This window comes from Vigna umbellata, chromosome 8 (assembly GCF_029865625.1).
Source record: "Vigna umbellata cultivar VRB3 chromosome 8, Vumbellata_1.0, whole genome shotgun sequence".
NCBI lineage: Eukaryota > Viridiplantae > Streptophyta > Magnoliopsida > Fabales > Fabaceae > Vigna > Vigna umbellata.
Window position 1 is genome coordinate 13,833,154 of NC_142172.1, and position 288,358 is coordinate 14,121,511.

Genomic DNA, 288,358 nt, shown 5'->3' on the forward strand with positions numbered 1-288,358 from the left:
TCTCCATCTCACTCATTTTTTCATTCTCTAACACTCTTCCACTCCTCAATTGAATTGCCTTGCATTGTTCCCTTGGGTTTGGTATTGTGTCACTAGGGAATGTGCCAGGAGATCTCTTTGAGAGTTGTCTTGAAAGCTGTCCAATCTGGTTCTCCAAATTTCTGATTGAAGCTTCCTGGTTCTTGAAATTAGTCCTTGTCTCATTCATGAAATTTGAAGTCTGGTCCACAAAGGTAGAAGTTTGCATTGTTAACTTCTCTAATGCATTTTCCAACGTAGACATCTTGTTCCCTTGATTGCTGGGTTGAGCTTGATATTGATATGAAGGCCTTGGCGGGTTAGATTGGATTGGATTACTCCAAGGTCTCGTTTGTTGGGGTCTCCAATTTGCATTAAAGTTGGTAGAAATTTGATTTTGTTGTTGTCCCACTGCATTTACTTGTACCTCTTGGTGAGTGGCCTGACATTCACCATTTTGATGCATCCCTCCACAAAAGTCACACACTGGAGATATTGTATTAACATTATTTGCTTGCATATTTCCCAACTTCTGAGTCAAATCAGTGATTTGTTGTGTTAACAACTTGTTTTGGGCTAGGATAGCATCCAAAGTATTAACCTCCAACACTCCAGCTTTTCTATTTTGACGATCAAACTGCATATTCACTGTGTTGTTTGCCATTAGCTCAAGAGTCTCCAAAGCTTCTTCTGGTGTTTTGAGATTGAATGATCCTCCACTTGCTGCATCCAAAATTGCTTTAAAAGAGGGTGAAAGACCATTATAAAATATATGCACCTGTAACCAAACTGGTAGGGCATGATGTGGACACTTCCTAATTAGCTCCTTGTATCTTTCCCATGCTTCATATAAAGATTCAGTGTCTTGCTGCACAAAAGTAGTAATCTCGTTTCTCATTTTAGCTGACTTGGAAGGAGGAAAGTGCTTAGTTACAAATTTTGTAGCCATATCCTCCCATGTAGAAATACTCCCTTGAGGTTGTGATTGAAGCCTGCTTTTTGCCTTATCTCGTAGTGAGAAGGGAAACAACCTTAAACGAATTGCATCATCTGAAACTCCATTAATTTTCAAGGTATCACATATTGCCAGAAAATTCTCCAAGTGAGAATTCGGATCTTCTGAATTTGCACCTCCAAATTGATTTTGTTGAATGACTTGCAGCAATGCAGGCTTGATTTCAAAATTGTTAGCCTGAATAGGAGGTCTCACAATGCTTCATTGATAACTATTAGGATTTGGCATTGAATAGTCACGAAGAGTCTTTCTAACAGGTTGGTCTGCCATTGTTAATGCCTCCTTTTCTTGTTCAATTAATCTTTGTTCTTGTCTTCTTTCTCTTTTTCTTCTTCTTGCACTACTTCTATTTCTTCTAGCAGTGCGTTCAATTTCTGAATCGAAAAGCAATTCTTCTGGGGTAACAGTACCTCGCATAAACAACTAAAAAAAACACAATACTGCAACAGCAATTACGTGACCATAAAATTGAAAATAAAAAATAAAAACTAAAAACAAAAATTCCCTAAAATCTACAACTCAAATCTTAAGCCAATTAGATCACTAATATCAACAATAATCAATCCCCGGCAACGGCGCCAGAAAAATACTTTCGAAATCTTTTGTAAGGGAACTCAAAAATTTTCCCACATGGCTAGATGGCATTTGTTCTCCATTCCTGCCGAGTTGGTTGGCCACCTTCTCCACCCGAGTTATGTACTCAATTATATGCTCTTTGGACTCCATCTTCAACGGTTCAAACTCTCCTCTGAGAGCTTGTATTCGGACTTGTCTAATGCGGTTGTCACCTTTATACGCAACCTCCAATATCTCCCAGGCTTCCTTTGCTGATTTAGCATTCGCGATTTTTTCGAATCCCGACTCATCTACTGCATTGTAGATAAAATCCCATCTCTTGCATGAGTGTTCTTCAACGTTGTCATCTGTGTACCCGTCTTCCACCATATCCCAAACGTCTTGGGATCTCAATAACGCCTTCATTTGTAGGCACCAATTACCATAATTGGTTTTTCTCGTTAATTGTGGCACACTCATACCATTAACAACCTTTGTTATCTCTCCAAAAAAAATCAAGCACTCACACAACCTTTGTTATCTCTCCAAAAAAAATCAAGCACTCACTTTTTCTATCACGGTGTTTGACTCTTTCCTCTCTCTCTTTCTCTCTCTTGGTACTCAGAGCATAAAACTCTGATACCACTATTAAGAAAAACTCACGATACACACATTCCGATATTTTTCTGAAATTGAGTCTTATTATTCATTGATAATTGAAGACTTTAAATAACCGTGACACTTACAATATTATGGAAATAAAAATAAAATCTGAAAATAAAATATCAACTATCTTAAAAAATATAATCTGCTTAATCTACCATTAAATAATATTGTATCTAGATAAACTGAAAATCATAACTACGTATCTCTATTTTATCTCTATCAAATAAAATTAAATATTACTAGACCCAAAAGCTAATAAAATAATATTTAAACAAAATTATTAATAAAACTTAAAATTTAAGTTTATCCTAGTGTTACTCACTTTATATATATATATATATATATATATATATATATATATATATATATATATATATATATAAAGAGTATTAAAAAAAATATTTTGGGTAGACTAATTGATTTTAAGGTCATCTTATCATACTTTCATGCAGAAACATGTTATTTATATTCCTAGGTAGGATTAAACGATAAGTTCAATAGTACTTATTTTATCATTCTAATTGTTTTATTAATTTAATAAGAAATTCATTATAACCATATTTAAAAAGAAGGTTATTATGTGCACGAGATATTTATACCACCTTTAGTAAAGATATAAAAAGACAACGTGTGTTATATATAAAAATAGTATAAAAGGAAACATAGCAGAAAAGCCTCAAAATTCAAAGGTTTAGATGAGATTGTTTAATAGACAAAATTACACGAAAGTTATCCAAACAAATATAGTCGGAATTTAGAAAAAAAAAACTATCAAAAATTCTGAATTTTTAATAATACATACTTTTTAATAAATTGTAAAGAAACACTTAATTAAGTACCATATTTATTTTTTACATATCTTAATTAAATAGTAGTGATAGTATTTATATAATTTAGAATATTTCATTGAACAGGTATGTATTTCTGTAAAAAAAATATCTTTGATTTTTATTTTTTTAATCTAATAATCCCTTATCCATAAATTTTTTCTGAGTGGAAAAGATTAATCAATGATGAAAATACCAATTTGTGGATATAATAATGCATGAAGTTGTTATATGCACGCAAAATCAATAATAAAAATTCAGGCATGGAAGACTTTACAATTTTGAAGTGCAACCTCGAAGACAGATTGATTTAAATGACACCTCATTCATGATGCATTCTTCTTAAGATGGTATATATCAGATTAATTACGTTTAAAACTTTTGAACATTTTTAATTCAATTTCTATTAAGTTTCCTTAATATATTGAGTATTCAATTTTTTTATATTTTTCAGATTTAGTTGTATAAATTGTTTTTATTAACTGATAAGGTAAATGTTATTTTATCTCATCATCTTACTTAATTATCTTTCAAGACATATGCCTTTGGTTATATGAATAATATAAAAAATAATTTTACAGTTAATATAAAATAATAAATGATTTTTATTATTACTTTTAATATATATTGGATAACAAAACCATCATATTTCATATTAGTACCTACAGCAACCAAATCGATGTGGTCATACTCTTTTTAATGAATAACCTACAACAACCAAAGCTATCAGCATCACTACCCTATCCAACACATTTTACATTAATTGAAAAATTATTTTTATATTAAATACGTAACTATACAATTCTTTAAATAAAAGTTTTAAATAAATTTTTTTAAATAAAAGTAAGTAATAAATAGGTTTAATATCTTTTGGTTCAATATTTGTACTTTTGTTTAGAGTAATTTTTGAGTTTTTTAATGTTTAAAGTGATATTTTTTTATAAAATTTATTTGATTTAGTACTTTTTGCTGATTGTGTGTAAATAGCAAAAGTGGTAGAGTTTACCTAATAAAAGTGGAATGAGTTATCACATATTAGAGCTCACAATGGTCACATCATAGTCGTCTTCTCCAAATAAGAAATCTTAATTTTTTTTTCACCACTGTGTTACCGTGTATCACACTCAGACCATCATCTTCCTCATGTCGTCAGACCACCGTTAGCTTCGCTGTTAGCAATCGCGCAAGCCACCACGAATCAATCAAGAAACTCAATCTGCAAAAAGAAACCCTCCACTGCAATGAATTAGACCCAAACCGCGAACCCAAATCGCTACGCACGGCTACATATGCATTCCCTCCTCGTTCAACCATCGTGAGAACCACCATGAACATTTCACAATCAACCAAGTTTAAATTTCCAATATTTTATTTATTAGTCTCAAAATATCATTAAATTTGCATAACTTATCCACACATGGATCGAGATAGACCAAAGAGTATCATTAAGATAATAGTTATCCCTTATATTTCTATGATAATAATTAAGATTAAATTTTTAAAATTTATTAAAGATAAATAAGATATCTTTAAAGTGCTTATATAACCTTAAGAAATTTTGACCAGATAAAAACATCACACATCTACTTTTTTTTTTATTTTGTTTCAAGGTAATTATTCAATGTCCAATTCATTCTTACTTAAAAGGATTTTGCTTTTTTTTTTATTGAAATTTGTATGAATATTTTTATTAAATTCTATCTAAATTTAATTAAGACAATAAGAATTTTTTAAGACTAAAGCCTTTTCTTAAGTTTTGTTATTTGATAAATAAATCTGGACTATGATAAACAAAACCGTTTTTGTGTATCTAATATGTAATATACAATGAAAAAAAAATCAAGAAGATACTTAATCATGATATAATAATAAGTTATTCTTAAAGATTCATAGATATATGTTATGATTTCATTACAAGTGTTAAAAAGACAAGACAATAGTCAATAAGCACCAAGCACACACTATACATAAAACAAGAACTACTAGATGACTATGCTATATTAGCAACAAATAGCCTTTAATGAGATTCATTTTGTTTAAAGCTCTCACATTCATTTTTTAAACTGGCCAGTTTTTAATACGTTAGTATGCATAATTTGAAGCAATGATAGCAATACCTTGAAAATTGCACTTGTATATCAATGATTTAATTTAATATTTTGTATTCTCATGACTAGAGAGTATAGGATAAATATATTTTGATATTAAATGTAGAGGTTTTAACCATGTTTATGGAGACCTAAAACAAAGAACAATGTAAATATATTTTGTATAAGGGTTAGAGAACCCCACGTGCTCCAATATATATATATATATATATATATATATATATATATATATATATATATATATATATATATATATATATATATATATATATTTTGTTGATTAAAAAAAACATATGATATTATGTGATATACATCTCATAAATAGATAACCAATTTTAACAAAGTTGTGACACTTGTAAACAATGACTATTCTCCTTTATCTTTTTTTTTTTCCAAATAATATCTTTATATATGCTCATGAAAAAATAACTGTTGTTGTATACTATTTTTTTTCCTCTTGATTAGCTTTGAACTAAGATAAATATTTATTTTCTTCTTCTCTTTGTTATTGTCTATCAAATCGAAATGCATTATGTTTCATGTAACATTAAATATTCTTTTCTTCTCTGTATAACTTATGATACTTGAAAGTATATATCTTCCTAAATTGTATAACTTTTACTTTAAAAAGTGAAAAACGTGTTGGACAAATAATTAAGCTAGAGTACACATGTACTCATAATTTATAGAACATTTATTAAACAAAGTCTTTTTATACCTTAATTTTAAACTTTATTGTATTTAAGCATTTAATAAAAAGAATACGGTATTGAATTTTTGTTTTAACATAGTGAATATAAGATTTGTTCCTTTTAACTTTTATTCATATTTCATTTATCTTTATTTAATTTACAATTTATTGAGATAATGTTAACATGAAATGACATACTTTATCTATTTTGAAATGAATCTAATGTTATAAAGTATGTGTTCACTTAAACATACGTGTTTTTTTAATAATTTTTTAATATTTATTCATATATAATTCTTTTTCCGACTTTAATTATTTTGAAATAATTAATATTCAAAAGTATAATATTTTGATAAATAATCTCGGTGTAACATCCCAAAAATACAGCAATAAACTATATAATAGAATAATTACATTTAATAACATTTTAGTTCAGTCTTACACTAAGAAAACGTACGATTATGGCCGAACGGCCTTACAGAAGGAGTTACGAAATTTAAAACTATACAGTAGTACAAGTCTGACGAGACGGTTTATCAAAAACCAAATACCGATCAGTTCTACTAACCCAAACAGGAAGGTGATCGAACGATCACCTCACTACAAAAACTAAACTACTATCCGAACATTCTATTGTTCGGTCTTGACTTCGACTTCGACCAAATTTTCTTCTTCCAGTGTATCTTCCAACAGCGCGTCCCCTTCTGCTCACATCCACACGGATGATCATTGCAATGACAAGGACGGACGTACAAAACCAGACAACACAAGAAAAACACAGGGTAAGCTTATGTAATTTAATTCAAGTATAAACATACATTTCTCATATTCAAACACATAAGATATATTTCAACATACGTTTCAAGCAAGGCCTACTACTAGACTGACTGTTCGGACTGTATGAAATCTGTGTAGCTACGACGTTCTTGCACCCGGGTGATGTAGTAACTGGAATACTCTCATCAGCTGCCACCCGAGGTTAGTCCTATCTGTCCAAAGTACCCCTAAGGACTAGGACCTCCTGCCGTTCCCACACATGACTACCCTCCTCTACGTGAGGACGAGTACTCACGGAACATCAGGATGAACCGCCAGCTTAGCATTACCACATTCATACTTTACAAATTCCAATATTCAATCATGAGTCGTTCCTCCCCGGAACGCTCGTTCAAAATCCACAACATTTCATTCCTCTCATATTCTCTTCATCTTTTATTATCCATCATTTTAACTTCATTTTTATTCACCGATTTTAAGAACATCAAATACCGAACGTTCAGTCCTCACTCAAAACGAGGATGAACACTAGGAACGAGACAGAGAAGTCTCCTGTTCCAGAATAGACTAAGACCGAGAGGGTTACTGTCAGATTTAGAAAGAAACTGAGTACAATTATATGACATATGGACGAACGTTACTTACAACATGAATCAGTTAAATGAACTGACTCTCGCGAGCTCAAACCAACACTCAAAAAAACATATTAAGTATTGAGGCTCTAGGCCGGGACCAATGAATGTAAACACGTCAAGACGTTTAAAGAATCATACTATAGAAGAATTTACATACAGAAACCTAATGCCAGTCAATGTTCGAACACGGTGAAGGGAGATTCTATTGAAATTGAACGAATGCTATTCCATCAAGATAGATCAAACTATTTACGAGTACAAGCGCTTGGTATAAGACCGAGCACTACTCATTTCGAGAGCTTGGTGTGAGACCGAGCATTACTAAACTGATAATAGAAATTAATAATTAAGATATTATTGAAATTGTGTTTAAGAATAACTAACATATACAAATACATATATAAAAGAATTTTAAGTTTATCACCGAATACTCAGATGCAACTACGCTTGGCCGAACGCTCAAGCACAGTATTATCACAAGAAGACGCTCTTCCTCAACTAAGATTCTTTCCAAATGAAAGAATCCAATTTCAAACAAGTTTACTAGAAACACCGAACGGTCAAGGACCGTTCAATGACGAACGTATATTATCATAGAGAGATTTCATATTCAGAATTCATTTACATTCAACTTATTTCTCAGCATATAACTTCATAATGTAATACATTCATATCATAACACATTTCATATTCCTCATACATCATAACATAATAATCATCCTATCTCAAATAATCAAATATCACAAAGATCATGCTTCATGCAACTCAAAGAACGTCCATGCAGCACAGTAAACATACAAATTAAATTAAATAAGCTTCCCTTACCTCTTAAGGTAGCCGAACGTTCACAGATACATACTAGGGTTCTCCTTCTAACAGAGGCCTTAACGTTCTACAGCACGTTCTAAGAACTATAACCAACATAAAAACCAGAAAGATACTTAGAATGATAGGATCAACTCATGCAACCAGGAATCTGGGTTTTGCATGTTACAGAAAACACACGAATGGAGGAAGGATGAACTTACCAGTTCAGAATCCTAAACTGATCGGTTCAAACGATCGTCCTCTACGCCGGAAGAGTAGAACTGGTGCCTGAAGGTTGATCGGAGAAGAGAAAATGTGAGAATTGGTAGAGAGAAGGGAAAACGTTTTAGAGAGAAGGAAGAGAAAAATGAGAATTTCAGAGTCTGGGAAGAAGAGTGCATGCAGAAGAGAGTGAGACGGAAGTTTCAGAAAAAATCAGTTTTCTTCCACTATCTAATTTCTGATCCTCGTTGCTTGACACCTGGCGTCCGTGCAGAAGGATTTTTGGGTGCATTTTAATGAGGTCTGACACTCGGGCTCTCCTTTCAAATTCGGAAATTTTTCTAGGAACTTCAATTTCACTACTTCCAAATTTTATTTTTATCAGAAATGCTCAATTGAAAATTTATATTTTAATTTGAATGTGGTAGTTTGTGGTAATTTTCTTTTGAAGAACATCTCACACTATGGACGTTCTCGTTAATTGGATCTTTGCATGTATTTGATGAAAACTCATTGGTTCGAATATTTGTATTCAAATACAACAGATATTTTTTACATTAAGAGAATAAATTTTTATACAACTTTTTTTTAAAAAAAAGAGTTTTAATGCAATTTGTATTTATAACATTTTTGTAAATAGTATCTTATTTAATTTATTAATCCCGTTTCCCACAGAATCTGTGCAGGAAAGAACATTGACAAATCACGTTTGCCACATGGCAGAAGCATGCGGTGACAGCAACACAACGCGTTGTCGCTTCGTACTTAAGCGATAAGCAACTTTGAAAACTGCTGTCGTATGCTTCCATCGTTCTATTCTCCCTTATAAAACGCGATTCCAAAACCACACAATGGACAAGCCCTTTATCCTCAGAATCTCAGAACTTGCAATCCTCGTTTTGTTCGCTTCAGTTTGCTTAACAATGTCGGATTCCGCCGCCACACCGCTGGACCAGCACGCCACCGGTTCTTCCCCTGCACCGGCGGTTCACATCATCTACACCGAGAGGCCACAGGATGAGGAGCCTGAGGCTTACCACATCCGAACCCTCTCCGCCGTTCTTGGCAGGTACGCTCTTCTCATACAAAACCGCGCTATTCGATATATGCTTCTCTGAAGAAATCACAAATTGAACTGCGTAATGCCTTAATTTTAGAATAAACCATCGATTTTGTCTCTTTTAAGTAGTTTTCAAACTGTTGGGATTGTATGATTGGTCTCTAGAGTATTGAATTATATCGATTTAGTCCTAAATTGGGACTAATTTGAAGAAATTTTTATACCTAAAGTGTTTTATATAAAACCATTATTCATATCAAAGTGACATGATTTCTGGTGCTTTGCCTACTTGTGTGATTTTTAAAGACTGCGCTTAGAATTAGGGTGGGTTTAGAGTTTAGGATCTAACTCAACACTGTGAAATCAGTTTGTTTGTAAGGTGAGAATTGTCTATCACTTCTGTAATTTAATTTGCTTATGTTATTAGTCACATGGAATCTTCAATACACCTTTCATGCTAAGGATTCGATAGTTTCAATGTCAAGGTTGTAAGATTGTTAAATGTGATGGTTGTAAGACTGAATGCTTGTGGGTTGTCCAGGTGGCTCCATAAGCCAGCAACAATTGATATGATAGGCTTCAATGCCATATTAGAATATGGGTTTTAAGTTTTTAATTCTATACAACCAGTGTTGTAAATAAGTGTGATTCACTTTCACTGCTCTTTTAGCAGCAGTGATTTCTTTTTAGAGAATTTTAATTAGAATGCACTCAAATTTTCATTCAATTATAGATTTTTTATATATATTTAAAGAAGACTGAAATTGAAGTCTGGAAAACATTCAAGCTTTGGTAACTATTTATACCGTTTAGGAAACTAGTTATATTAGTGTTTGCCTACTATTTCCCAAAAGGACTAAATGATTAAAATTTATGATTTTAAGGAGGAAAGTAAAAATTTGACACATTTAAGAATTCTGATTTGTACAGCTAAAATTTTCGTCAGAGTAATTCAGTGTGTGTGTGTTTCTTAAAGTAATGATGTGATTGGTTAACGATTGCAGCGAGGAGGCTGCCAAGGAAGCTTTGTTGTACAGTTACAAATCTGCAGCTAGTGGGTTTTCTGCTAAGCTTACTCCGGAGCAGGTTGAACAGATTTCAAGTAAGTTCGGTTGTTTTCAATCTGTTTTTTAAATAATCATTTATTCGCTCTTTTAAAATGCTTGATGTTACATGTTTCATTTTTGCTATTTTATTCTTTACCCTTCTGGTTAATGACTATTATCTTGAAATTCCCTGTTGTATTGTGACTATTTTACGTTTTTTGCATTTAAATGTTTTGGATGAGTGTCTGATATCTTTGTTCTTTCGTTTTGGCTTATCTATATAGTTTCCAATGTGATCGTTGTTATCAGAATTTTATTTAATGTTTAAAGATAGATTATTCAAATAATAATAATAATAATAATAATAATAATAATAACCTGTTGGTTTGAGGTAGTCGGAACTTGGAGTAGTTTTGTTGGTGTGGCTTAATTTTGTGGAATTGCTCAGACAACTATCACTTGGTTTTTTCTTAGTTTTTATGCAGAATCTGGCTTTTAGCTGAATTCTCTCGATGCACAGTTTTTATTATGAAATTTTCGGAACTGATTCAAACTACAATCTTTTTATTTATTTTTCCTAGACACCTTAGTCAAGCAACCTAGTAATGAGAAGAGCAGTTTCTGGTACCTTTGCAATCCTATAGTACATGTTACTCCTCTTAACCTGGTTGGCATTATCCTTGGATCTTTTGAGGAAACACTAATGTTCTTTTATGCTCTGATATCTCGTGAAAAGTGTTTCAAACATTCAGCTGATAGAACTTCTTGAACCACATTGTTAGCCATAATCAAGTTCCTGAGGTTTCATGACGCTCTTGTGTGTGCTATGCATGTCTATTTCCACAAAATGCTTTCTCCCATGCTCATAAAGTTCCAGCATTGCAATCATAATCAGGTTATAAACCACCATAAAGTATACATTTGAGGATAAAAAGAATAGAGTATTTTCATATTCAATGGAAGGAACTAAGGCAAATTTTTCTTTAGAAGATTAAAACTGAATTTGAAAAATTTTAGATGGATGAAGAACATATTTTCCCCTTTTTGAACTTGAGAAAAATTTTCAAATCTTATATTGACTAATGTGGAAAATGTGTTAATTTTTTAAAACTTCATATTGTGCAGAGCAACCAGGTGTTCTTCAAGTTGTTCCGAGCAGGACATATCAGCTGCATGGAGCAAATAATCTGCAGTAAAGAATGCCAAACTAGACATGTATCTGTTCCAAACTGTTTTCTATATCGTGTGTAAACTAAACTAGTGTGGCTTACTTAGCCTTTATACTTATGTCAATAAACACGGGATCAATGTATAATACACTGTATCGTGCTTCATGTTTATCATTCTCTCATGTATTCTAATATAATATATACACGATAACAAAAAAATCTGTTGCCCAGATAACCGTCAATAATTGATACCGACAAATATTTACTACATTAACTTTCTTTACTAAATTAATTTTCTTAATTTTTGTTTTTGTTTTTCTAATTGTTGAAAGCTTATGCAGATATTTACTACATTAACTCTCTTAATTTTTGTTTTTGTTTTTCTAATTGTTCAAAGCTTTTTTAAAAAATGATTTTTTTGGGTTTCCCTAGTTCAGGTCATGTTTAGTTACATGGAATTTATAAATCTCATCTCTTATTTTCGTTTTAAATAAACAAAATAGAAGTTATTTTCTTTACAAAGAAATAATTTAAAAGCATCGCTTAAACCTAAAATTTTAGACACTCCCCATTTAAAGAAGTAAAGAAAAATTGTATTTTAAAACAACTTTTTTAACATGCATAAACTAGAAACACTCGTAATCGATAAAATAATGATCCTATAAATTAAAAAATCGGCGACCATTCAAATATAGCACTGAGTTCACTCAGTTTAGTAGCTCCAGAAAAATGGGACAGTCTTCTGTAATCTTCCTCTGCGCTCATCTTCTTCTTCTTCTCTTCTTTTCTCCATCAACTTATGCCTCTGCATCCGATGAGGCGGCGCTGCTGGCGAAGAGGCTCATCAGTGACCTCAATCTGTTCCCCGATGATGCCGTCAACTTCGTTCCCGTTGCTAATTCCTCGCTCCAACCGCGCAAGATCGTCGAGAAGCGCCTCAGGTTCCCGAACCTGGTTGCTTCGGATTCCGAGCCTTCGGTTGAGGATTTGGGTCACCATGCTGGTTATTACCCCATTGAGCATTCACATGCCGCTAGGTGCGCCTCTCGTGGACTCTATTTTATGTTTAATTTAGTTTCTGAGTTTGTCTTACACTTAGTTATACCCTTATTTCGTTTTGTCTTCTGCTTGTTTTAAGTTATACACTTTGCCATATGTGCCGTTACTCGGAAATGCTTGTAAATGAAAGTAGCATGGTTCTAATTTTGATTCAACTGATGAAATTGACTGTTAAGAGATTTTAGCAACAATTTTTTTAATTATGCACTCGTCAATTTTAGTAAATAAAAATAGTTTAATTTTAATAGAACTTGAAGAGTAAACCTATTACATAAATTCTCCATGCTTCTTGCTCATAAACTATCCTTCCTTCCTTCCTTGATTGTTTAAAAACTATTAAATGATATTTCTTATACATTACGGTAATTCGTTTAGTTTTTTTTTGAAAAATATTATATTGTACTATCTGATGTAAAAATAGTACAATGAAAACAGGAATAATTTGTTTAATTTCATAAAATCTGAGAAATATAATTGATGATATCAATGAATTTTAGTCTTTCAACTAATGCATACTAACTTACGAGGCTCATAGAACTAGAACTAACTTACGAGGCTCATTAACTCGTAACTTTAAGACATTATTTAACAATTTTTTCCCAAAACTATATAAAATTTTAGGAAAACAAACAAAAAAGAAAATATTTAAAGAGATAATATATAATTTAAACCCTAAAAACGCCAATTTCTGTTGCATTGAATCTGTTGGAAAAACTGAGGGAAAACAATAATTACATAGTTTTTTAGGAAAGTAGATCTCTATCCTTAAGGATTTATTTACTGTATATGCACAATTTTTCCAAGATACAAGAGGAAGTTCTTGAATATCTACAAGGATTCACAACTAGAAAGAATTACTCTATTAATAGAGTAGAAAAATAAATTGGATCATAGAATGATAAGAAAAGAGAGAAGAGAGAAGAGAGAAAATATATGTAGAATTTTTCTAATTGGAGAAAATATTTGTAGAATCTTCTAGTTTATTTTTCAGTATACTGTTTTCTTATTTCCCTTTTTTGGAATATTAGATTGTTACAAATAGGTGTAATGAGAATGTAATAGACATGAATGATAATAATAAAATTCATTCTCTTTTCAAGTCTTTCCATGGTGGAGAACTTAAGGTTTACAAAACAAAGAGATGGGAAAGAAATGAAAATCAAAGAGAAGATGTAAGCCCCCTCCCAAGGTTCTTGGCATCTGCTCTACAATCCAATTGAGCCTCCCATTCGTGTCTCCATCTTCAAATCAAAACCCATCTTCCTCTTCAACCTCAAAAGGGGGAAAACCATCATGGATGAAGGAGGAAACCCAAGGGGGAGAGGGAGAGCTTCTCAACACCCCAAACAACCTCCTAAAGCCTCTCCAAAGCATCTTGGGTGATTCTATTTGTGTAAAATGAGGAATGAATCAAAACCATCGCGAGAAGCATGATTAAGTACTCAATTTTTGACATGTTAGTGTTGTGACTGCTGAGTTTCGTCTCAATACCGCTGGATGCAATAAGATAAAACACGAACAAGGGTTCTCTATTAAACCATTGCCACCAACGTTAGTTCTATAGCACTAGGTGGCGCCCAACGCCATTTTTCACTGCCCAATAGTGGCTTTGCAGAAGCCTGTAGCACTTGACATCAACCTATGTAGGAGTGGGTGGCGCCCAATGCCAGTTTCTACAACCCAATGCTAGTTTCCATTGCCCAGTGCGATACCTCCCGTTTCCACTGTCCAAATTCATTTTTTCTTATCAAAATATGCTTCCTTGAGTTTTCGCTTATTTTCCTCCACCAAAAATACTTCTTCCTACTCACTTATTTAACACACTTAAAAGAGAGATTAGAAGTAAAATAAGCTCAAAACAACTAAAACACAACAAACTGCAAAAATATACTAAACTTAAGGATTAAACAAGATAAAAACTTCAAGGAATTAATTTTATTCAGTAAAACAAACACACCAAAACATGTAAAAATCAACGTTATCCGTTTCTCACTTTATTGTAGAAGGACATGGGTGACCATGTGTATAACAAACTGAATTTTATCAATGACATAAAATATCATGGACTAAATTGCTTATTAATTATCATTTTATTTAGGGACTTGAATGCTAACTGCGAGTGAGAAAAGTGTCAGCATGACACTTGGTTGCTAATTTGGACTTTTGTTATCAGACTCACTGACAATAGGACTAATTTCCCTAAAGGAAATATTATTTTAGGGACTTAAAGGCAAAGAGAGAAATTTCAAAGACCAATCGACTAGTGTCTTCAATTTTTAGGGACATGTTATGTGCTTCACTCGTTATGAATAGTTTAATTTGAGAAAACAATGAAATTTTTTTTGAAAGTAACTTATAATGAGGTGAGAGTTATTTTTAGGTGCCTTAAAGATGAAGAGAGTAAAACACTACAGATTGTCACTCTATTTTATTATGTAGAGGTGAATTGTCTATTTTTGTGAAATCGTTTTCTTACTATGGAGTACATTGTTTTCACTATAAATTGTAAGCTAATATGCAATTTAGTCCTCTCTAGTGGTAACTTTGTGTTGGTTTGCTCCTTGAGAGTTTTTGTCTATATAAGTCACTTTGTTGACGTATGGAATTGTTAGTAAGTTGAAAACTTGTTTGGGTAAACTTTGGACCATGTTGACACTTTTGAAGATCATTATCTATAGATGTGCACTTACTTGGGTCAAAGCAACACATGTTGCTACTTTTAGGGTCAAATTGTATTTAAATTGCAAAATTAAAATATAAAGTCTTGAACTTTGGGACAATTATAATTGCATGGGTTTGGTAAATTCCAACTAGCCTTCGAACCTTGTACATTTAAAAATTTATTGTGTTATGTTGTCGAGTTGTTTCATGAGCTTTAATAGTGTGGTCAATTATAGATTTCAATGAACAGTATATTTATGTCAGTTGTTTCTTGCATTTGGTTTGTTCTGCAGGATGTTCTACTTCTTCTTTGAATCACGTAACAGGAAGGAGGATCCTGTCGTTATTTGGTTGACAGGGGGACCTGGGTGTAGCAGTGAATTGGCTTTGTTTTATGAAAATGGCCCTTTCAAAATTGCTGATGACTTGTCTCTTGTTTGGAACGAGTATGGTTGGGACAAGGTATTTGATATTCACTTTATCAATGTTATATGTGCATGTGTGTATGCAGGTGATGGAAACAATCTAAAATCTAATTTTGAATGAATTCATATTGCTTCTTGAGGGACAGCTGCCCACACCTTAGGCTCCATTGCATGGGTTATAAGTTCAAAACCTTCTTATTGGAGTATGTTGACATGACAAAATTTAAAATCTTGAGTTATAAGAATGAAAAAAAGATTTTTTTATCTTGAAAACTATTTAAAACCAAATAACACATTAATTAATGTGAGTCTTATAAGATTCTTCAATTAATGTAAAAATGACAAGAAGGTCTTGAAAGTTACGTGACAGGAGGAGACCCACTAAAGGTAAATTAAGATCTCATAGAATGACTTTTACAATCAAATTTAGGAATCTCAATTGACTTAGGATTCAAGTTTAAATTAATATATTTTTGTGACTATTTATACGTGTAAATGTTCTTGTTGAGATGGAATAGACCCCACAAGACCGAACCAAACACATCTTACCTTTCTGAATTCTTTTGTGAGATCCAATCTTGATTACCTTGGAATATTATTCTTGTTCTTCTTGTTTGAAAGAGGGGAAGGTGCATACAAATACATTTCAACCCTCTAGTCAGCAAGGAATTTGGGTGAGGCAGTAAATGCTCCATAAAACCTTGTCAATACTTGGCAACGTAGTGTATTTGTAGTATTTTAATGAGTCTTTTACCTAGATGGGCCTAGGTTGACTAAATCCATTTGTCTTAATTCCTAATTAGCATTTGATTCTTTGATAACGTTATTTTGATATCCAAGCCCTTTTGGGTCTTTTCTTTTTAGTTTTTGTGAATAATGGAGAAGATTGGGAGAAATCTCCCTTGTGTATTTTGCATACACATAGGGTAGTTTATTTATAATGTAAGATATGGGCCAAGACCCTTAATACAGAATGGGCTTAGCCCAATTAACATAAACACACATCTTAACATCTAACAGTTTTAATTGAATGGCTATTATGTTTACATACGACAATGGCGTGTCCAAATTTACTACAATGATGGCAAGCAATCTTTAATAATTTTCTTAATTGTTTCTTACTTTTACGGTCATAGCTTAGACCAGCTTTATTTGTGACATGCTTGAAGTTTGAAAACAAAAAGGTTTTGACCTTTGGAGCTTAGTAAATTTTGAAATATCATGCTTACAACATGATATTTTTCTTTCTCAACTTTTAACTTTCTCAGCATCTTGTGTGAGATTCTATTCTAGACGTGACATCTTCTTCATCAGACAATAAAGATTTGATCTTGAGTTTGAGTCTTCTCATTCTGACAAAACTAGGTTATAAAATAAGGATTGTACTCACTTATATACTATAAATTAACCTTATTTCTAGTTAATGTGTAATAAAGTTTGATGATGACGATAAAACTGAATCATAAAAGAAGAGAGAAACCAGTTGTATGGCTGAAAAGTGCAAGATTATAATTTTTACTCTGAAAAAGTACATCACTAATTTGTTCTATAGCAGAACATATAAAAGGGAAGAGGAAGTTACGTAACAGTTGAGAGAGGTTTTGGAGCACTTCAGACTTGTGTAACTGCCTATAATTATTAATAGTCTAGAAAAATAAAAATAAATAAAGACACCTGAAACATAAATAAAATAAAGTACAGAAAATACATAAAAAATACAACACTCTAGATAAATAGATAATGTGGAATCTCATGTTGAGGCATGGACATCTTGTGCATGGAATTGGATATTTGTGGGTGGTCAAACAACAACCTGATAGTGGATGACATGATAGACCTAATTAATTTTGCTATGATAGACTCATACCATATTAAGAAATGAGTTTAAACTTAACTCATCCTTACAAAACTCACTTGTAAGGTGAGGATTGCTCTTATTTGTATACTATAAACTGAACTTATCTTTAGTTGATGTGGGATTTCCAACTTTCTTGAATCTTGGTTTATTTCTTGAGCTTGGGGCACTCTGTCTTAATGTGCCATGGCTATCTGCATTCATAGCATATGACCTCTTGATCATCTTCAACCTTCTTCTATTTTTATAAATCTCTTGTTGCCTTGGCCTGTTTGTTTGAGCACTGCCTAAACTTGCTTCACATCCATGATATATCCTCACTATTTGAGTTTTCTGACTCACCACAGAAGTATCACTCTCCTCCTCGAGAAATTTCAAACCATAGTTTCCTTGCATTTGTTATGAGTTTGCTTTGAAGCAGGTCTTGCTTGGAGGTCTTTGTCATGCTATTGTGGCCTCCTTTTGATTATGATCTTGGAGATGCATTTCATATACTTTTAAGATTCCTAAGAGCTCATCCCATGTGGGCTTCTTCAAGCCACGACCACCTATATGACCGTGGTTTTGGGTTCGCGCACCTTAGGCATGTTGTATAGCAACTTCAGCTTGATTTATGCCTTGAAGAAGCTTTGTTCTAAAGCTTCAAATTTGTTCACAAGAACTTGCAATGTTCCAAATATGTTGACACTCACCATCCTTCATGGTGAATACTCATACTGACACGTGAGGGTGACTACTTTCCTTAGTTGACCATCCTAGTTTCTAATGTAGTTTATCTTGAGATAGTCCCAAATCTCCTTGATTGTTTTCAACTTGTAAACTTTCTCATATTCATTTTTTGATAACGCACAAATAAGTGTGTATTTGGCTTTATTGTTCAACTGCATGTAGTCAAACTCCTCTTTTGTCTTGTCTTTCTTCCTTGGTGATGATTCTCCATTGCTTATAGTGTGAGAAATTGATGTACATCTCCTTTATCGCATCAATGCATCCTTGCTTTACCAAGACAACTTCCATCTTTTTCCTCCATAAGTTGAAGTCATTCTCACAAAAAAAACTTCTCAATGTCACACTTGGTGGCCATGTCTTCAAACCTTGTGTTAGATTCCTTTATGCAAGGAACCAAACAGCAGCAAATAATACTCACACACTCAACAGTATAAGGAATATGTATGTATATGTATTGATATTTCCTCTGTAATGATAAGAAAAGATGAATACAGGTATCTCACTCTCCCCCAAGGAAGCCTCCCTTCCTCCATTGGCCAAGAGGTCCAGTCTGAATTCCAAAATCCTCAATAATCTACCTCTCTCAAACTATTTGTTATTTATACTCTCTCACTCTTCTAACAAACTCACCCTCTCTCCTCTAACTGATTTCCCCTCTACCCGCCACTAACTCTCTCTTCTTTTATTCCTCCTCACATACACTTTTAATTGTCTAACATTACCCTCCTCCCCAAGATCAACCTTGTCCTCAAGGTTGAAATCAGGGAACTGCTGTCGAATGTATTGTTCCTCTTCCCAAGTAGCTCCATCCAACCCCCCTTCTTGCCATTGTATTAGAACTTGGGGAATTTCCTCTCCTTGTTGCGGCTGGTTCCTGCGCTCTAATACCTTTAGAGGTGTGTACATAGGGCTGTCAACCTGCAATTCAGTGGGAAGATGCCCTTCCACCGAATGATCCCCTATAGCTAGCTTCAATTGGGAAACATGAAAAACAGGGTGGATTCTTGATGTTGTAGGTAACTGCAAGCGAAAAACAACTGGTCCTAATTGTTTCTCCACCAAAAATGGTCCATAATACCGTGCAGAAAGTTTTGGGTGTAAGCGTGTGGCCACAAAAGTTTGTCTATGAGGCCGGATTTTCAAGAATACCCAATCTCCCTCCTTGATCTTGGTGTCCATTCTCTTCCTGTTGGCATAGTGGGTCATCTGATCTTGAGCTCTGGCCAGATGATATTTAAGTTGTGTCAAAGCCTCATCTCTTGTTTGTAAGTCTTGTGCAACGGCTTCCACCACTGTTTCTCCAGGAATGAAACGTGTGAGAGTTGGAGGGGGTCTTCCATACACAGTTTCAAAAGGTGTGCATTTTGAAGCTCCTTGGTAAGTAGTATTGTACCAATATTCCGCCCAAGGCAAGACTGTACTCCAATTTTTTGGTTGTTCAGAACTAAAACAACGCAAATAAGTTCCCAGCACCCTATTCAGCACCTCCGTTTGGCCATCTGACTCTGGATGATAAGCAGTACTCATGTTCAGCTGAGTTCCCTGCAGGCGGAAAATCTCCTGCCAAAAAACACTCATGAATGTTGAGTCGCGATCACTTACAATGGTCATGGGTATCCCGTGAAGCCGAATCACTTCCTTCACCAACAATGCAGCGATGGATCTGGCTGTATAAGGGTGTTTGACTGGGATGAAATGACCATATTTGCTAAGTCTGTCCACCACCACCAATATAGTATCAAACCCATGAGATTTGGGTAATTTTACAATAAAATCCATACTAATCTCCTCCCAAATGGCTTTGGGTATTGGTAAAGGTTGCAACAATCCTTGGGGAGAAGCTGCCAAGTATTTATGTTGTTGGCATACTAGACATGCAGCCACAAAATCTGTAACAGTTTTCTTCATTCCTATCCAATGCAAAGATTGGGCCACCCTTCTATAGGTTCTGTAAACCCCAGAATGCCCTCCCGTGACACTACTATGGAATTCAGCCAACAAGCGAGGGATCCAAACAGATTTTGCTGATAAGACAAGTCTCCCCTTGTAATGTAATCTTCCATGCTCCAACGTATAAGCTAGATGAGAGTTAGGGTCTACCCTTAAGTCCTCCAACACTTTCTGCAAACTCTCATCTTTTTCCACCTCCTCCATGATCTCTTGAAATTCAAGCCAATATGGTCGTGATATCATCCGTAGCATCTTATCTGTTTCTTCCTCCTCCATGCCTTTTCTGGATAACCCATCCGCCACATGATTGGAAGCACCTGTCCTATATTTGATTTCAAATTCGTACCCCAAAAGTTTAGCTAGCCAATTTTGTTGACTTTGAGTTGTAATGCGTTGTTCCAGTAAATAACGCAAACTCTTCTGGTCAGTAAAGACAACAAACTTCTGACCCAATAGATACGACCTCCAATGTTGTATAGCAAGCACAAGTGCCATTAATTCCTTCTCATAAATGGACTTGGTTAAGGAAGAGTCAGATAACGCCTTACTAAAGAAGGCTATGGGTCTGTTTTTCTGGGACAAAACAGCTCCAACACCTGTACCCGAAGCATCACATTCTACAACAAAGGGTTGCTCAAAATCAGGGAGAATCAACACTGGAGCTGTAGTCACTGCCTCTTTAAGCTTCTGCAGTGCCATGGCCCCCTCTTTAGACCATTTAAACATTCCTTTTTTCAACAATTCAGTAAGGGGTTTAGCCATTTTCCCATAATCTCTAATGAACCTGCGATAATACCCAGTTAACCCAAGGAACCCTCTTAACTCCTTGATGTTTCTGGGTTCTGGCCATTCCAAGACAGCTGCCACCTTCTCCCTGTCCATCTCCACCCCTGCTGCCGATATCTTGTGCCCCAAATATCTCACTTGTCTTCTCCCAAATTCACACTTTTTTTTTGTTTGCAAAAAGTTCATGTCCAGCCAAGACTTTTAAGACTTGAGTGAGGTGTTGAGAATGCTCCTCCCAAGTCTTGCTATAGATAAGTATATCGTCAAAAAATACTAACACGAACCTCCTCAATAGCGGCCTTAAAACTGAATTCATCATGTCCTGGAATGTGGCTGGTGCATTTGTTAATCCAAAGGGCATCACAAGGAATTCATAATGCCCTTGATGTGTCCGAAAAGCAGTTTTTGGAATGTCTTCCCTCTTCATTCTTATTTGATGATACCCAACCTTTAAATCAATTTTAGAAAAATATGACGCACCTTGAAGTTCATCCAGCAGCTCCTCAATGACTGGAATGGGATATTTATCAGCCACTGTTACTCTGTTCAATGCCCTATAATCCACACAAAACCTCCAACTTCCATCCTTCTTTTTCACCAATATTACAGGACTAGAGTAGGGACTGTTACTGGGCCTGATAATGCCCAAATTCAACATCTCTTCCACCTGACGCTCTATCTCATCCTTCATTCCATGAGGGTACCTGTATGGCCGCACATTGACGGGCTCACTACCCTCTTTTAAAGGGATTCTGTGATCCACTCTCCTCTCGGGTGGGAGGCCTTGGGGGTCTCGGAATACCCCTTCAAAAGCATTCAGAATTTGTTCCAGCTCTACCTCCTCCTCTTGCATTAAGCCACTCTCTTCCGTCTTCTCATCCACCAATTCTGTTTGGCTTAAGCTCCATACTAAAGACAGCATTTCAATCCCTTTTTCTTTTATAAGAGCTTCAGGAGTCACTACCCTACGTGTCAATGATGGATCCCCCTTTACCTCCACTTCTCTTCCTCCATGCGCCACCTTCATGATGAGCTGTCCCCAATCTACTTTGATTTCTCCTAGGGAGGATAACCAGGTCATTCCCAATATTATGTCCACACCGCCTAATTCAAAGAGATATAACTTATCTCTAACTTCTAAGTTTTCTAATAACACCGAGACTCCTGTGCAATACCCGCTGGTTTCTTTCCTTTGTCCATCCCCTAAACATACTTTATAAGGGCGTGTGTCGGTGCACTCCAGACCCAGTGCTTCCACCAATCGGGTGGATATAAAACTATGGGTAGCTCCACTGTCAATAAGCACCAGAACTTTCTTCCCCTGCACCCAACCTTGCAGCTTCATCGTGTTCGATTGCGAGAGGCCACCCGCGGACAATCCCGACAACTCCATAGTCTTCTGTTCTACTTCGACACTTGCCTTCGCTTCTTCATCTTCATCCTCCTCTGCCAAGATCATCACCCGCATGCTCCGTTCAGCGCAACGATGACCTGGACTGTAAGGTCCGCCGCAGTGGAAACAACGTCCTTCTTCTCGCCGTTTCATGTATTCTTGATAAGGCAGGGTCCGAATGCCTCGTCCCGCGGTTCCTCCTCCACTGTTACCAGCCTTCGAAGCCACAGTATTCGCACTAACGTCCTTCTTCATTCCTTGCCCTCCGCCGCCATTCACCGATCCCTCTGACGGTCCGCGAAAAGTTTCTGTCGTCGCCACCGTCCCTGAACTCGCGGAATATCTTCCCCACGTCGCTCCGCTTCTTCCTCCCACTCCACTACTTCCTCGCGACGTCCATCCCACTTGTTCGATGTCCCTAGCTCTCTCCATTGCCGTCAACAAATCGCGTGGGTCATGCGGTCTCACAGCATTTCGTAATCCCTCCTGCAAACCCGCGAAAAAATATCCCAGCAATTGGTCTTCGGTTACTCCGGTCGCCTGCGCCACGAGTACCTCGAACTCCTGGATATACTCATCGACGCCCCCTCTCTGTCGCACCGCGGCCAACTTCTCAAAGACGGTTCCCCTAATTAATCCGCCGAACCTCCTCGTCAACGCCTCCGTGAACGCCTTCCATGTTGGATGTCGGGTTTTCTTCCGCCAGAAGCGGAACCAGTAGTTAGCGCTTCCGTCCATGCATATATACACTAACTTCATCTTCTCTTTCTCCGTCACTCCTTGTATGTCAAAAAATTTCTCAGCCTTCGCTATCCATCCCGTTGGATCAGTACCTTCAAAAGTTGGAAGCTCAACTCGCTTCATCCAACTGCGTTGTACGTCGTTCCGGTCCTCCTCCGATTCTTCATCAGAGCTCTCTGTCGACCTTCGTTCTCGATCACCCTGGACGGAATTTCGACTCCCCTCAGAACTCCTATCACGGGTTCCAGAACGTCTTCCGAGGGCTCGTCGAAACTCGAGAGTCATTGCTCGCATTTCTGCCTTCAACTCCTCCATCGTCGACTCCACAGCCACCATTCGCCCCTCCATTCTTCTCTGATCACGCGCACTCCTCTTCCCTCCGAAATGATCCGGCAGGTCGGACCAAATCTGTTAGATTCCTTTATGCAAGGAACCAAACAGCAGCAAATAATACTCACACACTCAACAGTATAAGGAATATGTATGTATATGTATTGATATTTCCTCTGTAATGATAAGAAAAGATGAATACAGGTATCTCACTCTCCCCCAAGGAAGCCTCCCTTCCTCCACTGGCCAAGAGGTCCAGTCTTAATTCCAAAATCCTCAATAATCTACCTCTCACAAACTATTTGTTATTTATACTCTCTCACTCTTCTAACAAACTCACCCTCTCTCCTCTAACTGATTTCCCCTCTACCCGCCACTAACTCTCTCTTCTTTTATTCCTCCTCACATACACTTTTAATTGTCTAACACCTTGCTGTTCTTAACTTACTTCCTCTTGTTCCTCATAGATGCACCAATTGTTAGGTTCACTTAATAATAACAAGAACACACAAGAACAAGAGTGAAAGGAACCAATTGTATCATAACAAAAGGTTCTATAAACATAGTACGTATGAACACCATGTACTCCAAAGAGTAACAAGTCTCTGTATATAGAACTTAAGGATATCATAAAACTATTAAGACAAAACATCATCTAATATGGGTGGTAAACAATAGATGGTCTAACTAAACACTTCTAGACGTTTTCTTCTAAACGATCTTCTGTTTTCTTCATTAGACAATCATGATTTAGAGCCTAGATAACAGCTGGGATATAATTTTTAAAAACAATTTGAAATGATCTACTATGTTTTATTAAACTAGTGAATTGTTATTATAATAGATTTGTCATTTACAGACAATGAGATCACTTGATCAAATAACATCAAGTTCGTTATTGAAATCTGTTACGTACCTGAGTACGTAAACTAGCCAAATACACCCTTTCACACTCTCACACACGTAATAGAACAATAAACTAATAACAATGGATGAATGAATCTCTTTTATTGATGGTAATATCTGAATAAACAAGGGTAAACAATAATTGGGAGCATAACCTCCTTCAATTACTTTGGGAGCATAACCTCCCTCACAAGACAATAATGTCTGTCACAAAACTCAATAATCAAAAGCCTGTCTTTAACCCTGGACTCTAACCTTATTTATATTAATTATTTCCCGCCCAACTCTTATTAAATATTCCTCTAGAATATATCTGCATTTAATATAAATATCCTTATATTTAATATTTAATATTTAATATAAATATCCCTATATTTAATATAAATATCTCTCCGTATATTATCCTAGCATATATCCTTAATTATAAATATCTTATATTGAATATTTTCCTAAATATATATTTATTTACTCTAATTAACTTATACTAAATATTCTCTCTGCTCATATACTTTCCAACCCTTATTATTACCCCTACCTTAGATCGTAACAAAATCACTCATTGGTATGCTGTTATTTGATGTCTTTTTAATGGTCATAATTGGAGCTCTTTCTTTGAAGTGACTATTGAATAATTGTTAAGGTTTTATTTTTGTACATTATGATCTCTTATGATCTCTTAAGGATTCAACTGTCATACTGAACCAAACCAATTTAATTTGCTTGTTTTTTAAATTTATACCTGTAAGAAAATATGGTTTTTCAATATGTTTTCACGTATAGAGTTGTCTTCAGTGATAATGTCTTGATGAGGATAAAAGCAAACATGATACCCAGTTGTCATAACCTTATACTGCTTCTGCAGGCTACGTTTCATGTAAAATTTTTTTATGGGAAGTAAAGTGTCAGAATCCCATTATTCATGCTGCAGATAATATTTCCCTGTACAATTTTAATTACATAATTAAGAGATTTAATTGCATTCTCTTTTTAATGGATGACTGTATATTTTTTGTTTATTGTACATGATTATTGATCCTGAATTGTAGGGATGCGTTATATCCATCATATATTGAGATTTTCAGCTATTATGCCTTTTTATTGATATAAGAGCAATTGCTCCTCTATGAACAATATTAGAAACAGTTTTTTCTGACATTAAGTTTATTGGTAATCTTGTAGGCATCAAACCTTTTGTATGTTGACCAACCAACTGGAACTGGCTTTAGCTATAGTACTGATTTGCGCGACATTCGTCATGATGAAGATGGTGTCAGCAATGACCTGTATGACTTTATTCAGGTACATGTGTTTGCTGCGGAATAGGAATATTAGTTATGTAATTTTCGTATAAGGTTCACTTATTACGTTTTTATTTGAGTAAATTATAATTCATTTCATTAAGAGATACTAAAATTACACTTCCTTCTCTTATTTTAAAATATACACCTGATATAACTAATTGTCATCAGCATATTATGTATACTTCTGTCAATACTCATCATAATCGCAAGAGAATCTGTGAACCATGGGTCAGACCAAAAATTAACCAATCTGTCATTACCAAATTGCCAAACATTGTTTTCCTTTATTTGAGAATAATTTTTCTTTATATTTTCCCATACAGAAGAAATAACAAAAAGTTACCATAGAATCATTTTTCCAAAGAACTCTAGCTGCAAGAATTTTGGACCAATCCATGTCTTTCTTGATGTATTCACATCAAAGATTAACCATGTAATCTTCGTTTATTTCTGTTGTTGATCACAATCAAACACCACCCTCTTGATAACCCAAACATAGCTTTTCCCTGGCTTCAACAACCGTCTTATTAGTAGTGATGTTGTTATGTTCTTGAGTTTGAAACCTAATTAATCACGATCACCGTAGGCAGAAAAGATAATAAAAGAATGAATTTTTCTTATTAATGGTAATAAAATTCTCTGAATAAACAAAAGTAAACAAGGATAATTGGGAGGATAGCCTCCCTCATAGGACTGTAACCGCCTGTCAACAAACTCTAATAAAAAACATACCCCTCACAATATAATCTAGCTCTATTTATATTAAATATTTTCCTAGAATATGGCTCTATTTACTATAAATATCTTATACTGAATATTTCCCTATAATATAGCTCTATTTACTATACTTATTTTATATTGAATATTTCCGTAGAATATAGCTCTATTTACTATAATTATCTTATACCGAATATTTCCCTATGATATAGCTCTATTTATTATAATTATTTCCGGCCCATCCTAACTGCTACAACAGTTAGGCGTATCGATCGACTCCATTTCTTCATCTTTTTTCAGTGTTCGGCATCGAACCCTCACCACCTTCAGTTGTTCGGCTCGATTCCTTACCGCCTTCCATCGTTCGGCTTGACATCTCCCTGCTTTCCACCATTCGGTGCCCTTCTTCTTCGCCCTCACCGTCTTCCACCTTTCGGCTCGATCTCTCCCCGCCTTCCACCGTTCAGTGTCCTTCTTCTTCTCTCATATACTTTCTTCTTTTCTCGTATACCTTCCAACCCCTAGCATTATCTATTACCTTATATCCTATCATTACACCCCGCTGTAGAACAACCTTGTCCTCAAGGTTGGAAACGGGAAGATTGATGTCATGGCTCCTCTTCATCCTCGTGTTATCATATGAAGGGAACCCACTAGCTATAGCCCTCCAATTCAGGTCTGAAGGCTTGGGTGATGGCAATTCCTCCTCCAATGACTCCCCTTCTTCCTGGATCCTATTAGCTTCCAGCATTCTGGACACCTTTTTTCCAGAATTGTAGGCCTTGAGAAAATGGTCTTCGAGGTCTTTCCATACTTCAAACAACTCTCTCCCCTTTGTAGGTGTATCAAGAACTGCAAGCTCCCTTTTCTATTTGCTGGCCCACTCTTCACAGAATCCATCCTTCTCTCTGGGGCATTGATTCTTCCATCCACCGTTCCCTCCAAAGCCTTCATTCTTCCTTCCATCACGCTTCTCTCCCCATGATCCAGCCCTCCTCGCCCGTTTGGCTCCGACCGTCCTCTTCCGTTCGGGTCCGTCTATCCTCTCCCGTTCGGGTTCGTCCTCTCCCGTTTGGTTCCAACAGTCCTTTCACGTTTGGATCCGGCCGTCCTCTCTCGTTCGGGTCCTATAGTCTTCTTCCGTTCGGGTCCGACAATTCTCTCTCGTTTGGATCTGACAGTCCTCGCACGTTCGGATCCGACAGTCCTCTCCTATTCGGTTTCGGTCGTCCTCTCACGTTCGGATCTTGGTCGTATTCTTCCGCGGTCCCCGATTGCTTACTGGCCACCAACCTTTTGAAGATTGTACCCTTGTTCCGTTCTCCAAATCGCACCACTACTGCTCCCTTCAGACCTTCCCAAGAATGATTCTTGGCTTTCTCCTTCCAGGCTCTGAACCAGTAGCCAACGCTACCCTCCATACTAATGTCGGCTAGGCGCACCTTTTCCTCCTCTGCCACACCTTGCGACTCGAAGAATTTCTTTGTCTTAGAGATCCACCCCAACGATCAAACCCTTCGAAAGTGGGTAGTTCTACCCCTTCTACCCAATTAGGTTGGCCGTCTCCTCGGTCTTCATCTAGTTTCTCCTCCGAGCTCTCCCTTCTCCTCCTTCGATTCTCGTTAATAGACTCCTGGCTTCCATCCAAATTTCCTTGTCCCACACTTGTAGAGCATGGGAAGTACCCACTTGGCCTGCCATTTATCAACCCTGAAAGTTTATCTGATTTTAGAATTAGAAGAATCCAATATCAAAAGATATCATTGAAACATTTGCTTTCAAAACAGAAATGAGGAAATTCCAATCAATGGGGGTGTGAAAAGCTTTTCTGATATCAATTTTGATTGCTATGTTTGCAGAAGGCCACTTCTTGTCTGAAAGGTTTATAGCTTCTGAGGTTGTGCCGATGCAGTCAATGATGCTCTTACCAGGAATGAAAGGAGAGACAAGTTTGCCTACAACCAAAGCTAATCTGTCCGTTAAAATCTTAGAAATAGTCTTTGGAATTAAAATAATGTGATTATAGTGGTAACTAGGAAGCATCCATTAATCTCCAAAAATCTGCAAAACTGAATTGAATTGATCAAGAAGAATGATATCCCACAAGTTTGATAAAAAAACACCAGAAAAACCATTTGAACCAAGAGCACTGTAAGAGGAAATGTTGAAAACAGCTTGTGTAACTTAAATTAAAGTAGGCTGCTCTGTAAGAAAATGATTATCCATTTCTGTCAATAACTCAGGAATAACATTAGTGATATTATGTACGTTAGAGCCTATATTAGTGTAGAAAAAAAAATCTGTTGGAAATGATTTGCCACTGGTGCCTCAATGTCAACCCACTATCAATGGCCAAAATATCATTATGGAAGTTGTAATCCTAAATGTCTTTATATCAAGATTTCTTTCTTACATTAGTGCTACAAGGATTTCTTTTGAAGTTGCTGTTAGAGAAAGTGCGTTTTGGAAGCCTTGTTGGTCATGATGGCCTCTACCAGTTTCCTGACTTACTACATTTGTTCTTTGTATTTTCTGACAAGTTTCCTATCTTGTTCTTCAATTTCATTGTTTGTGATATGTTCTCTATTTTGAAGTCATTACTCATAGTTCACAATATCTTTGGTGTGGAGCATTTGCCAAGCACCACTATAAAGTATCACCTCGTGACAAAAAAAGTTAAAATGAGCCGCCTCTTGTGTGAAAAACTTGAGTATGACATTTTATAAACAAAATCATATAACTTAAATTGATGAGCGTGCAATAAAGCCTATAAGATTTCTGTGTCACAAAAGGTTAAGTTAATGTACATCAGCATGTGTTTGAGAAGAGTGTATCTAGTTAAAGCATTAGATGTTAGCAGGGTTAATCTGATCAATTGTACGGTTAAAATTATTTCCTATCACCAGAGTATCATGTAAGCAGGGGATTGTTCTTGCCTTAGATTTCTTTAGCCTTATTCCTCTATGATATTTGTCACTTGTGTTTTGAATTATGCATATGCCAAAAAGTCATGTGAAGTAAAACAATCAAGGCACAGGCGAAAGAAAGTGAGAAGTTATCAAGCATCCGTAATAGATTTAGATTAGATGTTCCCATCAACCATGCCCCATCTTTGGTTTTGTCATCATCACTACCATATTTAGCATCTTGTCTCAATCTGTGTACCGTGCTTAATGAAGTCTCTTCATGATCATTTAAGTGGGAGCCTCTATACTGACCCAGCCCTTGAGAAATAGGATTTTGGCTGTCAGAATAAGGATTGTCCATACTGTATTAAAAATAGTCAATTTGACCATGCAGCTAATCCACACTCTTGTTTCATTGATACTCAAGCCTCAAACCTTCTGAAGAATTCTAAGCCATCTAATCCGTATGAGGGCTTTCAAAATGCTAAAATTTGATTTTACACATCATGGCTAACACGTGAAACAAATTTAGTTGGAGAGAAAATTTAAGAACAGATTACCCAAATAACGAAAGAATTTTGGATGTCATGCCTAAAATTTAGAGCAGGTTTATATCTGCACACACGTGTGTGTATCACAGTGCAGGGAAGTAAGAGTGATATATATGTACAGACATAGTAAAACTGATGTTAGATTAAAAAACTGTATTAACAGTTAATTTCTTTTTCCCTCAGGCCTTCTTTGCAGAGCATCCTCAATATGCAAGAAATGACTTCTTTATTACAGGTGAATCATATGCTGGACACTACATTCCTGCTTTTGCAACACGGGTCCATCGGGGCAACAAAGCTAAAGAAGGAATTCATATAAACCTGAAGGTTTGTAACATCACGTGATAAACCAATCTAACTTTCTCTGACAGAATTTCATTGAAGGAATGAATAATTTCTTATCTTACTATTATTGTTTGAACAGGGATTTGCCATTGGTGATGGACTTACTAACCCTGCAATTCAGTATAAAGCCTACCCAGATTATGCATTCGAAATGGGAATCATTAAGAAGGCTACACGAAACCGCCTTAACAAAGTACTGGTTCCAGCCTGTGAATTGGCTATAAAACTATGTGGTAATATACATTTTGGCTTTTTACCTTTTTACAGATGTTACATTTCTTGTCACGTTGGAATGTGTGTAATGAGGGCTATGATGGGTTGAAGAGTCCAGCTACCGAATGCTTGAATTTGTTGGATTGATTTTTTATGCTCCTACAAATCATTTCCAGTATTAAACCGTATTTGAAATAATGGACAACATATCACTTTTTTTTTTTATAAAAGTTCCATTTAACATTCAACCTGAGTTGACCTTTTGCTCATGACATCTGCATGACCTGGATTTATATCCAATGATAACGTTTAGTAGACAATCTAAACTTTTAAAAGTGCGTAAATTATAGTGATTTTGGTGGGGAAGCATATTTTCTCGATTAAGACCAAAAGACGTAGAAGAGAGGAGTTTACAACATTTCTATTGAATGGAATAGAATAACCTTATTACGGCTGATTTTCAGCGGGGGTACTGATAGTAGCTGAGAGTTGGGGGCAGTTACGATAATTATTTGTAGAAAGTAGAAACAGTATTTTTTTTAAAATATCTAATATTTCAAAATATAAATTGGAAGGTCTATCAGTTAGAAGTCCCATTTTTCTATATTATGCATCAAAACCCATATTCCTTGTACACAAACTATTATTTTTTAATATATAATTATCGTAAACTTTACTAACAATTTGGTATTTGTGAATTATTTTGAAGTCTTATGAAATCCACGGACAACTCTAGGTATGGAAGTGTATAGTAAGATTACAAGTTTGGTTATTGTTAGATATATTATATCTTTTATCTTTTAGTTAGTTTGTTATTATTTCTCATTTGTATTTTGGGCTTAGCCCATATTTCTTGTATTATAAATAGAGAACCCTATGTGTGTATTTAACACAAGGGAGATCAATCTAATATATAGTTTTTCACTATATTCAACATGGTATCAGAGCAAGTTCTCTGATCCTCTTCTGGTGGTCTCTGCTATCTGCCGGCGGCCGGCCGCCATGGCCGTCGGCAGTCCCTAAAATCTCAGTGGGCAGTCCATTTTTCTTCTTAAATCTGTGCCACAGTCAGCACCAGTCCAGACCCAGTGTGCCACTGCTGTCGCCGCCACTTTCCGCTGCCGTCACTGCTAACTCCGGCCACCGTCACCGCCGCTGCCGCCGCCGGCCACCGTCACAGATTCGACGGGTGACCTGCGGATCTGGACCGTCTCTTCGAGCGACGGCCAACCACGCCAGTTTCGAGAGCCACCTCTCAGTCACGCGCCGCCACGCAGCGCTTCTTTCCGGCCAGTCCGCCGCCGCCTTGTCGCCGGCCACCGTCACAGTTCCGTCCGGCGACCACTGGATCCGGTTCGCCACTTCACGCGACGACCAACCCCACCGGTGCCGGCGTCTGACTCTTTCCCGCGCGCCGTTTGCCGCTGTCCCGCGCCGTTGCCGCTGTCCAGGCGCCGTTTGCCGCTGTCCAGGCGCCGTTTGCCGCTGTCCAGGCGCCGTTTGCCGCTGTCCAGGCGCCGTTTGCCGCTGTCCAGGCGCCGTTTGCCGCTGTCCAGGCGCCGTTTGCCGTTGTCCAGGCACCGTATGCTTCCAACCACTGTAGGCCCCCATCACCTCGTCAGTTAGTGATGGCAGTCCCTGTAGTTTTGTCGCTTCCAGCCACTACAGGCCCCATCCGTCAGTGATGGCAATTTAGTCCCTACAGTTTTATAGCAGTCAACTGCCGCTATCCGCTACAGTCGCTACCGCCTCAGACAGACGCAACTGCGTCAGTTCTTCTTGGGCTAGAGTTTAGCCCGATCTTCTTGTGATACACGGCACTTGGGAGTTGTCCAGCAAAGAATTTTGGACCTCCAACGTATCTTTGGATCTTTGATGTCTTTGTTTCAGCATTGTAGCTTAATATTTTGTTTTGTTTTAGTGGTCCAGCAACTGTGATATTCCACATTTCCGCCGTTCACACTGAGGGGGAGTATGTTTCCAAGACACTGCAAGTCACATATATGTGGGTGTAGTCCCTGCAGTTTTGTAGATTTCAGCTACTACTGTTGATCCCGTCACCCATCCATCATTGATGAGGATTTAGTGTAGTCCCTGCAGTTTTGTAGCTTTTAGCTTTCAGCTACCACTGTTGATCCCGTCACTCTTCCATCATTGATTGGGAATCAGTCCTTGCAATTTATCATTGTCCACACGGCTCTCCTTCATCCACTTTTGAAGTTGAAGTTTCACAAGCTGCTGTTAGTCCATCTATGTTTGCCTCACACTCTTGAAGACAAATCATCTAGTTCAACACTGAGTTCATCTATTCCAAGCTTAGTTCATACAAGTTGTATGCTCCAGCTTGAGGGGGAGTGTTAGATATATTATATCTTTTATCTTTTAGTTAGTTTGTTATTATTTCTCATTTGTATTTTGGGCTTAGCCCATATTTCTTGTATTATAAATAGAGAACCCTATGTGTATTTAACACAAGGGAGATCAATCTAATATATAGTTTTTCACTATATTCAACAGAAAACCCACTTTCTAATATGATATCAGAGCCATGGTTAGTGCCTATCCTAGCGAGTTCTAAGTGGGCATTCTATTCTTCTATTCCACCCGCAATCGGGCCGCTATTGGACCACCCAATTTCTACTATCACGCACGAGATGTCTATACCTCGGCGTGAAGGGGGTGTGTTGGAAGTCCCACATCGACTAGAGATAAGGCCAATTTATAATATATAAGTGAGGTGCAAACCTCACCCTAAAAGCCGGTTTTGTGGGGTTGAGTTAGGCTTAAAACCCACTTTCTAACATGGTATCAGAGCTATGGTTAGAGCCTATCCTAGCATTATTGGTTGTTTGTTGGGCATATTGTTCCACCCATTATCGGGCCGCTATTGGACCACCCATTAATGTCTAATCTCACGCTCGAGATGTATATACCTCGGCGTGAGGGGGGTGTGTTGGAAGTCCCACATCGACTAGAGATAAGGCCAAATTAAAGTATATAAGTGGGTGCAGACCTCACCTTACAAGCCGGTTTTGTGGGGATGAGTTAGGCCTCAAGTCCACTTCTAACAGTTATTTCTAGCGATCATGTAAGGTAGCTATTGTTCTGATCAAGTAATCATTCTCACAGGAAGTAAAAGTCAAGATCACTGCCTGATTTTCACTGAAAAACAGTGCTTTCACTTCTTTGGAGCCTTCTGGTTTGCCTGTTAACTCTATAATATTTGTTTTATCCTTTCAGGCACTAACGGAAAAACTTCCTGCGTGGCTGCATACGTAGCTTGCAATCTCATATTCAGTGACATCATGTTGCATGCCGGAGACACAAATGTGAGTAAAGAAACTTTTCTGGTGTTGGTTGACAGCTGACTTTGTCACGTTTAGTTAAATTGATTTATTCCCCTCTCTACAAGTAGGCAAGCAGATAATTAACCATTTTCCAAGCAAAAGATCTTTTGTATAAACACCTTAATTGTTTCTTAGTTGTGGAATTTCATGAAATATGTTAAAAAAAAGTCATTTATGCTACTAACATATCAGAAAGAAACTCATCCTTATATTTATGGTCATTTGGATCTTGAAGCAATGTGTCAGTATATTCATTACTGTCACCGGCAACTAAATATACTTACGCTGCAGTACTATGACATCAGAAAAAAGTGTGAGGGGAGCCTTTGCTATGATTTTTCAAACATGGAGAAGTTCCTGAACCAAAAATCTGTTCGGGACTCACTGGGGGTTGGGAAAATTCATTTTGTTTCGTGTAGCACTGAAGTTTATATGGCCATGTTGGTGGACTGGATGAGGAATCTTGAAGTTGGTATTCCTGCCCTTCTTGAGGATGGAATCAATTTACTTATTTATGCCGGGGAATATGATCTAATCTGCAACTGGCTTGGTACGTATTTACTCTTGTCAAGATAAAGAAAAGATGGACTTCGAATTGAGTGATGGACACCTTGTAATGAATTTTAAGATCTATTGAGAAATTAAATATTCATATTTATTATACCTTGCAATGAATGAATTAATGGTCCTTTTCTTGGCAATGAGTAGGTAATTCAAGATGGGTTCACGCCCTGGAATGGTCTGGTAAGAATGAATTTACAAGCTCACTTGAAGTTCCTTTCGTTGTTGATGGGTCAGAAGCCGGATTATTGAAGAGTTATGGACCTCTGAGTTTCCTTAAGGTATTCTTTTCTTTCTTACCCACATAAACTTATTAACACTTGCACTATGAAACTTTCGAATATGGTGAAAAATATATATGAATTAATCTTCTTTGTGTTGAATATATATAATATTATATATATATATATATATATATATATATATATATATAAGGTCCTCTATTTATAATAGAAGAAATATAGACTAAGCCTAAAATACAAATAAAAAATAATAACAAACTAGCTAAAAAAAAAGATAAAGATAATATAACTAACAATCTCCTTAAGTTAGTGCATATGAATCATATGTATCAAGCTTGTTACTAATATAATCTATAAAGATTTAGTGAAAATATTTGCTTTTGTACTCAAGTGACACCAAATTGTTAATGGTTTGCGAAAATGACTTAGAAAACGAAATATCAACACAAAAGACTCCCTAGAACAACAAATCTAAGAGGTTGCTTCATGTAAATCTCTTCTTGAAATCACCATTGAGGAATGTATTGTTGACATCTGGTGGATAAAGATGTCATTGTTGAAGAACCACCACGACTATAAATAAACTAACAAAAATCATCTTTACCATGGAAGAAAAAACATATATAGACAGGTCAAATACAATGGTGACTAAGGGAAGTCAGAAAAGACGGCAGCGGAAGAAGCCATGGATGGACAGGAGAGAGAAACCTTAAAAGTTCGAGATTTTCTAATCAAGGCACCTGAAAAAGGAAAAAGAACGACCTTGATGCTCTTAATAGCTTTGCCTGAGAGGAGATGGAATGTGTGACCATGCATTATGAACTTGAAAGAGGAAAAAGAGTGACTTCGATGCTCTAAATCGCTGCCTAAGAGGAGACGAGACATGCCACACGCACGATGGAAAAGGAACATATCCACAACTTCAAAAGGCGCTGAGAGTGCGTAAGAGCTCCAATGAAGGCGTTAGTGACAGCAAGGTGGTCACCTGACTGAGACGATAAAAACTGTGTGATCATCGGTCGAAACTGGATCTCCAATAGTGATAGTGGTAGACAATGGCGGTAGATGATGATAGTAGACAACGGTGTTGTCGATAGCGGGAGATGGCATTGTTGTAGTGACAAAGGCAAAAAAAAAAAGTTTCTTCAAAAGAACTTTAAGCTTTAGATACCATGTTGAATATAGTGAAAACTATGTATAGATTAATCTCCTTGTGTTAAATATACACATAGGGTCATTTATTTATAATAGAAGAAATGAGTTAAGCTCAAAATATAAATAAAAAATAATAACAAACTAACTAAAGATAAAAGATAAAGATAATATATCAAACAAAAACTATCAATACCATCTTGAATAGGCCATACTCTACATAAGCAGGAAAGTATAGATTACCTTCTTTAACATTGTCTTGTGTGTGAGATACCCCAAAACTTTTAAGATATACGATACTAGCTGTGTGCTATTTACCCCAATTTTAACTTTATACACAAATTAAAGGTGATAAAGGTTGAAAAGTTAACTAGTGCTTTCAATGTTAATTATTCGGACATGTTGAAATTAAGGGCGATTGATTTACACTAATGAATAACCATTTTGTGCGGGTTAATCGAACTGCTATGTTCAAATTTAAATTCGTGCTTGTGCAGTGCTAACACCAAACTTAACAAGTTAAATACACCATTTATTTATCAAATTCCTTTTTGACTCTGCACGTGATCAGTGAAAATGTTTATTCAGTTCAAAATCTTCTGTGACCAAAACAGGTCCATGATGCGGGTCACATGGTTCCAATGGACCAGCCCAAGGCTGCATTAGAGATGCTGAAGAAGTGGACTAATGGAAGCCTTTCTGAATCTCGAGCTCAAAAGGAAAATTTGGTTGCTGAAATGTGATCTCTTTTATTACTTAATTAATTAGTCTTGCAAAAGGAAATATAACATAAATGAGAAAAAAATGCAGTGAAGTGGGAGAGACCAAAATAGCTAGTTTGCGGAATGTTGTACATCTCCCAAACTCGGACAATTTCTAAATGATATTGTACTGTAAGTTTCTATCGTGGACTAAAACTAATAGTCTAAAGGATTTCCAAATTTGTTGCTTTACATGCTTATTTTTGTTTCATACAGCAGATTCATATGCGTAAATGTGAAATATATTTCTTATTTCTCATTCAGTTATTGCCTTGAACTATGGTATACTTGAGTTTCACTTTTGAGCTATGAAAATCTGGTAGTGGAAACTATTTACTTAGACAAACACCTGAAAATAGGAGCAGTATTCACCCAAAGATGTAACCTGTTTCTTTTTTTTTATCAAGCTGTAATATTTCTGGCTTAATCCAATCTTATATCCGGTTTGAGTTAATAAACTATCTTGATATAAAGTAAAAGATGCATAAAAACGTAATAAATAAAGAACATTAGCCTACCTAAATGTTACACTTTCTCCTTAACCAGTTTCTACATTAAACAATTATATGTCTTCTGTTTCTTTCATATCTATATTTTACAAATCCAAAACATCATCAATTGCAATTAATTAATTACAACAAACTAAATACTACTATGAATTATTTTTTATTGTCCTTTAGCTTTCTACGTCCTATGTCACTCATATATTTGTTATCTTTAAGCTTTGAGTTGTATCATTGGTCTTGCATTTTGTACATAAAAATATATTCTCTCTTTGTTTTTATTTTGGAATCGTATTTATAATACATTCTCAACGTTTAGATTCTAACTTATTGATTCAGGGGAGTATATTTTTTCTTTATACCGCAGTACATTTTCTTTTATATTTCACTCACCCAATAATGGTTCTTCTTTACAATTATATTTCTTTATATTTAAAATCATGTATTTATTTTGAAAATTTAAATAAGTATATGAGAATAAAAATAAAAGTGTACAGTAAAAAATTTCTTTTTTCTATCTGTAATAAAGAATTAATTGAATAAAAGAAGTACTTGGAATGCTTTAATTCATTTGCAAACAAAAGAAAAAAAAATTAAAAATACAAATACGGAGATTATTTAGCACATTTAAAACAAAATGGAAAAATATGTTCTCTTTGTAGTCTTACTCATGTTTTCATGTACAAACAAAGATCCATTCAGTTTCAACCTAAGCACCTTTGCACCTATTGCCTCACTTCAGTATCCTACAAACATGACCTTCAACTTATGGCTTCTACAGGCAGTACGAGAGTCACCACTTGCTCTCTAGACCAATTTGGGGTGGCTTACAAGGTTTTGTTGTAATCTAAAATGCTTGAAGTGTTGTATGGATAGGCAATGTTGTACAATGCTAATTCCAACTTACTTACTACATATATCTCACACTTTGCTTTTGTTACTCTATAGTTGAAGAATATATGGGCTAGTGTTTCTTCACTTATTTGACACATAATACATCTCCTACTTTCTACATCTATCCCTTTATGATACAAAATATCTTTTGAAGCTATCCTGTTTTTGCATCACTTTCCAAGCAAAAATGTTGTGATGGAGTTACTTTTAGTTTCCATGACATGTTAAATGTCTTTGCATCTTCCCCACCTTCATCCTTCCTATGTCCATTTATTGATGGTAACAATTGTGCAAGCTGGTATTAAAAGAGGTTGAAATCGGATATATGCTATAATCCACTAATATTATAAACTAATTTATTACATGCATGGACTTATCTAACTTTAATTGATTTGCTACATACTTTTAATGAGATACAACTATTGGAATCAAATGAATTAGCTTGTGTCCAAAATACACAAGCTAAACATTTTGTTAAGTATGTAACACTTTAATGATAGTAGACAATTAATTAATAAAACTGTTATATTTTTATTAAACTTTGTTTGGGACATTACTACTATGCACTGTTGAATTATTGAATTATTATGTAGCTGTAAAATGAATTTGTATATGAAAATTTGTAGAAAAGTGTGGCTTTATCATAAATCAATCATCATTATAGAAACAAGGTTTAATACTTTGATTCCAACTTTTAGGGGTTTGGTTCAAAGTGATTCTACCTTTTAAAAAAGTTCAGTAAGGCCCCATATTTCGTTAAAAAATGTTCAATCCAGTCTTTTTCGCTCACGCCGTTAAAAACATAACGGTGCAATGTGGCATTATGAATACGTGACACGTTTGAAGAGGTTGCACTGTGTAAATATTTAAAAAAAATTAAAATGATATGTTAGGTGCAAATCTCAACAGCTACACCATTTGCAAATCGTCCAACCTGGTCCAAAATCACTCTCTGATCATGATGGAATGACAACGCCATTGCATTTGCATCAGAGGGATCCACCTCAATAATCCTCACCTTTGGATTAACCCCCTTCACATAACAATCACCGCAGAGCAGATAACTCCCGTTTCCAACAACTTCCTGGGAAGTTTTTCCATCATATTATAAGCTCCACGAATCTTAAATGAGAATCCGGTGGGTACTGGAGGGAATCCGGCGAGACCCGGGAGTATGGGGGAGCCACTAGTTGGGTATCCTCAACGACGACGGTAGCGGGGGAGGAAGAATGTGCGGCCTTTGGCGGCTTGTGTGCGAAATAAGAAGCAATCCTAAGTTACATTCTAGAACAACTCGAGAGAGTGCGCAAGAGAGAAACCACCATTTTTTGTCCTCCACCATGAGCGTAATGAGTAATAAGGAGAAGATTATGAGTACCAAGGAGTTGTGCAGGGGCCCTTGTTGCAGTCACAGGATTTTCTAAGAACCAAGAGGTCTTTAAAGAATTCACTGGAAAACCCAAGTAAGGGGAGTTAACTTTTTGATGTGTTGATTGAGCATGATGTGTTTCTTTTGAAACTTGTTAATCTTGAGAAACTATGTGGATAGATAATATACCCAATTGGAAGGTTGTGGGTTTCTAAGGAAAAAAAATGGTTTGGGATGTTATTCCCAGAATATGAATGCACGGGTTGAAGGATTACAATGCATGTGGTTTTGTAGTAAGAGAAAAGTGCATATCGTGAATCTTTGGAGGGTAGCCGTAGGTTGGATAGGTTAAGAATGTAAATAAGAGTAGGAAGTGTTAACATGTTGTATGAGTGAAATATGACAATAGAGTGCATTGGTGATGGGTTGTGTTCTCAATAGAGATACCAACATGGGTTTATGGGTATAATAAATTATTATTTGTAATTGCATGGAATGTTTGATGGGTATTAAATGTATGGAAGTAGTATAAATGTGGAGTAATGTATTGTCATCACATGATGGTATGAGTGTGTTGGGTAAAATTTAAATATTTGTGTGAGAAAGAGAAAAAGGTTCACCACCGTGAGAAACCAGAGAAAGAGTGGAGTTGTTGCATGTATTATTGAGTCATGTGTTTGTTTGTGAGTTGTGTATCATCGTGAGAGAAAGAGAGAAAATGGGTTGTACTTTGTGAGTTGTATGTTGTGTAAGTTTGAGAGTTTAAAGTATTGTCTATGTATTTGTGTGTTCTGGAAAGTAATCTAGAAAAAATACAAAGAGTATATATTTCTCAGATATTATACTACGAGTTGATACCATGAGAACATATATTTATTGTTCTACAGAGTGCATATAGGATGGGATCTGGAGGTGGGTGTATAAAATTGGTGCATTGTTGGGTGATATAGGATGGAATAATAATATATTGGGTGATAAAGCCATTTACGTTTCTCTCTCTACATTTAATTATTCAAACAATCATTTATGTTTCTCTCTCTGCATTTAATTCTTTTAGCCACCTATTCATGAAACTACACAACTCACTCAGATTTGGCCATAGTAGCATTTGCACCGTTATGTTTTTAACGGTGTGAGCAAAAATGATCGAATTGAACATATTTTAACGAAATATGAGATCTTACTGAACTTTTTTAAAAGGTAGAATCACTTTGAACCAAACCCCTACAAATTGGGACTAAATGATGTATTAAACCTAAAAACAAAACGACTTATTGGTACAGTTATGATACTAAACCGTCATTGTTTATTGACATTTTAATGATGTTGACATATTAATTATAGTTGTATCACAATTCTATTTTTTTTTTCCTTTTGTTTTTATCCATTTTTAATAACGGTTGTAATATAATCATAGCTGTTTTTCTTAGTGATAGTTCTAAAATCGTTGTTGATTTTTCTAATTAATGACAACTAAATTTATGACGAGTCTAAACCCGTCGATAGACTTATTTTAACTATTATCTAATACCTAATTTGTAGTAGTGTTTGTCACCTGTTTCAATAGAGACTTCTCTCAAACCAATTATCTTGCATATATGATCCGCAGAAACCTTACAAATATCTTTCCACCACCAAAAATTCATTCTTAGTGTTTATTATGTTATTTAAATTCCCAAGTCTGCTTTAAATTTCCTTAAAATTTCACAAATGCTCTGGCTTATTATTTGAAGAATTCCCCCCCCCCCCCCCCCCCCCCCCCATAAATACAGTTACATAAATTCAATATATTAATAATATAACTTTTTTTCGTCAAACTCAATTTAATTCTTTTAACATTTTCAAAATTATGAAAAAAATCATTCAATAGAAAATGAAACCATCTCCATTGAAGAAAAAAATTATCCATATTGAAATTCATTTTCCTCCTAATTCTAAAATTTAAGTAAAATAAAAATCTCTACAATGGAAATGTATTGTAATTTTTACTATAATTAGTTCACCATAAGAGATGCATAGACTCTCAATACAACGTATTGCTTATCATCTTTTCAACAATTTTAGTTTATATTTTCTAATCTTTTCATTATATATAATATATATATAGTTCTTGTATGTAATCGAGATCTCTTGGTTCGGGATGTTCTCTTCTTACTTCTATGTTTGACTTGAGGTATGAGAAGACTCTAATGCTCAAATGAATAAATGGTATGCAATATTATTATCATGACTTATTACTTATTGATTGACTTTCTTTATAATTACTTCAGTAAGTCTAACTTAAACATGTCATCTCCGTGACATCGCAATAATTCTTTATTGTATATAATATCTATTTTGGTTTCTTTTTTAGTTAAGTTTATTCAAAATGATCATTTTTTTTTCAGATGTTCAAAGTGATCTATTTTTTTTTATAAAAATTGTTTAATTTGATTTTTTATTGACGCGTTTAAAATACTAACAGTTTAATATTCACTTTAATTAATATTTAATGAATTGTCCAATTTTAAAATACGTTACAAAACGTGACAAAATCAGCCCGTGATAATGTTAAAAGTTCTCAGCCTTAATTAAACCCTTTATATTACAATTAAATTTATTTAACCTTAATTAAACCCCAAATTCACTATCATATCATGAAACCTAATTAGAAACTTCTTCTCCTCTCTATTTTCTAGTTCTCGGATAGACCTAGCCTTGGAGTGCGCCTGCGGGTTTCTTATGGTTTTATTCTTCTCCTCAATCTTGGTTTGTTGTCAGCGGGTAAGATTCATTGTCGAGCAAGGAAGAGTGGTTAGTTAAGAGGTTTTGTCTTCTCCTCTTTTGGTTAGGGGTCGTGATTGGCTGGAAGGGTAGGATCCCTTCTTCTTCTCTGTTCTGGGTTATTTTCGTAGGAAAGGAGAGGCGTTTTCCAATGGCTCAGGCGACACTTTCTTCGCAACAGCTGGTGCTTCAGCGTCTTCACCACGAGCTTCCGAGGGTAGGCGCGTCGTTTTGCGATGCGAGGATCTCATCCTCCAGCGTCTTGGTGCCAGCAAGGGCTTGGATGGGATTAACGTTTCAAATCAGGGTTGAATTTGGGTTCTATATTTGGGGTTTCTATCCTTGATTCTTCTCTACAGGTTTTGATTTCGCGATTTGGAGTTAGGGTTTATATTTGAGATTCTGAATTTTTTTTGTTTGGAGGGTGATGGTTGTGGTTTGTGGTTTTTCGGTTGTGGTTTGATTTGGGATTCCAGTGGTGATTTGGTTTGGGGTTTCCAGTGGTCGTTTGGGTACGAGTAGTAGTTGTGGATGACAACATCAAGTGAAATAAAATAAAATAAAAATAAAAATATAAAAATAGTCAATTTGACCATGCAGCTAATCCACACTCTTGTTTCATTGATACTCAAGCCTCAAACCTTCTCAAGAATTCTAAGCCATCTAATCCGTATGAGGGCTTTCAAAATGCTAAAATTTGAATTTACACATCATGGCTAACACGTGAAACAAATTTAGTTGGAGAGAAAATTTAAGAACAGATTACCCAAATAACGAAAGAATTTTGGATGTCATGCCTAAAATTTAGAGCAGGTTTATATCTGCACACACGTGTGTGTATCACAGTGCAGGGAAGTAAGAGTGATATATATGTACAGACATAGTAAAACTGATGTTAGATTAAAAAACTGTATTAACAGTTAATTTCTTTTTCCCTCAGGCCTTCTTTGCAGAGCATCCTCAATATGCAAGAAATGACTTCTTTATTACAGGTGAATCATATGCTGGGCACTACATTCCTGCTTTTGCAACACGGGTCCATCGGGGCAACAAAGCTAAAGAAGGAATTCATATAAACCTGAAGGTTTTGTAACATCACGTGATAAACCAATCTAACTTTCTCTGACAGAATTTCATTGAAGGAATGAATAATTTCTTAGCTTACTATTATTGTTTGAACAGGGATTTGCCATTGGTGATGGACTTACTAACCCTGCAATTCAGTATAAAGCCTACCCAGATTATGCATTCGAAATGGGAATCATTAAGAAGGCTACACGAAACCGCCTTAACAAAGTACTGGTTCCAGCCTGTGAATTGGCTATAAAACTATGTGGTAATATACATTTTGGCTTTTTACCTTTTTACAGATGTTACATTTCTTGTCACGTTGGAATGTGTGTAATGAGGGCTATGATGGGTTGAAGAGTCCAGCTACCGAATGCTTGAATTTGTTGGATTGATTTTTTATGCTCCTACAAATCATTTCCAGTATTAAACCGTATTTGAAATAATGGACAACATATCACTTTTTTTTTTATAAAAGTTCCATTTAACATTCAACCTGAGTTGACCTTTTGCTCATGACATCTGCATGACCTGGATTTATATCCAATGATAACGTTTAGTAGACAATCTAAACTTTTAAAAGTGCGTAAATTATAGTGATTTTGGTGGGGAAGCATATTTTCTCGATTAAGACCACAAGACGTGGAAGAGAGGAGTTTACAACATTTCAATTGAATGGAATAGAATAACCTTATTACGGCTGATTTTCAGCGGGGGTAATGATAGTAGCTGAGAGTTGGGGGCAGTTACGATAATTATTGGTAGAAAGTAGAAACAGTATTTTTTTAAAAAATATCTAATATTTCAAAATATAAATTGGGCGGTCTATCAGTTAGAAGTCCCATTTTTCTATATTATGCATCAAAACCCATATTCCTTGTACACAAACTATTATTTTTTAATATATAATTATCGTACACTTTACTAACAATTTGCTATTTCTGAATTATTTTGAAGTCTTATGAAATCCACGGACAACTCTAGGTATGGAAGTGTATAGTAAGATTACAAGTTTGGTTATTTCTAGCGATCATGTAAGGTAGCTATTGCTCTGATCAAGTAATCATTCTCACAGGAAGTAAAAGTCAAGATCACTGCCTGATTTTCACTGAAAAACAGTGCTTTCACTTCTTTGGAGCCTTCTGGTTTGCCTGTTAACTCTATAATATTTGTTTTATCCTTTCAGGCACTAACGGAAAAACTTCCTGCTTCCTGCGTGGCTGCATACGTAGCTTGCAATCTCATATTCAGTGACATCATGTTGCATGCCGGAGACACAAATGTGAGTAAAGAAACTTTTCTGGTGTGGTTGACAGCTGACTTTGTCACGTTTAGTTAAATTGTGTTAGAATTATTGGTTATTGTGTTTAAGTGTATGTGAGCTGTGAGTGTGTATGTGCTGTATATGAGTGTGTGTGAGGTGTGTTCCATTCACTTAATCCTATAAATATAGGATTAAGGAGAAGGGTGTATTAACCAAGTGATTCAATAGAATTTCATTTCACATGGTATCAGAGCAGGTTCTCTGATCTCTTCTGGTGGTCTTTGCTGTTTGCCGGCGGTCGGCAGTCCCTAAAATTTCAGTGGGCAGCCCTTTCTTTTCTTCTTAAATCTGTGCCACAGTCAGTACCAGTGCAGCTAGTCGCCTCTGCCGTCGACCATCGCCAGCCACTGTCCACCGCCAACCTTTGTCCGTGGCTGGCCACCTTCGCTGCCGCTGCCGTCGTCGCCGCCGCAGTTTTACCCGGTATCTTGTGCATCTGGACCGTTTCTTCGAGCGACGGCCAACCACGCCGGTTTCGAGAGCCACTTCTCAGTCACGCGCCTCCACGAGCATCAGATCTCTCCGATCTACGCCAGCCACCGTCACGGTTTCGACCGATGACCAACGGATCTGGACCGTCTCCTCGAGCGACGGCCAAACCCGCCGGAGACATGACCAGACTCCTCTTCACGCGCCTCCTCTCTCCGGTAAATCTCGGACGCGTGTTCATCACGCGCCGCCTTCTCGGCGTCGGCATCAAACCGCGCCGCTGCCGGTCGTCTCGCCGGACCTCCCTCTCTCTGTTCAGATCCTCTACTGTCCCATCAACAAGCTTACCTCTATCATCTTCTGGTTTAGCGCCGCTGGAAACTAAAAGAAGTCAGGATGCAGGAGCTGGTAGTCTTAGCTACACTGCCTTTGGTAGCTCATCTATAGGGATTGGTAATTTTGGCTTCATCTCTTCGGCAACTAAAACTGTAAATAGCCTCTCGAGATCTGTTGGTGCTAGTAGTGGTTCTGTGCATAATGCCCAGGCTTCTACAACCATTGGGTTAGAAGCCTGTACTCAGACCCAGTCAGTTCCATTTGATTCATCTACATCAAGACAACCAAGGTTTTTATATTCACACCAGCGAGCATGGCTACAGAAACACCAATCGACCCTCCACCCCCGTCCCCCCGAGAGGCTGATCTGGCTAGGAGACCCCATAGAGATCCTCCGCCAGATGCCTACCTTTGACATGCGCAACGGGACACCGGAGTCCGCCTGCAGCTTGCTGGTCAGGGCAACCACCCCGGAGGCGTTCCACTGGACCCCCATTGACAATCTGCCTGCCGACCTCGCCATGAAGCATGCAGATGCGTTTGTCAAGTCACAGCACATGCAGCTCACCTCCCACCGCCAGCCTGGATGGACAGACGAGCGCATCCAGAAGATGGCCATCTGCTTGGGTGTTGCGCGCGCTGCGACTCTGGATTACTACCGCCTCGAGACTACTGACCTCATGGCTGGCGAGGTTGCCCCAGCTGTCTACACCTACACGTCGCCCACCATGGCTGGACGGTACGGGACCATGGAGGTGGTTCCTACGCTCCATGCGAGGAGGAAGGCTGTTGCAATGGAGACCCTTGGGTTCACCCCCTAGGAGAGAAATATCATGGCCAAGCTGGCCCAAATGTCAGTCGGGATCATCACTCTGCAGGGGTACTCTCTCCTGCTGACTGGGCACCACTATCTCAGCGACAAGGGGAGCCAGTCAAGGAAGGCTTATGCGGCACTGGAGAAGCAATTCTTTGGCACTGAGGAGATGAAGGAATGGATCGAGGGGGACTTGACTGACATTCAGGATGCTCTGTGGCATAAGGCCACCCATCCTGTCAACATGACGATCAAGCATCGGGCTGGGACGAGCCAAGACCTCAAGGAACAGCTCGTGATTGCTGGAGTCGGAGCACCACGTCTGCCAAGGCAATGTATGACTGGCCTGCCCTGGCCTCTGACCAAAATAGTTGCAAAATGACATTTATCACAAATTAGTGATTTTTGATAATTTCCTATGTCAATAATTTTTTAGCAATCAATAATCTCAGCAACTATATTTTCGTCATTAAATTGATAGCAATACTAATGAAAACGAAAGTGACGGTTTTGGCGATTGAATTCACGACTGAAAAAATTGTTATCCAAGCGACAAATTTGACTTTAATAGCAAAAAGAAAGTGTTGGTTTCTACAACCTAATTTGCGACCGAATCAAATAATGTTAAATTTTAATTAGTGAATAAATAGCGATGAAATAAATTTGTAATGATACTAAATGTCTAAAATAACGGTCGATAATATTATTAGTTAAATTTTTGTTGTTATTTCAGTGATTATATAAATTGAAATGAAAGTTTTTCTTCTGCATTATAAAATGTTAAAGTTTTTTTTTTCTAAGAGAATACTTCCGTATTGAATAATTCAAAAGTTAATATTGTATATCAAATTAAATATTTTGGAAGTTATTATATCATGCAAAATATAACTTTTGTATTGTGTAATAAGCAAGTCATCTGAATTTTTTTTGGCATAAGAAAAACTTTCAAATGTGTAATGCGGAATACTAAACCGACTTTCAGGTCACGTTATATATAGAAGTTCAAATTGGCTTCCACATTTATTTTTTGCATTGTGTAATTTATTATACTTTTTCAACACGACACGTATAACAATTCGACAACATTTACCATGATAGGAGTGGATGGAGAGGAGGAGGGGAGAAAAAAAGAAAAGGAAGGAGAAGGAAGAAAAAGAAAAAAAAAATAAGAGAAAACAAAGAAGAAGATAAAATTGAAACATTTACCATGAATTTTACAAATGCTCAGAATTCGTTGGGTATAACCAACAAACATTTATAAATAGATATTTATTAATAGATTTACAATTATCAATAATCCTAGATAAATTTTATCAATGATTATTGTGAGAAAATTTTGTATGTCAATAATACACAATTTTCTTGTAATGGTGACCTTGTTGTTAAGTAGTTGATTGTAAAAGATACATGCCTTAATCTCCCTTCATGTCTTCGTGAGGCATTTACTACAATCATATTGCATGTTGATACGGGAAAGTATTGATGACGGAAGAATCACATCTTTGAAGGGTTGTTCAAGGTTTTCTTTAAGGGTTCAAAGGTTTAATGGTAGAAAACTCTACGCAACTTGTTTGGATACCACCATGTGTTTGGATTAGTGTGAAGGTAAGGGTAGGATATGATTTTAAGGGCTATTCTCATCAGATGGATATATTATGGTCCAAGGGGAAAGAATTATCCCTTGTGTGCATCACTTACACAACACCAATGTTTGGCACTCTCATGATATATTCTTTCATATTTTTTTTGTCCTAAAGAAGAGCATTTATTTGTTTTTTTCAAGACATTTTTCAATTTTAGTAAGATCTTTGGGACTTATTATCTCCTCTGAGATAGTATCCCTAAAAACATTAGAAATGTTCCGTTTGATGATCATAAAACTTATGCTAATTGAGTGATCTCATTTCTCATAATCTCTCATTTCTTTAGAGGTATTAAAGTCGGTAAGAGAATTGAGTTTCTCAATCCTTAACACAAGGTCAAGATCCATCCAACCCATAACAATTTTCATGTTCTTTTTTCAGTCTTTAAAACTTGCTCTATTAAGAACTTAAACAAAAGTTAGATTAGGAGAAATTGAAACAATAGTAACTGAATTATTGAGAACAAAATAAATGATATAATTATGCTCACATTATAAACAAATTTTCAATAGTTTTTAAAGATTGAAATTAAAATTATTTATTCTAAATTTTGATATATTTTTATTTTTAGACTTTAAAAATGAAAAATAAATAATTCTTTTAACTCAAAAGTATTAGTATTTTAGTTCAGACTAAAATTTGAATTAGAATATATAAAAATGAAATAAACAATTCAAATATCAAATATAAAACAATTAGAAAATTAAAAAAAATCACATGTAACATATCTTTTAACATTCTTGATAATATATTACTAACAGAAATAATCAAATTAAATTAAATTCTTAACAACTAAAACTTAGGCTAACGGGAGATCGATTTAAAATATTTTAATAAAAATTAAGACGAAAAACATATTAAAACTATAGGATAAATAATTTAAAACTTAAAAAATAGTTTGTTACAAATTTTTATTGTGTTTTTAGACGTAGAAAGCACAAGATAGGAGGATGTTGATATATTATGGAGAGTTATTATTTTAAAAATGGTTGACGTTATATAATGACATTGAATGAGGAGTTATTATTTTATAATAGCCTGAGATAATTGCATATAGGTAAGAAAAACAAGATTTGAAGACAACTAATAATTCTCAATTCCAATTCACGACAGAAGAATCATTTGAAGAATCCGAAAAATATGAAAACATTAAGTGCCATTTCATGATGTTTGAGCAGTTTTAGGAAGAAGCCCTTTTTCTCTGCATGCATCAATTGCTTCAGTATACATATCTTCCACGCTGTATTTGAATTCAAATCCCAAGTCTTTGAGTTTCTTCGAAGATAATCTTACCGCCTCCAATTCATCTCCAATCTTCTCAAACCTAAAAGTCCCATGGATTAGACATACACTTTGGTTATTCTTTATTCAAACACATGGTGTGCAGGTAAACCTAACCTGATTAGAAATATGATATTTAAATTTGGTGAGAGACTTACTCAGTGGGAACCTTGTACTCTGGGTATTTTTTGTTAATTAATTTTGCAATCTCATGAATAGTAACGTCACGTGCATTGCATATGTATCTTCCTTCTGCTTTTGCCTCTTCGAATAGAAATATGTGAGCAAGACAAATATCTTCTATGTGCACGAGTTTACCCTGTCTTATGATCCCATAATGCTCCTCTCTTCCTTCATATATGTCAAATTTTCTTCAATCAGATCTCACAATATATTATCTATTCATTTTCATATTAATAACTTTATTCATTTTCATATTAACTATCTTATAAGTAAGGAAAAAGGTGATAAAAAGGAAAATATATAATTAGTTCTTCAATAAATTTGAGTAAATTTACCTAGGATAGGGGAAAGTGCCGTGATTATGCTAGATGGCATCGATGGAGGCAGAAATGGGCCAACAACAAGAGTCGGAAGGATAGTGATGAAGTCCATTCCATTCTCTTTCGCAAATTTCCATGCTTCTTGCTCTGCAAGAGTTTTAGAAACGAAATACATCTACATTCAAACCAAGTTAAACAAAAAAACATTATTTTTTTTATAGCACATAAAGAAAAAAATCATTGCTAATTGCATTGAAGAGATTAATGGTTTAATTATATTTTATGCATATGTTGATTTGTATCTTTGTTTAATATGAAAATTGGATAATGAAAGAGAAAAAGTACTAACCCAACCGGGCATCTTTACTCTTCTGCATAACTCAACATCAGTCCAACAGCTCTCATCATACAAAGGCTTTTGGTGATCAGTAATATGTGTGGTTATGGCCGAGGATGTGTAAACTAGCCTTCTCACAGTTTTTGCCTTCTGGCATGCTTTCATGATATCTATCACTCCCCTTATTGCAGGCTTTATCACTTCATTCTGCATTTCCAAAACCACATTATAATTATCATTCACTCTTCGTTTATAAATTCATTTTAGATCATAACAAGTTATTCTAAATTTATCATTGATGATGTAGAAATGAAGTGTAAAGTTACATCTATCAAAATCAGTGTATATCAGTATATTTTAAACGCAGAGCTAAATCCAACACACACAAAACTCATTAGAGAATAAGGTTATAGAATGGATGAGTGGACCTCAGGATCTTTGGACTCAAAGTCAATGGGTGTGGCCACATGGAAAACTCCAATGCAGCCTTTAATGGCTTCATCAAAGCTTCCCTCTTCTGCTAGGTTAGCCTTCCACAGTGACAGCTTGCTCTCTGCACCTGGTATTTCCAGCAAGGGCTTCACCTTCTTCATGTTATCTACAGGGTGCACATGCATAATAATAGAGTTATGATTACATATAAAACTATCAACTTTTTTAATTTCATTACTAAAACAAGTTTTGAATAGTAATTTATACTTAGTAATGGTCACAATTCCCTTTCGTACTCTTTCTTTTTTTCTTTCTATGCCTTTAATGATAAGCAGACATGTATTCATTATATAAAAAATACATCTTTAAAATATGCACAAGAAAGAGTCTTTACCTTATAAATAATTTATGAAAACTTATTTCAGTTTAAAATGAAAAATTATTGTCTTTTTTCTCTTAAAATTGTGTGTAGAAATGCTTTTCAAAACAAATCTAAAGCTATATATTCTCAGTGTTAAATGCATGCGTGTAGCCATGACTTGTTTTCACTTTTAACAATGTTATAAAATCAAGTGACTCATAAAAAAAAGTTGACATGGTTTGAACTACCTTTTGGATACCCAGATAAAACTTTGCAAACTTGAGACTAGAATGAAACCAGAAATTCAAAAGGGTAAACAAAAAGAGGTATTTTAGCCTGTGATATTGATGTTGGAAGATGAAAAAGATGAATTTAGAGAGTGATGGAGGAAAAGGAACCTGGGTCAACAACGGTGGCTCGAACCGTATAGCCACGCTGGATGAGTCTCATGACAAGCCATGATCCGATGAAACCAGAGGCTCCCGTGACACAAACGGTTAAGGATTCTGAATCCATTGTTCCAGCTTCTCAAAAACTATAGAATGAAACCTTCCCTCTTTGTTGGTGATGAATTGGAACATGTTGGGTAGTAGGAACGTTTTATAGAAGCTGTGTTTTTGAAAGATTCTCACCTAACTAGGCTTTCACCTAACTAGAATAAACTATTCAGATCCCGTGGACGTATGTTTGAATAAAATATCATAATCAAAGGTCAAAAGGGTCGTTGGTTGGAAGTATTATTTGATGGAGTTGTTGAAAGTAAGGTTATCTCAAAAACATAATGGAAGTAGATGCGAAAAATGACAAATCAAGTTCATGACCTGTGATGATATTTTACTAATGAGGGTTAGAGTTACACATAATACAAAATAAAATAGATATAAAAGAATGAACTTTTACATTTAAAAAAGTATATATATTATATATAATAAATTTGTATGCAAAAATATAATTTTTGTTTCTTCTTATATATGAAAAATGTTTAATGAACGCCTTCACGTGGGGGAACAGTAGCTGTACGTCACTAACTGACGTGGTGCCGAGTGTGCAATTGAAAATTTGCATAAAATTAGGTGTTGCCATTTGCCCCTTCGGTGGACTGCGGTGTGAATTTTTTCCTGTTGGTGTGTACGGTGGCTCTTAAACTGCTCACAACTTTATCAGTGGCCAGTATCACGAGAATGACTTCACGGCAGTATTGTGGGTTTGCGGAAAAGCTTAGCAGTGATCGGTGTGGTGCTTATCCAAGAGCTGTTCTCCCTGCACCTTTCAATTCTCATTCTGTATCTCCAAATTTTTCATAATGCCTTTGTTTTCTTGCCGTCTTCGTCAATCACGGGCAGTCGTCGTTCATGACGGTGGTGGTGTGGTGCTCTTGGTGCTGTTGGATCTCGTCTCCCGTGTCACGCCTTTGTTTTCTGCACTAAGGTTAGTCCGTTTCTTTCTCTACTCATTTTCATTGCTCGTTTCCATTGAATGTTAATGTATGAATATTCGTTTGCTTTTGCACCAAACTAGACATATTTCTCTAGAATATTACGTAAATGGACAAATTTTAACCAAATATAAAGTCGTGGGAGCCAAAACGACTTTAAATGAAGAAGTCGTGTTCCCTGCACGACTTCACACTGTGCATTTGACCAGTGGTGAAGTCCTGCACCCCAAAAACGACTTCTGGGTCCGGTAATCGATTACAAGATAGTGGTAATCGATTACACATTGTTGAAATCGTGATCTCCTGCACGACTTCAGTTTAGTAGGCAAAAATGCTTCTGGTAATCGATTACGACACTTCTGTAATCGATTACCAGTGTTTTAAGTGTGCAAGAACCACCTTGGTAAGCGATTACAAGCTTGTTGTAATCGATTACCAGTGTGTTTTGGTTGGTTTTAGAAAATTTATTTTGCAGTTTACATATTTTATGTACTGTTTGTGTTATACGAAAAAAGAAATTGTGGTTATTATTTAATGAATGAAGATAAATTTGAAGAAAAGAGAAAAGTAATATTAATAAGAAATATTAATAGTAATAGTAATATATTAATAATCGATTTTATTACAATTGGGTAAGATTAAGAAATAACTAATGATGAAATGGACAATTTCCCCTATGATGACCTTCGTTGCGGCAGTAAGAGCATTTTTTTGGCTTATCTGGATTGGATTGATCCATTTCATTATGAAGCCTATTTGTAGATGGTCTTTCAGATGCCTTGCGTCGCATTTTAGGATCTGGTATGAAGTTTGGACCTGTATGTGCAGACCAATAACCTTGATTTTGGATTGGGTGAAATTGTACTTCATATGCCTTAAAAATGTTGTTAAGACTGTACACTGGATCGATTACTTGGGTTAGTGGGATATGCGAAAATGCACAAACAGCAATGACATGATGACATGGGAGACGAGTAGCCTGGAAGTGACCACAATCACACCACCATTCATTTAGGCTGACCTTATAGGAAAGTGGAACAGGGCGGTATTGGTGAGGTGTTGAAATTTCCTGAACATCAAATTCAGAATTTTCACAGTTGTAGCGATGAACATGAAAAAATGCGAATCGTTGTTGATTTTTCCTAATGATGTCAAGCGATTTGTTCAGGAATTGGTGTCCTGCTTGTAGCATATAGTTCGCCTTTAATCCTCGTTCAACAAACCATGATTGTGTCCTCTCAAATGTTGTCCTGATGAGAGAACATATTGGTAATGAACGTGCTCCCTTTAAAATGGAGTTGGTGCACTCAGCAAGATAAATGGTCATATGTCCATATCTTCTCCCTCTATCAAAAGTCTGAGACCATTTTTTTAATGGGATTTTATCTATCCAATCAACTTGTTGTGGATATTGGTTTCTTGGTGCAGTAAGTTTTGTCGTGACAATTGGTTGCTTGACCTCATAAGTTGTAATGACGTAATATATAATTAAAGTTTAGAATAATGTTACAAAATTATAAAAGTAGAAGAGTATTAAAAAATTTTGTAGTAGTACCTATATTGATGAATTGTTTTTTGAGGTCATGATTTTTGAATTTGTTGTTGAAGTTGGATGATAGATGACGTATGCAATAAACAGAGTTCAAACCATCTTGTTCCCAACCAACTTCTTCTGATCTTAAGGCCGATAGGATACCCTTTCCTCTGTTAGTGATGATGCAAATATTTTGTTGAGGGCAAACATGTCCTCGAAGTAGTTGAAAGAACCATATCATGGCCTCCTTTGTCTCACCTTCTACAATGGCAAAGGCCAATGGAAAAAGATTTCTATTGCCATCTTGAGCTATGGCGGTGAGCAAAGTTCCATGATATTTACCCGTTAGAAATGTACCATCAACTTGGAGAATGAGTTTACAGTATTTGAATCCTTGTATGCAAGGACCGAAAGACCAGAAAACTCTTTCCATAAATAGCAATTATTGTCGGTTTGTCCATCAATCTGCACTGGAGAACCAGTGCATTGTAAAATTGTACCTGGGTTTGCATCCTTGACGGCATGCAACCACCTCGGCATGTGGTTATAAGAGTCTTCCCAATCTCCGAACACCATAGCAAGAGCCTTTTGTTTAGCGATCCAAGCTTTTCTGTATGACACCAGAATATCCGAATCGAGCTTTAATATCTGCAATCAAACTCTTGATTGGAACGGATGGGTTTGTTCGGACTGAATTTGATATGATCGCGGCAATGTGAGTACTATCGAGATTTGTATGATCTTGAGATAGTATGGTTGAGAAACACGAATGTTGTCCGTCGATATTCTTAACTTCCCAATATTTACAGACTTTGCTATAAGCTGCCGTCAAACGTCATTGACAACTGTTGTGGTATTCCACACAACGAATAACATAAATGTTGGGCTTCGATTCAACAACGATGTATTTGTAACCGTTGGTGATGTGATAATGTTTGATTGCAGCAATAGTTTCGTCCTTTGACTGGAACTGCATACGTTCATTCAACTCTGGAATGACATGTTCAGATGAGGGTGTGATGTGGTTGTCGTTGTTGTCATCTTCAAGTATGTTATCTAGTTTATCATCGGTGCTGAATTCATCAACATTATCTAATATCAAAGGTTGTTCGTCAATGATGGCAGTGGATTTTGGATGAGAAGATGGATTGATGAAAGACTCATATATATAATGAAGTTTCAATAAAGAAGGTTACTTTCTGCATTGTGGGTGTTACGGTTTGAAGTAGGGAAATACTGGACAATATAGTAGTGTCATATATGTATATAGGGTTGCATGCATTCAGTAACTTATAAGCTATGTATAGTATTACATTTATTTGATTCCGTATAAAGTAATTTGCAGTGTGGTCTGATATATCATAAGTTTTTCATGACACGTTTTTTGTATTAGTTATAGATGTTGAGAGACTAATTTATTTTTTTGTTGTTAAGAAATAAATAATTTACTATTTAGATATATGAAAATAATTTAGAACTTCAATAATGTAAATCTAAAAAAATAAAATTTTTGAAATAGGATTTAAATTTAAAAAAGATGGAAAAAGTGAAGTCGTGCGAGGGTACACGACTTCACCTAATGAAGTCGTGCACCTACTGAAGTCGTGTAGGGGGTACACGACTTCACCTATTGAAGTCGTGTACCCTCCCCACAACTTCCCTTTTCCCATTTTTATTTTTATTTACATCTTTTTTAATTACAAAAATTAGTTTTTGACTCTAAAAAAATGCTTAAAAAATGAAAAATATGTTTACAAACTTAAATACATTTAATTTAAAGAAAAAAAATATTTGGCCATGTATATGGTCTAATAATAATTGTAATGATAAGAACGTATTGTGATGATTTTTAATTGACATTGTACATATGTACTTCACCTTAGGCTTTGACCTTTGGTATTAGGTGTGTTATTCATTATGCATGCTTTCCTATTCATTATGCATGCCTTTCTTCACCTTTGTAGATTTTAAGATTCCTTCATAAAGACCACTCATTTGGATTTGGAACTGTGCATCCCATCTTCTCAAGAAGGTGAAGTTGTCCTTGTTTGGGAATTAATGCTTCGTCCACAAATTGGTGGAGGGAACCTTACTACCATTGCATACCCTTTCGAATTGTTTGTGCCATCACAAAGCACTTAATTTTTTTTCATTGCTTTTACATCCCAGTTTCACCCAAAAAATTTGAAATGGCTTCTGCCCGTCAACTTCCCGTTGATATGTCCCTTCTACGTCTTCAAGACAAACACATTGTGAATGCAATTTGGGAAGGCAATGAACGAGTTATTTACCCTCGAAGACATGCAATCTGGATAGCAAACCATGTTAACGAACTTGATGAAAGAATCATGAATCTTCTACAGGCAGCGGGGTTTACCCATATTTTGAAAGCGTCAAATATGGAAATAAATCACCAGCTAGTGACTGCTTTGGTTGAGAGGTGGAGAATTGAGACTCATACTTTCCACTTCCCTCTTGGTGAAAGTACTATAACATTGGAAGACGTTGCACTACAACTGGGGCTTCCAATTGAAGGTCATGCTGTCACTGGCATCAGTAGTGGTCCTCTAACATCTTTTTGTCAACAACTACTAGGAGATGTTCCTCCTGAGAACAGTGTCAGAGGCAATAGAATTAAGTTGTCTTGGCTGAATAACACTTTTCGCCATTTGCCTCATAATGCCACAGATCAGGTTATTCAACAATACGCTAGAGCGTATATGTTGATGATAATTGGCAGCATCATGATGTCAGATACATCTGCAAGTATGGTGCATTTTATGTATCTACCCCTTTTGGCTAACCTACAAAATGTTTCAAAGTATATTTGGGCATCCGCAGTGCTTTCCTGCTTGTATCGTGCCCTTGATCATGGGACTAGGATTGACCAAGACAATATCGGAGGGTGCATGATCTTCTTACAATGCTGGGCATGGGAAAGAATAACATGTATTTCCCCACAAATACTTGAAGTCACACAAGAAGACATTTCTTCTGGTGCAGTTTTTCCCCTGGCGAAAAGATGATGTCGAACAACACAGTCAATATTTCATGACACGACAATTGTACAACAATTTCGTCAAAAGATAGACGACCTATCACCTAGACAGGTATTTTTGACCTCTGCACTTAATGTTGGTGTATATATTTTGTACAAATGTGGCTTAATTTGTTTTTAAACAAAAACTTCAATACTTCAGTTTATATGGACACCGTACAGACGTGATGACATTTGTCAAATCATTCCAGTCAAAGTGCCCCATACTTGTCGGGCAGTTGTGCCTTTGATATGTTTCTCTGTTGTAGAATACCAACAATCAGACTGTGTGATGCGTCAATTTGGATTTCGACAAAATGTCCCCCATCCACCAATGAATCTAGATGAGGAACATAAACAAGATATGAGAGGACGCGTAGATTGGAATTGGCAAGAACACTATCAACAATGGATTGCATTATGGAATGACCGGCATAATCGTGTATTTAACAGTATTCCATTCCAAAACAATGGTCACTTGCGCGATGAATCCGAGTACATGCAATGGTATATAACTCGTATAATCCGTTATATTGCTCCCATAGAAATTCAACCGACGAAGAGGTACTACAATATCCCTACCTTTTAAATTATGAAAGCCTTATTATCTTGCGATCTTCAATCAAACATTGTCTTAAGCAGTATGACATGGAGCACGAACAACAGTTCCCACCGCCATCTGCATACCATGCATCACCACCGTATCATGATCCACAGAGGTATGCTTCTGACCATCTCAACTATCAACATCCATCTCTGAATTCAAGGTTCGAACAACACATCCCACCGACATCAACATATCCTCAGGTTGAGACCTCTTATTTCGCCTTTCCACCTACAACACCGTTCAGTGGAGGTCCATCATCTTTTAGTGGAGGTCCTTCCAATTATTTTAGAACCTCGACAATGACTCCACCATCTTCATACCAACACGCTTCTTCGTCACAAAACGTGTATCGACCGACCCTTGATTTCCAATACCTGCAACAGTCCAATGAAAGTCATCCTAGTGATGAAGACCAACACACGCACAATCCTGCACTACAACAACAACAAAGGCGAGACCAACGACAACGACGAAGACCAACATGTGGGACTGGAGGACATAGATAGATTGCCTCTTCAATTTATTTATAATTATGTACTTTGTCTATATTTTCTTAATTAATCACAAATATATATATCATAAGAAACTTTTACAATTGATGCTCATTTGATGCTCATTTAACGGATAAGATTGAATTGATACAATTTTTACAACTTTAGGACCCAATGTCTTCATTTTTAAAATCGGGTACTAAACAGAAATTCACCTCTTAACCTGGGGACGAAGTAAGTATTTAAGCCTATATATATATATATATATTTGTTTTGACATGTGCAATAATAAATGAAAAGGATAAAAGTTTCTTATGATATATATATTTGTGATTAATTAAGAAAATATAGACAAAGTACATAATTATAAATAAATTGAAGAGGCAATCTATCTATGTCCTCCAGTCCCACATGTTGGTCTTCGTCTTTGTCGTTGGTCTCGCCTTTGTTGTTGTTGTAGTGCAGGATTGTGCGTGTGTTGGTCTTCATCACTGGGATGACTTTCATTGGACTGTTGCAGGTATTGGAAATCAAGGGTCGGTCGATACACGTTTTGTGACGAAGAAGCGTGTTGGTATGAAGATGGTGGAGTCATTGTCGAGGTTCCAAAATAATTGGAAGGACCTCCACTAAAAGATGATGGACCTCCACTGAACGGTGTTGTAGGTGGAAAGGCGAAATAAGACGTCACAACCTGAGGATATGTTGATGTCGGTGGGATGTGTTGCTCGAACCTTGAATTCAGAGATGGATGTTGATAGTTGAGATGGTCAGAAGCAAACATCTCTGGATCATTATACGGTGGTGATGCACGGTATGCAGATGGCGGTTGGAACTGTTGTTCGTGCTCCATGTCATACTGCTTAAGACAATATTTGATTGAAGATCGCAAGATAATAAGGCTTTCATAATTTAAAAGGTGGGGATATTGTAGTACCTCTTCGTCGGTTGAATCTTCTATGGGAGCAATATAACGGATTATACGAGTTACATACCATTGCATGTACTCAGATTCATCGCGCAAGTGACCATTTTTTTGGAATGGAATACCGTTAAGTACACGATTATGCCGGTCATTCCATAATGCAATCCACTGTTGATAGTGTTCTTGCCAATTCCAATCTGCGCGTCCTCTCATATCTTGTTTATGTTCCTCATCTAGATTCATCGGTGGATGGGGGCATTTTGTCGAAATCCAAATTGACGCATCACACGGTCTGATTGTTGGTATTCTACAACAGATAAACATATCAAAGGCACAACTGCCCGACAAGTATGGGGCACTTTGACTAGAATGATTTGACAAATGTCATCACGTCTGTACGGTGTCCATATAAACTGAAGTATTGAAGTTTTTGTTTAAAAACAAATTAAGCCACATCTGTACAAAATATATACACCAACATTAAGTGCAGAGGTCAAAAATACCTATCTAGGTGATAGGTTTGTCTAACTTTTGACGAAATTGTTGTACAGTTGTCGTGTCATGGAATATTGACTGTGTTGTTCGACACCATCTTTTAGCCAGGGGAAAAACTGTACATGAAGAAATGTCTTCTTGTGTGACTTCGAGTATTTGTGGGGAAATACATGTTATTCTTTCCCATGCCCAGCATTGTAACAAGATCATGCACCCTCCGATATTATCTTGGTCAGCCCTAGTCCCATGATCAAGGGCACGATACAAGCAGGAAAGCACTGCGGATGCCCAACTATACTTTGAAACATTTTGTAGGTTAGCCAAAAGGGGTAGATACATCAAATGCACCATACTTGCAGATGTATCTGACATCTTGATGCTGCCAATTATCATCAACATACACGCTCTAGCGTATTGTTGAATAACCTGATCTGTGGCATCATGAGGCAAATGGCGAAAAGTGTTATTCAGCCAAGACAACTTAATTCTGTTGCCTCTGACACTATTCTCAGGAGGCACATCTCCTAGTAGTTGTTGACAAAAACATATTAGAGGACCACTACTGATGCCAGTGACAACATGACCTTCAATTGGAAGCTCCAGTTGTAGTCCAACGTCTTCCAATGTTATAGTACTTTCACCAAGAGGGAAGTGGAAAGTATGAGTCTCAATTCTCCACCTCTCAACCAAAGCAATCACTAGCTGGTGATTTATTTCCATATTTGACGCTTTCAAAATATGGGTAAACCCTACTGCCTGTAGAAGATTCATGATTCTTTCATCAAGTTCGTTAACATGGTTTGCTATCCAGATTGCATGTCTTCGAGGGCAAATAACTCGTTCATTGCCTTCACAATGTGTTTGTCTTGAAGACGTAAAAGGGACATATCAACGGGAAGTTGACGGGCAGAAGCCATTTTGCATTTTTTGGTTGAAATTGGGATGTAAAAGCAATGAAAAAAATTAAATGTTTTGTGATGGCACAAACAATTCGAAAGGGTTTGCAATGGTAGTAAGGTTCCCTCCACCAATTTATGGACGAAGCATTAATTTCCAAACAAGGACAACTTCACCTTCTTGAGAAGATGGGATGCACAGTTCCAAATCCAAATGAGTGGTCTTTATGAAGGAGTCTTAAAATCTGCAAAGGTGAAGAGAGGCATGCATAATGAATAGGAAAGCATGCATAATGAATAACACACCTAATACCAAAGGTCAAAGTCTAAGGTGAAGTACATATGTACAACGTCAATTAAAAATCATCACACTATGCATGCAACCCTATATACATATATGACACTGCTATATTGTCCAGTACTTCCCTACTTCAAATCGTAACACCCACAATGCAGAAAGTAACCTTCTTTCTTGAAACTTCATTATATATATGAGTCTTTCACCAATCCATCTTCTCATCCAAAATCCACTGCCAACAACTCTCATTCTACTCTAATCTTATTTTTTCTCCCGGACATCTATTTCCTTATGGCATCGGGGAACTTTGCACCATCGCAAATCATTGACGAACAACCTTTGATATTAGATAATGTTGATGAATTCAGCACCGATGATGAATTAGATAACATACTTGAATATGACAACAACGACGACCACATCACACCCTCATCTGAACATGTCATTCCAGAGTTGAATGAACGTATGCAGTTCCAGTCAAAGGATGAAACTATTGCTGCAATCAAACATTATTACATCACCAACGGTTACAAATACATCGTTGTTGAATCGAAGCCCAACATTTATGTTATTCGTTGTGTGGAATACCACAACGGTTGTCAATGACGTTTGAGGGCAGCTTATAGTAAAGTCCGTAAATATTGGAAAATCAAGAATTTCGACGGACAACATTCGTGTTTCTCAACCATACTATCTCAAGATCATACAAATCTCGATAGTACTCACATTGCCGCGATCATATCAAATTCAGTCTGAACAAACCCATCCATTCCAATCAAGAGTTTGATTGCAGATAGTAAAACTCGATTCGGATATTTTGTGTCATACAGAAAAGCTTGGATTGCTAAACAAAAGGCTCTTGCTATGGAGTTTGGAGACTGGGAAGACTCTTATAACCACATGCCGAGGTGGTTGCTTGCCGTCAAGGATGCAAACCCAGGTACAATTTTACAATGCACTGGTTCTCCAGTGCAGATTGATGGACAAACCGACAATAATTGCTATATTATGGAAAGAGTTTTCTGGTCTTTCGATCCTTGCATACAAGAATCCAAATACTGTAAACTCATTCTCCAAGTTGATGGTACTTTTCTAACGGATAAATATCATGGAACTTTGCTCACCGCCATAGCTCAAGATGACAATAGAAATCTTTTTCCATTGGCCTTTGCCATTGTAGAAGGTGAGACAAAGGAGGCCATGATATGGTTCTTTCAACTACTTTGAGAACATGTTTGCCCTCAACAAAATATTTGCATCATCACTAACAGAGGAAAGGGTATCCTATCGGCCTTAAGATCAGAAGAAGTTGGTTGGGAACAAGATGGTTTGAACTCTGTTTATTGCATATGTCATCTAGCATCCAACTTCAACAACAAATTCAAAAATCATGACCTCAAAAAACAATTCATCAATATAGGTACTACTACAAACATTTTTAATACACTTTTACTTTTATAATTTTGTAACATTATTCTAAACTTTAATTATTTATTACGTCATTACAGCTTACGAGGTCAAGCAACCACCTGTCACGGCAAAACTTACTACACTAAGAAACCAATACCCACAAGTTGATTGGATAGATAAAATCCCATTAAAAAATGGTCTCAGGCTTTTGATGGAGGGAGAAGATATGGACATATGACCCCTAATCTTGCTGAGTGCACCAACTCCATTTTAAAGAGAGCACGTTCATTACCAATATGTGCTCTCATCAGAACAACATTTGAGAGGACACAATCATGGTTTGTTGAACGAGGATTAAAGGCGAACTATATGCTACAAGCAGGACACCAATTTCCTGAACAAATCACCGACATCATTAGGAAAAATCAACAACAATCCGCATTTTGTCATGTTCATCACTACAAACGTGAAAATTCTGAATTTGATGTTCAGGAAATTTCAACACCTCACTAATACCGCCCTGTTCCACTTTCCTATAAGGTCAGCCTAAATGAATGGAGGTGTGATTGTGGTCACTTCCAGGCTACTCGTCTCCCATGTCATCATGTCATTGCTGTTTGTGCATTTTCGCATATCCCACTAACCCAAGTAATCGATCCAGTGTACAGTCTTAACAACATTTTCAAGGCATATGAAGTACAATTTCACCCAATCCAAAATCAAGATTATTGGTCTGCGTATACAGGTCCAAACTTCATACCAGATCCTAAAATGCGACGCAAGGCATCCGAAAGACCATCTACAAATAGGATTCATAATGAAATGGATCAATCCAATCCAGATAAGCCAAAAAAATGCTCTTACTGCCGCAACGAAGGTCATCATAGGGGAAATTGTCCATTTCGTCATTAGTTATTTCTTAATCTTACCCAATTGTAATAAAATCGATTATTAATATATTACTATTACTATTAATATTTCTTATTAATATTACTTTTCTCTTTTCTTCAAATTTGTCTCCATTCATTAAATAATAACCACAATTTCTTTTTTCGTATAACACAAACAGTACATAAAATATGTAAACTGCAAAATAAATTTTCTAAAACCAACCAAAACACATTGGTAATCGATTACAACAAGCTTGTAATCGCTTACCTGGGTGGTTCTTGCACACTTAAAACACTGGTAATCGATTACAGAAGGGTCGTAATTGATTACCAGAAGCATTTTTGCCTACTAAACTGAAGTCGTGCAGGGGGGTCACAATTTCAACAATGTGTAATCGATTACCACTATCTTGTAATCGATTACAGGACTCAGAAATCGTTTTTGGGGTGCACGACTTCACCACTGGTCAAATGCACAGTGTGAAGTCGTGCAGGGGGGCACGACTTCTTCATTTGAAGTCGTTTTGGCTCCCACGACTTTATATTTGGTCAAAATTTGCCCATTTACGTAATATTCTAGGCAAATATGCCTAGTTTGGTGCAAAAGCCTCGAAACTAGGATTCAGTTCAGTCTATACATAAAGTGATTTATTTGATGGGTAAAAAGGAAACTCATCATTATTGAATCATTAATTCACTCACACCAGTACATGAAGGGGTACTAACATCTTCTTGGAGATGCAGGCTGATATTTAGGAAGAAGGAAGAACACCTTTTTATCCAAAGTTGTATGATAATTTAATCAAGTTTACAATAAAATTAACTACCTTTTTTTTAAAACTAATTTAACCAAGATATATTTGCCAAAAATGTATAGAAAGTTGAGAAAGACTTGTTTCCAAACTCTCAAACATACATAGGATATTTTATGCATAACATCTTATAATAAATTTACCCATTGGATATTACTTGATAAAAACTTGTCTTCCACCGACACTTCCAAAAAAAATGTATCGTATCTAAATTATTTTGTCATATTCTCGTAAAAAGTAATGTTAGAAACACACCTTAAAGAGAAATAAGTCAACCCTAATCATGTAATAAAATTTTATATTGGTGTGACTTGATCACTAATTGTCATATTTAATAACACTCATTTTTATAATAACCATTTTAAAAGTAAGGGAAAATAATGATAGGATATTTTTTTTTCATATTTTAATTATGAAATTGAAGTAAATTACTCATTTAAATACGTTATCATTCATTTGAAAATTTTAAAAAAAGTTGTACTTTTCACATTTAATTTAATTTAATTTCAGTTTCAATCAAATAGCTATTTAAGTATGCAGCCATAAACCAAATTTGGTCAAGAACCAGCTAAACAATCACAATAAGCAGAGAAATGCCTAGGGGTTGGTAGTTTGATAGCAAATTTCTGCAAAAAAATAAAATTGCAAAAATAGGACTTAGAACAAAAAGTAGGGACAAGCCATAATCAAACTGAAAAATAGCCATAATCAAACTAATCAAAGGGTTGGGATTGAAAGGAGATGTCATTGCAAGATTTGTATCATCCATCATTTTATTTGCCATAGTAGCTATGTTGATCTACCTTTGTTCTATCTATGTATAAAGACTATGTTTGATAGGAGACTAAAGGTGTATGTGAGAAGAAACAGACGAGAGAAGTAGTTAGTTAGTTATTGGGTCAGTAGCCTAACTGTTTTATCAGTTAGGAAGGGAGATGTATCTGTTAGGAGGTCAAACTTGTATAAATAGCTAGAGAAGAGAAGGATAGGGACTCTTGGTTAATTCTTGTATTTGAATCAGACTTGTAGTCTGCTTGGGGGAGATTAGGCTCCCACGTTCCTATATTCTTGTATTCTTTCTTGGTCTCTATAAATCAGAGGAGGTTATTCAGTATTCTGGTGGATTCTGTGTGAGTTAAAGTGTGGGAAGCTTATAGGTTTCATTACTCGAGACCTATCATTTGGTCCGACCTGCCGGATACAAACGAATTGGAGAAAACGCGAAGATGGAGAATGCGACGGAGACAAGGCTTGAAGCCATTGAGATTACGATGGAGGGGATGAAGGCTGAATCTGCGGCGGTACGAAGGGACCTTCAACAAATAATGAGGATTTTGGGAACGCAAGGCCATCACGGTCCTCAGGTGGAAGGGAGTTCAGAAGATAGCTCCGTTAACGATAATCAGCATAGGGGACCCAGAGTGATTGGAGTCGGCGAAAATGATGGAAAAGGGGGAGAACAGAAACCGTGGAGGAAGAGGGTAGAGTTACCGACCTTTGAAGGAGAGGAGCCACTCAGTTGGCTCAATCGGGCAGAAAGATTCTTTGACCTACAGAAAGTAACGGACGACGAAGAAAAGGTGGAACTCGCATATGTGAGCATGGAGGGGAGTGCGGCGTACTGGTTTACGTTTTGGAAAGAGAAGGCCCGAAATCGATCGTGGGATGGCCTGAAGACGGCCATGATTAATCGCTTTGGGAAGGGATTCAGAGGCACGGTGTTCGAGCGATTGGCCACTCTACGGCAAGAAGGCACGGTGGAAGAATTTGTTCGGAGTTTCGAAACGTTGATGGGGCAGACGAAAGGGGTACCGGAGGAACAGGTGTTAGGGTATTTCTTGGCTGGGTTACGGGAAGACGTGAAGGGACAGGTGCGAATTCAGAATCCTTCTGAATTAATGGAAGCGATGAGGATAGCAAGGGATGTGGAAGACGCGGCGCTGCGAGTTCAAGGAGGGCAAGCAAGTGGGTTTAAGACGAACCCATACGTTATGCGACCCATCGGAAATGTGACGCGAACGGAGCCGGTGAGAACTGCGACGACCCAAGTGGTGAAAACGGAGGGTGGAGGAGTCGCGAGAAGAGAGGGAGTGGCGTCGAACTTGGTGACGAGAGGGAGCATTGCGACGGCCGGTGACGGTCGAACCAGGGCGGTCCGTAACTTGCCCTATCCTGAGTTCCTTAAGAGGCGAGAAGAGGGTAGGTGTTATCGATGTGGAGGGCCCTTTGCCCCGGACCACCGGTGCACAGAGAAGAGCCTCAGAGTGTTGTTACTGGCGGAGGACGAAGACGAAGGAGAGACGGCGGTGATTGACGATACAGGGGAGAAGACGATAGAGTTATCGGCGTTTTCAGCTGAGGGGTGGACCGGTCCGAGAACTTTGAAGCTGATGGGAACGATAGGTGAACGGAGGGTGGTAGTGTTGATCGACAGTGGCGCCAGTCACAATTACATCAGTCGGAAGGTGATGGAGGAATTGGGATTGACTGTGACGAACACTCCGGCATACTGCGTAAGCTTGGGTGATGGCCATCGGAGGGAGGCGCGTGGTCGGTGTGACAAGGTAACAGTGCAGTTGGGGGAAGTCGACGTGGAAGAAGATTTTTACGTCTTTGATTTAGGAGGGGTGGATATAATTTTGGGAGTTGCATGGCTGGCCACATTAGGAGAAGTGAGTAGTAACTGGGGTAATATGACTATGATTTACAAGGTGGGGGACAGGAAGATATGCATTAAGGGTGACCCATCCCTATCGAGACAGCTGGTAAAGGCTGAGTCACTGTTAAAAGTGGTGGATGCAGAAGCGGGGGCCATGGTGTGGAGTTTAAGTAGAGTGGAGGCAGATGATAGTAGTGAGTGGGAGACAGATTTGACCGTGGGACAGAGGGGGGAGTTAGTGACTCTGCTGCAGACCCACTCACACTTATTTCGAGGTTTGCATGGCTTACCTCCGACACGTGTCCAGCAGCACCGTATCCAGCTCAAGGAGGGCCATAACTCTATAAATGTAAGGCCTTACAGGTATCCTCATCTCCTCAAAAGTGAAATTGAAAAGCAAGTTGAAGAAATGTTGAGAGCTGGAATCATACGTCCCAGCACAAGTCCATTTTCGAGCCCAGTTATATTAGTGAAAAAAAAAGATGGAAGTTGGCGTTTTTGTGTGGACTATAGGGCGTTAAACAAGGCGACCATACCGGATAAATTCCCCATACCAGTGATAGAGGAATTATTGGATGAACTCACGGGTGCCAGGTACTTTTCTAAGATTGATCTCAAGTCCGGGTATCATCAGATACGTATGGAGGAAGAAGACGTGGCTAAAACTGCATTTCGCACCCACCAAGGACATTATGAGTTTCTAGTGATGCCCTTTGGCCTCATGAATGCCCCGGCAACTTTCCAAAGTACCATGAACGACTTATTGCGGCCCTATTTGAGGAAGTGGGTTTTAGTATTTTTTGATGATATCCTCATTTACAGCCCCAGCTGGGAGGATCATCTGAAGCAGCTGAATCTGGTGATGCAAACGCTGGAGCGAGATGGATGGGTGGCAAATCAAAAGAAGTGTGAGTTCGGGAGAAGAAAAATTCGTTACCTGGGCCATCAAATTTCAGAAGGAGGGGTGGAGATGGATGATGAGAAGGTAAAGGCCGTAAGAGAGTGGGAAGAACCCAGAAATTTGAAGGCGTTGAGAGGGTTTTTGGGCTTAACCGGATACTACAGGAGGTTTGTGGAGGGGTATGGCAAATTGGCCAAACCATTGACTGACCTATTGAAGAAAGGCAAATTTGAATGGAACGAAGGGGCGAGAGAAGCGATGAAGCAGCTGAAAAATGCGATGACTGCTGCACCTGTTTTGACTCTACCAGATTTTTCCCAAGATTTTCATATTGAGTGTGACGCGTCGGGAGGAGGAGTTGGGGCTGTGCTGACTCAAAATAAGAAGCCAATTGCGTTTTACAGCAAGGCTTTATCCGAGGGAAACCTCAGCAAATCCATTTATGAGAAGGAGTTGATGGCCTTGGTCTTGGCCATTCAACATTGGAGGCCATATTTGGTCGGGCGGAGGTTCACGGTGCATACAGACCAAAGAAGTTTGAAATATTTGATGGAGCAAAGGATCACTACACAGAGTCAGCAAAATTGGATGGCAAAACTGATGGGGTATGATTTTGAGGTGGTATATAAAAAGGGAAGCACAAACAGGGCAGCTGATGCCCTTTCGAGGAAGCATGAAGGAGAGCTGGAGGGGAAAGAGTTGAGGGCGATATCCAGGCTTTTTTGGCCAGATTTTGAAGAGGTGGTCAAAGAAGTAGAGGAGGATGCAGAGTTACAAAAGGTGATTGCTGACTTGAAACGGGATCCCAATTCCCATGTGTCATATACGTTGGAAAATGAACGATTACATTACAAGGGTCGATTGGTGCTGTCGGCCAAGTCAGTTTGGATCCCAAAATTGCTGGGTGAGTTTCATGTAACAAAAATGGGGGGACACTCGGGAATTTATAGGACTTATAGAAGGATAGCTCAGTCACTGTATTGGATGGGCATGAAGAAGATGATAACAGAGTTTGTAACCAGCTGTGTGGTGTGTCAGCAGCATAAGTATCAAACATCATCACCACAAGGATTGCTGCAGCCCTTACCCATTCCTCAGGCAATATGGGAAGAAATCAGCTTGGATTTTATTGTGAGACTGCCTAAGTCACAAGGATATGATGCAATCATGGTGGTCGTAGATAGATTGAGCAAGTACGCTCATTTCATGGCACTAAAACACCCATATTCAGCAAAGACCGTGGCGGATGTGTTTACCAAAGAGGTTGTAAGATTGCATGGGATACCAGTTTCTATGGTGAGTGACCGAGACCCTTTATTTCTGAGTAATTTTTGGAGAGAGTTGTTTAAAAAACAAGGGACACAGCTCAAGATGAGCACAGCATATCATCCGGAAACGGATGGGCAGACGGAGGTTGTGAATCGCATAGTGGAGGGATATTTGCGTTGTTTTTGTTCTGAACAGCCCAAGAGTTGGTATTTGATGTTGCCTTGGGCAGAGTTTTGGTACAATACGAGTTATCAGGGGGCAGCCAGGTGTACCCCATTTGAGATAGTGTATGGCAGGCCTCCTCCTTCTTTCAGCCGTTTCATTCCGGGAGAAACTCCAGTTGAAGCAGTAGCTCAGGATTTGATGACCAGAGATGAGGCTCTCAAGCAGCTAAAATACCATTTGAGTCGTGCTCAAGATTTGATGGCACAGCAAGCGAATAAAAAGAGAAGGGAAGTTGATATAAAAGTGGGAGATTGGGTCTATCTGAAAATCAGGCCACACCGACAGCTTTCAATGCCAACCAGGTTGCATCCCAAACTTTCTGCAAGGTATTTTGGGCCGTTCAAGGTACTGCAGCAGGTGGGAAATGTAGCGTTTAGATTGGAATTACCTGGGTCAGCAAAGATACATTCGGTGTTTCACGCATCACAATTAAAGAAGGCAGTGGGGGATCGAAAAGTAGAAAAGGCTCTGCCCGAAGAGTTGCAAGCAGAGGGACCTACTTTTTGGCCAGCAAAAATTCTGCAACAGAGGCAGATACAGCAGGATGGGGAGTCAATTCAGCAAGTATTAATAGAATGGCAGACTGGAGGTGAAGAAGGAGCAACTTGGGAAGATCTAGCCACAATAAAAGATCAGTTTCCAGACTTCAACCTTGAGGGCAAGGTTGAAAGTGGGGGGGGGGAGTAATGATAGGAGACTAAAGGTGTATGTGAGAAGAAACAGACGAGAGAAGTAGTTAGTTAGTTATTGGGTCAGTAGCCTAACTGTTTTATCAGTTAGGAAGGGAGATGTATCTGTTAGGAGGTCAAACTTGTATAAATAGCTAGAGAAGAGAAGGATAGGGACTCTTGGTTAATTCTTGTATTTGAATCAGACTTGTAGTCTGCTTGGGGGAGATTAGGCTCCCACGTTCCTATATTCTTGTATTCTTTCTTGGTCTCTATAAATCAGAGGAGGTTATTCAGTATTCTGGTGGATTCTGTGTGAGTTAAAGTGTGGGAAGCTTATAGGTTTCATTACTCGAGACCTATCAATGTTCTTCCTTTGTAAAGACCTCCAAATACTCAAAATGAAGTGTCAAAACAAACTGGACAGCAAATAGATGGTTACACAACTTACTTTCTTTCATTCCACTAGTGTTTTCACCATTTAATCATCTTAGTAACCTAAGATATCTTATTTATATATAGATTATGTTAACATTCTAGTGTGTGGATTCAATTTAGTTATCAAGGAGTTCAATTTATCAACACTCAACTAAGTGACGTGCTTCATATAAAAAGGTCAAACACACAAGCAAGCTATGGAAAATGAAGACCATAACCAATATTTTTATACTTAGAACCAAGGTTTGGCATCATAAGTGTGGTTTACAAACCAGAAAGTGGCCCTTTTTTGCTTACTTCACCTCTCTATCTAGGTAAGGACCAAATCCAAATGCCTATACCAACAAATGCCACTTGACTTTGCCTCTAGAGTTCTAATAATGGAAATGAAAGATAATTCTTTCCATTCGGAGGACTAATACCAATAAGTGGTTAATAACACAAACTAATGAAGAAAGAAAACTTTATGAAACCGTATGCATGACTGGTACTTATATTTTGTAATAGGTTTATTCTAAAACTGATCTAAAAACTCAGAACAAAGATTTGTCTCATTTTCGTCACCCTAAGTTCTCACTTCATTCGCCTTCAAAGTCAAGAGCAAAACTGTAGACTCTGGGTGATCAGCTGCATTGAAAGCAAAAATAGATCCCCAGATATATCAGAAGATACAGAGCTCTCTAGGAACTTTGCTACTTCAGCCTTCAAAGTCATGGCCAGGAACTTGCATGATGGATCTTCCCATCTTGTCCAAGCTTGAGTAGTTATTCTTTTTGTGTATATTTCTGGAATTTCTTCTCAGTCAGCTTTGATTCAATATTTATACACTGGTTTTGTTTGAAGTTTTTGTGCAAAAACATTAAAACCAAGTTAGCCAATTCATTCTACAAAACTAAACTACTTTAATTCTCTTAAATAGGCTAGAATTAAGCTGAAAACCATAAAACAGAAGTCCACATCAGCTTAATGCTTTTAAACTAATTCTAAATGGATAACTAATGTTAACTAAAATGTCCTAAGGAAGAATTGTGCAGAACTAATCTGTATTAGCCTATTCTAGTGAACAATTATGCTTAATCCTAATTGTTCTAACTAAAAAGCGAAACAGAATGCTTAACTATTTAGACTATTCCAATTAGTCTAAAAACTAGAACCTCAAACAAGAATTGTTCTAAATTCTAACTATATTTAACTAGTTGTTGGGAGTCACACATCGATTAGAGATAAGGCCAATTCATAGTTTATAAGTGGGTGTAAACCTCACCCTATAAGCCGGTGGGGTTGAGTTAGGGCTTAAAGTCTACTTCTAACATGGTATCAGAGCCATGGTTAGAGCCTATCCTAGCAATATTTGTTGGTTGCTAGGCATATTGTTCCATCCACTATCGGACCACCCATTAAAATGTCTAATCCCACGCTCGAGATGTATATACCTCGGTGTGAGAGGGATGTGTTGGAAGTCCCACATCGACTAGAGATAAGGCCAATTCATAGTTTATAAGTGGGTATAAACCTTACCCTACAAGCCGATTTTTTGGGGTTGAGTTAGGCTTAAAGTCCACTTCTAATACTAGTACTACCTAAAGTAATCTAGTCTATACTATCCTACACTAAGATTCACTACTAATTACACTAATTAATACTTAAACTAGATTATAAAGCTAGTAAACTAAAATCTAATCTGATCGTGACACTAAAACTGAAGTTAAACTAAGAAACTAGTATCAAGACTAAAATTCTACTAACCTAAACTTTTTCTAAGACTAATTCTAAAACTAACCGTAAAACATGCTAAAAACATCAAATTTAAGCTAGATTTATAAAACTAACCTAAAGTGCTTTATAACCTAAGCAAAAACAAAAAGAGCAACACACTCTCTAAAAAGAAAAACGAAACCTCCTAAAAAAATATGCATTTTTAACTCATCCTACTAGTCTAACTCCAAACTCCACATGACAATATAGTTCTCTAGTTCAGGCTTCCAAACTTCCAATCGCTAAAAATACTCCAAGCAATGATGTTAATCAATGATGTTGTTTCTCAATCAAACAACATCACACATGTTATGTGTGCCACGCCATTCTTATTCATGCGCCTCCTAAACACCTTCAATTATTTTTCACCACTCAACATTTAGATCTACTCTACCATTATTCCATCAACAACTTCCAACTCAATTTTATCTTTTAAACTACATTTTATTCTTAAATTTTAACAAGTTAGATTACAAGTTTTGTTCAACAAAAAGTTAGATTACAAGTTGATTGACATGGCTTATCCCCTTTCAGAAGCTAACATACTGATTAATATTTTGTTCAACAAAAGTGATACAAACAAAAGAAGAGCAGTTGAGCCACGAGCTAAGTTACATAAAATCTTCTTTATTAGAGCATATATATAGTTATCACTACTAAGCCCAATCAGAATTCAAAACTTGTGTCATAAGCACCCAAGCATTTGGAAAAACCTTCCTTAAAAGGTAATTTTCAAGGGGAAAACACAGCCACTTGAGTACTTCACCAAGCATTTCATACAACTCAATGTAGAACTTGACAGCCTACAATACCCAAGTTTTAAAGCCCTATAACGCCTAGAGTCTAACCAATAGTAGTTGCAATATCCCTGCAATAGCCAATCTTAAACAATGCTTTCAAAAAGACAAGGTTATTGTATAATGATCCATAAAAGTCATCACATTCCCATGGTTCAAAATTAGAACACTATCACTTTGTCAATTAGTTATCCTAGTTTTCCACTTGAACAACGAGGCTGAAGTAATTAGAACACTTTATCAATGAATTTGCATGCATTGAACTCAATTCTACACAAAATAGTCCATTAATAGTGTGCTACATATATATGTATAAACACACTGTCACTTAATTACAACAATCAATACATACATATATTGTTATATGATGATCATTCGTGGTTCATGTCATAGTTTTAGAATCATGGCACTGATATAGAAGCAATATCACATGCAAAACCTTTCAAATAACAACAAATAACAACTACAGACAATAGATTAAAGTCTATGAAGTGTGACCATCTCACAAAAACACATGAACATCATACTCACGCATGGTGCAGAAAAGTCTCAACCCAACATTCATATAAGAATTTTCACATACAAGTTGTTTGTGTGCCTCATTTAATTCAGAAAACCAACCAACTAGGCACATGTGCAGAGCTATATAAAACATTCATTCCCCCAACAAAGAACTCACCTCCACGATAGGGCGTTCTCGAAACTGTCCCTTGATGACAACTTCACGACACCACCACAGCGGCACAGAATGCAGCAACCACAGTCAACCAATGTGTGCTTCAACAAAAACCCCTCACCAGTAAAATGAACCGTTAACGACGCACCACCCAGCCTCTTGGGCCGACACCAACGTCCTCCTCACATCGCCTACTAAGCTCGCCACCTCAACTGATCGCCACCACCCAAAGAACCAAACGAATGTTGATTAGGATGAGCAAAGGGGAAACAATTTTTCTTGGACAACAAATTCGAGAGCAATGCACTGGTTTGGGAATCAAGAGACGAATTAGGGCTCAAAGAGAGGAACAAAGGCTCGAATAAGTGAAACGGGGAGAGGAAAAACCCAATTTTTCATCCTAAGTCATCGAAGAACTTACCAGCGGCCTAAGATCCGCCGCTAAATAAATACACTAAACCATTACCGACAAACACTGCAATTATGTCGTCCCTCGAAAAATTTGCAGGTAATTAACAATTATCGACGGATCAGAGGTTGTCAGTAAAGATTTGTTGATAATAAATGTTTTTCTTGCATACCAAATAGGTAACAATAAGAAACAAAATAAAAATACAAATTAGTGATAGTCTTGACATTAAATGTTAAATCTTTCTCAAAAAGGTGGTGTTATATAAAAAATCAGTGTATAAAAAAATTATAAAACTATAAAATTAGGTGGTTAGCTTGAAAAATCAAAGCACGAGTAAAATTTAAAATATGATGTTTCAACTATTCTATTTTGCTCAAGTGTTTCAACCCAGCTGGTTTGTTGTGTAATTCCTTCACTATTAAAATAATTTATCATATTAAATTCAGGTCCGTTGTAAGATCTTGTAGTCTTGATGGTTTTGAAAAACTCTTTTGTAAAGAGGCAACAAAATTGATTAAGTGAACACAAGTTTCAGCTTCGTTTTTCACCAGATAGATCCAAGTCTATCTATGTCCATCTAAAAAAAAAAGAAGAAGAAGAAGGCCCAAATATCAATTAAATCAAAAGATTGATCAACAAGAGAAGAACTATTAGGAAATGGGAATCTCGTTTGCTTATACTGGATATAATAGTGCTTGATTCGTGACAGACAACCAATTGACAGAGTAATTTTTATTGAACATTTCTACCGTAGTGTGCAAACTTTCGTAGTATTAAAATTCCTTAAATTTTTCTTGTCAAAATTCAGGGGACCATTTTTCCTGTAGCAATTGGCTTCAATATAACCATATTTACAGCAAAAAGAATAGTTATTAGAGGTAGCAACATTTTCAAATCCACTAATGCAAGGATGCTATTTCCAATAATCTGCCATTCCTATTAGGTTACAAAAGAGAAAAATTTAGAAATAGGAGGAACGGGTCCATAAGAAGAACATAGGACCTTATATTGTTGTATTGATCGTTCAGTCCCCTCAAAAATTGCATAGCCTCAAAAATTGCATGTAAGGTCTGAAATTATCTAATTCATCTCAAATGGTTCTCAAAAGATTTCCCCAGAAGAATACTCAAACTCTCATCTCACTCGATTCATTATTATTCTTAAACTCATTCCTTTATTCTCAATTTAGAAACACGCGTTTCAATCTATCCAAACAGTTCACATGACTTGTGAATTCAGTCCAATACCTAATTTATCAGTATGAATTATGTTGTTAATTTTTTACCATCAACCCGAAAATACTAAATACAATCTAGGTTAAACCTTTTCTTAATATAAAATATAGCCAGGAAAATTATTCTAAATTACTTTCCTTTAATAAAATAAATGGTTTAAAACTTGAAAATAGTGTGTTACAAATTTTTAATATACTAGTTATAGACTAGTTGTTTTGGGATGTAGATGTATTGTGAACAGAATTTTATAATGTTTGACGATATATAATGACATTCAATGAGCACTTATAATTTTATAATAGCCTTAATTACATAAAGGTAAGAAAAAAATCTTACGTGAGGAATTAACAAGACATGAGAAGATTACTCATAACTTATCTGAAGACAACTTCACCTTACAATTCTGACTACCATTCACAACAGAAGAATCATTGGAGAATCCGAAAAATATGAAAACCTATTTATTTATTTGTTTCTTATTCACCATGCCATTCACTGGTGTTTCAGCAGTTTTAGGAAGAAACCCTTCTTCTCTGCATGCATCGATTGCTTCAGTATACATATCCTCCAAGCTGTATTTGAATTCGAATCCCAAGTCTCTGATTTTCTTTGAAGATAATCTCACCGGCTCTAATTCATCTGGAATCTTCTCAAACCTAAAAAATCGATGTATGCAGTTAGCCCCTCAATGTTTTTAACGTAAAAATAAATGAAAATACCATCTATATTATACTGTTTGTGAAGTGAACTGTGTTACTATACTAGTCTCTCTTAAAACACATTTGAATGATGAAAGAAGAAAAAATATTTAAACTTAGAGATATTAGGTGAGAACATGATATTTAAATTTGGTGAGAGACTGACCTAGTGGGAACCTTGTACTCGGGGTACTTTTTGTTGATTAATTTGGCAATGTCATGAATAGTAACGTCACATGCATTGCATATGTATCTTCCTTCAGCTTTCGGCTCTTCAAATAGAAATATGTGAGCAAGACAAATATCTTCTACGTGCACGAATTGACCATGTCTTATGATCGAATAATGCTCCTCTTTTCCTGCAAATGAAAAATTATTCAATTATTCTCACAACAATATAGGATAATACCATCAAGATAATCTTAGATTTTAGAAGAAAAAAAAGCTGATAAAAAATAAAATATATAATTAATAATAAATTGGAGTAAATTTACTTAGGATAGGGGAAAGTGCTGTGATTATGCTAGATGGCATCGACGGGAGCAGAAAGGGACCAACAACAAGAGTTGGAAGGATAGTGATGAAGTCCATTCCTTTCTCTTTCGCAAATTTCCATGCTTCTTGCTCTGCCAGAGTTTTAGAAACGAAATACATCTACATTCAAACCAAGTTAAAAAAGAAACATTATTTTTTTATAGGACATAAAGAAAAAAATCTTTGCTAATTGCATTGAAGAGATTAATGGTTTAATTATATTTTATGTATATATATATATATATTGATTTGTATCTTTGTTTAATATGAAAATTGGATAATGAAAGAGAAAAAGTACTAACCCAACCAGTCATCTTTACTCTTCTGCATAACTCAACATCACTCCAACAAGTCTCATCATACAAAGGCTTTTGGTGAAGAGTAATGTTTGTGGTTATGGCCGAGGATGTGAATACTAGCCTTCTCACAGTTTTTGCCTTCAAGCATGCTTTCATGATATCTATCACTCCCCTTATTGCTGGCTTTATCACTTCATTCTGCATTTCCAAAACCACATTATAATTATCATTCACTCTTCGTCCATAAATTCATTTTAGATCATAACAAGTTATTCTAAATTTATCATTAATGATGTAGAAATGAAGTGTAAAGTTACATCTATCAAAATCAGTGTATATCAGTGTATTTTAAAAGCTGAATACAAAACACAAAAAACTCATTAGAGAATAAGTTGATAGAATGGATGAGTGAACCTCAGGATCTTTGGACTCAAAGTCAATGGGTGTGGCCAAGTGGAAAACTCCAGTGCAGCCTTTAATGGCTTCATCAAAGCTTCCCTCTTCTGCAAGGTTAGCCTTCCACAGTGACAGCTTGCTCTTTGCACCTGGTATTTCTAGCAAGTGCTTCACCTCCTTCATGTTATCTGTAAGGTGCACATTCATATTAATAGAGTTATGAAAATTTATTTTAGTTTAAAAATGAAAGAATTATTTTATCTTTGAGTAATATGACACACTTTTACATTCACTTGACACATGTTACAAAGTTAAAGTTGTTATAAAAGAATAAATTTTTGTATTGTTTCAAGACAGAAGAGAGTAAAAAATGAATAAAGATAGTGTCAAATGAATGTAAAAAATTTAGGTGTGTTAGGTGTGTGAAAGAATAATTAGTCTTTATCTTTTTCTTAAAAAATATTGTGTGCAGAAAGACTTTTCAAAACAAAATCTAAGCCGTATAATCTCAATGTTAAATGCATGCATGTCAATTTGCATAATATGCAATGACAATAAGTAAATACAAAATAAACAAAAGTACACAAAGAAAACGTTAAGAAAAAACAAATTATTGTAGGTCAAATGAAAAATGATATATTTTTAAGGATAAAAAAAATATCTTTAAGCCACTCAAATAATTTTGTAAGTCTAAAACAACTTTAGAAAACAACAAAGTTTTTATAAATAAGTTTATTCAAAAACTAATTTCAATTTCCAGAAAAATTATTTCATTTTTTTTTAATTTTCTTCTCTTATAAAATATTTTAAGAGTCTGTCTTTAGCTTCAATAAGATCTGTTGTTCTCTGTATAATTTCTTATTTAAATATGGTCCTAACAACTTTTAAAAGCTTTTCTTTAATAATCTAAAGTGTCTCTATGGATCAAAGTAACTTTTCTGTCAACTTCTAACAGAGCAACAAGAACTTTAGTATTATTCACAACTTGTCACGTATAATCAAGTTGACATGGTTTGAACTACCTTTAGATACCCAGATAAAACTTTACAAATTTGAGACTAGAATGAAACCAGAAATTCAAAAGGGTAAACAAAAAGAGGTATTTTAGCCTGTGATATTGATGTTGGAAGATGAAAAAGATGAAGTCAGAGGGTGAGATGATGGATGAAAACGAACCTGGGTCAAGAACAGTGGCTCGAACCGTATAGCCACGCTGGATGAGTCTCATTACAAGCCATGATCCGATGAAACCAGAAGCCCCCGTAACGCAAACGGTTAAGGATTCTGAACCCATTGTTCCAAAAACTATAACGAAACCTTCCCTCTGTGAATGTTGGTGATGAATTCAGAGAACAATGGAAAACATGTTGGGGTGTGGGGAACGTTTTATAGAAGCTGTGTTTCTGACAGGCATAGAAATGATACTGAGTTTTTACCTAACTGGAATAAACTATTCATATCACGTGGAGATATGATGGAATAAAATATGTCGTTTGTTCTTGTAAAATTTAGAAAATCTGAGGTTGGAACAAGTATGTTTTTTGATGGAGTTGTTGGAATTAACGTTATCATTAAAAGCATACGAACGCGGATGCCGAAAATGTCAAATCAAGTTTACTAGTTGTGATGATATTTTACTTTCATAGAGATGGCGTTGTGCTTTGGCTTAAAGGAAAACGCACTATGTTTTGAATAGACTTTTAGGCCTGCTTGCAACCGACATTTTTCATGATATTTTCTGAATTAAAATGAAAGGTTTATTAAAAAAATTATATTATTCTCAAAAGTTTAATCCAGTTTGTAGTTTCTGATAAATTTGAAAATCCTCCATTAAACCTCTAATAAATTATTATATGAGTTTTAACAAATTTAAAATTTTTGAATTGAATCCATACTCTAGAATTTTTTGTAAAACAAATGTGGTAAAGTTGGAAGAAAACGAGGAAAGAAGTCCACGCGCTCAGAGGCAATTTGTAAGTTCAACTTTCAAACTAACACAAATCTAACAACTAATATTCATACGATGTTAGTGTTTGAAAGTTTGTATGATTGAAAAAAAAGGTTAATTTATAATATGTGGTGTAAATTTTATTTTATAAGTCCGTTTTATAAGGTTGAATTAGAATTAAAATCTACTTATTGGAGTTAATTTTTGCATAATTTTGTAATTAAAATAATAATTGTACCGTACGGCATCCAGAATATTGTACGGTCTCATTCTGAGCCGACCGTCCTGAATGGACCAAACGGTCTTTCCAAGACCGCCTATTAGGCCTACCACCCATACGGACCGACCATCTTGGTCAACCAACCACAAGGCCGGACACATGGTTAGATTATAAATAATAATAGCTCATTAAAGCCCCTAATAGAGATTAAGGCATGATTGGGCCATCATCAGGCCCACAAAAGGTAAAAGTCCATTACAACTGCTATAAATAAGAGTCCCAAGTATGATTTCGGGCAGACTGCACACGCTGCACATTATGCTCTACTTGCATCACTTATTATAACCGTTCGGTCACTTTACTGACTTGACTTGACCGTGCCTTTGACAGGTGTTCGCCCACCTTGGAGGAGGAGGAGGAGGACTCCGCTCGATCTTCAACCTAGAACATGGAGTAGTGTTCGTCCGCCCCAAGTCTCGTCCTGTGCGTAGCGTCTACATCGTTCGTCCACCACCTGGAATGCATGGAGAGAAGTCTGCTCGGTCTTCAACCTAGAGCATGGAGTAGCGTCCGTCCGCCCCAAGTCTTGTCCGGTCCGTAGCGTCTACATCGTTCGTCCGCCTAATCTTTAACATTCGCTAGTGTTTGTCCGCCTAATCTTTAACATCCGCTAGTCTTCGATACTATTAAGAGTATTTTAGTAGGTCCCACCAAATCCGACCGAAACAGTAATATTTTGTTGTCTCGCTCCAATAAATAATTTGGGTATGCAATGGTCTGGTATAATGTTTGAGATTTGTAAATTGTATTATTTTAATACAATGACGTGAAAGCAGGTGGAAAAACATTAACCAGAAACACGTTTAAAAATAAAAATAAAAAGTTAACCCTCTTCCCCTTTAAAGCTTCAGCCACTCAAACGAATTACTTTCAAAAAAGAATAAAGAAAAATAAAGATTGTAACCTAACAACTAACAAATATTTGATTCTGATACATAATTGACTACATTTAACCCGCAGAATCTAAATATTTAACAAAACAACCACTATTTAAAGTGTTAAACAATTAATTATGTTTGGAGTCATACATATATGATGCCATTGAACTCATAATCTCCCACAACTAAGAATATTTTAACGTGCCGAATTCAACAAACCCAATTGACTATGTTTAACAAGTAGGATTTAATTAAACAAAACCCAATTGAATATATTAAACAAGTTGAATTTTAAAAAAAAAAATCTATGTTTACATATAATGCTGTATATGCTTGCATCGAACTTAGAAAAAAAATATTATCATAACTAACGTGAAAGGCAGAAAGCCAACTCAAAGGTTGTTAGCTGTGTGAGCAACTTTTTTTGATAAGTTAAATATAGTTTATGAATAAGTCAAAAATGTAATTTTGGATTATTAAGAAATATTCTCTCCAAAATAGCTCATTCATAAATTATAGTTGGAAAAGTTTTTACTTTTGTTATAATTTTTTTTTAAAGTTCCTTAAAAAGAGCACACTCATTTTACAATCCATTTTAATAATATAATAATGTATATTGACATTTTAAATTATAAATAAATAAATATAATTAAAATAATATTATTTTAAGTTGTCATATATATCTAAACATCATCACCACCTTTTTTTAATATGCGAAACTTTAGTAGATACTTTAACAAGAGCACTACATGTGCCATTATTGGCCATATCAGACAAATGTATATTGCTCACCCTCATTTTATTTTATTATCAGCATCATCATATTTATGATTCCTTTTGCATGTAAGTATTCATAAATTGACTCATTTTTTTTTTAAGTGAATGGAGTAGGTAAGTAGGTCGAATATAGCTCTTCATCGAGTTGAGATCTTGCAAATTTTCTTATATTTTCTTCAACAAGTTGATTAAAAAAGAGTGCATTATTATTTAACCTTTCTTGTATATAGAAATTACTTATACATTTTAATTAATATTCCTATTTAATTAATATTTTCATTTGAATAGAATATTTTATTTTATTTTTGTTGAAAGTTGTAGTTACGCGTCATCACTAATATCTTGAACATTCTTGTAGTGTTATTTAAAACAGCCACGTGAGTTAACGTAAGTAATATGATAAACTCAAAAGACAACAAATATTAATCAAGCTGTTGGACAATTGGTTAATATGTTGAATGATAAAATTATTTGGTATTATAGTTTAGTCCTTAACACAAGTTTGAGAAGAAACTTTTATGATAGATCACGTTGATTAACAAAAATAAAATGTATAAAGTTTGTGATAGAAATATATATACATTTCTATTCCTAGATATCTATATATATTTATTACTATAAAAAAAACCATTTACATAACAATTTTAGTGTTAATTAATGATTAAGATAATTGAATACGTGCATCTTGATTTTTAATAATTATTACATGTATTTGTTAAAGTGATTTTTTATTGTTGATTCTTTCCAACTCTTAATATTTTTTATTCTTTATCTTGTGAGTTAAGTTACAAGTGGTGGAAGTGTAAGAAATTGTTTTTTCAATTCCTAACATTATCTTAATTTATATTTTTAATTATTTTTGTTCGACTGTCAAAAAATTATTCTGAAAAAAAAAAAATCCTCCAATTCAATAAAGTCTTTCTTATATTCATATCATTATGCATTTAACACTTTTATGTACTCTTCAAAGTCTTTATCTCATATTTTCCACCAAAGTGTCTTTTATGCTAAGTTAGGCTTTATTCAATAGTACATGCTTTGTATATATATTCAAATGATCTAGAAAAATGTAAATTTCAAACATTATGTTTTTATGCCATAATTTTTTAAGTATTAAGAAGGGGATCTTTTACAAGTCAATAGAATATAATAACATTTTTTATTTAAAATAATGCAAAAAAGTCACCTAGTTAGTTGTACAAGTACACTTAAGAGCATACCAATTGAATCAACTAACATGATTTGTTTTATTATATACCCAAAAAAAATATGATTTATGGTCCGTTTTATCCCACATCATTACCAACCCACAAGGGTAGTTAAACGGTTCATTCCTGTTCATTTAAATATGATTTGATTTTGATCTGCCAAAAAAAAGTCAAAGTTAAATAGGTTGATTTTTACAAGAGTGCTTATGCATGCACCTCCTAATTTTTTTTATTATTTCAACTGTATTCCTATCATAATCTAAATAATCTTTTGACTAGTATTTATTTGTATGTGTTGTTTGTATGTGGTATTTCTATGTACTGTTTGTTTGTATGTGTTGGGATGCATTTCTGGGTTGGATGTCATTTTGGGTTAAATGGGATGAAAGTTGAGACATTAATCGTAGTGGTTGAGAGGACGTCGGTGCTAGGTTGGATGAGACGGAGGTCTGGATTGGATGCATTTATGGGTTGAATGCGACGAAAGTCGAGTCGAAACGTGGTTGAGAGCAAGCCGACGAAAGAGCGGTTGCAGAGGTCGGCGTAAAACGGTTACAGAGGTTGCCGCACTTGGAAATTTGGTCGAAATCGTAACCCTAGTTGGAAGCGCGATTCACATCACGTCGCAATTGGAAGTGCGATTCATACGGCACCGCAGTTGGAATTGCGTTAGCCGCACTTGAAAGCGCGACTCATCTAGACACAACTAGAATACGGTGAATGTTTTATTCTCTTTCTTTTTGTTTCGATTCACTATTTTTTGAATTTGATTTGTTTGTTTTATTAGTTTAAAAACTAAAATTTGCTCATAATAAATATCTTTTAAATAAATAGATAATTTCAAAAACATTACATATTAACAAACAAATATAAATTTCAAATTAATTATATTATAAATAATATTTAAATAATATCAAATATAATAAAAATTAAAAAATGTTAACAATTCAATATAAAAAGTTTAAAAAAACCACAAAAATACAACAAATTAAATTTAAATTAATAAATGAATAAAAACAAAAAATATACAACAAATAACTAAATAATAATCCATATTAAAAAATAAAATATTAATAAATAATTATAGATTCAAAAACTTAAAAAAAAAATTAAATTTTCAAAATTCAGAAAAAATAATTACATTAAAAATAAAATTTAAAAAAAATATGAAATACAAAAATAAAATACAAATTACAAAATATTAACACAAAATGTTTAATATTTAAATAAACTAATAAAAAAGTATAAAAAGCAAATAAAATTAAAAAACAATTAAATATAATAAAGGTAGAATAAAAAAGTTTCACCACATATCCAAATACAAAGCAAATAAAATTCAAAAACAATTAAATATAATAAATGCAGAATGATAAAGCTTCACAGCAATTCCAAGTGCGAGAATGACATTTCGAACCTGGATGATTTACATTGTTGTCGCACTTCCAAGTGCAGACAAATGTGGAACCTCATACAACTAAAAACGGTCAAAATATTCTATGTGTTCATAGGCTAATAAGGACACAGTTGAAATGATACCAAAATTAGGAGATGCAGGACGAGAATCTGAGGTGCAGGGAGAAACACACTTGTTTACAATCTAACCCATGAAACTGGTCAAGCGGTCGAGCTACGCTAATAATAGTCATTTTTTCTTATCTTTCTACTAAAAGCAAAAGTCAACAATATTTAGTGTATAAGCAATATAATATAGAGTTAAGTATATCAAATTATTTATAAAAAATTATGTTTTATTTCTGAATTAAATCATAAATAATTTTATTTCTAAATTTTATGAAGTCGTATGAAACATGTTTTCTAATAAACAATATAGATAGGAGTTATATTATAATTTATTATACAACTCCGATATTCATATAAAGAATACTCCATATATTATTTGTTGAAAAAGATATTAAAAAAATTAAAGAAAAAAAATAAAAACAATTTAGTTTAAGAATAAAATATATTTTTAATAACAATTTTAAAAAAATATTTAATTTTATAATATATTAATAATTTATTAATAAGATAATGTTAAAAGCATAATTAAAAGAAATACCTAAAACCCAAATGAAATTATACTTTTTTTATAAAGATTAGATATTTTTATTTTTGTACTAAAAACAAGATTTCGTAATAAATACCGTATAAAAAATAAGGATGACAATAATGGACAAAAAGAGTTTTATTATCTCATTCTGATTTTTGAAGTAAGAAAATCATATTCATCCATATTTTTATACTCAATGAATATACTTATGCGCATGCTCATATACACCTTTTTCTTATTATTTTAATATTAATTAATTATTTTTCATAAAAATATATAAATCAAATATTCAGTATTAAAATAATATATTTAATATCAAATATTTTAAAAAAAGTTGATGATAGTATAAATTTTAAATCAAAGTATCAAATAATAAATATATAAAAGTGAATGAATTATATAAAATATTATGTTGTTATTCATGAATAAAAGTTCACAACAACTAAAAGAACCATTAATTTTAAAATATTAATGAAATAAAGTTGATAAAATTAAAAATATATCTAATAAATTATGAAAAAAAAATATTCAAGTTTAAAAATATTTCCAATTTCTTTTTACTTTATTTTTTAAATTATAATAAAATATTTCTTTACATTAGTAAAAATTATAATACATTATTTAAATAGTATATATAAAATATTAAACAATAATACTTTGAATTTAGACATAAATATTATATTTTTTAACTTAATGATAATGTTATTAGTGTAAGAACCCATTATTTTCTTTATTCTTTGTAATTCTCTTTCCTTTCTTCTTCTTCTCTCATCACTTTCCCATTTTATTCTTTCATTTATCTGAAAATCCTAAGGTTATACAAGGTTGTGGGCACGAGGGAAAGGGAGCTAGGAGGAAACTCTTTACAACGCAACTATATATTGTCGTGGGTGTGGCGATAGTAGCGTTTTTTTCACGACGGCTAAGTTCCGACATCTTTACGATGAGTTTTCGGTTACTCAGGTACAACATTTTTCACGATTTCTTTAGAGTTCGAATTTGGGGTTCCTTTCCTCTTTCTTATTTGTGGTGATTTGAGGTTTAGGGTTTCGAAGAGGGTTTCCTTTTCGCGTCTCGCAATCTTGGGTGTTGCCATGAATGAGAAGAGTTTTAGGTAAGGGAAGCTAGTGTTTTTATTTCTATTATGTTTGTTATGTAAATTGCATGCATGATAATTTGATTGAGTGAAATTGTAGGTTTGTACTAATATTTATGGTGTTTAAATGATTATGTGATGGTTGAATATTTGGGATGGTATGTTTGTAATGCTTTTGTTGTCATAATTGTGCATGGTGAAGTTGTATGATGATTTAAAATTGAATTCAAAGTGTTTGGAGTAAAAAAGAGTCAATTCCTTGGATTTTAAGGTCAAAAATAGAAATTTTGATGGGTGAGTTTGAGAGATAAATGTGGGAGTGAAGAAGTAATTGATTTAGCACTGTTATATGATCATTTGAGACTTGTTAAAGGTGTCCTCTGATTAAAATTTGATATGAAACAAAAGGGGGGTGATTGATTGGGGAAGTTTTTTAGTGTCTTAGTATAAAAGTGGGGTTTTGAACAGTGAGATTTTGAGGAAAGGGTTGTGAAATGTTTTGGGGAGTTTAGAGTGTATTATTATACTTATTATGACTTGTCTAGACCTTTAAATTAGTGAAATTTGGTGCAGAAGAGATAATAGAGATAATAGCATGATAAATTGAGTTTAGGCACTTTTGAGTTGTTAAATTGGTTTGGTACATCTAATTCCTACCCAAATGAGCAATATAGTACTATATTTCATCTATAAACATGTTTCCGTATCAATATTAGTGTTACAGAATCTAAATTAATCATTTGGATATGTCTAAGATGTACCAAAACCATAAAAATCAAGTTGTTGTCAAAAATTGATAAGAATAATCGATTATCTCACTTGATAATCGATTATTCTAGTCAGAGGGTCATATTTTCTTCAAAACTCTCGGCAATAATCGATTATCACATATGATAATCGATAATTATCGTCCGAAAATCATCCAAGGTAATTTTGGGTGGTTTTTGGGGTTCCGAGTATCAGTTTCAAACGGTCTTTAGGTCGTTTCGGGGGTTTTGGACTTTTTTGGAACTATTGGTGAGGGTTTCAAAGTTATTTTCCTTGTCTTAGTATGAGTTTAAATGAGTTTTGTGTTGTGTAGTGGTTCTTCTTGGACTATTCTTGTGTATTAATGTATATGGAATGGTCTCATGTGATTTTTTATGACTTGTTGGATTGTTTATGGTCCTTTGAAGTATAATCAATGTTATATATGTTTGTATGCAATGTAAAAGTGAATGGTTATGTGTATATGATTTCATATGGATTCAAATGGTTTCAAAGGTATGGAAGAGAGTTCCAAGGAGGAACTTCTCAATGGTGGTTTCAAGTATTATAAGTGTGAATATGGGAAGCTCAGTCTTGGAGTTCATCCTGACATTCTAATGATCATTCATTCTCAAGTAGAAAGGGGTGATGCATGTCGTGAGAATAGCAGGAGGTCCTAGTCTAGGGACTTTACCTTGACCTAATGCGAGAAATATCGTACTAACCTTGTGTGGTAGCTTGGGATGGACCAATTGTTTCACCACAACAAGTGCACGAACTGTCATAGCTCGATATTCATACTAATCCGGATAGTCAAGTCAAAAAGGTTGTCATGTATAAAGTGTTGGGTTGATTTGGTGTGAGATATGTATCATTAAGTAAAATGTTTAATATGTTTTTTATGTATTATGAAAATGTTTTGTATCACTAACTTATCCTTGTTATTGTCTATGTTTGTTTGTTTATGTTTTCTCTTTTGCGATGATCGCCTTAAATGGTGTGAGCTTAGGGAGGACGCTTTCCAGTCGTTTAGTGTGAGGTTGAGAATGAAGTAACAACATAGATAGAATTTGGTTCTCCAAGTGTAAGATCTTTTTCATCAGTAGTTTATAATTTCTCATAAGTTAACATCTATGTAATGTTTTATTTTAGTAGTTTTATTATATTAAAATGGGATGTTACAATTAATTATTATATTATAATAAATAAAATATATTTATATAATTATGGTGCTAAAATTACATTTATGAAAATGGAATGGATGAATATCTTTTGAAAAAGTGGGTGAGTGTGTTTTAAAAAAATATTTCCAAAATTAATTTAGTGCGTTTCGAAAATTAAAATCCATAATATTGGGACGTATGATAAATTATAAGGAAATAAAAATAATTATATAAAAAATTATTAAGACAATATATTACATGACAAAAAAATAAAAATAAATCAAAAATAAAATTATTAAAAGTAAAAAAATTAAATGTGTGTTCTAAAAAATTTTAACACGTCATTGACCGAAATTGCATAAAGAAAAGAAATATATTTTTAAAGACAAGATAAGATAGAAAATATACCAGAGACTTAGAAAAAAAATTCTATTAATATAACTATAACTAGTTAAACCGTTGAAAAACAATAAAAATTGTTTAAACAAAATAAAAGACAATTCAAATAAAACAAAAATTAAAAATGAAATAGAATAAAGAATATAAGTTTTTTTTTTATATTTTCTTGTATAAATGAAAGATAAATAAACATACTAAAAGAGAATATAAATAATTAAATGTAATTTAAAAATCATTTAATTAATTAAAATTGATAATATATCAATGCGTGTTACAAAAGTTGTGATAATATGAGTTGTAAATATATAATAATAAAACAATTAGAAAAAGAAAAAAATAACTAAAAAGAAATTACGAATATATATATATAGGGGTTTGCTAACGCGCGTACGCCTGTTTTTCAGTTGGTACATTTTAGCAATGTGTACCGGGTTTTAGTAGACAAAAATATCCTTATATATCATGGATTCTAAGTTTTAAGGTTAAGGGTATTTTAATAATTTTCATTCTCAAAACTAAAAAAAAAAAAAAAGAAACCCCCCAAACCCTTACTCACCTCTCTCATTCCTCTCAACCCTTTCTCTTTCCTCTTTCTCACTCCAATCTTTTCTCTGTCATTCCTACTGTAGCCTCAATTGAAAAAAATCAGAAACACTTGCTGTTAAACAATCTTACAAAAAAATGATTTTATAATGAGTTTTCATCTTATAATTTTTGTCTTATCTAATTTTATCCAATTTTCACAAGCATAAAGGAATTGGTAATTGACCTGGAAAAAATTTAGAAATACTCGCTGTTAGACAATTTCTTACAAAAAATGATTTTATAATGAGTTTTTATTTTATTATTTTTGTCTTATCTAATTTTATCTAATTTTCACAAGCATAATGACATCAAAGGAATTGGTAATTGGCCTGGAAAAAAATCAGAAACACTCAGTTGTTAAACAATTTCTTACAAAAAAATGACTTTATAATGAGTTTTCATTTTATAATTTTTGTCGTATATAATTTTATCTAATTTTCACAAGCATAATGACATCAGAAAGAATTGGTAATTGGCCTGGAGGGTTTTTTTAGAGATGATGATTCAACAAATACAGATGATGAAATTAGAGAGGTTAGTGAAGATGGTGAAATTGAAGAGATCTTGAATGAACCTTTGCCTTGAAGGTGAATATGTCAATGACTCAATTCTTTACAAAGGAAAATTTTTTAAAGGCATGTGTTTCTGATTTTTTTCAATTGGGGCTACAGTAGGGATGACAGAGGAAAGGTTGGAGTGAGAGAGATGAAAGAGAAAGGATTGAGAGGAATGAGAGAGGTGAGTAAGGGTTTGGAGGGTTTCTTTTTTTTTTTTAAGTTTTGAAAATGAAAATTATTAAAATACCCTTAACCTTAAAACTTGGAATCCAGCAAACCCCATATATATATATATATATATATATATATATATATATATATATATATATATATATATATATATATATATATATATATTAAGTGTCAATACCAAATTTCGTCCTGATTGATTTTTTTTTGCTTTTAATGTAGTCTATTTTCCTATTTTCATTTTTACTTTTATTTTTACTGTTTTACTTTATTCTTGCTTTTTATCCTTTTTATTTTTATTTTATTTTTGTTGATTTATTTATTTTATGACTTTTTTTTAGTATTTATTTATTATGCTTTATTTTATTCTTATATTATTTTTATCTTTATTTTTATTTTTACTTCTCATTTACTTATTCTTTTTCTTTTCTTCTCTTTTTCTATTATTATTATTATTTTTATTTTTGTTTTTTTTCTAGTTTTATCCCTTTATATTTTATTTTGTTCTAATATTATATAACTAAAGAAAAAAAGAAGAAAAAGGCATTTTTGTCTTTTAGTAAAAAATGATGAAAAAAAGGGAAAAGAAGGAGGTTTCTGATTGGGGGACAACGCGTGTATATGAGGGTGAGGGGCAGAAAACTGTTTCTGTAGGTGAACGCGGGGTGATGGCAGAGGCGGGTTGCAGGTACTCGTACAATCCGTTTTGCAACGTACGAAATTGGTACAAGTAATTTGGCGTATACGGAGTGGCAAAAGAGAACAAAGCAGAGAAAAGAAGGAGTGCCTTCATGGGTGTATCCCATTTTTTGCTGAGAGAGATCATTCAGAAGGAAAAAGAAGAGAGTGCAAGAGGTGGAAGGGCGGAGGAAAGGTGGAAGCAAGTCCGCAGTAGAGGAAGGAGGGGCTACTCGTTTCATTGAAGGTAAGTATCTTAGCTGCATCCATAGCCATTACTAATGTATGAATTTTCGGTTATTTGTTTCATTCACTATTTGATTCACTTCCACCCAATAGCACCCCTTATTCATGCTCGTCTCACCTTAATGCGAGTTGAGACGCTCCGTTGTCTTCCTTCGGTTTCTGACCGAATAGATTGCTACTCGTAGAGCTTTTGCTCCGGCTTCTATTTACATCTGCATCGTCAACGAATGCAGACTTCACTTTCTTCGTTCCCTCCCATCATCTTTAATCCATGCACTTCGAGCCTTTGCTCTCCCTCGCCACTCATTCATCCCCAACTCCAACACCATAAACATGGCTTTGCTGTATCCCTTCACCTGAAAAGCAGAGAATCAATTACAGCAACCACAAACTAAGTCGGACCATGAAACTGTGCCTCTGTCCATCTCCAACCATCAAATGAATTTGAATCAATGGAATGGTTACTCACCAGAAAATCATATAATAGAAAGAAAATAATAGAATAATGGTTTCATCTTCACTGACTCATCCCCTCCTCCCTCGTTCCCTCCATCACCATAGTCACATTCACCCTCACGGCTATCACCACACCCCATTCCCAACCAAACAAACACAAAACATAGTATAGAGACGCAGAGGTAGAAGACGGTGGTTCGGTGGTCTCGGGAAAATTCTTAAGGCACGAAGAAGTCGATGGTAGTTTGGGAGCGGTTTAGGTTGTTTCTTATAGGTTTGGTGTAGTTCACGGTTGTCGGAGGCTGAGTTGCCTGCTAATGGGTGAATGTTGAAGGCGGAGAGGAGGGTCCGGTGGTTGAAGATGATGATGATGATGGTTGTCGTTGGACTCGAGGGAATCGGAGATGAAGGCGGAGGAAAACCTCGCCCTGGGTCATCGTCTCCGAAGCGAGAAGAGAGGGAGGGCGAAGGCGTTGCGACCAACGGTGGCCACGGTGGGGCGAGGTCTCGCCGACGGCATCGAGACGAGGTGTCGCCGGTGGCGCGGTGGCCGGTTCCGGCTGAGTAGGTGGTGAGCCTGTGGAGAGAGTAAGAGACCTTGGGTCTCTGGAGAGTGTGTGAGCTGAGGGAGTGAGCTTACGGGAGAGTGTGGGATCTGAGTGGGTGAGGAATGGAAGGGGAATGCTGAACCCCTAGGGGATTCTAGGTCAGAAAAGCCACCCCGGGCTAGTGCTAGGCCAAGCCCAGAGAGAACGCTCGTTATTAAGCCTTTTACGAGCGCTCGTCATTCAGCATCCTTTTCCAACGTCCGTTCGGCCATTTCTTGGACGGATCGTTTGGTTACCTTCTCCCCAACGAACGCTCGTCATACATCCTCCTTTCCCAAACATCCGTTCGTCATCTCCTCAACGAACGCTCGTCATTCAGCCTCTTTCCCCAACGTCCGTTCGTCATCTCCCCAACGAACGCTCGTCATTCAGCCTCTTTCTTCAACGTCCGTTCGTCATCTCCCCAACGAACGCTCGTCATTCAGCCTCCTTTCCCAACTTCCGTTCGTCATTTCCCCAATGAACGCTCGTCATTCAGCCTGCTTTCCCAGCGTCCGTTCGTCATCTCCCCAACTAACGCTCGTCATCTCCCCAACGAACGCTCGTCATTCAGCCTCTTTCCCCAACGTCCGTTCGTCATCTCCCCAACGAACGCTCGTCATTCAGCCTCCTTTCCCAACATCCGTTCGTCCAGTTCTCGGGCGGACCGTTTGGTGACCATCTCCCCAACGAACGCTCGTTATTCAGCCTCCTTTCTCAACGTCCGTTCGGCCACTTCTTGGACGGACCGTTTGGTGACCATCTTCCCAACGAACGCTCGTTATCCTAAATCCTTTCCCAATGTCCGTTCGGCCACTTCTTGGACGGATCGTTTGGTTACCATCTCCCCAACGAGCGCTCGTTATTCTGAATCCTTTACTAACGTCCGTTCGGCCACATCCACGGATGGCGCGGTAGCCTGCGACGGACCGTTCGGCACTCCCTTTCTCATTTGGGCCCCCCGTTATTTGCTTTATTTACTTATTTGTTTTTTTTATTTTATTTCATTTATTTTCTTTATCTTATTTCATTTGTTTTTTTATTTTGTTTAGTTATTTTATTTTTATTTTTATTTTTTATTTTTTATTTTTGTTTTATTTTTTTGTTTTTTTTGTCTTATTTTATTTTATTTTATCTATTTATTCTAGATATCCACTTATCCTAAAATATATGTTTAATAATACAATATTTATAGCTTAAATAAAAGAATTTACAAAAATACGCTTTAAAGGTTAAGCACACGTGAGACCGCTCGCGTCGTCCTTATTCTAGAAACCTTCCCTTCTTCCTTATATAAAATTTACAAAAAAATACATTTTAAAGGTTAAGCACACGTATGACCGCTCGCATCGTCCTTGTGCTAAAAATCTTTTTCTTCCTTTTTTAAAATAAAATTACAAAAATACATTTTGAGGGTTAAGCACACGTGTGACCGCTCGCGTCGTCCTTGTGCTAAAAACCTTTTCTTCTTAAATAAATTTACAAAAATATGTTTTAAAGGTCGAACACTCGTGAGATCATCCGCATTATCCTAGTGTTCGATACCTTTCTCTCCTATTTACATAAATTTAAATAATGGTATGAGTGCTCGTGCGATCGTCCGCATCAGCCTAGCACTCAATACTCTCAAGTCTTCCTAAATAAGTAGATAACGGTATGAGTGCTCGTGTTGATCGTTCGCATCGTCCTAGTGCTTAATATTGTTATCTCTCTTTTAAAAAAAATAATTAAAAGTATTTAAATATCATTCTAAAGGTATGAGTACTCGTGTGATCGTCCGCGTCGGCCTAGTACTCATTACCCTCTTTTTTCTCGAAAATATCAAAAAATATATAAAATCTTCAAAAGCTAAAAAACATCAACACTTTCAAGCAAACAAACAATCTTTCAGCCAGAACTACGTGATCCTTGATTCTCCATCAAAAGTGGAGATACGTAGGAGCAAGGCTCGTCCTTGTCAGGTTCACTTCCCCAAAAAAATCCAAATTTATCCATAATCAATTTCTCAAACAAATTTCTCAAACAATTTTTTAAACAAAATTTTCAAGCAGTTTCTAAAAGAACTACGTAACCCTGATTTCTCATTCTGAATGAGAATACGTAGGAGCAAGGTCAATCCTTGTCGGGCCCAAAAAAACTAAAAAATATATTTTGTCTATTTAGAATTTTATTTTAGGGGATAGTTAAACATTTTGAAAACCACATCATATTCGTGCATTTAGTTAAAGGTACTGCCTTAGGGCAGGCGTTGTAGGGTGCTAACACCTTCCCTACGCGTAACCGACTCCCGAACCCAGAATATGGTTTTCGTGGACCGTGTCTTATTATTTTATGGTTTTTCCGTAGTTTTCCATAATAAACTATGGTGGCGACTCCAAAATCTCTTTTCAAAACCCGTTTTTTTTGGATCGTCGTCCCGTCGCGATTCCGGTTACGACATTAAGTTATCTAATAAATTATAAATATTTTAATAATTTTAAAAATATATATTGTATCGTACCCAGTGGAGGTCGAACGGTTAACAATCAACACTGTTCGGTCCATCCACTCAGGTCAAAGATTGGGCCGCAATTAGGTCAGCGCTTAAGCTATTGTTGGGCCAACAGTCCAGCAGATGACAAAAATAATCAAAGAATATCTAATTAAAGATATTGATAAAGCAGATTATAAACAATAACCAAATTTTCAGGTAATCTATTTATATCTTAATCTGTTTACATTTTATTGGGCTTTTATCAGCTCAAGATCCATGAGGTAAATTATAAATACAAAGCCAAGACTGAAAGCCAGGTACGTTCCACTTACGCATTATTCACTCTATGAGCCGAGACTCTTCAAATCACACGCCTAACTTGAGCGTCAGAGTATCTTTTGTAGGAACTCCCCCTGAGCACGAAGGCAACCGATCGGTCAAGACTGAAGTGACCAAACGGCCCAAACGAAAGTCAACCGAACGACTTCGACAGAAGAAAGCCAAGCAGCTCAGGCGATTCCAGCGTTCGGAAGGAAGGAAGACACGTCAGCAAAGGTTCGTCTCTCGATCCTGTAAAATCCTACCGAAACATTTTGGCGCCCACCGTGGGACCGGGGGCATCCTACTGAAACTGCAAGAAACCAAACAAGGACGTAGCCTCAACATCAACGTCAACAAGCTTCTATGGCTTTACAGATAATTATTTCATATAAATTCATTTTATTACATGATTTAATTTAATATCTTAATTCAATATTATAATATTGTTCAAAGATTTAATGATGCAATTACCACCTAGCCAAATTTGGCATCAAGTGTTCAACCGTGCAGGTGTCAGGACCATACAAACGACTCGTCCAAGAGGAGGGCAAGAACATTGAGGTAAATCCCTCTCGTCCATTACGAAATTCTCCAGCGACTCCTAGGTCGAAGACCGAGATGTAAGCCATCACTGGCGCCAACAAAACCCAGGGAACGCCCTCCAAAACCCTTGGTCCTAAACCGAGCGATGTTGGACGTCCCCAAGGATTGACACTCTCGTCCTCTAGGAAGTTCTGAAACGAAGTCCTACGCTGAAAAACCGAGCGGTGTTTCACGTCCCGAAGGACTGACACTCTCGTCCTCTAGGAAGTTCCAAAACGAACTCCTGCGCTGAAAAACCGAGCGGTGTTGCACGTCCCTAAGGACTGACACTCTCATCCTTTAGGAAGTTCCAAAACGGACTCCTACACTAAAAAGCCGAACGGTAAAGCTCGTTCCCTAGGAAGAATTCCTAGGTCAAAGTCAAAGACCAAGAGGTAAATCCCTCTCGGCGGAGAGGTAAATCCCTCTCGTTGAAGACAAAGACCAAGAGGTAAATCCCTCTCGTTGAACACAAAGACCGAGAGGTAAATTCCTCTCGTTGAAGACAAAGACCAAGAGGTAAATCCCTCTCGGCCAAGAGGTAAATTCCTTTCGTTAAAGACAAAGACCGAGCGGTAAAACCCTCTCGGGAGAGAGGTAAATCCCTCTTAAAGCCGAACGGTAAAGCCCGTTCACTAGGAAACCCTCCTAGCTCAAAGACCGAGCGGTAAATCCCTCTCGGGAGAGAGGTAAATCCCTCTCAAAGCCGAACGGTAAAGCTTGTTCACTAGGAAGCATTCTAGCTAAAAGACCGAGCAGTAAATCCCTCTCGGCAGAGAGGTAAAGTCCTCCCATTAGGAAGTTCTCCACGAACTCCTAGTGCAAAGCCAAACAGTAAAGACCGTTCCCTAGGAAGAACTCTTAGGTCAAAGTCAAAGTAAGGAGGTAAAGCCCTCTCAAAGCCGAACGGTAAAGCCCATTCCCTAGGAAGAACCCCTAGGTCAAAGTCAAAGCAGGGAGGTAAAGCCCTCTCAAAGCCAAACGGTAAAGCCCGTTCACTAAGAAGAACTCCTAGTACAAAGAACGAGCCGTAAATCCCTCTCGGCCAAGGGGAAAATCCCTCTCGATAATGTTGAAGACCGAGCGGTAAAACCCTCTCGGTAGAGAGGTAAAGTCCTCTCGATGATGTCGAAGATAAAGACCAAGAGGTAAATCCCTTTCGGCCAAGAGATAAAACCCTCTCGCCAACAAACGAAAGTTATAAACCGAACGGTGAAGACAGTCCACCGTGTACAATAAATCGAACGGTAAAACCCGCTCCCTAGGAGGAACTCCTAAGTCAAAGTCAAAGACCGAGAGGTAAATCCCTCTCGGTTCATGTTGAAGGCCGAGAGGTAAATCCCTCTCGGTTCATGTTGAAGGCCGAGAGGTAAATCCTTCTTGATTCATGTTTACATGGAAAGCAAACTCCTCACTACAGGAAAAACAACCTCCCTCAAACTCATAAGTCATATAGTTAACCACGACTAAAGTCGAACGCTTAACTCGAATTTGGGGGGCATAATGTATCGTACCTAGTGGAGGCCGAATGGTTAACAATCAACACCGTTCGGTCCATCCACTCAGGTCAAAGATTGGACCGTAATTGGGCCAATGCTTAAACTATTGTGGGGCCAACAGTCTAATAGATGATAAAAATAATCAAAGAATATCTAATTAAAGATATTGATAAAGCAAGTTATAAACAACCAACCAGATTTTTAGGTAATTTGTTTATATCTTATTCTGTTTATATTTTTTTGGGCTTGTATCAGCTCAGGATCCATGAGGTAAATTATAAATACAAAGCCAGGGTCGAAAGTCAGTTACGTTCCACTTACGCATTGTTCACTCTACGCTACTCTCAAATACTCAATAGTGATAACCATTCACTAAATATTCAACCAAGAGCCAAGGCTCTTCAAATCACACGCCTAACTTGAGCGTTAGAGTATCTTTTGCAGATACTCCCCCCGAGCACGAAAGCAACCGATCGGTCAAGACTGAAGTGACCGAACGATCCAGACGGAAGTCAACCGAACGACTCCGACAGAAGAAGGCAAGCAACTCAGGTAATTCCAGCCATCGAAAAGAAGGAAGACACGTCAGCAAAGGTTCGTCTCTTCATCCCGTAAAATCCTACCGAAACATATATAAATATATAAATAGGTATCAGGACGAATATGAAAACATAAACAAATGATGTGTATATACTTATCCCATTTCATATTCAATTATAAAATTTAAATATTATCCATGAATCTAGTCAATAATTTTTTTATCAAAATAAAAAAAAATTCAAAAAAATACTCGTAAGGACTAAAAAGATAACATATTTTACCTGATTTTTAATATATTTTAAATCAGATTAAAATTATCCTACGAACCTATACATATCCCGTTCGAACGAATTGTTTTTTACCCGTTTAAAACGGGTCGGATCGGGTCGCTCAACTATTGTTTTACGTGTCTGATAGGTCGGGCGCCCTTTCTCCTGGCTCTATAATAGCACGGTATAAATACCAGTTAAACAAAAGCAATACGTTAAACACGGGGAAAAAGTCGAGGTTTATGACCCGATTTGGATGGTGGAAAAAATTGCGAAGAGAGGTTGCTATGGGCGACGGTGTTAACTCTCCGACGCGAAGGTGAGTGATAAATTTTCTCTTTTGCTTCTTCACCAGGTCCTGTGTTGATATGGTGGGTGTGTTGGTTCAGGTTCATTCTTCTTCATAATCAATCATGTGCACATTTTTCAATTTCGAATGACCAAAGTTCCTTTTTTCTTTCGTGGGTCGATTTTATTATCATGTAATCCAATACTGATATTAAACTGCATACGGGTGTTGTTTCGTTTTCTTCGACTGGATAGGACTGAAATAAATCTGATTTTTGTTGCGAAGACCAATAACAAAGGCTTCACATGATTTATGAATCCTAAAATGCTGCCAAAACGTAACGTTCTCTTTAACTCAATTTTCGGTTTTGTGATAAGGAAAACATTCAGGCTTCCAACTTGGCTTTCTGTGTTTATTTTTTGATCGGTTATTTTGGAGATACTATTAGGTGGACCTGAACCAGCATGGGTCTTTTGATCTTAGTATGATTCTTAATCAACTGTTAATAATTCGTTCTTGTAAATTTTGAAATTTGAATTTGTGTTGTATAAACATTGGTTCCTGATGGTCATCCAAGACCACCTAACAATTACTCATTCAGTTTTGTATTTAGTTTTGAATTTTAGGTTTGAGAGTGGCATTCTAGGGTCATGTGTATTACAGTTGTGGATACTTTAGTGATTATATATGTCTCTTCAAGGGAGCTTTTTGGCCCTTGTGTCTTGGATAGGCTGTGTTTCTCTGTTTTGAATGATATGTTTTTCGTGGTTTCTTTTAAAGAAATAGACTTTCTTCCAATTGATAAATTGGAAACATGTAATAAACCTGATGATATGATTTCATTGGGTATTTATGTTCGAGACAATGAGATGATAGAGAATCTGTTTGACAATAATTTCAGTAGTTTGAATTGATGATGGCTTTATGGTGCTTAGGTAGTTGATTGGATTGTTATACTGTGGTACTATTATTTGTGAACACATGGTGTGGTTTGGTGAGGGAAGGCTTTTGTTACTTAGCTTTGCTTGAGATGCTTGCTGACATGCTGGTTATGTGATTGTTTTGAGGTTAACATGGTTGTCAGGTTCAGGATAAGTGTGTCGGTACTTATGCTGGGTTTACATATTAGTTACGTGAGATTTGTAGTTGGTTCTGTTATAGTGAAGGGGATGAATGAATATTGGTAATTACTGCTATGTGTTTTACCTCCAACACTTGCCTTCCATTGCATCATACCAAATGGGTCACAAAAAAAGTACCTAAACTAACTTGCCTTCCATTGCATCATACCAAATGAGTCACAAAAAAAGTACCTAAACTAACCATCAAAACTCGCCGTCTAAAACAAGGAAGGGTCATTAGAAGGACAAATGAAAAGAGTGTTTGGAGTGAAACGACATACAGATTGTTTTTCATTATTAATTTACCATATATATCTTCTTCTGGCCCATAACCTTCACGCTAAACCTATTTCATCACTCCTGCACACTCTTTCTCTATTATCATCCAATATAAACAAAACTAATCCTTGCTCCCATGAAATTAGCTCCTATATCATAGTTTCCTGCAAGGACAAGCTGGGTAAGATTAGAAAACCAACTGCTCTTGCTGAATCCATAGCCATTAAATCTTGTGTTAGACAGAGGTGTATAAATAAAGGAAGTGCCTCAGTGGAAAAATGGCCATTTTGTTTTAACTGAAAATGTTAGTTTTCAGTGTTTAGTGTCAACTAAACATTAGGGGTTTAGGTGTGAAAGGCCCATATTACTAAGGGTAAAGTGTATTTTGACTTTACAATTTTAATTTCTACTTATCAATTCCATCTTAGGAGTCTAATGGCCTTTCAATGCTTCATTTTTCTGTAGGAGCAAGTAAGATCAACGCTAACAGTCTGTTATTAGTGAGAAGACCTCAAAACTATTATACCAGACATTTGCAAGGTACGCTATAATTGTTTGGATATTCAAGGGTATTTATTGTTTGTGTCCTTGTAACTCGCAAGGTAGGCTTAATAGAAAATTGGAGTTTTATTTTTGTGGAGATATGCCTTTTTTGCAATGGATTGGTCTTGACAGAAAAAAAATAAGATTTATAAATTAATTTAGTTTTGCTATGGGATAAAATTTTTCGTGATTTATATATTTGATAAATACTGTCTTACCATACAAACACAGTTATCTTTCTTTCTAGACAAATTCTAAGTTGAGAAACCCTCCCATGTATATCTCCATGGGGAAGTTGGTTCCCATTGATAGATCTGTTAGGTTTTAAATTTATGGTTCAGACTGTTTTCCCTCATTTCTTTGTTCTGTCCTCATATGTCCATGTCCCCTTCTTTCAATTACATCTCAGCCATCCTTCTCAACTTCAACGATGCTCATCATAAACCATGACTACGCCAATACATTGAAAAAAATACCAACATATTGATTGCATGATTTCATCAATCTCTAAAAAATAACTTGCTCACATGTAAAAGATATTGCTCCCCCCACCCCCTCCATTTCAAGACATTATGAAATTTAAGAGGAAGAGAAGAGGGTTGTGGAATGATTGTTGACTGTGGGGAGGGTGAACTGTAAATGAGGGAGATCAGATAACACATATAGTGCCAATGAAACTTTGGCATGGGAACTTGAGGTTTCCCCTTGGGAATCATACTTGTGATCTTGACTTTGATGCCAATTGTTAAATTGAGTGCTTACTGCTAGGCCAAAAGTTATAGTCAATAGTTAGAATGCAACTCTTTTTTCCTAAGAGCATAACAATCTTAGTGTTATGATTCGATTATGACTTCATCCATCTAAACTATGCCACATGACAATTGATAAACCTTGCAACATAGAGGACAAATTTAATTTAGTTTGTTTGGTAGAAAAGAAATAAGCATAGAGAAATAAAAAGCCAGGGCTCCAACTAGTACTTTCCCACTTTATTTTTCATTTCTTTTCTACTCTTGTCTTTGTCTCTCTCCTCATCTCTTTATTTTTCTTCAACCAAACGTCTTTAACTTCCATTATTTTTCTCACCTTTTTTAGTCATCATTTTTGTTTCCATTCACCTGTTCCTAACATGGCATTAGAGTTTGAGTGTTTGGGATGAATGAGTTTACTGTTGGAGGTGATGTCATATTGATGCAGTGGATATTCAGAGGAATGGTGACTAACATTTGAGGAAGAGTTAAAGTACCTTGAGGTTGTTTCCTATGAGAATCAGGCATGATAGTTCATGGCATTAGAGTTTGAGTGTTTGGGGTGAATGAGTTTACTGTTGGAGGTGATTTCATATTGATGGAATGGACATTCAGAGGAATGGTCACTAACATTTGAGGAAGAGTTAAAGTACCTTGAGGTTGTTTCCTATGAGAATCAGACTTGATATTTCAAGGAAACTGAAGAGGAGATGAAGAAAATCCAATCAGTTTCTCAACCTTCATTAATTTTTGTGAAAAAGCCAAACCAAACCAGTCAAATTATAGGAATTTAGATGATTGAGCTTATGAATATAAAATAAAATAAATGAAAAACTCTGGAATTTTCTCTGAATTTAGTTATGATTGTTTGACATGCTGACATGCATAAGTTTGGATTGGATATTTTGGGCTTCATATGCTCATACCTGATCTTGGAGTCAATCATTGAATTACACTTCTAAAATCTAAACTAAACTTGTAGTTCAATCCAATTATAAATTTTCCTTTTCAGTTTAGATTTAACTGTTGACTACCAATGCATGACTACCCTAGTTGTTTGTGATGTTCTCTCAATTGACATGTCAACCTTTTTTGCATGCATGTGAAACTCCTCTTTAGCATACTTGCTCATAAATTGGGCCACGACACTTCAGTCCACAAATCTTAATTTTCACTTTGTAAGGGAATTGTTATTCTCACACCAAATTATTTTATATGTTCATTCCCAGACTTCTAAAAAGAGATTGACAGAATTATTTTGACGAAAATACGTCTTTGTTGTGTATTATGTAATTATACCCCCTATTAACTAAAGGAAAATATATTCCATTGTTTACCTCAATAGGATCTCTGCAAGATGCAAAATGGTCAACTATTTTTATTGCTTTCTAAAAGGAATTCGGGAGGTGAACTGAACAAAATTGGATGTAAGAATAACATAGCTTCCTTGTGATTACTTTCCCTGTGTATGGTCCAACAAATCTCAGAACATGCTTCCTTCTTATCTCACCCAATTTTTTTAACGACAAAGCTTTGGTGTTGTTTTCAAATCAAAATTTGAGTTTTTACCTCAAAAATATGCCATGACATTTGGAATTCTTTATCCGGCATATTACCGAAATGAAATTCCAATTCTGATTAAAATACCAACAATCAACATTTGTCGAAGTTTTTATAAGTTTTATCTTTTTGTTAATGTCTCAATCCCTGCATTATTTACATTAATCATATTTGCTTGATGCTCTTGACAGTGTCATATCTACTTGTGGCCACCAAACAATATTTCTAACCTTTATTTATAGGTGTGATTGTTTTGCAGACATGAAGAAATAAAAAATCGCAAGTTGAGTCAAGTTTAACAATAACAAACAATCACAAATAAATCATTACAGCGAAGTTGGGCCAGAAGACCTTTTATGGCCCTCGACGCATCAACCTTTGAAACCTTAACCCCTTCCCGCTTCATTTCCTTCACAATACCCCATCCATCATTTTCCAATACACCTCTTCGAGTTGCTGTGCTCGACTCACCAGTCCAACCTAATGATGTGCCTCAAGTTGGTGCCATGTTGGTCCCTGAAGGTCGAGAAATTGATTGGATCTTCTCCACTGAATTGGGTCATCTCCAACTCCTCTTAAGTTCCCCTGAAATATCACGTTTGATTCTCATTGGAAACAACTTCAAGGAAGGTACTTTACCTTTTACCCCACATGTTTATCACCGTCCCTTGGAGTGTTCAATGCACCAACAGGGTTTTGAGGTTTGGTCAAAGCCTCTTCTTTTGGCCCTTTCTCCCAAATCTTTGTTCAAAAGGGGGATTCCTGAGATACCCATTTTGAGTTATGTGGATAACTTGGTTTCTAGTGTGGTGGTTCATCAGTGTGCTGGGATACATGTTGGTGAAATGTTGGTTGAGGATGTTGAAATTGAAAATGGGGGTGGGGTTTTGCATCATGGCAGGGAGTTTAGGAGGAGGTTGAGGTTCAAGAGGATGCCTAATTTGATTCAGACTGAAATTTGTATTGTTCCAGTCAAAGGTGGCGATTGTTTGGATGGTGTTTGCATTGGTGGTAATGTGCGATTTGTGCCTTATCTTAAGGTTTTGGTGCACCCTTACCTGGGGCCTATGGTGGCTGGTCTTGTGTTGAATAGTGAATATGTAGCACAGCGGATTCAGAATGGGTTTAAACCGAAGGCCTTGTGCCTTGGGGTTGGAGGTGGGGCTTTGGCAACTTTTTTGAGAACTCAATTGGGATTTGAGGTCATGGCTGTAGATAGTGATAGGGAGGTTTTGAGGGTGGCACGGGAGTATTTTGGATTGGAAGAAAGTAAATTTATTCATGTAGTTGTTGGGGATGCCTTTGAATCTTTGAAGAAGCTTGTCGAAGATGAGGGCAATGGTAAGTTTGATGTTGTTATGGTTGATTTAGATTCAAGCGATATAAAGAATGGTGTAAGTTCTCCGCCAGTAGAATTTGTTAGAAAGGATGTTCTTCTTGCTGCTAAATTGGTTCTTTGTGAGTATGGAATTCTAGCTATCAATGTCATTCCTCCCAGCAGGTACTTCTATGACAACTTGGTCAGTCATATTAAGGAAGTCTTTCACGAGCTATATGAGATAGATGTAGGAAATGGTGAAAATTTTGTTCTTGTTGCCACTGCATCACCTCTTGTGTTTTTAGCTCGGGATTGTGTTAATTCTTTTCTTATGCGACTGAAATCTGTTATTCCAGAAGCATATTTGAAATCGATAACAAAGATCTGATGTCTCACTTGTTGAGGAAAATAGCGCTTTTTGGATATTATCATTCTCCTCTGTAAGACTAATAGGTGATGTTTCAGTAGTTTTGATCCAATGATACAAAATGGAGAGAGTTTCTCTGATGCGCCTCAGCTCCAGTGTGGAGGAGAATCATCTTTAAAAACTACTGTGCAAACACTGAAATTACATTCATATCAGTGGCTTTACATCTTGCTCTGGATCCAATTGCTTCAGTAAGGTACATACACCGTTTCTTAATTATTGCTCTGAAACTTTAGTGAATGTGAAATTGTGGAGGTTTAGTCGTGGTTTTTGATATCTTTCTGGGTATTAAGGAGTTACATCAGCTACTAACAAGTATGGAAGGATGAAATCTTTGAACAATTTGCAGACTTTGAAACAATTAATAATAACGATAGTTCTAAAGATTGCACTTACTATCTTTTATACAATTCAGGTACTTCTAATCTGCAATATTTTTTTTTCTTATGTTGTTATGATTAAAACAAAGGAAGTGCTTCCCGTGCATCTTATTTATTTGTCCTTTTTTTTTGTAAAACTTCATATTCACCCTGCGGTTTTTTAAATTACTGCATATCTTAGGTACTCGTAAGTGGGAATCAAAGGTAACCTTGAATATGATTTTGGCATCAGAGTTATGAATAAAATATAGAAGTGCAGATAGTCACATCAATTTTCTGAACAGGATGAAGAAAAGACTAGAGTAGACTGAGCTTGTTCAACAGGATACCTAAGATTAAACAGATTGTGACGGTTGACCATCTGTTTTCCAGCATCTGTTTATTTTCATAGAAAGCCAATTGTGTTTGTGTTGTGGAACAATATTTATCAAATAACAAAACTACAAAGGAGAGACATTGTTTTGTTTCTGTCATAATGTCCCGCGTAATAATTCACAATTATGGTTGGCACAGCAAAACGATAATTTATTTACATACATTATTTACCCTGATACAATTGTTCTGATTCGTTTCTTTCCTGGACAACGTCAGTGATGAACAACATTTTGTGTTTGGGAAGATGCATGGATTCTCCACTGTTGATGGCTTTGTGGAGATAAGCAACTGCATGGCAGAGATGATTAAATACGTGGCAAATGAACCGTCCGCTGGTCTTTTCTTTATTCAACAGCACACACAAAATGCAGTGCCCAATATCATGAAACTGAAGAAGAATGTTAGTGACAAGAGTCGTGAAACAACTCTGCACACAGAAGATTTGGAGGACTCAGTCACAATGGTGAGATCAATGAAAGACTGTGGATTCCCCATAGCTGACGAGATGATTGTAGACATTAAAAATTCCCTTATAACGATAACTTCAAAGAAACCAAACCGATGGTTAACCCATCGGCCGACATCAAATTTTCAGGCTCAGAGAGCTAACTTTTCTAAACAGAACTCATACAGTCCAAAGGGGCCACAACTTGATTCTATGGGAATGGTAAATTCCAGCGCCGAGAAGCCACAGCTGCACCGTAGCGTGTCATTACCAGATGCATCTGCAAACACTAATGCATTTTCACAAGCAGACAAGAAGCCCCCATCAAGCCAGGTTGGAGATGAATCTCGATCTGAACCAGGTGATATTGGGGAAAAGTTATTGTCAGTATCAGAAAAATATGATGACTTCAAAGCATGTAAACAAGCTAAGCTGGAGGAGTGGCTTCAAGGAACAAGCAACAATGGGGAGAATTCTCTACCAGGTGATGAGAAAAGGCTGAGAAATAAATGAAAATATTCAGATACTTGGGAAAATTCTATAGGATTTATCTTTTATATAGCTTGTTTTTCAAAATAATGATTTAGCCTGTGTATAATGTGTGCTGTATCGAATCAACATTGTTTGAGTACCTAGTATAACACGATTAAAAAAGTTGGTAATGCCGTCAGATGTGCTTTGAATAATGAGACTGATTGCATAATCAGTAAGTGAAAGCATTAATTGCATATTTTTCAGTTTCCGATTGTCAACAACTAAGCTATGTTCACTCGTTAACGCTGCATCACTCGAATCATGCAGCTTGAAATAAGTTACCATTCAATCATACATCTCAATTTTGTAAAATTACCTCAACCAAATAGTTTAAATAAAACCTAAACATATTTTTAATTCTTATATATATATTATCCTTATAAACGTTTTCTTTATTTTTCATGCCTTCGTAATTTAAAATTATTATTTTGGTTCCTACAAAGTTGAGAAATTTTATTTTTGATTCCTGTAGTGTTTCTATTTTAATCTGTGAAAATTGAAATAACTATCTTTTTATCCCCTATTTTATTCAAAACAAATAAAAATCTTAGTTTTAATATTGCATTCTAACATTCAAAATCATCAAAATTTATCAGTATGAAATTGACAATACAAATCAATAAGGATATACAAAAATGTCAACCTTTTGATAAATGAATATTAAATTCTTGACTTAAATATTAATTTGGTTTTTATTTTTATTGAATTTATTCAATTTAATATATATTTTTTGTTTTAATTTTAATCAATTTTGTCCAATATTTATTAAGATAATTTAAATAATTAATAGACCATAAACTGTTTAGCACCTGTGTTTTTTTAATTGTTTCTAATTTTTTTAATTTTAAAAAAAAGGTCTACAATTATACTGTGTTAGGATAAATGACACGTAGGATTAATGTTTCATATTTAATTTGTTTCTACATTTTGTTATATTTATTCAGTCTTTTATTTCTATATAGATTAAAACCACATTTAATTTTTATATTATTGTCAGTAATATTTTATTAAATTCACATTTTTATTAAATATTTTTAATTTAATGTTAGAGATTATTTTAAATTAGAATGAAAGTTTTTAAAAACTAGAAGTAACACCATTGATTTAAAATGTTAAAAAGATAAAAATCACATGATTTTTAGAATTTAGAGGTTAAAAATTGAAAAACACCATTCTTTTATATAATTTTTAATCTCTTAAAATTTTAAATCAATGATGTTAATATTTGAGAGGAATAAAATTGTTTTATTTTGAAATTTTAAAAAATTGAAATTTTGAAAAGTTAAAAAGTAAAGAATAATTTTACATTTTTAACCTTTTAACATTTAAAACCAAATAATGTTATTCCTCACTTTTAATATTTTCATTTTAATTTTAAACCTTATTCCGAAATTAAAAATATTTAATATAAATATAAATTTTAATAAAAATACTAATATAATAATTATATAAAAATTAAACTTGAACACGATTTGAACGAAGACAAAATTGTTTCTTTTTTTTCATAAATAAAAGTAAATTAAATAAAAATAATAAATATAAGAAGTAAATTAAATATAAAGCATAGATGTGACACAATCCAGACTTTGACGTACATTTTTTAAACATATGACATACCGGCTTGATACAGATTTTTTTTAAATTAAAAATAAAATAAAAAAGAAAACAAAAAAATCACATCATTCCATTAATTATTTAAACAATATTAACAAAAAAGTATCAAATTAAATAAAATTATAAAAATTAAGAATTAAAAAATATATTATAACTAAATTAAATAAACTTAACAAAAACAATGATCAAATTAGTATTTAAACCTAAACTTTTTTATAAGAATTAAAATCTAAAAGGCATTAATTATACAATAATTAAATATTTAAATCCAAAAAATTATAAAGTTATAAATCCTCTACTCCCATTCTTTAAAATGGATAAAATTAAAATCATATATTAGCAAAATTTAATTATATGTGAAAAGATTAAAAAACTAACCAGGTCTACTTTCTAAATCAAAATAAAACATGTGCTTATTACATAATAATCACCAATAACTGTTATATGAAATAAAAATAATATTATTTAAAATAACTCAATTGGTTTATGTATAATTATAATTAATATTTGTATTTAAAGTTTACGTTAAACAATAGTCAAGCATGGGATGGATCACATAATAACTTATCTTACCTCAAAAGTTTGCCGACGGTTACTCTTTACACAAAGGTACCTCTATTTAACAAGTAATTTTTCGACTATATTAATTTCAAATCCAGTTACCACCCTTTCTACCCTGTTTGATAAAATAAAAATAAAACCCTTCTTCCACTCCAAACAACATTGGTTTTTTTATCCCCTCTCCTGTTAATTTCTCCCCAAACAGTCAGAGCATACATGAAGAAACCCAAGTGGCACCAATTGTGCATACTATCCTTAAAATTTATGGTGGGGTTAAATACTAAATTTAAAAGGAACAAGACGGCTTTCAGATCGAATAGAATGTTACAGCTTGAGGTTTCATGTCCTCATAAATCTCGTAAAAAATGGCTGCCTTAAAAGGTGGCACTGAACCTGAAGAGACCAATCACTCATCCCTGGTTGGCAAGCAAATCCAACTATTTCAGGTCATATCAGGCCAAGACCAAGGCATGCATGGTCTTGAAAGAGATATAATACATGTCAGGTTGCTGCATCATAGAGCTATCAGCACTGGGGGTATTTACAAGGCCATCTCCAATTTATTGAACAAATGTTGTTCGGATGATCCAGCCAAAACACCTCAAATCGAAACCATACCAAAGACATCTACCATAAGTTGATGTAAGAACCTTTGGTACACAGCTGATACCCAACCAAAGACAGCTACCACAAGAATGATACCTTTGTAGCTGACGTTCTCCGTCATTTGTCATCAGGATCTTGGCAATAAATGATATTTTCAGTTACATTAATATATTTACTACTACTTTCAATTCTATCTATACAAAATTAGTACTGTGAATACGGCTCCCACCTAGTGAAGTATGGCAAGAATATGTACGAATCCATGCCCATGCAAATGGAGACGTCTTTTCCAGCACTCGAACCTGTGACTTCAAGGTTACAAGGAAGCAACCTTACTTATCCGCACCTATGTGCAAGGCTCGCTCTCACATTTTCTTTCAAATTATAATTCATTAAGAAACGGTAAGCCAGACCCCAAGAATCTAGGAAAGACACCTGACAATCCATTAAGAGCATTGGGCATCTTATTCTTTCTGCAATTTAATACGAAAAAGTGAATCTATTAGATATTTGAAATTCTCATTGAATGGAACAGGATAAAAGTATGCTCTGCATATTATAAAAGAATTATTAAAAAACTATCAGAATCTGTCTCACCTCCTGGTGAAAGACGACCATCCGCATTTATGGATTGCTCAAGTCACTTTGATTGGTCCCTAAGAATATTTAGGCAGTTAGTAATTCATACTGACAAACTCCGCAACTACAAATACTAATGCATGGCATAGTTATCAATTGTATATGCCTGTCCGTTGCGAGAAACCAAAACTCTACCACATAAAATGGCAGACGACATTGCGGACAAATAGCGTAAGCCTGACAGATGAACTATAACATACATATAAAGTACCAAAAAGCTAGTTAAACACAATGAATTATTAAAACAAATAACAAGGATCAACATAACAAAATCAGAAAAAAAGTTTGATTTGTATGCATTGTTGGTGTAAAAAATTTACTCCACAAATTAGAGTGCATTTGTTTCGCAATTTAAAATCTGTTGCACATATTCCAATAAACTATATTTTGAAGATAACAATTTATGGATTCACATTCAAAACGATTACATCTAATACTCAACACTATTATTAGAAGTCACTTTACATATGCTTTAAAGTAATTATCACAAAACTCCATAATTTTCTATGATTCGATGACAGTTAAAGACTGGAAAACATTTCCGCTATCAATATATTTCAATTAACTTCTAGAAAAATATTTATGAAATAAAATTCATTAAAGTCTCATAACACAAGCATAAGCATAAATTCTCCTAATTACACGATAAATAAAAGCCACGCAACTAAAAATATCTTAAAAGTGTGAATAAATGAAGGCCGATCAAGTATAAACAAAAAGAGAGGAAAAAAGATGTTGAAAAAAAACTGAATAATAAAAGAGGGAAAAAAAATTGTGGTGACAACAGCTAAATTTAAAATAGAGAATAAAACAAATATAGAAGAGATTGTGAAGGAAAAAAGAGCAGATGGAAAAAAAAAAATAGAATCAATGACGACAGGATACTCGGTATAAAAAAATTCAGCATAGGATAATTACCTGAAAGAGTTAAATCAGGAAGCACTAGATCTGTCATCTTAACCTCTTCTGATAATTTGTTGGCACTCCCCACATCTATGGATCCATTGCTTTTCCTCACCACTTTTGCCCGTCTGAGTTGACAAACACAGTAAAGCTAAAGTTTCACACCAAGTAGAATAATGATATTTGAGATTATATATATAATAGAAAAAGTGAGTTCAAACCTAATTAACTTGCGCTTCATAATGCCTGCCTTCAGCTTTGATGACACCCCTGTTTATAAATCAAGAAAAATATTATTTAAATTGATCCAGACTCATCATGCAGAGAGGAGAAAGAATAGAAAAAAAGCAAAGAAAAGGTAACGGCTTGTTTGGTCGTGAAAATATTCTCCATTCTCTTTATGATTTAACAAATAACTAAATAAATTTTATTGCTTTCCCTTTACTTCCTGTTTTCAAAAGATATTTATAGAGAAACCATGAAAACAGCATTTCATAATGCATATCACTCACCTGGTTTAAGAGCCAAAGAGGTTGAAACAGGCTTACGATTGCCCCTCTCACTTTTTATGAAATCAATGACAGAATCAGCATTCACCCCCAATCCTTTTCTTCCGACTAGTTTAACTCCTAGCTTTTCACAGAGGTAATTCAATCTCATTTCATCACCACCTCTTACCTCTCTTAGGTCAAGAACCTGTTGTCTTGTCAGTAATGTGTAAACATGAAGCTGTTGTTGTTGATTAAAATGTGACTGAAGCTGCTGAAAAAGTAATTTATTAGAGTGTTGTTGGTCTTGTTTCGCAACTTCATTACATTTCTTTCTAGCCTCACTAAATGTTACCCTCAAGATTGCTGGTGACTTGGGGTCCGTATTCTTATGAGCAAAAATGATAGAAAAGCTCCCAAATTCTATATCAGGTTCTCTAAATAAATCTGCAAGAACGGAAGCACAAGAATGAGCATTTGAAGGGGCCTTGTCAATTTTCACCTTCAGTGTTCGAATATTAGCATGGTGGGCCATATTTGCAGCTTCTCTTAGACCACTTAGGAAAGCCCCGTGCATAGTAGCAGGATAGCGTCTAGTGGTTGCTTCCCCAGCAAAGAAAAGCCTACCATCTCCTACACTTTCTGCTAAAATATCGTAGTCATCACCAGAAGCTCCAACTGCAACATTGGAGTAAGAACCAAAGCAGAAGGGATCACTACCCCATCTAGTACAGACAGTTTGGATTGGCTCAGGAACATTGATTCCTTTTGGTTCATATATACCTGCAGACAGATAGAGCATTTTTCTTCATACATATTCACTAAAATAAAAGTAATCAAATATTAGTAATTGAGGACTAATATGATTTGACTAAAAATTTAAACTTGCCCAATGAAAATTAAGTATTTCAGCTGAATTATAATGAGAAAAAGATACAAGTTCATTTACATATATTATTAATAAAACTCATACCACAAGACATGTTAGGAAACTGAGGAAATCATACAAACTACATGATAATGGATATGCAATTTATTGTCCTAAAATTTATTTTTCTTCGCTTATTTTGTATGGATATTCTTATCTTATAAATTGCATTAGCCAAAGTATAACGTAGGTAGTAACTTTCATATAAAGCGTACCCTTGAGAATTTGAAGAACCCGTGTGACTGCATCTGTGGGGGGCATGCTCTCAAACTTATGAGCAGCTTCCCCTGCCACTAAAGCAATCAACAGGGGACCACCAGCAACTGTTGCATAACTGTAAAACAAAAAAAATTCCCCACGACGACTTGGATCATCAGAAAGATGTCCAAATGTGTCAAGATCCAGCTCCCAAAACACATGAGGAAAAAGCATGGCAACCTTATTCAGCAGACCAAACCCCAACCTTTTTATCCCATCAAGCTTCCTCTGAGGCAACTCTGGTATAAACTTGATAGATCCTTTCTTCAATACACCTAATGGAACAGTGCACAAAGCCATATCACCCTCAAACACCTGATTCCCTGCAATCACCTGCACTCCATCACCACTGTACCTAATCGTATGCACAGTTTTCTCATACAAAATTGGCACATTCTCTGCCAAAGCCTGAACCAGCTTCCCATTTCCCCCAGGCAAAAAACAATGATCTCCCCCCATATCATAAGGATCATCCTGGTCCCAAAATGCAAGGGAAAGATTTGACAACAACCCCGCATTCGCATACTCCAAATTAGCAAGATGCCAATTGAACAAACTCAACTCCTCATCACTCACCGAGTCCTTAAACACTTGCTGAAACGTCTCGAGTGCCGCTCCAAGAGACACATCCACCGAGACCTCCCCCATCAACTGCCTCAACCTACTCGCTTTGTCGAGCATACGATTAAACGCAGACTCCACCTTCACATCCGTGTCCGGATCAACCGGCCTCCCGTCCACGCAATAAAGGGGACACTTATCCCTCACCTTATGAAGCAACTCACCCAACTGCCTCCCCACAATCCCAAGGGGATTCCCCAACGTACCCGTCAGCACACTACCACCCAAATCTGCAGCAGCACACAGCCTATTCCCTCCCTCCATCTTCTTCGTATAAACACGACCACCGGCGCGCTTCCGCCCTTCCAACACCGTCACCTTGAACCCAAACCGCATAAGCTGCCGAGCCGCAGCCAGCCCGGCGAGCCCGGCGCCGACGATAATCACCGACGGCTTGCTCGCCTCCGACGGAATCTTCTCCTTGATGGGAGAGGCCACTCCGAAATTGATGTAACCATGCGAGACAAGGTAATTATATGCGGAGTCCAAAAGCGCGTGGTAATGTTGCGGAATGTAATCCAGGAAGGTTTTCTTACTCACCCAATTGGACACGTTTTCGCGCCATTTTGCAATGATGTGGTTCCGAATGAGAGTGTAGTTTACCTGCTCGATGCCGCCGATGACCGGCAGCACGGCAGCGTCGATCTCCTCCTCCGTCAGGGAGTCCGCCGGAAAACCGGCGCTGAGGGCGATTAGCGCTTCGGTTTTGGGTTCTTTGTTTATTACGATAATTTCGTCGGAGGCGGGGGCTCGGGAGGAAGAGGAAGACGGAGAGTCGGTGGGCAGGGTGAGAGGAAGGCGAAACGAAGCTGGATTGCGCTGAGAGCGGCCGCGACGGCGCTTCTTGGGGACGGAGAAAGAGAGGTAGTGGCTCAAGGTGGTGGAGTTGGGGTTCTGGAGGAGATTTGGGATTGAATCGGTGGTTGGGTCCAAGAAAACGTTGGGACTTGGGTGAGGGTTAGGGTTTAGGGTGGAGGAAAATTGAGGTGGGAGATCCATTAAACTGTGTCGTTTGGTTTTCGATTACTATGAAACAAGAGCCATTTGGTTTTGGTGAGTTAAGAATCAGCTATCGGAATTTGGAAGCTTTAACGCTTAGCACCCGCTGCCGCTGCCACTGCCGCCATTCAGAATGTTGCACCGTTCACTAATTTAATATATAAATTTTAAAGAAAATCTTAAGTAAATTTTTTTAAAATTAAAAAATAAAAATTAACGAAATAAAAATTAGAATGTAATTAATTTTTTTAATAAAAAATTAACCAAAATAAATTTTGTATAATTATTAATTTTAGTTTTTTAAAATAATTATTAAAATAATAATATTTTTTTCCTTTTAATCTCTAATTTAATATTCAATATAGTCATAAATTTGGTATGGTTAAATTCTACTTTTTCATTCTTTAACCTAGTTTTTTAATTTATTTTTTTAACTTCATCCTAATCAGTATATTGTAGTCATTTCATTTTCTTCTCCATAATTCTTAGATCAGACATAGCAAGAGGCATAGGGAGGTTATGGAACTTTTAAAAGATGGGATTCAATTCATTTTAAGTGGCTGAATCTTTCATTGAGCTCAAATTTTTTTGTTCATAGTATATAGATTGTTTCAATGAATTGACAATTCATCTCATCTAACTGGTTTAGATTGAGTAATATCAAAGTGTACTTCCTCTACAGTAAAATAAAGATTTATTCTGTCAGGATACAGGAATTACTTATATTATAGTGATTTAAGAATGAATCTAGATTTATAAGTAAGAATAGGCATTAAACGTGATAAAATTAGTAACAGTACAGTTGATGAAGAGGAACTTAAGTGGATGTCTTCAGTGATGAAATGTATGACTATTTTTATGATACACATTAAGATATTGTTGGAAATCTGTGACTCAACATGATTGAAGAGTTAAAATAGTTAAATACAACTATATTCTATCCTATTTTTTAAAAAGGATTTTATGTATGGTTTAGTTAATTAGTTTAACATATATTTTTTAAATTTATTATAAATTATGTTTTTTTATAGTATAAATATTTATGGTTTATGTTTAATAAAAAATATCAGAATTTTTATTCGTTTCTCTTTTATACTTTAAAATCTTTCCATTGATATCAAAGCAAAAAAATATCTTATAGTATATGTGATATAATCCACAAACACTTATCATCACCAAATATTCACCACACATAAGATGGAATCTAAAACATTCTTTACTATCATTTTTGTGTTTGTATTTGATGGACTAAACTATCAAATGTGGGTTATCAAAATGGAAGCATATCTTAATGCTAAGGATGTATGGAAAGCACTAGAGGATTACAAAGTGTTTCCCTTGCCATTGTTCACAGTTGTATCTCTGATCATTTTCAATATAATAATGACGATAAAAAAGACACATAAAATCTGTAAGTTTTTGAAGGAAGAGTATGAAGGAAGTGAGAGAATAAAAGGAATGCAAACTTTGAATCTAGTTCGAGAACTTGAGATGCAGAGGGTAAAAGATTCACAGACAATAAAAGATTATGTAGAAAGCTTCTCAGCATTGCAAATAAAATACATCTTCTTAGCATTAAGATTCCTGATTCTCGAATTGTTTAAAAAGTACTTGTAACAATTCCAGAAAAATATGAAGCCACATTGACTTCCTTGGAGAACTCAAAAGATCTTTCTACTATTACCTTGGCAGAACTTTTGACCGCACTTCAGGCTTCGGAACAAAGAAGACTCATGAGACAAGAAGGTTAGATTGAAAGGACTTTGGCAGTTAAATTGCTGAAGAAAAAAGGCAAGTCAGGAAGTTTCAACCACAAAAATGATAGCAAATCCTCTCATGTTTTTCCATCATATCCTTTTTGCATCCACATACGAAGTGTTGGTGAGAGAATGTACAAGTTGTTGTTGAAGAGGGTGAAAAAGAATAACTTTTTTGTTGTTTCTTACTTTGCTACTGCAAGATCAACAGAAAATTGGCTAATTGATAGTGGTTGCACATGTTTGAAATTAATTACTGATGTTCTATACGTTCCTGAAATTGACCAAAACTTGTTGAGTGTTGGCTAACTTCTAGAGAAAGGCTATAAAGTTCTATTTGAAGATAAAACCTACATGATTAAAGATTCATATAATAAAGAATTATTCAGAGTTCAAATGAAAGGCAAGAGTTTTGCCTTGAATTTAATTGATTAAGAGCATATTGTTGTGCACAAGGTTGAAGACAACATGTCAGTGCAAGGGCTGCCTAAATTGGAAGAGAAATCACTCGTATGCGTTGCTTTGCAATATGGAAAACAAACGAGGAAATTTTGAAGAACAACAAACAAGCTGCAGTTAGTACATACAGATGTCGAAGGACCTAAAAAAAACCATCTCTGAATAACAAGAAAGTAGAGATAGTGGGTGTTAAAGTTGGTAAAGTCAAACTAAACTAAAAATATTAGAGGAAGAAGAGAAGTCTAAGACAACTATTCCCGAAGCAGAAACTAAAAATGCAGAACAATAAGCCATTGAGAAGGTGAAAGACATTGGCAACTTAAAGTCAGACGTTGTTCTTGAGAAAATAGAGAACACCTACAAGTAGATGAGGAAGTTGTGAAAGATTATAAGGACACGAAGATTAAGCAAGAAATTGTGATCGAGACTTTCAAAAAGTAAAGGAACTTCAAGAGGGAAAAACTTAGTGTATGTTGTCTTTGAGTTAAAAAAGAGATGGTTGAAATTCTATGACTCAAACAACGTATGTTTAAATGAGTTAAATCAGTTAAATAAAAATATATTTTTATCCTATATTGGAAGAGTATTTTATACATGGTTTAGATAATTAGCTTAACGTATATTTCTCAAAATTGTTACAAATTCTATTTTTATTTTATAATATAAATATCTACATTTTATGTTCAATAAAAAAAATCAGTTATCTTTTCATTTTTCTATCTTTTTTACTTTAAAATCCTACTTATATTACACAAACCATTAAATATAATGATGGTAACAGATATAATAATGAGAACGAGTCTTCAAGAGAATCTAACCTGAGACATTCTACAAGAATTCGTGAACATTTCTTGAAGATTACCATCATCAGCTTCAAATATCTCTTTATGAAGCAACTTCTCAAAAACATAAGAAAAAGTTCGTTACTCACTTAAATATGTATTGTTATACAAGAATTTATGTAAAGAAAGAGGAGTATAAAGAACGAATGACTGATTTTGCAGGCATATTGAATCACTGAAATTGGTTTATTGCTTAGGCATGTGCTAGCCAATATCTTTAAGAGTTTAATTCTTGTATGAAAAATTTTGTTTCTCTCATTATATATTTAACGCACACATACATGTAAATAGGATTACCTCCTTTTGTGTATACATTTTGTTTTCAATTTTAAGTTTTAAGTATTTTTTTAAATTAAAATAATAACTTTATCAATCATATCCTTTAAGTGATTATTATTTTCATTTTTTTTCAATTTGATTGTTTTTTCTCTAAAATTTAACTACTTTTTAAACTTTAATAACTATTACAATAAAAACATTATCTAAGAAAAATAAACATTACCTACAATGGAATTATAAAAATAATTTAATTTACTTTTATTATTATTATAATATTCATAATCTTATTGAGGTCTCTATCTTTTGCGTATACATTTTTTTTCTAATGATATCCTTTTAAGTATTTTTTTAAATTAAAATAATTATTTTACAAATTTTATCATTTAAGTAACTTTTTTCTTTTAAATTTAAGCGTTTTTTTTTCAAGTTGACCGTTTTTTCTAAAACTTAACTAATTCTTTAAAATTTCATTAACTATTACAATAAAAACATTATCTAAAAAAAATATACATTACCTACGATCTAATTGTAAAAATTATTCAAATTTACTTTTATTACTATAATAATAATAATAAATTATTATTTTTTACTATTACAAAAAAAGTAAACACATGTGTCCGCACCTTAAATGCAGTAGATAGTGGGATCCAGGTGTCAGTGAAAGGGTCTTTGAAATTCAGAAAGTGGAAGACAGGTGTGCAGAGCTGAGTGACCGATCGGTTTTTGACGATGTATAAAAATCAAAATTTCAAAATTCGTGCCACTTTTCCTGCATGCACCTTCTCCTCCAAAACTTCTGACTTCTTCATTTTCTCCTCTTCTCTCTATAATCTTCTTCTTCTCTATACAAAATCTTACCTATTTCTCCTTCTGATCATCATTTAGGCAGTGCCTGAGTCTTCCTGGTGTAAAGGGTTTCACTTTGCACCGATCAAGTAAATAGTTTGAACTGGTAAGTTCATTCTTCTCTTAGCACAGTTGTTTTTCTAGCACATGCAAACTAAGTTTCTGGTTGAATGAGATTATCATTTTCTTCCATAAAATTCTGATAGCCATTCCGGTCTTCTATTTGGTCTAGTTTCGTAATCGGTGAACTCTAAGTGTATAAGATTGGTAGTGGTGAGCCATATCCTGCAACCGTGAGCGTTCGACTGAGTTTAAAGGTAAGGGAAGCTTGTAACTTAATTAAGATTTTGATTTCTGGTTGTGAATGGTTGCATGTTCGGATGATGCTATGATTGGTTGATATTAACTATTGAAATTGTTGAATGTAAATCTGTATGTGTTAGTGTTTGATACATGGCATGAATTGGGTAGGAATTTTGTAAGTTGGCCGAGAGTCATTCGTGAACGATCGGTGTTTCCTTAGTACGTTTGGTCTTGACTGGATTCTCCTTCAAAAAAGAATTTCAGTTAATGACCAATCGATCTTCTATTAGTATATGTATATTAAAATAAGCATTCGGTTTAAGTGTAGTTCCCCTTTTTACTTAGTAAACAGTCTAGTAAAGGTACTCAAAATAACTTAAGTATTAGGTGCTATATTTATCCTTAGTGGTATCTGGAATAATTCTGGGATGGGTGACCTTCTGGGAAGTTTTCCCGGAAAGTGTGCGAGTGAGGACAAAGCACACTGGAAAGCCTCGTGGTGATATGTGGGGGCAGTCGATGGTCTATGTAAGTTGCCGGGATGTTACAAATGGTATCAGAGCCTAGCCTCTCCCAGTACGGTGCGGTTCAGAACTCCATGGTTAAGCGTGCTTAACCTGGAGTAATTCGGGATGGGTGACCTTCTGGGAAGTTATGGAGTTCTTATGAGTTAGGCTACCGAAAAGCAAATGCAATTGGTGATATGAGTAGCCAAATCAATCCCTTTAAGCTATCCTTCAACTGTATAGTCCCATATTCATACAGTCGGGACAGTCATAGTGAAGTAGTCGGTCATTGCATGTATTACCGTTCGGTTATTGTTGGAAATATATGATTGGTTGTTGCATGATTGACTTATTGATTTTATTAAATCTTAGAATGGTGTGAATTATATATTTTACTAGGTTAATTAAATTACATAAGCTTACCCTTATTTTTCCTGTCTTGTCATGTTGGCCATTCGATTATTCTTCCTGTTGCAATGATCATCCTGTGAATGTGAGCAGAAGGAGACGAGTGTTTGTTGGAAGAGGCTTTGGAAGAAGTGGAAGTTAAAGCTGAATCTTAAGACCGTTCGGTCAATAGTAGTAGTACTGTTTTGTATAACTGTTCGGTGTAAGCTTAATTTTGGAACCGTTCGGTTTAGCCATTCGTTTTGTAAGGGTTAAATTCTGTAGTAATTTTAAGGCCGTTTTGACCATAAACATACCTTTTTCTCTCAGAACTGGACTGTAATATTGTTAATTGTAAGTATTCTATGATATGATTTTATGCTACTATATTTTTTGGGTGTTACAACATGCGTAACACATATGTTTTCATTAATAGTAAATAAAGAAAAGTAAAATTGTGACTAAAATATACAAATTTTATTTACTTAGGTAGTCACTTTTCGTAAAACTAAAAACGTATTAGGTTTAAAAAGAAAACATCATTCAAATAATTTACTTAAAGCATTGTTGAATAATAGTTATTAAATTTTAATATTTTAATTGGTAATATATTTTAAATGTACATATCAAAATTTATATATACATATGGGAAGTTGATAAATACGATGCATTTGTCATAAAGTTTTGAATCTATTTCCGTACGGTAGAAAGACTCGATTGAAATATAAAATTGATTTAAAGAGTTTGTAAAAAAAAAGAAGAAAAAGATTATAAGTTTAACTTTTTCATTAACAAATAAAACTAACAACTAACACTTATTAATAGAAAAAAACTAAATGAGTCAATCTTCATTGACAAAAATGCAAGCTTACTTTAGAATATGTGTCACCACACCTACACTAATAATAATTGTGGAAAGAAGACTCCAAAAATCAATTATAAACACTAATGGAGACAAATGCGAGGACTCAAAAATAATAAAATACAAATTAATAAAATATAAATTTTATGATTTATTGGATATAATTTTTTATTTTATACATAATTTTTCATTTATCTATAGTTATTTTCTTTACTTAAAAAAATCTTAAGTTTATGATTTATTTGATTTTCTTGACAAATAGTTAAAAGCAATAAAAGTAGAGTGTAAAGCACATGTAAATGAATTATTGTAGAAAAAAAATTGTACGTATATACATGAAGTTTTGAACCTTATGTTACGGGTCATTTGAAATGACTTGGAAAGTCAATATTTCATTCAAAAATAATGCAAATTTACCTAATACTAATCATGAATTGTGGAAACAAGAGTCCAGAAATCAATTCAAACTTTAAATATGTTTTTAATCACTTTAAAATTTTTATTCGAAATATTGATATATATATATATATATATATATATATATATATATATATATATATATATATTTTCGATATTTAAAAATATTAAATATAATTATTTTAAATCAATTTCAATTAAGTTATATTTTTTATTAGTCAAATACATATTTCAACTGTTAATTAAAAAAAATATGTTAAATGATATACACATTTCAAATTCTAATACGAATATGTAAAAAAATATTAACTAATTAAATTAAAATGATTACATTCATTTAATTTTAAAATTTTAAATAAAATATATCTGATAAAAATATATTCTAATATCGTATTAAAATTTAAAAATTAAAAATATATTTAATAAAAAATAGATAATAATATTATTTATAAACACTTTTAATCTTTAAATTTGATTTTTCATAGTTGTTTACACGATTAATGTGGCTAACTACATCTAGATCATGTCCGTAAAATAATAATGTGAAAATACATTTTTAAGATTTTTCCGGCTAAAATACTTTTATTCTCTAAAATTTGCTTTAAACTTTATTTTAGTCCGTTAGATTTAAAAGTGGTTTTTTAACCACTCAAAATACAAAATTTACATTTTAATTTCTGTAAATTAAAATATTTTAGTCCTCCAAATTTAAAAATATTTTTATAATCTCTAGATTTGAAAGTAATTTTTTATGTCTTCCGATTTTAAAGTAATTTATTTTTACTTTCAAATTTGTGTTATTAAACAGTGATATGACAATAAATTAATATCTTTAAGTGGAAGAAACTATCCGTATTAAAGACGATAAATTATGGAACACGCCAACATACAGATAATAATGTTGACTTAGGTCATATACCATTGACTCTTAGTTTATAAGTAGCGGCACATTCCATGAACAACATGCAAGCTTTCTCTTACGTTGCAATTCAATATTGTGTGAACAATTCAGTATGATGTTCATATTTCCAACGCTTCAGTCGATGAAGTTTCAACCCTTTTGGTTGCTTCTTCTAATGTTCTTTTGTGCATTTCCCAATTGTCATGCTTTCAGTTCTTCTGGAATTGCTTCAGAAGCAAGTGCTCTGTTGAAGTGGAAAGCCAGCCTTGACAAGCAGAGTCAAGCTTCTCTCTCTTCGTGGACTGCCAACACTTCTTGCAATTGGCTCGGAATTGCATGTGATCACTCCAATCATGTCTCCCAAATAAATGTTCCAAATATTGGATTAAGAGGTACGCTTGAAAATCTCAACTTCTCAATGCTTACAAAAATTCACACTCTAAATGTAAGTAACAACTCCTTGAACGGAAGTATTCCTCCTCAAATTGGAGTTCTTTCCAATCTAGTTGTTCTTGATTTGTCTGCTAATAAACTCTCTGGGATTATCCCTTCTGAAATTACACAGTTGATTAGCCTTCAGAAGTTGAACATGAGTTATAATACTTTCAGTGAGTCCCTTCCCCAAGAAATAGGGAGATTGAGGGAGCTGAGAATGCTTCATGTTCCTTATTGCAATCTCACAGGGACAATCCCAATCTCTATAGAAAAGTTGAACAATTTGATTCATCTAGATGTAGGAGGCAACAACCTTTCTGGCAGCATTCCTCAGAGAATTTGGCACATGGACCTAAACCATTTATCACTTGCAGTTAATAAATTCCATGGTTCCATTCCCAAAGAAATTGTGAATATGAGGAACCTGGAGATTCTATATCTTTGGGAAAGTGGACTTTCTGGCACCATGCCCCAAGAAATTGACATGTTGGGGAAACTAATACATCTCGACATGAGCAGTTGTAATCTTAGTGGGTTTATACCTATTTCAATTGGAGCTTTGACCAATCTATCACTTCTCAGCTTACATGACAATCAACTTTCTGGTCATATTCCTAGTGAAATTGGTGCTTTGACCAATGTATCAATTCTCAACTTAAATGACAATCAACTTTCTGGTCATATTCCTAGTGAAATTGGAGCTTTGACCAATCTATTACTTCTCAGCTTACATGACAATCAACTTTCTGGTCATATTCCTAGTGAAATTGGTAAGTTGATCAACCTCAATATGCTATATCTTCAAAGTAATAATCTCTCAGAATCTATTCCTCGTGAAATTGGAAATTTGAGCAATCTAAATCAACTTTACCTTAAAGGAAACCGATTGTCAGGTTTTATTCCTCATGAAATTGGATTTTTGAGAAAACTCAGTGAACTTGATTTGTCTGAGAATTTTCTCTCTGGTAAAATCCCTTCCACAATTGGAAACTTGAGCAATCTAAGTTTTCTTTACCTTTATGACAACCAATTATTTGGCCTTATCCCGGATGAAATAGGAAATTTGCATTCCCTTCTAACAATCCAGTTGCTGGGCAATAATCTCTCTGGACCAATCCCTACTTCCATAGGTAACCTGGTCAATTTGGAATCCATTTTTCTTTATCAAAACAACCTCTCTGGACCAATCCCTACTTCCATAGGTAACCTGGTCAATTTGAAATCCATTTCTCTTTATCAAAACAACCTCTCTGGACCAATCCCTACTTCCATAGGTAACCTGGTCAATTTGGAATTCATTTATCTTTATCAAAACAACCTCTCTGGACCAATCCCTACTTCCATAGGTAACCTGGTCAATTTGAAATCCATTTCTCTTTATCAAAACAACCTCTCTGGACCAATCCCTTCTTCCATAGGTAACCTCGTCAATTTGGAATCCATTTTTCTTTATCAAAACAAACTTTCTGGATCCATTCCTTCCACTATTGGAAATTTGTCAAAGCTTCACGAATTGAATTTATTAGAAAATTATCTCAGTGGCAAGATTCCAACAGAAATGAACAAGATTATTGCTTTGGAAAACTTGCAGCTGGCTGATAATAATTTTGTTGGCCATTTACCTCACAACATTTGTGTTGGTGGAAAGTTGGCAAAATTTTCCGCTAGCAATAACCATTTCACTGGCCATATTCCAGAGAGTTTGAAGAATTGCTCTAGCCTTATACGAGTGAGACTTCAGGAAAATCAACTAACTGGAAACATAACAGATGCTTTTGGTGTACTTCCAAACTTGGATTACATCGAATTGAGTGAAAACAATTTTTATGGTCATCTTTCACCAAATTGGGGGAAGTTCCGTAGCCTCACAAGCCTCAAGATCTCTAACAATAATTTATCAGGTGTTATCCCACCAGAACTAAGCGAGGCAACCGAATTACGTGAACTTCAGTTATCCTCAAATCATCTTACAGGAAGCATTCCACAAGATTTATCTAAATTGGTTTTGTTGTTTCGTCTATCACTCAACAACAATAATCTTTCAGGAAATATTCCCACAAAAATTGCATCAATGAAGAATCTTCAAATTTTGAGGCTTGGATCTAATAATTTGTCTGGGTTAATTCCAGACCAACTTGGAAATTTGCCCAGTTTATTGGAAATGAATTTGAGTCAGAACAAATTTGAGGGAAATATTCCCTTAGAGCTTGGCAAATTAATATCTCTTACAACTCTTGATCTCAGTGAAAATTTGTTGAGGGGAAGATTAACACATGTGCTTGGAGGATTACAAAAATTAGAAACATTGAATCTCTCTCACAATAGTCTCTCAGGTGATCTTTCTAGCTTTGATGGTATGATGAGCTTGACATCTATTGATATATCTTACAATGATTTTGAGGGTCCACTTCCAAACATTCCAGTGTTTCGCAATGCTACAATGGACGCAGTAAGAAATAATAAAGGCTTGTGTGGCAATGTTAGTGGCTTAAAGCCTTGCCCAACACTAAGTGGGAAATCACAGAATCATACGACAAAGAAAGTCATAACAATGGTTCTACCCCTTACTTTGGGCACTCTAATGCTGGCATTGTTTGTTTTTGGAGTCTTGTATTATTTACGCAAAACTTCACTGAAAGTGGAAGACCAAGCTACCAATTTGGAAACTCCAAACACATTTGCAATATGGAGTTTTGATGGCAAAATGGTATTTGAGAATATTGTTGAAGCCACAGAAAGCTTTGACGATAAGCATCTCGTTGGAGTTGGAGGGCAAGGACAAGTTTACAAAGCAATGTTACCCTCAGGTCAAGTTGTGGCTGTAAAGAAACTTCATTCAGTTCCAAATGGAGAAAAGCTCAATGTGAAAGCTTTCACAAGTGAGATCCAAGCTCTGACAGAAATTCGCCATCGTAACATTGTAAAGTTATATGGGTTTTGTTCACATTCACAATGGTCATTTATGGTGTGTGAATTCTTGGAGAAGGGCAATGTCCAAAATGTTTTGAAGGATGATGAAGAAGCAATTGCATTTGATTGGAATAAGAGAGTGAATGTTATTAAAGATGTAGCAAATGCTTTATTCTACATGCATTATGATTGCTCACCACCAATTATTCATCGTGATATATCAAGTAAAAATGTCCTTTTGGATTTGGAATATGTGGCACATGTCTCAGATTTCGGAACGGCCAAGTTTCTTAATCCCAATTCATCCAATTGGACCTCATTTGTAGGAACTTTCGGATATGCCGCTCCAGGTCAATTTTCTTTCCTTATACTGGTTGAGGATCTCATAATTTTTTAGTTTCTCTTTGTTTTGTTGGTCACAATTATCTATATTTTATCTTTGTCACTACTTTCCTTTTATGCATATGATATAAGGTTTAGTTTGTTACAGAACTTGCATACACAATGGAAGTGAACGAGAAATGTGACGTGTATAGTTTTGGAGTGTTGGCATGGGAAATACTTCTGGGAAAGCACCCTGGTGATTTTATATCTTCCTTATTATCATCTTCATCCACTGGTGATCATATGACATTGATGGATAAGTTGGACCAGCGTCTCCCACGACCCACAAAACGTTTAGTTAAAGAGGTGGCATCAGTTGCGAAGATAGCACTTGCTTGCATGACTGAAAGTCCACGATCTCGTCCTACTATGAAGGAGGTTGTCAATGAGCTTGTACTGTAAAGCTCATCTTCAATGGATGGACTCAACTTACGTGCGTAAGTAAAGAGTGAAGTTATTAAACAGCATTCGGTTTCACTTGCTATTTTCTTTTTTGTACTGTATTTTTTTTTCTTTTCTTGTAATCACAATTAAATATTGTTATTAATATGTTTATTTCGTATCCAATTCAAATATATCCAATAGCAATTATAATTGAGATCAAATGACAGCTCTATATACATTTCAACAAGTTTATATATCAAATGACAAAATTAATGCTCAAATCGGATGCACAACATCGATGGAAATTATTGACATGGGATTCTGCATGTTTGAGACATAGTACGATGGAAAGTTGTCTGGATCTCCAACACAGTTTGGCACCAGGAGCGAAAGTGTCTAAGAAAACACCAACATCTTCTCGGGCCTTACTCTTTCTGTACAAACATGTTGCTTTTCTTATTCACTGTATTTTGTGTTACGCCCATAGTTTAACTTCCAAGGTTTCCATCATTTTCTTTTATCTATTTACACATCAGCTCCATATGCCATGAAGTAGGACTGCTCTGCCCGAAATGAAACAAAGAGGGGTGTCGCCACTAACGAGGCTTCCACCAGTTACAGGCGTCACGACCGCTAGTCCATGGTGGCAGAACACGAGTGTATGACCCAAGAGTTGGAGTTGTGTTATTCGATGTTGATGAAGATAAGTAGAAGGGAGAGGAAGAAACTATGTCTCGCGCAAGTGAGGAAGACGTGCGAAAAAGAGAGAATATATAACCCTTTCTCATGCAAACAGAGGAAAAATGGATGGGAAAATTCTCACTCGTTTTACCAACCGATTTATCGACAAATTTTCTGTCAGGTAATGTATATTTCATTTATCGATGAATATTTCGTTGGTAATATATATTTCATTTACCGACAATAAGTGAAATAAGCATTACTGACGGATTTTTCAACAATTTTTTCATCAATAAGTGAAATATGTATTACCGACGAAAAAATTTGTTGATAAACGATATATGCATTATCGACGAAAAATGATTTTGTCGGTAAAAAAAAATTCTAAATTTGTTGATAAAATCAATCGATAATGCAAATTTATTGACGAATAAATTTACGTCAGTAAAATTCTATCGATAACTCAATAATTTTTGTAATGTTATAAGAAGATTAGTTGAATAATATTTTTATTTTTTAAAATCTTATATTTTAATAATTTTAAGAAAAAATAACTATATAAATAAAAAAGAGTTTTTATCAACGGCTTTTACTAACAGTTTTTTGGTCGATAAGTGAAATATACATTACAAATAAATTTTACCAATGAAAAAATCTGTCGGTACATGAAATATGCATTATCGACGAATTTATTTTCGAAAAAATGCGTCGATAAATGAAATATACATTATCGACGAATTTTTCTTTCAAAAAAGAAAATTTCTAAATTCATTGATAAAATTCGTCTATAATGCAAATTTACTTACTAATAAATTTTCGTCGGTAAAATTTAGTCTAATTTCAATAATTTTTGTAGTATTATAAGAAGATTAGTTCAATAATATTTTTATTTTAAGATCTTATATTTTAATAATTTTAAGAAAAAATAACTATATAAATAAAAAAGAGTTTGTATATTCATGTTATAATTATATTTTCGGTTAATATGTTTTTAGTCTCTCAAGTATCAAACGTTTTTGGGTTTAGTCTTTCTTCCAAAGGTTGTTTCACTTTTATTTTTTACCTTAAGAAAACTATAATTTTTAGTCCTCCAAAAATAACGATGTTAAATTTTGGTTGAGGTGGCTAACGGTGTGCCACATCATCTTTTCTTTTTCTGAAAGGGAGTCAACTCTCTCTACTTTCTTCACGCAAGAGGTTTCTAGTGAATAAGGTGGTGGTGGGTTATGCACTATGTTTGAGCCTTCTCACCATAATCATCAATTACGCCATCACCAAATTCAATAGCTCAGGACTCTCAACGACACTCCAATACTTCACCTCTACGCTCGGCGTCTATGTCCTGGGGAAGTTAGGGATTCTCCACTATGACCCCTTCAACATCCCCACCACAAAGAAATTCTTCCTCGTCGCCCTCGTCTTCTACCTCCGCCACGCCAATTGGAGAGGATGATTATAATTTTTTACTATTTTTTTTTTTGTGAGAAGTGAGGAACTAAATCCCACCATTGAAGTGGCCAAGTCAAACTAAACTATCACATCTTCCAATTGTTACCCTCCGGTCACAATGGAATTTCTTGGGTTCACACCTCCATCTAAGAACCCTAAACATGCCACCTCATCATTCACTCTCACCATGGAGTTCCTCCCATGTACGCTTCACTTCACCATCTTACTCTATAGAACCAATTCAATGACCGGCATAGAAGACCCCACTTGCAAGCCCCTCTTCCACCACCCTCTTGCTCGTTGAACTTTGAGGCGTCCAAGGACAACCTTTGTCGTTGATTTTTGCGAAGCTGACGTTGATGAAGTAGTTGAGGGAGGAGAAACCAGTGACGAGGGGTGTGAAGGTTAGAGACTTGAGAATCTCAAATTCGTAAGCGACGGGGTCGGTGATACTATTCTTCGAAAAGACTTGGAAAGGTTGGTAGTGGTGTTGGTCGACGGGTCCAGAGAGAAAAAAGTTGGGCGATTTGTGGGTTTTGGCTGCGAAGCATTAGAGGGTGCGGTGAGGAGTGGTGAGGGAACAAGACGAAAGGGTGTTTCGGGAGGCACAATGGAGCCAGAGGAAAGAACCTCCCAAATCAAGGACCAGTTTGGTGGGAACAAGGGGTGTGTCGTACGAGAGGGTTGTTAGGTATTGGAGGGTAGCAACGTCTTTGGTCATAGGGATTGTGAAGGAAATTGGCGAATGAGCGTTGGAGAGTGAGAAGAGGAAGAGGAAGAAGACGATGACGATGAGAATTTTCTTTGGTCACAAAGAGGATTACAGTAATTTTCTTTTATTTTTAATTTTTAATTTTAGTTTTGAGTTATTACTAAGTTTCTGCACTAGTTGTTGTGATTCACTTGTACCCTCCGGGACCGAATCATCCTTTTGTTTAGATTCTCCTTCTTCATCTAGAGTAGTTCATCGTCCAATCGCCACGATTTTCCTTCTTCTCTTAACTTTGTTTTTAGCGGAAAGGGATTTGGAATCAGATTAGGGGAATTTGTTTAATTTTTCTGAGTGTAGGTCGAAGAGGCATTGATGTTGTGATTTTAAGGGAAGATGAAGATGAATCACGCGTGCGCCTCTGTAGCATTTTTTCGATTCCAATCTTTCCCCCTTTCATCAACCATATACATGCTCCATACCAAAGAAGCTAAAGCCAAAGGGTCAACTCCTATTAAAAGTTTTCATTTAAAAGTAGGAAACTTTGCAGATTTTCAATATCTAACGTGTTACACCAGTTGTCATCTCAATCCAAATTTAATGTCGTTGTTAAGGTGGTTGTTTTTGGAGGACGAAAAATTATAGTTTCTGTAAGATAAATGATCAAAATGAAGCAAATTTTAAAAGAGGGACGAATACTAAAAATGTTTGATACTTGAGAAAATAAAAACATATTTAAACCTTATATTTTTTATCATTTTTATAATTTGAAAGTTTAAAATTGAATTTGGAAATTCCTTATCATACTACATGTTATTTCAATAAAATAATAATTGTATCATATAATTTGTATCTTACCGTTATCTGATTGGTGTCAATATATATATGTAATAAAAGTTTGATACGTTGCTTTTATATTATTTGATGCTTTAAACGAGTCGTTTTAAGGGTTTGACAAGTTTTTATTTATTATGTGATTGAATTTATATGTAATATATTCATAAAATGAAAAATAAGTTAAGGGAAGAATTGATGCACGGGTTTTATTTTATATTGTTTCAAACATGTTTTTTAATTAATATTGAAACAAAAACTAAACAATTCAAATTTTAAAACACGTTTGAAATCTTAAATAAATTTTTTAAAAATAATAGTTAAAATAAAGACTAGATTTATACAACTTTAAAATTGAAGATTCAAATTTTAAAACACGTTTGAAATCTTAAATAAATTTTTTAAAAATAATAGTTAAAATAAAGACTAGATTTATACAACTTTAAAATTGAAGATTTAAATTTTAAAACACGTTTAAAATCTTAAATAAACTTTTAAAAAATAATAGTTAAAATAAAGACTAGATTTATATAACTTTAAAATTGAAGAATTAAATTGAGCTTGAAGAAAAATTAATCGTAATTTTTACTAAATATTAAAGAATTAAAACATATTTAATTCTATATTTTTTTCATCATTCATCATTTGTATTTTAATGTTGTTGAAAGTGATATTTCATATTTTCTTCGGTTAAAAATCAATCCAACCATTATTCAAATGATAATCATATTCTTGTAATAATTTATGTTGACTGTAACTTTTATATTACATTTATATATATGTTGAATTATATTATATAAATCAATATATTTTACTATTCTATCATAAAGTTTTGAATGGATCATCTCCATTGACTTTGTAGTCAATTTTTCATTGACAAAAAATGTCAGTTTGCATGTTGTGTGATGGTTATCTATCACCAAAACAACATTAATGGTTGAGACAAGAGGGCACACATCAATTAAACATAACTCCTGTTATGATATAGTTATTTTATATTAAATTTAATTATTTAATCTTTAAATTAGGTATTTTCTCAATACACTTAGCTTTCTCATGAAATATAAAAAACACACGCAAACACAAATACATATTTATGTTGTGTAGTTAAAAATTCATAACTTTAATTACTCTAACCTTAAGTAAATTTCAATCTCATGAGTAAAACATACCACTACGAAATTAAAGTGTGAAGTTGAAAATTTCACAAGATGAATAATATTTAAAGAAAACAATAATAAATTTATTATCTTGTTTATATGATATCATTAGATTTCAACCATTTGAAATACATAACAATTCAATTATTTATCATTAGATTTTTTTTTATATTTTAAATAGTTTATTTGAATGTATGAGTCTTATATTTTAATTTCTTTGTTTGGATAAAGTATATTAATTTCTCTTACATGTGAATGCGTCGTACTTGTATAAAAAGACAACTACGCTCGAATCTCAGGATAACAAAAGGGTTGAGGATATGATATCAACATAGGTAAAGGATATCCTTTGTGTAGTTGAACTTGTAAAATTAATATTAGTATATACAAGTAATTTTTAAATGAAAATAAAAAATAATAACATTATCTACACAAAATGACATCTATAAACGTGTTTTATACAAATTAATCGATGTTGTCTTATATTATAAGGCGGTTTGCTATGTAATGGAAAGATAGTATAATTCTGACCAAATGATAGACAGACTAAGATGACATTATATTGATTAACAATTACATAACCAGTGTCTCTTATAATCATCCACTTGTTTGCATTAGCTTGTAAGGAATGAAAGAAATTATTATGAAACAAAAAGGAAACAAATAATATATATGATGTTAAATATAGGAACATGTACAGCTGATTGTGACTCGACTAACAAAGACCTCCTAAGTACTTTGAGTCGTTCATAGCTTTCCATTAGTGTTGTGTATTCATCATGCCATTGATCAAGTTCTTGATAGAGATCATGTTAGACAAGAGGCCATGACTCTTCCCCCAGCCTCAATGACACAATAATGCATTTATACCCACAGTGACCATCAATCACGACATCAACAATATCGACAATGTATGGGTGACAAATAGGATGAAACTGCTCTATCATGGGTACTCTCCTTCTTTGCACAAATTTTTCCTTTGAATGCAAATGTCGTTAAGAAGGTCAACCTTGTAGATGTCACATGAACTATCTCAAGCAAGGGCAATCGATATTTGTTTGTTTTGTACGTCAAATCCATTAACAAAACAATATTAAATGCGTTAAACAATTTCACTACATGAGGTGAAATCCACATAAAACATTCAATACCCATATGTTGCTATTAGAAGATGACTTGTCCCTTAACTTAAAAGGATACTCACATTTTCAGGTGTGGTAAATACTGGGTTGGACATTAGTTTTGTATTTCCTATATTTGTCACCTCTTTCACATCCTAGCAAGACAAACGTCTTCCCGATTTACTGGTAGCTTATTTGATCTTATAGTTATCACAACAAACCATAAATGATGTGCAATCCCTCTCGTCCATTGAATTAAGTCATCACGAGAGGTAAGTATTTCATTCAAATTATTTGTCAAATTTTCCTCCGCTGCTTCGTTTATAAAATAAGAAAAATTTGATATGAAGTTAGAATTTACTTGAGAATCCATATCATAAGTATATTATTTCATTTACAATATAATCACCTATAACATAATATTCACCCATCAATATCTAACATGATTCATAATAATCTACAACATTATTAAAAAAATCTAACAAATTTTTAATAAATTTTAAATAATAAAACTACAAAATAAAATTATTAAAAACTATCTAACAAATTATTCATACATTAAAAGTAATAAAACATTTAAAAATTAAAAAAAACGCATATAACAAATTAGTAATAAATAAAAAATTTATAATAATTTTGAAATACTAAAAATTAAAAAATAATAGTTGAAATATCCATAAGATTCGTTGAAGACCAAATGAGATTTTGAAATTCATTGAAGAATATTTTAGAGGTGGATTTCGAAATTCGTCGAGGAATCTATAGAAGGCCTTGATAGATTTTAAAATCTGTGAAAGGCCTTGATAAATTTTAAAATCCGTTGAAGGTCTCGTCAGATTTCGAAATTCGTTGTAGCCTTCAAGAAATTTCGAAATTCGTTGAGACCTTTAATAAATTTTGAAATTCGTTGAAGCTTGTGAATTGAATTATATATTTCATGCATCAGTTTTCACACAGAGAAAACTTTTGAAGGTAGTGAAAGCTTGCATGAAGACGAAAATGTACCATCACAGAACCACCTCTCCCCGACAAAACGAACCACACACACCAACACCAGGAACACCAATCACAAACACCCCACTTGAAATGGACCACCATAGTAGGGCCACAGATAAAAACCCACTAAAATAGCTAAAACAACAATGGAACACAACAAGAAAGAAAACAAAATAAATGCCCGTGAAGAAATTGGGGATGCAGAGGATATAAGGAGAAAGAAGGGGTGACAGTGAATGAAGTGATGGTTGAGAGTTTGAATTTGGTAAGCAATAATTCATGCTTTCCAACCTCATTTAGTAAAGGTGATTTTAGGAAGTTGGAGGTGTAAGAAGAAATGTTTGGAGGTGTACAGAGAAACTTTCTTCAACTATCTCCATGGGGTGCACATGGAAGAAATTGTTCAATTTCAATTTGTAAACTATTTTATGGGTCATCATTTTAGTCGGTTTAATGGTCTTTTCCTTTTGCACCCCATGATTACATCACGTATTCTTATACTAAAGTAAAAGGATAAAACTGTCCTTTCTCATTTTTGTTGTCTCCATTGGTGCGACATATCTCTACTCCATTACCACTACATTATTTAGGAGAAGAGAAAGAAGAGAATAAAATGATGGATTTGGTAAGAAAGTTATCTAAAAAGCTCATCATAGAAGATATCATATATGTTTTGCAAATCTTGTAGTAGAAGTCTTATTCTACAAATCTTATTTTGGAAATTTTGTTTTGAAAATCCTATTCTAGAATGCATCCATCTTATATGTTTTAAAAGTTGTTTTAGAAAACATTTTCCGAAAAACATCTCATATATTCCAAAAACATTTGTTTTGCAAAACTTCTAAAATGCATTTAAACCTGTTTTTAAGACTCGGTTCTTAAATCCAAAAATTCTAAAGAACTTGTTTCCAAATATTTTTAAAATAAGTAATCCAAAAGTCACCTTTTTTAAAGATTGAAATATTTAAAAAAATATAGGGGTGCAATTGGAAATTATGGGGTACATACAGGAAAACAGAATACTTCCTTCCATGAATAATAATTGTACAAAAACCTGTTCTCTTTCTTTCCTTTCTCTGTTTCTCTTTCATCTAAGTCGCTGACATTATTTTGTTTCCAAACTCTCTCTGTTATACTTTTTGGAGGTTTTTGAAATTTGAAGAGATTAGAGTGCACTTCACAGCATAACTCAGGAACCTCTCACCTTCCAATTATTGTTTAATTCTTGCCGCCGTCGATTCGCAACCCTAATTTGCTGCCATGACTGAGGTAAACGCGTTAATCACCGCAATTTTTCGTTATATAGTTTTCATAATCATTCTGATGCACTCTTCACACAGTTTTTTTTTTTTTTTTTTATAATTTATTTTCCTGCACGCAAATGACATCAAAGTCTTTTTTTCTTAGACCTTCCATAATCGAAATTACCACCCAGATTATGTATGTGATGAATTTATGCTTATTATACCTAAAAACCAAATTAATGTGAAAAGTATTTGGATTTTGTAATAATATATTGGGAATCAGAAGGTAGGACTGTAGGAGACTATTACAAGTGCATGTTTAAGTCGGTTTATTTTGGAGAAAAACTGCTTATTTGTAGTTTCATGAAGATGCTTTTGTAAAAAATAAGAATTAATTCTTCTAAATATGTATTGCAAACATGTAGTAAGTATATTTTAGAAGTACTGTTCGTTGTGTGTGAATTATACTATCATGAGAGAAGGATTTGGAGGTGGGTTATTGAGATGCAATGGTATGTTCGGTTTTCTGATATGTGAAGATCAGAGTTGTTATTTGTGGCTGATTAATTGTTTGGATGCACTGAGAAGTTGGCGCTTTTCTTTACTCCTTTTTATGGTTTTCAGTACTGGGTCAGCCAGGGCAACAAATGGTGCGACTTTTGCAAAATTTATATATCAAACAACCCTTCGAGCATTAGGAATCATGAGCTTGGTCAACGCCACAAAGATAATGTTGCCAAGAGGCTGGCTGCTATGAGAAAAGAAAATATTGCTAAGGAGAAAGAACAGAAAGAAACAGCCCGTGCCATTGAACAGATCGAAGCGGTAAGGGTTTTACTCTTTATTTATATTTATATTACTGATATTTATTCTGCATTCATCATGCTTGGAAAAGTTTATTTGATATCATGCTTGGAAAAGTTTATTTGATATCACTTTTATAAAGCTTGAACGGGACTTGTTGGTACAATTAATGAGGTATATTAGTAACCGATTTGATTAACATAGTAAATCAGGCATGCATAAGGACCAACAAGGTTATTAAACTAGGGAGTTTACATAAACTTGTGAAGCCTTTTTGAATTTCATTCTTAAGGTTGGAAAATGATAGCTAATATGAAAACAAATGTTTAAAACCCAAGATAGTATTCAAGCTGAAGGTAAATTCCTTTGTAGAAGACAGACAACAGTGAGGGTTTTATCCATTCATGCAGTTGATTTGAACACTTTTGAAAGATTGCATATTTTGGGCTTCTATGAATAGAGCCATCTGCTAGTGAAAATTCATAAAAAAGAAATAACATAATCATGAACTGTTCATTCATCCATACTGTTTTACGTTCTTTACTCAAGCCACAAATACAAGCCTGAAGTTATGGAAATGGACTGCTGCAAAGTCAGAAACCATAGGCGGTTCTCACACACTCTTTTAAAAATTTTCTCCCTAGTAACAATGATCCATTTTTCTTTACAATGCTAGAAAAAATGAGTGAAAATTTTCCCATAACATAATGCATACTTATTAGTTTTAGAGGAATGCTAGCTATGCAAATACTGTCAAAGGTCAAAGTGTATTCAAAAGAGGGACAATAAGTATGTTGTTAGCATTTTTCTCTTGACTTAAATCCAAACAAAATACTTGATCAGAGGGTTCTTGGATTCCCAAAATAATTTTTCAAGGGAAACGTTTACTGTATCTGAAGATTGAGAATTATCTGGAAATTGAAGTTGCGGGAAATTCACACCTATGCTTCACTTCTTTCCAAATTGAATATATTTGAGTTTCAAGAGCATTGTATGTTCTGTTACATATTTACACTCAAAGATGAGATATATAAATTTTGTTATATCTGTTTTTTTTTTTTGTATTCTAATGCAGAAAGCACAGCGTAGCTATCAAAAGGATAAAGAAAAATTTGAGGAAGCCAGAGAATCACTTGAGTTGGATTCCCAAGGTTGTAAGTATAAAATCTGTATATTTCTATTGATAGAGTTGTGATTAGTTATTAATCTTCTTATTCGGGTGCATTGTTTTGAAATTATGTCTTTGTTTAGATCATATATGGGGGAATAAATTGTTGTCCTCTACAGAAAAATAATTTTGGAGACAACTCAATTAGGAGAGCTCCATTTCCTGAAATTAATTATAATTGTTTTTCAAAGCATTACAAAGAAGTTATTGTGCCACAGTTCTTTCCTAAGATGATCAGTAATAATTGTACTTAAAAGACCAGATTTTTCTTTTTTGCGTAAAGTGGTGGTAGTTGGCTTGTATAAGCGGATATGTCAAGCAAACCCTACTATGTAAGTAATTGTTCAGCAAGCTGTATTTATAACCGACTTTACTTTGTAAGAGGAAATGTAAGACTATTGAGCATTGGAAGTTGTCCTAACTAATATTAATTTCATGGGGAAGATTTAGGCGTTGGAGTTCATAATATGTTATTAAAATAAGTCCTAACCCTTTAAGGATTGGTAACCTGGTGTATTTAAGAATTTTGGGTAAATAGTCTATTTATTTTTCTGTCAAATTTTAGTTCTCTCCGGAGAAATTTAATCAATGGTATAAAACATCTCTAACTTAATTTCTTCTATTAATAAAGTGGAATTCTTTTCCTCACAAAAGAACTTGAATATAAAATCTAAGACTTATGATCAGTCTCCTCCCCCTTTGGATCCTTTTTTCTTCATTTTGGTAGATACTACCATGGATGTAAAAGGACAATAAAATGTTGAAATCAATGTTATTATGGTGTATCGTACTAGGTTCACTGAAAGAGCAGAATAAGTCTATTTTACTCTCAATTTTTTTCTTAAAAGAAATTTGATTTTTTTTTTCTGAAACTGTTCATGGTGGTGGTAGTTTTTTGTATTGACAGCATAAATATAAAATTTTGTTCCTGTTCAGCGTGGAAAAAGATATGGATCAACTGTTGTTACATTTTCAACTGCATCTCCTGTAGTAATAATTGAGGGCCACATTTGTTTTTAAACATTTAACTTCAATATTTTTACATCAAACGAATAAAATTAAGGTCATGATACCAAAAATGTATACATGTAGCTTCATGATACAAATCCAGCTCTATATACTTCAACAGAAGTCAGTGTCGTGTATTGCATTGTTGCTGTATTGGTTTTGTATCTCAACTGATTTTGGCTTCATGATTGTGTAGAATGGGAGCTTGACAGAAGTTCAGGCTATTATTATCATAAAACAAATGGATTTTGCTATGACCCAAAGTCGGGATTTTACTACTCTGATGCCATTGGTATGACACTAGAACTGCTGTCTTACCATACATGTAATTTATCATGTTGATAATTGATGGCTATTTATTTCAAAATATTTCAACAGGAAAGTGGGTGACAAAGGAAGAAGCATATGTCTCCCCTCACTTTACATCTAAGTCCTTGTCAAAATCAAAGTCGAAATCAGATGAAAACAAGTCAAATAAATTTCAAAATGGATCTTCATCTGGGCCAGTAATTACAACTTCTTTGAATCCTAAAAGAAATGTGAAAGCTGCTCCTTCATCTCTTGCAGTCGGAAAGAGAAAAAGACCTAATGAAAAATCCAAAGTTATCTCTGAAGAAGAAAAAGCAGCTCTCAAGGCAAGAGAGGCTGCAAGGAAGCGAGTGCAGGAGAGGGAAAAGCCCTTGCTTGGCCTTTACAGCAAGCCTTACTAATAACTTTGCAAATTTACCTTGACAGACATAGCTTCCCCCAGAAATGTGAGGTTGTTCTTCTTTTTGCCTGATTCATTTATGCTGTGTCATTAAGGTGGGGTCCTAATTCCCCAATTGATTTCCAAGTGACTCTCTCTATCTTGTACAATGTAACTGCTCCATTTTCTATTTTTGTTTTTGCAATATATGCTAATTTACAGCCTTGTTTGTATCTAGGAGAGGAGAAAAGGAGGATTAAGAAGTCTTCATTAGGATGATGAAACCAAATAAAATCCCTGTTTCAGTAACATTTGGAAAAATCAAGATATTTATTTTGAATTTCCGGTAATTTTTCACAACGGAAAATAATATAACAACGTTTTATGAATGCATTTTCTTATCAGCTATGTTATTTGTTTAAAATCGCATCTTTTAGTCATAGACACACGACCAAGTCTGGTGTTTATCAGTAACTGTCAATGATTTTGGATAAGTTATTGTTCGAGCAGTTGGAACCGTTGGTATTTAATTTTAATGTTATTTTGGCATTAACGTGCATTTCTTCTGCACACAAAAAAAATTATACCATACTTCAGATTATCCAAGGTAGTGACTTAAGTTTTTAAATACGGGAAGTTGTGACCCATATTTACTTCCAAAATTCTGTAGGAGGATATAGAAAGAAAAAAAAATAAAGTTGGATGCTAAAGGCTATATGTCTTTGTGACTTTTACCTGACAATGGCTTGTCCATTTTAGCTTCTAAATCAACCTGAAAATGTTATTTTCCCTCACAATGATCATTGATGGCAAATAAAAGCACAAAGTGTAAGCATAATAGGTTAACCCAATGTCAAGTAATCCTTCCTTCATCTTTTCTGTGCTGATTAGATGAATATCCTTTTATTGCCATTCAAGTCATTCTATTCACTTTATTCCCCACAATGGAGTCCCTCGGCTCCCTTATATAAGCACATCCACATTCATGTTGAACACAAATCAGACAGAAAATATACCACACTTCACTGAACAATTTCTTTCATTTACCTTAAAAAGAATGCCTTCACCTGTGCAGCCAAATCCCTCTCCATCTGAGGGAGAGAAGCACAGGCAATTGAATAAAGACATTAGGGACATGGTCTCTGCCATCACTCACAGGGCCACTGATTTTCACAAATCAGGCTCAACCCACTACCATTTGGAGAAGGATGAGGAACATGGTTTGAGCATGGTCACCCTTGCAGGTAACAACAATGGTGCCACTATGAGAAGTGAGTTGGATGATAAATCAGGCACCCATTCTCATGGTGATGAGCCAGAGGCACTGAGCACCTTTGTTAACAGCAACTTCCAAGCCATCAACAATTCACTCATGTTTGGTGGAAGTTATCAGGCCAACGACCCTGGTGTGCACCTGGATATCTCAGATTTCTCCACTGAGCCTCACCAGAGCCACCACCACAAGGAAGAAAGACAAGGGAAGAAGGGAAAGAAAATAGAGAAAAAAACTTCCAAAGCCAAAGATTCATCATCATCATCTGATTCAGATTAATTTTGGTACTGAAAGCATCAAACCTGTTGAGTGCCGGAGAATACATACGTTCAGAACCATTGTGCCTTGCTTGAATAGAACCACTTGTGTCCATTGTTAAGCTCGCTAATCATATCTTATATCCTAAGTATGTTTGAATAACCATGTTTTTGTAATATGTTGCTTGTGTTTTTTTATTCTTTTCTTTGTGCTTTGTCAAGCAAAAGCAGAATTTAATTTTCTCATCATATAATTGTATTCTCTATGCCAATGATTTATGAGTATACAGTGTATGCTATGGTGAATGTGGTTTGTGTATTTGACACAAATTTTAATAACTAGACAATTCTGCAAGTTTGGTTTAAGACGTTGTTGATCATTGATTAACTATATTGTGGTTGTCACTGCATAGCAATGTTCAAGCCATAGTTTGTGTAGTTCCTACTAGAGTTAGACAGAAAATATATTTTAGGGTAGTCAAATATAATTAAGAGGAAAATTTAATATTTACATTAAAAACTACATCAACCGTATAAATATATATTTTTCATATTATTGTGGCCGCAACTAAACTTTGCTTTTATTAAATAAAATGACTCATTTGAACCTTATAGTTAAATACATTTTGCCTCTTTGCACTTAAAAATCATTCCTTTTAGTAAGTATACTATTTTATGTTTTTTTATAGCTTTAGACGGTAAGAACTAAAACAGGTTAAAAATTATATTGTAAAGATTAAAAGAATATAAAATAGTTAATTTTTATAAATACAGTGACCAAAAGGTAAAATTTATATAACTATGAGGAGTAAATAGTAATTCAACATATCTAGTATTATTAATAGTTGAAAATGAATATGAATTTGTAGAACAGTATATGTGTGATGGTATTTAAATCTAAATTTACAATAATTTGAACATTTATTAATTGTGTATATCATCGAAGAACTAATATTTTGATACATAGAATAACTAGCATATTACTAACTCTGTCTTTAAAGGTTACAGAAACCAAGAAATGTACTAAAATTTTCATTTAAGTAAAATAATTATGAACTTTTTTACTTTATTTCTTTTTATTTGTACTCCATAATAATAATATATAAGTGTAACGTAATTAAAGATTAGAGATGGAGAATAAAGTTACAATTAGCAAACAAATTAATTAATTATGCTTAGAACTTAAAATTAAAAAAACTTTTACAAATATGCCAGTTAAATCAGAACTGTAAAATTTGTTAGTACAAGTCAAACTGGTTCGAACATTCTTCAAGGTCTTATTTTTAGTCTGTTGATGTATTAAAAAAAAATTATTTGAGTTCGAGAATGTTAGAACTGTTGAAGAAAATTGTTTCATTTCAGTCAACATTATCCAAAAGTACAGTTTAATCCAGTTCTTTTTGTTTGCACTAAATTGATAACTGTATTTAAATCACTGATTTTTCATGTATGGGTTTACTTAAAAACATACATTCAACCCCTCAATTAGGAGACACCTACAAATCAAGGAAATCGAGAAGTGATAGCAATCAAATTGCAACTTAAACAATGATGAAAACTATGCATCTTTGTCCTACAGATAGCTCTACCAATATCTTTCTGCTCAACAATTTCATACTCATTCCTGTGTGATTGACTATCTTTTCTGGAAATTAAGGAACTTGATGCCATAAGCAAATACTAAAACGAAGAGGAGGCAAAAAGCAACATGAGTTAATGCAACAACTCCAAGGAAGTCATGCTGGAAGCCCAACTTCCTGTCAAGGTAATCTTTTACTGTCATGACTCCAAAGCCAGGAACCTCTATGGGACTATTTTTGTCACCAACTTGGGATGTCACCAATCCATATATAGTCCAAGCCACAGGAGATCCCCAATAATACCACCTCCACCATATTGGAATTTGCTGCATAATGAATGAAATGTAACTTTTAGTTTCACCAAAAGGAAATAAATCAAATAGTACACTTAGCCTACATAAAAATGGTCTATTGTGTTAGGATTTTAAGTGAGTTGAAAAAGTTGAATAGTAAAAGAGAAAAACAAGACCCAGAAATATTGAGTCTTTTAAGGTTTTATGATGAAAATGGTATCAAATATCTTATGAACAACTCATACATCAGTTTGTGGTCTTTCTCAATAGAAATGATATTCCAACTCTGATATCAGAGTCTACCTCAGGAAAAACAATTCCAACAAATTGAAATTTTAAACGTTTTCAAGGATTCATTGATGCCCTTAAAGGGTCACTTTTTATTCTAGGATCTCACATACAGTATGAACCTTGTTGGTTGGGTCCAAGGTTTTAAAAATTGGTCTACTACCATGATTTCAACCATTATATCGAGGATCTTTAGCTTCCCATGCTGCAATAGTCATTTTATTCACAATTTCTCACGATGTCAAGGATCACAACAAAATTGCAATTTTGATATTTAGAACCTTAGTTGGGTCTGGACACCATCATATAATATTCTTGAGTTAAAATTTAATCTTCTGCATGAAAGTGACTACTAGTGTTTCTTTAGTCCTAATGCACATACAAATTGGTCCTTGAAACTACTAACTTGCTAACAAGTTTACCTTACCAATGTTAGACAAGTTTATTTCCTAAATAACTAATTTATATAGACAAAAGCTTGATGAAAGAAACAAAATTTTTCTGTGGGTGGTCTGATTGGAGGTAGCAGAAAAGGCTGAATAAACATTGCTAAGATAAATTCTGATAACATGTCTTGAAGTGAACTTTAGATCTAACTCTTAAAAACAGACTTATAGGATAAAATTTGTAGCTACGTATATACTACAATTTTGTTTTATCTCTAGTCAATCTAGGATCTCCAATATATATAAGAAGAGAACAAGTTACTCAAATCCCATCCCATCCTCATCGTTTACTTTTTTCTTTTCTTTATCTAACTGTTAAACGTTAATTACTTATCATAACAATTATATTAAGAAAAAAATGAAATGTTAAAACGAGGAGTAAATTTTTCAGAGTTAATATAGGATGGATACATAATATATATATATATATATATATATATATATATATATATATATATATATATATATATATATATATATATATATATATATATATATATATATATATATATATATATATATATATTATGAATACATGTGTGTGTGATAACTGTTGTAATAGACATACATACCGTTCTTGGGATAAGAAAACCAGAGAACAGGTTCCAGAAATTGATGAAGAAGGACATAACAATTGCAGCAATTTGATAGTTTGGTGTCAGAGCTACAGTCATCATTCCATACAGTGTGAAGTACATAAAGCACATGAATATGAAGTAATAGAACCACAAAAAATTTTCAAAACGTGGTTCAAACCCAATCATCAAGTAGAGAATAATGGAATAGGCTAGACTCTGAGTTCCAACATAAATTACTTCGATTGCTACCTGCAAAATCAGTACTTTTTCTTAATGAATTGTCCAACTTTGATAATTTATTTAATAGATGCTTTCTTCTACCTGACCAATTGCATAAGGCAATTCTGAGTACATTCCTGCGGCTCTTTCACGGTATAGAACGGTTCTTTCTATTGCTACAACAGGTTGAACACTGTTAGTGTTGGAGGCTCCAAGGAAAAATACTGATGCATAAATAGCTCCAAGGAGATTCAACAGGTCCTGCTCCTTTTCACTGTACAAATTATATTTACTGTCAATTTTTTATCATGCACAAACAAGAGTTCTTTTTTATGGTCTTATTGTTACCTATCTAAATTATATGCAATTGTTACCATGGACAGAAAACATGTTCATTCTTCAACTATATAGTTGAAGTATCTGTTCAAAGGCCTACAACACCATTTAGGTTCCGAAATATGTAGTTCCTCACAAAATCTAGTTTTTCCAGGAATGGTATCTTGGGGTAAGCATATGGTGCACAAAAATGGTAAGTTCTCTTGGATAAAACCGTGTCATTGTTTTTTTAAGTTGGAAATAATGTAGATGTCAACAAGTACTAATCAAGCAGTGAAATTGCTTTTCAACTTACGTCTTTTTTCCTTTGTCCCAATAAATAAGTCCAAAAATGATACCAATAACTATTGTGACGAATAATCGGATGGCATTATACTCTGGATTCCTCCAATAGGAGCAATTCTGCTTCCAGAAGCAAGCTTTACATTGAGAAACAAATGACTGAGAGTATTTAGTGGGAAAGTAAAGGTCCTTTGTTCCAGGTACTGGTGTGCATATTTCCTGAATAAGTTCCTGGTTCTTTCTGGAAAAGGGTTATCAAAGTTTCTGTGTAAAACATCATGAGAAAGTACAGATAAATTTGGACAAGAAGCAGGAATCCTAGAAAAACAATCACTAGTGCCACTTACTGATAAAGGTCTGACTTAGCATATAATTCTGCAAAGTCCACATTAAGTTGAGACTCAAAAACAGAAGCAGTGATCTCCAGCATCCATGTGGCTGGATTATATCCATCTTTAATCTTAGGAACTCCTGTGATACCCTTTGAATGATTCATTCACAATTAGTGAGATTACTGGCACATACTGATTCAAGAATTTAGACATTATAACAGCAGAGGTTTACCTCAAAGTACTCAATAAGATTCTGAGAATTCCGACCAAGGGGACCACCATATATCACTTGTCCACCTATCTTCATCAAAAGCAGCTGACATAAAGATGTAATTCAAGGGTGAGTGAGTATCATGCCTTAAAAACCATAACAAAAAAATAACTCCTATATTAGTTCCCAAGATTTCAATAGTTTTTTAGACATTGACTTTATAAAACTCTTGTGGGGTTTTACTGCTAAATAGATTTCAGTATTCACCTCATCAAAATTTTCAAATATATCAATGCTTGGTTGATGAATTGTGCAGACAACAGTTCGACCTGTATCCACTGTATTTCTGACAGTACGCATAACAACTGCTGCAGCTCTAGCATCTAAACCGGTTGTTGGTTCATCCATAAAAATAATGGAAGGATTTGCAACCAATTCTACAGCAATGGTGAGCCTCTTTCTCTGCTCCGTTGATAAGCCATTTATTCCAGGAAGGCCTACTATAAAATGCCTCAATGAGTGGAGCTCAACCAGCTCTAAAATTTCTTCAATGAACATCTGCAAAATAGGAACTAAATTAGTAGACTGTGACATTTCAAAGTAGACAGACACCTAAAGAGCCAATGCTAGGAAGTTTAACATGAAAACTGCTTAAAGAAAATACCTTTCTTGTTTCCTTATTAACCTCGTTACTGAGACGCAGCCAAGCAGAAAACACCAGCGATTCGTAGACTGTAACGTTTGGGGAATGTATATCATTTTGTTCACAGTAACCACTGATCCGAGCAAACGTTGCCTGGTTTTTGGGATAACCAGATATGCTGATGCTCCCCTCAATATAACCACCTGTTTTCCTTCCTGCAAGAACATCCATCAAGGTGGTTTTCCCAGCACCACTTACACCAACTAATGCTGTTAAAATCCCAGGCCTGAAAGCACCACTTATGTCTCTTAGTAGTTGGAGTTTATTCTCTTCAATTCCTTGTTTCTTCATTTCCTGACAACAAATTACCAAACTGACTTTTGAACATGTTCAAGTGGTAACATCACTATATAATTTCACGAACTTACTGTTTTGAGTTAGATCATTCCATTACACAAACTGTTATCCTTTTGAAGGTCTCTATGCAGTTCGTTTCTATGTGCAGTTAGATTGGTTAATTTTATATTCTACAGAAAGTTATTACGTGGTGTAAGTGCATTTGACTCTTGGTGTCAATTGTCTCATTTAGACACTGATAGAGGAATAAAAGTGTATGTTAGGAGAAATAAAGGCGGGAAAGGAAGTTAAGAGGGAAAGTCTGTTAGAAGTTTGTTAGAGGGGCAAGATAGTATAAATAGTAGTAGAATAAGTGGAGAGGGGTTTTTTTTATGAGATATTTTACTCTTGGGAAATTAGACTGGACATTTTCCAGTGGAGGAAGGGAGGCTTCCTTGGGATTCTTACTTGTCATTCTGTTTGACATACTTTACAGAATTAATGAAATACTCATACATTTAATTTCTTGGTTATTGTTTGAGTGTTGTGAGAAGGGAGAATTATCTGTTACGGCTCTTTGCCTAAAAGAACCTAACAGATTTGGTCCGACCTGCCGGATCCAGATCGGAGGAGTTGCGCGATGGAGAACAAGATGAATGCACTGGAGGAAAGGTGGGAAGGAAAGTTCGAGTCCATGGAAGCCATGTTGGAAGAGATTCGAGAGGAGATGAGAGGAAGGGCTCGAGACGGGAATCGCGACCGTGGAAGACGATTGGGGAAACATGAGAGAAGAAGGAACCAGGGAAGGAGTTCGGAGGGCAGTCATTCGGTTAATGGAAGTCGAGAGACGGAGGAGGACGAATCGGAGGATGAATCGGAGGAAGAAAGGGCGGATGTACAGAAGAGTTGGATGAAGAGAGTGGAATTACCCACTTTCGAAGGGATCGATCCGACGGGATGGATTGCGAGAGCAGAGAAGTTTTTTGAAATACAGAGTGTAACTGAAAAGGAGAAGATGAAACTGGTGTACATTTGCATGGAGGGAGAAGCGAACTACTGGTTTCGTTTTTGGCGGAAGAAAGTTAAGAAACATACCTGGGCGACGTTAACGGAGGCGATGGTCAGGAGATTTGGAGGTAGACACCGGGGAACGATCTTCGAAAAATTAGCGGCAGTGAGACAACGAGAATCGGTGGCGGAATATGTTCGGGAGTTCGAAATCCTGGTGGCTCAAGCGGATGGCGTGACGGAGGAACAGTTGCTGGGGTATTTCTTTGCGGGACTCCAAGAGGAATTAAGGGATCTTGTCCGACCATACGACCCTCGCGATTTATTAACCGCAATGGAGAGGGCACGAGACGTAGAACAATCGGGGCTGATATCGAGGGTGATCAAAGGAGGCGCGGGGAGTAAAGGAGGACCAACGTGGGGAAAATACGCTGTCAGTGGGGGAACAGTGGCTAGCACGGAGATCTATCGGGGGCCATCGGAGGGACGCACAAGCAGCAATGGAGGTATGGGTCAGAAGAAAGAGGCAACGACCAGAACCGCCGGTTCGAAAGTCGAAAGTACGTCCGGTGGTGGCGGGTCGAATCGCGGAGTGCGAACACTGCCATATTCGGAATATCTCAAAAGGAGGGAGGAGGGCCGTTGCTTTCACTGTGGCGGACCGTATAGTCCCGGGCATCGCTGCGCAGAGAGGAGTTTTAAGGTGATGATTATGGGAGCCGATGACGACGAGGAAGATGCGGAGACGATGGAAGAAGCAGAACAGTGTTGCATGGAGCTGTCGGTCTATTCAGCCGGGGGGGTGACGCAATCCAACACCATGAAGATGGCTGGATGGGTTCGAGAGCGGAGGATCATCGTATTAATCGACAGCGGGGCGAGTCATAATTTTATCTCAGCTCACTTGGTCGACGAACTGAGGTTAGAGAAAGAGGAGACGCCACCCTATCGGGTATGTTTGGGAGATGGCCAGAGAAAGGAGACACAAGGGTGTTGCAAAGGGCTGTCGGTGGCGTTGGAGGGAGCGGAAGTGCGAGAGGATTTCTACATATTTGATTTAGGTGGAGTGGATGTAGTGTTGGGAGTGGCGTGGTTAGCAAAATTGGGAGAGATAAGGGTGGATTGGAAGAAGATGACATTGAAGTATGGGTCAGCAGATGCTGAGGTGGTGTTAAGGGGGGACAGCACATTAATGAAAAAATTAATTACCCCTGAAATGTTGCAAAAGGAAGCTGAGATAGAGACAGTGGCGGTGGTATGGAGTATGTATAAAGCTGAAACAGCAGAGGGACAGCTAAGGGAAGAAGACTTAACCATCATGCAAAAACAAAATTTAGAGGAAATTTTGCAGGAATTCGAGGTAGTGTTCGAGGAAGTGCAGGGACTTCCTCCTGTCAGGCGGGTTGATCACCAGATAACCCTTAAAGAAGGCACCGAACCTGTAAACGTAAGACCGTATAGATACCCTCATCTGATGAAAGCTGAAATAGAAAAACAGGTACAGGAGATGATGGGCTTGGGCATTATCAGGCCCAGTAACAGCCCATATTCTAGCCCGGTTATTTTAGTTAAAAAAAAAGATGGGAGCTGGCGTTTCTGTATTGATTACAGAGCTTTAAACAAAGTTACCATCCCAAACAAATACCCCATACCCGTGATTGAAGAATTATTAGATGAACTTCATGGAGCAGATTTTTTTTCCAAGGTGGACCTTAAATCGGGGTACCATCAAATACGGATGAAGGAAGACGATGTCCCAAAAACAGCGTTTCGGACTCATGTGGGACATTACGAATTCCTCGTAATGCCCTTCGGCCTCACAAACGCTCCGGCCACTTTCCAGGATATGATGAATTCACTGTTGAGACCTTTCTTGAGGAAGAGTGTGTTGGTCTTTTTTGACGACATCCTTGTGTACAGCAAATCGTGGGAAGCTCATGAAGATCACCTCAGACAAGTGATGGAGGTGCTGCGGCAACATAGGCTATTTGCAAACAAGAAAAAATGCGAATTTGGTAAGAGACAGATTCGCTATTTGGGTCATCTGATATCAAAGCAAGGAGTTGAGATGGATGGTGAGAAGGTGTCAGCGGTGACTGATTGGCCAGCGCCCAGATGTATCAAAGAGCTGAGAGGTTTCTTAGGACTCACCGGTTACTATAGAAGATTTGTAAAAGATTATGGGAAGATCGCGAGACCTCTCACAGATCTCTTAAAAAAGGGGAAGTTTGAGTGGACGGAAATGGGGGAGGCAGCCATGCAAGCATTGAAGAAGGCAGTCACTACTGCTCCTGTACTAGCTCTGCCTGATTTTTCACAGGCGTTTCAAGTGGAATGTGATGCTTCCGGGAAAGGAATAGGAGCGGTATTGTCACAAAACAAGAAGCCCATAGCTTATTACAGCAAGGCATTGTCAGAAGGCTCATTGGGCAAGTCGGTGTATGAGAAGGAGTTGATGGCACTGGTGCTAGCCATTCAACACTGGCGTCCGTATTTACTGGGAAGACGTTTCAGTGTATTTACAGACCAGAAAAGCCTGAAACATTTGTTGGAGCAACGCATAACCACTCAAAACCAGCAGAACTGGTTAGCAAAACTCATGGGGTATGAGTTTGATATCTATTATAGAACGGGAGCTTCAAACAGAGTGGCCGATGGATTATCTAGAAAAGGTGAAGATGGGGGAGAAGGGGATAAGATGCTGCAAGGTATATCCAGGCCATATTGGCCTGATTTTCAAGAGCTTTTGGAGGAAGTAGAGAATGATGAAGGACTGAAAAAAATAATGGAAGAGATAAAACAAGATCCTGACTCCCATCCCGCTTACACCATGGAGAACGAGAGATTACATTTTAAAGGACGGCTCGTGCTTTCAGAGAAGTCTGAATGGATACCCAAGCTTTTAGCAGAATTCCATGATTCGACTATAGGGGGCCATTCAGGGGTATATCGAACATATAGGAGACTCGCTCAGGCTTTTCACTGGAGGGGTATGAAGAAGAGGGTGACCGATTATGTAGCTGCTTGTTTGATCTGTCAGCAACACAAATATATGGCATCATCTCCCCAGGGGCTTCTACAACCATTGCCAATCCCCAAGGCAATATGGGAAGAAGTAAGTATGGATTTTGTGGTTAAATTGCCAAAATCTCAGGGGTTCGACACGATACTGGTGGTGGTGGACAGGTTGAGCAAATATGGGCACTTTATCCCCATCAAGCATCCTTATACAGCAAAGGTAATTGCAGAAATTTTCGTAAGAGAGGTGGTGCGATTGCACGGGATACCCGTATCAATTGTTAGTGACCGGGATCCTCTCTTCATTAGCATTTTTTGGAAGGAGCTGTTTCGAATTCAGGGCACCAAATTGAGAATGAGTACTGCCTACCATCCGGAAACGGATGGCCAAACTGAGGTATTGAATAGGATATTGGAGACCTATTTACGGTGTTTCTGTTCAGAACAACCGAAGGCATGGAACACCGTGTTAGCATGGGCTGAATACTGGTATAATACCAGCTATCAAGGAGCAGCAAAATGCACTCCTTTTGAGACGGTTTATGGCAGAGCCCCACCTACACTAAACAGATTCATTCCAGGAGAAACGGTGGTAGAAGCGGTGGCACAGGACTTACAAACGAGAGATGAAGCTCTCAAGCAATTGCAACATCATTTGGCTAGAGCGCAAGAACGGATGGTGCAGTATGCGAATAGAAAGAGGAAGGAGTCTAGTGTGAAAGAAGGAGATTGGGTCTTCCTTAAGATAAGGCCCCATAGACAAGTGTCAATGCCAACCAAGTTGCATCCCAAACTGTCTGCTCGTTATTACGGACCTTTCTTGGTTGAAAAACAAGTGGGTCCAGTGGCTTTTAAATTGCAGCTGCCAGAAACAGCCAGAATACACCCGATCTTTCATGTGTCACAATTGAAGAAAGCTGTAGGGGAGAATAAGGTGGAAGGAGAATTGCCGGAAGAATTACAGGTGCAAGGTCCATTATACAGACCTTTGAAGGTATTGCAGAGGCGAGACAAAGATCAACAAGGAGAAAAGGTGTCCCAAGTTCTGATCCAGTGGCAGGAGGGTGGAGTAGAAGGAGCAACTTGGGAAGAGGAACGGTACATCAAGCACCAGTTTCCGGATTTCAACCTTGAGGACAAGGTTGCTGAGATGGAGGGGGGTATTGATAGAGGAATAAAAGTGTATGTTAGGAGAAATAAAGGCGGGAAAGGAAGTTAAGAGGGAAAGTCTGTTAGAAGTTTGTTAGAGGGGCAAGATAGTATAAATAGTAGTAGAATAAGTGGAGAGGGGTTTTTTTTATGAGATATTTTACTCTTGGGAAATTAGACTGGACATTTTCCAGTGGAGGAAGGGAGGCTTCCTTGGGATTCTTACTTGTCATTCTGTTTGACATACTTTACAGAATTAATGAAATACTCATACATTTAATTTCTTGGTTATTGTTTGAGTGTTGTGAGAAGGGAGAATTATCTGTTACGGCTCTTTGCCTAAAAGAACCTAACAGACACACACACACACAACTGCTAATTATGGAATCATGGTGAAATTTTGTTTCAGTGTAAGGGGGAAAATCTGGCATGGGCAGGAAAATGCAAAAAATCAAAGAAAATGATAAAAAAAATAATTGTATAAAATTTTATCTAGAATTAGAGGGTATGATTAAAGAGGTACTAGAGGAGGGAATTGGAGGTTACAAGTGGCATATCGATGTAATAATTCACATCTTGAAATGCAAGTGACAGAGGCCTGAATGGCAGCACCATTCCCTTCTTGGATTTTGTATTCACTGGAGCTTTAGGAATTGAGCTATGAGCACTTTTTCTTACTTCCATATCAATACCTGTAATAATTACAACTGTCTTTGTGTTTATTTCCAATATATGTGAATGGCACATTACTCAAACATTTAGGTGTATAGACAAAAGCTATATTTAACATACAACATACTAGTGACAATTTTTTTTACCGGAGAATGTTGTCTTTTTATGATCTCGTTGCGGATTATTTGAAGAGAAAATCAAACTTTACCTTCAAACGAATTGCCAACTGAAGCTGAACTGTGCTCTGTGGTTACAGTTGCCATATTTTCTACTGAGGATGAAACAAATGTGCTTTTCTTTTGGTCTTCATCTTCCATTATAATAGCTTTTGAATTTCCAAACGCTGCAATTTGTTTTCAAAGCAATATCAGAGGATGCTTCTATAGAATGGTTTTTAGGATGGTCAGTTTCTACCATGGAGCAATGCTCTCTTGATGTGGTTTTCTGTCTGTTTTTTTTTTTTTTTTGTTACGTTTAAAAAATAAGCATCTTCCTAATCTTCGTTTATACTTCTTCAAAAATAAAAATCTATCACAAATTCTTCTATTAAGAAGATTTAGATTTATATGATTTGCCTATCTACCATAGGAAATTATGTTGTATCATCATATGATCCATGTAACCTGACCCCACCTAATAGGAAAAATATGTTGTTTTTTATTTGAAAGAAATTTTAGAACAATATAAGAAACATCGTATTAAGCATGTAATGTAACACAAAGCAATACAGTAATGAAACTTACGATTCAAATAGGTTAGAGCCAGAATGAAAAAAATGTTGAAAAGCAAAGAAAATCCTATAAGGGCAGCCACAGATATCCAGTACCAATAGTCTTCTGTAAAAATGCCTCTAGCATTAAGAAAAGCCTTCCCAACTGTGGGCTCAGGGATCCTTGGGTCAATATTTTTCTGTCAAAAGTGAAGAATCAGCAACAAACTAATAATGATCTTGTGTTTATAAGATCAAAGAAACACTAAGATCTTACAGCACTCCATCTTTTGTCTAGGAACTCGTTGATGGCTATTGCATTTTGACCATACATCATAGGTGAACTATAATAGCACCATATCATCCATGGTCCAATATCCTCTATAAATGGACAGAGGTTGGAGTAATCAGTTTAAATGAGACAATTTCATATGAAAGAGATACTATTAAATCTCTGGAGTATGTGATATTGATAGTATAAAGAATAACTGTTGCTTACTTCTTGAAACAGTAAATCCACTTAGGACAAAAACAACTAATATTGTGAAGGAACCAAGTGTGTGTGCAATAACTTTTGTCCTTCCAACTGCAGCAATAAAGCGGAATAGGGACAGAGCCATTTGATTCACCCAGAAGAATGCCAATAACTGACGAAAAAACCTGTGACAGTTTATAATATACAACATAAAACAAAATTTTCAAGTCAGTAGAACTAAGGAGTAACGAATGATGGAAGAGTAAACCAGTTATTGCATTTCAGTTCCATTGAGAAACTCAGTATCTAGATATTGTATTCTCGTACCTACTAGCTGCAGGAGCAAAGCCAATAGTATAATAAGTGAGGATGACCCATAATCCTGATTCCAGTAGAGAGAGAGGAACTCTGAGAACCCAAATGGGCAATGCAAAAGCCCATGCTGGAAAAAAGTGGAAATCTCTCTGCTTGTAGAAAATGGGAAGTTTGATGACTGTCATTGAAAGTTCAGCCACTCCATTGAACATTATATTAATGAGGCTGAAAAATAGTGCACCATAGTATTTTCCTGCACCTTCAAGTTGACCATGTTTCATTTCTGTTCTAAAAAACACTGACATGGCAATCAGAGCCATTATAGTAATCTGAAAAGTCTTGAATATGTATAAGAAATAGTTGCGCTTCATCAAAAGCCACTCTCTTGAAAAGCATGCCTTGAAGAGTTCCCATTTGGAGATGCCATACTTTTCCTTCACCAATGCAGCGCGATGCCTTTCATTAGGATCATATGGAACTTTAATCTTTTCATGTAGTTGCTGACCGATACTGTAATTCTTGAAATGGGCTACAAACTCAGGCACTGTGACATACTGGTAAGGAATGTCCCTTCTGAACCAGTACTGTTCTTGGTCCTTTTTGGAAGTTACCTCTTGTAAGAAGTCTGCAACTCCTTTCCTTTCTGGGCATTTGAAGCCCACACTTTCGAAAAAATGCAGAACACTCTCACGGGGACCTTGATAGACAATCTCACCTTCTGAAAGCAATATTATGTCATCAAACAGTTCATATGTTTCTGGTGCAGGCTGCAGAAGAGCGATTATCATGGTAACATCCATTATATGGACCATCTGCCTCATAAACCTCACAATTTGGAAGGTTGTGGAACTATCCAAACCAGTTGAAATTTCATCCATGAAGAATGCTTTTGCAGGGCCTGCCAACATCTCACCTGCATTCATGTTATGTAAGTTCTTGTTTATGAGAACTGCAAAATGGATGATTCTGCAAAGGAATCTAATCTAATATGACATACATAATTTTACTCTCAAAACTCCATGGTATAATCATCTAGACCATTGTCTAGAAACCACAGGCACAGCATAGGACACAAATACAGTACAATGTGCACATTTTAGAAATCGTCAGACACAACAAGAATGTAACATAACTTTGAAGTGTATGTGCTTCTTATGTTATGGTATAACAAGATGCTTGTGAGTGAAATTTCGTATCCACATACCAGTAGTTAAACGCTTCTTTTGTCCACCAGAAATGCCCCTTTTCATCTCATCTCCCACCATAATATCAGCACATATTTCCAATCCAAGAATCTGTTGCATTGCTCAAAAAGTTAGATGACAGAACTTGAAGTTTGGTGGCCTATACCTGTGACTAACAAGGAAAATGATTCAAAACAAAGTGTGACCAAACCTTTAGAACGTAATCAGTAACAAGACTTGTTTCTTGACCTTCCATTGCTGTGGCTTTCATGAAAGCATCTATCTCAGGATCTGGTTTAATGCCGGCTGCTATTTCCCGCCTCGACAACTCTTCCAGCATATCATACCTTGTTCCTACTCCCAGGCAGCGTCCAGAAAAGTCCAGTGTCTCTCTCACTGTCATCTCTCCATAGTGAAGATCATGCTGACTGATATATGCACATGTTCTTTCAGGAACAAACTCTGACAATTCATGACCACAGTAAGTGACTCTTCCTGATACCTGCCCAGAAATTCTCTCATGGAGTTCATATCACAAATCAACTCTATAATCTCAACTTAACTATGTAAAAAGGTATTTTACAATTCATAATCATTCTTAATATCATAGTGATGTGAACAACACATTAATCAAAATCATCCTTTCCTGCTGAACCCCCCTCATTAGTAGAGTTTTCTATACAAAACAACAAAGCATGTTATATTATATAAACTAAACATACATTTTTTGTAAAAAGAGTCTTGTGTATAGGGTGATGGAGGAAGCATTTGAGCAGTGTAACAAATTTTTAAAATTTTCAAGGCATTAATTACCAAATGTGTAATAAACTGTAACATGATATATATTCTTGGGGTACTAAAGAATTTTATTTTTTTATTGGGATGACAAAAAGAGCATTTTTCTATTATTTTATGTATTTCTATGAATTCCCATAAAAAAAATTAAAATTTTTTAAACACCAAAGAAATGGATTATTGATAAAAATAAGGGAAGAAGAGGATATGTAACCCTTAAATCCTTGTCCATTTTTCCAGCAAGTGCCTTCAGAAATGTAGTTTTTCCTGATCCTGGAGGTCCCAAAAGCAGAGTCATTCTGCAGAGACAGAAAGAAAGTTAAATTTAGTTACCAACAGAATCAATTAGGTACTACAGTTTGTGACGGATTTTTTGAAAGTGACTTAGCAATAAATTTGATAAATGGATTAATTACCTACTTGGTTGTCTTTTTATTAAGCAATAATTATCTTACTTCTAATGCCATAATTGTCAAATTACCAAAAACATTTAACAAATGACTCACATCACATCATTAGTTTTGAGATACTCAATTTTACAAAATTTAGCTTAATAAAATAAGATTTGTTCTTATTTATATACTACAAATTAATTTTAGCGTTAAACCATTTATAAACATGTTTAAATTTTATTTTAGAATTTTTTGAAATAAAAAACTTGATACAAAAATAGTTTTTATAAAATAAACTAAATAAAATATGCATTAACCAAAACAAGATCTATCCTCATCTCCTTTTGATGTTAACATGTTCAAATTTTTATTCATAAATTGGTACATATGAGGACTATTAGAATTTGTATACGTAAATGGAAACATGTCGTTAATGAAGAATAACCATTTTTAATAATTACATATATGGAAATTACTTAGAGTCACTAAAATAGGTTTAATCCATATATGTATAATAACATGAAATAAATTAGAAAAATAATAAAGTAAATTGAAACTGATAAATTTTGATCAGGTCTGGTGTTATGTAGTCCCTCTAAGTTTAGGTAGATGGAATCATAAATTTACGCACTAAATCGTTTTCAAAGTTATTAATTATAAATTTAAAAAATTATTATTATTATATTTTAGTTAAACATAGGCAAATTCTGTACTTTGTATATCAAATTATTATGTATTAAAATTGAAATTTAATTTTAATTACGTGGCATAAATTTTAAAAACTAAATATAGGGGAAAAAAATCACTTCACTTCTCGAATTGATCTCCGTGGTCCATTTTTCAACTTTAGCACTGTCCAAACTTTTTATACAAAAGCAGCAAGATGACTGGATGCATTGAATTCATCCATTTACACAAACGTATATATTAAATATTTTATTTTAAACTATCACGTTTAATCATTTTTAAAAATAAGAATTAATTAGTTTGGTAGGTAAATAATTTGTATTACAATAATAATAATTAAACAAAAAACTTAATATTATAAATTAACTAAAAATATAATTTAATTCTTAGTGTTAATTTTGTTTATCTATCAACTTGTACAGACTTAAATATAATTAATAACTTAATATAATTTATTTAAAAATATAAAAAAAAAAATTAAAATTAAAAATTTTGTGTGACGGGTTCTTTTGAATATATTGGAACCCAAAAAAATCTGAGAAAAATGAAAATGAATAAAAAAATTTAAAATCTTATTATTTAGGTATTGAAATCCTACATATTCCTAAAATAAAATGAATAGAATCAAACCCTTATCATGTCTAGTGAGATACAGAAGATCCTGTAGAAGATGCACATTATGAAGATTGAAATTATACACTAATTAGGTACCTTGACGGTTTCACAATTCCACTAATATCTTTGAGAATATTGACAACTTTTTCTTGAAGAATCTTCACAACCTTTGTGTTTTGAGGCAAAAGCTTAAGAAATCCCAAAACTCCAAACAGAAGACTTACAAGATAATTCACCAATACCTGTGAAAAAAACAGACTCATGTTATGCAAAGCATGTAATTCATCTACATGTGTGCAAAAACCAGAACAGAAAACTGATAAAATCATCAGTTAAGAAATCACTGAATACTTTCTCTATTGAATGTCATGTTTAGGATATTAGGCTGTGTAAAATACTGATCATGATCGGAAAAACTAAGAACATGTAATTGAAAAACAACCTTATGTTTGTTGTTGAACATACCTCTATTGCATTGATGGTAGAATTGAAGAGTGTTGGTAGTGCCCTTCTTCCAACATATGCATCCCCTTCAACTGATAAGTTCTCATACCTTACTTCAATCTGGGGAATCTCAATGCTTACCCTATAACAACAAAAGCAATTAAGATCAAAGAAACAGAGGAAAATGTTTAAGTGTATGGAGTATATAGGACCAAAACATTCAAAAGGGTACCTATCAATTCTATCCCTCATCCTATGGAGGAAACTCTCATTGTTCTCTTCAGCAGTTCCTACTATGTTTTCAAGGAGATGCTTCTTTTCCTGCACTCCAAGCTTGGTGATGTCAACCTCTTCATAGTTCACTCCTCCATTATCCAAAACTTGCTTCAAAATGACTCTCCTCATTCTATCATATGTTGGAAGCCTTTTCAAAGCCTCCCACTTCAGCTCCTCCTCTTCTTCTATTTCCCTTACACCTCTGTGGAACACATCACTCTCTCTACTCACTGCCTCATCAAACCTTGCTGAGGCCAAATCTCTGCTCGCTGATGATGAACAACTCCTCCTTCCTTCATTCCTTGACCTCACACCATCTCCTCCAACACCACCTTCTTCTTCTATTGTCATATCAATCAAAATATGGCTCCCTTTGTCAGTGTTGTAGTTCTAAGTCAGTTTCTCTGTGACCTTTCTTCAAACACTAAATGAATCAAGTGAACTTTGATAGGAACAGTGATCAACCACTCTCACTCACATGTCCTAACATGGTGGTACAAGGAAATTGGAACCATTTTTGAATCATGGAATCACTCTGATGAGATGCAAATATTACTACTTGGCATCACAGAAAAATCTTGCCATGGGAGAAGTGTTTATGTAGGTGAAAGTATTGAAGGTGAAAACAAATTGTGATGTGGACAAAGAAATTTGTAGGGTTCTATATAGTTTAGATAGCTTGCAATTGTTACCAAACCACACCATGTCAAAACTTGTTATTATTTATAGGGTTCTATTTGGCCGACTAAAAATATTGTGAGGAGTGTAATCCGTTAACTAAGAGTGATTCAATGAGACAAAAATTGCTGAATTCAATATTTTATTAATAATAAGATTTTATCAATTTTTTATTTTTGTTTTAGCATGGACACAATTAGGAGGAGACAATTGACATTATTTTGCAAATTAATAATAATTATCCAAATGAGTTCAATGGATATTTTTCCAACTTCAAATTCATTGGATACAGTTGTTTATGTAAGATATTTTACACATCAATTAATTAAAAATCAGTTTTAATATAGTTTGTATAGTAATTATTATTAAATAGAGTGGTTTGTAGTGATTTCAGCATGTGTATTCCTTTTTGTTGTGTCAAATTTTCATTAAATGAAAGAAATGTAAGCATGCTTCCTAAGCAAGATAATTTAGTCTATCACGTATTACTTTAATTATTAATTTATTAAAAGTGTAATTAAATTAGAAGGATACACACATCCAATGATACATTTGAAATAAATATTTTCGTGCAAAACACTCGAAAATTTTGGAGTATGTGTGCAAATTTGACTCGTGGAAAATTTTACCATTTTTAGTGGTTCTTAATCTGCACAAATTACTTACTTGCCAATACGTTGATCTTACTTAAATAACCTATTTAGTGACAAGTATTCTCTTAAAAATTAGTTCACCTTTCCTTGGGATAGGATAATTTACACATTTTAAAACAATTAATTATTTTAATTAATAAGATTAAATCTATTAATAATCTTTATTTTGGTATTTATCCTTCAAATTGGTAGAACTGATCGTTTCACTAACTTACTATTTAAAATTATTAATATTTATTTAAATTTACTTCTTTCTTTCATTAGCAAACAAAATCATTTAATGACTTAAATTAATCACTAACTCACTATTAATTATTAATATTTATTTGAATTTATTACTTTCTTTCATTCGTAAAAAAAATATTTAATGACTAAATTAATGACAAACACAAGTCATTCTTCTAGAAAAAAGACATGACGACAAATTTGTAAATAAAATAATTTTTTTATGAAAATTTTAGGAGAATTATCATTAAAAATCAAATGAAAAAAAACAAAGAAAACAATGATTATTAGGCTAAGACAGTCGTTAAAAGTAAAAAAAAAAATCAATTATATAATTGTTGTAAGAAATCTTATTAAACAATCAACTTTCATCTACTCTAGGATCATTTGGTGTTGATGTATCATTGGAACACTCTTTTGATAAAGGACTATTGTTATAGACTCAATTGTTCTTGTCAGATTTGACATATCCGAAGTTGGAAGAAGAAGAGGAGATGGTCTAGATGTCATAATTCTACCTATACAAATAAAAGTTGTCAGTCTAACTCAAAGAAACTAACATACTAATCAAACATAACTCAGAGCACACAACATAAACTACACATTGTAACATATAGGTTTCCTAAAGAACAATTACACTAATACAAAAAATGTAACATTTCATTTAATAGTGTATAACTACTAAATAAAACATCATAAATATGATAATCAACAAGTAGAAGAAACAACTATACAACTATTATATTACGGTTATCCACATTATCATGTGATGATCAGTATAGAAAGTCATATATATGCACCAACATAAACTAGAATTTTTCTAAAGGAAAGAGTTATACGCAATAGGATTTTATCCTAAACTATGTTGCTATATCGTCCTCACCCTATAGGATCGATTGGAACATTTTCATTTGTTCACACCATTAAGATGATCATTGCAAACAAAAAGAGAACACAAACAAACAAAAACATATTAAAGGGTAAGCTAATGTACTAAAAAGAATAATCATACAATATGTGTAGAGATATTAACACATATAAACAATCATGTCAACAATTCTAACACATGCAATCATTCATACTTGACTCGACCATTTGGATATACGTATATATTGATATCAGACTTCGGCGAGTTATGTACTTGTGGTGGCCTCTATTGCTCTACAAAATCATTGTCAATGGGTTTCACCTTACTACGCATATGGTTAGTTTGTTTTTTTAACATCTTTGGTCAAGGTAAAGCTCCCAGACTATGACCTTTTGTTCCCCTCACCACATACTTCATCATTCTCTACTTAAGATTGGATGGTTAGTAGAGTGACAAAATAACTTCCAATACAGAATCCATACATCAATATATACACTATTGAAATCTCTACAAGAAAATTCACTTTTAAATTCCTTCCACAACATTTACCATACATAATCACGACCAGGTTATAAATCCATAATACATATTAAACATACATCCTATCCATAGTAATCCATCTCAAACAAATAAAAATATCAAAAAATCATAACATATACACTAACACTCAAAAGTGGCGCTCAACGCTAGACCTTTTGCAAAAGATAACACTTAATGACAATATTGACGCTGAGTGTCATTCTTCATACAAAATTCACACTCAATGACACCCTTCTGCCGCTTAGCGACCTAGAATTAAATTGTTCCAAAATTGTACTGAAAAGTAAGGTTCAACAGTGTCTTGTCACCACTCAACGCCAAAGTGTTTGCATTTTTGTGCACAAGGTCGATGCTGGCAATCTAAAGCTAAAATGCTCTCAGACCTACACAATGAATTAGGGCTCAACACCAGATTGTCACTACTAAACGCTGTTTCAGATATCAACGAACTTAAAACTATGATTTGAAGAAAAAGGAACATGTTCAAATGGTTAAATTAGTATTCCCTATTTAGCAATTTGGTCAAAAACAATTTTCAAAGTCGGGTGCATACCAACTTCCTCAAATGATCATATCCTAAGTTCTTCAATTCAATACCAATTCAAACAATGAAAATAACACAAACATTTAACACAACCATATTTTCAATAGCTCAAACACCAATTTCAGCACATCAAACATTATCTACCAACCAAACATGAAATTTACAACTTTCAAAACATATATAACTTTTAAAACAAGACAATTAGCTTCTCTTACTTAAAAGATGACCAAACAGCTCTAGAACCTTATAAACACCCCTTTGAAGTACTAAAAGCTCTATTTGTCTTTATGAACAACACAAACATGATCAGAGCACACCATTAGAGTCACTAATCATTAAAAATTCTTAAAGAAAACTCAAACACCACATAAGATCTTATATAATCCACATGTATAAAAAAACTAAACAAACCAAAGAAAGGAACAAAAAATCAATTTACTTTGTCCCAAAAATCAATCAAATAAAAGTAGAGAGTTCTGGAAAATCATCCTAATAATCTCTTATCAAACGACAATAAAAAAACTACAGAAAAAAGTGAAAAAAAAAAACTATAAAAAAAATTTAGAAGAATTATATGATTTAAGATAATAAAATTCGTTTATAGAAGTTTTATTTATATTTTAAGCTTTTAATATTAAAATAATATAATTTTATTATTTAATACATACTATAAATTATAAAACACAATTTTCTAGGCTATTACGTAATATTTTATGAACTTAATATATTAAAGTTGGTATAAGAAAATCGGTGAATACCATAATGTTTTTCTACTAAATACTAAAAGAAAACATGTTTTAGTTCTATTTTTCGTTGAAAATTCTATTGGCATTCATAATCCAACTTACTTTCCCAACTAAAGTTGCGTTTGTTCAACGTATAATATGTTTAAACTTTTAAAACAGTTACTTAACCATACATTTAATTGTATATTTTTTATAGTTTGTGTATATAGGGTAAATTTTTATGTACATGTTACTAAAAGAACTCCACTCTTTATTTATATATAATTTTCAAAACAATCCGACTTGCAAAATGTCAGAATCATTAAAAACGCACCCAAAAACTCCTTTGAACGGATACCAGGTGTCAAGCGACGAGGATCCGAAAATCAGATAGTGGAAGGCAGGTGTCGGCAAATGAGCGGACGTTAGTTTTGACGTGGGAAGCAAAACTGATTTTTTGAAAATTCACATCACACTCTCTGCATGCAACCTTCTTCTCCAAACTCTGAAATTTTCATTTCTCCTTCTTCTCTCTAAAAACTCTCGCTTCTCTCTACCAAATCTCACCATTTCTCTTCTCCGATCATCATTCAGGCGTCGCAGAAGCACTTCCGGCGTCAAGGGTTTCAGTTTGAACCGATAGGTTTCGAGTTCTGAACTGGTAAGTTCTTCTTGTACTTAGCCGTTCGTTATCTGGTACATGCAAACCAAATTCTGGTTGCATGATTTCATCTCGTCTGAGCCATTGTTGGTTTTCTATTTGGTTAGTTTTTGAAGAACTGTTGAGCGTTGAGGGTAGAAGGAATTTTAGTCAGACGAACCTTAATTCTACGTCTGGGAACGTTCGTTCACGCTCAGAGGTAAGGGAAGCTTATTTAATTTAATTTGTATGTTTACTCTGCTGCATGAACGTTCGTTGATTTGATGATTGGAAATGAAATATGATTGTGATATGTTCTGATGTATGAAATATATGAAATTTATATGATATGGATGTATGAACTTATGTAGTTAAATGTTGAGAAATTGAATTGAGATAAATGATTTCTAAGTATGAAATTCACCTATGAAAGTGTATGTTTGTTACTGAACGGTCCTTGACCATTCGGTTTTCTAATGAACTTGGTTAGAATTGGATTCTTTCATTTGGGAAGAATCCTAGTTGAGGACGAGCGTCTGCATTTCGAAATACCGTGCTTGAGCGTTCGACCAAGCATAGTTGTGTCTTGGTATTTTGTTATAAACTTAAGTATATATATATGTAATTGTATATTTTAGTTATTCTTAAACACTACTTCAATAGTATCTTAGTATATTTATCAAGCCTCTTCTCTTTAAGTTTAGTAGCACTTGGTATTATACCAAGTGCTCGTACTAAGCAAGTGTTTGGTCTTACACCAGACACTCGTTCTAGCTACTTAAGCTAAACTTCATAATAAAAGCGTTCGTTCAAGCCCAATAGGGTTCGCTCACTATAGTGTTCAACCTTTGACTAGCATTCTGATGGTTATTGGTGTTTAGCTTCTTCAAAGGCTAAGTATATTCATTGACGTTCGGTTTATTCACCGGATACCATTATTTGATGTCCCTAAGTGTATGTCTAAATTGGTTTCGGCCTAGAGTCTTAGTATTGGGCATGGTCTTTTCGGTTGGAAGCTCTCAAGAGTCAGTTCATCTAATTGGCTCACTTTGTAAGTAACACTCGTTCTAGTCGTTCCTGTTATATATATGATTGTACTCGGTTTCTTTCTCAACCCGATAGTAACCCTCTTGGTCTTAATTCTGTTCTGGAACTGGAGACCTCTCGGTCTCCCTCCAAGTGTTCGGTCTCGTTCTGAGTTAGGGTTGAATGTTCGATAATTTGGTATCCTTACGGATCTATGTGCGAAATGTTTAATGGAAATTATTATTAATGAAAGATGAAGAGAATATGATATGGATTGAAAGGTGTGGATTATGGACGAGAGCGTTCCGGGGAGAAATGACTCATGATTGAATATTGAAATTTGTAAAGTATGAAAGTGGGCATGCTAAGCTGGCGGTTCATCCTGATGTTTCGTGAGTACTCGTCCTCACGTAGAGGAGGGTAGGTCATGTGTGGGAACGACAGGAGGTCCTAGTCCTTATGGTTAATTTAGACAGATAGGTCACCTTTGCTTGATAGAAGTTTTTGTTCTATGCAACACACGAATGGGTTGCAAAATATTTTTTAATTATATATTAACTTTATAACAAATACTCCATAATTTACTGAATATTGTTAAAAATAATAATTACATGTACTCTTTTTTTTCACTCATGTATTTTTATTTTTTATGTATATTTTTCTTAGAAAATACATACTAATGGATACATTAATCATTAATCATAATTTAGACTTGTTTGTTTTTATCATTAACATGTTTCTTATTAAAGTGTGAATATTATATTAATCTCAGTTGTTTATTTATGTTTTATTAATTTTTCACTTACATTTTTATTAATTTTTTCTTTAAAATTACCTTATGGAAGGTATAAGTATAAAAGACATAATAAATAAAGCTTTAGCTTTATCTTAAATATTTTTTAAAGATTAAAATATTAATAGTTAAAAACCATTTAATTAGCTCGTTATTATTTTTATTATTTATTTAGACGTTTTTTCCAATTTTTCTCATAATTTTTTTCCTTTTGAGATACCACAAAAATTCAACATTGTCATTTACCTTCAAGTAATTAATCTTAAGTTTTAACTTCTAATTTTAATGAGATGAAATGAATATAAGTAGACATGTAAGTTTTTTTTTTTTTTTTTACATTTTTAGTTTTGAATTGAATCTCATTTTATTGGAACCCGTCAATTTATATTTTCTTTCTTTTCTAAGTTTAATTATGTATATCTGTTTATTTTTCAAAATTATTTTGTCTGTACAAAACTTACGCTTATAAATTTTAGAAATTTATTTAAAGTTATCGTGTTCACATTTATCATGCTTGTATCATATGTACTTAATTATGGAAAAATTTGTTAATTTTCTCTTCTAGCAAGTTTTCCACATTATACCTCTTTGGATGAAGTTTTTTTTTTTTAAGTTTATTTCACATTGAATTTGGGTACAGTCATAACCCTATGAGAAAATTTCAATATCTATATTACCACTTTTTATACATTTATTATGTGAGAGAAGCCATACTTTTTTATACTGGTGAATATATGATACAAAATATATATATATATATATATATATAATAAAATGTGGTTAAAATATTATTATAACTAATTTCATATTTATAATCACGTTGAGAAACTCAATCAAAATTGAAAATAATAGTAAAATTAATTCATTTTAATATTATGAAATTTATTTTACTTTTGTTTTTATTTTTTATTTTAAAAATAAATAATTCATACACCACTTTTTATGAAAGTCACTTTATGAAGGTGTGTATTTATTAATAAGTGGGTTATATTTAACTCAATTTAAAGTAGTGTTTGTATCCTATTTATATATTATAATTGTTTTCATACTAACCTAGTTTCACACGACATCCATGTTTAATTTTGCGACTAAAGCATATTTAGCTTAACCTCATGTTTTAACATTTTCAAACTTTGTTTTACACATTAAACATGTTTAGCTTGACTTCATAATCAAAGCATCATATATATAACTTGATTTCATGTTTTGCTCATATGTGACTCAATCTCACATATTAAACATGTTTAGATATGTTTCAAACCTAAAACATAAAAACTATTAAAATTGTTCAAATCTTTTTCATCTTTACAAATTTCAAAAATTTTAAACTTTTATATCTATGTTGCATATGTGATACTAGATTATCTTCTAAATAAATAAAATACAAGTATGAACTACATAATTATCATGATATAGAGCTTAACATATATACAAGTTTTTATCTTCAATACATTCTTAAGCTAAAAAGAACTGTATCACCTAATAAGCTTATATATCACTAACTAAAACATAATAGTAAAAAATGTTATAAGAATATACTCACAAGAAGACTCATTTCAACTTAATTAATCTTATATTTACTGTTTGTTATTATTATTTTATTCACTTAATAACTTATATGTTACAACATCAACTTCAAGTTGGGCCATAAAATATTTAATTTCCAATAATAACATATTGATATTGATAAGAGTTGAAATATTGGTAGTTATATAGTCATAACTTATTTGTCTTTTATGATAATTTTTTTTTCTCAAATAAAGGCATTAATCTCATCGAACAATTGTTTTGAAAAAAAAAATGTAATTTTTTTTTACTACTTTATCTCTTTTTTTATTATATTAACAATAAAAATCATACAGTGCTTTCGAAATATAAAATATGTAGAAGACGTTTTGTAATTTCTATAAGCTAGGATATTTTATATTTGTTTTCAAGACAAAGTCTATTTTTCAGAAATTTGTATATTATTTTTCTGAAAGACATATTAAGATTTCTTTGTCCTCGTTAATTTTTTTCAAGCTGTGCACCGACAACTGCTAAAACTTGCTTTTAGGTAATTATATTTTAAAATTGAAGAAAATGATAATAGGTGGCTGTAATTAAGTAATTAAATAAGCTAGCAAAACGCATTGTAGCATCCAAGTGCGTTTAGGTAATTATATTTTAAAATATGAGTCCACAAAATTTGTATGTAAAATAAAATTTATACTAATTTATATATTATAAAATTATTTTATCTTTAATATATTAAAATGTTAATTTTAAATTTAATTTAACTTAATAAAATAAAATAAAATAGTCTCAATTATATAATATGGAATTACTTTATCTATGATTGATATAGAATCTCCAACTTGCGTTTGGAAAAGTGATTCCAGAACGTGATTCACAGTGTAAGAAGACTTTTGGAGTTTTGAGTCAGTTACCCCAAACACGAAGGCAATGACGTGCCGCTAAGTTACTCTGCAATTGCCGCCAACACTTCCATTTCTAAATTTCTAAAAGGAAAAAAGCACTTTCTACAAAAAGCACATCTTTGCAAACTCCTTATTGCTTTAAAATTGTTATATATTTGTAAAAAGTGAAAAATCAACCGACATCAAACTTTCTCCAACTATTTCAAGTTATATACTTTTGGAGAAAAATAATTAAGAGAAATATTAAATAATGTATTACTTGTAGGTTGAGATGATGACAATCTACACCAAAAAATCGTTTTAGTACCATAAATAACATAAGACTCAAAAGTTGTAGATGATGATGATATTAAAATTAAATATAATAACTTTTCAAATATTCTATTAAACAAATTAATTTTATAAAAATATTATTTTGAGTAAAAAATTGTTCTTACGAAAGCTGAGATATTGATTTGTGACCAATAAATATCTATTCATTTCTGTCTTGTCTTTAGGATGATATTCATTCTTATGGTTCCTTGAATGGATGTATCTGAAGACGTCTAGAATTAAAGTTAGTAGAGATTTTACTATTATAATAATAAATGCATAATTTATAAATCGTATACATATATATATTGAATTTTTAAATATAATATTTTAATTGAATACATAATGAGCCTTCATTATAGTAATATTTGATTAGTATGTAATTATTCGTATAATTGTAAACGGACCAAGATTTTGAAAGGAGCAAAATTAACATTTTGTAAGATCACCACTTATTTAGAATTTTTAAATGATTAGGACTTTAATCATTTTAGAATGGATGTAGAATAAACAAAGATATAACAAAAAAATATTAGAAATATTTTTATTTAAGATAGCTATTAACTATGATATTGGAAGACATGCTAATGTAAAAGGCAAAAAGTTTGGTTTGCAACAGTTTTTTCCTTTTTTATATTGTCAATGATTTCAATAAAGCTAAGTTGAATGTTTTCAATTATCACTCTACTAATTAGGTAAAGTTCATTTCAATTATATTATTGGTGTGCTCTAAGAAGTTTAAAAAATTAAAACCAAGATATGAAGGAAAAGACCCCAACATTATACTCTCATGTAATAAATAATGATAAATAATTATTCTTATATTTAGGAATAAATACTAATTTATTTTATACAAGCTAATATATCTCTGTTTTCATATATATAAATCTCACTACCATATTTTAGTATTTTTATGGATAAACTACATAAAACAAACCTTTCCAGATAATATTTTTCTCTATATAGAACTTCCGAATTCACACAAAGATAAAATTTTAAACTTTAATAATAAAAATTCGATATTTATTACTTTCAATAATGTTAAAAATCATAAAAAAGAGAAAAACAAATGTTCCGAATAACTAAAACGGAGATTTAAAAAATAAATAAATAAAACAGAAGATGATATATATAATTTAAGAATTGTAAAAAAAAAAAAAAAGAGAGTAACGTGTGTGTGATTGTTTTATTTAAGCTAAACTATAAAATTAGTACATGTAGTGTATAATGTCAAACCCTGAAAATGACATGTGGAAGGGAGGAACAGATGTCTCAAATAAAAGAGATTGAGCATTTTATAGAATTTTCCAAACCTCACCTCATCTCATTTTCTCAGAATTTGTATCTCTCTAAAACTTCAGCCTCTTCTTTTCTCCTCCTTCTCTCTAGAAATTCTTCATCTAATTTCATCTTTTCTTCAACCCGCCACAGTTTAAGCAATTTTGGGAGTCAAGATCTTCTTTTCCACCGATCAAAATCAAGTTTACAGTCAGTAAGTTTACTCTCTTCCTATAAATTCTCTTTCCTGGTACATGCAAGCCAAATTCCTAGTTGCATGTGCTCATCATTTTCTTATTCTCGTTTCTAATCACTTTCTTGGTCTTTTGGGGTGATCCTTCCTTCTCAATCGGTGAGCTTTAGGTGTTCTAGGATTTTGGTGTGTGGTGATCGCAATTCTGCAGTTGATTGAGCTTGTTGTCCGATCAAGAGGTAAGGGAAACTAACTAATTTAATTACTTGTTTGATGTATGAATATGTTGTTTGATGATTATGCATGTGTATGAAATTGAATGATTTGGTATTCAGTGTTGTTGGTATGAAATATTGATGATGTGTTTATGATGATTGTGTTTCTGTTTGATTCTAATTCAGTGGCCGAGTGAAATGGAAGGAAGTGTGATAGTAAAATTAGAGGGATTTGTGTTTGGTTTGAGTTTGATCTATATGGGAAACCTGGGTTAGTTATTTGAAGACTTGTTAGAATCCTTAAGACATTGAATTGTATCAAAAACTAGGAAATCTGATTCTCGGTCATTGAGTTCATGATTTTGCAGAATTAACTCTCAAATCTGTGATGAAACTCTCTTAATGATGTTAGAAAGACTTAAATATTCTTAATTAATGTATAAGGATGTATATGATATACGTTTGGAGGATTAGAAGTTGGGAGATTGTAGTGATATTGCTAAGGAATGGTGTTGATCATAATTATGTAGAATCTGCAGTTATTCTGCAAAATTATGTAGTTCGATAAGGGTCTTTAATTGACTGTTCGGCTTCTCTCTGGTACTCGATCTTAACTAAGTTCTACTTTTTGTGGATTCTTAGTTAATGACCGATCGGTCTTGTGTTGATATTCAAATGAATATAATAGTCGATCTAGACATAACATTTGATTGTAACACTAGTGCAGAAAGGGCCATAGACGTCCGTTCTTTAGGCTTTTTGACGTCCGACGTTCGACCGACGTCTTTACAGGTGACGTCTATGTAGACGTCCGTTGTGTCAGGCCGGACGTCTATATAGACGTCCGTTGTGTCAGGCCGGACGTCTATATAGACGTCCGCTGTGTCAGGCGGACGTCTATATAGACGTCCGCTGCGAACCTCTCGGACGTCTATACACTACTGCAGAAAGGGCTTTATTAGACGGGTTATTTAGGGTTATTTACGGGTTATTTAGGATTACAGGTTTTGGACGTTTTTTTGTGCACTGCAACACGTCTGAAGAGCAGATTCGAAATGAAAATGGAGGGAGACGGAGGAGTAAACGACCTAAAACGTAGGCCAAAAACGCCGCCCAAGAACACTCTACAAACTGCACAAAAATGCACAGAAAACGATTTTTAATCGGTCCAAATGAAAGACATTTCATCACTGAACAATTTAATCGGAATAAAAGTAAGATTAAACGGTCCAAAACAGATAAAAACCAACCTAGAAATGCAAGGCGCAGAGGGAACTCTCACGGGTTCGCATAACTCCTCGCGGGTTCGCGTTTTGGTTAGTAAGTCCTTATTTTAAACGTCTTTTGAACGTCCGTTGTGGCGGGGGCGGATGTCTATAATATAGTAGACGTCCGTCCCCCTCCAAGACGGACGTTCAAGAGACTGACAGAAGTTCAACCCATCAGTCCCTTGAACGTCCGTCCTGGAGGGGGACGGACGTCTAAATACATTAAACGTCCGTCCCCCTCCAGGACGGACGTTCAAGAGGCTGACAGAGTAGTTGAACTTGTCAGCCACTTGAACGTCCGTCCTGGAGGAGGACGGACGTTTGATATATATAGACGTCCGTCCCCCTCCAGGACGGACGTTCAAGTGGCTGACCGATTCAACTACTCTGTCAGCCTCTTGAACGTCAGTCCTGGAGGGGGACGGACGTCTATATATATCAAACGTCCGTCCCCCTCCAGGACGGACGTTCAAGAGGCTGAAAGAGTAGTTGAACCTGTCAGCCACTTGAATAAAAGATCCTGGAGGGGGACGGACGTTTAATATATATAGACGTCCGTGGGGGACGTTCAAGGGGTTGACTGGTTCAACAACTCTGTCAGCACTCTGAACGTCCGTCCTGGAGGGGGACGGACGTTCAAGTGGCTGACCGTTAGAGGAGTCGGACGTCTACAATATTATAGACGTCCGGCACCTTTTAGGACAGACGTCTCCACACGCAATTATTTACATTTATGCCACCGGTCAATTATTTACGTTGGAGTTTTGGTGGACGGACGTCTATGGGGTGACGTTAAAGATCAATTTTGCACTAGTGTAAACAGCGTTCGGTCTATCATAGGCTTTAACTGTTATTGACTACTCGGTCATGTACGGTCTCAGTAGTGTTTGATCTTGTACTAAGCGCTCGGTCTCAGTAGTGCTCGGTCTTGTACTAAGCGTTCGGTTTCAATAGTGCTCGGTCTTGTACTAAGTGCTCGGTCTCAGTAGTGCTCGATCTTGTACTAAGCATTATGTCTCGTCATAATACTCAGTCATGTATTTGTATTAGGTACTAATGGTGTTCGGCTTAAGCCAACAGTGTTCGGTCTAAGCCAATGGCATTCGATCCAAGACAATAATGTTCGTTCTAAATTATAAGTGTTCGGTCTAAGATTTAAGTTCGCGGGTTTAACTTTAGTATTTGGTTGTTCTAGTGTTCGATCCTAAAATCGTGTTCGACTCATGTTTGAGTCTTACTCTTTAAATGACCATTCGGTCATGTTCACATATGGGGAGGGTTTTACCGTCCGGTCTTGTTCATAAGATTTGTTGATTTTTCCGTTCGGTCGTGCTCAAGGGTGATGTTTGTTTTACTGTTCGATTTGATGTAATTTAAATGTGTTATGGATGAGAAAATATGTTGGTATTGAGGTATGGTATTTATAATGTGATATGAAAGAGAATTCCAAGGAGGAATGTCTCAGTGGTGGTTTCAATGTGGTGAAAGTATGAATATGGTCAGACTAAGTTGGCGTTCATCCTGACATTCTAATGGTCACCGAGTCTCAAGTAGAGAATGGTGGCGCATGTGGTGAGAATAGCAGGAGGCCTGGTTGCGTATGGCTTGGGGTTCTAGCTAATGGACTAAACTCATGTGTAGTTTGCGGTTCCCAACTACAGTGAGGGATAAAGGGCTAACCTTATGTAGCGGCTTGGGTTTCCAGTTATGGCATCCATGAGGTTTCCATTTTACCTTTCCACGAGTGCAAGAACGTCGTAGCTACATATTCATACAGTCCGGACAGTTAGAGTAAAATTGGTTGGTTATAACATGCTTGTATGATTTCTGTAGATGTATGATTTTATTATATGTTTGTATGATTTGTATGTTTACATAGTTAATTAAATTACATTAGTTTACCCTTATTTTCCTGTTTGGTCATGTTGTCCGTTCGGTCGTCTTTTTCTTTGCAATGATCACCCTATGGGTGTGAGCAGAATGTGAGGAGGGTTCTCTGGAACAGGCGCTGGCATAAGAGATGATTTCCGCTAAGAGTAAGACCGTTCAGTCTTGTGATTGTTTTTGCATTCAGTGTAGGACCGTTTGGTTGATACACTTCTTGTATAATCGATCGGTCTCTTCTTTGGTTTGTTTCAATATAGGTTTTTGCAAAGTTTTAAATTTATGGTTATTTTAGGATAACTGTAAGTTAGCTTTATTTCCTGTAACGGTTCTATTGTATTGTAAATGTAGGAACTCTTAAATATAGTTCACAGCTATATTTTTGGAATGTTACATATAACATTTAAAAATAAAAAGTACAAGAATTACAAACATGTAAGTTAATTTTCCTTAATATTTACACAATTCTCTAAATATATTATATTAAAAATAATAAGAAATATTTTCAAAATACACAAAAAAATATAAATAACTTTGATTTTTTTCCTCTTTATAATTTTTTTTATCAATAAATATATTATTAATAAATATCTTCTATAATATTTTTATCACTAAAGATATTTTTGGTAGTTTTTTTATTTTTTATTAATTTAAACATTTTTTATGTGTCATATCCATTAGGCTTAATACCCTATTTTGTCCCCAGTTTCGCTCGAAAATGTCAATTTAGTCCATCCTTTAAAAAATGCGTCAATTACGTCCTCACTTAATAAAATTTGCATCAATGAAATCTCTTCCGTTAAATCCGTACAAACGGCGTTAATTGAGGAAGTAGAAGAAAGAGAAAAATAATTAACGTCGTTTGTACGGATTTAACGGAAGGGATTTCATTGATGCAAATTTTAGTAAGTGAGGACGTAATTGACGCATTTTTTAAAGGATGGACTAATTTGACATCTTCGAGCGAAACTGGGGACAAAATAACGTATTAAGCCTATCCATTAAATCTTACACAAATTTTCACAAACTTTATTTTTAAATCTACTCTTATTTATCTCTAAATCTTTTAAAAAATATATTCAATTTACTTTCAAATTCTTTCAAATTTATACACTCTCTCTTTTAAATATGTCTCGAAGTGAACACACCCTAGTGTTATAACGACAGTAAGTTATTTTCATAATTTTATATTTATATTTTTATTAGTAATTAAAACTATTTTAGATATTACTAATTTTTAATTTATATAATGGTGTTTAACCTAATAAATATAATCACTAATTTATCTTTAAATTGAATTACTATTCAATGATCTTTTAATAATAATAATATATATAATTAATGCTTTCATCTTTATAAAAATATTAATTGAAACATCTAGTGTTGCTTCTTGGCAGTATCTTATCTCCACAATTTCACAATTAACTTTTTATTAGTAATAAAATTTATTTTAGATATTACTAATTTTTAATTTATATAATGGCGTTTAACTTAATTAATATAATCATTAATTTATCTTTAAATTTAATTATTATTTAATGATCTTTTAATAATAATAATATATATAATTAATGCTATCATCTTTATAAGCATACTAATTAAAACCTTTAGTGTTGCTTCTTGGCAGTATATTATTTTCACAATTTCACATTTAATTTTTTATTAGTAATAAAAACTATGTTAGATATTAGTAATTTTTAATTTATATAACCGTGTTTAACCTAATTAATATAATCACTAATTTATCTTTAAATTTAATTACTATTTAATGATCTTTTAATAATAATAATAATATATATAATTAATGCTATCTTTATAAAAGTATTAATTAAAACATTTAGTGTTGCTTCCTAGCAGTATCTTATCTCTACAATTTCACATTTAAATTTTTATTAGTAATAAGAACTATTTTGGATATTAGTATTTTTAAGGTTAACGGTATTTTAATAATTTTCATTCACAAAACTTAAAAAAAAAAAAAAGAAACCCCCCAAACCCTTACTCACCTCTCTCATTCCTCTCAATCCTTTCTCTTTCATGTCTCTCGCTCCAACCTTTTTTCTGTCATTCCTACTGTAGTCCCAATTGAAAAAATCAAAAACACTTGCCTTTAAACAATTTGCCTTTGTAAAGAGTTGAGTCATTGACATATTCACCTTCACGCAAAGGTTCATTCAAGATTTCTTCAATTTCACCATCTTCACTAATTTCTCTAATTTCATCATCTTCAATTTCACCATCTTCACTAATTTCTCTAATTTCATCATCTGCATATGTTGAATCATCATCTCTAAGGCCAATTACCAATTCTTTCGGATGTAATTATGCTTGTGAAAATTAGATAAAATTATATACGACAAAAATTATAAAATGAAAACTCATTATAAAGTCATTTTTTGTAAGAAATTGTTTAACAACGAGTGTTTCTGATTTTTTCCAGGCCAATTACCAATTCCTTTGATGTCATTATGTTTGTGAAAATTAGATAAGACAAAAATTATAAAATAAAAACTCATTATAAAATCATTTTTTGTAAGAAATTATTTAACAACAAGTATTTCTGATTTTTTCCAAGTCAATTACCAATTACTTTATGCTTGTGAAAATTGGATAAAATTAGATAAGACAAAAATTATAAAATCAAAAACTCATTATAAAATCATTTTTTTGTAAGATTGTTTAACGGCAAGTGTTTCTGATTTTTTCAATTGGGGCTACAGTAGGGTGTTTCTGATTTTTTTTTTTTTTTTTAGTTTTGCTTAAAACTTAGAATCCATGGTATATAAGGATATTTTTGTCTACTAAAACCCGGTTAAAATGTACCCACTGAAAAACAGCCTTAGCAAACCCCTATATTTAATGCTATCATCTTTCTAAAAATACTAATTAAAACCTTTAGTGTTGCTTCCTGTAATGCTAGTATCTTATCTCCATAATTTCATATTTAAAATTAAACGTGTTACTCTTTTCCGTGTTTTTTTTCAATGATAGAATACATTAATTATATATCCTAATAACTCAATGTTTTATGGCGTAAGGTAAGGTGGTGTGACTTGACCCACAACTAAGGATGAATATTTAACCATTCCCATTTCATTCAATGTTAAAATATTACTAAAAAATTATATATTTTAACATAATTTTTATGTACATAGAAATTATATTTGTTGTATAAAACTTTGCAATATTGACTTCCAATGCTTAGTGTGGAAAATAAATTATAAAATCAAAATCAAAATAGATTCATCAACTTGTATGATAGTTTAGATAGACTGAACTATTTAAACAATTTATATGTTATTTTAAAACATAATTTCTATTTTTTCAATCTATTAAATTAAGTTTAATTATGTTTTTAGTTTTTTAAATTTGAAATAATTTTTATTTTGGTTATCAAAATTTAAAAGAAAATAGTTTAACATTATCAAATTTTAGAAAGTATAGTTTAGTTCGTAAAAATAATTTTTTACGATTTATGAATTTTTGAAATATTAGACTTTATGATGAAGTTTTAAGATTTATGGTATAATATTTTTCTCGGTAGATTAAATTTAATGTTTAATTAAAAATTCATTTTGTTCAATTCAGAGGGATTACAATTTTCTTAATGAAAATTAAGAGATCAAAGCAAAAATCACTTCAAATATCAATGATTGGAAACATAACCAGATGATAAATTGTGATTAAGTTGGTTTTATGAGTAACTATAATTTTAAAATTCAATTTTTCTATTAATCTAGTTTCAATCTTATTTTCATTATATTTTTTATAAGTCCAGGCTAACATCTCATTTAATAACATAAAATTATTAAATAAAAATATTATTTAATTCTAATATTTGCATAAAATATATATATATATATAATATTAATATAGTTATCCAATGTAATAATTATATCAATATAAAATATATACATAACAACTTAAACTAATAAGTTGTTCAAAACTAAAGAGCTTTTATACATAATGTCTAGACATAACAAAATATCTAAGTCTCTGAGAGTCTTCGCCTTCTATCAAAAGCATTTCAACATCTACTTCATCTTTTGTTCACATCGAAGGGTGATCATTGCAAAAGAGAAACAAGATAGAAAAAAAAAGACAATGTAAGATAGTGTTCAAAAGAAAACTTCATATAACAATTTAAACATATCACGTTAATTTAACATTTATAAAATACTATAACTCATATGAACATACATGTAGTTTACTCTACACTCAATTATTCGAATACACCCTTTGACATAGGGTTTCACTATAAAAGTGCACTCGTAGTAGTATTTATATTTTGCAGAGTCATAAACACAAGTATCATTTTACTACTCACGAAGTTAATCTTTCATATCTAAGACCAAAAGTCTAAGGTAAAGACATCTTGTCATCATCTACTTCAGCTTATTTATCTCTATATGAGTTGACTGACTAGTAATATATATCATGATACCTCCTTTTGAACTCTTATATTTTAAAGCATACACTAAACAAACTATAATTAATTCCTCATTGGATTGGTCTTAGATGATCATCACAAACTAAGCATCACATTAACATTGATAAAAAAAAACAACATAAACCAGAAAAACACATGTGAAAAGTTGTATCAGACCGTTAATCTCGCCCAACTAAAATAGTTATCTCGTCCAATAGTTATTCGTTTAGCAAGCAATGCTTAAAAGTACTTTCACTTTTATTGAATTTGTTGAATAGTTGAATTATTGGTCATTCGTTTTATTAGGAGAGTGTGATGTATAATATGTATGAATTTATTATAATTGCACTAATTTATTTTATTTATCTATATTTTGTTCATTTATTATAATTATATATTATATGTGAACAAAATAGTTGAAAAAAATTAATTTTGAAAGATATTATATATTTTGATTGGATAACTATAGATATAATGTGCGTATTTACGTGTCTATAATATTATAATTAGTAATGTAATTACACTAATATTTAAATTATATAATAAAATTTAAATATTATAAATTATAACATTTTATATTTAAACATCAACAATATTGTAATAATAAAAAGTTAATGCACTATATAAGTCGATCAGACAACATTGTCCCATTCATTAATAGTTATCGGCTTTCAAAAACCAATTAAACATTTAATAAATTTTGAAAACCGTTAAAACTTTAACAGATGTTTGAGATATGGTGAAGTCTAAATGGGTTTTCGAAAATTGATTAATTAAATTTCTTATCCAACTTTCGAAGTTTTATTTTTTTTTTATTTTTTAGGTTTACTATTTTGTTTTTTATTTAGTAATAACAATAAAACATATTCTAATAATTAAAAACAAAATTTAATATTTTAATTTTAAAAAAATTAAAAAATTTATTTGTTTTAATTTAATAATCAAAAAGTTTTTTTTTTTAATTTAATAAATATTTAATTAATTTATTATTTTTTATATAATTTTGTATATAATAATATTTTAATTTATAAAATATTATTCTTTAAAACAAATAAATAAACTATATTAAAAAAAACTAAAAACAGGAAGATTAAAAAAAATATGTTAACCGTCAACATATTTTTTTAAAAAAATTTCTTTTTAATTTTTTAATATTTTTTATTATATTTGTTTAATAAATAATATTTTATAAATTAAAATATTAATATATATTAAATTATATTAAAAATATTAAATTAATTAAATATTTATTAAATAAAAATTATTTGTTATATATATTAAATTAAAACAAATAAATTTGTTAATTTAATTTTTTAATTTAAAATATTAAATTTTATTTTGTAAGTTTTTAATATATTTTATTATTAAATGAAAAATATATTAAAAAAATTAAAAAATAAAACCTTAAAAGAACTGGTTAAATAATTTATTTAACTGTTTTTGAAATGAATAATGATACTTTGACAACATTTTTTTGACAACATTTTAACATCACCTACTTGTCATTCTGTGATTACTTCATGTTGATATTTATGATTATTATTATTGATTGTAATGTAATTTTGGACTAATCACAGAATGACACGTAGATGATGTTAAAATATTGTCAAAAAAATGTTGTCAAATTGTAAAGTTTTTAATCAACGAAAACCAATGATTATTAATGAAAAGAAGGTGCAGATTAAAACGGGAAGGTACATGTATAACTGCTTCGTTGACATAGGTGGACTGACAGATTCAAATGTGTTGTAATAGTTTTGTTTTTCTAGCAGAATGTTGGTCATCCGAGCCCACGTTGTAATTCAATTAAGGTTTAAATGTTTACTTCATTCCCCATGCTAAGAGGTGAATTTTTGTTTAGTACCCAGTTTTAAAAATGAAGACATTGAGTCCCTATGTTATCAAAATTGTTTGACTTCAGTCTTGTCCGTTAAGTTTGTAGGAACGGCGTTAAATGTTAATTGATGTGGCAAAGTATATATCCAACGTGGCAAAATTTAAATACTTTTATTTATTTACTTAACCAATTTAATTATTAATGTTATTTTAATTCTGCTATAATTTCCTTGATACAGCACAGGGTATGTCATCTTGCCTCATTTTTCCAGACCCACTCCTCCTACTCCTCCTTTGGCATCCACATCATTTTCATTATCTGCGCCACCAGGCCAGTTTAACGGCCCCTCAATGCCTCCTTCTCCTTCCAATTCCCCACCTGCTGAACCTTTCCCGCGTTTTCCGATTACACAGTTCCCCTCAAATACTCAAGCACCTCCCTTGTTTCCTCCACCCATGGGACAACCATGAAAAAGGTGGACAAGAAGGCGAACTAGATGTCGATACTCGTTCCGAAGGTGATGAAGGTGGAGTTGAGGCGGCGGCGGAAGAGGAGCAGGCGGAGGCTGAGAGGAAGGCGAAGGAGGTGAAGAAGCGACAAAGTCGCACTGTTGCAGAGGATGAGTACGAGAGAATGGTTCTGGTCTCCAACACTAATTGAGACGATTCTATCATCGAAGCGAGATCTTCGGATGATGCCATCACTCAAATGATTGTTGTCGACAACTTGCCCCCGTTCGCCATCCCGAGAGATAGGTGTGGCCTTCCCTGTCCTAGGCACCTCAGGTTCCAAATACCCTAATGTCCCCACTACCCTTGTGGTACTTGGGTTAGCACCATGTTCATACAACCTTGCTAATCCAAAATCTCCTAGTCTTCCATTGAGTTCTCCATCTAGCAGCACATTGCTAGCCTTCTCATCTCTATGTATCACCACCTGCTCATAGCCCTCATGCATATACAAAAGGGTAGAAGCAACATCCTTGACCACCTTAAACCTTTGCTCCCAACTAAGGATTATTTCTGGTTCATCAAACAGGTACTTGTCTAAGCTTCCATTAGCCATGAAACCATACACAAGGAGGAGGTCACCGCACCGGCGACACCACCCCAAAAGCTGAACCATATTCCGGTGGCGAAGCCTGCCTATGCTGGCTATTTCTGACACAAATTCCCTCAGGCCTTGTTTTGAGTCATGTGAGATTCTCTTGACAGCAACTTGGGTGTTGGAATTTGGCAATTTTCCCTTGTAGACACTCCTAAATCCACCTTGTCCAAGCAGTTCTTTATCCTTGAAACCTTTGGTTGCTTTCTTGAGCTCTTGGTAGGAGTACCTGTGTGGTCCAATCTCAAGCTCCCAAGCTTCTATAACGTCGGCATTCTTGTACCTTCTGTACATGTAGAAGCCGAGTAAGACAAAAAATAATGCAAGAACAGCTCCAGACACTAAAACCCCAATTATCAAAGATGTGTGTTTCCTCTTTGGCCCTGGAAGTTGTGGGAGGGAAGATAGATCAAGGGGTGTTGCTTGTCCGTTGATTTTGAAGCTCCAACCCAAAATGTAATGGGAGCTAGCAAGCAACCTTGTCGATGCAAAGAACCCTACATACACGTAACATAAATTCTGCCATGTCAACTGAATTTAGGTCAACTAAATGTCACATCAACATTTTTTGTACAGCTAACATCCACAGTAACTTCAACGTTATCAATTTTAATGTCGTTAAACGAATAGGACTAAAGTCATATATTTTTCATAACATAGGGACTCAATGTCTTCATTTTTAAAACTGAGTACTAAACAAAAATTCATCTCTTAACGTAGGGACAAAATAAGCATTTAAGCCTTAATTAAAATGAAACATGTGGCAAGTTGGTGCTAAATATCATGATAATGATTTTCTCTGCATGTGTTTTCTCCCTTCGCAGAAGATTTATGTAAACCGTTAATTTTCAATAATAAATTATAATAAACCTTTTAATCAAGCCTTACACTAAAGGGAGCTAGAACTAGGGAACCAAAACCCTAAATGGGTAATTTCATTCGAAATTATTATGATTGAATACCTGATTTTAATTGTATCAAACCAAATTCAATTTAGTTTAACATGTTAATCCTTTTTATTAATTGAGTTACAATTTTTGTTCAACTCGATTAAATTAAAACTATCAAATAATATTAATAATTAAAATATAGAATAAGGGATATATAAAACTTAAATTGTGTTATATATATTTTAAAATTAAAAAAGTTTTATTGTTAGCATAAAATAGCTTAAAAAATTTGTGATTTAAAAAAAAATAAAGAAAACAGGTTGTGATAATGAATCCGTTGGATTGGATTATAGATTTACTAATAAATATATATAGTTTTTTACTAATAAATAGTAAATAGTAAATATGTTTTCTCCCACAAATTTATCGTACCCTACTATTGTATATGATTAAATTTTGTTTTTATATTATGATTGTTATTTTTATTAAAATTAAATGTTTTTAATTTTTAAATTTTTAAATTTTGATGTTAGAATTGGTTTTTATTTAAAATTTTAATATATTTTTTTGTCGTATCAAATATACTTTTTAATTAATATTAGAATAGAAATATCTCAAAAAAAAATAATAATTTAAATATTAATATAAAATTTTATTAATATTTAATACATAAAAAAAATAACATAATTAAAAATATTATATTTATTTATTGATAAAGATTATACATATATATCCATCAAGTTTAATTAAGATATACTACAATAACTATAATAGTTTTTATAATACTCCGTAGAAAATGACATTAGTAAAAAAATTGAAAATCAATAAAAAATAATATTCATATCTTCAACAAAAATTTTTGAAAAAAAAATTATTTAAATTCTAAAATTGTATTTGAGTGTCATTAATTTCTAAAGTCAGAAACAAAATCACAAGTTAAAAGAAAACTAAAGTTTTTTTAATCTTAAATTTATTTATTTTCATTTTTGTTTCAAATTTGACTTTTTAACTAAATTATATGGAAATAAATATTGTGCAATTTAAAATTTGAAATTTTATTACATTTTATTTTTAAAAGACATTTGTAAAAGTCAAAGAAAGATATATATATATATATATATATATATATATATATATATATATATATATATATACACTCCTCTTTGTATGAGAATAATTCTTACGATAATATAACATATATGTAGGGATCAGAATAGGAAAAAAAAAGTTTAAGATCTTAAACAAAATCATAAAAAATAAAATAGAGATTTGTTTATTTGCATAGTGCAAGGCAAGATCTTCACTCAATCCATGCATGCATGCATGCTTAATGTTGATATTAATTATTTGGATTATATTTTGACCATGAAAGAAACCGTTGATCGAAGTTCACATGTAAATATGAATGAAACTATTGTTCTTACAATGTTGACAAAGACTTAACTCATGAACATTGTCAAATACTAGAATCATCAATCATATCTACACTTTTTATTCCACTCGTGATCAAATCAACTTACCTTTGTACTTGGCAATTGCAAGTCAACTCTATCTTAAACAATTAAGTTTCCATATTATAATCTTAATAATTTCTTTGGTGGGTGAGTTTGCTACTTTTAAAATGTTTATAGATCAAAACTATTTCAAACTTTCATAAATAAATTACATTTTAAAAATATAATGTAAATTTACTATTTTATTTTTGTAAGTATAAGTATATAGTAATATGAAACAACTATAACATTTTATTTTAATAATAAGAAACTACAAAAATAACACATTTCATAATTAATATTCAAGAAATAAATCATTTATAATATAAAATATATTAGTAGAGTCATTCAAAAGATAGGATTATAACAATATAACATTATACAACTCAAAACGTTGTAGCGTGGTTCTAAAATAAAATTATTCATCAAGATAGTCTAACCATTTATAACATCTCACGCGATTGACTCATGTATCCCAAAGTGAAACTCTAAACTTGTATTACAGGCTCACACCAAAAAGGTCATCATTGAAAAAAAAATACAAGGAAAACCACAACACAAGAGAAGGTAAGCTAATTCACCAAAAGATGCATCATATATCAAATAAACATGTTGTAAAACATACAAAGTAACTTCAAACAATTGTTGTTTATCTCTAGTCGATGTGGGACTTCCAACACACCTCCCTCATTCCAAGGTATAAACATCATCTCGAGCGTGAGACTATACATTAATGGGTGATCCGATAACGGGTGAAACAATATGTCTATCAAACAACAAATATCGCTAGGATAGACTCTAACCATAACTTTGATATCATGTAAAGAAGTGGACTCTAAGCCTAACTCAACTCCACAAAATTGGCTTGTAAGGTGAGGTTTGCACTCACTTATATATTATAAATTGACATTATCTCTAGTCGATGTGAGACTTTCAACAGTTGTAGAGACATAAACCACAAAATTGAAGACTCTTCTATACTCAATATTTGGATTTATATACATTGACTTGGACACAATAAATCTTGCACCTATCACAAAACCTCTTAATAGATTGAAGCAACAACTTTGGCTCCACTTGAGCTAACAAATCAATTGAATTCTACCAAACAAGGGGTCTCACTCCTAATCCTGTCATAAGACATAGACTTATTGAATAATAAGTCAATTGTTTATTGTTACGTGGTTGTGAAAATAATTGTAGAGAGTTTTTCAATATTTGCACTTTTTCTCTTTAGACTTAGTTGTTTAGTTTATTAAGTCCTCTTGTAAATAATTATTACTATGGTTAGTTGGATGATTTAGAGGACGAAAAACCCTAGTTGATTTCAAGTTCAATTACTTTTACTTTTGTTGTTTTTTAAATTAAGAAGTTGGTTTGTATGGTTAGGAATATATCTAAGAAACATATGAGTAATACCATCTTTGATTTTTTTTTTTGTGCTAAAAGTTTTTAATATTCATACTAGGGAGGGTAAATTTGTTTCATTTACGAATTTTATATGACAAATTTCGTTTGTTAATTGACTTAAGGTTAATATTCATGGTGCAATTAGGGATTGTCCTAGTTTAGCTACATGTATTGGTATTTTTAGAGGGAGTCAATGTGAATATATCCATAGTTTTTTAGCCTGTTTAAGGGTGTAAACTTTTATTTATCCAGAGTTTATGAGAGTCATTCATGTTTTGGAGTACGCTTTGAGTGAAGAATTTCGAAGGTTTTGGTTAGAGAGTGATTCTACTTTAATTTACCATAGTTTCTTAGATTACTAAGTGGTTCCTTATAGTCTTAGAGGAAAATAACGCTACTGCTTTCATTTTTGTAAAGATATGTAATTCAAACTTTTTCGTATTGTTTTGCTTATAAATTGACATGTATATCAATTTATAGACTTTGGAGTGTGATGTTAAAGTGATATAATGTTTTACCTTCATATGTTTATTTAAATTAATTTGTATATTTATTTTTTTATTATGAATTTAGTATGATCCTATACGTGTTTTGTATTTAATTTTTTTTCTTTTTTTAGTAAATATTTATGTGATAACAAATGATTGATAAATTTTGGAGTGTGATGTCAAATTTCATATTAATATCTAATAAGAACTTATTTTGAATAATAAGTTAATTAAATAATATGTATTAAGTTATGAAATATGTATTCAATAATGTGAGTAAATTTGTGACAATAACTAAGCGTTTGAATGTTTTGTATTTTTTTTTTTGTTACAAAACTTCACTTAATACAAGACGACAACTTGTATATTATTTATTTTTGACGAATTGTCTACCAATTAATTTCCACTAGAATATGATAGTTTGGTCATAATTTTTACGGCTCAACTAGTACTTTTTGTGAGTTTTAGTATTCAATTTTTTCGTAATTTACTATTGTATTTTGTGTATTTTTTTTCATAGTTTTTAACTTTTAATGTTACATGTCAGTATGGTTACGTATTAATATATAGGTAAAAAATAAAAAAATAAAAATTATGTTATGATACGTGAAAAAAAAAACTTAATAAAACTCATGAAATAGTAAAAGTTGAATCATAAAATATATTTATATAAAGCAACAAAAATTGGCGTTACTAATTTGAGATTAGGAAACAATATTATTATTATTCATTCTCTGTTTTGTTTTTCTTATTTGCTCCATAATGTATGGTGAATCGAGACAGCACCAAATGTAACCGTCTGATCCAAATGCATCATTGTAAGTATGACTCGTGGAAGTTACTGTTAGCACCTAGTTGTGTGATAATCACACCTCCAATTATTTAACACAGCCTCTAAAAATTGCTGTTTCATCTTTTACCCTTTTAAGTTTCCAACCATTAAAAATGATAGGGTGTGGGAAAAATAGTAGAATGATTAAATATATTTTTAATTTCTAAATTTAGTTGCAAAATTATAATTTATATTTATTTTAAATTTTGATATATTTTGGTTTTCAAACTTAAAAAATAGATGAGGATAATTAATTTGATCTAACAAGGTTAATTTTTTTTACATGTTAACAATATTTCCTAATAATATTTGAGTTCAAATATGTTAAATGGTATAAATAATTTAAATATCACTCTAAAATACTATTTAATATATTAAACAAATTTCACATAATTGAATTAAGATAAACTAATTTGTTCATTTTTAAAGTTTGAAAAAAAATTATATCAAATTTTATGACAATGATGAATTCCAAGCATCCAAATGTATATATTAAAATCATATTTAATCCGTATTATTATAATACATATGTCCTTTGTGACATCCCAATTATATAGAAAGCATATATAATAAAGACGTCATCATGCATAATATAGGAAAGCAGTTGAGAGTAAATAGGATTGCAATCATTCTCAATATAGCTTCAGAATTTAAACTTAAACTTTCAAGGGATCTAAATTGTAAGCTGAAAGGGAATTAGTATTTCATAATACAGAATCAACTAAATACATCCCAGGAGACTAGGCAGCAACATTGTCCTCAACTTCCAAAGTTGTCTCTAAAGGAACCTCCTCGCCATCTGCTTCCATCCAAATGGATGATCATCGCAAGAAGAAACATACACAAGCAATGCAAAAAAGCAAGGGTGAGCTAGATATAAAAATCATGTTATTCAATCACACACGACACGTAAAAGCCACTCAAACATGATACTTTGACATCACAAGACTCATTGTTTTATAGACCGACTCGTCCGAACCAGAATGATTACCGAGCTATGGCGGGTTATGCACTCGTGGTGGCCTCTACTGCTTTGCAAAGCCGTTGCCAATGGGTTCCACCCTACCACACTCACGAGGTTAGTCCGTTCCGCGCCCTGGAGCATACTGGAAGCCTCCAAGACTAGGACCTCTTGCTACTCCTCACCACATGGATCAATCCTCTCTACTTGAGAATGAAAGACCATTGGAGCGTCAGGAAAACCCCCAAGACTGAGCTACCATGCAATCATTCGACACTAAGGATCTCACCAAGAGATCCTACACATATGGAACTTGATTTACAACTTGGATCATATTTTCATCACTTTGTAATCATATACTTTCTGCCACAATCAACATATACACAATCTCAACAATATACATTACTCACCACTCACAAATTATAAAAATAACATCTCCACAATTGAATCTAAGTTAATCAATACCAAGAACCAAACAGCTCCAACTAACCCAAAACAGCTCATAAAATGCATCAATTTATACATACCTACAAGTAATATAATTATTGGTTAACACTCATGTTTCAATATAAGAAACAACTATCCTTACTTTATTATATATATATATATATATATATATATATATATATATATATATATATATATATATATATATATATATTTATATATGGATCCTTACTTTAAATTTCAAACACACAGTGACTAATTTCCTAAAATTATAATTGACTAGAAATTAACACATGATAACTTTATGCATCTACAATCAACTTGTTTTACTTTATTTTCATCTTAGTAGAGATCTTTCTTTACCCCAATTGGTCACCGGAGAGGACTCAGATGTCTGAACGCATCAAACTCACCTTCGACGCCAGCACATATGATAACTTTATGCATCTACAATCAACTTGTTTTATTTTATTTTCATCTTAGTAGAGATCTTTCTTTACCCCAATTGGTCACCGGAGAGGACCCAGATGTCTGAACGCATCAAACTCACCTTCGACGCCAGCACATATGATAACTTTATACATCTACAATCAACTTGTTTTATTTTATTTTCATCTTAGTAGAGATCTTTCTTTACCCCAATTGGTCACCGGAGAGGACCCAGATGTCTGAACGCATCAAACTCACCTTCGACGCCAACACATATGACTAGTCACAACTGACTGGACCAGGCCAGGGCTGCTCTATGATCAGGAATGTGCCAACTCAGGTTTTTAAGATTTCTCTATCCTACCAACAAAGAAAGGCTCTCAACAATTAATAATTAATTTATTTAAATTATCTACCCTGTTCTCTTATGCTCTAAATCTGAAATGCCTAATTTTAATATTTTCACTTCCTCTCACATCAACCTCAAACAGTACCTGTACATCTATTTAATACCCATATACATGCTATTACAAAACCCTTACTCCAGACCTTCCAACAAGATCAATTTCAGCTAACAAACTCATTCAAAACAGATTAAATTCATCACATCACAACATGCACAATTTCACAGTTTCAGTTATAACACCCAATACAATAAAATTCATAAAACAGTTTCACAAGAGCGCACCACTTCAACATTCATATGTATATCTTTTTATAAAATAAATTCATACAAAATAATTAGCTCCCTTTACCTTGAAGTTCACCAGTATAGTCAACTAGAGTGCCCTAACCGTGCCTTCACGGAGAGAACCCGAACAGTGCCCTAAAACCACCTAAATGGTGATGAAAACAGCTCTTAGAGCTAGAATAGACAGAGAATCAAAATGGAGCACCGCTAATTGCATACAACCAGTAAAGTAGCAAGCCCTAGGGTCAAGAAGAGTGGAGAAATGGACTTACTCGTCCAAATCAGAATTTCAATCGGATGAAAGGGAAGCTCTCAACTCCGTGAACGAAAGCACACTACCTATTTGAAATTTCAAAGGTTCAAATGAGTGTAAGGGTAGAGAGAAGGCAGAGCAAGGAGGAGAAAAATGGAACTAAGTTTAGAGAGAGAAAGAGTGACTGGAAATTAGTTCAGAGCTTGGAAAAATGAAAGAACTCCTTTTAAGGTCATAGTGCCTTTGGCCCTTTGGGCTTGGCTGCCTCAGAAAATAAGGCCCCACAGTCCATACAGTTTTCCAGAACCTTACATCCTTATCCCAATTTAATGAAAAAAAAATATTTTCATGAGTCACAATAATAAATATATATATATATAGTTAAACTTATATTTTATATTATAAAATTATAATTCTGTGAATTAATATTATTACATAAAAATTGAATATTATGTAATAATTCAAATCAGTCCAAATTAATTCAATTAGATTGAATTAAATTTCATTTATGATAAGATGAAATCCGTCTTCATCTAAACTAACATGTTTTATAAATTTCCAAACATAACCCAAAAGATACTTTTCATATCTTAAATTAATATAGATAAATTTGTTATTAATTGTCTTATTTGAAGTATAGAATTAATTTAAATAAAGATTATGTTATTTTTATTTAGGTTGATTTTTAAAAGTTAAAACTTAATAAAAAAATATTTTTTTTCTAACTACACATCCTTCCCTTTCATGATGTAACTAGTACTCTTTCTACATCACAACCTACTCTCACTTTCTCCTTAAATCAACTGCCACATTCTTCAAATAAGGTTTCATATTATTGTTTCTACTTTTTTTTTTAAAACGATTGAAGATTAATGTATATTATATTAGATATAAAACTAATTTATAGTACTTAATCTACAATTCTCATTTTTATTAAATGATTTTGTAAGATTAAATTAAAGTTAAATTTTACTATCATATTTTAATAATTTAAAATCTATTTCAACTAAAGTCATCAGAAAATGTGGTTCATTTGTTGTTGGGTACAGCAAAAGTGTTTGTTACCAGCATGTTGTAAATTGTGAGACCAAAAAATAAATCATGCATAGTTTATACTAATAACAATATTCATATTTCACAATTTTATTCTATTTTCAATTATATTTAAGAAAAAATTATCTTAATATTAAAAAAGAAAAAAAGCTTTCCAAGAACTCAACAAAGTTCTCTCATATTTTCAATGTCACAATATATCATAAATTATTCATTATATTTTATGTAATCATTATTTTTACTTTAAATAAAAAGATACACACTATCTCTCGATAATGATGATATATAATGAGATACCCATATTATATATATATATATATATATATATATATATATATATATATATATATATATATATATATATATATATATATATATATATATATATATAATAGAAGATATACTTAAAATAATCACACAACCACTATTTCATAATATAGTTATAGATTTTTTATTTCCTTTTTTTTATGATAATATTAAATCTATAATGTCTTCCTATCACTGTTTCCATTTAAATTATAAATTATAATAAATACAATACAGATATTCATACTTAAGTAAATATACAAAATAAAAATGAATATAAATATTAAACTTTAATTTAATGCTTTTGTATTCTTCGAGTAGACATATGGAAAATGATAATTACAAAATACCAATATTGTGGACCCCATATATCTTGAAACTGAGTCAAGAAAATCTGACACTACCAACCTGATTTCCTATAATACATTTGGTTTTTGGATATTTTTCGTTATATCGTACTCGTTTTTATTTAATATAAAACTTTCCCTCTGCATTTAAATTTTTCACATAAAAAGTTATAAATTTTAACTTTCATTGTCAAACTTCTAAATTCACATTTAAATTTTTCATGCGTAAAAGTTAAATTTTAACCTATTAGAATACAGTAATAAAATAGAACTACTCTACTTGAAATGAATATCAATTAAACAAATGATAAATGTTAACAAACTTTAGAATTCTCTAATTTAAGAGTTTTTCTTTTGTGTTCATCGAAAAATACTCTTAGTTTTTTTCTTAGTTTTTTTCTGTTATTTGTTACATATCAGTCTTCTTTCACCATGCGTGATTTTAGTCATTTATATGAGTCTATAATGATCGATGATCATAACAGTATGTCCTAATTGTTTTTATCTTGTTCTAGGTATAGATTGAGCATCTTATGAGCTTGAAGGGATTTGAGATTCCTTAAAGCAAGTTTACTCGTCTCTCAGGGTAGGAAAACTAATTACACAGTTTTTGTGTAATTGATATGTTGTAATTGTTAATCGTATGATTGTATTATAACTTGCCTACTTGACTGAGTTGTGTGATGAAATATGATACCTTGAACTAAGATTAGGATTGTGTTTTGTGTGAATTGATTGAATGTTGAAACTTGAAAATGTTGTCTGATTTGTGTTGCAAATGAAATTGAGTTAGTGAATGTGACGTAATTTGAATTTTAGTATGTTTTGACATTTGTGATAGTTGTTAGACTGAGTTGTAGGGTTAGAATAGCATAAATCTGCAAAATTATAACTCAATGGGCCAAGCCAACGTTAGAGAGTTATTGACATGATTGTAATTGGACGATAATATACTTACTAGGTAAAATCAAAGTCGGAAAGCTACTAACTTGGTGATACTAAGCAAGAATATACTCACTGGACGAAACCAAAGTCAAAAAGTTCACTGACTTAGCAATAGTTGGACGAGACAAGTCTGGTTAGGTGACTTTTATAAGAATTTAAGCTTGTGAGATCAGTGATAATCTTGTTGGTTAAGTTATGTGGTCATTGGATGAGTGTGTTTTCAGTCACTACTCGCTGAACAAAATTAACATAGTCTAACTCTATTATATGTTCTAATCTTGTATACTTATTGTGTTATTTTGTAAATGTTAAAATGATGGTTAGTTTATGATGTTTACCTGAAAATGGTTGACAAATTTATGGATAACTATGTATGGGTTTAATGATGTGTGAAATTGTAATGATGATGAGTTTGTTAATGATGATGAGTAGTATTGTAAAGGTGTTTGGCATAATTCGATGGATCTCATGTTTCATTAGTGTAAGCATTGATGTGAGAGTCCAAAATTAAAAGTTATCTTATCGCTCTAATAACTATTCTTCAGTCTCAAGTATAATAAAATGAAAAATGTAGTGAGAATATAATAGAATATGTATAATATCTCTAAATTGTTTTATAAAATCTCTTGTAGAATAGCTTACATTATGGTTCCTTTTTAGTGTTTTTTTTGTGTATTTATTTGTTATTTTTTGTGATGCACCCGTTAATGTGGATAGATGAAAAGTATTGAAACATCTTTGATGGAAAAAAGAGTTTCATTCCTTAAAATAAAGTAATTTTTCTTTACTTGCTTTAGATATATTTTACTATTATAATATTTTTATTTAATTATATTAATACTATATAATTATATATTGAGACAATAATTTATAAAATTTTATTTTCAGTTATAAACGTTAAAATTAAAATATTACTATATATATATATATATATATATATATATATATATATATATATATATATATATATATATATATATTTTGGGTAAACCTTGGTATTTTTATATTTTAATATTATTCCTACAAAATTATATATACTTTTACAGATATGAGATTTAATTATAATAATAATAATATTTTAATTTTTCATATTTGAATCAAAAAAGTAGTTTGACTCACCAATCATGCATATTAATTTTGTTTTTAGCAGTCAATTAAATTACATTATGTAGTTATATTTCAATAGTTTTTTCCAAGTGCTTAAAATGTTAATACCATTCCATGTCAGTAAGTAACCTTTCTTTCATAATATTGTTTGCATTTACTTAACTAAATAAATCTGTTTGAAAAATATCTTGACCAAATCTTTTTTAATAGTTTTAAGAAAACCTAAAATATGCTAATGACTGTCTGACTTATACTTATGCTCACAATACTTTTGCTTCGTAAAATATTTTTATTTAAATTTTGATAAATTTATTAATTTAATACAATACTTCTTTAATATTGTTTTTTATCCAATTATAAATTTAATTTTTGATAAAGTTCTTATTTTTTAGAATGAGATAATAAGTATTTTCCTTCAACGTCCAGATTTTTCATAGCTTAAATTCAGCAAGGGGAGATAGGGATAATTGTCCATGGTCATTTCACCTAATAAAATTCTTGGACACTTTCCATCCAGAATGAAAGAAAGATGTGAAAGAATTTTATGATGCAGGAAACAAAACCATTTGTCCATTAGCAGCTAGGAAGACAAAGCTATGAATGAGACATCCAGGGCTTGTTTTTAGTGGTTTACCTTTTGAGCTGGTGTGGGCCTCACGTTGGGCTTCCACAAGAATAATAATAATAATTAATAATAGAGGCATAGGGCATCTTCATGTCATGAGGCTCAGAAATCCTGTATTTCATTTTTCATTTTCATTCTTTTGGTACTATCTTCCTTCCATGGAGACCAACCAACCTCCTACTCATACAAAAGATTGGTTGAGGTCTTCATTTAAATCCAAGTTATACATACAAGCAAAAATCTGTACAGTGTTTACAATAAAACAGCAGCAGATTACTATGATCCATCCTGTAATAAAATTTGTGGTGTGATGATAATTAGCATAGGAGTGTATCTAACCGTCAATCAAGAAAATATGCTGCTGCGTCATCTACTGATTCAGCGGCAAGAGCTGCTTCGGCTATTCTAATTAACATTGTGGCCTTGTAGGTGGCCAAATCTGCATTCTGAGCAAGAGATTGAGCCCTTCTGCGTTTGTGTATGGCTAATTCCATAGACATGTTTGCATTGGCTTTCGCTTCTTCAATCCTCAGCATTGCATTCTCTTCCATCGCATCTTGTTCAGCTGCAAATGCTGAAAACGAATACAACATCAGACAAACAATTACAACATTCATCCGTATACACAAGTAGACACCTGCGATTTAAAAACCCCGTCAACAAATAAAATCCAACATGACTTCAACAAAAGTCCAACACGACTTTAACAAAAGATTAATGAACAACTCATCGTTCTACCCTCACCAAAAAACATCCCAACCAAAACTAACAGTAGTCCATATTAGCAACGGAAGAAGCTTTATGAAATCAATGTAACGAGCAAGGGAAATGTTCAAAGCATTTGTGTTCAATAATCAGCCCCCAGACAAAATCATTGGACAAACAGCTCAAACACTAGTGTTTCTGTTGCATAAGATGAACAGCAAGAGTCTACTACAGAGACCAGAAAGGGTCATGGAAAATCCACTACTGGAAAATTCAATACTCTTGGCATTTTGTTGAAGAATTACCTTTCAAAACACTTGGTTGATTGCTTCTACCCAACTGACTGGGTTGTCTCTTAAACGACCTCCTTTTTCGTAGCAAGGGCTTAGGGATAAGTGGAGCTCTCTTTGATTGATGACCCTGACACAATTAAATTAACTAAGTCAACTACATAATGGGGTTGACCTACTGAAATTTAAAACAATGCCACTACCCAAGACATGCCCCAAACAAAGTACCAAACAAACATTAGGAAAAGAAAGAAGAACGCGTTAAAAGCTATGAGAAGAGATTATCAAGGCAACATAGGTATAAAAAATTCACATACAAAGACAAAATATCTCAAACAATTAGGAAAATCCCTGCTTATGCCACTGGTTATAAAAAGACAAAATATCTCAAACAAATAGGAAAATCCCTGCTCATGCCACTGGTTATAAAATCCACTGCATTTTCTGATTAACTAAGTTCATGTAATGTGCTGAGAAGTACATGAGAATGTGGGATTAGATGCATAATTTTTTAGTACTAAGGAAACAGGTAGTGTGCATAGACAGCATTTAACATACACCATATAACTGGCAATCTACAATTAACATACCCTCAAATCATGATTGAAATTTTACCTGGAAAACCCTAATCAACAAAGATCGTTTTTGCTTCCGTTTTCTCATCCAATAGTTATATACAGCTTCTACCACTTCCTTGCTACCAAGGTTCTGACAACAACAAGTTGCAGATTTTTCATCAAACGGATCATCTGGATTGCAATAATAAACCTTCTCCAAAGTATCAATAATTAACTCAAAATTATCATCTGACACAGGATTTTGACACTCGGCGTTGAAATTTTTCAGCCACTCCTCGTCTTCAGAATCCATGTCATAATTTGCAGTTGTCCTAGCCATTGCTCTAGTTAACTCATCACCAAAGACAGATATGTATGTATCTGGTCTGTGAAAGGGGAAACTGTTACTTTCTGCATACGAAGAGACCTCACGCACACCTGGAACTGGTATAAATTTGGCAGCAGTAGAAGGGATATTACGATCGGAACACTTCTTATAAAGGTCTTTAAAGACATTCCAGTCTTGACGATTGGTAAACTCCAGTTTCCACCCATTGTCCAAAGAATACATGATTGCATGAGTGAATCGATTGGATGAGCAGGGCCGCATCACTTTTTCTGCTTTGAATGTACTTCTTGTTAATCCATCTTTCTTTACAGTGAGAAGCCATTCTTTTGAAGCAGACATCTCTAAAGTAACAATTGCTCCCTCTACCCTTTGGCATTGGTGTATCTCTGATACCAGTAAGTTTGCAGAACATGAAGATAAACCCAGTGTTTCTTTTGAATCGACTATAGCTGAACTAGCTTGTTTGAGGCTACTAGTGGTGCTACCATTCGCCAAACTTCTAAGTTTCTTGCTAGAGGTCACAACAGAAAACTGGCTATTACTTCTCCTACCACCTGTTAGCTCAGAAGCAACTGCTCCATTTCTCCGTAAACTCCCCATAGAAGGATTACGCGCTTTCCTTTTCCTTAGTGAACTTCTCCTCTTCTGAATGCCTCTAGAGTTCAGCATGTTCCTATACTGTCCATTTCGACCAGCTGCTCTGGTGGTGGACTTGACAGAAGAATGTAAGGATAAAACATCATTGTTTTCAATAACATCAGATGTAACAGTTCCAGTCTCAGACGGTTCCCTTTTGAAGGTATCACTGGAAATCTGCTTTTCATTCTGGTATTCCAATAAATCCTCGTCTGATTCAATATCCTCAACATCACTATGCACATTTATTGGATTACATACAAGAAAAAATGACCTATGCATAGATCTAAAGAACATCGCAGAATGCAGATACTCAAAACAAGAAGGAACAGCAGAAAAGTCCACAGAAAACAGTGGTACAAACTTTGTGACCCCAAAGAATTGGCATATTCCAGAGTTTACAGCAGAAGGACCCTGAAAGATGAAAAGATGCAGAAACATTTTTACATCAGTGAGAAAAATAAGAACCGGAAACCAACAAGAAAACGAGGATTCATTTCTTATCACTTCAAAACACTCCACAAAATCACCTAGGAGCTTTTATTCAACTTTTTTATTAGTATTAGAAATTTCACTTGCCCCATCAAATCCACCAATTCAGTTTCCGACAATTTAGACCGTGAAATATTACCCACTCCTCTAAATAGTCCTTAAACAAATGAGAATATACAAGTAATCCCCCTAAAGGATAAATTAATTGCAATAGTTTAAGCAAAGTCTTGTGAACCAAATTGATGGTTTAATCCAGACAAATATAAAGAAGAACCGATTTTACCTTCACGAATTGCATCCCCTCCAAAGCAAAAACACCATTAACAGTCCCCGACATTAAAAAACCCGAAAGTTTCCTCATCGAAATCCGAACCCTCTTGGCATACCTCACAACCGAAGCCAACAGTCTCAAAAACAGAGCACTCTTCCCGGCAGTGCGACTCACAACAACCGAAAGCACACAAAGCGAAACCTCCACGCTCCTTTTAGAGCCTTCCTTCTTTAACCCCTTCCGCCTCCTCACATACACAATGCCAAATCTCCTATCAATAGTCTTGTCAGGTGCATCAACCACCGGTTCTTCGCGCCTCCCCTTCACAGTGCCACGTGGCGTCACGACAGTGTCAAGTTTCGTCACCTTGGACGGCGTCACCGCCCAATCGTCACCATCGTTGGATCGTTTAGTCTTCACCTCACCCGAATCCGGCCACAGCCGTCGCCCAGAGCGCAAAACTCGGGCCGAGTCGGCTCCTTTCATGCCGAACACTCTCGTCGTGCGGCGCATCCCAGCCGCCGGCATTTCCGTAAGGTAAACCTCGGTAAAAACCGAACCGAACTGGTTTTTTCTTCTGCCTTCAAGATGACAGTCTCACATGATATTTCCAGTACTACGGAAAAAGAAAAAAAACCATGGCTATACAAAATCGAACAAGGATCATGTCCGATTATAAATTAATCATAAAAAGAGGAAAAACCAAGAAAAGAGGATTATGGGAAAAAAAGAAAAAAAAAATCGAGAAATTTTAAAGGCGGATCTTTGAGACCGAGATCTGCGTACATGAGAAGAGAACAGAAGAAGATAACAGAGAGCGTCGCAGAGAAGAACAGAGAGAGTGAGGTTCACTGTTTCGGCTAGGGTTTATGATTAAAACCGCTGTGAGGGAAGGAAGAGAAGAAAAAAGGAAAGAGAGAGAGTTTTGACGATTGATGAGAGTCGTTAGATTGGAACGATGGAGGGTGGAGATTGGTTTGGCTCACAGACCGATGCAGCTCCCTCCAAAGAGCATTTTCTTGTTTCACAAGACTGGAAGGAGAGAGAAAGGAAGAGGGTGGATATTTTAAAGACACGTAAGAGTTGTCAGTGATGGTGAAATGACAGTTTACAAACACAAGGCCTCCAACTTTTTTTACATTTCTACCTCAAATTATAATTATTTCTAATACATTAAACTTAGTAAATTAATTAATACCATACAAATATTAAATTTTATTACATCTAGTTTAATTTTTTATTAGTTTTATATGTAAGTTAGTTGTTATCTTTCAAAAGTATTTTTAAAATGTTTAAAATTAATTTCATTAATTTCTAGGTATTAAAAGTCGTAAACAACTATAAAAAACTGAATTAAACACGGTTCATTCTCCATGTTCACTTCTTGACACTTCTTTCTATTCCAGTTTACTGTCTTACACGTTTAAATCCAATAGTTTTGTTTAAAATTTAGATTGATAATTAAAACTGAATTAAAAATAATAACATTATTTATTGTACTTAAATATAATATTATATATATATATATTTCAAGTTCATAATACTTTCTTTTTATAAATTTATTTATATTGTTTAAGGTTGTTTTAAAAAATAATGAATATGAATTTGTAATTGATTTATAAAAATATGGATATGACAATTTTTGTAAAAAGTTATCACAATTTTTATTTAAAAAATCATAAATTTTGAAAAACTGCTTTTATAGTACCAAATTTATTCAAACTGAATGGTAGGATATTGATTGAAATTTTAGATTAAAATGAATGAAAGTGGATCATGTTTAATACTTTATTTAGTTAGGATAATTATTTATTAAAAACTAGCTACATATATCCTCCATTACTTTTTCTATTTCTACTTTAGTATAAGTCTTTCCTTTTCTCACTACTTCACCCAACATTTTTTTTTCCTTTTCTTTTTCCATTACTCCACATTTCCTCTACTGACCTATTTCATCGTTTCCTTCTCTCACCTATAAATGGTAAATGGGATTAACTTTATAAATTTTAATTCATAAAATTTCATTTTAATTCATTGGCTTTTACAAATTCAATCTAATTCATTCATTAATAACTTATTTATGAAGAGATATGTCATCCAATAAAAAAATTTAAAGTTATTTTTTAATTTGTATTTGAAAATTTTTAAATTTTTAAAACAAATTTAGAAATATGTTTTATAAATTTTTAAAAAAGATCAATTTAAGAAATACATACTTAATAACTGTAAAAAATATTGTTTTTTAGATACAAATTATATATATATATATATATATATATATATATATATATATATATATGTATGTATGTATAACAAAAATATATTTTAATTAATTTTAATACATAAAAAAAACTAAATCAACTTTTTAGAAAGATAGGAGTTGATATTGAATATAAGTGAAAAGATATATTTTAAACATTATTTTGAAAAAAGTCGAACTGTTTACTAAATAGAATTATTTGATTTAAATTTTAGATTGTAAATTTTAATTCATAATGTCATTATTTATCATATTTAAATATATTATTATATATTTAAAGTTAATTAATACATTTTTATAAAAATAATAGATTTTGATTTATAATTGTTAAGATTGTTTTATTATCTGACACTAATTTATTTATAATTTATAAGTACTTATTAAAATAAAATAAAAATATATATATATTATAATTTTCACCGTGATATAAATATAAGATAAAATTAAAATTATAAATGTAATAATAATTTACAAGATGTTTATTTATTTCAAAAATTCATAAAAAAATTTTAAAATAAATTACAATGATATAAAATTATCTTTACAATAATAAAAGGGTTTAATCATTTTGGTTCTTATTTATGCAAATTCGTGTCAATTAGGTCATCGTATTTTGAAAATGCTCAATTTAGTTTCTTTTTTGTCAAATTGAGTCAATAATGCCCTTGTTGATGTGGATGGCGTTAACTTTCTTGCCTCGTGGCATGCTGAGGTATCATTTAATAACCACGTGGCACAGTAAGAGGTCATGATGTAGATTTATTTGATTATTTTAAGTTTAAAAAAAGTTTAAAATAAAATAAGCTAGCAACCGCTCTCCCCTTTAACCCTGTCATCGTTCTCCTTCAAGAATTCCCTTTAACTTGCCCTCGGATTCCTCCTTGAGAAAGACAACATTTATATAAGATAGTGGACAAGGACCAATCCCGGAATGGGTGTCTACAGACGCAACCAAACACGGTAAGTAACCAGATTTAACGGTTAATAACAATATACAAATGAAAAACCTTGTCGATCTGAACTGTAAATCATGTTATAGTGCTCACAGCGAGGGAGAAGAGAAGGTGTGTACCATGTAATCAAAAGAGAAGGGAGAATAGAGGATATAAGATGGTGTATCGTTGATTCTGATCTTCACCTTGCCTGATCCACGCAATTCATTGGAAAAGAAAAGGATAACAAAACAGAAAGAAGAAAAAGGTGAGAAACAGAAAAAAGGTGAAAACACAATTCATCAACACTGCTAGAACATCATTCTTCGATACATCCTTCACACAATATCATCCTAAATCAATGAGTTTTAAGGGAAAATTATTGATTTTTACAGTAATGAGATTCAAGGTATATTTGTTTGAACCCAAAAACATAATTTTTGAAATTAGGCAAAACCCAAGAATCGAAACCGAAACTTTTGAGCACCCATCTGCACATACCTCCATCATGGTATGGACCCAGATACGATGATTAATTGCATTTACACCAGGATAAATATGTTTGCATATTTAACACCCCTTTAACTCGTGGCGGCACACCATTCATCTCGATATGCGCAAACTGCTCGAGTAGGCGGTCGAAGCCTGAGCCGAGGAGGAACTCCGACATGGTGGGCGAGAGCGGACAAAGGCCAGTGCTATCACTGTCGTTGTGAAAGAGCTCAAAGGTGCTGGAGCCTTCGTATTCAGTGGTGGAGTCATCGTCGGGTCCCTAGAGAACGATGACAGGGTTAAAGGGAAGCAAATGCCAGCTTATTTTATTTTAAAATTTTTTAAAACTTAAAATCAAATAAATCCGCATCATGACCTCTTAGTGTGCCACGTGGTTATTAAATGATACTTCAGCATTCCACCAGGCAAGAAAGTTAATGTCGTCCACAACAATTAACGACAAAGACATTATTGGCTCAATTTTACAAAAAAAAGAACTCAATTGAGCACTTTCAAAATACGAGGACCTAATTGACATCAATATGCAGAAACAGGAACCTCCGAAATGATTAAACCATAATAAAAGTGTACAAAATATCATTGAAACGGAAGAGTGATTTGAAGTTTATAAATGAATAATTGACTTAAATATATTTTTAGTTTATAATTTTGTTTCTATTTTAATTGGATACATTGTGAGTATTAAACTTAAAAATAAATATAATAATTTTAATTTAATGATATGAATTTTTTAATTTATTAAATAATATTTTAGATTAATATTTGAATAATAACGTGTTTTATAGGTTCAAATAATTTATTTATCAATTTAAAATGTATTTTACATGTAAAAAAATTAACATAATTAAGTTATAAGAATTATATTTATTTAATTTTAAAATTAAAAATTAAATTATATCAAAAACAAAAAGCAAGTTTTAATTTTAAATCAAAATTCATGAAAAAATATATTTAATACATTAAAGTTTTATTGAATTTACGTGTAATAAAAGATTGAGTGAAAAAGAAACAAAGACCCCTTAAGTCTTTCTCTTTTTTCTCTTTCCACTATTTCACTTTACCTTCTCTCCTTTTCAACACCTCTCACTACACACTCAGTGTACTCAACCTGTTTCATTTTTACTTCTCTCACCTAATAATCATAAACTATATTAATTTATTAACCTGATAAATTTTGCATTATAATGTATTGGATTGAAAAAATTCACTTATTCATCTCAATTCATTTATTTACAGCTTCTTTTCTTTATGTGCAGAGATATCAAGTCAAATTATAAAATTAGTTTAAAAATAAAATTAATTTTTAAAATATATTTGAAAAATAAATAAAATTGCAAAACAAAATGTGTATCTAATTTTAACATTTAAAACATGTCATTTAAGAAAGTCATAATTAAAAAATGGTTGAATTAATTTACAAGTGTTAAGGATTAATAAATCATCTAAATGTATAGAAAACGGATCATTCTCATAATGGTGAATAATTTTACACCAACACAAAGGAGATAGGTATTTTTTCTAATCAAGATTGATACAAAAGGTAACACAAAATATTCACTTATTATAAATACTTTTAAGAATAATATATTAATTTAATACATCCTAAATTGTTTTACAATTATCCAACATATATTAAAATTTGTTTGTTTCGGAGTGTAAGGTTGAGATCAACGGTCTAAAGTCTAATGAGTCATCTAAAGTTCGAAGGTTGTCATGAAGTCCAAGTTTTTTGTCTAATTACTCATCCAAACCACTAGAATATGTGCATAAGGCATCCTGATGTCAAAGTCAGCTTAATCTTGGTAATTTAAGAAAGCAATGACACAGTAAATGCATAACAACTACCTCATTACCTTAATCCTATATTTAAATGTTTTGAAGTGGACTTTTGATTAACATCAGCCTAATCATGACCCAATTGTGGGTAATCACATTTTACCTATAATTTAATCAACATTAAGGTTAATTATGCTAACTCATGGTCGACTGGTCTCCTTGGTGCCTCATTGGATGGTTTGAGTAATGGTTGACTATCCAGTTTGTGGCTGACCAGACGATTATATGTTACACAGACCCTCAAGCCCAAGTCTAAAATGATTGGCAAAGGGGTTTGAAGTTGGATAAATAGTTATCACCATCCATGTAGACCAGGTACGTTATATTCATTGGGAAGACAATTGCCTCCGCAAGGGCCACGACCACGTTGGGGGAAAATTGGTTAGATCAAGTGGTTAAGATCTTTCAATCGTTCATTTAGGAAACATTTAGACTGTTTGGCATATTGGTCTAATACTTTTCAAAGTATTAAAAACAATGACTGTTGGGGGAAAGTGTGTCACGGTTCAAATCTCGCACTTATCAGATTTAGAAAGAGTGATTGGCAGATGACGTCTAGGAGGTTATAAATAGGGGTGAGCCTCCATTCTTCATTTTCAAATTTACTTTTGTTCTTTCTACTTCAAATCGATTACTTTTCATATACAAGTAATAATGTCGATCATCTAGTTATCTTTGTTTTACGGAGTCTTTGGGAGGGAGTGGTTAAGGGTATGTAGACGATGCTTCTTCGTTGTCGATGTCATTGTCAATCACTTCGCCTGTTTTAAGATCAACTAAGCGGGGTGAGGATTTGGTGAGTAGTGTGGCCATTCTAGATACAAATAAGGCCACCAACTTTGATGACAATAAGGTTAGTGTTGTGTTGGACATCAACACAACCAACAAGGGGGATGAGTTGAACTTGTTGATTGTCCCTGACTATGATTTGGCATCTCGAGATGTAAATGAATATGTTATACGTTTTTGTTGGGGACAAAAGCTTATGGATTGGGTCGGGCAGACATACCTTGTAGAGGATGACTAGAGTGCCAAGATGTTCAGTCTGATCGTTTGCAAGGGGAACGAACGATTATTTCATGGGAATGAGAGTTGTCCTATGGACTTCTTCTACATGTATGCTTGTCTCTCTCAAGATTTGCTTGTTTCTCTTCCTTTTGACGAATTTCAAATGGCAATATTGCGGAAACTAAATCTGGCACTCACTTAACTTCACCTAAACAACTAGGCTTAGGTGTAGGCCTTTAAAGTGATATGCCCAACCCTGAACATCACTCTAACTCCCCATCTTTTTACATTACATTTATGCCCACCCGAACGCCAAAGGGTTGGGCCTCCCTCATATTCGAGAAGGAAAGGGGCCTATTTTGTTTGTACGCGCGTCCTTCAAGGGTTCAAGACTGAATGTTTTAAAGTGGGAATAATAGAGGCCGATCGGCCTAAGACTTTTTATGAGGTCGATCAGACCAAATTTTCTTTATATTTATACTTGAAGTCCTAGATAAATAATCTTGTGACACAAGTCCACAATGACTCCAAACGAAGTGGTCATGGTGGAGAAGATCAATAAGCTCCTTTGCCACCTCTCCTCTTAAAGACTTGTCATATGACACAAGTTTGCAAACCTCTGTGATGATGTGTTTAGTAAGATGTCTTATTTATCAATGGTTGATGACCGATCAACGTTAACTTAATAATTTTTTTCTTATTTTTTAGAAATAATGGCTTCCCAAAATCCAAAACAAAAAAAATTGGTTCAAGAATATCTCTGCCCGGTAGGGGGCTTACGGTAGTGGGGCAGTTGACGCCGGATCTTCAGGCACTCCAACACTGAGTCACCCTACTACTATGGAAGGGACTCAGCAGTCGTCTACCAGTTGTCCTACATATGGACATACACGCACGCAACCTCCACTCACTCGAGCAACTTATGTCTTTCAGCCAACACCAATTATTTTTCTCCACCTTGAACCGCAAGTGGGTTGGGAGGCAGATATAGGAGCAAGAAAGTCTTACCGTCAAGGTAAGAAGTCATTCTCCTCCCACAAGAAAAGTCGTAAGGATAACAACTCCTCAAGGACCTTGAGTGGCGGCATCTTTAGTACTAAGTTTCAACTTGGTTCTAAGGTAGTTTTAAAGTTGGTTGGGGAAAGAAGTAATTGTCTATGTGATGGTGAAAGATCTTGTCCATCAGTCGTTGGTACATGGCCTCACCATTCTTAAGGCTAAACGACATAACCTTATAGCAATAATTAATATGCTCACTGATAAAGGTTGTTTTGTCCTTGTCTGAATGGTACATGAGTATCTGATTATACCTAACTAAAGTACATATCCAAGAAACTAGGAATTTAATGACCTGACATGTCATCCATTAATCCGTCATTGCTGGAAGATGATAAGCATCCTTCGAGCAAACCTTGTTCAAGTCAGTGAAGTCATCCTATATTGACCGCTTGACTTTTAAATAATAACCATGTTCACCAACCACATGGTGTATGTAACCTCTTTAATGAAGTTGACTTCTTATAGTTTATTTACTTCGACCTCGATGTCCTTCTTCTTCTCCTTGCCCAATTGGCTTTTCTTCTGCACCACCAGGTGGGCTTCCTCGAATAGGACGAGCTTGTGGGACATCAAATTAGGGTAAATGCCCAACATGTCCACAATAGTCCGTGTGAACAAGTCATTGTTAGCTTTCAACATTCGTGCCACAACTTGTTCGTGATCTGGGCTTAAGTCGTTGCCCATGTTGATTTATATGCCTTCTTGTTTTCCAGGCTTAATTATTTTATTTCGCCTTATGTCGTTATTCGGTCCTCTATATTGGTCTTGGGATCCAAGTCAACCATGGCCATTTCAGATCTTCTAGCCTTGCATACAACGTCACCTTAAGCCTTGTCACATAACATTCTCACACAGTTTTTCTGATTTGGGTGCATTGTGCAGATTGTTCCCCTGTTGGATGGAAACTTCATCATCAGGTGAGACGTGGAGACTATTACACCAAATTCATTCACGCTTTGTCACTTGATCAATACATTGTAAGAGGTGTTAGCCTTCACCAGGAGATACCTCACCCGAATCTCCTTGTTATCTTGACTGGTCCCCAACCTTATCCTTAGGTGTACATAGCTACGGGTGTCCACCCTCTCTCTCACAAAGTCGATAATCTTCTTATTGTACGGGACAACGAGTCCTCAGAAATGTCCATCTTCAAGAAGTATTCCAATAGAGGATGTTGATCGAGTTCCTTTGGTCGATAAACACCTTATTCACCCCATAATGGGCTATCTCAGTCGTGGTGACTATGGGTCATCTTAATTAGGGTAAGGGCTTTGAAATCTTCATTTATGAAGATGATAAGCGACATGGACTTCGACTTCTTGTCCACAATATGGACAATGTTTAAGGTTTAGATATACCACTTGTACGTCAAGAATAAGGACAACCACACTTTATCTATAATTTGATCAATATTAAGGTTAATTATACTAACTCATGACCAACCAATTTCGCTAGTAACTCATTAAATAATTCAAGTAATAGTTGACCATTCACTAACCATATATCACAAAATTTAAGATATGAAAAATATATGTTTAAATTTAAATTATTATTATTTTATGTCAATATAATAAAGTTAACAGATGAAACACCAATCTTAAACTTGGGTGGTTATCTCAACTTTGTTCTTCTATACTATCTTCCGCTTAACAATTTGCACAATAATCACAAGAAAACACAAAAACAAAATTAAAAAAAAAAAGAAAAAAAGTCTACTTATAGATAACACAAAAAGAAAAACATATTTCAAAGAGTAGAATAACTCTTTTTATATAAAATAAAGATAACAAAATGTTATTGAGATAAACATCATCAATAAGTTTTCAAAAAGACATTTAATCTAATTAATCTTACAGTACTAAAAACACTTTAATAAACCGTTGTATGGGCTCTTCCTACTTCCTAAGCCAATCATGATTTGAAAGAAAAAAATTACAATATTATATAAAATATTTATTAAATTTCATAAGACTTTAGCATAAAACACTTTTAAAATCCTGATCCAAACCCTTGTACAATATTTTATACGACAAATTAAGTGATGCTTATGTTATAACAGACAAAAAAAAATTGTTTGAAAATTAAGATTAAGAATAATTCATAAATACTATTTTTTTAACTTATTAAAGTGAAAACATATATATATATATATATATATATATATATATATATATATATATATATATATATATATTTATTTATTTATTTATTTAACTACAAAAGTGTGAATGCTCACAAAATTCACAGAAAAACAATACCTATCAGAAATTTAGAAAGCTTAATAATGTAGCAAACTTAGAACCAAAACATTGGTGATGAATCAGTGGTTCAAACCTTCCTACTCTTTCAATATTATTTGAGGATCAAAATCGATGATAGTTTATAACCTATCATCTCCCTTAACTCATGCATACATTGTTTATTACTAGAGAATCCAAAGAAATAATGTTGTATACACATTATTCTCTTTTAACCCACCATTAAGGATAAAGTCACAAACTTAACATTACAAAGTTTAGATTAATTAAAAAATGATATAATTATGTCACATTGAGCAGTAGGCTCAACCCCATATGGAGACCTAGGAAGGAATATTAATGGACTGACCTCTTAGTCAAAGAGACTAGAATATTCAATTAAGAATTGGGTGATACAGATTCATATAATGCACTAATAATACATTCTCAATTGACCTAGAGTGATAGCTTTAAACTATAGCTTTGAAATTATGATGGAGCCCTAGGGCATTTTATACTAACATGAAAATAAAAGAGGGAGAAAAAAATGCACTAATCTTTATTATTTCTGATTGAATCGTTTTAAATATCCCAGAATGTAAATATCCTAATGCCTGAGAATTAGTAAATAGAAAAGAAAACAACTAACAATGTTGAATTTGTTATATTAGACAGTATCCTCTTATTTTGGGACCAAATCATGGTCATTATTAGCAGCAAATCCTCATAAATAAGATCAAATAAATACTAAAGTTGGACTCTGATTCCAGCAAATTTACTTGATAACTCCAAAAGTGCTTCATCCAAGCAGTAATAAACATTTGATAAACAACGTTTCATGACAAATTAATTCAAATGATGCACAAACAAATCAGAACAATATAGAAAACATGTTCATTATGAAGTTAAAACATCCACAAGAAACGAGAAAAATACTTCAACTATACCCCACTTCCTCATGAATGTTTTCAAATCTTATTAACTGAAATCCTTAAGTCGCTTTTTGAGAACGTCCATTGATTTCTTCCTAGCACTTTGCTTTGCATTTTTATTAGCAAGGCTTCCAAAGATTCCATCTGGAGAATCCTTGAACTTATCAAGGATGGCAGCCACCTTCTTAATTTCAAGTGCATAATAGTTTTTCTCCCATATATCAGGATTCAGGAAGTTCTCTGGTTGACTACTTAGCAAAAGATTGACTAATTGACGTGCTTCTACCAAGCAGTTCTTAAAACTAACTTCATTGTACATTTCTCCCAAACCAGCAGAATAGAACCTCTCCTCTGCAAAATTTTCTATGATCTGAAGATCATATTCAATATTTATAACTGCATTTACATTAAATCTTTTAACACTATCACTAGAGAAAGCTGCCACTATTGAATTTGAGATGTGCTCAAAAGCACCACTCCCAACTCTGTACACAGAATCCAAGGGTAGAATTTGTTGTGCTGGGGACATGAAAGAGTCAAGGTAAATGATCACTTCATGTATGTAGTCATTTCCATTCTCATTTGTCTCCTCGGGAGTCCAATTAACACTATCAGAAAGATTCATAAACTCGCTTATCTTTGTGTTCACCAGACTCTGTAGGGCAATGAAAGCTGCCTCCCTGGATGTCTTCAAGACCACCTTTGCAGTTAAAGTAGCTTGAGGCCTTCCAACTGATCGTACTGGGATGCCACACAGTTGGGCAGCATGTCGAAGGAAAAAATCACAGGCTCTTTCAAGAACAGTTATGTTTGCAGCAATCTGCATGAGTTGAGGTACAGTGATATTGCCACTGTTGATTTTCTCAAGTAATGTTACATTTAGTACATCAATCAGGAACTTGTCTAAATACTTTTTCACAACTTCAAAGAAATTCACTTGTATGCCATAAGATAAGTAATCGACAGAGCCTTTGATGAATGATCTCACAATGCGACAAGTATCAGGTACCATGGAGGAGAAAGGTGCAATGTATGGAAATTCTGGCATGATATCAGATGTTTGAAGATTAAATGACAGCACAATATTCTCATAGTCAGTTTCCTTTTTTATCTCCATTTGGTCATATGGATCATTACCAAAGACATCCACAGTTTGTAGCCGGCATTCTTCCAAAAGAAGCATGTGGTATTTGTCACAACTACTATCAAGAACATCAAGAAATGTGCTTATTTCATATCCATAATGTCTAAGAGTAGATCCAAACAGAGTGACATAATCCTTCACCAGGAGAAGATGGGGGGCAGATTCCATACAAGAAAACTGCTCCTCCAACAGTGAAGTCACTTTAGCCACAGCAGTCTGCCACATTGTTTCAGCCTGATCAGCTTCAAGGAGGCCCCCAGTCGTTCTAAGGACTCTATCCTCCACTATAAAGAATCCAGCAATTTGAGCAAAATATGTCTGGAATGATTCAACAAAAGGCTGTGCTGAAGTTATCTCAAGGTCTGAATTCAATTGTAACAACCTATTGGTATAGTAATATTCACGAAACTTGTTTAGGATACCCAGGCAATCATGAATATGATAAGCGCGATAAAGTGGTGTAAGATCAAACTGTAAAACTGAATCTTCTTCAACTTCTTCAGCATCTAAAGAATAACCTAGATCCCCTAGTCCTGAAATACTTTGCTCCTCAACCTTCCTCTGTTGTTCTAGCATTTCCTGGTCCTTTTGACGAACTGTCACAGCTAGACCAATTGCTGTTTCCCCAATATTTTTAGCAGAACTCCTTATATCAACCATCCACTCATTAACTTGGATACACATTGTCTTCTCAATGTGCAACTTTATAACAGGAATTCTCTTCTCTATGACCTCTTTGAGAATTTTTGCAGGAATATTCTGTGTGCAACTTTTCTCAATTAAATCCAAAGTTTTCAATGCAGAATAAAACTGACCTTCTGAAATATGGCTGTTACACTTTACACAAAGCTCCAGCACCTGTATACAGCTCTTCGTCACTTCTATAGCTTCAGTGATATTTTTCCTAATAGAATACAACTCAAGAAGCCCTTCAAGCTTGGCAAGAAGGGTGCTGCCAACCTGCTGCAACTTAAAATTGTCACTTTGGAGCTCACTCTTCAGCTTCTCGGCATCAACTAACACACCACGAAGCTCATCAACTGCAAGGATGAATTCATCGTAGTGGGTCTTGCACATCTCCTCAATTTCTGCTTCCTTTTGCTTAACCACATATGTCAGTTGGTGAAGAAGCCCCTCAGGCCGCCCCATTTCGAAAGAGAGCCTCACAAGGGGACCAACATCATCTCCATTTGCAATCAAATTCGCCATAACCTTGTCCTCCCCTCCATTACCATTCTCAATAACACCTCTCCTCTTTGTTTTCACATCCATGATAACATGAATCCCTGGAATTTTGACAACACAATTCTCAATAGAAACCAAAGAAATACCAAGTTTATAACTATTCCAAATATTCACAACTTTTCCTACCACAAAACTCATATAACTTATCAAATATAAACAATCAATACAATAGCAGTCAGTCACACACCACTGAGACCAGTAATTCACTCTGCAGGTTTACTTTGTACAAGTTGAGAAGAAAAAAAAGAAAACAATTAGGGTTTGTTTGATTCTCTTTCACATTTTAGTTTTAAAACTGTTTGCTAGAGTAATATTCCACACCACTCAGCCAGTAATCAATTTCTCATCCAAAATCTAGAAAGTTTTGAGAATTGTTTAAGAGTGAGATGTTTTCATTTTGCTCAACCACTCACTCAATTTTCCACCCTCCCTATGCATTGCACCATCCTCAGCCAGCTGTCTGAGCAACCTTGTGCAGTTGTCTTTCAAAAACTAAAAACAGTTTTGAAAATAAAAATAAACACACCCTAAATCAAGCTTGATAGAAAGCATAAACCAATTAATCCGGAGATCAACAAACAAATTATTTTACCTTTACAAAACATAAAACAAAAAATCAAAGAAAATAGCAGACATCGGTAATTCACCAGAGCGCAGGTTACTATGCTTCCAATTATACTTCATAACAGTCAGTACAGAAGATACAAATGCCATAAAAAAAATATCCAAAATAAACAAAACCCAGAAAAAAGCTAGAAGAACAGATTAACAACAGCACAAAGGGAACTTAAAGATAACATTTTTAGAAAGAAAAGACTTAAAGAAACATGATTTGTGAATAGATTTGAAGACCCAAATGAAAAATAAAAAATAAAAGATGTAAGGAAAGTAGAAAGAGAATCAAAGTAAGTAGGAAACGACCGTACCTGGTCAAGCTATGAAAAGGGTGCCTGTTAGCTTAGGAATGTGAAGCAAAAAATGGAAGTTAGAGAGTATTTTGTTTGTGTTGAAAAGGGGACGACAATTCCCAGGTAGCAGTGAAGCAGAGCCAGCGTGGTGACACCACTTCACCGCTTTGGCTACACTCGCCGTGAATCAAATTCGCCGGCACTTTTTTCTTTATGAAATAAAATGTCTTAAAATTATAAAAAAAAGTACCAAAAAAGTTGACAATAACAGGTAATTTTACGATATCACCCTTGTAAAAATCGTAAGCAAAACAATTTTGTCTCCACCTGTTTAATTTTGTGATTCAAATGGGTTGCTTAATTAGGATTAGGGTTATGGGATGTTGGCTTTTAAAGCTAAGGTCTATTATTTTAAAAATTTTGAAAATTATGGTATTTTATCATTATATTTAAAAACTAAAATTAATTTTATCTATATGACCTAAATTTAAACAAAAAAAAATAACTTTTTGAATTTAGGAATATCTTTTAATTTTCTTTTAAATAATGAAAGACCAAAGTAAAGAAACTTCAACATTGGAAAAATATGAAGCAAAGTTCATACAATAAAAAGCAGGTAACAAACTTATTGTTGGCTAATTGTTTTCCCTTTAAGTTTACACAACTCAATTTGCATTATGTCTTGCAAATTAAACTTAAAGATGTAGTTTTCATGATCACCTATGGTGATTGTGATTTCCAATATATTCCAAATTAAATTCTTTTTCTGATACCTAAGGAAACAGTTGGGTCACTGGTTTATTTTTGTTAAAAAAAATTCTTAATTTTTAGTTAAAATTAGTTTTTTTTTAACTGTGATCTAATTTGATATGATAACTTTTAAAATGTTTGAATTTAATTTTTTTAATCAAATTTTGTTAACTTTATTTAATGTTTTAAATTCATTGAATTTAATTGTTTACGTAGTTTAATATAATGTTAACTGAGAAATAGGATTGAAATGTAAAATAAATTAATACATTTTAAGAAATTTAATTAAAATTAGATAAAATTTTGAAAATAGACTAATTTTAATTTTCATCAAAAATTAAAAAATAAAAATCATATTTAACTTTTTTTTATCTTAAATATATTTTACTTTAACATTAAAAATAAATAAAATTCATTGTTTTCGTGGATAACAACACGTAATACAACTTTCCAAGATGCAAAACTTTGACCTGCAAGGGTGCCTTCAAGAAAAAGGGAAATGTTAATTTGTTTGGGAACTATGAACAGCAATGTCCATGAATCAGTATGTTCCAACAATAATTATTAGTTTAAAAAATAGTTAATTTTAAAGAATATCAAATTAAAAATTAATTAAATTTAAAAAGTATTATTTAAAAAATAGTAAAATATTATTTTTTTTGAAAAAATAATTACTTATTAAAAATAAAGCAATTTTTTATATAATAACGTAGACAGTTTAAACTGTTTCTTACTCACAGATAAATATAAATTAATCTCCTCTATAACTGCCTACACATATGTAAAAGTTTGAGGGATTTTCTGATTTAGTTTTTTTTTTTTTTTCATTTCACAATTTTGTTTTCTTTTAATACTCATTACTACTCATGCAGGATCGGTTCATATCTAAAAGTTTGCCGGTTGTCATGTTTTCTGTGTTTTTCACATGTTTATATTTTATATGTTTTTACAAATTAAATTAAATTTAATTTGAAATACGTTTATATTATTTTTTTAAGTTTATTATATATTTTTTTAGGAATGCTATAATGTGTAAGTTATACATAGTGTAGTTATTTTGTTAATACTAAATTTTAAAATATTTTAAAGTAATAAATTGATTTTATTAATCTAAGATATTACAGAAAGAAAAAAGAATTTATGAGGTGGTTAGGAGGTTAGGGAATGTTTGTAACCGTTAGCAGTTCTCTTAACTGTTAAAAAGCGCAACCTTTTGAAATATTAAAAGATTAAGACAGTAAGAAGAGACCAAGAGAAATACAAGTTCAAATTCTTAGTTATAACATGCTTGAAAAGTGTCTCATATGTGAAACTCAGGCCAACAGTTATTGCAGATTATATATCAGTAACATCACACAAAATATAACAGCTGATATGCAGAAAGCATGTAAAGTACCATTTGAAAACAGACCTACTTTCACACAGAAAACTAGAAGGACAAATGCCTTAGGCAACAGTTTCAATAGCAGTTTCTGAAGTCTTGTTTTCAGGCTCAGCTGAGGCAACAGGTTCAGTTTCTGAAGGCTTGATTTCTGGGGCAACAGGTGCAGTTTCTGAAGGTTTGGTATCATTTTCAGCAGAGGCAACAGGTGCAGTTTCTGAAGGCTTGTTTTCAGCTGGTGCTTCATCCACCCAGAATGCAGTCTTCTTCCCAGTTTTGGAAACAGCTTGCAGAACTTCATCTGCTTGTACATTTCCCTTCACTGTCACCTTCTGCTCCTTCAGATCAATGTCAAATGACTCAACACCTATATAACATTGCAGAAATTTTGAAGGGTTAAAGGCCATTAACACAGCTAAAAGGAGGTCAATCTTGAGTGTTCACTGTTGTCCCCTTCGCTTGTTTCTGACTGGAAAGAAGAAGTAAAACCTCACATTTTCTCTTTATAAGAAATGACTGAAAACGTGAACATTAATTTTTCCTAGAAAAAGAAACACAATGTGAAGAGCTTAAATTAAGCTAAATGTGCACAAGGAAAAAATTTTCCTCTCTTTTAGTCAAGTAACAAGACACTAGTAGCTTATTTCTATTAAAAAAAAACCTTTGCAGACAGGGCATATTATAATTCGAGGCAGCATATTTTCTTCTTCTTTAAACAAAAACCATAGAAGCAAGTTAACTATGAGACTTGTAAAACTTAATTATATAAACTTCAAGCCATAGTTTTCAATTTCCCATTCAATCAGAGGAAACTGCCACAACACTTATGGCTTGAGTAGGTGCTGATTTAGCAATATTAATGTGTCTCTTCGCCAGGAAAATGTCATATGTTTAGTTTAAATGTTATGCAATGTCAGAAATTACAAAGTTGATGCTTGTCATAGATGGCAATGACAATGTTAGCTATGAAATGTTCCAGGCTCAGAAATATCAGACCAGTATAGTAAAGGAACATGATCTTTTTATGGGAAAAATCAAAGTTTCATTGAATTGAATTGTGACCCTTCAGAAAGAAACTTTCTTTTGAAGGTAAAGCATAATGGACATGGAATGGAACAAAACTTTTGCTTGTCATATCCATCTTAGAATAATGTAAGTACCAAAAAGGGCTATTTCCATCACATTGAGTGTCACACGATAATTAGGAAAATAAAAAGCCTTTGAAACTCCATCAAACATGTCTCAAGCATCAATGTGATCATATTAGATATTAAAATACAGATAAGAAACTAATTCTCATGTACATGCAAAGAATATGAGTAAATTCAGAAAAACAATTGAAAATCCTAAAGTGGTTATTCACAATACCCACCAACAAAAGATCATGAATTTAAAGGGGAATGTTACACTAATACAACCAACCTAAGACTAACGTCTGAAATAACAGACCTAAAACTCCCAAATGAATAAAAGTAGAATTGTTAATCAACTAAGGATGGCTTTCATTGGATCTGGGTATAAGCCACATCAAATTCAGACAACATTCTAATAACCTGTGCAAGATATTACTCATGGTGATGTCTCAGAGTCAATTGTGAACAGGAAAAGCACACAATCATATAATTACAGCCTAAAAGTGAAAGCCAAGAAGTTTAAGAAAGGAAGAACCAGAACTTCTGGTGCTTAACATTAAAAATGACATTACGCTCATTTGAAGTATTTTACAGAGGAAAGAAATGGAAAAGAACTTCTGAATTAAGAAAACAGCTGACAAACACTTAAAAACAAAATACTTATGGTAATTAGATTGTGAATCACGCAGGATACTTTAAATGAAAAATTGACAAGAGCACGCCCTTGCCATAAAAAATTGGCATGCAAGATATTACGTTGTTACAAATACTAGACCACTTTTATTTTGGATCAGATAGTAGCAAAAAAATTAGCAGGAATGAAAAATACCTTCCATTTTTCCCAAAACCCTATTCACTGCTCCAGCACACCCCTGACATGACATACCAACTTTGAGGACAACAGTCTGCAACCACAATGAGAAAATTTAGATTGGAAGAGTAGAGAAAAGAATAATTAGTCTCATCTTAACCCCAACATTCATATATGAAAAAACAAACTCATAACTAAAATCTAATATGAACTTGAATCAATTTAAGAAAGGGAAAGAAATGGAACATGCAGAGGAATTGAGCATATAATGGCATCGAACACAAATGTAGGAACAAGAGATTAATATACTATAATTTGTGATGTGAAACAGAAAAGAACGATCCCTTTAATTGATGCTGTAAAAGTGAGATGCCAGTGACCTTATTACATCTGATCTGACATAAAACTAGATTTTGAAGGTTCAGATATAATAATATAAACATCAGGAACTCGCAAAGTGGAGTCATATTCAAAGCCAGTCAGAATCAACTAAAAGCCAGTCCTGTAGACTAAGCAAAAAACAGAATCAACTAAAATCCAGTCCTGTAGACTAAGCAAAAAACAGAATCACAGCTTTTAATCAGTTTATTGCAATAGACTTTTAATATAATGGGGCCAGAAACTAAGACTTTTAACAAACAAGGAAGGGCCAACCATTGTTACTTTCTTACTATTAGATTTGAAGTTATATTTTAATCAGTTCGTTTGCAAGAAATAATGTTAGAATTTTATATCTAGCAATTATATTCTTTATTGGAGCAAATCATCGGGAAGAAAAATCATAAAAAGTGATAAGAACATCAGATATGTTAGATACAACCGTTGAGGACAAGTTCTGCAACTATTTGAAGAGAAATTGAAGATCCATGAAAACTAAATTAATATGAACAAAACAACAAAACCACTTTCAACTTTAACCCTTCAGCACTGAAAGCATGTATCTGCAACTTGTCAGAAGGATTCTTATGAGCTGATGTTGAACCTTCTCTAAATTGAAACTCAAAATTGCAAACCCAATAAATTGCAATACTTATTAGGATTCTTGACCTGAAGGAAAAACAAAGCTTTGAAGTAAAATCGTATTTTTTTTTAGAATTAAACTTCATGGGCAATCACATTTCAAACAAAAGATTCCACCTTTGCCTATATATAAAGCAATAAAATCACTTTTCCCACCCAATCCTTAAAGGTTGCTAAATTAGTAATCACTATAAACAAAAACAAAAAGGTATCAACATAATCATGATCTCTCATCTCAAAACTCGTCAAGTTCAGCACAAACACCAAGAACAAAGAGCCATGCAAAGCAAAAATGCGAAAAAAAGAAAAAAAAAACCCAGAATCACAATGACCAAGCACAAGAAAACTGAGAAAAGAGAAAAAGGACAAAAAATAAAAGAACAGGAAGTGGGTTGAGGACCTGAGAAGACATTGTTTTTCTATGCAAGAAAGTGAAGAACAGAGAAGGAATAATAATAGATTCAAAAACTGGGTGGTAATGGAATATAGAGGTTTGTGGAGAGTGGTGCCTTTATAGCCAAAAAACCAAATCCCCACGATGAGAGTGCGTGTAATGCAAGACATAACACTACCATCACGCATCAGAATTTGGTGGGCCATTGCAGTTTGCTACATGCATTACAAGAGTAATTACAAGTGTTTTAATCTTGTTTTTGGATAGTTTATTGTTTTTTTTATTAATATCTTTTAGTTGTTAAAAGAATATACGTTTCTAAAACAGAAAAGAACTTATTGTAATCACAGAAAATATTAAATTGTATATGTTTAATAGAAAAGTTTTATAAAACTCAACTTTCGAGTTTATAATTTTATATATGATGTTTTTTTTTTTGCAAAATATAATAGCTATAAATATATTACAAACATATTTATTATTTATATTAAATGGTCATTAACCATTGTGCCAGAAACAGTAGTTTTAAAAAAGAGAATGAACTTACCAGTTCAAACTATTTACTTGATCGGTACAAAGTGAAGTCATTATCATCAAGAGAACTCAGGCGCTGTCTGAATGATGATCGGAAGAAGAAAATAGTAAAATTTTGTAGAGATAAGAAGAAAATTGTAGAGAGAAGGAAGAGAAAATGAAAACTCAAAATGTTGAATATGAAAGGTACATACAGAAAAAGTGACACGAAGTTTGAAATTTTGCTTTAAATATTATGTTGTCACTCAGCATTGCACACTTATCTTTCACTTTCTGAATTTCATAAACCTTATACCTGTCTTTCACTGCATGGGATTTTAAGGATCCTGACATATATCATTATATTAATAGACTTAATGTTAAAACAAATAAAAAATAAACTCCTTAAAATTATTAACATAATTATTCTAATTTATATAAAAAGAGTATTATGAATATGATTTGAATAAAAAAAATTAATAAAGATGTTTATTCTCTGATACGATGGCAACGTTTTTGAGGCACAACTTTTGAGAGATAATGGTTTGATGAAAATACGAAAAACTATGGAAAAGATAATGTTGTAGGCCTAATGGATAACGAAGGAAGTAACGTTAGATGCATACGATTTGTTTGAAGAAGGTTGTCCATTAAGTAAAATTTTTGTGGTGCTAACAAAAATTGAATCCACAATCATAAAGCGAGAAAAAAGAGAGAGTTAATTCTAGATATTTGATTTCCAATCCTATATTTATTTAATGTCTATATTTTTTAATTAAATTTGTTCTATTATTATTTTTATAGTTTTATACTTTATATAGATAAATTTAGAAAATACTCTTCTATAAGAACATAATTTGTTATATTAAAATATTGAAGAATGATCATGTTTTAAATTTATTGTAAATGCGAAATAATTTTTTTAAAATTAGGTCATAAAACATCAACTTTGACATCTCATTTATGTTGGCATATAAAATTCATCAATCATTTATATTATATAAAAATTTATAAATAAAATAAAAAAATATAAGTCATGAGAGACCAGACAAAACTTATTATACAAATTATACTTTACAAAATATAAAAAAATTATACTTATTATAGAGCATAAATTTAAATAAATACATAAAAATTATCTACGAATCAAAAGCTAAATAAGTTATTTCATCCAATAATTATCAATATTAGTTAATTAATTGTTTTAAATAAATAAGTTAACTTTATAATTATATAAATAATAATATACATTGCTCAGTGATGTTATTTTTAAATGAGTTTGCTTAGCGGCCTTATAAATATATGGTCACACTAAAAAATAATACAATAATAATGTAATTGAAAACCAATAATAAAAAATATGAATAAAATTTTAGCAGATAATGACATTTTTATTGTATTTTTTGTGACATTGTTGGGTTTATGATGCAATAAATAAAACCCAAAAAAAAATATTGATTATGATGACTGAGTTACTTAAACAAACAAACCACTCCTAACATAATTTATTTAAGTTTTGAATATGGTGAAAATAATTTTTAATCATATTAATTATGAGTATAATCTAAATCATAAAATCATTAGTTTAGATGATTTTATATTATCTATAAGTGTAAAATTGTAATATTTAGCATCATTCCCAAAGTATAAGTGTGTGCCATGTAACACACGTTAACAAACAACTTAAAACTATAATATGTTAGAAGTCTATCATATACTAAATTATGTGCAGGATGTACTTAAAATCCTAAGCATTTCACAATTAATTACTATTAATACAAAAAATAATATTAAATGACATAAATTTGTGATACCTAACAAATATATATTTAACTTGAAACAAGCTTTATTAGATGTATAAGATAAATAACAAAGATTTATAGATTTATCTTTACTTTCACCTTTTAATTATGTCTAAAAGATGGTAGTACTTCATTATTATTTTGAGTTCCATTAGAGTTTTATCTTTATGAAAGTGTCTTGATGGAAGGAAGGACAAGTATTTAAGCTGTACTTAATATCGATTCCTAAACGATTTAAAATTATTGAATATAATATAAATATAAATCGTCAATGGATGTGTAAGAAAAACAAGGGAGGGTCATCTCCCATGAAAGGCTTAAAATACCGATGATTCATTTTAGAATTTCGTTATTAACCTCACGAACATTGTCAATTATCATACATTCAATGTATTGTTTGTTTTGGAAACTGAAATTTCATCGTATGTTTTATCCTTAAAAGATATTTTGAAAATATAAGAGAAGTATTTAAACTGTATCAAACTTTGACTCCTAAAAGATGTGAGAATATTATGTGTAATATTATCTATTAAGTTTTAATTAACTAGAGCTTTTAGTTGAATATATAAAGTTGTAAGAAGTGATTAGTATAATCTAATTATTTGTTTTAGGATTTTCAAAAAGTTTAATATTTAGTTTCTAATTTTAAATACTTTCTAAATCTAAACAATATTATAGTATATTATTATTTCTTTAAATGATTATTCTTGAGCAGTCAAAGGTTGATGAGGAGTGACATTAAAATCCATAATGTTAGATGAGTGAGTTGCAAGCACATCACAGCCAAAAGTAATCATAGTTGTTAACATCTCACATCTTTAATAGTCTTGTTTTCACAAACTTTCTTTTCATCTTTTCCTAAGAGTTGAATCTGACTCAATTTTTATTTTAAAAATATAACATGTTATTGAAGCAGACAACCAAACATAACTAGTGCTTAAAAATATAATACATGACAACACCTCTTTTATATGACAACAATTTTTTATTTTACATTATGTTAGTAGCTAAATTTCAATCCAAAAATTAACATTTATATAATTTATATGTGTGATCATAAATAATCTTTTAAAGAGAAAAAAAATTCTTATAGGATGTGTTTAATAGTATTAATTAAGTTAGTTAAATTATTTATAGTCTTTCACTTATATTTAAATCTTATGAAAACAATTATTTGAAACGTTTGAGGATTCACGAGTTATTACAATTCCACCTTATTACGATCATTTACATTACATTTCGGTAAATTTATCTCTCTCTCTTTCAATGTATTTGTTCAAATAATTTATTTTATTGCTTAATTTCATTTTCTTTTCCATCATTAGTTTCTTTTATTTTTCGTACTTTTTTATTATTTGCTTGTAAATGTAAATGTATATCGTTCTATAAAATATTTTTATTTTTAACAATATCGGTAAAGTTCAAATTTATACAAAATCAACGTTTAAATATATGATGAATAATTTACCATAAAGATGAGTTTTTGTTTTTTCTTTTAAAAAAAGGAAAATGACACTTGAACAACCATTTTTGACAACATTTAGACACGCACACACGTGTCAAAATCTGAGTGGTCCAGTTGGAAAAATTAAATGAAAATGGACCACTCAGATTTTGACACGTGTGCGCGTGTCTAAATGTTGTCAAAAATGGTTGTTCAAGTATCATTTTCCTTAAAAAAAACTACTTCCCAAAATACTTATAAGATTGTATTTGTATTGATGATTTAATTAAGTTTTAAATCTCTTAGAAATTTAAGTATTATTAATTGAGTCCTATTAATTTTTTTTCTATTAAATACTCAAAACTTTATATTTTTTAATTACATTTCTGTCATTTAATTTTTTTATTATCTAAATAATTGTTATATTATCCTATCATTTTACTTATTTGTTTTTAGGTATTAAAGAAGTATGATGTGGTGTGATTAATATAAAATTATATTTGTTTTTTTATTTAAATACATTTTAATTTTTTTGTAATTAAATTTTGTTCTAATTAAAATATTAAAATTTCCAAAGAAAAAAAAATTAATTAAAGCTTGTTTTTTAACTTAAAATTTAAGGAAAAGAATATTGTATTTTGGATGTAGTGGATGGAGCATAAAATAAAGCGTGTATGTTTGTTATTGAGTGGAATTCATTCCTTAAAGCAGAATTATGCCGTACAAGAAATGTGTTTGCAGTATCCAACACCAATGGATTGTACTTTTCTTTGCTTTCAAAAACTGGGTTGTACTTGGCAATGGATTCCAAATGAAACAATGTAGTACAAAGTACCAATCCTTAGAACAGTACCAAGAAACACAGAGAGAAAGTAGATGACCTAAACATGTCCAATAACTAACCACTGCTTCCAACCAAATCAATTACCTTTCTTTCCACCAAATTATGTTTGAAATTCACAAATTATGTTGTGTGTGTGAGAGAGAGTAATTCTAGTTAAATTAAACATGAGAATAATATTGGACTTATGATTAAACTGTATATAAATTCATTTGAAAATATATTAATATATATGTTTTTAGATTTTTAATTTGTGTATAAGTTAATTGTAGTTTACCAAATAAACCAATTTAATATTTCTTTTTGCTTTTCCTTTTCTAAAAATATAAATAAACATATAAACATAGATTTTTTTACAAAACATTTCGATTCAACGTTTGTATCATTTTCATACTAGTTTATTATTTATTTATTATTATGTTAACATACTCTAAACACAACGAGAAAATAACACGTTTACTATGTCAAAATGTTTTGAAAAAATTTGTGTTCAAAAATTTGTAACTTGGGCAAGAAGAGACTAAGACAACTCTCTTCTTTACAAGAGATATTGTTCAACTATTAGATGGTCACTCCAGCAAGAACAATGATGATGATATTGGGTCTATTAAGGAAGAGATTCATTGGAGAAACACAATATTAATGAGACCTGAGTCTAATTATATAAAAAGTTGACACTACTCTTTATTCAAAACTTTAAAGCAATGAGTTAACGGATCTTCAATCTTATATGGTTTTCTACTTTCACATATTTACCTGGTGGAACATAGACTCACGATTAAAATTTCAATAAGTGATGCTTGGATTCTAAAGTATTGCAACTATGTTATGACACTCAAGTGGTGGCATGATAGCCAATTATTAATAAAATGTGTTTTATGTGCTGAAATTGTTGGAAGAGATCCAACAAGCATATCTCTTATGCACTCTGAGAATACTAAATCATGAAATGAGTATTTGAGAAGAAAGAGATATAATAAAATATATTCTCTAGAGTTATCATACTCAAGTCGTAATATTACTCAAATGAAGAAGTTTTTATCAATTGTGAATGGGTTAAATATGTTTTTAGTCCCTAAACTATTGGCTGTTTCTGGTTTTCGTCCCTCTTTCAAAGTAAGGTACAATTTGGTCCTCATTCTTTTCCAAACGTTCGTTTTAGTCCTCGGAATTTTGGTTTTAGTCCTCATTTGTTGCTAAATGAGAACCAAATTTTTAAACAGTGTTTAGTTTTCCAGGACTAAAACGAACGTTTCGAAAAGAATGAAGACCAAATTGTACCTTACTTTGAAAGAGGGACGAAAACCAGAAACGGCCAATAGTTTAGGGACTAAAAACATATTTAACCCATTGTGAAAAATAAGGTCAACAAAATGTTTAGTTGTGTGAATGATTATGTATGTTAGAAATTATTAATTAAAGAATTTGGAATATATATGATGGATTTATGATACAGATATTAATGAAAATGATAAGATGAATAATTAATTTATATAATATATATATATATAATTAAAATAATGAATGTTTATGATAAATAGATACAGTACATAATGGAATGCTTCTTTAATATTAATTTTAATTTTTTTAAAATATTGTTTAAGATAATTTTATATAAAATTATTTGTAAATTAGATCAAAACTGATAAATATATAAATTTAATATTTGTGTAGTCACGATTATTCATTTTATTTTAACTTTTTTATTTATTATTTAATGTTTGTTATCCAGTTTCAAATTGTGATACTTTAGTATGAATAATTTTCATCATAATTTGATTTAATTTAACATATCGTTTACCAATACATTTTATTTTTCATCTGCATTTACAGTAAAATACATACATAATAAGTTCAACTAAAAACATTAACCTTAATTTTTTTAATTAGGGAATAAAAGCTCCCTTTTAACCCATCCTACGATGGTGTAAGATTTCAACAATTATTTTCCTTTATTTTTATTTCTTTTTTAAAAATAGCATTGTTCACGTAGAAATAAAAGACAAACTCTTTTGTATACGTAACAATTTCACCAAATTCTATTAATATATTCCGTTAGCTTAATTTTTAGAAAGACTAAAATTAATCGTTTTAATAATTTAGAAAGACTAACTTTTAAAAAAATATATATTAAACTAAACATAAAACAAGTAAAATGTATTCTAAAATTAAATATAAATTTAGGTTGGTTCAGTTTCCTAATGCTCAAATCAAATATCTCAATTGATGTTGAATCGTTTAGAGACCCTAATTTCATCTTTTACCTTCTAGTTGTAAGACTCAAACCCAATATCTCAATTGATGTCATTGGAATTGTAATTTTAAACTTTCCACTGATTCATATGAGATCATTATGTTTATCCAATCCAGTGAACAACCAAGATGTTAGTTTCCACTTTAGAAAGGGTGATATAATACCACAAAAGGAGGGAACTGAGGGAAAAATGCGTCCATTACTGAATCTGCTATAGAAGGTTGAATTGAACACAACCTGAGAGATATTATTTCCACACACTTCAAGATTACCTAGTTAAACTCAGATTCTCGTTGTGTAGATACTACTGTGCTCGAAAACATACAATCAAGCTATTCAGGTCAATTGACCAAAACAACATCAAAATGGTGCAAACAAGTTTCAATGCGTCCTAAACTTCCAAAACCACAAACAGCCTTCATGTTAAACTTTAGAACGCAGCATGTTATGATTCTGTGATGAACACAGCATCTGACAAACTATATCACAGAACCCCGACGAGTTTGGTTTACATATTTTCTACACACGACCCTATCTGTAGAATACAAATAAAACAAAAAAGAGAAGAAAGAATGAAACCAGGGAGCTAGAAGTAATAGAAAGCCTTAGAGGCCCCGTTTCAGAATTTATAGAACATTACAACATAAAAATGAATTTCATCTTTGTTCTTGAAGCTCGGCATCTTCTACTCTTTACAAATGATTGCATCTGGAAACACCTGGAGATATTACTTTCTGGACCTTTTTGGGTTACCTTTATTACGCCCTTCTGTACGATGTTTTCTCTTGGAAGAACCGCTGTGAGACACAGCATTAGGGGCAGACTGAGATGGCACATGATGCCCATGACCCACAGCAGGGAACCCAACAGCAGAGGTTCTGCAACATTAACATGAACAAAACCTTTAAAATGACATCCATTAACAATCTGCATCAGTCATTTCATAATTCATTGATGATGTCCAGATGAGACTGGTCGATTTCTTTTATTAAATCAAAGAATCACTTCCAGTCTAGCAGCATGAATAAAAGTGAATCTTCTTGTTTGGTGCGTGGTAAAAATTTCCATGTTATAAAATTTATTCTGATTTTGGCATAAGCAGAACATTTACGTTTTAGAAAAAGGAGGGATACTTTTGCTTGAAAAAGTCCAAAGACCGTTCAGTGATTTTTCAGTCTCTCATCTCATTTTTAGTAATATCTCTACATATACAATTTTTAATCTGTTTTAGTTCTCGCCATAGGGATTAAAAGAAATTAGAATGATGTTTAGGGGCTAAAGAAAGGAATTAAAACTTACATATCGCGAGACTAAAGGAATTAATTATAAAGACCTCATGAATAATTATATATTTTAACATTTATATGACAGGATTAAACTAACCCTAATGACTTTTCAATTCAAACACAAACGGACTAAACATAGCACTACCTTACTTGATACCCAATAAAACACCTAAAGAAAATACGAAGGATCCGCCTCTCAAAATATTAAGACAACATAAAAGTTACAAGACTGACAAAAAAATATAGTTTGCAGCTTAAAAAGGGCAGGCCTATTTATCCTTGGATGATTTAGATTCACAAATCAGCAAATTTGATGTAATGTTAGCATGGACTGTATATATGTTCACAAAAACTCTGGTCATCCAAGACAACGTTATATAACTTACCAATGCTTCGACGAAGCTAAAACACGAGCGGTTAGCATAAAATTCATTTATGAAAATCACGAGAGGAAGGCCATATCATGAAAGCAAAATAGTCATGCAAAATTGCTATTGTCACCCAGATGAATGCCCAAAACAAAACAGCAATAGCAATAGAAGAATGGTAATTTGACTTGACATAGCAAGCCTTACCCAACAAGAGCACAGCAGACTCCTGCGAGGTCACGGAAACACCATATGCACCACGCGATTGCAAGCAAAGCCGCAAAGCATTGTTCTCAGCATAGCAGCACTGAAGCAAATGCCCCAGTCTTCTGCATTCCCCTTCTAAATACCTACTCTTCATCTCCAGGTCTTTCAAATAAGCCTTCTTCCTCTCCCTCGATCTCACAGCAGCATCCCTATTCCTCAACTGCCTGAAAAACACACGTCGAACACAACTTTCAAGAACATAACAAACATCATAAAACACCCCATCATTTTTTGTTTCCAGCGAAATCTAGTTGATTATGAACCAACAATCACGATACAACCATCAACGTCCAATTTCTCAAAACACAATTCCTTTCGCGCACATAAAATTCATAAATCCTTCGAATTTGACATTCATTATATTCCATCGATACAAAATTAGATAGCAAAGTGCAACATCCACCATAATCCAATCATGTAACCAACTACATCAAGCATAAGCTAATTTCAACTTACTAAAAAGTTAATTTCATGTTTTCCTTATGTATAAACTCATCCAATCCAAACACACCCTTTCATTATATTACAAACTGCCATACATGACTTTTTCAAATGACTAAAAAATTTACAATGTCCGCCAAAAAAAAAGTCTCTTTTTACCTTTTTAACTTTTTGGAGGTGGGTTCATCGGAAACTGCATCACCGGTTCTGTCTTTTTCGGAGCCTTCCTCAGACTCTGCCTTGGAACGCTCACTTTCCGGTCCCTCATCGGGCTCCACTAGAATCTCCTCGAGAAGCCTGTAGAAGTCGGACTCAGACGACTCGGACAACGGCGTTTCGGTGGAGACGACGTCGTTTTCGGGGTGGCCCATTAGCATGTTCTCGATTTGGGACAAAACGGGGTCGTTAGGGGAGGGATTGTCGCCGGCGACGCTAACAGGAGCGGTGTCATCCTGCAAAAAATCATGGGCGTCGAATTCAGGCACCTGGTCGAAGAACGAATCCCAATCAAATTGGGTGAGTAGGGTTTCTTCGGAAGTATCCATGGAAATTAAGAATTGAATTCCCAATGAGAGAAAAAAAAATATTTATGGGGAACTTTTGTGTGTGCATTTGTAACTTGGCGACCAAGGAAGACAAGAACAGGAACCGCGTGGATTTATTGTGCCGTCACTCGACCAATAGAATCGCATATCGTGGCATGCCTTTTCCACGTGGCTCATGTGAACCATCAAGAGATGTTCTGTTTTTTTATTTTTTACAGTTGCTTTTTTGGCTTTGTCATTTGAGGAAAGTGGGGGGAAACTTCATATTGGATTTTAAAATGAAAAAGTTTAGGATATGAAAAAGTCGGTAAATTTTAAAATGGGTTTTTAACAAAACGTGTAAAAAGAATTTAAAGTATCAAATATAGAATCCTAATTTATTTTATTATAACATTTATAAATTTGTAACACTCAAATTTTGAATTTATTTGGAGCATGTTTATATTTTGGCAGTAAAATATATTAAAGTGATATAATTAGTATAAATGTTGGCCTAATGAAATATATGTTATGAAAGACTATTATCAATAATATTTTTAATTTAATGAAGAATCAAATTAAACATATTAAAAATTTAAATGTAACAAAGGAAAAAATTTAAGGTATTCATACGAAGAAGATCACTTATTCATTACTAATATTTTCATCTTTATCATTATTAATGACGAATTCAGATACTTCTTCATTCTATTTTCATTTTGAATTAAAAAATAGTTGATACAAATTAATATTTTATCACTCATTGCTAATCTTTTCATTCTTATTATGGTCAATGACTAATTCAAATACTTCCACATTCTATTTTCATCTTGAAATAAAAAAAAGTTTATAAAATGTAATATTTTATTTAGATGTAATTTTGATTCCATATAAGAAACATATTTTGAAAATTCAAACTCAAAAATAGAATTATGAAATTAGAATCTGTACGTATATTTTGAAAAGATCCATAAATGTTATTTTTGTAACATTTTATTTTAATAGTGTAAAACTACTAAAATAAAAATGTACATACATAATAACATACAAGAAATCTGAGACTACTAGAGCAGAAGATTCTATCCTTGAAGACAAAACTCTCTATCTTGTTGCTTCTCTCTCAACCAACCATTGAATCAACTAAAAAGATGTCCCCTTTCTAAGCTCACATCAGTTAAAGTGATCATTGTAAAAGAAAAAACAACACATACATACAAACACCAAAGCAAAGGTAAGCTAGTGATACAAAATGTTTTCATAATACATAAAAACATATTAAACATTTTACTTAATGATATATATCTCAGACCAAATCAACCAGATACTTTATGCATGACAACCCTTTGACTTGACTATCCAGATTAGTATGAATATCAAGCTATGACAGTTCGTGCACTTGTTGTGGTGAAACAATTGACCCAACCCAAGCTATCACACAATGTTAGTCTGTTATCACTCGTCTTAGGCCAAGGTAAAGCTCCTGGGCTAGGACCTCCTGTTATTCTCACAACATGACTCACCCCTCTTTACTTGAGAATGGATGACCATTAGAATGTCAAGATGAACTTCATGACTGATATTCTCATATTCATAATTACAATACTTGAAACCACCACTAAGAAGTTCCTCCTTGGAACTCTCTTCCATACCTTTTAAACCATTGAGACCATTTAACATTCACATAGTGTACCAATACATGAAACTACTAGTCATACATTAAAGAAATAGAAACACACATACAAGTCATTAGAAATCACACAATAACACATTTTCTTCATAGCAACTTGATACTCACACTTAGGCAAGGAAAACAACTCCGAAACCTTCACCAACAACCCTTGAAGGGTCCAAAACCTTCAAAATGACCTAAAGAATGTCCAAAACTGATACCCAAAACCCTGAAAACCACCAAAAACTAGTACGACAATAATCGATTGCCAAAAGCTTTGAAGAAAATACGACCCTCTGACTGGAATAATCGATTATTAAGTAAGATAATCAATTATTCTTATTAGTTTTTGACAACGACCTAATTTTTCTGGTTTTGGTGCATCTTAAACATATCCAAATGATCAATTTAGAAGTTGTAACACTAATATGAAAGCATGCTTATAAATGAAAGTAAAATATTACAGTGCTCATTTGGATATAAATTAGATGTACCAAACCAACTCAACAACTCAAAAGTGCCTAATCTCAATTTTATCTCTTGCAACACTCAATATCAGGACAAGTCTTAATACACTAGATAACATACCCAAATACCTCAGTTTCACTCGAGCTATCCTACTTTCAATTTCCAACACCTAAAACCTCTAAAATGGACTAGAAACTTAACTTATGAAGCCAATATCACTTCCATGACAAATTTTACTGATTTTAGTACCTAGAGAAGTCCTAATAGGTATAATGACAGACCTCAAACCTTCTTAAACAATTTATACTCACTACTTCAAAATCTCACTACTCAAAATCCCTTTTTTACACCAAAACACTTGAAAACTTCAAATATAAACTGTCCCTTTGCTACATAACAGTTTTCCAACCAACTAGTCTTCCTAACAAGTCCTAATTTACTTCATGACAACACCTAGTCAGTAACTTCCTCACGTTGGTCCCAAATTCTCAAACTCACATACAAACCCTCATTTTAGGCCTGAAACCAAAGAATTTTACCATTTCTCATCACAATCATTTTGAATTCAGTTTCAAACAACAACACAACTTCATCACACATATTCATAACAATATCAAACATCAAACTCACACAATTCCAAGTATACAAACATCATTCTACCAAGTATCGTTATCTCAACATCAAGAATATTATCACAATTACATTTAATTCATCATTATATATATATATATATATATATATATACACACACACACACACACACAGACACTAATTTAACACCACAATCATCTAAAACAAAGTCTGGCTTCCTTTGCCTCACAATAAAGAGCCTAACTTAAAGAACCTTCCGCCGATTGCTTGAAACGTAAGAAATCTTTAGACGAAACTACGAAACACCAAATTGGAAGCGAACAAAGTCCTTAAAACTCTATATCAGATAGGAAAAATGAGTTGAAATTTACTTGCTCTATGATAAAAATTGATGGACAAAAATGTATACTTCATCGCCGTGATCATTTAAACACCTCTTGATAGTCAAATAGATGATTTATAAGTCAGAACTCCTAGAAAGAAAGTAAAAAACTTTAAAAAAAATAATTTTTAGAGAAATGATATGTTTTAATACAAATTTATAATAAAACCATTTAATATTAAAATAATTATATCTTGAGTTTTACTCATGACTGTTAATCTAATTTAATCATTTTATAAATTAAAATAATTATTTTACTATTTTATTCTTTTAATAATAAATTTTAAAATTTAAATAATTATTTATAATAAAAAAATTGATAATAAAAAATCATATAAATTATTTATTTTTATAATTATTTTATAATTTAATAATTTTCATTAAAAAAAGAAAAACACATATGCGCTTCCCACTAGTAATATATAGAAGCAATATTTAATAGTTTTTTTTTTCACTATTACAATAATTTGTTCCATTTAATCTTATTTTTTAAATCCTTTTAATTCTATGTTTTAAAAGTGATTAATTATAATTCTTTTCATCAAATTAACGATGACACTATTCCTATAATGATGTGTGACACCTATTTTTGGTATCACATGCTAATTTTGTCAATCAGTGAACTTGATGTTGTATTATTTATTATTTATCATACATGTTATTGTTACTTTTATTAATATTCTGACATTATTACCGTTACTATACAATGACATTTCGAAAAAGTTATATTATTTTCCTTTCTAAAAAAATAAAACTAAATTAATTATGCTTGAACTTGTGAAATAAAATTGAAAAGATCATTATAATAATAAAATAAAAAATTTATTAGACCGGACAACAATTATATACACTAACATGCAAATTCTCTTTGAAAGAATTTTTTTAGATTAGTATATTATAAAAGTTGAAAATTAATGAATAATTGTTGAAAGAAAAAACTTGGATTAATATTGCAATAATTCCTTTAAAAAACAAACAAATGATAAACGACAGTCGAAGAATATTTGAAAAGTTTATTAATTTGAGAAACTACAAGTCCACTTTCCAGTGACCACAAAACAAGAGTCTGCACGTTGTTTCCATCACCACCATTCCTCAACTTTCCCACTCACTCATTTACTTCGTTCACTCGTTCTCGGCAAAATCCACCGCAAAATGTTCGCATCAGCTTCCTCCCAATTACTGTTTAGAGTTCAGTCACTGCACTCCACGGAGCCAATGGCGCACTCACTCACCCTCTCGCGCTTTCCCGCCACCATTTCCTCCTCCTTTCACCGCCACCACTACGCCGTTAAACCCCTAACTCTCCGCTCCGTTTCTCGCCGTTTTAAACCCGCACTCATCAGAGCCTGTGACCGATCGCAGCAGGTTCTCTCTTTCCATCGCCTGTGCTATCGGCTGAGAAAACATACATGAACAAAATTGTTAATTTGAACATGCATTAGTTCCCAAGTTTAGGGAAAAAAATACGAATTCGTTTTCTTTTCTTTTCTCAATGTAGTGAAAAAAGAATTTGTTTTTAGAATAAAGTTTATGTTGAACCCAATTGTTCTTGTGGAGTGGAGTAGGCTATGAGTGAGGTGGCTGACGCTTTGGAAAAGATTTTGGTATACTAAATGTGACCCTAAGTTGAATATTCTTTAGGCCAACATTTTCATTCACCATGTGTAATTTAATGTTGTTGGTGTGGTGTTGTAATGTTGAGTTTTTCTCAATTAATTTAATTTTGTAAATTCAGATTGGTGGCAATGGCAGTAAAGGGACGAAAGAATTGAGTTGGCTGGAACCAATTTTGAAATTTGCTAGGAGCAACGTTCTACCTTTAGGTGGCTCTCCTTTCTGTCATGTGCATTCAAGTTTCGTTGTTTTTTTTTTTTTTTATGATTTTGTTTATGGTTTACTTCATTTTGATTATGTTCTAATGGATAACAAATTTGGTTGTGTTTTTGAGGCAACGTGTAGCTCTGGTTAGTGCAGTGACATTAGGATTAACGTATCCTAGTCTTGGTTGTGCTGCTGATAAATTTAATGTGTCAAAAGTTGGTCCATTTGGAATTTTTGTGATCTCAGGTTAGTTTTCGTGGATAGTCTTTTGCATCTATTTGTTATTTTTATTTTACAATACCCTTATCTCAAGGTGTTTTTATGGGTTATCGTATAGGATTGATGTTGCGTAGTGAAGAAATTGGTGCAGCTGTAGAAGCATGGCCTGTTGGACTCTTTGGGCTTGTATGAACATAAAATTTTTATGAATGAATTTTACAGGCTGGTTCACCACAACCTGTTTCGACCGGTCATCCAATATTTGATTAAAATCTTATCCCATATTTGATTGGAGGGCCTTTTTCTGGGCTCACTTTTCCTAATTGGAATATAACTGATCATGCTGCAAATTTGTTATGAAGTTGTATATAATATATAATATTGCAAATTTTGTAAGTTAATTTGTAGAATTTCTCTTATATTAACTTCTCCAAAATCTGATTTTTAACTTATGCATGGGATAATATCATCTTATTGGAGAAACTTATTTCATTTTTCCTTTTGTCTACTTCTCCTATAAGTGGTTTATATATGTGTGTATGTTTATACGAGACAAGATATTTTGAACCTGTTGAAAACTATACTCAACATTATGTCCTTTTTCCTAGCAAGGAAAAAGAATGTAACATGGCTCAGTTTTCTATTTTCGTGGACAAGGATAAAAGTTTTAACTTGAAAAAGTAAATGTCATTTTGTTTGTACGATAGCATCAATTGAGCATATTGTTAGACGGGTTTGACTACATTGATCAATTGACACCATTGAACTCTATGAAAAATGAATGATCTCAACTTGTTCTAGTATGTCTGCATGTTTTAAAAACTAAATCTTTAAGGTTATTTTTTTATGTATTTTCCAATGTGTAATGTGTTCTTTGGTTCTTCTTTCAGGTGTCTATTTTATTTCTTACACCATACTTTTCCAGGATAATATTGCAAATTCAGCTCCAACCCCAGGAATTTATTACAGGTTTAACATTTATTTTTATTCTACCTTAAGTATAATTCAGCCATTTCCAAGATACTTTTATAGTAGTTGTATTGTTTAAGCTAGGGTAACCACATTTGTATCTTGCTGACCTGAGATTTTGTCAAACCTTGAATAACTGCTAGTTAAATTTTGACTGCATTGTGTTACCTTATAGACTTCTTTTCGATACTTAAGAAACTCAAGTTTCTATGTTGAAGAACTACTTCATGTTTGCAGATATAATGTTTGGTAATTCAAATAATTCTGCATTATTGGAAAGATCGTGTTTTATGTGTTATGCATTGATTCATTGAAACCTGTCTCTGCTTTAAGTTGATGATTAAATTTTAGGTGGTTTATTTTCCTTGAAGGGTGCTTCTTTGACCATTTGTTCAATGACTAGCTCTATTATTATTTTATCTAATTTCAGCACAATATATTGATATACTAATAGGCTTATGTCAGAACAAAAATGCGGACTTCTATAAAATATAGAACTTAGGCCTATGTCAGACTATAGTTTATGTAGGCATGCCCTTAGACTGTCAGTATAGACTTATTTACAGTGTATGTGATAACGAAACCAAAGTCTTGGCTAGATGTATTATGTAGGTAGAGTTTTGGTTCAACACTAGATATAATGCATCTAGTTAAATGACACCTTTCAAGGCATTGTATGGATGCAATCCACCCTTATTGTTGAAAGGGACAATCATTCCTTCAATAGTGGAAGAGGTCATCAGGTTGACTAAACAATGTGATGAGATGAATGATGACTTAAGGCAGGATCTTTTAAAAGCCTCGAATAGAATAAGAATATAATATAATAAGCATAGGAGAGGTGTGTATTATGTTGTGAAAGATTAAGTTTTTCTTAAATTTTAACCCTAAAAGATGTGCTCGTTGGCCGAAAGACCTAACAATTAGCTCATTCCTCATTTTTATGCCCCATATAGGTCAAATAACCCATAAGCTGGATTTAGCGGGGGATAGCAAGATCCACCCCAGTTTTCATGGGTCCCCCTCAAGAAGGTAGTTAGTACACCACAATTTATTTGACCTCTAACCTTGGCCTTGGCAGATGACATAGAGCTCCAAGTTCAACCAGCAAAATGTGTTTAGATATCAAGTGGGGAGGATTAGATGATTTAGAAGGCAACATCTACTCTACAACAAGCCTTTCCTCATTCTCTCCCTATTCTTTGCCTAAGGAAATGGTGGATCTTTTGCTGGGGACAAGTGTTGTTAGTGTTAAAAAGAAGAGTTTAAGCCTAACTCAACCTCACAAAATTGGCTTGTGAGATGAGGTCTACACCCTATTTATATATTTTAATTTGATTTTATCTCTAGTTGGTGTTAGATCTCCAACACACTCTCTCATGTCAAAGATTGATCTCAAGCAGTAGAATAGATATTTGTGGGTGGTCTAATAGGAGTCCAATAGAGGAAGACATGATAGTCCCAACAAATTTTGCTAAGATAAACTTTCAAATAATATGCTTTGATAACATGATAGAAATGAAGGTTTAAGCCCACCTCAATTTCACAAAATCAGCTTATAAGATGAGATTCACACTTTCATTTATATATTAGTATTTGACTAATATCTAGTCAATGTGAGAATTTCAACTATTCGCAACATGGGGCCTACTAAAATGTACTATAGAAGGAATAAGAAGATAATAGACCCAACCAACCCGGAAGTCAATTAGTTAGGAAATTACAGGGATAAGTCAGGAGTTAACAAGTATAAATAGCAATGTAATTATTGCAATACTCACTGTCCCTTCCTCCATGGCCTATTTTGTCACTAATTCTTTCCATAGTATCAAGAGTTTGATGAGAAAGTAGCTCAAATTTGTGCTTTCACTATAGAAACCACATATGTTTTCTAGTTTTTTTTTTCTCCTACCATCATTGTTCACTCTAGATATGATGTTTTGTGTTGCTATCACAGTTCATCCTATTTGTTGCTATCACTATTGTTCACTGTCGATGAGATTTTTGGTGAGCCTTTTTTGATGAGTTTTTTTTTCCTGGCAGCGTTATTGTTTGCTTTTGGCATTTTTTGTAGAGAGTATATTTTACCGCCAAAATTTTTCGACAAGTATTGTTTACTGCTTATGTTTTTTGGTTAAGTACAACTTGTGGTGTTTTTCTAGTGAGTTTCTTATCAACTTGCGAAGGTGGTATGTAATTCCAGAACTTCTATTACGTAGATACCATAAATCATCTACTGAGATTAAACTATATGGAGACTAATACCTGAAACTATATGCTGCGACTTCATTGAAGTTGCCATGCTGGTGATTCTGAGAGCTCTGTGAGTGTTTTCCTTGTTGAAGATGAAAAACATTTTTTGTAAAGAATATGCAAATGGATTTTTTACAAATGATAGAAAAAATTTGATTTTTAGATACTTATAATTTGGGAAACTGGCTTATGTGCAACAATCAGAAAAAATAAAGAAAATGCTTGGGAACATGGTTGGATATATCTTGAATTTTGTCCAGTTGTTAAAGTTATGTTTCTGTTCCATATATTGAAAAGGCACCACTGGAAGGTGATATATTGAAGGAGCTACCTCTATTAGAGAAGGTGAATGCAACAAACCATCAAACGCCAAGCCTTGTTTTGAGCTTGACATATATCTAGACAATATAATAAGTCATACAAAACAAACTATATGTATTGCTTATCAAATGATCAATTTTTTGAACATTTGTTTAATTGGAGGATGGATGGACACATTGCTTACCAAATGATCAATTTTTTGAACATTTGTCTAATTTTTTTTTTTAGCCTTTTGGTTTCTTTATTTTCCAAATACTTTGTGATTGTGCTTTATAAAATGAATATGAAACTCTACCTTGTTTCTATTTGCTGATTAACACTTGCAGGTACATCACTCTTCCATTTTGGTATCATAAATTGCACATTTCCAACAATTGATTCTCAGTAATGTCTGTATTAGCTGTTGACGGTTGGCTTTCTTAGTCATCAATATTTTCAATTTGAGATATGAATTTCTGGGTCTCTACAGGGCTGGCTATATTTAGCTGTATGCCAACTACATTATCAAGTGGTGTCGCACTTACCCAGGTATGGTTATATTCTGTCTCCTTTCTTGCTGTCCTTTTGGCTTCTTTTCTTATACTTTTTATCTACTACCCGTAAACAAGTTGAATTTTGCTTGAGTTTTCTCACTTTGCTTCTGCAGCTTGCTGGGGGAAATTCTGCGCTTGCTCTTGCAATGACTGTAATATCCAACTTGTTAGGAATAATGATTGTGAGTCATGAAGAGTTACATATTTAACATTATCCTCAATTTAATCTCGTTTTTTCATTTTTTCTAAGTTTATTTCAGAATAATTATATGGCTGTATTGAAATTTAGGGATGGGTAACTCCTAAACTCTGTCATTTGAATTTCTTAAGCAAAACATCTTTCTAAAATCTGAACAAACCCCTCGTGTTTTGTGAATATGCTGCATACAATTATACCCAAAATCTCTATTTTTGTATATAACTGGCAAAAATATCCTTATTATGGATTTTTTCTCATGATATAGACCCTCCTTTTATTTGTTAAAGATTGGATTTAACCTCTAGGTTAATACATTACAACCAAATCCCTCCATTATAGTAAACATTCGAAATTGCTGAACACTTTGACAAAAGTTTTAAAATAACATTAAATAACATAAAAAATAGAGAAATACATTATCATTTCAGATTCAAATTAGAAAGATTATTTTAAATTTTTGTACTGAAAAATCTAATAAAAACATAATCACATGACTTATTAATAAGATTGAATAAAATTAATTCTTTTAAAATTGGATTTTTAAGAATTAAAACTGAAAAATGAAATTATTTTAATTTACTTTTTTATTAATATATCACTTGATTAAGTACCAATTTTTAATATGCAAATTCCTGATGACATTTTGTTGTATTTCCTTCATGCCATTCCACTATACACAATATATTCTGAAGGTCCTACAAGATTTTGTAAAGATATTATATGAATAGAGAGATGTGAAGATATCTTAACAAATTGAATACACTGAAGGAAATTGCATATTAAGCTAGAGTAACAAAATGTCATATCGAGAAGCGTTGGTTTTGATAATGGGGCCATCCTCCAGCCCTCTATCTTAATCCTCTGTTTTCTCACATTTAAAGTTTTGTTAGAATATTGGGATTCTTATACCCTTGGCCCACATATTATACTAGTATTGGACGGGACTTGTACTGGTTGTATGAAATTAGCAGTTAACATAAGTGGTAGAAAATATATATTTATATATGTGCTTATTAGGTATTTTTTGTATTAATGGGCTGGGTCTATCTTTCTTCTACCGATTTTTGTCAATATATATAGACAAAAGGCAGATTAACAACATGGAGTTTTTGTTTTTTTGTTTTTCGTTTTCTCTTCTTGATTTTTTCTAACAATAACACTTAGCATTATGCATCAGCCTCATACATCACATCATCAACAATAATATTATTAATATTTTATCTCTTGTCGCTTTTCATCATATGAAGTCCATATTATTTCAGTATTTTTATTGTTACATCTACATTTTCTCCATCTAATTTAATTCTAGTTTTTGTTATATTTATGATAATATTTTATCTTTTAGATTCCACTTTCCATCACAAAATTTGTAGCTGCTGGAGTTGGAGTAACTCTACCTATCAAGCAGTTATTTAACAGTCTTGTTCTGACCATATTAATCCCCCTTATCTTGGGAAAGGTAATTGGGTTCCTTCATATACCTGATACTATAGATGCTGTTTGAATAATTCCAAGGTGATCTAATTCTGGACACCAAAAATGTATCTTCTCTGCGTGGGCTTACTTATGGGTTCTTTATGTTCAAAAGGCTGTGTAGTAAATATATTTGAATTTAGTTCTTTATGTACACCTTAGTGACAGTATAATACATTTGTTTTGGCGTTTTCTATTTGGTCTTTGGAGCTGAATGCCCAAATTCTTATGTTACATCAGTTTCTTAAAAGTATTTTAATCTTCTTTGTTGCTTTGAATGGGCAGGTTCTACGTGAATCTTTTAAAGGTTTGTCCATCTGTTTATGCTTGTTTATGTAGCTTGTTTGTCACATGTTTTGATGGATAAAATAACTATTGTCATTATTAAATGAAATAATAACTGGCAATGAGAACGAAATTGTAATGCAGAGTTTCTTTGGAAGTCGTAGTTGCAAAGTGGTATCTAATAGTTATAGGGAAAATATTTTATTAGATTATTTACTTGCATGTCATTTGTAATCATCTCCATACATTTGACTTTATTTTATGTCAAGCAAAGGCTGGTCAACTTAATATTTTCAAAATGTTGTCTTACAGAAATCCACTATCATAAAATGTAAAGCCAAAACAAAGAGTAAAAAACAAACAAAAAACAAAACCAAAGTAGTAGCAATGGCTAATTCTTCAACAACTTTTAGATAAAGCCTGGTGCTTAAAAGGTTTTACAAAGTAAAGAAATGTGCCTAATCTTATCCTAAATTAAATATTAAGACGATGGAATCTTCCTTAAAAATTAGTGAGTGAGAAGAATTTTCAGGAGATACTCTTCATTAATATGCCAATGTCAATCTACTAGTTTACTCAAAACCCAATCCCTTAGTGAAAAGAGCCTAGATTTCCTTATTAGACTTCAATCCCTTGAAAATCCTAATAAGTAACTCCGCATTAAGAATTAAGATTTAAGACAACTAAAGGTCCAAGTTCTATTCCTAGACACAATTTCCTTTAGGTAGCTTATTCCAAGTCTAGGTTTATAAGATATTTTCCAATGTCAAACAAACCAAATATCAAGCTATGAGTGGCCAAAACATAACAAGCATTAGGTGCAGGACAAAACTACTAGTATTCAATGAAAGAGGCAATACATATATTCAAAACATCTTCATATTACATAAGAGTTTGGTGGTTACATCTAACCCCAACAAGAATGAAGTTAGCTCTCCATTGTCATGGAGAGCTCAAGCTTACAATGGAAGAAATGGAAGAAAGTGGAGACCCAAGGAAGAAGAAAGGAGTGCTCCCACACACCCAAGCTAGCCTCCAAGCGCTCCAAGAGAGTATTTTTGTGTTAGCCGCGAAAAGATGATACTCCCTTCGCGTTTTAGCATTAAATAGGTCAAAAATGCCACATCAGCAAAAGTGACGCTCAACGCCCAAACAGAGGGGCGCCCAGGCACCAACTTTGCGAATTGAATGGCGCTCAGTGTCCTGGATGGGGCGCCTAGGCGTGAGATTTGCGAAGTAAGTGGCGCTCAGCGCCCAGAGATGGGGTGCCCACGTGTGAATCTGAACTTCATGAGATCTTGCTTTTGATGTTCTTTGTGCTTTTCCTAGGTTTCAGCGTCTTGATTTGGTTGAGGTTCTTCCAAAGCACAAAATTAGCCTACAAAACAAAGGGATTAATGATGATATCCACTAAGTGTAACCTAAACTACAATTATTTACAAAAGCAAGATAAAAGAGAGGATTAAGCAAGTTTCAAGTTAGAAAAGAGTTGATTTTGCTAGGAAAATGAGGCTTAGATAAAGATAAGAATTAGTGTTATCAACCCTTCGTAGGTGGCCCATTCTGAGGCTATGAGAACCAACTTTGATGTTCTCCAACTGAGGCAAGCTATGGATGGCTGCAATTAAAGTGACTTTCTGACAAAGTTATAATGATTTACCATGATAACTTCTTTACCATTCCATATATGCACGTACAGTTTACTTGTCTGTGTAACCTTTTCCAGGTGTAAGAGGGAAAGAATAATGAAAGAAAATGATTAAGGGAATGATTGAATATGACAGATATAAGCTACATTGCAGCTTTGTTGAGTTTATTAATTTGATGAATTGTGTCAAGCAGAGTTGGTGGGTCAGGTTTAGTTTCTTTGTTTTAATTTTAACTAGCGTCAGTTAGTTTCATGTTTCACTAAAGTGCGACTTGTAGTAACCAAAAGAGCAAATGAGAAATATTGTCTTTTAAGAGAAGTTGTCTTTGTGATTCTTGTGTTATAAGTATGCCTCTGTTGTCTGTCTGTCTTTTCTTTAGTGGATAGGAAGAAACATAGGAGAACTCTATTAGGCATGATTATTTGTGCTTCTTTTTATAATAAAAATTTTCTTTTATAAGTTAAATGACGTGTTTGCAGAAATTTATAATAATTAAGCTTTTAAAAAAATAGAAATTAAAAAAGCTGTTTTAGTGCCTTTCTCTGAAGTCAAAACCCTATCTTATAATATTTTTTTCTTCTTATAATCACTTTCATATGCTCTAACTTAGTTTTATCCCTGGTTGCAATCATATCATAATTTTTTTTTCTTAAACAAGCAGGCCCTTAGTTGTTGCACATTTAAGGATATGTTATTCTCCCTTTGCATACTTTCTCCTTTTTTTTTTACCATAACATTATCATATATTAAGAATTTTTTTATTTTTATATATACCTTACAGGTGTGGCTGACTTTGTCGACAAAAACCGCAAGCTTTTCTCATTGATCAGTGCGCTTTTCCTTAGCCTTGTAAGAACAATTTCTTTGTGGTGTTTCCCTGTTTCCTTTCTCTGAGTAGGTGGTTTTCCTTGCACCAAGTTGATGGAAAAGATTGCATATGTTTTGTCTTGTCTTTTGAACATGTTCAGAATATTAAGTTATAAGAATGAATGGAATGCATTGTGCTGTTTCTTTTTATTGTTTATATTGTTGGACCAGAACAGTGGTGCATCTTATGTATTAGAATCAGCTCATTAAATTTTAACGTTAGCTTTAGAATGTCGTCATGGCTTCACATATCAATTGAGTTCTCTTCATTCCTTTGATAACATGTTTACAATTGTTGTGATGCATATTCTTCCTTCCCTTCATCTTCATCTTTGAAAACCAGTAGTCAGCAACCAACATTCTTTTTTATGGGAAAAAATACAATTTTTCCACTTTTCTAATTATATTCAATATGACCCAGACTAGGCGAGTTAATGACCACTGGACTATTGATTAATGACTAGTCCTTCTGGTAGTCTTGTCACAAAGTCAGCCATATATGATTCTACCGAGTTCAGTCCAAAAACGAGTTTGGTTCCGAGTTAACTCGAAAACCATGACTAAGAGTAAACTCGGACGAGTTAACTGAGTAAACTCGGACGAGTTAACTGAGTTAACTCGCGAGTTTGACAACCATGGTCTTGTCCCCTTGTTTTTTCTCCATGGGAATAAGAATAGTTTACTGGGAAAAACTGTTCTTTTGCTTCCCATTGAAGCCATTAAGTCAAGGGACATATTTTGTGCATTCAGGGCCAGAAAAATAATTGTGCTGATTAATCATTAATTACATTATGTTTGTGTTTGTGAAGTGTAATAATACCTGTAACTGAACAACTTTGATCAAAACTAAAATATTTCCAATTCTGCATCCAAATAACAAACGTTTGTCTTTGTTCATTACATTTTATTTTCATATGAATACTTTACATATACGGGCACTTTATCCCACCAAACAAATCATGTATGAAGCTTTTGCCTAGAGATTTTCTTTTTTCTGGAATTAATTTTTTTCTCTTGTATGAGATATTACATTTGGTTTGTTTTTTATTCATCAAGGTATTACAAGCCAATCATAGTCTTAATAGAATATTGCCATGCAGGTACCTTGGATACAGGTGAGTAGGTCAAGGCCACTGCTGTTAAAGCTGAAGCCCGATGTTTTTCTCATAGCTATTGGACTGGGAACGTATGTATGGCACATGAGTTAGTTTACATTTGTGTGTTATCAAGACATAATTTGGAACCTGTTACCGGTAGTTTTCTATTTGCCAGTTTTTGTTTTGTAACATAAATATATAGTCAAAATTTAACATTTATTCGGTATTTCATTCTAAATACAAAGTTAAAATAAACAGTTTCTATGTCAAGAAGTTGTAGATATTTAGTATTGTATCCCTATGTGACAGGTTCTTTTAGCATTCACATACAACACTTTGTTTTGATTGCCCATATATCTTGATTCTGTTTTTAAGTCCGTATCTCATGGATAGCACCAGATCCATTGAATTGGAAAAAGCATATTTGTCATTAGAAAATTATATTATCGGTATCATGGTTTTACCTTTTAGAAAACATTGATTTAGTACCTAGGGAACAGATCATATATTGGCAACCTTTATTTACTTATGCATTATAGTCTTCTTTTGTTCATTTCAAGTCTTGTTCAACATAGAGATACTTCCTGGCACTCTCTTCGTATGAGCATCATTGTGCATTTAATAGGATTATTCACTATTAACATTTTCTTGGCATTGTGGTAACTAAAACTGTCCTTCATGATACATTGCAGACTTCTTCATCTGTCTTTATTGGTTTTCAATACCATTGCTGTCCGGAGTCTCTCAGTAATCTCTGGTGGTAGAAACTCAATTTTTTCTCGGGAAGAAAATGCCAGTGCACTCGTACTTGTCGCAAGCCAGGTAATAACTCCATCACTTTTTACTTTTTCAGATCTCCCATGCAAAGAGTATCAACTCGGAGGCACTTTCTCACAAGTTAGTATTCAAATAGTTATCATTTTGTTCTGCTCTCCAAACAAGTCTTCATTCCTTTTCAGAAAACATTACCAGTGATGGTAGCAGTGATAGAGCCACTTCAAGGTGCATTTGGAGAATCTGGATTACTTGTTCTTCCTTGTGTTGCAGCACACCTCAACCAGGTCACTTGATATTTTTATTCTTTTTTCTAGTTTCTGATATCCCTTCCTCGTACTGATCTTTAAATCATTGTAGATTATTGTTGACTCTTTTATCGTCAACTTCTTGCGGTCCCGAGACAATTCCAACAATGTCAAGGTGGCTTAACTAGAGGAAATGGTCATCAAGCTGCACCTTCAGAAATATTGAGATAAAAGATGTTTACAAATTTGTTTGGTTTCATTTCCCATTGTACGACTCTCCAAAATATAATGTGTCCCTGTATGATTTTTATATTCTATTAGAAATATTATTTTTATTTCTAGTTAATTTATTATTAATTTTTATTTGTATTTTGAACTGAATCTATATTTTTTCTGTAATAAATAGAGATTCTATATGCATATTTAGCATAAAGAAATTAATTCCATATATACTTTTAATTATATTAAACATATTTTATCATTGTTAATTCCTTAGATAAATAGTTCTGTACAATGTAAATTGTAGTCATTTCATATTCACTTGTTATTAAGGGTTCTTTAACCATAATTAGTTTTCCTTGTCGTCTAAGCAGTTTATTCTACTGTTTTTGTATTAAGGTGATGTCCATATTTTTATTAACTTTCTTAGTGCCTGAGAGATGCATAGAAAATTGAATTATGTTTCGTTAATTTAGTTAACAAACTCCAACAAAATTATAGATGATTAAAATTGCAATAATTGTACAACGGAAGTGTAAAGCAGTATTTTTTTCCTCTGTAAAATTTTTCTTTTAATTTGAGGAAGTTAGATTTTTACCTCTTCATTATAGAACGTTTTCGCAAAACCCTTTGACCAAAATCCATCCAATAAACATTGTTTCTTATTAATTTTATTTTTCAAAACATAAATCAAACATAATTTCTTTCAACTTTAAATTTCAAGAAAATTAAAAATTTCCTTCCTCCCCTTTTATCTGTGAGATCCATTTTAATTTTGTTTCTATTTATTTAATGTTTTTAAAGATTAAAATAACATTAATTAGTTTAGATTATTTTTGTAAGCTTTTTACTTATTTTTAATAAACTAAAAATTATGAATGTAATTCATAAAAAAGCCTAAAGTTTAATACATAAAGAATTTGAGAAATTATTTATTATCTAAACAAATCTGACCCTCTTATGCATTATTTCTTTATTTTTTAGTATTTTAATAAGCATGTGATCAATATCCAGCCACGTTATCTGATATAACCTAACAACATTGAAAACAGAATGAATGTTATCTGGTAGAAACATTGAAAACATGATTCCGAATCATATAACACTTTATTAATGTCACCATAAATAATCAATAAAAGCTCTCTCTTTAACTCTCCTTCTTTCTGGTTTGGTGCACTGAAAAATGCTGATAAAATTTGCAGCAGTGTTCTTCGTAACTCTTGTGGCCTTGGCATATCAGGCCATTCAGCCTCCGCCCCCAAGAACATGTGGTTCACCAAATGGGCCACCCATCACAGCTTCAAGGATTAAGCTCAGAGATGGAAGGCACTTAGCCTACAAGGAACATGGTGTGCCTCGAGAACTGGCCAAGAACAAGATTGTGTTCTTACATGGCTTTCGTTCCTCTCGACATGATGCTGTTATTGCAACAAACCTTCCCAATGTATGTGTGTGTGTATATATATATATATATATATATATATATATATATATATATATATATATATATATATATATATATATATATATATATATATATATATATATGTTCATTATCTGCTATCAGAGTTAGATTTGTACAATCTTGGTTTTGTTGGAAATCCAAAGGGTTGCATTTGAATAATGGGAGAAGGGTTAAAGTTTCCTTTTATTATGACATTTGTGTTGTGTTCATCTGGGTTGATTATAGTGTGTTATGATGAATGATTATTAGGGACTTCTTGAGGAACTTGGAGCGTGTGTTGTGTCTTTTGATAGACCAGGGTATGGAGAAAGTGACCCACATCCAAATCGAACGATTAAAAGCTTGGCACTTGATGTTGAAGAGCTTGCAGATAAGTTAGAATTGGGAGATAAGTTCTATGTGGTCGGATTTTCCATGGGAGGACAAGCTGTATGGGGTTGCCTCAAGTTCATTCCTCATAGGTATCTAAGTACATCCTCTTTTCTTTTATCTTCTTTTAAGATTCTCTTTTAAATTTCTACTGCCAACTATTTTTCAAAATTTTCTTACCAATAGATTCTTTCATTGGTCTGAAAAAGTTTTGACCAATCAGATGACATAATAAAAGGAAACTCTTGTTTGTTGTTTGAAAGTTTTGTGCACACATGAACGTGTTTGGTGTGGTTGTGAATGTAAGAACAGACTCGCTGGAGCAACACTGCTGACACCAGTGGTAAATTATTGGTGGCATAACCTTCCTTCCAACATCACCACAAAGTCCTTCTACGACCAACCCACACAAGATCAATGGGCTGTGCGAGTTGCTCACTACTTTCCATGGCTAACTTTCTGGTGGTTCACTCAGAAATGGTTTCCTTCATCAAGTGCTGTAAGTCCCACTCCTATTGTTCTCTCCCATCAAGATTTATCAATCCTTCCCAAAATCAACAGACAACATCTGGTACTTCTCCCATCCACCCTTCATCCTCTCTTTTTTCTTTCTCAATATTTAATCATATTGGTTGATGATGATGATGATGATGCAGTCACAGGTGCAGCAACAAGGTGAAGCTGAATCAATTTGTCGTGACGCCAAAGTTGGGTTTGGAAGATGGGATTTTGATCCTCTTGATATTGATAACCCTTTTCCAGATAACACAGGCCATGTTCATCTATGGCAAGGTGATGACGATAAGCTCATCCCTGTTCCCCTCCAACGCTACATTGCTCAAAACATCCCTTGGATTCACTACCATGAAATCCATGGTTCTGGACACCTCTTTCCTTACCTCCATGAACTCACTGCTACCATCATCAAAACACAATTGCTCCATTGAAAATTAACTCAATCTTTTTTCTTTTGGAAGTTATTAGAAAAAAAATCATTCGAAAATTACTATATATTCCTAAATGTTTTTTTGATGTTACTTTTGTTTTTCACATGTGAAAACTTCTGTTTTCTGGAATTTAGTTAAAATTACTGTTTGAATCGGTTGACAAAAGGTGTTCGGGATATAATTATTAACTATCCTTTTGCATTTACTAAATCAATCTATTACCTTTCAAGTTTTGCTACATCCAGAAAAACAAGAAAAAAGCACTAAAAACTAAGATCTTACACCCTACAAGTTCTTAGCTTTGCACCTTATGAAATTCTATAATAACAACTTGGTCATCCTGATCAAGCACACTCACATTACAAGAATTATAAAGAAGGAATGAAATCATCTGGAAAAGATTAAACACAACAATAGAAGAAATAATGAAAGATGATATGTATTAGTGATTAAACACAACGACGATCTAGCCAAGAAAGATCCAAAAGTATTTTTCTTAGCTCAAACAAACATCCCTTTCAATTGCAAAAGTGTTCAATGGCTCTTTAGTCTTCTCCATGGTTTGCTTCTTATTGATTCTATCTTTATCAAAATCTTTCCTTTATTGATTCTGTCTTTATCAAAATCTTTCCTATCAAAAGTTTAACTTGATTAAGGAAGTCTTTTAATTCCTTTAGTTGCACAAAGTAACTCATCTATAAGTATGGTATATGTTTTCGACATAGGATGTCAACAAATGGTTTCAACTTATGAGTTTTAGGTATATGAGTCTAAGTATACAAGAAATTCACATCATTCTTTAAGACAATGAGTTTATGAGTCTTTATCCTTATATGGTACTCCACTTTCTCATTTTTACTCCATATGAAACTTAAACTTACACTTACATTTTTTCAACTATCTCGGTGTTGAAGTTTCATCTGTTCAATATTCTTTCTTTTGAGATTATTGAATTCTTTTCGAAGCTGTAATAGCAAAATTATTTCATTAACCTGATTCTCTTATATCTTCTTGTTATTTATTGTTTATTGCATACTATGCAATCTTCTTAGAAAAATATCACTTTCATTCATGTTGTATACCAAATATTCTTATATACCCGATGACAATGTTCATCCATCCTTATAAAACCTTAACTTTTCTTTACTTATAATTTGCTTGATGAACATATTAACCTAAATATTCACCAATGTATAATCAAACATTAGGATCTTAACCAAATATTGATAATATCTTATTGATAACGTGATATATGTCAATTAAGTATTCATACATTTTATAAAAAAAACTTAATGTTTTTATTGGTAAAATATATTTTAAGTGTACTTCAAATTTTAATTTATAATAAATTAAAACTCTTATAATCTTTTTTTTGTAGTTAATTTATTTTTTCATTATATTTATTTTATTTTCCAATAGTTGTTGTATATATATTTTAAATTCTATATTTATTATCAATTTTGTATTATATTTTATGCAAAGACCTAAAGATGATATTTTAGGATTCATAGTGATTTTATAACAATGAGACTAAATTCTTTTAATATTAAAAAATTTTAGTATAAATAATTTTGTTATAAATTGATCTTTATTATTATTTAAAAACTCAACATGTTTATATAAATCACCCTTCTTGAATATCTAATTAGATCATTAGAGTGATCCTCTTGACAAACTCTATCCATCTAAGCGATTATTTTCTTAATTTGAGTGAATAGATTTTCTACTCTTTTCCTTATCAGGTTGTTCTTTTCTTTGCATGTGAGTTTTTCTTGTTTGGATGTAACTACAAAGTCTTCTATATGAGTCTTTGATGATCAATGATCATAATGTAAGTGCTTGTGTCTTTTATCTGTTTGAGGTTAATGTGCACTAATTCCAAGGTGGAATAAACATGTGTTTCTTTGGGGCTATTCATTGAAGTAGAGATACAAAATGTTGACACTCTATTAATCATTCGAACTCACATGGAAGAGAATGGATTAGGTAGTGAGAGTAGCAAGAATTTCTTGTCTGAAAACAATTTGGAGTTCTTAGGACAGGATAAAAGACTAACCTTTTGTGTGTAAAAGGGTGAAAACCTTTGACAATGACTATGCAAAACAGTGTTAACCACTACAAGTGCAGGATTTTGGAAAAGTTTGACATCAATACATTTTATCCTAATAATTAAGTCTAGCTAAATGAAAATGTAAGTGTAAATATATCTTTTTGAAGATGATGGACCCGTTGTTTCATAGACTTGATATAGTAAAGTTTTTCTCATTATAATTTTGGATAATAAAGATATTATAATATCATAGTAAGATTTGGAAATATATGTAATAATATATTTTAAATTTTAAATTGTAAATTATATTGAATATTAATTATGAAATGTCTTAATACAGTAATTTTTAACATGTGATGTTACATTTATGATATTTTTATTCATATTTAAAATAAAATAGATATTAAAATATTTAAAAAAATATGTAAATAGTAAATAAAAAATACTGTGTAAAAATACCTATTGTAATATGAAAAATTAAAAAAAAAATCATTTTCTGTGAACATTAATTTTTGAAAAATTTAGTTTATATTTGATTTAAATTGCGCAAAAGAAAAAGAAAATAATGATCATATTTATATATTACATGTAACATTAATATACACTACTAAAAATATAAAGATATATTTTTGTGACTTTAAAAATATAATTCTTCATTAAGACCGTAGAAACTAAATGATTTTCAATAATTAAAAAATTATAATATGAAAATAAATTAAAAATATCTAAATAAATTACAATTATTTTTAATAAAAAACATTAAAAGGAAATTATTGAATAAAAAAATACTATATAAAATTACTTACTCATATACAAGAAAATTTAATTACTTTAATTTAAAAAATATATTTTTAGTGTTTTATATTTTAATATGAAATTAAAATTTATAGTTTGATACTCTTGATTTTCAAACTTTAGAAATAAATTAATATAATATTTTTAATTCAATTACATTAAATTTTTTTAACTATCAAAGTCGTTTTACATTAAACGTGATAAACAATTTAAATTTATGTTTTATATGTTAAATAATTTTAATATAATAAAATTAAAAACACTATATCAATTTATTTTTTAAAATTTTAAAACTAAAATATATTAAAATAATTCTCATATAAAATTAAGAGACTAAAAATTATTTAATCCAGAAACAAGTTAGAACTCCATTGAAATTTAAATCAAACAAACATGTCTATAATGGCAAAAAGAAGAAGGAAATAATATTTATAAAAATTAAAAATATATTTACATCAAAGTATATATATATATATAAATGAGTGTGAAAAATAATAATAAATTTTCCTGCAAATTAAAGTCTCTAGTCATTAAAAGTATTTTCTAACATATCCTTTAGTTAAAATCACATCCAAAATACTTGTATAAAAACATATTTACAAATCAACTTCAAATATATATTAATTTGTTTTTTCAGTTTTTTAAAATTAAATTAAACACAGTTCTATTGTAACGTTAGAAGTCTCTTTGCCGCCTTTATCCACTTTCAGTTTAATTTCAAAATAGCGAGAGCAGAGATCAGAGAAAAACCCCTTTCTTCTCCATTCTCCCTCTCTTTCCATGGCTCCTCCCTTCGTCTTCCCTCGCACGCTGGAAGACCTGGAACAAGAAGGGCTCGAAGACGATAACAGTCTCCGCGTTCAGAACCCTGTCGATGTCGCTTCCTTCGTCTCCTCCAAACTCGAAGAGTTCGTCAAAGGTAAACCAATCTCACTCTTCCAACTCTTCTCCATCATTCTCAAATTTCAGCGTTTTCTTTCAGGTGTGTCGTTTGATCTCTCGGACAGGGAGATTCTGTGCATCGAGGAGCAGGACGTCTTCGACCGCGTCTACTCCTTGGTTCGCGCCTTCCCCATTCTTTCTCCTTCCTCCAAGCTCAGCCTCCTCGAAACTCTCCGCTCCAACCTCGCCGTCCTCCTCCCCAACGTCGATTCCCTCTCCAGAGCTTCCAACGACCACGTCCCCATCGCCTCGCACCGCAATGCTTTCAAAATATACTCCTTCTTCCTCCTCTCCATTCTTCTCGCTCTACACTCCAACACCTCCAAGGTTCGTTCCCTCTAATGTTTCAGATGCTCGATTTCGTTTCGTAGCAAGACGGACTAATGAATTATTGTTCCTTATTGGAAATTCCTCAATCGCGGAAATGACTCTTAGATTTAGAGTAAATTACGTCCGTCTCTCCTTCAGATGTAGGGTTTTCAAACAATTAAGGGGCTAATTGATGTAATGTTTGAGAAGTCTTGAGGTGTTGTCTTTAAACAGCCAAGGGAGTTAGGGTAAGAATGGAAAACAGATGGAAATTGCATGCGAACTGAGAAAAACAGGGATGTCACTATAATTTACTCTTGAATATATATTTCATGGCTCAAAGTATGTATCCTTTAGGGACAACCTTGTATGTGTGTGTGTATGAAGGATTAGGGTGTGTTTTCGTAAATACTTGTAGAAGAGAAAAATAAGACTAAAATGAAATAAATTTTTTATAAACTAAAATTGGTCAATTTACAAGTTTAAAAATAAAGGTGAGAGACTATATGATAGTTTTTCCAAGCATACCCTTGTTTGATTTTTTCCCAATTGTGCTGCATTGTTGTATCTGGTTTCAGGTTGTCGCTCCATGTGCTAGGAAGAAACAAGCTGTGAATTCATGGAATTGGGAGGCACAGAGAGCTCGGATACTCAACCTCATTGCCAATTCGTTGGAGATAAACCTTGAATTGATTTTCAGTTCGCCGGACCTGGATGAAAACTACTTGTCTTTTATTACAAAGTGAGTAGTTTGTGTGTTTTTTCTCATTTTGTGAACCGTTGGGAATGCACAACCACTTGCTCTCTGGCAACGGGATTATCAAAGCCATCAAAATAATTTTTTAAAAGCAAGTGGGTGTATTAATATAAGCTGATCTTATTCTTAGAAGCAGTATTTTAACAAGCTTTCTGAACTGACGCTCTCTTGTTGTAGAAATGCTTTCTCTATGTTTGAGGATGCGTTGCTCTTAAAAGATTCCGATGTGAAAGAGGCCCTGTGCCGTATAATTGGAGCCTGCTCTACTAGGTATCATTACACCGCTCAGTCGTGTGCATCCATCGTGCACCTGGTTCACAAGTATGATTTTGTGGTCACGCACTTGGCTGATGCAGTTGCTGGTGCTGAGAAGAAGTATGGAGATGGAAGTCTCGCTGTGTCCCTTGTTAGGGAGATTGGAAGGACTAATCCCAAAGATTACCTGAAAGACACCGCTGGGGCTGAAAATGTGGGTCGTTTCCTGGTCGAGCTTGCTGACCGCTTGCCAAAGTTGATTTCGACTAACATTGGCATTCTTGTCCCTCACTTTGGTGGAGAGTCTTATAAGATACGGAATGCACTCGTTGCGGTGCTGGGGAAGCTAATAGCCAAGGCATTTAAAGATGTTGATGTTGGCGAAGCAAGTTCAAAGTCCATTCGTTTGCGTACCAAGCAAGCTATGTTGGACATCTTGCTTGAGCGTTGTAGAGATGTTTCTGCCTATACCAGAAGTCGAGTTCTTCAGGTGTGGGCTGAGTTATGTGAGGAGCACTCTATTTCAATTGGCCTGTGGAATGAGGTTGCAGAAGTTGCTGCTGGAAGGTTGGAGGACAAGAGTGCAATGGTCAGAAAATCTGCTCTGAACCTGTTGATCATGATGTTGCAGCACAACCCTTTTGGTCCTCAGCTTCGAGTAGCCTCCTTTGAAGCAACCTTAGATCAGTACAAAATGAAGTTGAAAGAGCTTGAGCCTTCAGAAGGAGCAGAACCCTCCTCTGATGCTGATATTTTTAATGGTGATGGAGAAGTGGTTGAGTCAAATTGTGAAACTGTTGTGAAGGGGCAGCAACAAGACAGTTTAACTGATAGTTGCTTGTCCCAGTCGGAAGATGCAATCGCTTTGCAGAACAGTAGTGTGCCGGATGTTGGGAACTTGGAACAGACTAGGGCATTGATTGCATCTCTTGAGGCTGGATTGCGGTTCTCTAAATGCATAGGAGCCACAATGCCAACCCTTGTCCAATTGATGGCTTCATCTTCTGCCACTGACGTTGAGAACACAATTCTCTTATTGATGAGATGTAAGCAGTTTCAGATTGACAGCTCCGAGGAATGTCTCCGAAAGACGTTACCACTTGTAAGTCCTTGCTTCTTTTATTGTGCAATGTTGTGTCGCAATCACAGTCTCGTTGTGGTTGTTGAAATAAGGGGGAAAATCATAGGCAAATGCGATTGCAACTGCGGTTGCAGATCACAATCTCAAATATTGTGAAATAAGGATAGTTTTATTACTTTATTTCTTCAATGTGTTATGAGCCATGTACTTTTTTTATTGTATGAAATCCTTGATTTTTACAAAATTAATTCTTTATTTCTGTCATCTGCTCTATTTGTAGATATTTTCTCAGGATAAAGCCATCTGTGAAGCAGTGGAGAGCGCTTTCCATACAATATACATCAGGAAAAGTCCAACCGAGACTGCCAATAACCTTTTGAGTCTTGCCACTGATTCCAATATAGGAGATCTAGCAGCCCTTGAGTGCATCGTTGGCGCCCTTGTATCTAAGGGTGATATATCTTCCAGCACGGTATGTTTTCATGTACCTTCTTGAGTAGTATGTTTGCCACATAAACTATTTGAATGCCTCCAGATTAGACTCCAGAACTATGTATTATTCCCCAAATATGGAATGAAGGCTTTCTTTTTCAGTTCATATATGTGTTCACGAATTTAAACATAATCTGGGACGATAATGAGTTTGACTTCATTTCAATGTTTGCATATTATTTGAAGATAACCACTGCTCTTAAATAAGTATAAATAAGTTTTGAAGTCGCAAGTAGGAGTGTATTGTAGTTTCTTTCTATTTCTCCCACCGGCAGGAATTATTGTTGCCTGTATACCAAATTTGGTTCTCACTATTGATTTGATTTCTTCATCTCGTCATTGCTACTATAGATATCGGCATTATGGGATTTCTTTTGCTTCAATATCGGTGGAACCACGGCCGAGCAGAGCCGTAGTGCTTTATCAGTCCTCTGCATGGTTGCACTGACGTCACCTGGTGTGCTTGGCTCACACTTACAGGACATAATAGATATTGGGTTCGGTCGTTGGTCCAAAGTTGATCCTTTGCTAGCAAGGACAGCTTGTCTTGCTATCCAAAGACTGTCTGAAGAGGACAAGAAAAAACTGTTGGCTAGTAGTAGTGTTCGAATATTTGGTATACTAGAAAGTTTAATAACTGGTTTTTGGCTTCCGGCAAATATTTGGTTTGCTGCTGCTGACAAAGCCATAGCTGCCATCTATGCCATTCACCCTACCCCAGAAACCATAGCTGTTGATATGTTAAAAAAATCTCTCAGTTCTGTCTGTAATGATGGTGGTGTTAATGAGCAGAGTGATGTTGACACAGTTAGTGGCAGTGTGCCTCTCACAGTTGAAGTAGCAAAACTTAGCAGATGTTTATTTATAGTAAGTCATATTGCCATGAATCAACTGGTATATATAGAGTCCTGTGCCCGTAAAATTCAGAAGCAGAAACTTGCTAAAGAGAAAAAGGACAGTGAGAATCAGAACCTAGACTGTAATAACACAGTGTCAGCTGCTACACAGAAGGTGCAATCAATGTTTCTATCATACTTTCATGCCGTCCTTGATTGCTTCAACTATCAGTCATCAACTCATTTAAGTCTGGCTTGTTAATCTATTGCAGGATAATGATATAAATACAGAGTTAGGATTTACTGCCTCTGAGGATGCAGCACTTGATGCTTTGTTTGAAAAAGCAGAGAAAGAAATAATATCTAGTGGTTCAAATGAAAAGAATTTGATTGGTGTCTGTGCAACATTTTTGTCAAAGCTTTGTAGAAATTTTGGACTAATGCAGAAGGTGATTGCCTTAAGCTGTCTTTACATTTTCTAGTCATTATTTGGTAGCTTTTTTATATTCCACCAAATTAATGTCTATATATGGAAGCCAGCAATTATGGTGGAAATGTGAAAATAGAATATAATTTAAAAATTATTTAATCCCGAGCCTTGAATAAAATTTTAAACATCATAAAGCAGATGCGTTGCTGACGAAACTTCCATTTATTCAGTATCCAGAATTACAGGCATCTGCAATGCTTGCTTTGTGTCGATTGATGATTATTGATGCAGATTTTTGGTGAGTCCCTTGTTAAATATTTACCTATTATCTCTCATACTTATTCCTGATTGTTTATGGAGTGAAAATAAAGTGAATTGTTTTCAGTGATGCAAATCTCCAACTCCTTTTTACGGTTGTGGAAAGCGCACATTCTGAAACTGTCCGTTCTAATTGCACAATTGCATTGGGAGATTTAGCAGTACGGTTTCCCAATCTTTTAGAACCATGGACAGAAAACATGTATTCCCGCCTAAAAGATCCCTGTATATCTGTTAGGAAGAATGCTGTATTGGTGCTTTCACATCTCATACTAAATGACATGATGAAGGTAAAAGTCACTCAAATTATTTCTTTTTTCAGTTTGTGCAGTGATTTAGATTAGACACTGATGCAATCATTTCTGGATCAGGTGAAAGGGTACATCAATGAAATGGCTGTAAGATTAGAAGATGAAGATGAGAGAATTTCAAACCTAGCTAAGCTATTTTTTATTGAACTTTCCAAGAAAGGTTTTGACTTGTATTATGATTTTGTCTTGTGTAGAAAAATATCTACTATTATTTTCGATATTTGAATGTTTAAGGGTAGAAAGTTGTTTGATATTGTTTTCTGATTCTTCCAGGAAACAATCCAATATATAACTTACTTCCGGATATACTAAGCAAATTATCTCAGCAAAATCTGAGCAAAGATTCTTTTTGTAACATCATGCAATTTTTAATTACTTCCATAAAAAAGGTATGTGTTGTCATATGCTGAAATTGCTCTATATTTATTCTGATTGCTATGCTGACTTTGTTTTCATTAACTACTCCAGGATAGACAAATGGAAGCTCTTGTTGAAAAGCTATGCCATCGGTTTAGTGGTGTTACAGGTATATCTTCTTATTCGTTGAAATTTTTTAAATACTGAACACAACCAGTTCAGCAGTCTAATAGTTTCGCAAGTTTATGCCAAAAATTGTCTAAATGAGTTCTTTATAGTGTATCCCTGACCCTGAGGGTATATTTTAATAAATAGTTATTACTTTTTTGCATCCAGAACCACTTCCTTTGGTCAGCTTGAAATTCTGATTACTCTGGTAGTTTGTCTGTTCTTTTAAACGATTACCGCTTGTTTGCTTTTACGTAGTGCGTTAATGATAAAAGCCAAGTGGAAACGAACTAAGCAGCAATTCTATCTTCTCTGCAAGGGGGATGCAATTTGACGTGATGGGATATCAAACACCCACTAAGATTGTGATTATCTTATAAATATTAATACGATTCAGACTATTCTGATAAAATGTTTTCCAATTTTATTTAGGATGCGCTAAACATTTCCTGATTTCACGTTTGATTAGCCAATGAGTTAGAACATGAGTTTTTTAAACTGCTCGCCCTTTCAATTTTATTCTTAATTGTGAAGGGTTTTGAATAAATTACAAAACCAAGAGAAGTTAGTTATCTGTAGTTTATTGCCGATTGTGATCGTGACTTTATTTCTCTGCAGATGTCCGACAATGGGAATATATATCATATTGTCTCTCTCAGTTATCGTTTACGGAAAAAGGGATGAAAAAACTCATAGATTTATTTAAGTCATATGAGCATGTCTTGTCAGAGGATTCTGTTATGGATCACTTCAGGAACATACTGAACAAGGTAAATATATTTTTGCTCGTGCTGTCATGCATACTTTATGTAAGAGTGGCTAAGGCTTTTTGATATAATTTAATTGAGATCAGGGCAAGAAGTTTGCGAAGGTTGAACTTAAAGCTTGCATTGAAGAGTTTGAGGATAAACTCAATAAGTTTCACAGGGATAGAAAGGAACAGGAAGTTACTGCTCGAAATGCCCAAATTCATCAAAGGAAGATTGACAGTATGGAGGGTTTTACTGTGAATTCTGAGGATTACTTGGAGTCTAATTCTGCTTCAGGTTAACTTTTAAATTAAAAAATGTCCTAGTGCTGTACTTTCTGTTGTTTTCCTTATGACGTCATATATTTATTGATGTACATTATGTGATAGTAATGAACTCTTCAAAGCCCATGAAGGCTCATTGTCAAATCTTGTCCTATTCCTACGCTGACATGATCAATCTTTACAGAATGAGGGTATGGAATGATGTATTAATAATATATTGCAAATGTCAATCCACTGACAAGTCGGCTAAAAGGATGAACATTTAAGCATTACTACGCCTGATGATTTTACTAGATAAACAATTGTCTGCTCTGGAAAAATTCTGTTGTTTAAAAATTAACGTAGCTTCTTGGTTTGCATGAACTTCTCGTGAATATTATGCGTATGATTTTTTTAATCGTGATTTTTTGTGCCAGATGAAACGGAAGGTGAAGTAATTGATGGTCGGGCGGAAGAGGCGACGTTGCCATCAAATGGGAAATCAGAATCTAAACATGTGCCAGAAGATCATTCTGGTGCTTCGAGTGAGTTGACAGAGTCGGATCAAGGGGATATTGAAATCCAATCTTCCCAGGTTAAGACGAGAGGTTAGTTTAAAAACAGCTTTTGCTAATCAGCTTGATTCTATTGTTATTGTTACAATTAACAAGAGGTGGCTGATTATAGGGGTTTGTCGGTCCAAAACTAGTAAAAGCAGTGTTAAAGATGAAAAAGGTGATGATATCTCTGTCACCAGAAGGAATACTCGGTCAAGGAGGTATATCTTATGCTTCTCTAGCTTGTATGACTTGAATTAAGTAAGAAAACAAAGAATTATTTTGTTGATATCAATCACATCAATTATATTTTTATCATCTCTGTTTGAAATAACCAAATCCTTTAAAAAAGGAAATAAAGATTTGCTGAAATGAATAGAAAAATTCTATGGATATTTTTTTCCTAATTACAATGGAATATTGGAAATATTTTTATCGTAATAATATGCTATTTACAACAATATATTTTTGTGATAAGATAAGTGCTAGCATTTCTGATCTTGCATGTTGTTCATGTCCTGTAAATGGATTGAATTGGTTATTGACTCGGGACAGAGCATGAAGTGAAAATTTTGAAAACTCTACAGTTTAATGTTATGCTCATTTTTTGCTAATTTAGTTTTTAAAACCAAAAAAATGTTTGTGTGAATCCTGTTGATTATTTTTATTTAGCATAGTTATGCAAATAGATGCAGTGTTGATAGGATGTGGTGCGAATGTCACCTGTATGTTAATCGGTTGTCTTTGACCTCTATTTATTGATCTACCTATTTATAGTAAAACTCCATAAAAGACCAGTGGAAATGTTTTTGCACGGCATCTAATTTGGTCGTTTCGCATTGTATTGTATAATTATTTACTTTAGTTGGTATGGTAAAACACATAACACTAATTGTGTTAAAATTGAATTCTAATATGAAATCTGAAACACAAATGTGACATCGACATCTAGCCTGTTTCTTCATTACTATTTCAGGCCACTTAGTCCTTTTGTCTAGTATGTTGCCTTGTTGTTCCTTACTAACTTCAAGTTATTCGTTACCCATGTCTCTCCTTTTCCTCTAATCATAAAGAACTGGCAGTTACATATTTCATTCAAATCCATCCCGATTTTAGTTTTTCAATCGAGAGTTGCAGTTACTAACATCCATGATTTCTCAAGACAATGGACATCGATTTTTTTGCTTCCCTTATATACATATTAACAAAACATTCTGGAGGCACCGACATGTGATTGGATTGAGTAGCTCAGGTTCGGTTTCCTTAAGTAAGATTTCAGTAAATATGTGAATGATAAACGTCGTTGAGAGAGGACTCTTGTAAAGATGTTATAAATTGCACCAATGTCAATATTAGTGACAAAAACACTTCCGAGGCAAGCAACAAACCAGAAAAGTCGTTTTTCCTGAAAAGCCTTGGTAAAGATTGCATATTAGTGTTTTATCACGATTTGCATAAGTGAGTCAAAGATGGTAATCTATTTGTTGACATTGATACCCATCAAATTTGAAGACCATTTTATAAGTTTTTCAAACTCGTCACCGCTGGCATAATTTTAGTGACTTTACTTCTTTATCTTCGTCATCTAATATAACCTTATTTCACGAGTTCAGCACATCCATAGATTTATCTTAGTTCACGAGATATAGTGAATTAATATAGCTTACCTGCACATTCTTGTTGGTCAACCATGTAGTTGAATGTATTTATGAAATTTTCCAGTTGTCTCATCTATATGATTTGGTGGAATAACCTTTTTATCAACTTAAGTGAACTCAGTGTACATGAGGCTCCTTTCATCTGCCACGAAAATGAGCTGAAGTTGCTCCGGTAATCTTAATAATTCTGGAGCTGGTGGTTTGAGTGGGCTCCTAACTTTGTCAATATTAGTAGAATAATGTACGTGTGAATAGCTTAATACACAAATAGTGCAAGTTTACTAAATTTTGAATATAACTCTAACTAAATGGCACAGTGAATCAGTTGTTTTATGGTATCGAGAGCAGAACGCTCAAATCTTGTTTATCCATTAACTTTGTCCCTGGCTGCAGGTAGAGATACTGAGGCACCTTTGGATGAGAAGATATACTTTTCAGTATTACGTGGGATTTGTAGTTATTGACAAATTGCTAACTTGATGTCAATGGAATCTGAAAGACCTACTCTGCAGCTGCCAATATATGACTGCATTTTCAAGGTTTGGATACATCATGCTTAACAGATTCTAGTAGATGCAACTATTGTTGCTATTGGCGTATTTGTAGAATACCCAATAGAATGGCGTATTGTGTAATACTGTATTACGATATCGATTTAAAGTGTGGATTCTCAAGGGATTTTCTTCCTAAAATATATCATTTTAGGGAAGTGTAGTTTGTAAAACTGCAGATTTGTAACATATCAATTTATCCTAAGTCATGATTGGGTTATATGCATTCCTGACCAGTTATATTATGATTAACAAAAAAAGTTCAAATTAGTAGCTACTTATTAGCTCCTTGATAAAAAAAATTATTCATTTTAATTAGAAATGAGTCAATGAATTTTTTACTCAATTTTTTTCCCTTTTAAACATGAATTATAGAAGCTCAATATTTTAATTTACTAATTTTATTATTATATTAACAATCATTACAAGGAACATGTTGACACTTAAAAGAACCTTTTTTTTTTTTTCGCCAAATCAAAATCTGTCTTTTCCCATTTATATATAGAATACTGCTTTACAGTACAAGCAAAATTATTTATCTGTTTAATTTGAGAACATAATTTTATATTTTATATTTGATTTAATATTCTTTCATATTTTAGAAAATAAATTTGTAAAATTGAATTTGTTTTTTAAAATAAATTGAAAGTAAATACAATTCTTATTTACAAGATTTTAAAAGTTGAAGCATAATAATGCTTACAAGTGTTTATGAATGAATGCCTTCCTAATATTAAACTAATTGTATGTATAATATTAAATTGGTATTTTATTCATAAAAGCTCACATTTTTTTCTAGGAGAAAAGTACTAACCCACTTGTAAATTGGTGAGTGTATAAGCATTTAATATAAAATGTTTAAAGAGCGTTGTATTTAATTAAATCTCCCATCAATAAAATCTTCTCCTTCTGACTAGAAGTGGTCACGAACCATCACATTATATAAATATAAAGTCCCACCAATAAAAAAATGTAACACCATACATAGGATATAATTGTTAAACTTAATTTAAGTGCTCAAGTAGTTACGTTACATAAAATTATGCCGTTTTCCTTTGCATATCCGGACAAATTTTGAACTTGATTAGCATATTAGACTATTCAAAAAAAAAATTCTTTAAAAGGTCCATTTGTAATAAATTTGGGACCTTTAAAAAGTGAAAGGTGTCAAATATTTTGAGACATTGGTGACATGATAAATGCATTGGAATTAAAAGAAACTAATTGGGTAAAAGAAAACAATCACAAGGAAGATAGTCACCAAAAGCACCAACATAAAAAAAAAAAAAAAAACAAAATCTAGGGTTTATATACCATGTTCTATAGAACTCAAGTGAATGAATTATGCAAATAAGGTATTTTTATAATACAATGTGTATTATAAAATTGCTTAGTCTAAACAAAAAGAGAAATTTCATTTTAGCCGTATTTTTTGTTTTCCAGAATTTTAGTAGAATTTTAAAATGGATAATTAACTCAAATTCCATCACTTCTCTGTTTGCTCATCATAGTTGAGCGCAGACATGCTGAGAACACTAGTTCTGAAGCGCACCGTCGCTCTCACTCGCCAACATTCGCACTCCGTGCTCCTCCGCCGATTTTCGGCGGCGCCGGAACCCGCCGCCTCCGCCGATGCAGAAACCCGCAAGTACGCGGGCTACGCGGCGCTGCTCCTCTTCTGCGGTGCCGCCACCTATTACAGCTTCCCCCTGCCGGTCGATGCCAAGCACAAGAAGGCGCAGATCTTTCGGTACGCGCCGTTGCCGGAGGACCTGCACACGGTGTCGAACTGGAGCGGGACGCACGAGGTGCACACTCGCAACTTCTTCCAGCCGGAGAACGTGGAGCAGCTGGAGCGCGTGGTGAGGGAGGCGAACGAGAAGAGAGCCCGAATCCGTCCGGTCGGGTCGGGGCTGTCGCCGAACGGGATTGGGCTTTCGAGGGTCGGAATGGTGAACTTGGCGCTGATGGATGGGATATTGGAAGTGGACAAGCAGAGTAAGACTGTGAGGGTGCAGGCCGGGATCAGAGTGCAGCAGCTTGTGGATGGACTCAAGGACCACGGTCTTACCTTGCAGAATTTTGCTTCCATTAGGGAGCAACAAATTGGTGGCATCATTCAGGTTCTTCTTTTATTATGTTTAGCCACACTTCGGAGATCGGCTCTGACCAGTGATTTGACCAAATTAGGAATATAAACTCAAATTGACTTATGCTTGAATTCAAATTGTAAGACAGTATCATAGATAGGTTGTTGTTGGGCCTATCAAAGCAATTGCTATCATTAGCTTAAGGATGAAGTTCTGACATCAGCGTAATATGATTAAATTAAATACATGAGTTAGATCATTTTTATCTTACAATTAGTTTTAGAAAGTTGAGTTAGGACGAAAGTCAAATTGTGAGATGGTATCAGAACTTTATCCTATAAATTTCATACTCAGATATATAAAATGTTGGCAGTGAGGTGTATTAGAAACATCGATGCAGTAGTTTTATGGTCTAATTAACATACATAAATAGGAATAATCTTCACTTTATATGCCAATTTTGTTGAAGTGATTTAGATGCAAAACCATATTCCAAGATAACCAATATCAGATTTTTCTAAGAAAAATTATATGTGATTCTTAGGTATTTATCGTGCCATGTATTATGCAAGAAGTGATTAAAATGGGTATCAGAGTTTTCTGCCTGGTCGAATTTTTCTGTTTGGGGTCGTTTAATACTTGACCACCTTGTCATCTTTCATATAAAGTAAAAGGCTTTGCATTCATGTTCTAGGTTGGTGCACATGGCACCGGTGCAAAGTTGCCTCCTATTGATGAACAAGTGATTGCCATGAAATTGGTCACCCCTGCCAAAGGGACTATAGAAATATCGAAAGATAAAGATCCGGAGCTGTTTTATCTTGCTCGATGTGGTCTTGGAGGACTTGGAGTTGTGGCTGAAGTCACCCTTCAATGTGTTGATCGACAGGAGCTTGTGGAGCACACATTTGTCTCATCCATGAAGGAGATAAAGAGAAATCACAAGTAATTATTTTTGGTGTTTATTTTTTTGTTTTCATTTGGTGCATCAATCAAATAACAGATATGTTGAATTTTATCATTACCACGTTTGTTACACTATCTTTCTGTAACATGGAACTAAGATCTAAAAGTTACTTTACTCCCCAACAACTATAATAAAAATGACAATGAGAGAAAATCCCTCCTTGGTTTGTCCTCCATATATTACAGTGTCATCATATTAATTCTTTAAAGATTTTTGTCACTAAATTTGTCCCAGAAAAATTTAGAATGCTACACATAGTGGTGATATAAAAGGACAGATTTATAACTATTTGCAATCTTTGAAGGACTAATTTAGTTGCAAAAAAATCTCAGAATTATTGATGTGATGAAAGCTAATTTTGGATGACCAATGTAATGTTTATATTAATAAGAATAAAAGAGTGACTCGGTATTAAGGATCTGCCTCCAAAGATTTTGATTGTTAGCCCTTTTCTATCTTATGCAGGAAATTGTTGTCTGACAATAAGCATGTGAAGTACCTTTATATCCCTTACACCGACACTGTTGTGGTTGTGCGGTGCAATCCTGTTTCAAAGTGGAAAGGTCCTCCCAAGTTTAAACCACAGTATACTAAAGATGAAGCCATACAGCATGTGCGTGACCTTTACAGGGAGTCCCTCCAGAAATATGGGTACAATTACACCTTCGCTGTTGATTGTAAGATTAATCAATTTATTTTGGTTTGTTAGATGTACTGGAGTAGCCATTGCAAGAAAGTGTTGCTGAGTCTTTTTCACCTAATAAAAGCCACTAGATGCTGTTACGTGACATTTCTTCTTTTTGTGTCTTGAATATGATTTAAATTTACATTCAGAGGTAGAAATAGAATATTGAAGGAATTACTAAAGATTTAGAACTGTTTCCATTTTGTAGGCCTGTGAATTTCCTACTAATTCGTGTAGTTTAGTAAGGCACGGACTGATAAATGTTAATGTATTTTGCATATTGATCTGAGGTGTTGAAAAAGTGCTGTGATCTCGTTGATATTCCTGTGATTTTGCTACCGTTTTAATCACTTTTTATATTAGTAGCTTGCTGCCAAACACTTCCGTTTTCATTTTATATTTCCCTTGTGAAATGTGCCATTCTTTAATTGGTGCCATACTATGAACTTTTCTATTTCAAGATGTGCATAAGTTTTTGTTATTTTATACAGAGCAGGAGGATCTAGGGGTGAATCAGCAGAAGAACAAAAAATAGATGAACTTTCTTTCACAGAATTAAGAGATAAACTAATTGCCCTGGATCCTCTCAATAAAAAGCACATCATCAGCATTAATCAAGCTGAGGCCGAGTTCTGGCGGAAGTCAGAAGGTTACAGGGTTGGATGGAGTGATGAAATATTGGGCTTTGATTGTGGAGGCCAACAGTGGGTATCGGAGACATGTTTCCCAGCTGGAAAACTAGCTAATCCAAGCATGAAAGACCTTGAATACATTGAAGAGCTGAAGCAACTTATAGAGAATGAAGAGATACCTGCACCTGCTCCAATTGAGCAACGTTGGACAGCGAGCAGTAGGAGTCCCTTGAGTCCTGCTTCAAGCCCATCTGAGGATGATATATTTTCTTGGGTAATAAAACTCTTTCCTGGATAATTGTTTCTTACAGATAGTTCCAAATTCTTTATTAAGCAAGGATGGGTGAACTTGTTTACTTGGTCATATGAAGTAAGCGTAGCTCCATGTTTATCACGATGATTCTACTTCCTTTTCTGTTCATATCTTGTATAATGAAACTTTTGGCGGTGTATTTGGGATTTTAATAATTTTAGCAACTTTTAGAGAAAAGATGAAATGAGGTTTTTTAATTGAAAAACTTCAGCAGCTTCTCTAGATATGCATTTTTTGTCTGGAGAAAGAGAATTTATTTTCTGAAAATATAATTTACTTGAGTTTAATTTTAGTCAACTGCCCACAGTAATGTCATTCATAATCTTTAATTTTAAGGTTTTGAATTTGTTAGATGCAAACTTCACCTTATTGAGTTAGTTTTATGAGATTGAGTTAGATTAAAATTTCACTTTCTTAAAATGATAACAAAGTCATTGAGATCCTATCCTAGTCAATCTTGTTGGGTCTTGTGTTATGTGTAATCAGGTTTTCTCTTGCTCTACACTCGAGATGCCTAGTTCTTGGCATAAGAGAGTGTGTTGAATATCCCACAATAACAAGAGATATAGTCAAATTATAATATATAGGATGATACAAACTTCACGTCACTAAATTTGTTTGGTGAAGTTGAGTTATGTTTAAATTTCACTTTCTTAATTAATTGTAATCTAACATAACTCATTGGCTCCTTCCATGAATTTCAATGTTGTTATGCAGTTCGAAAGATTGTATCGACTATTAATAGTTTTTATGTTGTTTCAGGTGGGTATAATCATGTACCTCCCTACCATGGATGCTCGGCAGAGGAAGGATATAACAGAAGAATTCTTTCATTACAGGCATCTGACTCAGGCGACATTATGGGATCGTTACTCTGCATTTGAACACTGGGCTAAGATTGAGGTAATCATCTAATTATCATAAATAATGAAAAATGGTCGAACATGGTATTTGGACATGATTACCCTAAATAATCTGTGATATTTGTTCTCAATCATTATCATTGAACCTAGGCTGAATGAAAGGGTTTAAACACTGAAGTTTACTTAATTTTTGTGCATATTATATCTAGGTTCCAAAGGATAAGGAGGAACTTGCAGCTCTCCAAGCAAGGCTAAGAAAGAGGTTTCCTGTGGATTCATACAATAAAGCAAGAAAGGACCTGGACCCCAATAGGATCCTTTCAAATAACATGTTGGAAAAGCTCTTCGCGCAATCACACACCATATAAATTCTGGGTTCGTTATTTGTCTAAATTGTCCATATTTTTCACGTCGATTACACATTCAACCTTGAGTTCTTGTCTGCAGTCACATACATGTTGGAACTTCGAGATGCAAAATATCAGGTGCACAATCTGGACTATTATGCATATTCAATTTTTCAGTTTATTGCCTGCCTGCCAGATGCATTGGACTCGGAAGCTTAAAGAATTGTGATGTATGTACATATAGAGGTGCTGAAAGAGGAAGCATAGAGAAAGGGTGGTGGGGGGAAATGGAGGAGAAAATATTTTGATATAGTTGTATGAATTGCTGCCTGATAAGCGTCAATCATGACCATCATACTTCATTTTTTTGCGTTCAATTGTTATTCCACAACTTGTTTGAGATTTCTAAAAACATTTTTCTTGTCATGATAAACATCGGATGCAAGACCTTTCGAAAGAAATAATGGGGATTACTCCAATTGGTATCTATATTTTTTTCCTCAAGATATTAGTACCTTGGGTATCAAACATATACTGTTTATTAACTTAGTGCTCTCAAACATATTTCTCTTTCACTCATCAAGTGTTATGGTATGTTTGAAAGGAGAAAGAGAACACAAAAACCAGAGGTTCTGTGCCAAGATTGAATTTTTCTTTTTTGAGCTTCCTATATTTATTTCTACACCCAGTTGAAAGATCGGGTGAAGAAAGGGCTAAAGCCCAACAATCAACAAAAGAAGGGTTAAAAAGATGCTCAAACTGGAATAGGATAAACCAGTGCACAAGATATAGAATAAAAAATATATTTGAAAATGGCAGAAAACAGATGAAAATGCTAGGTGTCATTGTTTATATTGACCAAAACTATTGGAACACAATATCATAAAGATCTTTCTTAAAATTTTAATAAAAAGTTCATGCTAGATGTTATAATATATCTTCATATCACTGATATCTGAAAATATAGCTAATATTTGTCATTATATAAAAAATATTATTAAAAAATGATTAAATAGTGTAAAAGAATCATTACACACCAAATTCATAAAAAAATACAAGACAAACTCCAAAACGAACTAAGTAAGATCTCTTTCTTAATTAAAACTTGTAATTTGTTAATAAACGATTTCAAGATAACCATGTTTGTCTAGATAAAAATTACAGCTTATACATGGGATATGTACTTGTTTATTATTATTAATCTTATTGAAATAAATAGATAGTTTGGGTATTATATTTTTGAAAGTAAAGTAAGTTGTTCCAATTTACGCAATATGTCAAACTTCATGTAACAAGGTAAAATTATTTATCGAAAAATTATTTTGAAATTTGAGCTGATTGACCCAAACAAAATTAGTTTTAGTATAAAAGAGTTTAAATATATTAAAAAAACATTTAAAATGGGAAAATTCATTATTTGGCCGAGATACTGTAATTATTGTTGAATTTACTTAATTACATGGGAGGAGTAAATATTTGAATCTTTGTCCTATGAATTAAAAAATATATTCGCTGTAACATCCCAATCATAAACCATATAAAGAAGTTATCATATAATAATATTGTAAGACAGTTAAAGATATTATAATAAGATAACACTTATCCTAAAATAACCATAAAATTTAAAGTTTTATTGATCAGTAATTCATGATTACAAAATTTAACCGAATGGTTCAACCCAAAAACTAAAAACAGTAATATGACCGATCGGTCATATTTTAAACTGCAGGATTCTCGCTCTCCAACTCCTGCTCCAGCGTACACTCCACATTCTCTGCTCACACCCAAAAGGTGATAATCGCAAGAGAAAAACCGAATGGGAACATGGGCAAAACAGGAAATAAGGGTAAGTTAATGTAATTTAGTTATACAAACATACATACAATTCGTACAAGTACAACCAATGCATACCCGAATACTTCAACATACCAAAACAAATACATATACATATACAAATGAACACCATAATTCATGCATAAACAGTACGCCTGACTTGACCATCCGGATTGTATGAATATGTAGCTTGAGGCCGTTCATGCATACGAGTGGTGTAGTAACTAGAAAACCATCAGCTGCCACCCAAGGTTAGTCCTTTATAACTCACCCAAGAACCTATGGGCCAGGACCTCCTACTATTCTCACACAATGCCTTATCCATCTCTACTTGAGAATTGGTAATCATCAGAATATCAAGATGAACTTCGTGAATTTCACTATCCATATTCATACTATAACACCACTTTGATACACTTTTCACTTGAGACATTTACCACTTCAATACATTTTTCACTGAGACATTCCTCCTTTGAAATTTTCTTCCACATTACTTGAAACATATGCCTTATTTGAAATATCAATACAATTTCCCATACTCAGTAGATCAATACAATTATCTCAATCCATCCAAGTCAAACAACGATAATAACATTTAAAGATTAAATATTCATTCATAGAAGAAACTAAACGTTAACAACACAAACTCCGAGTACAACTGAACGGAAAAGATTAACATAACCTATGAACAAGACCAGACGGTAAAACAATCCCCATATGAGAATATGACCGAATGTTCATTTAAAGAGTAAGACCCAAACAAGAGTCGAACAATATTGGCTTAGACTGAACACTATTAGCTTAGGCCAAACACTATTAACTTAGTACAAATACGATATTGAGCACTAGTATAAGAACGAGCACCCATAAGAGACCACACAACCCAATAATACCGATCACAACATTATCATAAATGCTAGTACAAAATCGAGCACTATATCAAACGAGTGCTAGTCCAAGACCGAGCACTTACCAAGAACGAGCGCTGTTTAAAATCAAATGTTATGTTTAGACCGACTGCTATATTCACCAGAATATCAATACAAGACCGATCGGTCATTAACTAAGGATCCACAAAAGTAGAACTCAGTTAAGACCGAGAACCAATACCAACCGAGTACTACCAAAAACGAGTGCTAACATAGTACAATTAATAACAAACGCTAAACCTATTATGACTAATAACAAATGATAATACCCACCCTGAGACTGTCAATATTAAATCGAGCGACACTTAACCAAATTATCACTACGAAACCGAATACCGTTTATACCCGATTACAAGACCAGACCGATCGTTCTATACCGATCGCTCAATTTTCTACAAAACTTACAGAACCTCTCCACCACCTCACAGGTTTCTTCCAAACACATAATATTGCATACAATTCAATCAAACATACAATTATTCATACATGCACACATTCAAACAGAGATTCCAACCACAGTCACAGAGAAACATAATTAAATTACTAGCTTCCCTTACCTCTTAACTAGACAGAGAACTTTCAGTGCAGACACTTGCTCACCACCAAAAGTGTTATAAATCTAAGGTTCACTGATTGATGAAACTAGACCAAACAAAAGACCAGAACTGTGATCAAAATTTACTAGAAGGAGATAATAAACTCATGCAACCAGAAACTTGGCTTGCATGTACCCGAAAAAGACGTTCTAAGAAGAGGATAAACTTACCAGCTCAAATCACAACTTGATCGGTGCAAAGTGAAGCCCTTGACACCAGTAAGACTCAGACGTTGCCTGATTGATGATCAAAAGAAGAAAAAAGTGAAACTTTGTAGAAAGAAGGAAGAGAATTGTATAGAGAATGAGGAGAATATGAACTCAGAAACTTATAAAGAAGAAGTGCATGTAGAGTAGAGTGGCACGAAATTTATAAAAGTTTCCTTATATACTACTACCGTCAAAACCGATTGCCACTCAACTACGCACACCTGGCTTCCACTTTCTGAATTTCTGAATCCTTATACCTATATGTGGCTTCCACTCTCTGCTGAATTTAAGGGTTCTTACACTTGCTGAAGTTTATAAAATGATTTTAATTATTAATACTAGTACATATTTATCTATAAAAATTTAAATTTTCTTAAATTCTTCCTTTATTAATGTATCAGAAAATTAATTCTGTACTTCTATATCGAAGTCATATACATTAAACGTAGTGCATGGAAATTCTTCATTTAATAGTTGAATATGTAAATATTGGAGATAGTATGAACAAGAGGGCTGCCTTAAAAAACGTAACGGTTTTTAATTAAATTCACTATTAATAATTTTAATCACTTGAAATATAAATTTTACACTATTTATATTATAAAATGCTTCATTTCTCAATACAAATTTCTAATTTGAGTTATACCAACCAAAGTCTTCAAAGCATGAAATAATTTGCCTTACTTTTATTCTTGCCTTTACCGTATTTAAAAAGGTGAACTTTATTATATAACAGAAGCTAACTTTAAAGGGAAAAAAAAAAGAAGCTTTTTATGCATGAAAAAAGTATACGTTAAAAAGAGAAACTTATTGAATAAAAGTTTTATATTGTATAGTTCTTTCATTTAAAAACATTCATAAACCAACATATATCTTATATTCTTAAAGCTTAAAAAAATATGGATTTGTAATTATGTTTTTTTTTCACCAATATTTATTTATTTTTATAAATTTTACTTCTCTTGTTTTTATTATCTTATCTTGAGTTATTTCTTTTTGTGCTCTTATTAGTATTGTAAGTCTCAACATATTATTTTAAAATTTCTTGTAGTGTAGATAAATCCTTAAAAGTAATGTTCAACTTAAGATGCATTTTGCTTGTATTCTTAACCATATTTTACAGTAATTTAAAGATAACATGCATATCAATACCTTCCCCCACTCTTTTTCTATTATCTTAATTTTTCTTTTATGTTTTTATTAGTTTTGTAAACCTCTAAAAGGATCAGTGCGGCATATGATAGGATAATTTTTTTTTAAAAAAAAAATACTCAATTACATCTCAAAACATAATGTCATAAATCAGAACAAATAATTAAAGTGGGTTTTATATATATAAAGGGAGTGTAAAAATTTGTTGGATGATGTAAACAAAAGTATAACCTAAATTTAAAATAATTATTTTGTAATGAATGTATTTAATGTGAAGGTGAATGAGTTTTTAAAAGTGTAGATATGTAGGTTATAATTTGATCTTGAAAGTATGTGTGTGAAATAAGAAGAAAGATGTTTTTGTTTGGTTGTAGATGTTTTTGTTTGTCCTTAGGAAGAAGTATTGAGATGTGAAATGGAGAAAGAAAGAATGAAAATGTTAATGTAACCGTTTTGAGAGAGTGAAAAGGCTATTCTCAATAATGCTCTGTTTGGCTTAGCCTTTTTCCAAAATGTCACTTCAAACTTTCTCAAATCATTTCACATTCTCACTGCTGTAACTTGTAACTTCTTCTTACCACCAACCATCACTCACATCACAGATATTCAACAAAAATATTAAATATTAAATATAAAATATTAAATATTAAATATTAAATAAAAATGTATCAGAATTTTGCTTATTTGATGTTGATGGGGCTAGAAAAGTTTTTAAAAACTTTGTAATTTCTGCTTCATTTTACTTCCTTTAACTAAATATTTAACTAATACTGTTGTTGTTCTTCTTTGTCAGCTCTGACTCATATAATGGCTACAAACCAAAACTATAAAAGAAAAATAAAACCATTCCAAAGAGAGATTCTTTGGGTAATCACAGACTTTACACAATCTCCATTACAAATTATTGAAAGTACAGTGGAATATAATTCAAAAAGCTTAAATTATTGATTTTTTTTTTCTGATTTGCCCTCACATAACCTCAGTCTTAATCAATTTCGAATATTATTAATTGTTGATCCACTCCTTTGGAATTGGTTAGAGTAATTACAGTTATAAAAAATTGACAAGATATTTTAATAAATGTGTATAAAAAGTGAAAAATTATTATATATATATATATATATATATATATAATATAACATAACTTAATTAAATTTCAAGTCTTTATTAAATTTTTATAATTTCTTGAGTTTTCAAATTTTAAAATTTTTCATTCAAATAATTGTAATTAAGTTTTTCTGTTAATAATGTGATGTGACAATTATTTTATATTATCATCTCCTTAAATGTTGTCATATAATGGTAAAATATTATATGTTAACATTTTAACATATTGAGAATGAAAAAAACTATCATGTGATATAGTTAATAAAAAAAATATAATTACAAAACACAAGATCAGAACTCCAAAACTCAATTAAAAAATCTAGAAAAGAAGAATAAAAACCTTAATTAAAAAATAAACACTGAAATCCTCAATTGAGATCTCCAAAATGGTGAGATTAGAAACCCAATTAAAAAGGTCACCCAAAGTGACCTTTTCTTCCTTGTGAAAACCAAGCCTGACCAAAGAAAAGGTAAAAGGAAACAGCGCATTTATTCGTGAGATTATTTCCCGTATGAGTTGAGTTTTGTTATTGTGGTGAAGCGATACACTTTGAAAATATAGAGGAAGATGATTAGAAATTAGGTAAGTGTAAGGGCAATAATTTAATGAAAGACTAAGAAAATTTGTGGGTATGTGAGGCAGGAAAATGAAATAGTCAAATCGTATTCCATTATGGATGATTTAAGCAAGTCAAAACTGGTTGACCAAATGAGAAATTGTGGTCCTCAAATCCAAAATCTGGGTATTTTTGTGAAAGAGATTGAGTAGTGGAATGTGATATTAATGAAAGAATTTGGTTAATGGGTCAATGTAAAAAGGTTATGAGTTGACCATAAGCACTACATGTTGTTTTTGACTTTCCCTCTCCACCAAACTTTCATTCTCACTTTCAACCACTTCCCTTACGTGGATTTCCCATCGTTTCCCAATAACAACATAGTACATATCTACTCCTCTTCTACCAATGTTATTTTTTTCATAACTTTAACGTTTGAGTTTATTCAGTTTGAGGAAGAAAAGACAATGGTTGTTGTTGTTAGTCATGGTCAAATGAACGCATCCAATTTGATTTGTCGATCAAAGGAGAAAGATTTTGGTTCTTCCATCTCAGTCAACTCGATTAGACATTGCCCAGTTTGAAAAGATGGCCAATTTGGCATCGACAAACAACACAAAACTGCCTCAACCTTACTTCTTCTTCCTTCAAATAATAATCATACCTACCTCTTTTTAATGCACCTCATCAACAACTCAAACATTAGCTCAATTTTTTTATCACATTACATGGATTTCACTTGGATCTAATTATACTTGAGTTTAAATAAATTTATTTAATTTGATTAATTTATTTAACAAATAATTCATCAGGTTAGTCTATCCCGACAATCCTGTCACCTCTTCCATCCTGGCCATCTCATCTGTCCGTTTATCCTGGTCAACCTAATCATCTTGTCAACCTATCCATCTCATCCATCCTGCCAACTTGGTCCATCTTAGGCATCCCGTTAGTTGGGTCTATCTAGGCCATCCCAATTATCTCGTCCATTCCTACAAGCCTGACCATCTCGTCAATCTTGGCAAGCTTGTCCATCCCGACAAGCCTGTCCATCTGGACCAGCCTCATCTATCTTTCCAGCTCGTCCATTCCATCCAACTCAGGGTCCATCTTGCTAGTGTTCAATTAAAATTTTAAAATATTATCATAAAGCTCATCTTTACAATTTATATATGTAAATATCAGGCATCAAAACAAAACCCTCAATAATAGAAAATAATCCACAAAATGAATCGAAACAAAAATATCCACAAAATGAATTGAAACAAAAATATCGACAAATGAATTGAATCAAAAATACAGATAAGTCAAAAACACACGCTCAATCAAACACCAAAAAGGAAGTGACTAATATTTTCATTCCCTTCATACAATAATTCTCGATCAACAAGCAAACAACAATTGTTGTTAAAGGATTTAGGTTGTAAAGAAACTTCACAGATTTTTGAATTTTGTAATTTCATATACGCGACATAATCAGAGGCCAAGGTCATGCTCATAGATTTTGTAATCTAGTTTGTTTAGCCAACCAACATAGATTGTTCGTCCAGCCCACCTAGTCAATTTTTGTTTTTTTATATTATCCAAAATGAAATATTTTGATTTTTGATTTTCATGGCTGGACTGTCGACTGATGCCAGACTGATGCATTCAGTCGAGGAATGAGATAATATTCACCTTAAGTAAAGTGAAGTATTGTGTTGTAAGCACATTCTAACTTTCTTAATCATGTTTAGTTATACGAGAAAAATATTGACATCAACCTATTTATCGTGGTGATACATGTCGAAGGTGAAAATAAAATGAAACAAGAAAAGAATAAAATGATGAAGAACTAAAATAAAATATCAAATATTTGTTTTAATTTTTTAAACGAAATGGATGTTATTGTGTCAAATCGCGTTAAAGAATAAAATTAAAAATGGTATAAATTCAAATAGAATAAAATCATTATTTTATAATTTTCTAGGATATTATTTTCCTAGTTAGATATAGATTATTTTCAACTACAAGTTAATTTTCTCAAGATTATGACTTTTGTCGTATTCATATTTTTGTCATCTAGTTTTAGATTCTTATTGCTAATATGCGAATAAAAGTATTTTTGAGTAAATTAATTCATAATGTTAGTTTAATAAAATTTAGTCAAAGTTAAATAAAAATCTTAAATATTAATGAATTACTCATCTTAAATATTATTATTTTTTAAAAAATGTAAAAGGCAAAGCAAAAGGTGGTAAAATTATATGGTATGGAAGAATAGGAAAAGGTGTGAATGTGGGTTGGGAAGAGAGAAGGAAAGGAGGGAAAAGACAAGTCAAACGTCAAATCGAGGCTCTTCCAAATCATGAGACAGTCAGTGCCACTTGGATGTGCAGTCAATTCAAAGCATTTAATTTTACTAATTTTTTCTCTTTAGTAATTTTAATTTCCTTAATAAATATAATCTCATTTTATTTTTTCTATTTAATAATTTTAATTTCCTTAATAAATATAATTTCATTTTATTTATTTCACATACTCAAATAGATTTATTTACTATTTTTATATGAATTTGATTATCGAATTTAACATTTATTTATCATTTTTTTCACATAAATTGGTCAAATTCATTATTTAGATTTCAAAAGTGGCATTCTAATTTATTCTCTTAATTTTTTTCGGTTAAACTATTACACGTGTGACCATATTTCAAATAATAAGAAAGAGTTTTACTTATAGGTTTTCTTTTTCAATTTAAAGAAATATTTTAAACGAATGTTTATGAATAAAAATAATGATATTTTATGTAATAACATATATCTATAGTTTTCTTTTTTAAATATTCAATATATTATTAATTTAACGTAATATTATATATATATATATATATATATATATATATATATATATATATATATATATTAAATATTATATTTCTATTATTTCAAGACAGGTAATGCCATATTCACATCGTTAGTTTATTAGACTTTTTTTTAATATACTAAAAATATGATTTGTAATGTAAATATGAACAGAGTATGTATAATAACTAATACTTAAAATATATTATTATTTATCCTGTAACGTATAAATGTGAGCACAAATTATATTTATTAAATATATTTTAAATTTAAATTTTTCATTACTAATTAATATATATATATATATATATATATATATATATATATATATATATATATATATATATATATATATATTATTTAATAAACATCACGTGGTGTAAAGTATATTAAATAAGAGGTTTGTTAACTTAGTATCTTAAAGTATATTAAATTTTAATTGAGAAAAATATCCTTATGAATTCTAAATTTTAAAATTAAGGTATTTGAATAATTTTTAATTTTATTTTTTATTTTTTATTTTTTATTTTAAATTAAAAAGAAAAATTATTAAATTAAAGTATGTCTTTTTTTTATGAATGAAGATTTTTTTGTCAATAAAATTTGGTATACTTTTAAAGTTTACATAAATTAACAAATCCCAATAAATATAAATAATAAATTTTAGAAAAGTTGTAACCATTATATATATATATATATATATATATATATATATATATAAAATTTAAATAGATATTATTGAGAAATTTTATTAAATAAAATAAAGTTTATATCTAAGTATTATGATATGTTATTATATTTTGAATAAATAATTTATTTAGTATAATAAATTATGATATATTTTATTAGTATAATACGAAAAAAATATTTTTAGTAAGAAAATTAATTCTTTTAATTGTGTTTGAATTATGTTGATATTTAAGGTAATTAAATATGTATTTACCTTTAGTAATTGTCACTTGTCACAACTATTAAAAACGCACCCAAAACTCCTCTGAACGGACGTCAGGTGTCAAGCAACGAGGATCCAGAAATCAGATAGTGGAATGCAGGTGTCAGTAGATGAGCAGACGTTCGTTTTAAACAAAACTGAGTTTCTAAAATTTCGCGTCACACTCTCTGCATGCACTCTTCTTCTCCAAAAATTTGATCTTTTATTTCTCATTCTTCTCTCTAAAAAGCTCTCCCTTCTCTTTACCGAAACTCACCATTTCTCTACTCCGATCTCCATTTAGGCACCGTAAAAGTACTCCCGGCGTCCGGAGCTTCATTTTGAACCGAACAGTTTCGAGTTCTGAACGGGTAAGTTTCTTTGTCTTTAGCCGTTCGTTCTCTGGTACATGCAAACCCAGTACCGGTTGCATGCTGTTATCTTGTCTGAACCATTTTTGGTTTTAGGCTGTTTGGTTAGTTTAAAGAGTTGTGGAACGTAAGGGTAGAAGGAATTTCAGTCAGGCGAAGCGTATTCTGTCTTTAGGATGTTTGTTCGCGCTCAAAGGTAAGGGAAGCTTATTTAATTTAATTGTATGTTCGTTTGCACGTTCGTTGATACCGGATGCATGTTGCTGAGTGATTGAATGTATATAAATTATGAATGCTGATATGCTTGGTTATATGAAATATGATTAATTAGTATGATATGTATTGTACAAAGCATGAAAATTGATTACGATATGAATTTATAAAGTTTACAAAATTTGTATTAAGAAATGAGTTGAAGATAAATGAATCCTGGATATGAAATTCCCCTATGATAATGTACGTTCGTCATTGAACGGTCCTTGACCGTTCGGTGTTTCTAGTAAACTTGTTTGAAATTGAATTCTTTCATTTGGAAAGAATCCTAGTTGAGGACGAGCGTCTTCTTGTGATAATATTGTGCTTGAGTGTTCGACCAAGCGTAGTTGTATCTGAGTATTCTATGATAAACTTAAATTTTGTAAATATATGTATTTGTATATTTTAGTTATTCTTAAACACTATTCTAATATTATATTATTATATTTATTAAGCCTTCTATTATAAGCTTAGTAGTGCTCGGTCTCACACCAAGCGCTCGTAATGAGTAGTGCTCGGTCTTATACCAAGGGCTCGTACTCGTTTATGGTATGATCTATCTTGATAAAGATAGCGTTCGTCCAACTTCAATAGAATTTCCCTCTACCGTGTTCGATCATTGACTGACATTAGGTTTCTTTATGTGAATTCTTCTAAAGTATGGTTATTTAAACATCTTGACGTGTCTACATCCCTTGGTTCCGGCCTAGAGCCTCAGTACTTGATATGTTCTTTGAGTGTTGGTTTGAGCTCACGAGAGTCATTTCATTTAACTGATTCATGTTGTAAGTAACGTTCGTTCTTGTGTTATATAAGTGTACTCGGTTTCTTTCTTAATCTGCCAGTAACCCTCTCGGTTGTATTTTATTCTGGAACGGGATACTCCTATGTCTCGTTCCAAGTGTTCATCCTCGTTCTGAGTGAGGATCGAACGTTCGGTATTTGATGTCCTTAAAATCGGTGAATAAAGATGAAATTAAAATGATGGATAATGAAAGATGAAGAGAATATGAGATGGATGAAATGTTGTGGATTTTGAACGAGCGTTCTAGGGTGGAACGACTCATGGATGATTACTGGAATTGTAAAGTATGAATGTGGTAATGCTAAGCTGGCGGTTCATCCTGATGTTCCGTGAGTACTCGTCCTCACGTAGAGGAGGGTGTGTGAGAACGGGAGGAGGTCCTAGTCCTTAGGGATACTTTGGACAGATAGGACTAACCTCGGGTGGCAGCTGTTGAGGGCATCCCAATTACTACATCACCCGGGTGCACGAACGTCGTAGCTACACAGATTTCATACAGTCCGGACTGTCAGTCTAGTATTAGGCTTTAAATGAAACGTATGACTAAGTTATCTTGTGTGTTGATGGTATGAATTGTATGATTGTAACTGAATTAAATTACATAAGCTTACCCTGTGTTTTTCGTGTTGTCTGGTTTTGTACGTCCGTCTTTGTCATTGCAATGATCATCCGTGTGGATGTGAGCAGGAGGACACGAGCTGCTGGAAGAAGCGCTGAAAGAAGAAAATTTGGTAGAGGTAGAAGTGAAAGCCGCACAATAGGACGTTCGGTCAGTAGTTTAGTATAGTAAGGTGATCGTTCGATCACCTCCCCTTTTGATTTTTAGTTGACCGTTCGGTATAGGTTTTGTAAACCGTTCGGTTAAACTTCCTTAAACTGTTTGGTAAATTTGTAACTCTTTTATGTAAGGCCGTTCGGCCATGAGCGTTCGCTCTACTCTAGTGTAAGATGATATGAATTATTATGTAATGTGATTATTCTATTATATAGTTTTAGACTGTATTTTTGGGATGTTACATCACTTATATTTATTAAGAAGAAAATTAACGTTAATATGTAATAAAAAAATTTACCCGTAAATTTAAAATCATTAGTAATTTCTTCAAAGTTAATAATGTACTAGGGTACGTTTAACAGTAACAAAATTACTGGAATTAAAGTTGTGGTACTAAAACAGTAATACTTTTCATTGTGTTAAAAAATTAAATTTATCAATACTCGTTATACTTAACCAACTAATTGTTCTTATATTTTTGAGATTTTAGATTTTATGGTGATATTCAAAGTATAAGGAACTTGACATATCTTGTGTTAGATTTCTTCATTGTGATTGTTATTTGGGTGAAAGTTGATGGAGACCAACATGAAAACCTCCTACATCAATTTTTACTCGTCATGTTATTGCCTTTAATTTGGAAATAGAAAAGTGAAAGTATTGGTTGACTTCTTAAAATTCCTTCAGTAGATGAATGTTCTAACATTTGTTACAAATAAATTCGACATTCGATCATTATGATTTGATTTAGATGAATGTCACACTCTAAATTTAAGTGTGATATATTTTAGTTATTAAGAAAATGAAGTATATTAAAATACAGTGACAATTTTTTTTTTAAATTTAGAAGTTTCGGTTATATTTAAACTCAATCCATATATTTCTTTAGATTTTAGTTATTACAAAATTAAGGTCAAGCATGAAATTTTTGAAAATTTTCAAATTTTCTATTATTCTTTTAATAATGTTATTTTGAGAAAGATATGACTTTGGTTTTTAAATAATTGAGGTCATGTAGATGTATAGTTTCAATTATTATAAATCAAATATTGAAATGTGTATAACTATTTTTTTTTAAATATTTTAATATACATATCCTAAAATTCATTAATATTTGTCAATTGTATTTTGTATTGATAATTAGATGCATATTTGATTGTGGTTGATAATCACTTTTATTTCTTGAAACCTAAAAATCTTGACAAAATTTTAGTGAATTTTTTTTAGTGACAATATATATATATATATATATATATATATATATATATATATATATATATATATATATATATATATGATAGATTTTATGCTTGACTACTTTAACCATTGGTATAAAAGTTATTATCACAATTAATCATTAACATGAATCTCATTCAAATTTGTTTATTTAGAAAAACTAAATATATTTGTACGAATATTTTAGTAGGTATTTATTTTTTATCTGAATTTACATTTTCAAAATTTATTTTTAAATAGTTTTATTAAAAGTTAAAAAATATTTACAAATATTTGTGTATATAAAAATTTAAAAATATTTTTCTATAGATACCAAAAAGATAATGGAAACGCAAGTGTAGTATGTAGATACCCATAACATGTCTTACTAATCTACTCACTCTTTTTTTTTTTGTTTTTTGAAGATTAAATATTCACACTAGGTTAAACAATTGAATGGCTAAAGTTCTAGCTAATAGATAAATAATGTAAATGTTGTCTTCGTTCTTGAATTCTTAGGTATATATTTATATATAGGGAAGATGAAAGTGACCTTTGTTAGAGCGGTGTATTCTTCTAGTTAGAGGACATATCAATGTTGGTAAATTAAACTAAACATTAATGTTTTTCACCAATTATTTAATAATGTGAACAAAGTGTTCATTCGAGAAGGAAGATGCCAATTTAACCTATATTATAACTAGTACACCTTTTGATGAAGTAGGTATATTTAATAATGTCTAACTTTGTTAATATACACTTGTAAGCTCATATCAGTCTACTTTTATATGTATATTTGATGTTTATTTCGTGAACTTGAATATTATATAAATATATTTTTAACATCTTATTTTCAATTTTATAACAATAGTAATATAAATTTATTTTTCTATTTGTTCAATTGGTTCATTTTTATTTTTGTTGTTGTTATTGTTTAATTTAGTCTTTTTAATTTTTTAGAACAATTTAATTTGGTCATTTTCGTTAAGTTGACGTGAATGTTATGTTTTTAGATGTTATCTGTGAATTCGTATAATTTTTATTTTTTTTAACTTTTTTTATATATGTATATTGAATATGAGCCATATTTGAAACTAATGAAAAAATTGTGATTTTTGAGTTGAATTGGATTTGTATTAAGTAACACAAGTCGATAATGTAGAATGATCAATTTAATATTTAGGGTTGCAAGTCAGTTTAGTCTATTGAAATATGGTAAAAAAATGTGGATTTGGTGGTGGTATCGTGAAATCTAAAATGAATTGGTTTGGCTAAAAATTGAGTTTATTTGAGTGTGAACAATTGTAATTAAATTGAATTTGTTCCTTGGCATGCTATACTAAGTGTTGTGTTAGAAACTAAAATATACATTAATAACTTTATGGTTTAACATGTATTGGTATGTGATTAAATATGTAATTCATAACTTGTGCAATAGGTCTCATTGGTATCAAGTAGAAAATGCTTTGAAAATGGTTTTTGAGTACAAATAAGGGAAGGATACCAAATTGAGCAGTTGAACAAGTTAATATCATATTTTCAATAAATATTTGTTGTGGCGTTGAACACCACATCTTAGAAATCCAAAGTCAATGGTAAATTTCGTGCCAAAGCGTTGAACAATGGTTTCTGCCGTTGAGCGCACTCAAGTCAATGGCCTCCCATATCCTTGGCGATGAGCGCTGGTTTTCATCGCTTAACACTCTCAAGATAGAGAGTTTCAGGGATTGTTAGAGATAACCGCCAAATTGTGTCATTGAGTGCTCCTTTGACAATGGGTCTCTATGCACACTAGTGTTGAGATGACATGGTACTGTGAGTGTCAGCTTGTATTGTGTTATGCTTTCATGTTTTTCATCATCTGTGGTTATGTGATTTTTTGATTTATGTTTTTCATGTGATTCTTAGTGTGATTCAAGGTTGAAATTGTATGATGAAAGGTGATGTAATTAAGTAGTGTGTGCATTAATGTAAGGAGTTAGTATTGGAAGTTTATCACAATTGCAAAAATCACCAAGAATCATACATCAATGCCTATATCCAGATAATAGAGTCTAAAGTTGTCTATGTGTGAATGAGTATACGGTATTTTTTGATGTGGTGAGTTTAAATTGTTGAATTAAAATTTTTATTGATTATATATATATATATATATATATATATATATATATATATATATATATATATATATATATATTAATTGAACATGAGTAAATTAAAAAAAAATTATAATTGCTTTCACTTTATGAAATGGTACTAACTAAATTTTATAGACTATACTAAATGATCTTCAAGATAGATTCTAGAACATGTGTGTAAAGAACCATTTGTAAATTGCTAAGAAAGGGTGAATTGATGTTTCATAAACATTTTATTAATTAATAAAACCTTATATCACTTTATTCACTAGATAAAAATAAATGGTATCACAATAAAAGTGAGAAAGTATAAAGAATTAAAAGATGAAAAGAGATAAGAAAGAAAGACACCATTTTTATACAAAACTTACTATATCCGAATTATATTAAATTTCAATCACCGCATGTTTGGTGGAATTGTTTTACTATCTTCAAAAAGTTTTATTACAACCACATTTCATAATGCAATCATACAACATATATAAATTTCTTGAAAATATATGAGGAAAATTTTTATATGATATGATGGATATTCTAAAAGATCAAGAGGAGTTAAAACACGAATATCATCTAACGTATTTAAGTATAACTCCCTTTAAAGTTTTATCAAGAAATTAGATTTACATTCCTAAAGAATTCTTGAAAATTAGAAGAATATTTGTAAAATATTTAAAATTGTTAGCTTTAAAATTGTGATTAAAACCATTTATATGAATTAATATCAAACTTATTTATTCAATTATATTTAAGGATAATTGATTATATTGTTTGAGTTTGTAATTGGAAGGTGAAGAAGGACAATCTAATGATTATTTAATAATCAATTATATGGGATGTTTGTATTATTAGACCCGTATCAAGATAATCTAATCTCTATAATTTATTTAGTGACAATATAGTATTTAGTGAACAACACGATCATATCAAGATAATATAATTTCTATAATTTATTCAATGACATTGTAGTATTTATTGAACAAAATAGTTTTAACGCGTTTATGAAATTTGATACAAACAAATAATATAATGTTATAATTATTTAATATTTTTATCTAAGTGTGACAGACAATCAAGAAATTAAGTCTTAGAATGTGTACCTTGATACAACTTCTACATAACACTCATAATAAGTTCATCGCAAGAGAAGACACAAAATTGTAAATGTTTTGAATTTGTTAAATTATATAAGGGATGGTTGACAATTAACTCACAAATCCTTATGTGTTCCTTAAGGTGGGATCTATCAATTTGAAGAGGTGTTGAAGAATAAAATTTCATTGATAGCACTTGGAACCTCACAACCTTTGATCACTAAAGAATAAGAAATGTTGCATAATGTAAAAGTAAAAAGGAATGACCTTTTCAAAAAGAGTTCAAAGGATAAGTGCAAGTAAGATTAGCTACTTGTAGATGCTATGCAAAATAAGAATTTATGAAAAAGAGTTTAACATCTCAAGATATTCAATATATTCTCACAAAGCTATTTACATTTAATATTCAAGTGAAAATTGTTCAATGGAAGAACTCATATTCGAAGAATGGAGTTTGAATACCCTTTACAAATGGAAATAAAAGGAAACAACACATCCAAGTTTCTTTTCAAGTGCTTGAAAGCTTGCCTTTGATAAAGACACATAAAGAATTATAAATGTATTTACAACCTTCAAGCCTTCAAATGTGTTTGAAAGTGGCATATAAAGGTAATTAGACATATACATGTGCTTACTTACCTTAATAATATGTTAGTTAATATCATGCATGTGCCTTTTACTTTATTTCAATTTCAAATGTCCACTTTTTAATTTTCTAAAAGTTTCTAGAAAATTTAAGAATATTTTAATAATTTACAAATTTATTTGTTTCTTAATTTCTTCTTTAAGCATTTTTAATGTTTTCCCTTGTATTTTTCTTTACTTTCAAAATTATTTCATGCTCACATCAAATCTTCATGAGCATTTTGACACAATACATTATACTCTTTTGAAATTGAATGATAAATTTGGTGTTGCTAGTACAAGAAAGAAATGTTCATAGTGAAATGTTCTTTAGTCATAGCAAGTTGAGCGCAATATCGAATGATATTACTTAAAATGCTACTAACCTCAAGTACAACTTAGACACGTGGACAAAATATCTACATGTATTCTTCAATGATTTTATTCAAGATGCTTATAAAAGTCAATCCACACATAATCAACTAATGATTTCATGTGAACTTAATATGTGTTATGCTTATTGAATAAACTTCATTAAGTGAAATTTCTATACATCATCTAATAAATATAAAATAAAAGTATCTTCTTTGTAAACTTTTAACTTTTGTGAAATTCTCTTAGTAAAAAGTATTTGTTTTTATATTCTGTCTTTGAGAGTTATCACTAGTGCAAAAAGGAACTTTCATGACATAAAATAACAACAACTAAATAAGAAACGTTGCCAAATGAAATGTGATGGCATTTTTTAAATTCTGGCAAAGTGTAATTAATTTGGTTAACAAAATTTTATAAAATTTGTTATGTTATTATTATTTAAAAATAATAATTTGATCTTGAAATAATTTATATATTACATGTCTATGACTTTTTAGAAGCGTGATTTTCACCTTTTCAGTAGGTTTAAAATTGGATTAGTCTCAAGCTTTTACTTATTTTGTTGGTTTATATAATCAATCGATCTATTAATATTAAAAATAAAGTAAGCAATTCCTAAAGTGGGTTGACCGATTATAAATCAAGCTGGATAATTAAGAAAGTGTGTAAAGACTATAAATATTTGTCCCGAGACCATTTTTTTTTTCTTTCTACGCACCTTTTTGCTCTTTTGCCGTTATCTTACAAGTTTGTGCTTGGTTTTGGTGCTGTAAGATGGGTAAGCATAAATTTGATAACCCTGAATACATTTATATAGTCAATAAGAGATGAAATGTTTTTTTTTAATTATCAAACTGAAGTAGTAAAAAATATGCTTTGTCGAGTTTTCTTTCTTAAACAGTGATAATTTATTCTCATTATTTTTAATCATTTAACAGTATTGATAGTTTTTTTTTTTCCTATCACTTCATGTTAAGTATATCTTTTCCTCTTTAAGTCAAAATTATTATTTTATATATAAATATGTAGTATTTTGAAATTTCGTGATTATATTATGGTAGCTCTCTAAGCATTGAGACATTTCGAATCCCTAAGTAACACTGTATGCAACTTGTGTAGTCCGTGTACGTATTTCCTTTAAGATGTACGTATACGGAACACGTAATAATACACACTAATTTATGTTTATTCATAGTACACATTCATGCACACAAGGAGGTAGCTAGATAGGCATATTATTAGATTAAAAAAAAAGAAAGAAAGGAATTTAAATTTTGAATATTTATAGTTAAATTGAGAAGTGCTTTTTAAAACCCCAGCCGCCCATAACAGCCACCCAAATTGCTCTCTCTCTAAAAGGGAAATATCCATGAAAAATAGAGACACTCAACACAGGAGCAGAGAATCCCATAAAAACAACATCAACAACAACTGCAACAGTAGCATCATCGACCTCAACAAAAACAACACCAACATCAAACAAAACACCCCAACACCCTCACTCTCTTCTCTACTATTTCATCTCAATCACTCCTTCCCCTAACCCCTTTTCTCTCAGAAGTTCTTTTCATAGCCATAGATCATAGATAGGGACCAACCCTAAACTGTTGAAACACTACTCACTCACGCTGCTTACTGATAACACACTTACACGCGCACAGTACCATCAACACCATCATCATCATCATCGTCATCACCATCGCCATGTCCCTCGAAGACTCCCTAAGATCTCTCTCTCTCGACTACCTCAATCTTCTCATCAATGGCCAAGCCTTCAGCGACGTCACTTTCCAAGTCGAGGGTCGTCTCGTCCACGCCCACCGCTGCATCTTGGCCGCGCGCAGCCTCTTCTTCCGCAAATTCTTCTGCGGCCCCGACCCTCCACCCGGCCTCGACCCCGCCGCCGCTTCTCGAGCCGGCGCCGCCTCCGCTGCGCGTCCCCCCGGCGTGATCCCGGTGAACTCGGTTGGGTACGAGGTTTTCCTGCTGCTGCTGCAGTTCCTGTACAGTGGACAAGTCTCCATCGTGCCGCAGAAGCACGAGGCCAGACCCAATTGCGGCGAGCGAGGGTGCTGGCACACGCATTGCACCTCCGCCGTTGATCTCGCCCTCGACACCCTCGCCGCCGCCAGATACTTCGGCGTTGAACAACTTGCATTGCTCACTCAGGTTTATTCATTTCTCTCACTCTCTCCCTCTCTCTGCTCCTGCGATTTAGGACATGTTTCACCCTAAACACTTCTATAGAGATAAAATAAAGCTTGTTTACCTCAGAAAAAATTTCTGTATAACATTTTAGAAAAAAAAAATTATCTATAAATTAAAGTTTTTTCTTTCTTATTATTGCTTCTTTCCATAAACATGCTCATGTTTCCTTCCTTCTTTGATACCAGTCTTATGTTTTTCTCTTTCTGGGTTTTGGGAATTCGGACACTTACTGCGTCTGCTCTTTGGAAACTGGGAAGGGGTGTTTCGTTATATTTTATTCGATTATTTGATTTTTCTGCTTTATTTTATTTTATTCACACTAATTTTTAACATTCCCTTTCGATGATTCTACAAGACTGTTACCTTATGATGAATGATTGATGGAGAGAGTGAAATTTTTTGAGTCAGATTTGTGCTTTTTATTTTTATATGATCTCATGATAGCATCCCTCTCTGAAATGTGACGACTTCAGCTTTCAGTTCCACTGCATAGCTATCGATTATTCTCGTGCTTGCTTCTTCCTGTGACTGTGTTTCTTCGAAGGTTAATTCATTGCATGGTGTTTTTTGTTTGGGTTTTGTTTGAGGATGCGAAAATATTTTGGGAAAACTAAGGTAAAAACATGGGTTTATGTATGGTTATATTTACGAGTTGATGTCTTGACACTCTTGATTTCATGTAGTATATTTGAGAAACATTCTTGACCCTTTATGATGCATTTCCCAAATCAAGATAATAAATAAATACACATCAATCTTGTCTTCCCCATAGCGAGCACTCCAAATCATTTCCTTTCCTCATTTGGGTGAAAAGAGAACAAGCTAATTAAAACAGAAAAGAATTTGCTGCTCCTACATTACTTTAGCAAAATATCTATTATTAGATTTTCTCTTCCCTCTATTTTTTCATTTTGCAGCAAAAACAGTCTTAAAATTTCCAAAACTCTTCATAGAAAACTCACTAACCCGCTGTTTTCTCTGATAAACTGGCAGTTTGCATGGCATTATAAATAGATTGAGTTTCCTGATCCTTTTCTGCCTGAAACATTACTTGTTCGAATGCATATTTTCTTACTTTAAGAACCAACTTACATAATGTTTCAACAAGTTAAACCTCTTTCTAAAACCAAAAATAAATTATATGATTTCCTCATTTTCTTTGACACTCGTTTCTTCAGTTTTTCACTGCCAACCATTTTAAGGGAAAATTTAATAATCAGATAAAGTTTACATATAATTTAATAAATATTTTTCATATTGTTATGAAATTAAAGCTATAACTTCAAGGATAATTTGTATGATAAAACTTAACATTAATTGTATGTTTGATTTAGAGGAAAGATAAAGGACGAAATAAGTTGAGAAAACAAAAAATAGATAGAAAAAATAAAGATTAAATTAAATAAGAGAAGGCATCCAGCCATTTTTCTCCTCCTCTTCTTCCTGAGAGACAAACAACAAAAAGTAATTATTTCTCATCCTCTCCACTCTACCAAACATTGGTTAATGTTAGCATAATATATTCTCTGAAATTCTAAATAAACACTTTTAGATTAAAAGATAGCAAGAAAATTTTAAATTGATCTATTCAGAAGTAGGAGTTAACTTATTCACAAAGTTAATGTGTTGAAATGAAATTCATCATACAATTTCTCTATTATTTCTTTTAAACTTAAATAGGCTAATTTCAACGGGTAGGGTAGTTCATTTTATTTAATTTTTCTTGTTTCTCTCCTCTAAAAATGGTTAAGGAAATAAACTTTTGCATTACCATAATAATAGGAGAGTTTGTTAAAAAACTTTTGAAAAATAAAGAGTTAAATTTTGCATTTGAACTATGGTATAAAAACTCTTACTTTGAACTCGTTGATGGACAGAAACAACTTGCGAGCATGGTGGAGAAAGCTTCAATCGACGATGTGATGAAAGTGTTGATAGCATCTCGAAAGCAGGAAATGCAGCAGCTGTGGAGCACGTGCTCCCACCTGGTGGCAAAGTCAGGACTTCCGCCGGAGGTGCTGGCCAAGCACCTCCCCATCGACGTGGTGGCCAAGATCGAGGAGCTCCGCCTCAAATCCTCCCTTGCGCGCCGCTCCATGCTGCCGCTCCGCCACCCGCACCCCGACCTCGGGGCCGCCGACATGGAGGATCAGAAAATCCGGCGGATGCGGCGCGCTCTCGACTCCTCCGACGTGGAACTTGTTAAACTCATGGTGATGGGGGAGGGCCTGAACCTGGACGAGGCGCTGGCGTTGCACTACGCCGTGGAGAGTTGCAGCAGGGAGGTGGTGAAGGCGCTGCTGGAGCTGGGCGCGGCGGACGTGAATTTCCCGGCCGGGCCGGCCGGGAAGACTCCTCTTCACGTGGCGGCGGAGATGGTATCCCCAGAGATGGTGGCGGTGTTGCTGGATCACCACGCTGACCCGAACGTGCGAACCGTGGATGGCGTGACCCCGTTGGACATCCTGAGAACCCTAACCTCGGACTTCCTCTTCAAAGGGGCGGTCCCCGGACTGACCCACATTGAACCCAACAAGCTGAGGCTCTGCTTGGAGCTGGTGCAATCTGCAGCTCTCGTTTTGTCTCGTGAAGAAGGGAACAACCACAACAACAACGCTAACAACAGCAGCAACGACAACACTAACAACCCCAACACTTCTGCTTCTGCAACTGCAATCTATCCACCAATGAGTGAAGCGCACACCAGCAGCAATTTGGACTCGAGACTGGTGTATCTCAACCTCGGCGCCACGCCACAAATAGGTGACGATGATAGCAGCAGCCAGAGGGAAGCCATGAACCGTCATGGCTCGCAAGGTGGTGGATGTGACCCATCAATGTACCATCACTCTCATGACTTCTAGTTCTAGCTCTAGACCACTATTACTGTTATTATATATAGATATAATATGTTTGAGCTAGAGTAGCTGGTTATATAGCTGTCTGGCTAGTGGCTACCTTGAATTTTCAATTTAAAATGGAAATATAATTGAAGTTAATTTCAACTGCAACGAAGAAGAGACTGTGGACACTGTAGATTGGGTTTTTGTTTTCTGATAAACACGATCCACACTCTAAAAACTAATCTGAGAGATATGACTTTGTTTCTGGGGTTGTCAGTTGAAATAGTCATAGTGTTGATTACTCATATCACTATATGGTTGTTTAATTCTGTTTTTGGGTCTCTGGCCTACGTTGGGTGTTTGTCTGTGTTTCTTTTTGTAGGCTTTTCAAATGGTAGCAATGTGAAGTGCGGTTTCATGGGAGATGAGGATAAGCGACAAGGAGAATCTAATCACTGTAATTTTATTTTATTTTGCTGTAAAACCAAAGGGTGCATGGAGGAGACGCAGGTCAATCTTTTCAATCCCACTTCACCTGTCAACTCTTTGTTTTTTTTTATATACACTCACTGATGATGATGATGATGATGAACATGCTTAGCTAATATCACGGCCAATGCTTGTGTTCTTTTAATTTGGCTTTTCTTATTCCAATTCTTGTCCCACCTCACCCCACTTTCTCCTAACCCAAATTATTTATTTCTTTACCTTCCTTTATTTTCTGCTTCAACCTCTCATCATAGCAACTAGGATTATTTTTCCTTTTTCTTTATTTTCCAATTTAAGGTTTATATGCTTGTGGTATAGGTCAGCTTTATATCAGAGTTAAGAGATTAATCATATGAGCAGTGGCATATTTTCTTCTGATATTAATTAGTATTGGGATTTATTGTTTTCCTTTTGAGAAAAAGGTGTGGCTGTGGACAAATGGATTGGTTGTCTTGCATGAATGCTACAATGAGTGTGACCACACATGTCAAGTTAAAATATTGGCACTATCTCCTTCCATGTAATCCTCTTTTTGTCCCCTTGCCTTTTGTAGGCTCTTGGAGATAAAATAAATACTTTACAGCTAAAAGCAATTACATTAATAGTAATATCTTTTATCATTGCTAATTTTTGTCTAAGTTCATAATTAGTAGTGGGTCAGGGAACATTCTTGAATTTTACTCCATAATTAATTTTCTGCATGTAAATAGATAAGCTATACGCATCCCGAGTTGAGTACGTGTTCTTCTGAAAACATTTACAAACCCAAATTATCAGGTAATTAATACATGAAAAATTGTGCAGCAGATGCATATCTAAAACTAAAGTTACTTTTCTTTTTGGGTCATCTATGAACTCAAATAATATACTTTTTGTATTTGTATACATATACTTATAATTATACCCTATCTGCCATAAATATGCAACTGTCCAGTGATTCTATTTATTAGAAAAAAGATTTGATACACTTGAACAGTTCAACCATCACTTCTATTACTGTTCCAATATAAACATGTATGCATCTATTCGTGATAAATGCTTAGACCAAATTACTTTGGTAAGGTCATAGAATAATTTATTTATCAAACATATACTGGTCTTGACTATGCATAAACTGTGTCAGTATTTATATTTTGCATTTATCAGTTTGTGTATTTTCTCCAACTTTCTAATGCAGTGACATTTTTCTCTATGGTAGCTCTAGTTGCATTCAGCCAATAAATTTTTACTGATGAGTGGGGGAACTTTGATGATAATCAGTGTTTATAGATGTTTTTTTGAATTGGATAAAGCTATTAGTTTAAAGAGTTGGGAGCAAACAGTATAAACTGTACTTGTACAGAGTTTGGCAGAGATCTAGGACAGAAAAGTACATGACTTTAACTAAAACTAGGGCATTAATGGATCACTGATATTAGCAGTTTGGACTGTATAGAAAAAGCAGAGAAGTGACTACTCATTAGTATGCCTGAGATTTTGGTAATCATGATTCACCTGCTAGTTTGCTTGTGTTTTTTAATGTCAAAAGGTGAATAAATTAACCCTTTTGCATCTTCTCAGCAGCAGAAGAAAAGAGATTCTGGGATGGAAAACCTTGACATGTATACACTGAACAAGAAAACATAAGGCTAATACGATAACATTTGAATTAAACAATAATAAGGTTTTCTTTCTGTTCATCTTCCCGTACAATCTTTTCCCTGTCTGAAATCTCAGTCTTCTCTTTATTGTGATGGTCAAAACCACACCGTGCAGCAGTTCCACACCTATCAGAACTGTTGTCACATGCTTTTCTTTTATCTGTTAGGACCTTTGAACCCAACTCCAATACCAAGTTCATGTCCTGCAAAGTCAAGTTTGAGATTGGAATAAGAGTTTCCAGAACAACAGTGACAGCGAAATCTACAGTGAGATTCAGACCATGAAGCCATGAAGAGATGCTTACTATTAATAGGTGGCAGGGTGGGGTGGTTGGTAATGGAAGGTTTCGAAGAAAGGAAAGGTAAGGAGGTTGTGATCAGGGTGGGAATGGGTGCTTTTTATCATGGTAGGGTTATAAGGTATAAGATGATAAATCAAATTAAACTAAATTATTTTTTAAAAACTAAATCAAAATCTATTACAATTTATTGGGTTGAATAATAGTCTTTTTTAAACTAAAATATTTCTTAATAATAATTTAAGTAATTTAATTTAATTTAGTTAATTTGTTATGATAAAACTCAGTTTAATTCTTTTAAGTTGTTATTATTATATGATTTAGTGCAATTTTGCCGAATTGTTTTCTAGTTAGATTTAATTTTAAATAATTCAAATTCATGATTTTTTTTTTCATTTTTATTTATTGAGATTATTGTGACAAGGTGGTTCATACATAGGTAGGTAAGTGAGAGAATGTTTATTGAAACGTGAGGTAACTTATTAAATGTTTTAAGTATATATTTAACTGATTTATAAACTGATAAAATTTAGAGATTGTACTTGAACTTTTTAATTGAAATAAAGTTTTATTTGATTAAAACAACAAATGAATATTTATTCAAGTCAACATCTATTACACTAACATCAATGAGAGGTCATGAATTTTCTCTTTTACTTTTTTATATAAATGTTTTAACTTTTCTCTTCATATCCTTTTTTATTTATACAAGAATAAAAGTTCTTACTTTACTTTTAGAGGAAGTCATTCTCCCATTAAGAGTTATTCTGATCTTCAATGTAACTTTCTTATCTAGGAACCTTTTTCTCTAATAAGAAAATCACATGTTATAACATGCTTTGACGAGACATCTTATTATTTTTTATCATAATTATATTAATCTTAATTTAGTTTTTTTAACGTTATTTAAATAGTTAACAATATAGTAAATAACATGACACAATTTATCTGATGTGGAGGGGAACTTCCTTTTCTTTAACATGTATATCTTCACGGAAATTTTCATTATTTTTCTTTCTCAAACCAACCCTCCATCTTTCATCATTTCACTCTACACTCATACTACCCTTTTATTGTAAAATAGAAAAATCAAAGAACCCACTGAAATTTATCTCTATGTTTCCTTATCACCACATATTCAAGATTTCATATGAAAACAAAGGGGGAGCAGGGGATGTGCATAGGATAGGATGGCAAAAAAGTCTCGTAAGCATATAAAATTCGCGATGAATAATATAAACACGTTGGGCGTAAGTATTAATACTATGAAACACACGGATATATGTTATCCGTAAAAAATAAAAATAATATTTTAATTTATATTTTATTTAATTAAATTAAATTTAAAATAAAATTTATTTATATTTTATTAGATTAAATTTAATTAAAATTAAGTTTTAACTTATATTTTATTTTATTTATATTAAATTTTATATATATTTTTGTACTTTTGTTTAAATTTTATTTGAAAATGTATAAAATATATATTTTTTAATATTTGTAGGTACCCGTAGGTTTTAAAATATCCATAGATTTTTTAAAACGGGTACTTGCATTGCTAGTGAGTGGATTGCGGATGGATTTTTCATTTTGTGGGTTGGATTGCGAGTAGACATTATCCGTACTTAACCCGACTCGTAATCCCAATATGTGTGTGGGCAGCAAAACCGGTGGTTCGTTTGCAAAAATTTCAATGATGCCGATAATATTTCCAGTCAAAGGTGTCCTTGGTCGCAAGCATAGAAGAGATTCAGAGTGCTTCTCCTTGCACCTCACCCATCTCACCCTACACCTCACCCATCTTACCCTACACCTCCTTATTCTTTCATATTTCCAACTGTGCCCCTATAATCTTTTGACTGCTTTTTTTATTTGACCCATTCAACAATTAAAAAAAAGGCACTAACCCCTTCCTCCTCTGCCTCTCTTTCCCAAACCCTACACCCCCTTTCTCCTTCCTTCCTCCTCTGTCACTCTTTGCTGCATTTCATATTCCCAAACCCTACACCCCCTTTCTTTCTCCTCTCTTCTCGGAAAGTACTCCTCCCCTCCTCCCTCATTTTACTTGTTGCAGTCTCACACTTAATTCTCACAAACATGTTCTCGTTTGGTGGCTGTGTCGTGGGAGCTCTTGCAATGGTGGTTGTGCGGTTGAAGACCTTGTCGTACTTGGAAGTGCGGTTGAGAGGCTGCCGGAGTTAGAGATGTTGTTCATGGTAGTCACACTTGGGAGTCTGGTTGACGCTCGCTACACTTGGAACTGCGATTGATGTTCACCGTAGTTGGAATTGCGGTTTAGGGTTTTTTTTCTTGCTCCTAGGCGTGGCGCCGTGGCCTCCTCCGCTTACATCCACATCCGTCGCGACTTCGACTACCAGAAGGTCCTGCAGGTGTCGCTTCTAGTCGACAACATCTTCGTGGTGCTGGTCTCCGCCTTGGGAATCATGGGGTCGTTGTACCGTGTCAACACGACGCTCTATGCCTACCTCTTCATCACGTTCGCGCTCATCGTGGGCCTTGCCATCAACGGTGGCCACAACAACGACTTCCTCATTTTGTTTTTTCAGTCTGGTTGTTATAAGCCACTAGCGTATTGTGGGTTCATAATGGAGAATGGTACGTTTTGGGAAGTGCCAAAAAAAGGGTCCAGCAGTGAATAATTTTGTGTGCACCACTTGGAACAACAGAGAAGATTGGTTGGAACATCATTAAACTTTTTCATAATCTAATAAATGAAAGGCAAAAATGTCTATTGGGAGGTGCAGGTTGAGATGGGTGAGGTGCAGGGAGGAACAACCAGAGATTCAAGCCTCGTGGAGGAAAAAGAAGAAAGCATTGGTAGAAGCAAAAGTCATTGGTGGCAACGTTAGTCAAAGCTGCAAAGGTGAGAAGAAGAAAATGAAGTAACAATGCTGGTGGGACCTCTAGTGGTGGTCAGTGTCACCGTCGGTGACCTTAGCTAGGTGAAGTAGCCGTGAATGAGGGAAGTTCTTATATAGCCTCATGGAACACTATTTTCCTCTATTTTGATTTAAAACTAAAAATTCATATCACATAATAAATAAACGATACATGTAAGATAAAACAGACTACGTGAGACAAATTAGGTCATTCTTTTCACTATGTTGTTAACTATTTAAATAGTGTTACCAAAAAAAATTAAATTAATTAAAATTGATAAAAAAATTGACGAAAATTGGACTTAATTGAATAAGAAAAGAATATAACGAAATTGAAGAACTAATAGATAAATTAGATCACCTTGTTCACTATATTGTTAACAAACATTGTTAATATTTAAGTTATCATGAAGCATAAAATCATTGAAAGTATATTTGAAACACTTAACACATCTTGTAAATTAAGTAATTATAATTTATATAAAATTAACAAACAACTTAAAACCTAGTGATGGAATAACATTATTTAGTCGAATGTCTTTAAAAGTCGATGCTAGTGAATTAATGTCTATAATTTTAGAGTTTGATTCATTTGCATAACAAATTTGACACTATTAATTAATTAAGGTCAGATTTTACAAGTTCGTGTCAACCAAAAATTGACACTAAATGTTTATTTTCTTGTAGATTTTAATAAGGCTAAATTGAATTTATATCACAATTACATCAAAAGTAAGAAGGTGAATAATGAGTATACTTATTTCAAGTGTTACGCATCGTAAAAAAACAAAGACAAATTTTACCAAGATCTAAGAAATATTATAGTACAACACGAATACTTTTGAAATGTAAAAAAATTTCATTATAAGAAAAAGTAAAATTAGCTTCCTAGTATTAGTATCAACCAAGTTTTTTTAATATTATACTTAATTTAGTTGACTCTAACACAACACAAAAGGTTAATTTAAAAAAAAATAGTTAAAAATAGTAAAATTATTTTTAATTCTTTTAATAAATAAATATTTTTGTTAGTGTGAATTTATCTTACATTAATAAAGTTCGTTGAATGTTAGACTCTGACCGACTTTGTAGTCGACCTTAATCCGATGAAAAATATTAATTTTTTTTAAGAAAAAGTTTAAAAAATAAAATTATTTTTAATCACTTTAATAAGTATTTATTTAGTGTAGAATAAGAGTTTACTTAGTTTATGGTAATATAGTTCGCTTAATGACACTAATTTATATGTTGTGAATCTATGAGATTTCATGAGAAAGAATAGGAAACGTAGATTATTTTTAATCTAATGATCTAAATTTCAAAATGATAAATTTCTTTACTCCCAATTTTTCTCTCTTACTTTTTATGTAAAATCTTCTCATACCTATATATGCTTCATTCATATTCATAAATCTCCACACATCAACATTCATTTTTTCATCGACACTCGTATCTTTCATTCACACACATATTCTTTGTCCACACTAATATGTTTCGTCCACATACATTTTATCTCCTCTTTTTTTCATAGCATTGGTCATACCAATGCAAATTAAAATAATATTAAAAATAGATTTTATTTACCATAATGAAAATCATGGTAAGTGATATGTGAATATAAAGTTTATTTATACGTTATATATACAAAAGTTTTCAACCTGCCAATGCGTAAAAAGAGCTAAAGAGACGAGTTATCAATAAAGCATTTACAATAATGCTTGCTATAGTAGTCAATTCCCATTACGATGCATGAACTGCTAGGTTTTATGATATATGTATCTACACTAGCCCTTAGAATTAATGCATGCAATTGTACTGGATATGTTCTGTGTCTTGTCTATTCAGTAAAAAGAAAAAGGAAAAAAGCATTTAATAATTTGTTAAAACTATATAATTATTTAAGTAGCTTTTCAGTACAGAAAAATGATTGTGGTTTCGATTTATTACTATAGGTAGAGATAATACAGAAGTGGACATGGTACGAAACGACCTAATTACATAGGCATTTTCCACATCTTTGGTCTGTTATTTACAACTTGTCTTTGGTTGGTCACCCAAAGTAGTAACACTAGTTGAAGCCATTTAATAAAAATATCTTACTTTTTTTCTTCTCTCCAAAGCAAAATATGTGGTTTTCCACTCTCAATTATTCTCCTTAAAAAATGTTTTGTAATTT

At 33.4% G+C, this 288,358-nt stretch overlaps 23 protein-coding genes, 2 long non-coding RNA genes, 1 other non-coding gene and 3 pseudogenes across 30 annotated transcripts; 17 read left to right on the forward strand and 12 right to left on the reverse strand.

Moving 5' to 3' along the window:
* The first annotated feature begins 812 nt into the window (after positions 1-812).
* On the forward strand, positions 813-919 carry LOC148194058 (small nucleolar RNA R71). Its single transcript, XR_015781806.1, has one exon. It is a non-coding gene; the product is annotated as a small nucleolar RNA R71 (small nucleolar RNA).
* Positions 920-9,110: 8,191 nt separating this feature from the next.
* On the forward strand, positions 9,111-11,767 carry LOC124821740 (subtilisin-like protease SBT3.11). Its single transcript, XM_047293671.1, has 3 exons — positions 9,111-9,390; positions 10,386-10,483; positions 11,553-11,767. Exons 1-3 carry the CDS (start codon positions 9,173-9,175, stop codon positions 11,621-11,623), a joined length of 387 nt encoding a protein of 128 aa, XP_047149627.1. The 5' UTR covers positions 9,111-9,172; the 3' UTR covers positions 11,624-11,767.
* Positions 11,768-12,291: 524 nt separating this feature from the next.
* Positions 12,292-36,790, forward strand: LOC124838823 (serine carboxypeptidase-like). The gene is made up of 9 exons (XM_088095947.1): positions 12,292-12,633; positions 15,610-15,778; positions 25,611-25,730; positions 30,090-30,233; positions 30,331-30,484; positions 33,705-33,793; positions 34,103-34,361; positions 34,520-34,653; positions 36,381-36,790. The coding sequence occupies exons 1-9, from the start codon at positions 12,326-12,328 to the stop codon at positions 36,507-36,509; spliced, it is 1,506 nt and encodes a 501-aa protein (XP_087952073.1). The 5' UTR covers positions 12,292-12,325; the 3' UTR covers positions 36,510-36,790.
* Positions 36,791-41,743: 4,953 nt separating this feature from the next.
* On the forward strand, positions 41,744-43,482 carry LOC148194059 (uncharacterized). Its single transcript, XR_015781564.1, has 2 exons — positions 41,744-43,140; positions 43,239-43,482. It is a non-coding gene; the product is annotated as an uncharacterized LOC148194059 (long non-coding RNA).
* Positions 43,483-48,722: 5,240 nt separating this feature from the next.
* Positions 48,723-73,310, reverse strand: LOC124822461 (dihydroflavonol 4-reductase-like). The gene is made up of 7 exons (XM_088096292.1): positions 72,806-73,310; positions 50,983-51,405; positions 50,220-50,389; positions 49,804-49,998; positions 49,470-49,629; positions 49,110-49,302; positions 48,723-48,994 (listed from the first exon to the last, which is right to left on the reverse strand). The coding sequence occupies exons 2-7, from the start codon at positions 51,098-51,100 to the stop codon at positions 48,832-48,834; spliced, it is 999 nt and encodes a 332-aa protein (XP_087952418.1). The 5' UTR covers positions 51,101-51,405; positions 72,806-73,310; the 3' UTR covers positions 48,723-48,831.
* LOC148194060 (uncharacterized) lies at positions 52,669-54,093 on the reverse strand. Its single transcript, XM_088097099.1, has 2 exons — positions 53,911-54,093; positions 52,669-53,376 (listed from the first exon to the last, which is right to left on the reverse strand). The coding sequence occupies exons 1-2, from the start codon at positions 54,091-54,093 to the stop codon at positions 52,669-52,671; spliced, it is 891 nt and encodes a 296-aa protein (XP_087953225.1).
* Positions 57,828-58,937, reverse strand: LOC148194061 (uncharacterized). Its single transcript, XM_088095917.1, has one exon. The coding sequence runs from the start codon at positions 58,935-58,937 to the stop codon at positions 58,077-58,079; it is 861 nt and encodes a 286-aa protein (XP_087952043.1). The 3' UTR covers positions 57,828-58,076.
* Positions 60,594-61,763, forward strand: LOC124844152 (uncharacterized; annotated as a pseudogene).
* LOC148194062 (uncharacterized) lies at positions 61,798-62,624 on the forward strand (annotated as a pseudogene).
* A 1,407-nt stretch (positions 73,311-74,717) lies between the features above and the next one.
* Positions 74,718-77,903, reverse strand: LOC124822376 (dihydroflavonol 4-reductase-like). Its single transcript, XM_088096329.1, has 6 exons — positions 77,553-77,903; positions 76,395-76,564; positions 75,984-76,178; positions 75,642-75,801; positions 75,314-75,506; positions 74,718-75,105 (listed from the first exon to the last, which is right to left on the reverse strand). Exons 1-6 carry the CDS (start codon positions 77,668-77,670, stop codon positions 74,907-74,909), a joined length of 1,035 nt encoding a protein of 344 aa, XP_087952455.1. The 5' UTR covers positions 77,671-77,903; the 3' UTR covers positions 74,718-74,906.
* Positions 77,904-96,138: 18,235 nt separating this feature from the next.
* Positions 96,139-104,076, forward strand: LOC124825235 (uncharacterized). 2 transcript variants are annotated; one of them, XM_088096913.1, is made up of 2 exons: positions 96,139-96,223; positions 103,162-104,076. In XM_088096913.1, exons 1-2 carry the CDS (start codon positions 96,147-96,149, stop codon positions 103,901-103,903), a joined length of 819 nt encoding a protein of 272 aa, XP_087953039.1. In that variant the 5' UTR covers positions 96,139-96,146; the 3' UTR covers positions 103,904-104,076. The 2 variants fall into 2 exon arrangements, with proteins under 2 accessions (XP_087953039.1, XP_087953040.1); XM_088096914.1 differs by lacking the exon at positions 96,139-96,223 and adding an exon at positions 102,246-102,386.
* LOC124825239 (S-adenosyl-L-methionine-dependent methyltransferases superfamily protein) lies at positions 96,161-102,234 on the forward strand. Of its 2 annotated transcripts, none has more exons than XM_047297818.2 (3): positions 96,161-96,223; positions 98,059-98,133; positions 100,688-102,234. In XM_047297818.2, the coding sequence occupies exon 3, from the start codon at positions 100,802-100,804 to the stop codon at positions 102,149-102,151; it is 1,350 nt and encodes a 449-aa protein (XP_047153774.1). In that variant the 5' UTR covers positions 96,161-96,223; positions 98,059-98,133; positions 100,688-100,801; the 3' UTR covers positions 102,152-102,234. The 2 variants fall into 2 exon arrangements, with proteins under 2 accessions (XP_047153774.1, XP_047153775.1); XM_047297819.2 differs by having other exon boundaries at positions 96,162-96,223; positions 100,705-102,234.
* A 3,226-nt stretch (positions 104,077-107,302) lies between the features above and the next one.
* FLD (protein FLOWERING locus D-like protein) lies at positions 107,303-111,660 on the reverse strand. The gene is made up of 5 exons (XM_047297809.2): positions 109,879-111,660; positions 108,760-109,518; positions 108,469-108,517; positions 108,263-108,375; positions 107,303-107,361 (listed from the first exon to the last, which is right to left on the reverse strand). Exons 1-5 carry the CDS (start codon positions 111,539-111,541, stop codon positions 107,330-107,332), a joined length of 2,616 nt encoding a protein of 871 aa, XP_047153765.1. The 5' UTR covers positions 111,542-111,660; the 3' UTR covers positions 107,303-107,329.
* Positions 111,661-119,172: 7,512 nt separating this feature from the next.
* LOC124846538 (uncharacterized) lies at positions 119,173-123,632 on the forward strand. Of its 2 annotated transcripts, XM_088095882.1 has the most exons (3): positions 119,173-119,664; positions 120,067-122,795; positions 122,936-123,632. In XM_088095882.1, exons 1-3 carry the CDS (start codon positions 119,213-119,215, stop codon positions 123,229-123,231), a joined length of 3,477 nt encoding a protein of 1,158 aa, XP_087952008.1. In that variant the 5' UTR covers positions 119,173-119,212; the 3' UTR covers positions 123,232-123,632. The 2 variants fall into 2 exon arrangements, with proteins under 2 accessions (XP_087952008.1, XP_087952007.1); XM_088095881.1 differs by having other exon boundaries at positions 119,505-122,795.
* Positions 123,633-131,233: 7,601 nt separating this feature from the next.
* Positions 131,234-135,296, forward strand: LOC124824235 (C2H2 and C2HC zinc fingers superfamily protein). The gene is made up of 5 exons (XM_047296645.2): positions 131,234-131,432; positions 132,032-132,232; positions 133,287-133,362; positions 134,584-134,679; positions 134,766-135,296. Exons 1-5 carry the CDS (start codon positions 131,424-131,426, stop codon positions 135,095-135,097), a joined length of 714 nt encoding a protein of 237 aa, XP_047152601.2. The 5' UTR covers positions 131,234-131,423; the 3' UTR covers positions 135,098-135,296.
* Positions 135,297-135,553: 257 nt separating this feature from the next.
* On the forward strand, positions 135,554-136,911 carry LOC124824236 (uncharacterized). Its single transcript, XM_047296646.2, has one exon. The coding sequence runs from the start codon at positions 136,061-136,063 to the stop codon at positions 136,625-136,627; it is 567 nt and encodes a 188-aa protein (XP_047152602.2). The 5' UTR covers positions 135,554-136,060; the 3' UTR covers positions 136,628-136,911.
* Positions 136,912-138,027: 1,116 nt separating this feature from the next.
* Positions 138,028-154,533, reverse strand: LOC124824237 (pleiotropic drug resistance protein 2-like). The gene is made up of 20 exons (XM_047296647.2): positions 153,845-154,533; positions 153,634-153,754; positions 153,265-153,410; positions 151,689-151,773; positions 150,891-151,181; positions 150,700-150,790; positions 149,508-150,408; positions 149,205-149,365; positions 148,983-149,086; positions 148,740-148,905; positions 148,205-148,339; positions 147,871-148,016; positions 141,835-142,167; positions 141,438-141,728; positions 141,192-141,275; positions 140,975-141,108; positions 140,641-140,868; positions 140,112-140,283; positions 139,785-140,039; positions 138,028-138,511 (listed from the first exon to the last, which is right to left on the reverse strand). The coding sequence occupies exons 1-20, from the start codon at positions 154,237-154,239 to the stop codon at positions 138,242-138,244; spliced, it is 4,509 nt and encodes a 1,502-aa protein (XP_047152603.2). The 5' UTR covers positions 154,240-154,533; the 3' UTR covers positions 138,028-138,241.
* A 20,375-nt stretch (positions 154,534-174,908) lies between these two features.
* Positions 174,909-176,197, reverse strand: LOC148194063 (L-type lectin-domain containing receptor kinase S.4 pseudogene; annotated as a pseudogene).
* An 11,691-nt stretch (positions 176,198-187,888) lies between these two features.
* On the reverse strand, positions 187,889-192,137 carry LOC124842969 (Enhancer of polycomb-like transcription factor protein). The gene is made up of 4 exons (XM_047319589.2): positions 191,110-192,137; positions 189,408-190,748; positions 188,808-188,922; positions 187,889-188,371 (listed from the first exon to the last, which is right to left on the reverse strand). The coding sequence occupies exons 1-4, from the start codon at positions 191,623-191,625 to the stop codon at positions 188,139-188,141; spliced, it is 2,205 nt and encodes a 734-aa protein (XP_047175545.2). The 5' UTR covers positions 191,626-192,137; the 3' UTR covers positions 187,889-188,138.
* Positions 192,138-201,813: 9,676 nt separating this feature from the next.
* On the reverse strand, positions 201,814-205,392 carry LOC124842970 (exocyst complex component SEC15A). The gene is made up of 2 exons (XM_047319590.2): positions 205,190-205,392; positions 201,814-204,304 (listed from the first exon to the last, which is right to left on the reverse strand). Exon 2 carries the CDS (start codon positions 204,288-204,290, stop codon positions 201,921-201,923), a length of 2,370 nt encoding a protein of 789 aa, XP_047175546.2. The 5' UTR covers positions 204,291-204,304; positions 205,190-205,392; the 3' UTR covers positions 201,814-201,920.
* Positions 205,393-207,175: 1,783 nt separating this feature from the next.
* Positions 207,176-210,815, reverse strand: LOC124842975 (copper transport protein ATX1-like). Its single transcript, XM_047319594.2, has 3 exons — positions 210,667-210,815; positions 209,265-209,340; positions 207,176-207,669 (listed from the first exon to the last, which is right to left on the reverse strand). The coding sequence occupies exons 1-3, from the start codon at positions 210,676-210,678 to the stop codon at positions 207,368-207,370; spliced, it is 390 nt and encodes a 129-aa protein (XP_047175550.1). The 5' UTR covers positions 210,679-210,815; the 3' UTR covers positions 207,176-207,367.
* A 7,098-nt stretch (positions 210,816-217,913) lies between these two features.
* BZIP60 (basic region/leucine zipper motif 60) lies at positions 217,914-220,495 on the reverse strand. Its single transcript, XM_088095905.1, has 3 exons — positions 220,036-220,495; positions 219,376-219,599; positions 217,914-218,392 (listed from the first exon to the last, which is right to left on the reverse strand). The coding sequence occupies exons 1-3, from the start codon at positions 220,419-220,421 to the stop codon at positions 218,151-218,153; spliced, it is 852 nt and encodes a 283-aa protein (XP_087952031.1). The 5' UTR covers positions 220,422-220,495; the 3' UTR covers positions 217,914-218,150.
* A 4,064-nt stretch (positions 220,496-224,559) lies between these two features.
* LOC124842971 (Sodium Bile acid symporter family) lies at positions 224,560-236,637 on the forward strand. Its single transcript, XM_047319591.2, has 14 exons — positions 224,560-224,878; positions 225,249-225,336; positions 225,473-225,580; positions 225,672-225,739; positions 226,444-226,522; positions 229,566-229,624; positions 229,743-229,811; positions 231,174-231,287; positions 231,587-231,608; positions 234,017-234,084; positions 235,203-235,288; positions 235,892-236,021; positions 236,159-236,260; positions 236,334-236,637. The coding sequence occupies exons 1-14, from the start codon at positions 224,666-224,668 to the stop codon at positions 236,403-236,405; spliced, it is 1,278 nt and encodes a 425-aa protein (XP_047175547.1). The 5' UTR covers positions 224,560-224,665; the 3' UTR covers positions 236,406-236,637.
* Positions 236,638-237,525: 888 nt separating this feature from the next.
* Positions 237,526-239,375, forward strand: LOC148194064 (uncharacterized). Its single transcript, XM_088097025.1, has 4 exons — positions 237,526-237,884; positions 238,155-238,366; positions 238,587-238,845; positions 238,931-239,375. The coding sequence occupies exons 1-4, from the start codon at positions 237,624-237,626 to the stop codon at positions 239,219-239,221; spliced, it is 1,023 nt and encodes a 340-aa protein (XP_087953151.1). The 5' UTR covers positions 237,526-237,623; the 3' UTR covers positions 239,222-239,375.
* A 3,416-nt stretch (positions 239,376-242,791) lies between these two features.
* LOC124840133 (binding protein) lies at positions 242,792-252,308 on the forward strand. Its single transcript, XM_047316134.2, has 17 exons — positions 242,792-242,985; positions 243,049-243,335; positions 243,896-244,059; positions 244,252-245,431; positions 245,691-245,882; positions 246,254-246,913; positions 247,011-247,187; positions 247,399-247,466; positions 247,554-247,776; positions 247,858-247,957; positions 248,071-248,186; positions 248,266-248,323; positions 248,941-249,092; positions 249,176-249,368; positions 249,772-249,942; positions 250,022-250,112; positions 251,943-252,308. The coding sequence occupies exons 1-17, from the start codon at positions 242,847-242,849 to the stop codon at positions 251,944-251,946; spliced, it is 3,975 nt and encodes a 1,324-aa protein (XP_047172090.2). The 5' UTR covers positions 242,792-242,846; the 3' UTR covers positions 251,947-252,308.
* A 1,114-nt stretch (positions 252,309-253,422) lies between these two features.
* On the forward strand, positions 253,423-258,501 carry GLDH (L-galactono-1,4-lactone dehydrogenase). Its single transcript, XM_088096832.1, has 8 exons — positions 253,423-253,455; positions 253,612-254,223; positions 254,885-255,135; positions 255,623-255,808; positions 256,334-256,748; positions 257,550-257,690; positions 257,860-258,025; positions 258,098-258,501. The coding sequence occupies exons 1-7, from the start codon at positions 253,438-253,440 to the stop codon at positions 258,016-258,018; spliced, it is 1,782 nt and encodes a 593-aa protein (XP_087952958.1). The 5' UTR covers positions 253,423-253,437; the 3' UTR covers positions 258,019-258,025; positions 258,098-258,501.
* An 18,613-nt stretch (positions 258,502-277,114) lies between these two features.
* LOC124840136 (BTB/POZ domain and ankyrin repeat-containing protein NOOT2-like) lies at positions 277,115-281,386 on the forward strand. 2 transcript variants are annotated; one of them, XM_047316137.2, is made up of 3 exons: positions 277,115-277,972; positions 279,889-280,850; positions 281,237-281,386. In XM_047316137.2, the coding sequence occupies exons 1-3, from the start codon at positions 277,508-277,510 to the stop codon at positions 281,250-281,252; spliced, it is 1,443 nt and encodes a 480-aa protein (XP_047172093.1). In that variant the 5' UTR covers positions 277,115-277,507; the 3' UTR covers positions 281,253-281,386. The 2 variants fall into 2 exon arrangements, with proteins under 2 accessions (XP_047172093.1, XP_047172092.1); XM_047316136.2 differs by lacking the exon at positions 281,237-281,386 and having other exon boundaries at positions 279,889-281,010.
* A 1,335-nt stretch (positions 281,387-282,721) lies between these two features.
* Positions 282,722-283,369, reverse strand: LOC148194065 (uncharacterized). The gene is made up of 2 exons (XR_015781408.1): positions 283,289-283,369; positions 282,722-283,186 (listed from the first exon to the last, which is right to left on the reverse strand). It is a non-coding gene; the product is annotated as an uncharacterized LOC148194065 (long non-coding RNA).
* A 2,010-nt stretch (positions 283,370-285,379) lies between these two features.
* Positions 285,380-285,942, forward strand: LOC148194066 (uncharacterized). Its single transcript, XM_088097101.1, has 2 exons — positions 285,380-285,462; positions 285,603-285,942. Exons 1-2 carry the CDS (start codon positions 285,380-285,382, stop codon positions 285,940-285,942), a joined length of 423 nt encoding a protein of 140 aa, XP_087953227.1.
* The last annotated feature ends 2,416 nt before the right edge of the window (positions 285,943-288,358 follow it).

Coding starts and splice junctions, on each gene's coding strand:
- LOC124821740 (XM_047293671.1), top strand. CDS start 9,173: ATGGACAAGCCCTTTATCCTCAGAATCTCAGAACTTGCAATCCTCGTT. Junction 9,391..10,385: donor CTCTCCGCCGTTCTTGGCAG/GTACGCTCTTCT, acceptor TAACGATTGCAG/CGAGGAGGCTGCCAAGGAAG. Junction 10,484..11,552: donor GCAGGTTGAACAGATTTCAA/GTAAGTTCGGTT, acceptor CATATTGTGCAG/AGCAACCAGGTGTTCTTCAA.
- LOC124838823 (XM_088095947.1), top strand. CDS start 12,326: ATGGGACAGTCTTCTGTAATCTTCCTCTGCGCTCATCTTCTTCTTCTT. Junction 12,634..15,609: donor GAGCATTCACATGCCGCTAG/GTGCGCCTCTCG, acceptor TTTGTTCTGCAG/GATGTTCTACTTCTTCTTTG. Junction 25,731..30,089: donor ACCTGTATGACTTTATTCAG/GTACATGTGTTT, acceptor TTTTTCCCTCAG/GCCTTCTTTGCAGAGCATCC.
- LOC124822461 (XM_088096292.1), bottom strand. CDS start 51,100: ATGGATTCAGAATCCTTAACCGTTTGTGTCACGGGAGCCTCTGGTTTC. Junction 50,390..50,982: donor AGCCACCGTTGTTGACCCAG/GTTCCTTTTCCT, acceptor TGCACCCTGTAG/ATAACATGAAGAAGGTGAAG. Junction 49,999..50,219: donor TTGAGTCCAAAGATCCTGAG/GTCCACTCATCC, acceptor TTGGAAATGCAG/AATGAAGTGATAAAGCCTGC.
- LOC148194060 (XM_088097099.1), bottom strand. CDS start 54,093: ATGCCGAGGTGGTTGCATGCCGTCAAGGATGCAAACCCAGGTACAATT. Junction 53,377..53,910: donor ACTCATTCTCCAAGTTGATG/GTACATTTCTAA, acceptor AAATGGTCTCAG/ACTTTTGATAGAGGGAGAAG.
- LOC148194061 (XM_088095917.1), bottom strand. CDS start 58,937: ATGTTTATCTGTTGTAGAATACCAACAATCAGACCGTGTGATGCGTCA.
- LOC124822376 (XM_088096329.1), bottom strand. CDS start 77,670: ATGGGTTCAGAATCCTTAACCGTTTGCGTTACGGGGGCTTCTGGTTTC. Junction 76,565..77,552: donor AGCCACTGTTCTTGACCCAG/GTTCGTTTTCAT, acceptor TGCACCTTACAG/ATAACATGAAGGAGGTGAAG. Junction 76,179..76,394: donor TTGAGTCCAAAGATCCTGAG/GTTCACTCATCC, acceptor TTGGAAATGCAG/AATGAAGTGATAAAGCCAGC.
- LOC124825235 (XM_088096913.1), top strand. CDS start 96,147: ATGACCCGATTTGGATGGTGGAAAAAATTGCGAAGAGAGGTTGCTATG. Junction 96,224..103,161: donor GTTAACTCTCCGACGCGAAG/GTGAGTGATAAA, acceptor GGACAACGTCAG/TGATGAACAACATTTTGTGT.
- LOC124825239 (XM_047297818.2), top strand. CDS start 100,802: ATGGCCCTCGACGCATCAACCTTTGAAACCTTAACCCCTTCCCGCTTC.
- FLD (XM_047297809.2), bottom strand. CDS start 111,541: ATGGATCTCCCACCTCAATTTTCCTCCACCCTAAACCCTAACCCTCAC. Junction 109,519..109,878: donor GGTTCTTCAAATTCTCAAGG/GTACGCTTTATA, acceptor ATCTGTCTGCAG/GTATATATGAACCAAAAGGA. Junction 108,376..108,468: donor ATGAAGCGCAAGTTAATTAG/GTTTGAACTCAC, acceptor TTGTCAACTCAG/ACGGGCAAAAGTGGTGAGGA.
- LOC124846538 (XM_088095881.1), top strand. CDS start 119,519: ATGCTTACAAAAATTCACACTCTAAATGTAAGTAACAACTCCTTGAAC. Junction 122,796..122,935: donor TTTCGGATATGCCGCTCCAG/GTCAATTTTCTT, acceptor AGTTTGTTACAG/AACTTGCATACACAATGGAA.
- LOC124824235 (XM_047296645.2), top strand. Junction 133,363..134,583: donor ACTTGAGTTGGATTCCCAAG/GTTGTAAGTATA, acceptor ATGATTGTGTAG/AATGGGAGCTTGACAGAAGT. Junction 134,680..134,765: donor TTACTACTCTGATGCCATTG/GTATGACACTAG, acceptor ATATTTCAACAG/GAAAGTGGGTGACAAAGGAA.
- LOC124824236 (XM_047296646.2), top strand. CDS start 136,061: ATGTTGAACACAAATCAGACAGAAAATATACCACACTTCACTGAACAA.
- LOC124824237 (XM_047296647.2), bottom strand. CDS start 154,239: ATGACAATAGAAGAAGAAGGTGGTGTTGGAGGAGATGGTGTGAGGTCA. Junction 153,411..153,633: donor CTACCATCAATGCAATAGAG/GTATGTTCAACA, acceptor TTTTTTTCACAG/GTATTGGTGAATTATCTTGT. Junction 142,168..147,870: donor ATTACATCGATATGCCACTT/GTAACCTCCAAT, acceptor ATTTGTTGTCAG/GAAATGAAGAAACAAGGAAT.
- LOC124842969 (XM_047319589.2), bottom strand. CDS start 191,625: ATGCCGGCGGCTGGGATGCGCCGCACGACGAGAGTGTTCGGCATGAAA. Junction 188,923..189,407: donor TGTTGATTAGGGTTTTCCAG/GTAAAATTTCAA, acceptor TAATTGTGTCAG/GGTCATCAATCAAAGAGAGC. Junction 188,372..188,807: donor TCAACCAAGTGTTTTGAAAG/GTAATTCTTCAA, acceptor ATTCGTTTTCAG/CATTTGCAGCTGAACAAGAT.
- LOC124842970 (XM_047319590.2), bottom strand. CDS start 204,290: ATGGATGTGAAAACAAAGAGGAGAGGTGTTATTGAGAATGGTAATGGA.
- LOC124842975 (XM_047319594.2), bottom strand. Junction 207,670..209,264: donor GGTTTTGGGAAAAATGGAAG/GTATTTTTCATT, acceptor AATGTTATATAG/GTGTTGAGTCATTTGACATT.
- BZIP60 (XM_088095905.1), bottom strand. CDS start 220,421: ATGGATACTTCCGAAGAAACCCTACTCACCCAATTTGATTGGGATTCG. Junction 219,600..220,035: donor ACCTCCAAAAAGTTAAAAAG/GTAAAAAGAGAC, acceptor TGTGTTTTTCAG/GCAGTTGAGGAATAGGGATG. Junction 218,393..219,375: donor GTCTGCTGTGCTCTTGTTGG/GTAAGGCTTGCT, acceptor TTAATGTTGCAG/AACCTCTGCTGTTGGGTTCC.
- LOC124842971 (XM_047319591.2), top strand. CDS start 224,666: ATGTTCGCATCAGCTTCCTCCCAATTACTGTTTAGAGTTCAGTCACTG. Junction 229,625..229,742: donor GTGGTGTCGCACTTACCCAG/GTATGGTTATAT, acceptor TTGCTTCTGCAG/CTTGCTGGGGGAAATTCTGC. Junction 234,085..235,202: donor GTGCGCTTTTCCTTAGCCTT/GTAAGAACAATT, acceptor ATTGCCATGCAG/GTACCTTGGATACAGGTGAG.
- LOC148194064 (XM_088097025.1), top strand. CDS start 237,624: ATGCTGATAAAATTTGCAGCAGTGTTCTTCGTAACTCTTGTGGCCTTG. Junction 238,367..238,586: donor CTCAAGTTCATTCCTCATAG/GTATCTAAGTAC, acceptor ATGTAAGAACAG/ACTCGCTGGAGCAACACTGC. Junction 238,846..238,930: donor AAATCAACAGACAACATCTG/GTACTTCTCCCA, acceptor ATGATGATGCAG/TCACAGGTGCAGCAACAAGG.
- LOC124840133 (XM_047316134.2), top strand. CDS start 242,847: ATGGCTCCTCCCTTCGTCTTCCCTCGCACGCTGGAAGACCTGGAACAA. Junction 246,914..247,010: donor TGTCAGCTGCTACACAGAAG/GTGCAATCAATG, acceptor AATCTATTGCAG/GATAATGATATAAATACAGA. Junction 249,943..250,021: donor TTCCCAGGTTAAGACGAGAG/GTTAGTTTAAAA, acceptor GGCTGATTATAG/GGGTTTGTCGGTCCAAAACT.
- GLDH (XM_088096832.1), top strand. Junction 255,136..255,622: donor GAGATAAAGAGAAATCACAA/GTAATTATTTTT, acceptor TATCTTATGCAG/GAAATTGTTGTCTGACAATA. Junction 256,749..257,549: donor AGGATGATATATTTTCTTGG/GTAATAAAACTC, acceptor ATGTTGTTTCAG/GTGGGTATAATCATGTACCT.
- LOC124840136 (XM_047316136.2), top strand. CDS start 277,508: ATGTCCCTCGAAGACTCCCTAAGATCTCTCTCTCTCGACTACCTCAAT. Junction 277,973..279,888: donor AACTTGCATTGCTCACTCAG/GTTTATTCATTT, acceptor GTTGATGGACAG/AAACAACTTGCGAGCATGGT.
- LOC148194066 (XM_088097101.1), top strand. CDS start 285,380: ATGTTCTCGTTTGGTGGCTGTGTCGTGGGAGCTCTTGCAATGGTGGTT. Junction 285,463..285,602: donor TTGTCGTACTTGGAAGTGCG/GTTGAGAGGCTG, acceptor TCTTGCTCCTAG/GCGTGGCGCCGTGGCCTCCT.